This window comes from Pseudopodoces humilis, chromosome 6, assembly GCF_049639895.1.
Source record: "Pseudopodoces humilis isolate 2021_Gansu_Grassland_sample_001 chromosome 6, ASM4963989v1, whole genome shotgun sequence".
Lineage (NCBI taxonomy): Eukaryota > Metazoa > Chordata > Aves > Passeriformes > Paridae > Pseudopodoces > Pseudopodoces humilis.
The window spans coordinates 30,674,671-30,963,028 of NC_142205.1; the positions used below are offsets into that span (position 1 = coordinate 30,674,671).

At 36.9% G+C, this 288,358-nt stretch overlaps 2 protein-coding genes across 7 annotated transcripts; both read left to right on the forward strand.

The window, feature by feature from the left end:
• Positions 1–10,725: 10,725 nt before the first annotated feature.
• On the forward strand, positions 10,726–115,489 carry FAT1 (FAT atypical cadherin 1). 6 transcript variants are annotated; one of them, XM_088056245.1, is made up of 29 exons: positions 10,726–10,884; positions 18,696–21,984; positions 47,724–48,038; positions 65,365–65,426; positions 68,259–68,588; positions 69,098–69,308; positions 73,510–73,649; positions 81,121–81,396; positions 81,599–81,809; positions 84,270–88,337; positions 88,957–89,153; positions 90,487–90,640; positions 92,101–92,334; positions 93,570–93,959; positions 95,066–95,280; positions 95,687–95,824; positions 96,123–96,266; positions 98,549–98,746; positions 102,796–103,597; positions 104,526–104,657; positions 104,768–104,931; positions 105,480–105,942; positions 106,477–106,630; positions 106,863–106,973; positions 107,188–107,819; positions 108,067–108,204; positions 110,242–110,301; positions 113,058–113,093; positions 114,015–115,489. In XM_088056245.1, the coding sequence occupies exons 2-29, from the start codon at positions 18,717–18,719 to the stop codon at positions 114,638–114,640; spliced, it is 13,869 nt and encodes a 4,622-aa protein (XP_087912371.1). In that variant the 5' UTR covers positions 10,726–10,884; positions 18,696–18,716; the 3' UTR covers positions 114,641–115,489. The 6 variants fall into 6 exon arrangements, with proteins under 6 accessions (XP_087912371.1, XP_087912370.1, XP_014116508.2 ...); XM_088056244.1 differs by lacking the exon at positions 10,726–10,884 and adding an exon at positions 12,705–12,812; XM_088056247.1 differs by lacking the exon at positions 10,726–10,884 and adding an exon at positions 12,869–12,884.
• Positions 115,490–145,986: 30,497 nt separating this feature from the next.
• Positions 145,987–197,983, forward strand: MTNR1A (melatonin receptor 1A). Its single transcript, XM_005517682.2, has 2 exons — positions 145,987–146,236; positions 197,115–197,983. The coding sequence occupies exons 1-2, from the start codon at positions 146,044–146,046 to the stop codon at positions 197,981–197,983; spliced, it is 1,062 nt and encodes a 353-aa protein (XP_005517739.2). The 5' UTR covers positions 145,987–146,043.
• The last annotated feature ends 90,375 nt before the right edge of the window (positions 197,984–288,358 follow it).

Here is a 288,358-nt window from a genome sequence, read left to right on the forward strand (position 1 = left end):
TCTGAACAAATAAATAATGAAAAAAATTTCCTTGGGCTTGTATGTGACATTTTTCCTGAATTTACATTAATCAAAAAAACAGTATTGATTTTTCTACGTTTTTAGACCTTGATAAACATTTTTTTGATCTTGAATTTTATTTAGAGTCCAATTCTGCAGCTGAATTTTTCTCATGGAAGGAGTATTGTCCAGCAATAGATACAGAATTTCTCCTTACATTCAACCAAGTAACTTTAAGAAAGGATTATTGTCTGTAGTAATCGGTGAAGTCTGAAAAACTCAAGTCCTTGATGTCCAAAGCAACCCAGAGGCATGGCAGTACAGGCTTCACTCTATTGCTATTTCCCACTTACTTGCATTTTCAGCAAAATGTTAGTCTTATGATAAAGTCTCTAGAAGCATCCCTTTTCATCTTCTGAAATTTTAAAGAATTTTAAAATCCTTATTTTGCATCCTAAACACACATCTACACAAAACTAGATTAATTCACAAACAAATTTCTTACAGCCAGTGATGAGTTATCAAAAGGTCAGTACACTCAGTCTCCACTGAAACGAGCCACGCTCAAGCCAGTGACTTGGCTGTGAAAATTCCATTCTCTCTCCTTGGAGTATCCATCATCTCAGACAGCCTTTTTACTCTGTAATTATTTTTTTCCACTAAACTCTAAACTACTGAATGATGAGTGGGAAGATACAGAAAATTTAACTTCTATATTTGATATTTCATTAAAATTCAGAAACCTCTCTCATGATCAGAGATTTTATTCTTCTGTGCAGTCATGTTTGCAATTAGAACAATTGGAATAAATACAAAATTAGAAATACAGTCCAATGTGTGTGAAGATACTCTAGCAAAATATTTTAATCAAAACTGAAGAGAGATATCAGTGTTGCCAAATATTAAAAAAGTGCAAAATCTTCATAACGCATTTTACAAATATAGTTAACATAATACTGTCAAGTAGTGCTCTATTATAGCCACTGAAAATTAATTATGTAAAATCTTTTTTCAATGAGCCTGCCTGATTGAAAACATTTTCATCAGATGGAAGGACAGAAGAAAACAAAATTTTAATAAAAATTTTATGCAGTTAGATAGTTGTACAGTACTTGTCACCACACAGACTAAGCTGTTTAACAATGCATTTCACTGTTTAAATCATGCAAGATGAGAAGACTTGCATGCAGCAATACAGTTTCATATAATGTAGTTTCTGCCTGCTGCCTCCAGTAATGAAATAAGAAGATAGCCAGAATATTTCAAGTAGTTCAGCAAAAAACTTATCTCCTGCCAGCACAAACATACTTACTGAATAAACAAACTTATTCCATTGCTGTGAAAGTACCAAGTCTTTTTCCAGCTGCATTTTACTTTCATTTTGCAAAAGACTATGAGATCATTGTGGTAGTGATTTCATGACAAATAATCACTAACCTGCTTTTGATTCCCTGATATATTTCAATCCTGTCAGGAAGTACAGTTGATGATAAATTTTTGCTTTTATTTTATATGATTTGTTTGTGTCACCAATTAAAAATGCTACTGTAAAAATGTTTCTAGCTCAATACTTGCAATCCTTAGAATTGTTTTATTGGAACAGTGTCCTAATAATATAACATATAAAAATGGAAGTGATGGGCTTTACAGCACAAAAATGCTAAAAAAAATCAGAATGCAGTGCATTTGCAGGAAGTTTCAAAACCAACACCTTCCAAAACAGAAAGGCCTCTTATTTATATTGAGGAAACAGTAAGATATTTTGCTGATCTCAGTTAGATTTTCAGAAAAAGTTCAAATGAAAGTGCAATGGAGTGCCCTATCCCTGGACACTTATAGTGGTAACAGTAGCAGGAGAGAAAACTAAGCAGGAAGAAAAGTCAATAGCTTGAGAGCAGAGAAGTACTTATCATCAAAGCCAGCCTTCCATCATGTACTCAGATTCCTATTACAGTTTTAAGATGATAAGTACACAGAAAAGTTGAGATAGACAGCATTAGCAGAAATATCCTTAAAACCTGTTAAAATGGAAAGAGGAGTGGGGAAGAGAGAAAATACAACGCCAATCAATGAAAAACAGGTTTAGGTATGAGTTTTCTTCAAAATCATTTTATTTGATACAATGCCATGAAAATGACAAATCTAAAGTCATCATTTTCCTTGTTTGTTTCCTTCCTGCTTTGGTAGACTGCTCTTGATTAACTGAAATATATTTTCTTATGATCATTAGTTAATCAGTTTCTAATGGATAGAATACATGTTGAAGTACTTTTTATTTCGGATTTTGGGCAGCATGGTAGCACTGTGATTTATTTTGAATATTGTGATAGGTCTGGTAGAGTATTTGACTCATCAGCCTTGAATAATATATCTAATGTTGCTTCCACAGGTCTGAAAAATTCCATCTGTGCAAGATGCATATAGATGAATGAATCACGACAAGAATTTATTACTGGTTACATCTGCTTTCAAGGTACAAATAAACCTAGCTACATTGGCTGATTGAAAAATCTGCAGGAAACCTGCAAAATTTCCCTGGTACAATGGTAAGTTCAAACATCTCAACTGAATGACAGCTCTGTGGCTCACACAGTATCTTCTCTGAAAGCGAAAATATTTTCTTCTCCCTCTCTCTCATGAAACTCATCTGTTGAACTCTACCCAGTCTACCTCACCAATCTACTTTTTTTTTCTGCTCCCTATATAAGATTGTATAAGATTATATCCTCTAGGCAGATATATCTTTTTCTGTATTTTGAACAAAAACAAGGTCAATTTTTTCTGAACTTAAAGAAACTGCTTAGGAGTTGTGTTTAGGTGGTTAGGTGGCATGCAAGTTTTATTACACAGCTTCAGCTTCCAAGACACTAGCTTTATAAAGATTGTCAATATAAAATAAGGGTACAGAAGCATTTTATTTTAAGGGCAATTCATGCCTGAAGGCATGCTCTATAACTCGCTGTAGGTAAGCAATGATGTGGCAATTACAAACAGCAAAGGACACTATATTTCTAGTGACTGACACACTTATATAAGTTTATAATGTGAAAATGGGATACATTGATATTGATTCTTAGTTAGATCTTATTTTGATATATGCTTTTGTTTAACAGACATTGCCCTTTATGTGATCCCATTTATATGAGGGAATTTTTCCATGCATTCAAAGTGATACAATATTGGGCTAAATGAACACTTCTGTGGTGATCATTATTTGGCTAATTTAAATAGTAATAACCTATCTGATGTGTCATAACAGTACTAAAGATGGTATAGAGTACTAGAGATAGTATAGACTAGAACTTAAATATGACATAGCTTTATTATGGAAGATGATGTATTATATTGATCTTGGACATTCTGTGAGGCTTTTAATGATTTAGCTATTTAAAATACAGAACTTTTGGGGGAAAAAAAAGAGTAAAGAAGGCAGCAAATCATATTTTCTTTGTTTATTGTGGAAGAAAGACTAAAGGTTAATGTCTGCTGAAAAGTAAGAGAAAAAAACAGGTTGTCAAGTGCTATCCAGTATTACAGAGCATATGAGAAAATAGATATTTTTTATATAGAATATACATATTAATCCTTTAATTTGGAAAATTTTTTTAGCGAGACAATTCCTTTGCATATACCAGAAAAAAAAATAAAAATAAAAAATACACTGCTCTATGACAAGAATTGTGATGGAAAGCCAAGTCAGGTAGAGTGGATAGACCAAGACCTTTTTCTTATGCAGAGCTGCCAAAAAAGGACAGTAAATTATCTTCAAATACAGGAATAGTAGATTTTATTAGCTTTTAAAGTAGAGTAGTTGACTTAATGGTGCCTAGGCAAGACAGAAAACAAATGAAAAGAGTTCATAAAAGATTCTTCCTCTGCCCACTGTGCTCTTGAAGGAGAGGTTCTCGTTTCACATGCTGGATTCATTTCAGCTGCACAAGCAAAGTTTCAAGTAGTAAAGAACAGCCCCCTAATACTCATGAAGCTATTATTCTTTCCTTGACTCACAATGGATAACTGTGTATCCTGTTGATAAGCTGTCCTTTAAGCAGAGACTCTCATCTCCTTGCTATGACACTGTGCTTGAACTAGGCAGCTAAAAAGGAAAGGGGACTTGTCATGCTGAGCACCTTCTCTTTGTTCCTTAAATATTCAGGCACTTCCGAGATCCAATTGCCTTTCACTGAACTCAGATTCTTTTCATTTATTTAAGTTGGATTTTGATTAATAACATAGAGAAGAACACCATGTAAGCAAAAGGAAGAAAGGGCTTTTCCACACATACACTCTTTCTGGACAAGACAACTCAGTTTACCATAGATAAGGTATCATGTGGAATGGGAATGTCCAGTTAGGAGAGTTCTCTCTTACACTGGATGAGGTAATATTCTCAGATAGATTGAACTCTAAGAAGCTGGATACATGTACACAAGGCTTGATCAGAAATGAATTCTAGTATTAGTAAAATGGGATTAAAACAGCCAGTAAAGGCCAGGAATCTTCATCTTCATGAAATCTAAAGGATCTTAGCTGTATGTCCAGAATAACTGTAGCAGAAAAATCATGGAAAAAACATTGGGCCTTTGTGATGATGGTAAACAGCTTCCTTTCTATCTGTCAGCTTTTCAAAATTCTGAAGATATGTGGGTTTTTAACTACTTGGATTTGCAAATTGTAGACCAAGCCTAAACCTAAGATTAATTAAATCTGGATAAATAAGCTATCTAGTCTTAAATAAAAGTGAAGTTTATGACATGCTAGGTGCCAGCACAATTAAAATCACTTTGAGACATACAGTAAACTGAAGCCGATTGGGTTCTAGACTTATATGATATATATTTTAATGCTATAGATTTATAAGCTGTAAGTCTAGGCCTAGTCTATTAAAAAGGACCAAAGACCAAAATAAGAGACATGATGACTTGGTCTCAGTAGAGACCTATGCCTTTCTTTTTTCTTATAACCAGAAGAATTTTAAAGGCATTCAGAGTACTACATTCCACCAATAATCGTCCTGTGCTAAATTAAAACCATCCTGCCAACCCAAGAACATTAGGTAAATTCATTGCTTATGCAGAGCCCAAGCTTATTTCAGACATTTATGAGTACCACAGTTACTTGGTCCCTCTACTTTTCTCCATAGTTCTTCAAACTCTAATTTAGGATTTAGGACCAATTTTAGAATCAAAAGGACCAGTACCTTAGTACAGAACATAGCACTTGCACAGCAGTCCTTCTTTTACTTCATTCAATCCTACATAATACTAATGTCACCAGAGCTCTTACAACTTCAATTTTGTGATCCCACATCAGCTCTGGATTTTAATGGAATTTGGAACAACTCATTCCAACTACTCAAAACCAAGGAAGTCAAATTATTACTATTTTTTGCACTATGTCATATAAGCACTATTTGGACTTCAATTTTTTTTTTTTTTTAGTTTTGAAAGTTTTTGAAAGTTCTAAAAGAGATGAAGAACCAGCTCAAGAAAACAGGATGTTTAAGATCTAGTGGAGAGCAGATTTCTTTAATCTCTTTTTGTCCTAGAAAGTGCCAGTCATGTCAGCTCTGGTCTGGTGAGTCTGAAAATCCCTTTCCTTACTCTAGAGGTAACCCTGTGCTTGATGAAATAAAAAATACCAGCCTATATAGCTTAAAAAACAATTTTAAAATTATAGCTTAGCCCTTTTCTGATATTTTCAAACATTTTAATTTCCTATAATTATTTAAATCTAAACTCAGTAGTTACTTGTGTTGTAGGCATGAGACTATGAACTGATGCATTTCTGCCTTGAGCTTGGTGGATTTGAGCTCCATAGAGCAGCCCAAGCACCACTCAGTAGGAGGAGAACTTCTAATGGAGAACCAGATTTAGCCTACCTTGCTGAGCCCAACAAGAAAATCCCTGCAGATCTCCACCATCTTTCCACTCCAGGGAATATTGAAATAAGTGAGATGTTCATTTTTGTTTGGGATGAACTAGCACAAACCATTATCCTAAATTCTCTCCAGACCTTTAATCAAAACACCAGTACTGTCCATAGTGGTGCAGATGGTTCTGTTCCAGTTGCCAGTATGCCATAGAGTAGAAGAAATTATATAAAAACAAATTTACATTATGTGATTTTTAAAATGAGTTATGAAGGTAGATTGGTGAAGAAAAGTGTGATGTGGAAAAGTGACTTGTTTCTGAAGTGATGTTAAAATGTTTCTCAAAAGTTGACATACACAGAGCTAATCTGTAATACCAAAATGTAAATATGAGGCTGCCTCGCTCACTTCTGTTTAAAGAATATTTTTCTCCTTCCTGCTGCTGAAAGAACAAAAATGAAAAATCACTCTGTAACAGATCAGCTGTCTCTGCCAATTTAAAGGCTCAGAAGATTACTATTGGAATATTTGGATGTCCTCACCCTACTAGTACCTGAAGAGCTAGAACCCAGAAACGTAAAATTGTCTTTTAAGTTTATTTTTTTTCCTCTGTAGCATTGCTCCAGGTTTTCTTTACTACTGCATGTGTGTGTATTTACCACATATCCACAAATAGTTGTAGCTTTTAGGTGTAATGATTGAGTTGCCTCGCCTTCAGGTTCACAGGGCACACAGTAGATTGTCAAGTAGCCGAGATTGTTTAGCATTTCATTATACCAAAGCTGATATATGACTATTATTTTGACATTGCTGCCTTGGAAGTCTTGAATAGCACCGTGAAAGAATACCTAATCAAATAGTCAGTGATATTTTATGCAGTAATAATTCTCTAGGGTAAAAGAAAGTCAATACAAATAATTAAAATATGAAAAGTTAAATATCCTTGCTCAAATTCTGTCAGATAAAGAGATGTATGCTAAGGTAATCCTAAGGATTTTCAGGGTTTTTAAAAAAGTTTGGTTTAGGTAATAAAACGTCAGCACTCTCTCAAATGTGTATTTCATAGAACTTCCCCCCTTTCCCCCCTGTAAACAGAAGATGGGGGAAAGGGGAGGGAAGTGGACATTTGTAGTTCAACCCAAGTTTTCAAAGAGTAGAGAAGAACAGCCAGAAAGACAGAATTAGTTTTTATTGCCCAGGTCTGCATTTACTAGACAGGAAACAAAGTAGAGTGGTAAAGGAGTGAGTATATACCCTTGACTGCAGGCCAGGGAAAGGATAATTACGAAGTTTTGGGAAGTTGTTTTGTTTTGCTTTCCAAAGACTACAACTAAATGAGGCCTGGGGGGTTCTTCCTAAGACCAGATGAGGAAAAGGAGAGCAACCAGGGCAGAACTGTTACCAAACAATCTCCTCCTCCCTGTATAAACTCAGTTCATTTATAAATGCAGGGTTTTGTGCTGGCCATTTGTACTGTGCAGAATTTAGTTCTTACTGTAAAACCAATCAGGTCACTTCATATTTAATTGACAGAGAACTCACTGGAAACTGTGTCCGACCTCTTTACTGAAAAGATGTGTTTGCCCTCTGTCACAGACAATCCATGTTTATGGCCCCGTTATTGCCCCCAAGTCACAGGCTGCTATTGTGCTCAAAAGTGCTTTTTTTGAAGCTGCACTTTGTGTAACAATTGGAACCTGTTTTCCTCACGGAGACCAAGAGAGAGTTATCCTTGCCTTTGCCATCTCTGAGCCAGTGCAATTCAAAGTGCCAGTTTTGAGCTTCAAAGTTTTATGGAGCTGAAGTCGCAACAATTTAAAATTATCCTCTCTTTAACAAAATGGGAGCTGAGAAATCAGTCAAAAGTACTTCAGATATCATTCCCCAAGTATACACCTTGGGCTGGGAGCAGGAAAATTTCTCTGGAGGACACTTGAGTTTGGTATTTACTTCCGATCTCAGTTAACTTCCAGCTCCTCTTCGTTAAATATATAGCAAACAAGAGTTGAAATCTGTGAGGCTAGGTCTTGAGATAAATTAGTGAGAAGAGTGCTAGTGACATAACACCTTAGCAGATGGCAATGGTTATGATTATGATTATGTAGAAATATAATTCCTATTTCAGTGTTTGGGAAATTCCCAAGTTGAGGGATTCATGTTTCTCTTGAAAGAAAACAGTCGAGTCCAGATAAATATTTCTGTTTATTTATTATTATTATTATTATTTTTATTGAAACTTGTTTCCTCTGAGGCAATTTGATAAGGACAGACATATGTTAATAGATGACAGGGAGAACCAAACATATTTTGCTACAATGGTTATAAGAGTGGAAGATTTTCTGCGATGTGGATGGTGCCCTAGACACCCAAGTGTGATTTCAAGTATTCTGTTTTGTATCTTTCCTATAAGTCAGCAAAATAGAATATATTTTTTTTTTTGTGATAACATATCACAAAGATAGTATTTCACATTATAGTGAAATTAAACAATAATTATATCAGTTTTATATGCACAATATTTCCATGAAAAAAATTTAAAGGACAGAGAAAACACAAAATGAAATGGAATATTTAGCAAGTATCAAAATGGCTTTGTCAATATTTAAGATGTTAGAAACCTGCTAGAAGGTAAACCTATCTATATGAAGCAGACTTATGAATACACTTTCCAACACCTTATCTGCACCATTACCCACTGTTGGAGAAACATGGCATATCCCTTTATTCTTTTTCTAAAATACTTACTGTCAGCATAGCATGTCCAGGAGGACATCCAAATCATCCAAATCTAATATTTTTGTTATCTTTCAGAGATGTTCCTGTCCAACTTACAGGAGGTTATTGCAATTCTACCACTTCTCCAGGCATTAAGAATTAAAGTTTAGAAAAAAGTTTAAGCAACCTGTGGCCCTGACCTTTCATTACTTAACTCAGTAATCAACCACAATATGGTAATGGATCTGAAAGGTAGGAAATTTCACGCTCCAAAATTACGAAATATTTGCAACTATAGGGAGTACAAGTGTGGTTTACATTTGTTTCTAGCCCTTAGCTATAGTGGCCTAAAGTGTTTCCCTTTTAGCCCTTTTCTGGAATGCTATTTTCAATTAAGTTTATTTTATGCAACTCACTTTGAAGCAGTTTTCACAGAAGAAAAGGTCATTTGGCCCAGTGGCACTTGGATAAGGACCCAGTATAATTCCATTTAGGGTCTTTAGAAAGGAGATGAGATGCTAAATAAATCAGTCAGCTGTGTCTGTTGTGGAAATCTATAAGGACAGAGAATTTTGACATTAAACTTTCCAAAGGTTTGCTCAAAGTGAACATTCCTAGACAGAAATGGCATGTGTGAACTATTTGGAAATATACTTAATATTTATATACTGCAGTTTGTATCTGCTCTTCCTATCCTAGAATCCTGCAAGCTCATTTGGCTGATAGATTTTAGTGGTGTATCTTATAGGAAATAATGATCCAATGTCTTCAGAATTCAATTTGACTTTTGGAAGGCCATGACTTAAGGTCCTTAGGGATAAATTGTTTAGTAAAATATTTTACCTTGTGAGAATCTCAGAGTGCTTTTCAAATTTACTGTTACACTTTGTCTCTCAGGCAAATAACTTTTAAAGCATTTTCTGTAGTTTTCCCAAAATTTTATAAACAACACCATTCAGGATTTTCCAAGGCTGCTCCTTTCAGCTGACCCCTGCCACTAGGCAGTGCAATGTCTCCTGAACTTTGTCGAAGAAGAGTAATTGGTTGGGGCTGACTTTCGATGAGGGAGAACCACATTATAAATAAATCTTGCTTGCTTGTGATGTCTTATTTTGGAGAATGAGCTGCCATTCTGCATTTTTTTTTTTCTGTTCCATGAGAAATACACCTCTCTTGAAGAAAAGATAAAGAAGGAAAGGGAAAAGGGAGGAGAGGGAGAGGGAGAGGGAGAGGGAGAGGAAGAGGGAGAGGGAGAGGGAGAGGGAGAGGGAGAGGGAGAGGGAGAGGGAGAGGGAGAGGGAGAGGACTGTTCTTAACGTGGCTGGGAGAGAGTGAGAGATTCCCGTATCAGCCCACTTGGAGGCTCCCGGTTAAGCTGTGCCCCGCCGGCAAGGAGCCGCCAGCGGAGCCCGCAGCGTGCGGCGGGGGCAGCGCCGTCCCGCCGAGTCGAGCGGCGTTGCGGCGGCGGAGCCAGCGGGGCCTCCAAGCGGCGGCGGCCACGGAGAGTTGCGGAGGAAGGAGGCCGGGGCGGCGGGGGCGAGCCGGGCACGGCGCCTCACCTGCGGAGGGAGGGAGGGAGGGAGGGCGGCAACAGCCCCGGTTTGCGCCGGAGACCCCGCGCGGAGCCGTGGAGGCGCGCAGAGCTCCGCGCTGCTCCCTCCCGCCGCCGCGCTCGACTGCAGCGGCGAGAGCAGCGAGGGGGAGTGGTGCCGCCGTGAGCAGGGTCCGAGGGGGACGGACAGAGTGCGAAAGAAAACGGAGGGAGAGGGAGGGAAGGAGGGAGGGAGGGAGGCGGGGGAAGGAGAGAGGGAGGGAAGGAGTCGGCGATCCGGCGCAGCGTCTCCACTCTCACTCTCTCCGCTGCTGTAACTCCTCAACTCTGCCCGTTCTTTGCCTGGACATGTCTTAAGAAAGTTGGATCTCTCCCTCCCTCTCGCCTTTCTTCTTCTTTCTTCTTTTTTCTTTTTCTTTTTTTTTTTTTTTTTTTTTTTTTTTCTTCTTCTCCCACTCCCCGTCTTTCTTTCCTTTCTCCCCTCGTTCAAGTTTGAAGGAGCGGATGGGTCGGAGCCGACATGCCGCGCTGTGGCGGCGGGGCCGGGCGCCGCGCTGGCTGCGCGCCGGGGCCGCGCTGAGCGAAAGGGGCACCGCGGGGTTCACGCTCTAAAAGGCGTGTGGGCACCGGAGCATTGATCGCGCTTTCTCCCGAGGACAAAAAAGAAAGCGGGGGGAGGAAGCGTGCGGAGATGAACTGAGCTGGAGCGGACTTTGTGAGAAGAGTGCCGAGTCCAGCTGGTCTGGTGAGTTCTTTGTTTAATGAGTTTATTATCAGCAGGGTGCTGAGAAGGATGATTCCCTCGAGAGTTCTAGTGCTCTAATTTGTTGCGCTACTGAAAACAGTAAGGTCTTGGATTCAACCCGTGGTTTTTAACTGTGTAGAGTGTGTACGTTTATATATATATATATATATATACGTGTATATATACTGCACGTCGACTCCATGCAAAGCTGCGGGTACCTGGAGCTGAAGGTACCCCAAGCTTTACCGCCCCCTTCACGGGGAGACCGAGGCTCAAGTTTTCCGATCCGAAGCCCTGCAGCCGGAGCCGGGCTGGTCGCCGCGGGGCTGCCGGCTCGGTTGTGCTCCCTTCGGAAGAGCCGGGGCTGGGAGCCGGGGCTGGGAGCAGTGCCCGCCGCCCGTGCGCTGTGGCGCGGCGCCCCCTGCCCGGCCGCCGCGGAACTGCGCCGCCGCCGCTACCGCGGGGCAGCCGGTGCCCGGCCCGGGGGCTGCAGGGCCAGCCCCGGGGAGGGGGCGCGGGCGCTACGGGGCGGAGCCGCCCGGCTGCGGGCTGGTGACCCTGAGAGCCAGCGCTTCCTGGCGGCGTTGGCTCCTTTTGACCTGGGCGGGTGGGGCTGTGGTTGAAGAGGGGCTCCCTCCGCCGCTGGCTGTATTTATTTATGTGGCTAATAAAAGACGTGGCGGGGCTAATGCGTGGTAAATGCGCCCCCGCTGGCGGCTCTTGCCTGCAACCCGGCTTCGTAGTGAGCCCGCTGGGACAGGATTCCCCAGGCAAACATTTAATCGTTATTATGTGTGATCACTTATTAATGAGCGGGGAATCCTTCAAGGACCATTTCGGAGTATTACTCTTTAACGGAGGGAAACAGAGTGACAGATCACTTCAGCCTGGATCCGGCAGGGCGCTTTTCCGCTTGAGGGTACGGAGAGGTAGCCCATACCCCCTCCGCGGGCAGCAGGGTGGTCTCCGCTGCGCTTCCCCGGCTGTATACCCGGCTCCGCACTCCCTCTCGCTGCCGCTGCTTTTCCCGACGCCGGAGCAGGGCGCAGTTCCTTACAGCGGTGCCGGGGAACACGGGAGACGCCAGTCGCTTTTGGCTTCTGCCGAGACCTCCCTCCTCCGCCCGGCCGTTAAGCGGCGGCTCGCCCAGCCCAGCCCAGCCCAGCCCGGTCCAGCCCGGCCCAGCCCGGCCCAGCCCGGCCCAGCCCGGCCCGGCCGAGGTGGGGAGGCGTGAGCCCAAGCCCGCCGGCGCGGTCCGGGGGCGGCAGCTCGGCCGCCTGTGGGAAGGAGAGCGGTCGCCGAGGCGCTGCGGTCGCCACTGGTGCGCTCCTGGGTGCCACCGGTGCGGGACTTGTCCCGGCCACCCGATGTTCCTCGGACGGCAGAGGACCGCGTGTTCCCGCTGGCTCTGGCGGTCTTTCTTGCCATCCCCGTAAGACATCCCCGGCAGCATCTTTCCGAAGTTTCTGAGTAGCCTTTCTGGGGGAGAACTTCGCCATACGCCAAGTCGCCCGCGTTCCTGGACCGGCAGCCGATTCCCTGCCGCTCCCGTCGTGCAGGAGCGGGGTGACCGCGGCGGAGGTGAGGGATCCCCCCAGCCTCAGGCCACCGGGAGGAACACCTTGTGGCTGTCGCTCGCCCTTCCCCCGCTGTTCTGTTCCGCGTTTCGTCCTTCCACGGCGGGGCCGGGCAGGGGTGCGGGAGCTGCCGCCGCTCCAGCCGAACGCCGCAGAAACGAGTTCCGGAGGGGCGGCCGTCCAGCGCCGCGGAGGAATCCGGCGGCGGGGGGCGCCGCGGCCGCAGGGGGCGGAGAGGCACCGGCGAGGCGCGCTGCCGGCCGGGGAAGAAAGGGGGAGCGGCGCGGCAGGCACTGTCCGGGGCTGGCCCCGGCCCGCGCCCGCGCCCCGCAGGCAGCGAGCCGCACAGAGGTGAGCGCCGGGACAGCCCAAAGTTGGCAGAAGTTTGGCGGTGGGGGGAGGACGGGCGGCGCGGACCCCTTGGTGAGTTGAGGCTCCGAGGCGAGGCCGGGACGGGGGCGAGGCAGCCCGGAGTCGCTGGGCGAGCGGCCGCCTCGTGCTGCGGGCCCCGGCGGGACGGGCTGCGAGCGGCGGCCGCCCCCTCCCCTGGTCCCCGCGCGTCGGGGGCCCCGTTCCCCCCGTTCCCCCCGCGGCTGGCGGCGGCCCGGCCGGCTGTAGCCGGGGCCGCGCTCCCGGACAGCCAGCAGGACTTGAGCGGGCAGGTTCCGCCTGAGTTGGGCAGGGGAAAAGAGCTGGCGATGGTGCTTTTCCCTGAGGCAAGGTGTCTGAGTGCCTCTGATGGGCCATTGCAAACTTCATTCCCGGGTGAGCCGGCAGGGGCGGTTCGCGGCGGGTGAGAAGTACCTTAGGATGAATTTCTTCCTTTGTTCGCACTTCCACACCGCGTCCCTCGTTGCGTTCCTCCCCGGATTGCTCCGAAAGGTAAAGGGCAGCGTCCGCCAGGACCCGACGTTTGGCAGCGGCTCCCCGGAAGAGCCCGGCTGGACTCATCAGTCGGCTTCTGCTGCTGCTTTTATTCTTCTTTAGGGCAGTTGAAGCAGAACAAAGTTATGTTTGAAAGATGCTGCACTTTTTAATCTCGCTCGTGTGTTACCGCTGATAGTATCCCTCTGTTGTAAACTTTTTTTTTTTTCGGAAACGCATTACTAAGTTAAAGAAATGCTGCCTTCTAGCAGCAGGTTTTCTTGCGGTTTAAGTACTTGGAGACAAGTTGTTCCTAGGGAGTGGCATAGGAAATACTACCTGTATTCTTTTACCAACCTCTACTGTCTGTGAAAGAAAAGAACGTTGTCTAATAGATGTGTATTTCCCAATTGCTTTTCTAACCGTGTGGAAATAATGCAACTATTTAGCGAGTAAATATCTTACTTGCATGCTGTGAACTATTTTCCAAGTTTTTGTTTTGTTCACCGTGATATCCTAAAATTTCTTTTAGAAGACTGAAAGGCGAGCTTTAGTAGTCATCCCAGAGGAAGGATGGTTTTGGTTTTGTGGTTTTTTTTTGTTTTGTTTTTTTTTTAATTAAGCGTGCTAAAGAACTTTCTATGGCTACGTTAACTCTGCTATCAGTTCAAGTAAACAAGTGTAAGATGGCTTTAAACTCTCGAAGATTTCCTTTTTTTTTTTTTTTTTAAGTTTAAAACTGAATTCAGAATCAGTATAACTATTTTTGTTATTACAAATTTTAGGGTGCCATGCTAAATTTCAATCGAACTCTTGCACAGCTGCTGAGTTCATGTTAGATACACCAGGAGCTGCCTACAGGTAAATAGTCAGAATTCTCCATGTGAATCTTAGGTCATCAAATCATTCTGGTTTCAGAATCTTTGCCTGTCGTTGGAATATAGTTGCTGCATTTTCCTTTTAACAGCTAATATCTCGAAAACATAAATCAGAATAGCTCATGGGATTAACTCATGGGGGAATACAAACATAAAACTTACTGGATTTAGTCACAAGTTGAAACTGTTACATTAATCTCTGAGACAATGTACATTTTCTGAATAACTTACCAGCTTTACTAAAGTAACGCTACCATAGACTCTCATCATGTGTTAATTTTCTGAATACCAAAACAAACACCTTCACTCTCTGAAAAGCAAGACACTGTTAATTTGTTTGATTGGAAAGTTAAGTGCGTTGAAACAGCTAAACCTGGTATTTCTTTTTTCCCGTCAGACTACATAAATAATTGCTTTTAAACTATTGAAAGGGTAGGTGTGACCACAGTTAGTGCAGTTTGCAAAGTCACACGGTTGCTCCTAGACTGCTACACTAGAAATTCTGTCATGACTGTTTAGTTTCACAGTGCATTTCTGTCAGACAGCATCAGTCGGGTGTGCTGATCAAAACTGACCTTTAAGGTAAACAGTTAATGTTTTGCTTGGTGGGTAGGTTATTCTGGACTTAACTGGTAGAGCTTGCATGTAGAAAAAGAATAGTAATGAGACTAAGACTATATGGCCTGATTTAGGTCCTTTTTCTACCTGTGACTTCTGTTGGTGGGGGAGTAAATATCTCAGAGTGTGCTCCCCACTGATACATGGTAAGCTTGGTTCAATGTATCTATGATAAGCAAGATAAACTTGGTTTGGTCTTTTTTTTGCTTGCTTGGCATTGAAATTGCTGTTTACTAAGTTCTGTATTTTAGTCTTAAAACTTTTAAATCTCAAACTATAAACTTTGAAATTTACATACTGCTATGTTACTACATAAATTTCTGCTAAGAGAAACAGTCTTTTGTATTACTGCTATCTTATCCAGTCATCTTAATTTATAAGTTATCAATTTGAGCTCTGCTAGCTCCAAAATTATACTTACTCCTTTAATGTGAGGATAGTTCGTATTTCTAAGTTGCACTAATATTTTTTTATGTACAAATTATGTTAATGTTATGACGTGTTAATAGTTTTGATAATGTTGTAACTAAGTAGTAAAACTGTCTAACATATCCCAGTGCCAAATTTGCATATAAATAAAAATTATTTGAATAATAATTTCCAGATAGGAAAATAAGGTTTGTTTGAAAGTAGCTTTTCAAAATAAAAAGCACACTCCTTATGAATTTAGGGCTATGATGTTTTGGTAAGCAAATGGTTGTCTTATATATTGAGCATGGATACAGAAAATCCTAAACTGGTCATATTCCAAAGATAATAAAAATTTAGGAGTTCAAAGTGTAGCCTTTGGCTAAAATATTTCTTAAATTCAGTCATTTTGGCACGCTGTAATGAGCCATCTGAGTTTATATCTAACACATTATCACTTTATCTTAGTGCTTTCATACTTTCTCTTAGTCGTTAGTGGTCTTTATAACTGGGATTGCTTAATACTTCAGATATTTTCCAATAATATACTATGTTGATTCTTGGATGATCATAATCAATGTTTTTTAGTTTTTAGTAGCTGTATAAATTATGACAAAATGGAAATAGTGTCATCCAGAAAGAAATTGCTAACTTGTTTTTATCTGACATGGTTAGCTGTTCAGTTGAGAGATACTTTAATGTTCTTGGTTGTGACTCAGCAAGTCGTGGGGGTTACTGCTGAGGATTGGATTCTCATACTGGTGGTTATTGTTAGTAATGGGCTGCCTGTTGCTGGTTCTAAGCAGACATGAAGTTGTTACAGAAGAGCAGCAAGAAGTGCTCAAGGTATTATGGCACAGAAAAATATTTACAGTAATAGTGAAACCTACACATGTTCAGCTTTGAATATTAATGGCAAGTTTAGATATCTTAATGCAGTTTAATGCATCTCAGTGTGGTACACGTGCCATCTAATATGCCTGAGATGTGGGAAGATAAAAGATACAAACAGATACACTGTTTTACATTATAAATCCACCGCTTCAAATGGCCTGTTGCCAAACATAAGCATAGGCAGTGACTTAGCAGGTGCTACAGCATCTGAAGTAAAGCTGGGTTTTGGACTTCAGTATAAATTAAAAATAATAATAAAAGATCCTAGTGTAGCTGAGGGGAAAAAAGAGGGAAGCATCTGTTCAGATCAACATAAAATTTGATCATTGAGTAACAGATCATTGGTAATAGATGGCTTCCAAAATTCCAGCAAGATGGAGGAAAAGCTGGGTTTGTTGGTTGCTTTAAAATGATGTTTTAAGCAATCTTCTTAACATTGCCTTTTAGGCCAGTCTCGTGGCATCTTAAAATTTTCAAAGTTTTGGAATTAGTGATATCAGCTATTTATTGCAATGATTCAGTTGTGTTTAAGAGTTTGTTTGTTTGGTTTTTTTTGGTTTTAAGCGAATATTTGTTAACTTGGCAGTATGCTGGGACATAAAGCCCTGGTGACCCAAGTGTTTCTGTATTCCCAGGACATATCATAGCCTGGGAAAGAAAGCAGATAGGGAGGAATAATATTGTTAAGCCATTGAAATGGTGACTGTTCCAACCTCACTCATTTGCTGTCCCAACCTTTTCTTCATTCAGTGTTAAGACCTTGTAAATATTGGTTCCAGCTAGTTACTTACTTCAAGGAGCTTTAATGCTTTTCATTATTTGCTTACTCACTTTTTGTTTGCTATATTTATGGTTTTAATTGTGCAACTTAAATGCTAGATTTGGAAGAAATACACGTTTTTTTCTCTTTCCAAAAGGATATTCCTTTTCATTACTTCTCTGCAATACTTCCTATAGCTTGTGTGAATCTGAGTCTTAAATTCCTGTCAAAATCATTTACTTAGTAATATCTGTGACTGAATTCCTTCTAAGGTTTTTAAGTGAACTGTTGACACAAGTAAATTAATTTGCTCTGATGTTTGCTAGTGGGCAGAGTAAGTCCATGGAATGTCAGCCAGTGTGGTCTTTCACATATCTACCTGAGGAGGTAGGAAGTAGGGAAGTGAGAAATTACTGTAAGAGAAAATGCGAGTGGAGGAAGGAGACAACATGTGATATTATTTTAGCAGTGGTGAGCAGAACTAGCATGAAGATAGGCACTTGGGAGAGATTGACAGCCAAAGAATAGGATAAGGGCAAACTAGGGCTAAAATGTGGGGAGAAAAAGGTCAGGAACAATAAAAGAATGACACAGTGAGTAATTTGTTTGATTTGTGTAGCAGATTGGCCAGGGAAAAAAAAACTCAGGGAAAGGAGAAAGAAATAAATGTATCCTGCTTAATCAAAGTAATCAAGACAATGTCAGATTGCTTTCTACTTGCTGGAAAGAAATTATGTTCCCAAGATCTTGAAAGCCTGGGCTTGTTTAGAGAGCCTTCTGAAGCTTTGATTTGTTATACTGTGAGACTTGAAGGAGTAAAGACGGTTGCTGTAAACCCTCATGAAGAAGGGGGTCCCAGACGTCGTGTTCCTGAGGTTTCTGACTTTCCTCCTACTGCAGTCTTGCCTAGATTTATATAGCAAAAATGTTTTACTGGCTTCAAAAGGCAAATCCAGTGAATGTGTGCCTCTATGACTGTCTTGCTGTTCCAGGCTCTTTCTCTGTCATTTCTGGAGTGCGTTGGAGAAGCCTGACTGAAATGTTCCACCAGTAATTTTGATAGATTCTTGTTCCCATAGCTCTTGATACTAATTTGTTTCAGATCTCTTCTGAGAGGGGAATAAAGGAATATGTCTTATTCTTTATGGGCTTTACACCTTAGTGGTGCTTGATTTTATTGTATTTTTTTTATGGTAAGAACTACTCTTACTAGGATAGTCAGAGCTGGAGGGAATACAGTACAGTACTATTCTCTGATTATAATATTTATAATTCTTGGAACAGGTGTACATAGGATACTATAAGAACTGATGGTAATATCAAGCCAGCTCTTGCAGTTTACTTCCACATAGCTGGACATCAACCATTTTACAATCTAAATTAAATGAGGGAGGAGAATTTTCTACTAGACATCATTGTCATGCGTGAAGTACAGAACTGGAGTGAATGTTCACTACTCCAGATTAGTTCAGATCTAGTTAGTTTGCTCCTAGCAGACAGCATTGACGTATCTCTTCTAGCATGTTGCTTCATGGGAATGTTCATTTGAACTTAATTCTGTGTTCGTCTTGTGTTGCATTACTAATTCCTAGACTTTTGATGTAATGGATTCTTGGCTTTTTTTAGGAGTTTTTAATTTATCTGTGTTTTTATCACTGCAAATAAGTTTGACACTTTCTGCAAGAAAAGGGTATAGCCTAAATGTGTAACCTACAGCTTTCTTTCAAGTATGAATTCTGATCTAAGCATCAATGTTTATTTGATAAACATTTGAACAATCGTAAATCTTACTACATCTCTTTCTTGTTTCAGGGTTTCTTTGTAATCGCTGCCATGGGAAGATACTTGACTATGCTGTTGCTGCTGATGCTGCTGGTGCAGCTTTTTGGAAACTGTGAAGGAAATCAAAGGCCACACCATGCTCCATCAATGCAATTTACACAAGTACAGTATAATGCCACTGTGTATGAGAATTCTGCAGCCAAGACTTATGTTGGGCATCCAGTGAAAATGGGCATTTACATTACAAATCCATTGTGGGACTTAAGATACAAAATTATTTCTGGTGACAGTGAGAACTTGTTCAAAGCTGAAGAGTATGTTCTTGGAAACTTTTGCTTTTTGAGAATACGGACTAAGGGAGGAAACACAGCCATCCTTAACAGGGAGGTGAAGGATCATTATATGCTGACTGTTAAAGCAGTTGAAAAAAATACGAATGCTGAAACACGCACGAAGGTCAGGATACAGGTACTGGATACAAATGACTTGCGGCCTTTGTTTTCTCCAACATCTTACAGTGTTTCTTTGCCTGAAAACACAGCAATAAGGACCAGCATCGCAAGAGTCAGTGCGACAGATGCAGATATAGGAACAAATGGAGAGTTCTACTATAGCTTTAAAGAAAGAACAGATGTGTTTGCTATACATCCAACTAGTGGAGTGGTAGTTCTAACTGGTAGACTTGACTACTCGGACACTAAGCGTTATGAGATGGAAATTCTTGCTGTGGACCGTGGGCTGAAGCTGTATGGTAGCAGTGGCATAAGCAGTATGGCAAAACTAACTGTTCATGTAGAGCAAGCGAATGAGCATGCCCCTGTGATTACAGCTGTTCCATTGACTCCGTCAGAATCAGACACAGATCCAACGTATGCAATTGTAACCGTAGAGGACAATGACCAGGGTTCAAATGGGGAAATAGCATCATTAAATATTGTTGCAGGAGATGCGCTTCAACAGTTCAAAACAGTGAGGTCTGTTCCAGGTGGCAAAGAATACAGAATAAAAGCCATTGGTCCCATTGACTGGGAGAGTCACCCTTTTGGATACAACCTTACCCTTCAAGCTAAAGATAAAGGGAATCCCCCACAGTTTTCTTCTGTAAAAGTTGTTCATGTGACATCACCACAATTTAAGTCTGGTCCTGTCAGGTTTGAAAAAGAGATATATAGAGCTGAAATAAGTGAATTTGCTCCTCCAAACACACCTGTGATAATGGTGAAAGCTGTGCCTAGTTACCCTCATTTAAAATACGTATTTAAAAACACACCAGGAAAAGTAAAATTCAGTTTGAACACTCACACTGGTCTTATTACCACATTAGAACCCATAAAAGCACAATATGCATCCCATTTTGAACTTGAAGTTGTGACAAGTGACAGAAGAGCTTCTGCAAAAGTATTAATTAAGGTACTAGGCATGAATAGCAATCCTCCTGAATTTACTCAGACATCCTATAAAGCCTCCTTTGATGAAAATGTGCCAATAGGTACAAGTGTCATGAGAGTAAGTGCAAAAGACCCTGATGAAGGAGAAAATGGTTATGTGACCTATAGCATTGCAAACCTAAATCCTTTGCCATTTGTGATTGACCATTTCACTGGGATTATTAGTACCTCAGAAGACTTGGATTATGAATTGATGCCAAGGGTTTACAATTTAAGGATTCGAGCCTCTGATTGGGGTATACCATATCGCCGAGAAGTTGAAGCTCCTGTTACTATTATTTTAAATAACTTGAATGACAATATACCTCTGTTTGAGAAAATAAATTGTGAGGGAATAATCCCCAGGGATCTTGGTGTTGGAGAACAAATAACGACTGTATCTGCTATTGATGCTGATGAGCTCCAGTTGGTGAGATACCAAATTGAATCTGGAAATGAACTGGATTTATTTAGCCTAAACCCAAATTCTGGAGTCCTTTCTCTCAAACAGTCACTAATAGATGGCCTAGCTGCTAAATTGTCTTTTTACAGTTTGAAAATTACAGCTACAGATGGAGAGAACTTTGCAAAACCATTGTATATCAACATAACTGTAGCTAGTAGTCGCAAACCTGTCAACTTGCAATGTGAAGAAACTGGTGTTGCCAAAATGCTTGCAGAGAAACTCTTACAAGCAAATAAGTTGCACAATCGTGGAGAAGTTGAGGATGTTTTCTTTGATACTCACTCTGTCAATCTGCATGCACCTCAGTTTAGAAGTACTCTCCCCAGTAGCATTGAGATAAAAGAAGACAAGCCTGTGGGCTCCAGCATAATATCTATGAATGCTACTGATCTTGACACTGGCTTCAATGGAAAGCTAGTATATGTTATTTCTGCAGGTAACGAAGACAGTAGTTTCATTGTTGATATGGAAAGTGGAGTGCTGAAAATTCTATCTCCCCTTGACCGAGAACTAAAAGATAAATATATTCTCAATATTACTGTCTATGATCTTGGAATTCCACAGAAGTCTGCCTGGACCCTTTTAGATATAAAAATTTTGGATGCTAATGACAACCCACCGCTGTTCCTCCAAGACAGCTATTTTGTTGATGTAAGTGAAAATAAAGAGCCCAACAGTGCAATAATTCAAATTGGAGCTACTGATAAAGATTTGGGGGCTAATGGAGAAGTGAAGTACTCCCTTCTTACAGATACAGACAAGTTTACTATTAATTCTGTGACAGGAGTTGTGAAAGTTGTAGGGGTCCTGGATCGGGAGGAACAGCACATTTATTTGTTGAAAATTGAAGCTAGGGACCAGCCTACTGAAGAACCTCAGTTATTTTCAACAGTTATTTTGAAAGTGGCTGTAGAAGATGTTAATGACAATCCTCCCAAGTTTATTCCTTCAAATTACCATGTGAAAATTCGAGAAGATCTTCCTGAGGGAACTATTATTACGTGGCTAGAAGCCTATGATCCTGATTTAGGCCAGTCAAGTCAAGTACGGTACAGCCTTTTGGACAGTGGAGACGGCACCTTTGACATTGACAAAATAAGTGGAGCAGTACGTATTGTACAAAGACTGGATTATGAAAAGAAGCAACTTTATAACTTGACCGTGCGGGCCAAGGACAAAGGAAAACCCATTTCAATGTCCTCTACGTGTTACGTTGAGGTTCAGATAGTTGATGTGAATGAAAACTTGCACCCGCCACGGTTCTCCATATTCGCAGATAAAGGCTTTATAAAAGAAGATGCTCCTGTTGGCTCCTCAGTAATGACAGTATCTGCTTATGATGAAGATGCAGGACGAGATGGGGAGATCAGATATTCCATCAGAGATGGATCGGGTGTAGGAGTTTTTCGAATAGACGAAGAAAAAGGTAAGGTGGCTTTGTTATTTTCATATAGTAAATAAAATCAAATGCCAGGAGAGAGATAAGCAGCATTGTCACAGTTGACAAATGTTCTTGTTAGGACAAAAAGATGTCACCAACAGTGTGTATAGTTGTCTGCTACTTAAGTGAAATTATTTTTATACATTTGATAAGTAATTTCTCTCTAATATTCCCACTTCCATCTAGCCTACCTTAAGCCATGTCTAAGTCTTAAAATCTATACTACCCAGAAAAAGTAGGAATATTCTTGATATAAAATGGAGATCTGCCTCATGTGAGCACACACACACAGTGTCTTGTGGACAGTGGCACTGTCATTCTTTCCAGTCTTAAGTGACATTATCTTTTGTCCTTTTACTGGATTTATGCGTGGATGTGATATTGCCATATGTGCTGGTTTTGTTAGTTATTTTCAGAGTTTACAGGTGCTCTAGAATCTAGAATTCAGTAACCAGTGCCTTCTTCATCAGAAGGCTTCTACCGAAGAAAGCATTGATGCAGCCATAGAAAAACCTCATATTAAACAGACTGAACTGTTGACTTACTTAATAAATAATGCGTACATTGATGAGCAGCATTAGAATTTTTCCAGTGTCGTGTGTTCAGAAGAAATGTAATTTTATTTCCAGTCTAGTGCTGGCTTTTAACATTTTGGTTGGATGTCTATGTAGCTAGTTATTCATTTATGTCTTTGATAAAGACAGAACATTGGTATTTTGCAATTATCTAAGCATATTGAAATAATTTGAGGAGGAATCTGGAGCTACATTTGTCTACAGGTTACGTGTAGGTAAATGATGACGTATGTGATCGATGTCAAAGAAAAAAAAGCTTGTAACTGAGAATAAAAGGTGGGAATGATGTCTGATTCATCCAGTAGTCACTCCTTGTGTTCTATATTCTTCCTACATTTGTGAATGTGGATAATAGAGACTCATGAAGCCACTTTACTCCTTAGTGTTTGGGTGAACCAACTGTTCCTAACTATTTTTTCTTCTCTAGAAAGTCAGTTACCAAATTACCTGGTTTGTGGGTAAAGAACAAACTGTACAGATTGAAGTGTAGCAATGCTTCCCTTAGCTTTGCTTTTAACAAACCACATAGTTGAGATAGTGAAACAGATTTTCTCAAAGTGGAGAATTGAATACTTTCTTTCCAAGACCTTGTAGTTTCACTTTTGGCCATTTGGTATCTGTGCATAATATTAATTTGTCTATCATTATGCATTACTTTTGACATAAGTATATTAAAGTTTGCTGTGTGTTATGGTATTTTAGAAGTGTCTCTAATTGTCCTATAGGATGAGTCTGAGTTTGGCAATTTGTTATTGGAGTGGTAGGTAGCAGTACGTGAGAATGGACCTGTTTAAGGGTAGGTACTACCATGGCAGAATTCGGTGTCTGCATGTGCTGCCTCTCTACTCTTTTGGCACAAAGCTAGTTTACTTGACTAACGAATTAGTGTGAGTTTAAGTAAGTTGTTTTTTATCAGATGGGTTTACAAAGTTGGCAGAGCTTGGGCCAAAGCCAGCTTCTATTTAATAATAATGTCCAGAACAGTGGCTTTGTATTTTCAAGGCCAGGGAGAGGCATTGTCTGTATTCATATCTGGTATCTAGTGTTTGAAGTTCTTTGGGGATGAAAGTAGAGGGATTTGGTGGGAATGAAGTGGTGGTAAAGAGGGGTTGCTAGTTTTTAATCTTACTGAACAAACTTATGACACTGGTGTGGGGAAGAAAGTGTTTATTTCAGTTTGGTTGATGTGTTTTTTCCATCAAATGTTTATCTTTAGGAACTCAGGAAAGGACACTGAGTATGTACAAACTTGACAATGTACCTTAAATTTTGGATTTACACTTTATTTTGGTAAAAAGCTATCAGAATTGTTCTTGAAGGCATTCTTTGTACTGCAGTGTCTGAATACTTGTCATATTTTTCAAAATGGACTGCCCTTGGTACAGGGAGCAGACTGATTATCAGCCAACAAAGCACACTGAAGAATTTGTGAAATTTCTTTCAATGCAAAAGATTTACCAAGCAACTTGCTAATTTTTTCAGCTTGCTGAAAGGTTCTTCTGCCTTTACCCCAGATACATGCCTACATGCTCCTGCTGTCTTTGAGGAGCATCATACTACACTGTTGGTTCAAAGACAAATAAATCAGATTTAAGAACTTGTTTCAAATCAACACTTAACTATTCCATGGCTCAGAGTGGCTCTTTTATCCCCTGCTTATAAGAAATTAAGGACAACAATCATACTTGCAGGTAGACTAGATGATGATAGAAACATTGAATAGCTAGTTCCATGCATTGATTTTTCTTGACTTTTAGGTTGTGTTTCCCATGTTTAGTTTGTTTTAATTTTACAGTTCAAAAGGTAGGAAATGGTATTAGTGTTTGATATTTTTACCTGTAATTCTGGTATTTTCACAAGGTAATTTAATATATCTTTGCCATGACGGCTTGAGTTTTGTTTTCCAACACTTACCTTTATTTTTGGTCAGCGGGTTTTCATAGGTCCTGTTTTCTGCAAGTTGTGCTCAAACCATTAGCAGTGAATCTCTTAGCAGGGAGCACTAAACCAAGTATTTCCAAACTCAGGAGCTGCTTTGATTATCAGCTCCCTGACTGCTCTGATGCTTTTCAAGTAAACACAGAAAAAATATATGTTAGGGGTGAATTTGGTAGCTAGCATATTTTAGGTTTCTTAGTATTCTAAATCCTGAAAAGGCAATAATGGTCAGAAAAGGAGGAGAACAAGATGATAAAAGTCTAAAAAATTGCCATAGCTTCTGCAGCACCTGTATCATTGTCTATTTTTTGTAATGTAAGAAATAGGGCACACACAGTTAACAGGTTTTAAAGTATTCTCCCTTTCCTAAGCTAAAAGGAAGTATTTTTCACATGAAGTGTAATAAAGTCATGAAACCCATTTCCTCAGGAAGTTATAGAGATTGAAAGTGTGGCTAAAGAAAATAAATGATACTAATGAGATTGTTTTGAGGTTCAGCCTCATGCTATCTTCAGCTCATAAACTGTTAACTGGGAGCCAAGGGGGTAAGGGAGAGAGATTAGAGGTCATCACTCAATATATGATTCAGAAGTACAATAGTTCATTGTGCCTGGTATTGTACAGAAATAAAATTTAAATTGCATGATAAATGAAGACTTTGGGATATTTTATGAGAGGAAAAATGTTAAAATGAGATTTTTGTGCTGTGAATTTATATAACAAAGCCATTTGTTTATCCTTTAGGTACGTGTTCAGGAGAACTTGGAATTTAAGATCGCTTTTTATTTGTGAGCAGAACTGAAGGCTGTAAATTGAGATGATCAATTGGCTATATAAATTGCCTGCTAAAGCAGCAGTAAAATATTTTAACAATGAATTTGATAAGGAGTTGAGCACAAAGGTGTGTATTAATAATAGAAGGCATTGTGTTGATGCAGATCTCAGTGTGCCACAAGAAAAACCCATGCACCATCTAAATCCCATTAGCACAGAACAGTAAAAGTGAGATAAATCATGTCAGTACCATGCTGCTACTTCGACTGAGAAAAACTCTAAAGAATTACAGAAGCAATTGCTGGAGCAGAACCTAAAGCAGAAGCTCTGTGGGACCAAGGCAACACTGAAACTTCCTTGTCCCAGTTTTTATTCCAGCGGGCAAGGAGGGTAAAAGAAGAATGTATTCCTGTTTACTTTTTGGTTTTCAAATTCAAGGATGGTGCATTTCCATTGAGTACTTGCACTCCTCAAAGGTTAACAGAAAGAAGCTCTAGTTTGTAAAAACAGGGATGGAAGGAGCCCTTAGTTCTTCTTCCAGTTGTTTAGGCATGTGAACAGTGTCACAGGGCTGGATGGGATGCTATCATGGGAGCACCAGCATGTAGGGAGCAAGTGTCCACTCTGATTTTCAGCTCTGAGAATGAGACTGAGAAAAACTTGTAGCAGTTATCTGGTCTTCTCTAAAGAATTTTTGCCAAGCAGATTGCTCTTTTCCTTGAGATATCAGAGCTTCTAGCTTATCATTGAGAGGTGTTCTTATCTTGTTTCAAGGTTCTTTCCTTACGGTTTTGCTTTTCTTTCTAGTACTCAAAATTTAGATAGCTAAGGGAGGCAGCAGACTCTGGATGTGTAGATGCCATGGGTAATTTAGCCTAAGAAAGGTCTCATTGAAATGTTTAGGAAAGATGGGAGCCCATGCTGGAAAGTGATCCTCAGAAGTGAAGGAAGGTTTAAGTAATGAATTCCATGGTGTCTATTATAACTAACCAGTTGAGTGGTTGCATTTACAATCCTTATACATGCAGGTGCTGCATGTTACATGTAGGCCCTGCACAGTAAGATTTCAAGCCACAGCGAATTTTATAAATGATATAAATTAAACTTAGCAACTAGTTCAACTTGCAAGGCCACCAGCAGGTGTTTTCTAAACTTCTGCAATTGAGGATATTTCTCAGTATGTAACCTAGTTCCAGAATGGTGTGAAGGATGACCCTCACATATGATAACCTTATTACTTGTGTTTACAGTGTGTATTTATTTGTTACCAGGGATTCTACTTGTTCTTTCATTAACCTGAATTTGAGTTATTAGGCCATAAGTGTTATAGAAGAACAGTAATTTTGCTTTAACGATATGGACAAAGGTGATTAAACTAATTTGCTGACGTAAAAAGATGCATGACTGTGATTTATTAAAACAAAGATCTGTCTAGCCTGAGATGCTATCACCAGTAGCATAGGCAGGGCACAGAGATAATACTTTCTTCTAGTATTTTCCCAGTCTCTGGTTAGTTTGTGTTTGGGGAGTTTTCAAGTCACATGGGTTGTAATATTCAGATGCTTATCTTTTTTGTGTAGTCTTCCTTTAAAATCATGTCATTTTCAAGTGTAACCTTGCTACTGTGATAAGGAAAAATGAATTGTTTTGGTAAAGAATATTAAAGGGGCAGCAAAAAAAATAGCAGGGGCATATGGAAGAAAATTAATTTTATTGCACTATATCTATATGCATAAAATAGTGTCAAATAAAGCTTAATGGCTATAGGATGCTTGCTATTTTTAATATTACCAGAACTGTTTCCAGCTGGGAAGACATTTATTAAGGAGAATGAATAAGATTTTAACAGTGTAAAGCAAAGTACTGAATTATACTCATAAAAGGAACAGAACATGTAGTAAGTATTTTAACATTGCTTTGTAGTGTTCATGTAAATACACTAACTTAAATACAGGATATCATTAACATTTGTACATAAGGGATTGCTTCAGGTTCCATTTCTTCAGTGGTCTTTGGCTTCTGAGCTTTTCTAAGACTTGGATTAGCAAAGTTTAAATGCTATGATGATCAGTGGAGCAGAGCACGTAACCACCCACTGGATAGCTGTTAAACCAGTACCATTCTCTGGAACAGAAAACAACTGGCCTGCATCTATACCAACAACTCTGGTACTTCTAGAAAGGGTGACTGTACTCAGATCAGCTATTGGGAATCCTAATCACTCCTAACTGTGCCCCCTGCTCTTTGAAGAACAGTAGTTGGCACAAACCAAGCGCAGTTTAACAGTACACAAGTTCAGATGCTTGGGAATGTTTTCTTTCTGTCTGTTGTGAAGATACAGTCATAAAATACTTGGAGATAGGGGAGGCATTTTAAATCAAAACTAAGTTTAGTATGATTTTTTTTTTAAGTTAATTGTAGTTAAGCAACTTACAACTATATGACTTTCTTCACACTTTTATTGAATGTTTCATCTTAAAGTTGCTCCTTCTGTATACTTTGTTAACCCTATTGTATAAGTCATGGATAAAAACATCAGGATATGCAAAAACTTAGTTTCTCTCAGTTTAAAATTAAAAAAAAAAGAAAAAAAAAGACACCAAGAAGTTCTTAATAATTTTCATTCTTCTACTATACAAATTCCATTTTATGTGTTGGCTTAGTGTTTTTTCTGAGTCTTTGAAGATCTGTCAGACTGTAGTTGCTGAAAACTATGAACAGAAAAATATGTTGGGTAAACCTCATTATAAGAAAGCTATGAAACATTAAATTAAAAGTTGTAATTGATCAGGTGATGTTGGTACTAGAGAAAGAATTAGTCAATCATATTAAACCCACTAGAATTTTCTTAGAGTATCTTCACATAGACTAAGTTTGTTTACAAATGTTGTGACAATGGCCTTTCCTGCTTGGCTTCTGTCCACTCTGCAGTCTTGTTGGCACATAGGTTTTGTATTTAAAACTCCTTCTGTGAGTATTTTGACCAGTTAAAAGTAAGAACTAGAAAGAAGACCCTTATGGAATAGAGTCTTCTGATAGTATTTTACTCCTGCAAAGGACTGTGGTTCTTCCCACTACGTTTGAAGAGAGAGAATTAAGAGGTTCTGTATTTCTGCAAAAGGCTAAGTGGCTGCAGCTTTTTGCACAATAAAGTTTTACCCTAACTAGCTCAGGTACAATCATGAGTGAAGCTCAGAGCACAGACTAATCTCCCAGGTATCTAATTAGCTTTTCGGGCAAATGTTTCTCATCGTACGCTGCATTCTGTACGGCTGCATTAAATTGCACTGAAGTTAATGATTTGCCCATGTAGCTATAGCAGTTACATTTCTTCAATAGCTGAGGCATACGTGTCCTAGAGTAAGAATTTAGATTATTCTGATGCAGTTTGAAGAAAACCAACAAAACCAACCCAAACTAAAAAAAACCCAAAAAACCAGAAACCAAAACCCAAACCTAAAACAACAAAAAATAACCTGAACAACCCTCAACATGCAAAACAGCCACAACAAACAAACAAAAAAACCCAGAATGATTACTAGTTTCTGTAAACTCCAAGTTAGAGTTAAATTCTTAAGCTTATAAATGTTAATTTGGAAGGTTAATTGCTTAAATGAGGGGTTGCATCAGCACTTCAGTTTGCAATTAAGAGAAAACCTAATTCTGATGTATGCTGGAGATTTGAATGACATTCTAGTCAGCAGGCGGGAGTTTTTTTGTAATCAAAGGGCTTAAGCAGATTATTTTTGGATTCTGGAGTTGGCTGGTTAGTTGTCACAGTGGCATCTGGAACAGAATTTAAGCTCAACACCGGGAATTTGAACAGAAACTGTTAAACTTATTTCTTTGATTAAAACAGTACAAGGGGAAGGATTTATTTGTTTGAATACTGTGTAATTAAAGCTCGTGAAAGAATTAACGTAACACTTCCTGAGTTTGAGAGATGTATTTTTGTGCATATCTCTGTAAAAGTGTATGTTGGGTTGGGTTTTTTTTGTGTTTTGAGAAATTTTGGGAACATATCTGTTCAAGAAGTTTTAGTTTATCTGTGCAAAATAATAAAAAAAACCAGCTGTTCTGGAAGCATGAATTAGTTTAGGTCAGAGATACAGAAATAGTAATTCCTTTAGACTTCTCTGTGAGGATAGTTTTGTAAAAAATAACACTACTTAAAGAAAGGCAGCAGGGCAAGTAAGGATTACTTGGGTAGTTAACTGCTCTGGAAAGATACTTTAATGCTGATACATGTTTAGGATTTTTTCTTGTGGTATATTTTGTTCTTTGGGTATTCTCTCCCTTTGGTGTTGAATTGAGAAAGATGAGCAACATGAGAACAATTTCTCTGACTCTGGACCAGGTCTGCACATTTCAGCTCTCCTGCTGACACTCTTGTGAATCCTTTGCAGGAGAGTCCTTATCAAACTTCTCCAGAACCACCAGAAAAAAAGGTTTTGTTGTGACAATAAATAATAAAGCCACTTATGGTACTCTGCCCACCCAAACACTAGGACCTATGGTTTAAAGCATTTATCCCCCTGTTTTTATGACCTCTTGTTTCCCACCATAATTTTCAGTGGTAATCAAGCATGCTATATATGGAGCAGAGCTGAAATTCTAGCTTAGTCTGCAAGATGGGAGAGACAACCATATCTGTGTGGGACACTTAAATTGAGGAGGCATACTTGTGGTTGTTAATTATAGATACTAAAAAAACTTGGGTAGACTATTTCTAAAATGGGGTATTATTTTCTGCTTTCTAATTAAGGGTAGCCCAGTGGGTTTGCATGTGTTCAGTATGATGTTGAAAAGAGAGTGAAGCTGATGCAGAAGATGATCTGTATGGCTTCATTTTGGTTTTACGGATTTTTCTTCTGTGGCATTAAGGCAAACTTGGGCCATTGTGCAAGAAAAAATTAGTTATGTTAAAAAAAAAAAGCAACTGCCTCAGTTGAGTATTATTTTGAGTTTAAAAAACATTTGCTTAAGATTTCATGCAACTAAAATGTATTTTCCGCCAATTTGTTTTGGTTTTAAAAATGAGGCGTTTGGCACATAGATTCTCTTCTATGAGACAGTACAAATAGTTGTAACACCAGCTTACTAAGTATGATTTTTGTACTTCTAGATCTCCTCTAGTATTAGGAGAAATCTAAAAATTTTTCTTTAAAGAGTATAGACCCAGTTTAATACAATTTGTGTCTGATTAAAGGAATAAAAGAGCCAGGGACCCACTGCCTGTTAGACTGATAGCTCCAGACTGAGCTCAGACTCTGCTATCCATAGAAAGCAATACAGAAAGTATTTTACTAGGAGATGACTAAATTCAGGTTTCAGGCAGCCATGGTACCAGCATCAAGCAAAGTATCTCACACCCAAAATTAGTTAAGTGCATGAATAGTAGCTCCAGTTCAGAAGAGGTTACCAGGCTAACCTGTCAGGGACCATCTGCTTTTGACTGCAGCTTTGTTCTGCTGTACTAAGGGTGTGATTATGTTCATTCTAAGGTCTAGAACTAATGGTGCCACTGGGTAAAACTGTGATATGATGCTGTTGCATTTGTGTTTCTTTTTAGGTGCATCAAACTAAGCCTGGCATTTGAGTTTCAGTTTGGCAGAGGTTAAGGAGGCCTGGGTTTGGACCAAGGTCCTGAGCAGCCTGGAGCTAGGGAATTACTTTTCTTTCTTAGGCTTGAGGAAAACCATGTAATTTGCATTTGTGATGGTGGCAACTCCCAAAGTGCTATTGGGTTGTTAATGCAGCTTTTAGAATGTGTCTTTGGAAAAAGCTGAATTAGTTGTAGATAAACATATTCATCTTATGTTTTCTGTTGGCAGGGGCATCTTCCAAAGTAGTTTGAGTTTTCTTAGGTATCCTACTGAGTAAAACATCACCTTAGCTGCCAAATAGGGATCCCATACAAAAGCTGAGGCTCCCCTCCTCTACTGCAGGCATGCTGAAAGTAAGGGATTGTTCTCTTGTGAAAGGTGTTGATTGGGTTACAGCTTGGTTTGATGAAAACAGAGCTGCCTGGGGGCTGTGTCTCTGTAGGAGATGAACTGGGGCTGAGCCACATGTGGTCCCAAAGGTTACCTTATAAACAGCAATCAGTTCAGGCAGCAGAATAGATATTAACGGCCTGTTAACTTGCTTGGGTCTCCCTTTGACTTGGAAAGTACTTTTGAGCAGAGGAATAATAAAAGGGAAGGGTTGCCAAAAGCTACGGAAGGTGCATCTTGCTATATCACTGTTGGGACATCTGTTGAATTGGGGATTTATTTCCTACTAAGCATCTGCTGAGCTTTTGAAGTACATATTAAGGTCAAAGGAGGGGAGCTTGAAATGATTGCATAATGTTTATTCTTTCCTTTGAAGATTTTAGACTTTAATCATACAGCATTTGGACATATTTAACAAAGGACAAACCTACATGAGCATTTGGCAAACTTCCAGAACTTATTACATGCAGTAGTTGCAGCTTTAGAACTTGGATTTAAAAATATTTCAGGCTTCGCTGAAATTAGGTTTTGCAGGTCTATTTTTTAATCTGTATATCATTCTTACTGCATCTGTGACTCTATTAGACTGGACAACTGAATGTGACCGAAAATGAATTTTCAATTCATCACTCTCCATGTGGCTCAAGAAAAGAAAATCTCTAGCATTCCACTGCCATCAGAGAGGGATTTTTGGAAAAACAGAAGTGTCCAAAGAATCTAGCAATAGGAGTGCAACAGATAATTTCTGTGTTCAAAAATAAGGTTTCCCCAAACTCCTTGTGTTCTATCTAATCACGGCTTCTTTTTAATTTAAAATTATTTGTGAACAAGGATAATCACTATGTTCATGGTTCTTATAAGAACAAAGCATAGTTTGGATTGGCATTAGGGTTAAAGAGCAAACTGCTGAGTTAGTGGATATAAATTGATTTGACCTACTAGTAGTGGTGGTCATTAATAGTTCATTTGTCTCAGAGTTCTGTGTCTTTGCAGACTTGTGGTATTGCTGCTAACAGAGCTGAATATCTGCTTGTATCTTGGGAAAGTTACACATAGAAAAATACAGTAATTGCATTGCTTTGTTGACAAGTCTTCTACCTGGAATAATCCTCTCTAACATAAATAATTTCCAAAATCTGCATGTTTCTTAAATCAGTCATTTTGGGTATTTATATAAAAAACAGCCTTTTATTTTGCTGATGCAAAAAGCCTGATACCACCTGTATACACCAGAAAGTTAAAATTACTGAGTTTTGGTTTTGCATTTTCTAATTGTAGAGTGCTTGTTCATGTTTTGTGTAGGATTTAAGGATTAAAAGGTTAATATATTAAAAATTTCAAAATGCAAGAAGCATAATTATGGAATAGCCTTCTGATTTTAGTGTTACTGGTAATGTATGTGAGCATTACAGAGTTGATCCAGTCATGTGGGTAAAAAAAAATGAAGATACTGGTAACAAAACATGCTGAAAGTGAATAAAGTGAATGAATAGTATGCTGAAAATGAATGCAGACTTCCTGGATGTTGCCTCTAGTCCTGATTGTATTTACAAGAGAGAGGGAGTTTGGTAGTTCAGCTTGAAAGACTTTCAGTGCAAAGAAGTTTATGATGGAATTATGGATTATGGAATTATGAATGTGATCTTTAATGTTGGGATGTTTTCCTCTCCATTTCTCCAAAGCTGTGAGAGTGGCATGTATAGCTCTTTCATGGGGAATACATCTCCATTCTACAGGGGGTTTGTATTTATTTTTTTTTAATCCTTCTCCCCCCTTTGCCTGTAGATTTGCCATGACAGGATATATCCTGTCTCTATGAAAATTAGAGATTGCTGTCTAATGATAAGGGTTTAATCTGCAACGAATCAGACATGTGGAAACTTCTGTCTGTGGAATTTTCTGTTTGATCTAAGAGGAATGCCCTTGCTGTGCCCTTCCTGTAATGAAAGCAAGGTAGAGTGAATCAAAGTAATTCTAGATAAGATTGGAATGTGTTCATTGGTTATGCCTCTATTATATTTGGTGTTGCAATTCTGGCCATATGTATTATTTTATTATTTGAGATAGTAGTGGCATAGTTCATCTTCTTAAAAAGATATCTCTTTCTGTTTTAGCTAAAAGTGTTATTTTTTTATTGATGAAATTTGAGTTAATTACTTAGGTTTGAACACAGAAAGTCTTGCTCACAACAACTAATATTGTCAGCAAGGTATTGAATGAGCTGTGATAATACAGCATCTTTTTCTTACTGTAAATAATTTTACAGTATTCACTTCATCTTCTGTTTTAAGGATTTCGTGGGTGTACCATTGTGAGAAATAGCTAACAGTTTCTCTCCATCATTATTTCAAAAGCAGTTAATGATTAACAAATGTGCAGCTGCCTGTGCAAGGAATGTTACTTACTTTGGGAGGAGGGAAAGAAAGATGATTATTTCTTCACATAAGAAGTCTGGTGTTAATAGTTAATTACTTTGAAGGTAATTTAAATATTACAGGATCGGTTTCAGCAGATAAATCAGAAATGGGAAAATGACCTGTGCCTTTCATTGATGTTTGGTTATACCTACGTGCTTTCTACCTGTCTTATTAGTTAGTACAGTAATATTTTGGGTTGCCTGTGTTTGTCCAGACAGTAGTTTTAAAGTAAAAAAAGATGTAAGAAGAGATGACAATTTGTTAATAAATGGATTACTTGTGTATGGATATAGCTCAAAAGGAAAAGTGATAAAATCTAAGCAGTTCATAGTCCAAACTATTTTACACCGTTCCTAATCAGATTTCTGAATGGGGGGGCCATACAGAAACCAACAGGTCAGGAACTGTGCCTGTAAATATAAAATCAAAAGCTATCATAGAACATGGGCTTTTCAATTAGCTTTTTGCTTGCTTCAGAATGGTCATACTGAATGGTGAAATTTTGTACTGATTTGAATCTTTACAGTTAAGGTAGAGGAGGAAAGTGTGAAAAGGTTCAAAAATTGTTAGTGGAAAATGGGTTGTCATTAACTCAAATAGCACATCAGTTTTAATGTGCGTTGTTTAATAAGAAGGGAGTGACAGAGTGAGAACAAGATTTCTGCTGATCATTGGAGTAAATGTTTGAGTGAATATTGGTCCATTGTATAATGATGGGAGGAAATGGAATAAGAAATACATGCCATTCTATGTCTGTAATTCCAGGGATGATAAAAAAATACTTTGGAAACTGAGTCATTCAGTCTAGTCAAACACAAGAATGGTCAACATTCAAGAGTGTCTTTTTGACAGCAGCTGCGCACAGATAGAGATTTGAGAAGGTCTCCTGCTACAGCTCTGTCTAGTTGCTGTCTATCCTGTGAATTTCTTAAGGAAAAAATCTTCAGTGGTTTAGGAGCAAAATGCATTTTGTGTCCTAATGATCTACTACTTACCTACAATATCAAATTGTTCATTCATTTACAGAGTGTTGACAGAGTTGATCTACTTCTGTTATGGCTTTATGACAAATTATTGTTTTATGTAGTGTTACTCATTCTCTTAGGTATTGTTACAAGGGGTGCAGTTATCTTCATCAAAAAATGTTTCTGTGGAGAATAATTAAAAGCTTTTTCAATGGAAATTCTGTCAGAGAGAATCTGTGGTCTCTGTTCATCCAAATGCTTGCAGGTTTGGCTAGTAAGCAATAAAGTGAATTAAATTTATGAATTTTTATACTTTTTGACTGCATCAATTTGCATCAATTTCTACTACCGTTAGTAATTTTTTATTCTGGAGAGTGTTGATTAAAACCGTATGTGCAGTTATCCATTATTTATGTAAGAAAGACTGAAACCATTTCCCAACAAGTGTTCAATGCCCCCACAAATAAGTACACTTGACATCTGGTAAGTAATCTCTAGTTTTCTAGTTACAAGTCATCTTTTTAGATGTTAGGTACTGATTCATCAGTGTGCGCATGAGAATTTGCTTACAAATGGAGGTTTCTAATTTGATTGATACAGTAATCATAACTAAAGAGAGTAAACATAATTTTATGGTACCAAAACTCTTTGCCTTCTTGATTCTCCTAGCTTTAAAATTTTACTCAAAACCAGACAAGTTCAGAAATGTTTCTCTGTATGGCCTTGTGTTTAATTTGATTCATTTGCAAAGGGTAATAAAATTTGTTTAACAGGTACTGATCAATGTAGAATCCCCTCTGGAAACACGAGCAGAAATAAAGTCTGAATAAATAAATGGATACTTTGTAAGTTAATAAATCTGACTTTGTCAGAACAAGGATGAAAATGTCTTTTGATGTCACTGGATCCCAGATGCTTTGATTTCATGACTTTGTGAATTTGCTTTGTTCTCCTTGCATTAGCATGCCCAGAGGTATATCAGATCTTCTTTGTACACAGAAATCAGCTTGGGAGCAGCATTTCTGTTGGCAGTAATTAAGTGCTATTGTGTATACAGCTACCTGGTGCTGTAACACAAACAGCAGTATTAGCCTGATTTCCAGTATTCCTCAGCATGCTACCTGCCTTTTGATAGATATCAGTGTCTTTCCTTGTTCAGAGCTGGTCTGGAAACTGTCATTGCTAACCAGCAGCTTCTGCAACTGAAAACATTTTGGAGACTGAAAGCTTGAACCAAAATTGCAGTAGTCCAAACCACAGCCATGCACAAATAACACACATATGTGCTAAACAACAATTTTTTGTCGTGGGTTAGTCATGAGCCAGAGTTGCTGTGGAACACAGCTGTAACTGCTTCTTACTGGAGGATGGGACTGCTCTCTTGGACTTGCTGGGCCTTCAGTGTTTTGCAGAAGTAATAAGAGGTAGGCTGCAGTTTCAAATTGCCCCCAAAAAGGGAGTCTGAGAGAAATGCAGTGTGTGCAGGAAAAATGTTATTGGGATACATGGAACAATTTTCCTTATTTAAGTTGGTCATTAAACACTGAGATTAACAGACAAAATCTGTAATCTGTAAAATTTAATAGTTTCAAAGCATACTTGTTGCAGAACTGTCCAGGTTTTAATAGTTTGTGGAGGTCTAAACAGCTAGATCCTTCTGGATCAACAAACCAGTTTCTGAACAATTAAATGTGTTGCTCTTGTGCATAATTGGCTTCCCATGCGTCTCATTATTTTCCTTGTAGACTCTTCTTCTGCCTAAGGGGGACCTAGGTTAATCTGTCAACTCCAGTTAGTTTTGAAATTCCTGGGGCCATTTGCAGAGGAATTTCCCCTTCAGAGGCTCCCCATTTCCCAGCTAAACTATTAGACTTACCACACTCATTGTCAACAATTTCTTAGTGGTAAGAAGACTGATAGAGAAGTTAAGAGGGACTTTGCAGTTGATGGTGAAGCCAGAGTTCTAAAGAGCATATATTTTTTCATTTGTGTATTTAAGAAATTCTTACAAACTTTAACAAAAAATGTAGAAATTCATCCTTTGCATTTCTCATGCAGAGGCAAGTACACGTTCTTTATAAAAATTCAATTAAATGATTTCCTTCTTTATCAATGATGTTCATAAGTAAACAATTTTGGCCTTTGCTTGTTTGTGAATCACCTACATTTTAGTAGAAGTTTTCTTGGTCATGAAGGTAACTTAGCTTAACACAGCTCAACAATATTATGGCAAAGTGTTTTGCTAAATGTAGTTTCTTATTCTAATTTTATAATACTATGTAACTGAGTTTCTTGGGACATAGAGGCTGGTTGTGTCTTTATCTGAAGACAAAAAACTGTCCTGAAATGGGTGACCAGAGCAACGGCTTGCCTCAGATCCTACAAACCTTGCTCGTGTAACACAGTAAGAGAAGCTGCTTTTGCCTTGTACTGAAATCCCACATGCTTGGCCCAGAACGTGCTGGCAGCTTGTTCTGCTTTCTCTAGTATTTTATAGACCTGCTGTAATGTTGGTGCTGTAGTGCAGTCATGTTTTTTTCAGCAGTCTTTCTCTCAAATCATGATTGACTGCTCATGGTAACAGCAATGCTTGCTTTACTTGCTCTCTCAAGGAAACGTAGCTCCTATGTGGTTGTATTACAATAATTTTTGCTATTGACATAGGAGTTAACATTACATTTCCCTAATGTGGACTCATCAGGGGGTTTTTATGTCTCTCCATATCGAGCTTTAGCAACATGGTACTGTTCCTCTGTATAGCAATTATATTGCCTGTCCAAAAGCTTGACATACAAGCCGCCTAGCTGACAGAAATAAGCTGGAACTATTAAAATAACCATAAATGAGGCTGACAATGGGAGCTGTCTGCCATTGTCCCAAAAGATTTTTTGAACTGGAAGTAATCAGTTGAGTTCTAAGGCAGCGCCATCACAGATCTTCTAATTGCGAAAATTCCCCCTCGCCAACCCCCCAACTTCCTGAAAGGAAGTTCACAATCTTTGTGGACCTTAGGAGATTTATTGCTTGTCACCCAGACTACCTCGTACCAAATCATAATTTCTGGGCTCAGTATTTTATGTAGGCAGTTTTGGGAACATACGTAAAAACTGTTTCTCTTTTCTAAACGGTCTGAACCCTGTGTTTTCTGTTCATTTGACTTGTTTTTTGTAGAAATGTGCAGCAAGTAAAGTGGCAGGGACTAGAAGTTAAAACGCAACTGTATCTAATTATTTACAATTCTCTTTTTGCCCCACTGTTTATTCTACTTTGGCCATTTAACTGCTACATTTTTCCGTGTTTTAAAATATAGTCTGGTTTTGGTGTAGTTTTAACTATGCACATCTTTATTTCTAGGTCTTTATACTATCTCTAGATGCTTATTTAAGGGATAGCTACTCATATCTGTTGAACATTCTGCATTTCTTCAAATCTGTCTGCCTACCTGGTTTATGAGCTGTACATGGCAGAGGACACTAGTGACCCTTTCTCTCCCTTCACTTGAGCACAGTTCAAGTTACTGCTGTTTGTTCATAGCACAGAAGTGATGCATAAACTGTTCTGTGTTTTAACTCGTGTGTCAAGGTTTGGGTTTGACTGCATGCTGAGGCTCTTTGGATGCCAACTTTTTGTCCCTGAAAAATATTTTAAAAGGACAGACTTGGTAACTTCTGTTAGCTTGGAAAAGTGAGACAGGTTTCACTGGACACTGACAGTGCCTGATTGTTTCACTGGCTACTCTTGCTGTTGTTCCATTAGTGTCATAGAAATTCCTTAATTTCAAATGCAGTAGTTTTTTAATGAAACCTGGGGGGTTTGAGAGCTTATACTAATATCACATTTACTTAAGATACTGCTATAAAACTGGTTTTGGTGATATATTTCACTACATCTAGTCAGTTCAGTGAAGTTGAATTTGAAATGCAAAACATTTTATTATGATTGAGGTTTTTCTTTGTTCCATTTGGGTTGTGGGTTTTTTGTTTTTTGGGGTTTTGTTTGTGTGGTTTTTTTTGTTTTTGTTTTTGGTTAAAATTTTAAATCTGCTCTGCTGGTGATGGTTCCTCTACTCTGTTTAAGGGTGTTTAAGGGTTCTGTGTGCCTTCAATGACTCTCTTCCCCTTCCATCTCCCAGAACTTGCAATAACTGGTCCCTGGAAAGAAAGCAAGCAGTGGTAGACTCTACATGTTTAAGGTCTTGCAACTGCTTCTGTTCCATCAAGTTACTGGAACTGATTTTATTTGAAACTTTCCAGGCCTTGATTTGTTAGAAAATGAGCAATTTGTCTTTGAAACAGCAACAGGAGTTGCTTTCCATTTAACACTTCTAGCTAAGCATGATTTCTCAGCTGGTAGTACACAAGACACAACCTGAAATGTGTATAGCTTTCTATGTCAAAGAGCTATAAACAAAATTTAATTACATTTTCTGCAATCTGCCCTTATACATGCTGACAAAAGACTTGTAGTTCCAATATGATACTTTCAGTTTATTTTAAGTACTTTCTTTGTAGCTTTTCCTGAGAGAAATTTTTCTGTGCATTCTCTGAAGCTGAAATTGTAAAGTTCAGGTTTTTTCATAGCCTTTCTTATAAAGAAGAAATTTATTTATGATAAAGAAGAAATGTTATATCTATATAAAAGTGAATTAAAACCACTTTTGAATATTTATCATATAAATACATACCAATACCACTACGTATTGAATATTTAAAGAAATAAATGTGTAAAATCTGTAAAATATATGTGACAAGAATTAACTTTTAAAATGAACATTTATATTGATTATACTGTTTATATTGTATGTTAGACAATATTGTGGGGTACATGAGAAAATTCTAGGTTGGTTGATTGTTTTTGGTTTTGTTTTTTTTCCCCCTAACATAAAAATTCTATTAACCAGGATGCATGTAAAAGGTAAAGCACCAAATTATTTAAAAACTAAATCAGAATGTGTTAATTTGCATTAATTTGAAAAGGAAAAAATAAACTATTTCAAACTAGACTGAATCATTATTTTTGCACATTCATATTCCTCAGACATGTTTGCAGACAAGTCACCTCACTTTGAGGTGTGCAAAACACAGCATCGATGGTTTGTTGCCAGGTTACAGCCTTTCTGTCTTTGCCTAATTAATGCTTCTGAAGAAGAGGCGAGTGAAAAGCGGTGAACATCTCTTGTTCATGTGTGATTCAAAGGCAAGCAAGAGTTGCTAAAACTTTTTGCTCTCTTTCAAGGCTGCAAGCAAAGATTATTTACATTCTGAAACAGTACAGTTTAGTCTGTGTGAATCTTCAAATGCAAGAAGTCTGATATGAGTGGCTTGCATTGTCAGTGATAAGCTTTAAATTGCTATGGAGCTGAAGAGCAAATCATATTTCTCTGGGTGGCTTTTGCACTTCGTTCCATAGAGGCATAATCATGTAATGCTTCCTGTTCAAAGTACACATGTAGTAAAAGCAAGGAACTTTTCCAGCTCAGCTTATTTGTCAAAAATAATACTTTTCTTAAAAGAAGAGATTGTATATACTTTTAAAAAGTTCACTCTGCCTGCTACAGCTCTTTAATATTTCAAGAGTTAGAGTGCCATGCCTCTCTTGGCATTTTGCTGTGTTTATAGAATGGATGAGCTGACATTTCACTTTTGCAAGTGGAATCTCATTCCATTCCTTCTTTTGAAGGAGATTGTTTCATGGAGTTACCAGGATGGAGATTTTGGTCTTTTCAGCTGATGTTGTATGTAATGAATAGTTTATTTTCTCTGTGGCAGGACATACGTAAAATTTTCAGTGCTTAAGGATATTTGGTTTGTGTAAAATCAGGGCTGATGTGATATTGTGCTGTCTTTGTTTTGGTTTTACTAAGTGGTTATTTATTACACTTGAGTGATCAAATACTATTAAATTTTGTTGACATTAGCATTGGATGCTATTTTAGAAGCCTGGTAGGCTTAAAGTTTAGTTGTCTCTTACACAGTGGCGCTTGGTAGAGGCCTGAGTTACAGTAGCACAGTGGCCTCAGGGAAAGAATAATTTTTTTCTTCAGAGTTCAATAGGTTACATGTTTCAAAACCTTCAAATTATGAAACACTTTATGGTATGTAGGGTTGTGACTACTGCTTCAAGGCATTTCCCAAAGTCAGATTATAGTTGTGACCAGAAGTTTCAGAAGTTATCAGAAGGAAGTTGAGAAGTTAACAGAAACACAGATAGAGGTTTTTTTTAATTGCTGTAAAAGTGGAAAAAAATCTGAGCTATGACACTGGCCACAATTAGTATTTCAGATGGGTGTAGTACTTGTAAATAGTGCACTCTAGTCTGCTGTAGTCTGTTTTATCTTGTGTGGGTAGATACCATAAGTATTAAGAAATGCACTTTTTTTTCCCAAGTCACTTTCATTCTTCCTAGCATTTCTGTCAGGAATCATAAAGTGAAGGGATAAAAACAAGGAAAAAAACCCTATGTGTAAGACACAGGAACACACAGGGCGGCACTTGCCAACTGTCCTCATTTGGCTGTGCCTCTAGGAGTAACTCAAAGGGAAAAGGAGGGTAAAAGAGTGTGGATGTACTCCTCTTTAAGGCATCTGGGGTCTGCATCTTTTCCTCTGCCAGATGCTCTTTCCTGGTTTCTTGTGGATGCAGGTTTTTGAGGGGTGGGGGACTGTTTTTTGTATTTTTAATCCTGTCTTCTTTGCTATAGCCTCTGAATTTATACAGCTCAGGAAAATGCTATCACATCATGGTAGGTAATAATGTAAGAAAGTAATCTAGGAAAAATAGAGCATATAAGAAGAGATGAATAGAAGTAATTTATGTTCATCTGTGTTTGATCTGGATATGTTTGAAGAACTGCACTGTCATTAACAAAGTATTGGTTAGAATAGATGCTATTTTAAATAAAATGAGCTGCGCAAAAAATCGAAAGTTGAAAATACCTTTTATATAGGCTTTTTAAAAGGTCTTTTGTTTTCTGGCCTGTTCTGGCCATGCAATTGTGGAGATTTTAGTAAAAACCAGAAAACTTTCTGTTCTGAATTGTATATCATTAGAAGCCAAAGTATGATAGTATTATATTAAATAAGACTTTACTTGGGAAGTAGCCAAACCACTAACAAATGAGGCTGATGTGACTCTTCCTTTCTTTTAACAATAACTTAAGCAAAGTTTCAAGAAAATGTAAAGCAGAAATTTTCCCAGCAAAACTGGCCAGTAAACTTCTGGGAGCTGGGATCCTTTGGACCCTTGTTTACCTAACTTCTGGAAAATATATATGTTGTCTATCTCGAGGTAGCAGAGATTCACATAGTAAACTGCAGTATGTGCTGAACAACTTCATCTCTAATTTAAAAGTGTGCAGGCCTTAGCGATAGTTTACCCTGCAGTGACTTGCAGTTTGTTTAGAATTCAGGACAGATGCAGTCTGGGTTGGTGTGCTGGAACTCTAGTGCCATTGAGGACAGCATGTCTCTGTGTTTGTAACAGGCTTAATCCACTGGCTTTTAAAACTTTGATTTGAATTAGTTGTTTGTTGAAGGTCATATTTGATCAAAACTCTTGTTTGTCCAATTTGTTAAACATTGCTTGCCCCCTAGCCCCCCAAATGGCTTCTAAAGCAGCTGAAGAGGCTTTTTGATTTACCCAACTTAGTAGGAGTTAGATTAATTAAGTTTGTAATCAGATTTCAAGCATCATGTTCCATGCCAGGGATTTCTTAATTTATTTCAAATGTCATTCCCGGGCAAATTCTGCTAAACTGCATTTTCATGCTTTGCTGAGAAATGATCGCAGGTTTTGATTTCCATTATGGAATCATTAATATTGTTAATTAGAGTTCTTATGGATAAGTATGCTTAAGGAGGATCATCCCTGGGAATTGAGATTATTATAGTCTGAGCATGTGTTAATTAGATAAAATTGGCATATATAAGCGTGTCAGATTTAAGGTGTATTTTATGCTTATTTTTGTTTTTAAGAGTGACTTTGGTTGTAGTGATTTGTGTTGTGGGATTTAAACTGGGGGAGGTGTTGGTTCTTGTTGAGAGCTGGGTTACTGTTTTGACTTTTTCCTCAGTTGCTGTATTCATAAACCATCCTGTTCCTCCACATTAAATTCTGTCCGAGTTATATTCTACAGTAGTCACTTAGGACTGTTGCCTTCCTGTAATGAAATTGATAGAAAAGTCCTATTTCATCGAGTGGGAAGAATATCTAGTCTAAAATTTCAGACATGAATATTATAAAATAAGTTCTGATGTCCTCTTGCAGATGCCTGAGAAATGTTTCATCAGAGCTCTTTTGTGCACCCCTCTGGTGGTTAGTGACTGAATTTAAATTTCTTTTTATCCTGACTACCTGAAAGGCTTCAAGATTGCACAGCCAGTCAGGTGAAAAATGCTTTTTAAATCCTCACTTCACCTTATGTTTTGAATAACAATGTTTGCAAGTCTTCGGGATTACCATACATGCAAAAGATTTGTTAGTATATTTCTCAACTTGTCTTGCTACATAAAAAGCAAATGGTGTGTAAGAGTCAAAATTAGCCAACTGCCTTAGCCTAGAGGATGGATGGATGGGAAATCTGCTGATTAAAGATATTCTGTGAGTGGGAGAAGAGTTAGAGCAGAGATGGAGCTTTTACAGCATTGCAGATACAATAGAGGCAGTTAAGGGGTATTCCTTAAATGTGCCTTGCACTACTTGAAGAAAAAAGAAGAAATTCTTTCTAGGAGCCAAAACATGCTGTTGAAACTGGTCGTACGATCGGCATCTTACTGATGCTTAATGGGTCTAGGTGTTGGCAAGATTAAAACAAATTAACTCTTATTAGTTTTATTATTTCTGTTTAATGTAGCAGTACTGCTCAGTTTTTTCTCTGTTACCTTGAGAACCACTGGAACTAGAAACCAGTGAATTTATAAACTCCACAAGTTCTGAGTTCTGGCTTTCAGGCAGTACACAGTCATATGCTGCCCTAATATGTAAAATAGCCTACTGCAGTCAACATGTGCAAAAGCAGAAAACTGAGACAAGGACCAATGGTACTTAAAGGACTGGTTCTAGACCTGTGATTTGGTATGAGAATGATTGTTATCATTGTTAAAAAAAGTAATCAGTCGAATTTTTTGAGCTTGTGCTCCTTAGAAGGTGTAGTAGGCTACTGAAGTTTTAATGCAATTTTATTCATTATTGTTGCACAGAAATTAAAAATGAAGCTATTAGTGTTCTCGTAAGCAAAATCAGGAAAGATTTAATGTTTAACTTGCAGAAGCAGGAGAAATTTCAACTAGAGTAATGACAATAGGATGGTGTTTTGTAATTACTGATGTAAGATCAGATTGTTGAGGGGGCAGAAAAATCCTGAAGTACTTCATGTAGTTATGTGTGTTTAGTTTTGACTGTATTTTGTGACATAAAAGCTGATGTAGAACCAGAAGAAATTCAAGTTTTCATTGTCTGAGCCTGCCCTCACCCCTAGGTGTGTGCTGGTAAACCACAGTATATCTATTCCATTTTATTGCTGGGTTCAAACATCAAGAAGAAAACTGAGTCATATTAATAGATCAGTCATCCTTTCCCTTGCTATTACCTGCAGCTTTGATCAATGAGGAGAGCTAGGTGTGGTGGCCTCTTCTTCATAGCCCTCAATATATGCTGGCTGAAGGGAAATTTTTGTTCCTTATCCACTTACTTGCGATCCCTGTCTCAAGTAATCATGGAACTGTAGAATAGTTTGAGTTTGGAAAGAATCTTTAAGTTCATCTGGTTCCAACTCTGTGCCCATGTGCAGAGACACCTTTCACTAGACCGGGTTGTTTAAAGATGTGTCCAAGCTGGCCTTGAACACTTCCAGAGGTAGGCCAACCACAAATACAACTTGCATACTTATATTGTATCTGTCTATTTCATCTATTTTAAACTGTGTGCCTTGTGCCTTAAAAAAAAAAGTAAAAAAATTAAATTTCAGGAGTTAATCTGTTGATTAGTGTAAAACAGTTAGCTAGACAATTTTGCATAGCTGACTGATCATAAAATTGTTTCCCTGGATGCTTTCTGGTTCAGATTAGAATTGTAAAGGCCACATAAAGAAAAAATGTTCACCCTAAAATTCAGGATCAGTTGAGTGAGAAACATGAGAAAAATGGAAAAATAATGAAATTCCCAGTTACTTTCACTAATATGTGCCCAGAGTGTGAGTGCTCCTGTAGGAAATTGGGACATTCTGAAAGCCAAAGCTATTCTATTGGGGAATCTGTGTTACATGATACATCCAGTGGTCAGATCATCAGACAGATTCTAAACCTTTCATTGAACACTCTGCAAAGTCTATGTAAAATATACAGAATAAACATTATATATGCAGATCTAACTTGAAATTAAAAATTAACCAAAAGACAAAGTTGCCCATGTGAACTGTATCATACTGTGAGTTTTCCCACATAGTTCTTTTTGAGATACTATTTTTTTGGTGTGGTACTTTTTTTCCTTTTCATTCCTTGAGAGATGTGACTTAAGGGAGTGGACATTTGAGAGCAGATACACTACAGAAGCAAAATACGTTCAGTCATCCTTTTACTTGAGGGGAGCTTTAATAACTAGAGAGGTAGAATTTGTGTTAGGTGAGCAGATTGCAGGAAGTGAGCTTCATTTTCACAGGAGTCTGTTTTTATCTTTCTTTAGAATCAGTCATGGCTATGTTAAAATTAATATGCCACTTCTGATGTAGCTACTGTTTAGAAAGTGGGACGTGTAAAATGAAAACAGTTGCTCTTTTCAGCACGAATCACAAGCAGTAAAGCAGCGTTGCTGGAACCCTTGCTAGAAGGGAATTTATACAGTCCAGTCTTCTCTTTGGTAGGACATGAAGGGTTTACACAACTTTCCAAGGCATACAGAGTCTACCCAGACTTAAGATTAAGCACTTGTGTGCTACACCCAGCATTTAGATTTAGAAGTGAGGCTACGGTAAGTAGCAAATTTGTTTACTCTCGAGCAAGTCTCCTGTCCCAGGTAGAGTCATGTAAAAAATGTGCCATGAGTTACAAAGTAGAATCTGGGTAACTGAGTGCCCAAGGCTGTGTCCATTTTTAAGAGCAAATTTATGCAGAAACTATTCAGTAAATCCAGTGACTGCTGGGTAGTATTACCTTTTTATTTTAATAGTAAAACTGTCACCAAACAAAATAAAAGTACTGAGGCAGAGAGAGTGGAAATGTAAAATATCAGTATTAATTAACAGCTGAACTTAGTTGTTGATGATGTTGTTCCACAAAAAAATAAAAAAGGAAATTATAAAGCCAGTAGTTTACTTTCAGGACAACTTACAGACTGCATGTAATGCATGTATATTTTGAAATTGCATTGCCCCTACTTTTTATCCCAGTTCTGTAGCCTTTGACACTATATTAAACCAATTTCCACACTGACATCTGGTGGTAGTTCTAAAATGCTATGTTGCTTGAAATGCTATATATGGGAATTTATAGGTCTGAGCATCAATTTCAATCCCCTCCAGCCTTTCTGAAGTGATCTTATTGACATCTTAAAATTTTAAACTGTCACAGTCAGACCTTTATGCAGCTTCTCACAAGGCAAAGAAAATAATGAATAAATAAGTAATTCCTTAATATTTTGCTCAGTCAGTATAATGTATTAGAAAAAGTGTCTGTAGATTGTGAAGGACACAACACTTAAGAGTTAATTCCTTTCCCAAAGAACTCCCGTGAAAAGAGTGACATAGTTTTATTGAGGTCCTGTTTTTACTGATGGGTGTGTACATACACATAAATATGTATCTGTGTGAGGTAAATGAGCTCAGTAGAAGTGCCACATCATGCATACTCACATTATGTGGCTTTATGCAGAGTCCAAAACTGGCTGTCATGGTGATAGTTTGACTCATCTTGGCTCCAGTCCTGATTAGTCCTGGTGTGTGAGTGTATAACAAATAGTAAGAGCCATGACAAAGCCCTGCAAAATTTCCACTGAAATGGTTGCATGGGCTTAACTCTGTCCTCATCCTGACATGTATCAGGTTGATTTTAAGTTCTATTAAGAAAATGTCTCAAAACAGACACCCTGTAGGACTGGCTGGATCAGGAAAAGAAAAGTGTGAAGTTTCATTGTGCCATAGCTCCATGACTATTTAATATTCATCCCCCATCTTATGGGTTACACCATACCACATACCCTTTTGACACATGCATAATATGGCTGTACCTGTTGAGTAAGCTGCTTATAAAAGTAAAGTTGTATTTCTTCCTGCTGCATAAATTCTTTAGTCAGTTCTGGCTTAGACAATCTTCTGTAGGCTCAGCAGACAGCTTTTTGTTAAGTTTGTGAATTATATAGTAGTTCCTTATTTGGTAATTCATTTTATGTTTGTAAGGCTGAGCAGATTTTTTGCCCCTATTTTTGCTGCCTTCGTTTCTAGAGTAATGGCAACCATTGGTTAGTCCTACCTTGGCAAAGCTTAGCTTTGCTATAACTTGTTTTATTTTCTGTGACTTGTCTGTGTGAGCATAAATCAGCACATTAAGAAAGTTCAGCCAAATAATGCATTTGGACGCAGAGATAAAAATGATTCACATTTAAGTAGTTGTTCATTAATACAGATAATAGTAAAGACCTCAAGAGTTTGGCACCTAAAGAATATAGTTCAGTATGGTATAAAACTTATTGTAATGAGTAAATGGGTCATTCAGGACCCAAAAGATTGTGAATTACATACTTGATTTAGTCTTTTAGGCAAAACCAATTTTATGAATAGTGCACCTGATGTATTTCAAAAGATGTTGGAAAGGAAATCAAGTAATACATTGCTGTAAAATGTGATGCATAATTGTTGAAAACTGTTATAGTAATTCTGTGTTTTGTGGCTTCAGATTAGCCTTAATATTTTTGTGTGTGTATGTTAGCACACATTGTAGAATCAATGTTGTTCATTTAGAACTTGTATTCATTTTAATTTATTCATATATTTAAACTTGTTGGTTACTGTATTTTAACACATTTCTGCATAGTTATTGAGCATTTTCTATTTATCTTTCTTCCTATAAAACAGGTATTATTGAGACTGCAGATCACCTGGATCGTGAGACTACTTCACATTACTGGCTTACCGTTTATGCAACAGACCAAGGCGTTGTGCCTTTATCATCCTTCATTGAAATCTACATAGAAGTTGGAGATGTTAATGATAATGCTCCTCAGACCACAGAACCAGTTTATTACCCAGAGGTCATGGAAAACTCACCTAAAGATGTATCTGTCATTCAGATTGAGGCATTTGATCCAGATTCGAGCTCAAGCGAAAAATTAACCTACAAGATTACAAGTGGAAATCCACAGGGATTCTTCTCAATAAACCCCAAAACTGGTAAGCACAATACAGTGTTTTATTTTATGTATTAATAAATTAATGTATTTGCATAAATGCACAACCCAGGTGAAATAAAAAGCTTTGGTTTAACACTGAAAACATGCTTTCACAATAGCTGGAGTTCAGCTGGAGTCTTGAGCTGTGTCAATATTAGTAAGTTATAAAAACATGTAGAAAAGGATATGAGAGTGAAGCACTTGGTTCAAAGTACTTGACATCTGTATCAGGCGTGTTTTGTGAAGGCTTACTTCTGAGTAGCTCCACTCTACACTGGTCAATGTCCATGCATTTTTATGGTGCAGTAAGCATACTGTAAAAACCCATATTTTAGTTTAGTTTCATCCAAGTTGGTTTTAGTTGTCTTCAAAGTTTCATGCATAGTGTTTTTGTCAGGCCTTTTTAATTTTTTTTTGGGGGAGATGGGAGGGGGTGTCCCCTTAGTCTAGGCAAAATAAACCATTTAATACCTGCACACTCACTTGTTCCACAGTCAAAAGATATGTTCTTTGTAATTAACTATTGGTGCTGCTAGAAATACATAATCTGGAGGATTATTTTCATGCAATGAAAAGAAAGAGTCTGAGTTCATTGGTCATTTGGGAAGCTTCAGAAAAAAACACTGAGGTTTTTACAGGGGAGTACAAACACAAGAACTTCTTAATAACTGAATTGCAGATACTGAAAGGTGTGTAGGACAGACAGATGGAAAGCAAAATAATCAGTCTTAACTGAAGCTACCCAGTAATTTTGAAAATATTTTAAGGGTTGCCTACCATTCCTTCCTTCTGAATGTGGAGAAAGTAGTACATATACTGGATGTTTTTCCCACAGTTTATGCCTAGAGAAGAGCTTGGGTTTTTTTTTTTTTTTGCCAAGTTCTGCCTAGCTTATCTTTTTGTATGTTTTGTTTAGGTATTATTTCACAGCAAAAATTATGAGAGATGCTTCTGATTCACTCAACCAGATTTTTTTTTTTCCCTCACAATTCAGAGAGTTTTAGATTAGAGGTCCTGCAGAGATGTAGTAAGTAATCTATTAAAAACCCAGGAAGCACAAGGCAGCAATAGAAGCTTTATTAATTTACCTCTTGTCCATTTATGGAAGCAATTCCAGGAGACTTAAAGGAACACAAATGGAGTGAAAAAAATGTGTTTTGGAGGCTGTGGCCTTCATTTTGTTTTGTAGTTCTTTCAGCTCAGGGTATGAAAGACTTGTGTGCTTTATCAATTGTAATTGCTGTGTCAGCAAAGCTCTGAGTGCAAACACAGGTATGTTATTTGAGTTATTTCTGCCAATAACTTCTTTGTCAGCATGTGCTGCATCTGTGAAAACACTGCCAGGAGGGACATCTGAAACAGCTATAGAAACAGAAGATATTTAGTATAGTTAAAGCCTTCATCTAAACACTATATTTACAAAATGTTGGTTTTAGAGGAAAGGGAGCCTGACAAATAAAACAAGAAAAATTCAACCACAGTCTTCTAAAGTGAATGCAGAAAGTGTTTGTATGCTTTATTTCTATTTGCTTTACTCTATGTCTCTGTTTTCTCTCATTTTACGTGATGTAAAAGGAAAAAAAATCTGCTTTTTTTATATGCTTCCTTGTCCTTTCTGATTTTGAAAAGTACTTTTCAAAAGCCTGCCACTTTGATATTTTTTGTTGTCTCAGTATAATACTGATAAAATGGGAATAAAATTGCCTGTGAGTTGGGTGGACAAAAGTGAGTGACTGCAGTATTCAAATTGCAAAGGAACATAAATTCTACCTCCATTAATTTCATCATTGCTGTATAACTGGCCAGTTATTTTTGGTTATTGTTTCCATAAATATTCCTGCAGGTCAGGAATGTTCTCTTCCTCTTTCTTCTGTTCTTTTCCTCCCCTTTCCGTCCCATGTATCAGCAGATGACATTTTCCAAACTGTGTTTTGAAAAAAGACACTTCTGTACCTCCCTTGCCAAACTTTTGACTTAAAGAAATATCTTTATTCCTATTTAATGGGTAGAAGAATTAGGGCACTGGGAGATTGTGACTTGTCTTCGTCCAGAGTTTGCAGTTTCCCATGTCAGTAGCTTACTGTGGTCTCATTTAGGTTAGAAAGGGACCTTGAGAGAGAGAGAGAGCTCAACACACTGGCTGGTGAAGTGATAAGGAATACTTAATAGAAGAGAAATAAAGATTTTCTGTCAAGAAAGTTTCCTACGTGCCTTTATTGTAGCATGCATACAGTAGAAGCAAGCATCGTGATCTTCAGTCCTTCTCAGCTTGGTGTTCAAGAAAATAACAAAAGGGCAACTGGAAATAATTAAATCATTATATTTCAGAACACAAGCACTAGGAATAAAAAAATGTCCCTCTGATTTACATTCATCAGAAGAAAATTATTTTTTTCCATCAGTATAATTAAAGGTGCAGGTTTAGGTATTCACCTTTCATGTGCCATTCATATCACCCTTTACTGGGGTCTATTACTGCTAAAATTGTAATGCTAGATAGACATGCTTCTAGACAGACATCTTAAACATAGTGAAGGACAAAAGGTGGGCAGAGGAGAGAAAGGAAACTTGTTCCTAGAGTGCACTCAGCTAATTCAATGGATATTAAAAAGCTAACTCATATATGTTGTCTTCCCATGAAATAGGACCCTGAGTTTCATTGCTCTGATGTACCATACTGCCTGTCCTGTACATGACCAGTCTGAAACTGTTAGTCTGCAGTGGGCACTAACATAGTGGTTGAGTTTCGACTGAGGTTATCAGGTTCATAAGTTCTTAAGTCTCTCTTCTGTCTATTAGATATCAAATATATTTAGTCTGAATAGATCTTACTTGGTGTGAAAGTGTTTTCAATAGAATTGACATGTTAAGGAGTTGTTAAAACACTTTAAAACACACTGGTTATTGTTCTAGTTATAACACAGTGTATTTTATCTTCCCCAATCAATTAAAAGAGGGCTCGGCTGAAGAGTTCCTTTGACTAGAATTGGAGAGATCAAGCCCTGTCTTGTTTGCTCTTGTGTGTATATATTATTCTTGTTGTACCTTGTGAAGTTACACACCTTAGGCTATTTGTCCAAGGAAGAGAAACCTTCCCCAGAGCCCCAGGTTTAGCTTCAAACCACAGGGGAGATAGGGCTGGAATACAAATCAAGTCTTTTTAACTGTGTGCTGTTGTAACATTGAAAGTGAGAGTATGTGTTAAGTATGTGCTGGTTTGCCTCCCCAAAGGCGAGTGGAGGACTGTAATGGCATTCAGTTCAAGTCAACTTAAAAGCTAGTGTTGGGATTCTTAAAATATGTGGTGAGTGTTAAGAATATATTTCAGGTGGTAATGTGTTATTATCTCTTCTCCTGGTCAAGGATCCATTGTTTCCTTCCTCTTTATAAAATTCAATCCTATGGTATTTTGGTCCATGGCTAGAATTCCCACACATAGTAGTAATACAGATTATAAATAGAAACAACCTACACATAACCTGTATCACGTGAAACACTGCATTCTGTTCTCCTGATGCAGCTAATGCATTTCTAGAATTTTGTGGACTCCAGACTAAGATGTCTGTGTCTTAATGCAATAATCTTGAATTTTTAGAAACTCACTGACATGGATCTTTGTAGGTTATAGTTCATCTTTCACAAAAAGAGATTTCTTTTCACAATGAGAGCTATTGACTGACTGATGTGTGTCTCAGAAATGCGACTGGCTTAAGTAGCGTCTGCAGGCTTCTAATTGCAATCTGTTTCCAAGTATCCCCTTCAGTAAATCTTCACTGACACTTAAAAACATATTTTATATTTCAAATAATTATAAAGTAACTTAAGGAAACACTGCTAAGTTTTTCTTTGCACCCTATTTCACTTCTTAGAACAGTGTATATAACATGCTACATCACAGGACATTTTGTAACCTTTTCACATATACTTGGTCTCTCATGAAAACAAATGAAATAGCATTTTATTTATCTTTGGACTTTCCATTTAATGAAAAAAAAGTGCTGTACATATGAGCTGTCCAGGTTGAATATAAATAGTTATCATAATAATATTTGCCAGAATGAGAGCAAAGATTTAATTCCAGAACTTTCATGCTCAATCTGAACATAACTGTAGACCAACATGCAAATTATGATAACTACTTTATATGTGCTTAACTTCTTGCAACATAGCTTGTAATTAAATTCAGAAGAAAATTGACAAAGTGGAAGAGTTGCAACTCGTGTTAATAGGTTTAGATGGAAAGAGTTGAAGTTGCACTATTTGATGGCTGTTCTGAACACACATCCTGGGACTCTGTGGTTAATCTCAGCACTTAACACTAGAGCTATTGCACTGAGGCTCAGAAAAGATTTGCACATTTAGCAACACTCATGTACAGCAAAGCATTATATAGCAGTAAACAAGTTCTGGGATTTGTGCCTTGGAGCTCAAAATACATATACAGTGCTTTTATAAGCACATGTAATACATAAGATATGTATGATAGTGGTTTAGTATTATTTCTGTATCTTGCAGGTGTGGCTTATTCGCTTGTGAGCTATTTGGGTACTTGTAGAACTGAAAAGTTTTACATATCATAGATGTAAACTCCATGGCTATATTTACAAAATACAATTGATTATTTTAATGTTTGGAATAAACTACTCAATGTTTCTATTTTACATGAACACGGTCATATTGAGTAGAAAAATTTATATTTTTCCTCATCTTTGCACTTTTCATATTAAAATATCTTAGTTTACTTTTTTGCTTTTGAAAATTGTTGGAAGGATAGCAGGATTGCTTTCTTAGAGAAAGTGGAACAGGTATGGAAAAGTATGGCATCTACAAGTAGTAGCTGATGATACCATTGTATATAAGCGTACGTTTATGAGTTGATGAATTACGATTTTATAATTTCTTATATACTTTTATTTAGAAATTATATATGTAGAAATGGATCTGTTAGTACCTATTCAAAAGAGTTATTGTATTCATTTTAAAAGCTTTCAATCAAACCATGTAATTTCTTTCTGTTTGAGGAGGGTAGGACATGCATGAAATATGAGCTTTTTATTGCACCTAGTAAGAATTGTAAGGGTAGTTTGCAAAGTATCTCCCCAGTTTACAATGTGTGCTTACAGTTCCCCAGAATGACATTGTCCATCAAATTAATTTCCTATCATTGTTTCCTGTTTTGTATTTTTCTTCTAGCTTTACTTTTTAAATTGTGGGATGGCAAACATCATGTGAAATTAGAAGAAAGGTATTAACTTTTAAATGAATAACAGTAACTCAGCAAGTCATATGTAAAACATTGAGATTGAAGAGCTAGGGAGAACTTCCTTAATTGCTGTAGACAACTAGAGACATTAGACTGAACTGTCTCTAAAACTGAATTCCCTGAACTCTGTAACAGTTTCCATATGGATTAAATAGTTTTGGTATACCATGTTTTTAAATATCTGCTGCTCAGTGTTATGGGCTTCATATGATGAGTATCTTAAAGATTGCTGAGTTAAGGTGCCTGAAAGAAGGTTATGCTGCTTTGTAAGTGGCAGCATGTACACTAGAGTGGCAAAATCTGCATTTGCAGAGGAAAAGGAGCTCCAGCTCTCTTTAGTATTACTGAGCAAGAAAATGGAATCCTAACCAGGTATCCATATAGGGTCCTTATACTCTTTTTGTATTACCTTGTGCATATGTTCAGGCTAGAAATAATCTCTGGTCTTTTGCCCAATTGGAATGCTGCTTTCCACTTTCCCAGGACTTCTGTTACGTTTGTTGTGCCAACCAGATTTGGCTTGGGGAAGGAATCAGGTCTGGGTAGCAGAAAACACTTTCTTGAGAAGTTATTCCTTACCTCAGAAATTTACACCAATAATAGCAAATGAGGAAGAGAGGTGCTTAATATTGCTCCAAGTAACAATTTTGACTCAGATTGGCAGGAATGCTGATTGCAAATGATTATTGCATTCTATAGATATAGAATAGAAATAGATTGCATTCTATGTTTTTAGTGAAACTTGGTATGAAAGAGATGCATACTTCTGGAAACTAGACTTGGGTTCACAACCTGGGCAGGAGGATGCCAGAATTAATTTTGAGTTGTTAGTTTTCCCATACTTAGGTTTTTCAGGTATAAAATAGAAATAATTGCATGACCTAATTACTTGGGAGTGTTGTAAAGATATATTAATTTATGTATGAAGCACTGTGGTATTATTATGAGAATGTTTTGGACATACTTTTGAGGAAATTAGTAATTTACAATGTAGGAGGTAGTCCATTTAGATAAGGATATTAGTTAGGGAATTCAGCAGAAGCTTTGAATAATTGCCCTTTCAGAATATAACTGTATCCTGTGCATTTTACACAGTAACCTTTAAAGCAGTGTGTGTGTCTGTCTGATTTGGAGACCGAAGTGAAGTAGGAAATGGGTACAGCTGCAAACAACTTCCATGGGTTTCCGATAAAACTGGAGAATTACTTAGTGAGGAAATGAAGGGTCAGTGACCACAGAGTAGTACTGGCTTCATTTTAACAATGGAAATCTTTGTTGTTTAACTACTTGTGGTTTTTAATCCCAATTGATGTAACATTTTTTGGAACTTTGATAAAACCAGTGTTAGTATATTGCACACTTATGTGATTTAAAATTAAATAAAGATCAAAATGCTGATTTTTTTTGTGTAACTTCTGTAGCTGGTAAGCAATGCCAGGCTCAATTATTGTTCACTTATGTCACACAGCTTGAAGTGTATGTTGCAGCCTCCATGTCCTCAAGTGTTTACCTGTGACATGCAGAGAAAGTAAAGTATTTGATTCTACTCTCTCTATAACAGTTTTTTTCCTTTACTGAAAATATTACCAGAATTAACCCAGATGTTTGTAAAAAGAGTTTAATTCTGCAAAAAGCTACTTTGATTTTCCTTTTTAGAAGCACTTGAAGTGCTAGGTCTTTTTTGTAACTGTGAAAACAAGTTCATATCTGAAATTTCTAACAATATTTTCATATCCATTCACTTTACACTATTTAGAGATTTAGCATTTGCAAATACAGAAATTTTGCTGTCATAGAGGCAGCTATTGTAGAAATTACTGGAAAGCATTTCTGTACAGAGCACTTCTTTTGAGTCTTGGCGGGGGGATTGATTGATTTATTTTATTTGTTCTCTTACATGTCATTGGAAAAAAAAATAAAAATGGGGAAATAAATGGGAAGCACAGTAGTCCTTTCCTTCTCCTTTATTTGTCCCTGGAACTACATAAAAACTTCAGGTCATGCTCTGCATGATCTGTGTTGTAAACCAAGAGTAAAAGAAAGTGAAGTCCTCTTTCAGTTTCCCCATGTTCTGATGCAGCAGTCATGGAAATGTGTGCTTGGGTTGGAAGAGACCTTAAAGCTCATATGGTTCCAATGCCTCTGCCATGGGCAGGAATACCACCCACTGGATCAGATTGCTCAGGGACGCATTCAGGGTGGTCTTAAGCACTTCCAGGAATGGGGCATCCACAGCTTCTCTGGGAAACCTGTTCCATTTCTTTACCACCCTCTGAGTAAAGAATTTCTTCCTAACATCTAACTAAATCTTCCCTCAGTCCTTCTCCTTTGTCCCATCACTATCTCCCTATGTGAAAAGTTGCTCTCCTCTTTCAGAAGCCCCCTTTAGGTGCTGGAAAGCTGCTATAAGATCTTCCCAGAGCATTCTCTTCTCCATGCCAAGCAATCCAAACCCTCTCGGTCTGTCTTCAGCTCCCTGGTTGTTGTTGTGGCCCTCCTCTGGACCTGCTCTAACAGGTCCATGTATTTCTTGTGCTGAGGACCAGCTCCAGAGCTGAAATACAGCGTTCTGGTGAAACCTCACCAGAACAGTGTAGAGGAGCAGATTCCCCTTCCTCAACCTGCTGGCCATGCTGCTTTGGATGCAGCTCAGGATGTGGCTGGCCTTTTGGGCTGCAAGGGCACATTGCAGGGTCATGTCCAGCTTTTCATCCACAAGAACACCCGGGTCCTTCCTTGCAAGGCTGCTCTCAGTTTATGTCCCAGTCTGGACTCATATCTGGGGTTGCCCTGACCCAGCACCTTGCACTTGCCGAACTTCGTGAGGTTCTCATGAGCTTACCTCTCAAGTTTGTCCAGGTCCCTCTGGATGCCATCCAGTCCTTCTGTTGTGTCATCTGTGCCTCTCAGCTTTGCAAACTTGCCAAGGGTACATTTGAAATGGTAATGGAGCCAGACTCTCCCTGTGTCATATGTTCTTTAGAGCTGGAGTATATAAGATGCAAAATTGTAATTCTAGTCAAAGAAGAGCCAGTGATGAGATACTGTTGAGAGCCACTTGCAAAGTCCCACATTCACACGTGCTTTCAAAGCTAATAGGCTTTGCTTAGTAGGATCTCTGAGTACCGTAACTTTAAGTTGGGTATATAACAACACTATAACATTAGTATTGATTGATTTCATAATAAAAAAAGATTCCTCAGAATTCGTGCCTTGATTCACATCAGCTTGGCTTGATTTTTATTTTTTTTTTAATCAATGAAAATAGATCAATCCCAGAAAAAATGTCATTCTATATGAAGCAATTTTTCCCTCTGAAAAATTCACAGTAGAGCTGCAGTTCAAGGACTAACGAGAAATGAGCTATAAAATTGTTCCTCAGTTTTGCTGAGAGCCAAGACAAGATCTTTGACAGCAGTTTGCCTGATCATCTCTCTTATGATCATTGCATAAAGTTCTTTATGTATGTGGTTCAGTTACAAAAGCAGTTCCTTTTAAATCAGTAGATAAGGCTGCAGTGCACTTATTCTAGTACATTCTATATCGTAAATGTAGGAAATAACGTACAGTTAAAACAAAGGAAAAAGGGAAGAGGTGTCTGCATTTTATAAATCTCCAAATTCTCACTTAGAAATTAATATTTTGGGGTTTAAATGTATATGGAGTTCAGAGTACTATAAAGAAGGATTATATCAGGTTTGAAAAGATCTTTCAAGATGATGTGTGATTTTCTGGTGATAATTCTGTACTAAGTTACTGAAAATGATATATCTCAAAATGAGATTAAAAAATGAGAGTTGGACATTAACTTAGAGTTAATTACTGAAGGCATTTGAGCTTTGAATTGGTGTGGCATTTGAAGGCAAGAATATTTTCACAGAGTAAGCAAAAAGGTAACAAAAATTTATAGTGTTCTGTTGGTAGTAAGATCAAAGTTCATTCTAGAGGAAATGTGTCATCACTTACTAGTTTCCTTAAAATAACCATATGTGAGTTTTGTTGTTTAATCTTTCATTCAAAATTATTTTAGCTATTTGCTATTATTTATTAAATACCATTTTTTTTATTTTATCCTACACTGCTTTTGATTTACAGTTCTGGGTTTTATCTTTTGTATGACAGAAAATAGCAAAATAATATGAATGACAGTGAAACTGGACTTAGGCTAAATGCTTTAATGCACTGAGAATGCAGGATCATAGACATTTTAATGTAGCTATTTGGGTGTTTGTTGTTAATTATATAGTTCTTTCCATCATCTCCCAAATAATTTTACTGCTAAAATTATTACTGCAGAAGAAGCCAGTGCTACTGTCTTTGTAAATCCAGACTAAAAATAAAGTAGTCAGTGACTAATTAGAGTATACAAAACTACATGGTTTACTTTTAGTTATATATGTTTGTGGAATTTTCTACAATGATCAATAAACACTGATTTTACACTTCATTTGACATCTAGTTGAAATTGAAGCTCTACGGTGTTTGTCGTATTGGATGGCTTAGCTATTTATGTAAATTATGTTTTCTTCCTTATGCTGTACATAAATAATCTTTGTTGGGTTGCTCGTCTTTGCTTCGTGCTAAGACAACAAATGTGATTAATGAGTATTCTGCTCAGCAAATTCCAGGATGCTGTTAAAATAGTTCAGGTAAGTGACTCAACTTCAGATGTGCACCTTGCACTTATACTTTATGGTAGTAGGGTTGAGTAGTTGAATTGCCTGGTTACAGATAAACATGGTGCCTGGCGGTATGAAACATTAGCCATAGGATGAAGTACTTTTTGATCCTATATACAAAGCTTACAGTCTGTCTTGGTAACAAGTAACAAGCTAATAAACACTGAGCTGGACTTGATCCTTCTGTGTCCCTTCCAACTCAGCATATTCTGTGATATTACTGTAGTTCAATAGATGTGCTGCACCCTGATGGACAGGGTGTTACCCCTTATTTGATGCAGTCCTGACTTGGGTAGGACTGAGATCTGAACTATTGCTTGACTTTTCATGGAGTACTATTCAAAGGGCAAGAATTATTCATCTGGGACAAATGTGCCAACAGTGTTTTTTTGTGGATGAAATCTGGAGCATATGCACCAGCATTTGAAACAGGAATGAAGAAATACCTAAGTAAAAAGAAAAGGTAATCTGAAGAGCAAATAGAATGTGACGTTCTTAACATGTTTCAGACTTTTCAGTCTGGAGTTTACTTAGCTGTCTGTACACTGTGGGAGTGTCCTGTTGGCTCTTTCTTGGATGGCTATACATGGGAATTGAAGGGGAAAAGGCACCAAAACTGTGAAAGACTGTACTAGTTGAGTGCCATCATGCTATGCTTAACAGAGAGAGAGTAGTGACTTCATCAGAGTGTACTGCAGTAGGTCTCCATTTTAATTTTTTTAAAGCTAGGGTATTGTAACTCATTTGTGTTATTACCCTGATCAGGAAGTTTATATATGAAGTGGGAAATAAGTCCAGACTATCCAGAAAAGTCTAGCCACAGGCTTTGAGCTCTGCTAGGCAGAATGAATCTTTGTTCTACCTAAACAACTGCATAGCAAAAAAAGGTAAAATTCCAGAGGCCAGAGAGAGCAAGAAAGCAACAGCAGAGCTAATGGAGAGAGTGTATGGGTAGGAGAATTAAAAGAGGAACCCAAGCTCTCAGTCTTTCTTGAAAAGTGGTTCATTTTTGAGGCCTTTACTGAAAGAACTTCTTCAAAGTAAAGATTGCTTTTGAATGTAGTACTTGAGCGGAAGAGGCATTTGTAGCCATTTAAGGTGCTAAATGATATTCCTAGTTTCTCTTAGGACTGTATATTTACAATCCTATTTCAGCATTAGAAAATTAGTGGTGACAATTCTGTTGCTGGTTTCAATGAGAGTTATTAAGGTGCTTAGAAAAAGGAAGAGTTTAGGAATGAAAATCAAGTGAAATTGCTAAGGAATTATCTTTAAGACTTTGTAAACCAAAGTTCAGTTCCTTTATGATATACTTTCTCCATTATGATAGCTTGTTAGCAATATCTTGGCTTTTTTTTTTTTTTTAGCTCAGCAGTCTGCCTTTATGGTGATGTATGACAGTGGTGATATATTAGACTTTCTAGCTTATAATAGTCATCATAAGTCGTTACATGGCTAGTAAGCCAGAGTTTATTTTTTGCCAGCTGCAAAGCTGGAATCTCTTCTTCAATCCCTCTGCTATTAATTTTTCTTGACCTGCTTTTATTCACTTGTTCATTTGGTGTGGTTGTGAAGCCATTTTTTGGCTTATGTAGAAAACAAGATTTGACTACAGTCTTGCTAAAAGCTTATCTGAACATCTTTAGAGAGAAAATGTGGACCTTTTCTGATGGTCACTGATTGTATGGTAAGTTAGGTGTAAAACACAGCTTGAAATCAGTTGAAAGAAGACTGAAAAAAATAGTCATCTTTATGTGTCAGTGATAAAATAATCATGGATTATTGTTTTATCAGTTATTTTGTTCATATTTTGGGAAGTGCTGAGAATGGAAATTTAAAATGATATCATAAGAGATCTTTCAGACAGTGAGACTTGATTATGTATCTCACTGTATTATGAGAGATGTCTAAGACATGGCTTTATAACACCTAGTACTTCTGTGAGGAAGAAACTGCTGACGGCTGTGAACTTCTTTGTCATACAGAAGAAAGATATGTTCCTCTGTCTATGAGGGATAAGCTATGTTGAATTGGATATAATACGCTACTTCTTAAATGAGGAACCCTGCCTTGAAGTGAGACAGTATCTATAGAGAAGAAAAGACATAACTGATCTCCAATTTACAGATTATTTGCTGTAATTTGCTCGGTGCTCTCGGGCTGTGTTATGCAGTAGTTAACATGATTACCATTACAGCCATAGGTGAATTTAAAATTCCTTCAAATCTTAGACTGATTTACACATAAAGATGTGAAGGTATAACAGTATGTTAAAATTAAGAAAAGAAAACCCTTTAACATCCACTAGTAATTTGTTGGTTTTAGGGTTGAAGTGAGGAAATGAGAGCTAAAATAATAAATTGACTAAGTTGCAGTAATCATGACTGAGAGTTTAAGTGATAATTGACTGATGTAGTCCAGAGAAACCATTTCTGCTGGTTAGTTGTGGTTTGCGTTTAACACAGAGGACAAAAACCATATTGTCCAAATATGGCCTCCCTCATATTTAGTTTATGACTTATATCTGTTGAAGTTAGCGCTAAAAAATTTTATAGCCGATTACTTAATTCTTCAGTGCCAATGTATTCAAGGATCAGAGAAACTGTATTTCTTTTCACATGATGCAATTCAAAGTATTACACTAATTCAAATCAAGCCTATCAGTTCAAACTCATTGGAGACAGCATAGACATTTGGCATCTGCTTTAGTCTTTTGGTTCATTGTGGGGGTTAGCCGTGTCTAACAGGCAGACTCCCTCCCATCTCCAGAATCTTCATCATCTAAAGATGAATGAGCAGTTGGAAAGTCTGCAGGAATTTGTGAAAGCACAAATGCATGGAGATGCATGATGTATATGCAGCGAGATAAAACCTTTGAGCCTTCCTCCTCCCCTCGCAAAGACTATTTTTTCTGATGCCACTTCTTTAATCATTGAGATCATCTATGCCATAAAGATAACTAACAGATAATTCTTAACACAGTGCCCACCTAATACTCTATGTGTTTTTTGAAGATATTGACATTTCAGCATTCAATGGAAATTGTTGTTGATGTGCTAACCTTCAGAAACAGAGATAATATGATGTAGCTGGGAACTGATGTGAAATAAATCCCTGCTAATATCTGATCTCTGGTGCTAATTTCTGTTCCAAATGTAGCAGTTTTATTTACATTTACATAATTGTATGCTGTAGTTGTATTTTTGTATGTTTGTTCTGCTATTATTTAAAATAGAAATCTGAAGTAAGTTTTATGTGAATGCAGATGTGATTCTCTAAGTTTTTGGGTAGACCTCAAATAAACAGCAGAATGTAAACTCAAAAAAGGAATGAAGGGAGAATACAGTTGTATTTGCTACTACTTTTGTTTTGTTTTGTTTGTTACAGATGTTTACAGTTAGTTTCAGTTGATTCTAGTAGCTCTCCAGCTAGTGAGGAAGAACAGCTATGATTTATCCAAAGACTCTCTAAGTTATTAAGGTGCTGTTGTGAAAATGTTTCTGATAAGGCAAGTTTTTAAATATTACTAAATACAACAATAGTACCAATTCACTAATAATACCATTTCCTCATCATAATATTAGAAATGTTTTTATAAACCTGCATTTCTCAAGAATGCTTCACCCCTCTCGCCACAGTGACATTGATTTCAGGTGAAATAATAGTCAGTGATGGGACTTACTGGAGCTTATTGTTCCTTTTGGTTTTGGGAGAGAGGGGCTGATAAAAGGAGGCAGAAGCAAAATGCAAGAATATGACTACAAAACAATGCTCTGAGACACCTTTGCTTTGAAATAGAATGGTTTGTCACAGTGACCTCTTTCTCACACATGCTGTTACTTCATTCTCCCCACCTCATAACAAGGATTTCAAAACTGAATAATTTACAGACTTCTTCAGAGCTTAATTGAAATCTTTTACTTGCCACTCCTTTGGGGATGTGGTGTGTGCAAAAGTGTGGTCATGCATTTATTTTTGTAGAGGGAGGGGCACAGCAAGGACAAAAAGTGTTACAGGAAAGTGAAGGAGTTCAATCTAAAAAAACTTAACAACAGAGCAGAGTGATGGCTTTTGTTGCAGGGAGAGCTGACCTACGTTAGGTCCGGAGATTCTCCCCAACGCTCTTAGCAGGCAGTCACAGTGCATAGGAACACTTGACCTTGTTATCACAGCCGTAGTTCAGGAAAGCTCTTCAACAATGGATCAAATCTGTTGGTGCAGCATTAAACATGCTGTAATATAGGAAAACCTGGCAGAAATAGAAAAATTTAGTGATTGCAGTAATCAAACCTTTTATAGTCTTAAGCTGAAGTGGAACACCTCACTGAAGCTAAATTTGCGCTCAGGCAAGTGTCTAGCAGTAAAGAGTTAAATAAAAAGAATGTCATGCATGTGTATGTGATTCTAAATCCAGAAGTGTTACATTTCCTTTGTTGGCATTAGTTTCTGCTGAATGTACAGGATATATATGGTGAAGACTAAGCCCTTCTGTTATTGGTCTGAAGTGTTTTAACAGAAGTGTGGCATGCTTGGCTGAAAAGACTGGAGATTTAACAGATCAAAGCATGTATGTTTTGTTCTTGCTGGATATTTTTCTGCTTACCCATTGGAGTGGTATTGACCAACTTCATTAACAGGAATTTTATCTGGAAGAAGACTTCCTTTAAGAATCACTAGTGTGTAAAGTAGTGGTTCATGGTAGAATTTTGTTTTGAATGCTTAAAGCAGAAGCTTTTGAATTTTTTTTTATTGATATTTTTTCCTCCAAGTATTAATTGCTATCTTTAGGGGTGGCTCCAGTCTTCATGGCTCTTGATGAAAAATAAAATGCATAGGAAGCTGTTGAAAAGTGCCATTTTTCTGATCTCATGTAGTTCTCTACTTGCTGTTGCTGTGAGAGATGGAGTCTTATTACTGTCAGAAGATGTAGACTAACTATTGAATGCTCAGGGAAATGCAAGAGTCATGAGGTATTTCTGCTAGGGTTGCTTTATTTTTCCTGTGTTTTTTGAGATATTCCCCATCTTCAACCTGGCTGTTCAACGGTCACCTCCTTAGTTGCTATGCTGCAATCTACCCTTTTCTCTTGTAACTGTGGTGTGAGCCATGATATTAGTGCTTCATGGGAGGGCTTGTGCTGGCTTTTTACAGAGGTACTCAGTAGAAAGAGGTTTTAGGAGAACTTGTGTTTCCTGAAGTCCCCGCAAGTCCCTTTGCTGGAAGGAAGCAGATGAGGTGGCAGCTGTGCCACTTGTGCTCCTCCAATTAACAGTACTATTCTGTTCCCCACAGAGCCTGTGAAAAGAAAATGTGTTGCCCAGACTCAGGCAAGAAAATAAAGCTTTTTAGAATATGTGACAATAAATATTTTCAGTTGTCATTGTTCACAGCTCTGTAATATACATGTGAAAATATTACCTCAAGAAGGTTAACAGACAACTGTCACATCATTTTCTCTTTCTTCCTCTTCCCCTTCTTAAATTCACAAATAATAACTTTTTTTTCCTTGTTGTTTGCTTGGTTTGTTTGTTTTGTGTTTTTGTATGTTTTAATTTTCATTCCCCCTTTCTTTATAGCTAAGGACAATTACTGCATAATACCAAAAGATATATCCTAACAATAGCAAATACATTTTCTATGTGCTGTAAAAGCATGAAAATGTAAAGCAGGAGAAGATGACATATCATTGCCTAGAATACTGGTAAATAATGGATTTGATATGATGGCAAACAAAACTGCTGGAAAAACAAGGGCAGATTTGACCATAATTGAAACAGCTGTTATTTGCACTGTTTTTTGGAGAGTAGTTGTTTGAACGTTTGACAGCTGTAATATTGCGTTATATAGGTTTTGTTCGTATTATATTTTGTTTGTAGCCATGTCAGGCTGTCTACTTTGCTGGCATAAGTAGACTACAGCTGTTTTTGTCAGAAGCCCTGAGTAGCTATGCACCTGTGGAAAACAATCCTGTTTCTCTTGGCCTTTCTCTTTTAAGTGATATTGAAGTCTTTATTGCTTTTCTTACATACTCTGCATTTTATCAACTGAAAGACAAAATTGGAGGCTTTTTTATTGTAGCAGACCAGCTTGGAAAACTTTATAACTGGATTTTAATTTTCCTTATATAAGGTCATATAAATAAAAAAATTACTCTGTAGTTAGAAAATGGGACATGAAGTATGCCACCTGTGTTTTGATCTCTATTTCATCCTTCATTTGGTAATTGCTTCCTTGTTTTCCAGTTTGATAATTAAGGATCAAGATGGCCACTATCAAAAGCTGGGATATTTGGATAAAATGTGATCTGACACTGCAGTATCCTCTGTGTTGCAGCTTTGGAGAATATGGGATGTTTTGATCAGTAGTTGCTTAAGCTGGGCAAATCCAAACCTTGGTGTTTGCTTCATGAAAGGCCAGGTTGGGTCTAGGAAGATTTACTAGCACAGGCTCAGTCCCATGTGAATACAGCAATGGTATTTGTGGGGCCAGCTTGTACCTGCAGAAAGGTTAATGGCTTTTGTGCAGCAAAGAAACTGAATTCTCTTGTGGCTGCATCCGTGGCACAGTCAACTCACACAACAGCAAATCATTCTGCTATAATTGAGAGCTGACCAAGTTTTCTTTTCATGAAACTCAATAGTTAAAATTCTGAACTAACTGTTAGGGTGAATGAATTCGAATAAGATCCTTCTGTATTCCATTTCGCTGTCTTTTTGTTACCTCTCACTCTTTGACTTCCTTCATTTAAAGGAAAACGCATCATGCCTTCCTAATCTTGCATCAGGAGTGTATCAAAGTCTTGTGACAAAATATCATGTATCAAAAACTTGTGGTTTCTTCTCTGCTATTGCCAACAGCAACTGTTTGACTGCTTTTCATTGTGAAATTAAGTCAATACTGACAAATTGCTCTGTTTTTTTCTGCTATTATTGCATCTCTTCAGGTTATCCTTCTTTTGCCTTTATCAGTAATGTTACAAATAGGTGTTCCTCCAGAAGAGATTGGTAATTAATTCAGATAATGTCTGTCAGCACCCATTGAAAAACACATATGAATGCCCTCTGAAAACAAGACTTCATGTGGGAGTATTGCATTCATTACTCTGTCAGAAACATAACACTCACAGATGTGTTGGAACACTGAACTGTGTTTGTCTTTAGTGTTATAACAGGTTAGTTTTCAGATTACAAAGAATATTTTCACAGCTTTTAAGGATTGGAAACCCCTCGCCCCTTCCCTTAGTGAAAGCATAAATTCTACAAGAATGGAAGTGGCCACCTAAGAAGAAATTGATATTGAGGATGTCAGTAACTGCTGATTTAACCTAACCTTCATTCAGATTATTTTCTTGAAGGATCTGATTAATTATTCTTTTATGTCTACAGGGCTAATTACAACCACATCCAGAAAACTAGATCGAGAGCAGCAGGGAGAGCACATATTGGAGGTAAATAATTTATTTAGGTTGCTGAAAAGCAGTAACTGTAAGTTCATTGCTCTTTTACAGAGAATTAAGTTTGCCAGGCTTGGTTAATATATGAGGAATTAAAAAAAAAAAAAGGATTTCAGAAGTAATTTCCTTCTGTGTTCATTATGTTGCAATGCAAATAACCACCTTTTTTATAAAAACAATGTGTTTGAGGCTTTTTTGCTAAAAAGTAAAGGTACAGATTGAATGCAATTTTCATTTTTTATATCTCAAAACAAGGATTTACATTCAAATGGTACAAAGGCATGCTTTGTTAAAAGGAGTGTGATTCCTCTTCTTCCTGTGTAATTAGTGGAATAGCTATTTCAGCTCAACTTTTGCTGAGTATAGGTTTCTGAAAATGTTTAGGCATCTGAAAGTATAGACATCTGAAAAAGTGCAATGTTTTTATAATATGGAGAATACAAAAGGATGGTATGTGAGTAGCCCTATTTTCTGCATAACATGTTTACCATTCACATGAGTTGCAAGACATGCATTATAGAGCCCGAGTCCAACAGCATGAAACTTGTGACATAATGCTTTCGTTTAACAACATTAAATTAATTGCCTGAGGTTTATTTAAGAGCTTTTCTCATTCTCTGTCAAACAGTCTGAAAGGAAAACATACAGAGAACTTTAAGTCATCCAGTTTCACAATGTTGTCAAGCAGTGTAATGGCATGGTACTTGCCCTGTAGTGAAGACTTAATATTCACAGTGATCCTTATGTCCTAAGATTTATCTGGAATGATTATTGTGCCTCTTGTCCTGGATGACAGATAAAAGACTGCAATTTGAGTTGGCCAAATTAATGTTAAAGACAGAGAAGCAACTCTAGACTTACTCAAACTTGTGAAATCCTTAGAAAGGTGTTCCAGTAGGAGTGCAGTGACTGCAGAGACGTGGAGATTAATGCATTTATTCCAATAGCACAAACTATCCTTTAGCATAATTGCAGTATGTGTGCAGTCTTCCTGGGCCTCTTGTATCCCTTTGGTGCATTATGAGCTCGATTAAAGCAGCTATTGGACCAATTTTTTAATCATTATTTTCATTTCTGTGTCAGCTTTGAAAAGAATGCTTTGCACCTAAATAGCAATGGGCCAGAATTTCCTCTGCAGTGTGTTTCTAGAAGTAACAGTAACAAAATTATTTAAATGGCAAATCTGATTTAGTACTAGACATAATATCCCTGTAAATTTTACAGTAATTATATAATTCTCTTTTCAAATTGCCTCCTCGAATCTAGTTGTCTCAGTAAGCAGTTCATGTCCATTATGTCTTATTTCTTCTCAAATTGGTAAATCATGATTTTTATTTCTCTATATATTATACTGGCTTTTTTTATTAGATTTATGCAGTAAATAAAATGAACCGTGGATTGTTTCCTGATCCTGAGGGAACATGGTCCATATGGCTTTGATTGCTTGCACCTTATCCCTGGAACAGGGTGGCCACATCCAAGTTGCCTGCTGAAAATTTTGTCTGAATTGTGTGAATTCTCAGGCTGGAGCTAAGAAATGTTTGTGTGTGTGTGTGTTCTGGGCCAAAACTTATATTATGTGTACTTGTTCTGGCCCAAAACTTATGCCAGAGGTCACACTCATGGTGTAATGTTATGGACAGTTTTCTGGTAGTAGTCATGCTAATTTAAACTTAACTTTATAACCTTAAGCTAACATGTACAAAACTCAGAAAGTTTCTTTTTAGGATTACAATGTCACATAATGGTACTTAATCCTCCTGCTTTCATCATTCTGTATAAAATAGTTTAAGCTCATTGCTCTTTAGTTTGGGATATTGTTTATTGCCTCCTGATGTAATTTATAATTCTTCGTTCTTTGTTAATTTTGAATCCCATCTGGTTGTTAAAGTTTTAACTAAAAGTCTGTGAAGTATCTGACAGAAGAACTCCTAAGTACTGAGTGGTACTGAGAGACAGCCTGGCCTAAAGTAGCAGTTTTCCCAATGTGTTAATGTTTACAACTCTGATAATAGGTTGGAAAGAAACCCAGAAATGCACAGAATGGTGGACAGTATTATGACCCAAGTGCTGAGCATCTGGCTATTTAATTGAGCTTTGAAATATTGACCAGATGGGTTGGTGGGTTTGTTCCTTTTTGCTATTAAATTTGGTCTTTGATTGCAGTTCTACTTATATAATAGTAACTAATATGCCCCATTTTTTTATTCCCAGTTTGTGTTTTCTGAGTTCCAATTCTCACTTTCTTATGCATTTGTTTTAGATTAGCTTCATGTTATTCTCCCATATCTTAGTATACTCTTGGTCATGTCAGTAATGCCTTCAAAACTGATGTTGCATTCAAATCAAATAGATGTTTCTCAAAATAGCCTTTGCTATTGGCTTGGTTCAGGGCAATGCCTATTTTATGTTAAAGGACATGTTATCGCATACCCCTTGTAATTTCCTCGTTTGTGTTATGCTGTGGTTTTCTCATTGGGTGTGGTTGGGGTTTTTTTCTGAACTGAAGGGTATGTGGTGGTGTTCCATTACAAGTACTAAAGGGAACAGATACTCATTTATGTGGAAATCATACCATCTGTTAGAGATGAGCATGAATATTTGCATTTCATGTTGCATTTCATGTGTCCAAATAGTAAGATAAAAGTTGAACATACTTTGAATGCTTTTTGTAAATACCTAATAGCTTTAGGGAAGTGCTTTAGCTGAAGTTAGGGGATATCTGTACAGTTGTTTAGGCAGTTGTAGGAAAATCTCATTTAGGGAGGAGCATTGTTGGAAGGACCATGTTGGAGCTCTAACTTTAACCCTTGTTAATAAAAACAGGTAACAGTAACAGACAACGGTACTCCTGCAAAATCAACAATTGCACGGGTGATTGTGAAGGTCTTAGATGAGAATGACAACAAACCTCAATTCTTGCAAAAATTCTACAAAATTCGGCTTCCAGAGCGTGGTAAGCCCGAGCGAGAGAGAACTGCTAGGAGAGAACCGATCTATCGAGTTATTGCTGCAGATAAAGATGAAGGCCCCAATGCAGAGATCTCCTACAGCATTGAAGATGGTGATGAACATGGCAAATTCTTTATTGAACCAAAAACTGGAGTGGTTTCATCAAAGAAATTTTCTGCAGCAAGGGACTACGATATCCTTTCAGTGAGTGAAAATCTTGTATATCATAAATATGTAAAGTGTTCTTTTATCTGTTCATTTCTTACTCAGCTGCTGGCAGGTGAGTGACTGCAGTATCTGAAGGAAGAAAGCTTCAACAGATCCAGAAGTATTGTTTGGTGTGTTTGTTTGGTTTTTATTAAAGGATGATTTGAGATGTTTGTAGTGTGTATTAAGAACTGCTGTTCTTTCCCAGAACTAGACAGATAATTTATGGGATGAGGGAACATAAACAATCAGTTTGACTTACCTTCAGGAAGAAAGCAAAATAAAAGTGAATTTATGGTAACTGTTTGTGCTACTATCAGGTGCTGCATACTTTTTCTCCATTTGCTGCCCAGATAATGAAGGGCAAGTGGCACTTTGAGAGACACTTAACCTTTTTCGAAATATCTCACACGAACAAACGTGCTTGGAGCTTATTACTGCTTTCTATTTATGTGACATAATGATTTATGTGATCCTGTAGCCTAAAAGATGTGTCTGTTTCACAGATTAAAGCTGTAGATAATGGTCGTCCACAAAAATCTTCGACTACACGGCTTCACATAGAATGGATTCCAAAGCCCGTCCCACCCACAGAGCCTATTTATTTTGAGGAAACATTTTTTTCTTTTACGGTGATGGAAAGTGACCCAGTTGCTCACATGATTGGTGTAATAGCTGTTGAACCTCTTGGAACACCACTTTGGTTTGACATAACGGGTAAGGATGCCTTAAGGGCCTTTATTATTAGAAACAAATGCATGGAGTCTGAGATACTGGAGGGCTCATTGCAGCTTGGTTTTAATCACTCTTCTAAAGAATGCAAGGTTTTGACATTCTTCGAATGCAGATGCGGATTTTATAAGTAAAAATTATTTCATTTTTAGCACTGCCACTCTGTATTAAAGATTAAAATTAAGTTGCAAAATATCTGCTGTGTTGCAGTTCTAAAATTGATTTATGAATATTGTGTCACTGAAATGAACACTAATGAAGTAAATCTCATAGACTGTATGATAGGAAAGGAAATAAGATGCTAGTTTTCTGTAAATCAGTATAGTGCGCTCCAAAAGAGATTTTACTGTTCACATGGATTTCTTCTCCTCTGGGCTGCTTCTCAGTTTGCTGTCCTTTGATCCAGTACTAAAAGGAAAGCTTGCAATGTTCCTAACCCCTGCAATCTTCTTCCTGTACATATTCTTTGCACTAAATCATAATCTTTAATCTCTACCATTGAAAGAGGATTTCTAACCAGTAATATGTTGATGTCATAGTAACAAAATTAATAGTAGTTTTTTAATTTTAGGTTTAGTCACTAGACTTAGGAGCACCAGTAGTACACAGAGTGTTCACTGCATAGCTGATAGTAAAACCAAGTTCTGTTGTGTTTTAAGTGTGTTAGAATCAAGGAGAATGGCATAGTTTTGTTTCGAGAGAGGTGTCTTGTTGTGAACTGCTTCTAGTCTTAAATAGACTTTCTGTCAGTCTATCAGATTTCTGATAGACTTGTGATTCTACAGATTTGTGATTTTTCTGCTACATTCACGAGAGAAAGATCTATTTCATCTTGGTTACTACTGAAAACTTAAGCCATGGTTATGAGGTTAAGTTTCTGGCAAGAGCATATTTTAAATTTTTTCTCAATAATTTAAGTATTTCAAACATCTGTTTTGCTGGTATGTCTTTCCTTAGGCATACTGAGAACAGCAACAGTTAAAAATAAAGTTTATGAAACTGACGCAAATAGCAGTAATGTATAAATGCCAAATACTTGTTTTCAATAAATTTTCAAGCTCACGCAAACAGATACAATTCTTCCCTAAAATCATGCTTCATTCATGAAAAACCTGTGATGATAGTTCATATATTTAATGTATTAAATATTTACATCAAATTTTTAAATGGTACTTTCTTAATGTATTCTTGAGCAAAAAAAGGTTCCTGTCCAAATAGGTTATAATTGAATAAAAAGTGCTAGCGTTTAGGCAAATCTAAAGGTTGCAGGTATGTACAACTCTATAGAGGGACGAAACAGTTGAGAATACTTTCTTGCATTCTTATAGGAGCAAACTTCTGCATTAGAGGTGTTTTGGAACTGAGGCTGCTTTTTCACTGTTTTCCCATACACACTCAGGGATATGAGAGTAGAAAAGCAGAAAGTGTAAAAATAAGTGAGCAGGAAAAAATGAGAAGGTATCAGATACTCCAATTCAAATTAGGGCTGTCCAGTCAACAACAAACAAATATCTGTAGACCAAAATGAGTCCATCAAAGGGAAAGGTTAAGAAAGTGACACTGCCAGAAAAAGGTGAGCAGTTCACGGAGGTGAAAGAGAGTAGATAGAATATGCCTCAGAGGGTTTTTTTAGTTTGAACACAGTTCAGCAGTGATGTTTTTTGGGGCCTTTTATTAGCAAAATTTGTCAATTAGATTGGGGATGTACTTTCCTATTGTTCTTAGTGTGCTTCAGCTGCTATGCACACTGTGTATACATCTGAACAGAATTCTGCATAATAGTATTATTTTGATCTGCTCCTTCTAAATATGCAGCACAGTTTGGACATTTACATATTTTTATTGTATGCCTAATGCAGAAAATGAATGATCTTTTCCTGCTGTTTTTAGAAAGACATATACAGAAAACTCCATGGGGTAAAAACATAACTTGCCCAAGCATTGTTAAATAAACCGTTTTATTTTGATGGTTTTCTTAGTAAAAGTGTTTTGGAAAACTTGATATGTGATCATGTTGTAAAGTTACGGGCTACTCTTACAGGTGGTCACTTTGCTACCCTCTTTTACTGTTTCTAATGGCATGAATGAATTTGATTGACAGCTTTCCTTTGTGTTCTGTGCTTGCTTTCCATGCTTTCTTTCTTTTTGGCTGAGCCAGGAGACAAGCTTGCTAGTGAAGTATTTTACATCTTACAGATGGCTTGTGACCTGAACTGTACAGCAGAAGGTATCTGCTGAGATCACATAATTTATTACCAGATTATGAGATCTGAAATGAAAGCGTACATTTATAAACTATTTATTTTATTAACCCTTCGGAAATCAAAGTGCTCACGGTTGCATTTGTGACAGGTTCGTTTTTGTTTTGTTTTGTCATCATTACATTTATACAGCATCAATTCTGAGCATCCAGTTTTGGCTTTGGCCAAAACTGTTGCTGTTACACTTTCAGTGTACTAGATGCAGAAGTTTGGGTTGAGTTCTGCTTCAGCGGATCACCAGATATCACTGCTGCTACAAATATAGGCAAGACCCTGGTGATTTTCTTAATTAGAAAGGGAAAAATGTTGGTTAGAGAGCTTGTCTTTGTGTCAGGAAAACTGATTGTACCAATTCATGCTCATTCACTTTACTCTTCCCTTAAAATGTAAAAAACTTCATTGAGACATGAGAAAATGGTTTTGCCTGACAGATATAAAAGGAAAAACTAGATTCACCTTCTAAAACTGACATTCTGAACAAAGCCCATTAAAAAAAAATCATGTACATCTGTTAAGAAGAAACTGCTACCTTTCATGTTGTCCAGTTTCTATCCATTTGTGTGATTCAGAAACTGCGGCTGGGCCAGTAAGAGGAGTTGGCTTTCAATTAAACTAGAAAAATGATGTGATTTTGGTCATTATCAAATATCTCATATCCAGTGAAGCAGAACCCAGCCCATCTTTCCTAAACTGATATGTTTGTCATGCAGTGGAACCTTCTAAAGGTGAAATCCTTTTTACATGTGAATGGGGGCTCATTTCAGTATTTACTGTTTTTTTCTTGGACTAAGTTCAAATTTGCAACCTTTGGAACTTCACCCTCTCACTTCTAACCTTGGCTTTTCATAAAAGGCATTTAGTGATTTGCAAATCTTAGCATGTATAATCTTGTTAAAGGAAAAAAAAAAAAGCACTCAGATGATATCTGAATGCTATCTGCTATCCTTGTAAAATATAATTAAAAAAACACATGCCCATAATTAGGATAAATTGGTTTGCCATATCTAGCACTGGCTTGACCAAAATAAAAATTGATTCTTCCATTTTAGGCAGTTTATTGAGAGGCCTAAAGCAATTGTAGTTAAATGGCAATATTCATCATCGCTAATAGTATTTGGACTTAATGGACATTGCATTCTCAGGACAGTCTGCTTTGGGTGGCAGGATGATGATCAATTAAATGTTTAAGCAACTGAGTGTAGCTATTGATCTACACAGTTATTTAACTATATTTCAAAGAGTAATTTGAAAGTTTCACAAGGGAAATTAAGATAATTTGCTTCAGAAAAGGAATTTGGCCATATTTAAACACTGGGTATTTAAACGTTTAGCACTATTCTGAATCCTGCCTATCTCAGTAAGAGTGAGATAGTGAGTTCTTTAGGTACTCAACATTAAGATGAGAATCCTTTGGAGGTACTGCAGCTTTTTCAGACTTACCTATAGTCATATATGAATATGATAATACATACTCTGCTCCAAAAGACAAAAATTTGACTGTATGTCTGATTTGGGATTTTTAATGTATTTTGATAAAAAGTATGTTTTTCACTTACTAGCTGACAATCTGCCCAAAAGGAGCTGTTGCATTTGACTCAGTATGCTATATGGAATCATTAAATTCCATGGATTTTTTTTTTTTTTTTTTTAAAGTTGAGAATCTTGCTAGTAAGAATATCCCTGCTGACTTTCCTGAGCCAGGCAAGTCAGCTTTGTCCAAAATGACTCAGTTTTAATATCTATTGACAGCATACCATGTTACCAGGAAAAAAACCTGAAGTATTTAAACTAAATGTATGTATAAGTATATGTATATATAGTTCCACCTTCATTAAGCATTGGAAGACAGAACATGATCATACATGAAAACACTGAAGCAATAATGTGTTTTATTAACTTCTCCCTCTCACAATTTCCTGAACAAGGTGGCAACTATGACAGTCGATTTGATGTGGACAAGGGCACAGGAACTATCATTGTTGCAAGACCTCTTGATGCAGAACGGAAATCAAATTACAACTTGACAGTAGAAGCAACAGATGGAACCAGATCTATCAGCACTCAGGTAATGAACTTTCTGATGAAGCCCTTATAAAAGGAGTATGTAGCTGGAAGATGGGGAAGGTGTTGGGTTTTCTTCTTACCGTTTTTTTAATCCAGACAATGAATGTGGTTTATTTAAATTAGGGTCTTTGTTTAAAGCAGAAGTGAATTCTGATATTCCCAGAGCCATGTTGTTTGGTGCCTTAGCTGTAAAAGTAGTGTGTTACTATACTGCAGTCTGAACCAACAGCTTTTAAGTTATAACATGTTCCTACAGCTAAATAAATGAAAACAGAAACTATGCTCCTGCATGCATGACTTTCTCACAAGAAAAGGATTAATACTACTCATTTGAATTACTCCCCTTTACAAGCTCCCCCAAAATCACTACATAAATCAATCACTGTACTTGAAATGTAAAGACAACCATTTTAAAATCTTGTGGTTCCTTCTCTGGAAGATCTGTGGATGATCAGTTCTGCAATGCCCAAGTAATGTTTTATATGAAACTGAGCTGCTTTTTCAGTATTGTGTACACATAGAAACAAAGTTTAGATTATAACATCTCTTTATATTGTCACAAATACTTCATTTTAGTTTTGGCGGAAATAGAGATTGTTTAGCAATCTCCAAAAAGCCACAACCTCAGACAAACTAATGTTTTAAAATTACCTTTTAACTAAGGCTCTGTGAGGGCGGCAATTCTTTGCAGTTGGACTAATAAGTTCACTTAATAGTGCAGTAATCTTTTGTTACAGTACTGGAAATAATTCATAGTAAAGTAGTTTATCATGTATATCCCATCTGTTTTTCCACTCAAGTTTCTTTCCCCAGCCCAGAACACGAATATGTTGTGTACTTTTCATGAAAAGTACAGTTTAGCTGAGGTTGGTGTGAATAGAGACATGATTATAGAGGAGCTTCTCTTTTCTTCCAAATAGAAAGTCAAGGCTGTATTTACCGATTAAAGATTGTTGGATTTGGACACTGATGTGTCTGCATTACCTACCCCTATCACTGACCTACCCCTCAGGCACTCAAAGAGCAATAAGTGGGTTGCTGCTGTCTTTTGTGTACATAGAGATCTGTGCTACAAATGCAATTTCTTCTTGTTCAGCTTCTGTGCAGTGCATACATTTTTCTGTTATCTTTTCTAATGTCTTATGCTTTTGGCCAGAGGAAAAGGTGTTTCTTGTCAGTGTTCAGGATTTTAAACAGAATCTTTGTTGAAATGACTACATGTCAGGAGGCTTGACAGGTCAAATAGAGCAAATTTGATAGTAGAAGGTGACCAAGTTTAGCAGTTTCCTTTGAGAAATGCCTTTTCCTTTAAAAGTGACAGTTGTGAGTGATTTTTCTAGACCATGAATCTTCAAAGACAGCAACACGTTTCCCAGTAGGTTTCCAGTATTGCTGCAATCATAGCTGTGGTGCCATTACCTCTGGTGCTGATAACCACCATAAAAGGTTTGGAGAATTCTGCTGTAACTTTATTAAATTTGCCTACTTGTAGTAGAAAAACATTGAGCAGATTCACTTCTATCCTGCCTGGATAGAAGGCAGGAATTACATAGGACAAAAAATAGAAGAAATTAAAATTAAGCTAAAAATCAAAAAGACAGTAAATGGCATTTCCATACACATTTCCCCCAGCTTCCCAAAAATGCATTCAAAAACGCCAACATACAGTGTGTTGGCGTAGCCTGGGGTCTAGGAAAGGTTTAATATGGAGCCTTGGTGAATGCAAATAGTCTATCCAGTGCTGCTGCTTGCATAGCTGGATTTATGCAGATGTCCTGAGCTGTCGCAGTTCAACCATAATCTGCTATGTCTTTTAGAACAGCGAAGAATTGGAAGGTCAAAAAATTACTTTAACCCTCACCCCTTCTCTTCCTCTGAGTTATGTGATAAATTTAGCTCTTTGTGGGGGAATGCACAGTGTAATTTTTGTTCAAGTTCTTTATAAATGAATTTGTTATTTTAACATTTTGTAAATCTAAGTGAACATTATAAACATTCACCCCACAGCACCCTTCTCCAGAAGAATTGAAGTAGTAGTCTCAAGTTTGTGTCACTTCTGTGACTACTTTTTCTGTGATTGTTTTTCATATCTTTCCCTTCCTCTCTCAGTTGGGCTTGGCAGGATCAGAGATTGTGGTTTCTGTTGCAAACAAGCACAAAGACTTCCTTTGCCTTGTCTTCTTTTTGCCCTGCTTGTGGGATAAGCACAAGTTCCACTGCTGCTGTTGGAGTCTCACTGAGGTGTATTAGATTGAGTGTGAACTAGTTCAAACTGCAACTGTTGGCGCATTATCCTGTTTTTAATTTATTATCTTATCTCCCTCGTAACTCCTGGCCCACCCAAATGCCCTAATCTGTTAAAATAACCCTCAAAAGATGCATTTCAGATCAGGCTTAAATTAGCATGTTAAAAATGTTGATACAAAATCAAAACTGAAAGTGTGATTTATGGCTGCCAGTATGTAAATTCCATTACTCACTGCTGAAATACTGATGATTAACATTTAAAGGCTGATGTGGCCCTGGATTTTTCTAAGACCTGATAAACAGTTAAAATGGAGTGACAAGCAAAGGAAATTCTGAATTCTGAGTGCATATATGAGGAACAACAATATGCCATACATTTTAGCTTACAAAGTAACTGCTATAAACACTGGATATACAGTAAGAAATTTAAGAGCTCTTGATTAGCATCAGAGTGAGTAATTTTACATTTAATTTGAAAAAGGAAATGGCATTTGCAAGAGACTGGGAAGTGGCACAAGAAATGAAAGTCTTACTGTATAAAAGCAGTGTATTGAATCTGACTTTAAACTGGAAGGCATTTGCTGGCTTTGGGCCATTAACATCTGTAGAGCATTTGACTCTTTCAGGACTTCAGTTAAATAGCTTTTTTGAAAAATAAAGCAATAGTAGGCGTGGAAGCTATTAGAATTTTGCATGCATCTAAATACCAAATGCATGAGGCAAAGCAAGGACAAACAAATTCCAGGCCTACAGTAGTGGTGTTTGACATGATTTTAGAAATTACTAGTGTCATGCTTGGAAGGATTATGATTAAAATAAAATAAAAATACAGAAACTAAATAACTAAATCCCACAAATCAGTGTACCTATGTACTGAAACAGAAAAGGTTATTCACAGGCTGTAAGTAGTGATAAATGAACTATTGAATTGATTTTTGAGGGAAAACAAAAATAAATGGTCCTGTTTCTAGCTATAGCCACTTATAGCAGTCATTGCTATGTATATCAATTTTTTTTCATTGAGATTAATACTTAGATAGTTTACAGCTAATTGCAGCATTTTACCTACTGCTTTGCTATTCCAGAATATTTAATCTTGCTTGATGCAGTATGTATATGGATATGATACTTTGGGAATGAAGTATTGAATAATCTTCATTTACTACACTTTTTGCATATGTTTTTGCTTGTGATTACACTGCTATAGAGAAACATTTAAAACTGGAATTAAGTTATATTATTTCTGGATAATACAACTTTTTATTTATGAAAATGGTTATAAACATGTCAGGACAGGAGGAGTAGATTTAAAACTCCACATAGGACCAGTAAGTGAAAAATGATACTAAAGCAATCTAAATGAACATTATATTTAAATATTGCACATTGAGTATGATTTGTCAATGGCACATATCTCATTTTAGTCACAATCAATACATTCCTATGCAAATTTAGGTTTCACCTGCCAGATTATTAATAGACTTAAGTCCTTCCTCAAAGTAATCCTGGGCTGCTTTGTTCTCTGTATAACCAGAGTGCTTTGCTCTCAGTGGGATCTGTGGGCAGAAGGCAGCTGTGCAATACAGCCCTTGCATATTTTTGCAGAATGAGTGAAGTTTCTTTAGTCCCAGAGCATTTTGTTGTAAAGATGATGTTATGGTCTGCTGATGTCAAGCTTTTCTATATTGTGCCTCTTTAATGTGCAACTCTCTCTTAAGAGATAATATTGGCATATTTCGTTTGAATTGAATCTTATTGTTTCACTGAGAAATGTTCAATAGCTAGTTTTATTTTATGTTACATGTTATGTTAGAATAGCTCAAGTTCTTCATGTGTTTTGTTCTCAGACAGACTAAACCATATTCTTATGTATGGGTCTTTAAAACTACACTCACAATTATTTCTGCAAGTGCTTTCCATTTAACTTCAAGGTCTTAACAGTTTACATGAAAATTCAGTCCTTTTACGCTAAAGAAGTAATTGCACAACTAGCACCTGTCACTTAGGTTCAGTAAGAATTCCTGAATTGAAAATAGGGTTTCCTTAGTAAATTTATTAAATCTTTATTTAGTACTTTACATTGGAAAGAGACCTTGGAGTTCGAGTAAAACTTGTGGTCAATGCAAAGCAAACTGCAAAGTTGATCAAGATTTTCAGTGACTCACCAGGTTCTAACTCCCTGGCATGACTAGGCACAGCACCTCTTCCTTGGACTTGTTTTTATACTGGTGTTTAACAACTCTCCTGGAAAAAAGAAATTTCTTATGTGTAGTTGTATTTTCTCTTATTGGAGCTTAGGTGTGTCACCTCCTGTCCTTTCAGTGTGCATCTCTGAGAAGAGTCTGGCTCTCTGTCCTGCACCCCTCCTGTGGACAGATTGCTTTTCAGTCCCCACTGATTTTAATGACCTGTCATTGGACTTGTTTCATTTTGTCAGTGTCTCTCCTGTACTGCAGGAGAGACTGCACTTAACACTGTAGTGGATCTACATTCCCACCAGTGAGTGTCAAACAGGACTGGGTGATTCCTTCCCTCTGTCCTTATTAAAGCAGCCCAGTGTGCAGAGTTGGACAAGTTACCAAAAGGGAACAAATCAGGTCACATTGTGCTTGTGCACCAGAATCTGTGCAGGGGCATAAAATAATAGCATCACTGAGAGAAAAATGAATCCTAGAGTATGTAAATAATACCCTTTTCACTTGAGTTTTAAGATAAACTTTTGATTTTGAGTACATTTAAAATGATTGCACTAATGTATGAAGTTGTGTGTTTGTAGTTGTGCTAACCAGCGTGGAGAAAAATTGCAGCCTGAGCAACTAATGTGACAAGTAATGGAATACCTGAGCTAACCATTTGTAGTGACTGAGTCACTGTGTTTATTTCTTAGCAATATTTTTTTTTTAATAACTCATATTTAGTAATGCTGTACATTTTGAGGAGCTAAGTCCTTTTCTGTTTAGCCCAACAGTACTTTTTGGAGGATGTCTCCTCATGTGTCATTTTAATTGCTTCGCTAGCTAATACCAGAGTTGATGCTAAATCCTGATGCTATGATCAATGACTCGCTTTTTGGTTAAGCTGGTTTGTTATATACATGGTTAGTCTTGCAGGTACTGATGCTGGTGTTACAGTCACTACATCCCTGGCATTGAACTTAGTAATTTGCATGGTGGTTTTTTCTGGAGCTCCATTCTAGAAATGCTGCTTGTCTTTATTTGTTTTGTGTACTACCAGCAGCAAGGCGGACATGTCTTCTGCTCCAGTGATTCGCTGAACAGAATTGCTCTGTAGTTGCATACCTTCTCACTTCCAGTTTTAACCAAAGTTTCTGTGTTTCCTCATTTGGAAGTGGAAATAGACATGAACTTAAATAGCAATTTTAATTTAAATTCATTGCATTTGACACCTTATCTTTTCACTTTGTTTTTTTTCTGAGTTTAACCTTAATAATCTCTTGCAGGTGGAAATTTAATAAAATAATTGGTGATCAGTTTATCTTGAAAGCACTGTATCCATTAATGAAATGCTGTAATTATATACAGCCTTTAAAACTTTCATTCATGCAGAAATGTTTTTATAATTTGATTTGTATTGAGTGCTGGGCTTTTATGTTTTTGGCTTTTTTAATTGTTTGTTCACTTGGTATAATTTTTAATTTTCCTGCGCGCCATTGTTCAATGAGCAGCTGTTTTTACTCAAATGCTGCTTTGTGAGTGTATTAGACCCTTCTGTCTTTCTTCTTCCAAGAGGCGTTAAAATGTATTTTATTTATACAGACTTTAAAAAGAAACTAACAATTGTGCTTGTGTTGCTTTTTTGCATCCTGTCTAATCATGGCAATGTAAAAAGATCACATTTTTAACATAATACTTATTCTAGCTTTTCATTTTCCAATTTAATTTGTTAGTCTGGGTCACATACCATTAATATTTCTCCCCACTGAAAGTCAATATTTATTCTAACTCTTTGTTTCTTTCCTTTAATCTGTTTCTAATCCGTGACAAAACCAAACTCCTTCATCTCCATAGCAACATTTTGCGAGGGATTTTATCAGTGTGCCAAATGATTCCGTTTTAGTGTAAGATGCTAGTTTTGCAAGGTTGACATTTCCTCTTCCTGTAGCAAGAGATATGGCATTTCCTAATTATTTGCCACCATCAGGATTAATTTAATTTAGTTTCTACTGCATGCAGCTTGATACCTTGTCTAAATTACATCTGTAGATTCCACCAGTTACCAAAGGAAAGTAGTAAGTGTCTTCAAAGGGCCATTTAACCCACTGACAGTATTGTAAGTACCTTTTTAAAAAATCTGTTTATATGTAACCCTTAACAAATTTGTACAAAGCACCTTAGCCTTGGGTGGATAAAAGCATGGCTGTACGTGCAGCACATAAAGAATTTAGCTGTGTATTGCTGGAGCTTTGCTGTCCCCTTGCCAACTCCATTGCCTGATATTATCACTGTTGAAGGAACAGGATGCCTGTTCTTACCCTTTGTATACAAAACTTCGGTGCTGTGAAAAGCAAGTGGGGCTGCAGGGATCTTGTGTGGTTCTGGTGAGCAACATTATACAAAGATGAAATTTGAAGCAGCTGTTTTAATTTAACTACAACTTCAGAGAAATAGTGTTGGTGACCAGCAAGCTATGCTGAAATTGTGGTGCATTGCTGGAGAATAGTAAGCAATACCACCTGCAGTTCTTTGAAATAATGTACTTTTGTAGCAATTCCACCACTTTTCTATGCTTGCCTAAGCTTGCAGATGTGAGGGGCTAAAAGAGGACTATTTTTATGTGAGGGAAAGGAGGAGTATAGTGCATGCACACCTTGAAAAAACATTGCTTAAAATTGTAAATTTTCACCCCAAAACAGGATTTTTACCCACTCTAAGATCCATATTGTATATTTTTAATTTTTAATTCCAAATTTAACAGGGATTTTTTTTTTCTTACTTTGGACAAAAATCATTCCTTTTAAGATGTCTTATCTAAGATGTTTCTGGTTGTACATATTTCTGATTTGACTTTGGGAAAGGTAAGGCAAATTTGGCTTTAGTGATACTCTTCTTCCTTACGCATCTTGGATCTCTCCTCCTTCCAGCAAAATAAAATTATCTTGAGGTGGTATTACTTCAGTATTATGGTCTGATTTTTAATGAAATATCCTCCTGTCATTTCTTTTTGCCAAATATCAATGTTTTCCCCTTCCCACTGTATCATTTCAGGTGTACATCAAAGTCATAGACACAAATAATCACAGGCCTCAGTTTTCTGCTTCAAAATATGAAGTTGTTATACCCGAAGATACCTTACCAGAGACAGAAATTCTGCAAGTCAGTGCCACAGACAGAGATGAGAAGAATAAACTGATTTATACTATGCAGGGCAGTACTGATCCCATCAGTCTTAAAAAATTTCGTCTGGACCCTGCAACAGGCTCCCTTTATACCTCAGAAAAACTGGATCATGAGACCATGAACCAGCATATTCTCACAATAATGGTAAGTACGCATGAGAGAGATTTCTTCTGTTGTGAATGACAGATACCTTTTAATGTCATTTTAGTTTGTCTCCATAATTCAAACATTTACTTGTATGATTAATTTGTGTGCAGTCTTTGACTGATTGCACCTTGAATTATTACTAATATCTGAACTACTGAAATAGCAGTGCTAATTACTGGGCGTGTGCTGACGGTTGCAGGTTCGAGACCAAGACGTTCCTGTGAAGCGCAATTACGCCAGAATCATCATTAATGTCAGTGACACAAACGATCACGCTCCGTGGTTCACCAGCCCTTCCTATGAAGGACGAGTGTATGAGTCAGCAGCTATTGGATCAGCAGTACTCCAGGTTACAGCATTAGATAAGGACAAAGGAAAAAATGCAGAAGTTGTGTACTCTATTGAATCAGGTATATTCACTCTCTTACATTTTCAGTCCATTGAACTCACTGATATTTTTTCAACTGTAGATGTGTAAAAACATAGCTGAAAAAAAGGGGGGGCAGTGCAGGTTTATGCGCCATATTCTGAGAGATGTATTGAAGATACAGCCTTGGAGTATTTAAAAGAAAATTACAAGTATTCATCTATATCCTTTGGCTATTTATGTTATCCTCTAGATAAATTTGGCATATTTTAGTAGGGGAAGAAAAAGCCATCTTGAAATGCTCAAAAGGAGTAATTTCTTTAGAAATTACAGAATCATTCCATTCAGGTCTAAAAAATGCATTCTATTTTGATATTGTAAGTTGTATTTTCTGTGGCTTAGGCAAAGCAAGGATTTGATGAATAGAGTAAGAGCCTGAGACAAGTGCTTTCATGTTCAATATAATGCAGAAGTAAGGAGCTCAAAAATAACTTAAATGTGCATGTACCAAACCCCTAAATAATCCCAGCTTTTAAGGTAAACTTTCTGATAGGTGCAGCAAAGGAGTTGCTTTCCGTACTTTCCTCTGGCTAATTTTAGTAGTGGGACTGCTATTCTATCTTATTAAAATATTTGAGAAATTCCTTAAGAGTTGGTCTATTTGGTGTTAAGACTCCTTTCAGATTGCAGGCCAGGAAAGAGCTGCTCCTTATTTTTAACCTCAGAATATCTTTCTGAACTTGCCTACAACAATGTGACTCAAATGGTGGCAGTTTTTAGTATTAGATGACATTGATTGAGTTCACTTGCCAGACAGAAGTGGGTTTTGGTTCAGTCCATTAAATCTGAATTCATACATGTTTGCCATTATTAAGGTCCTGAGCTTTGTAGACACCATGACTAGGAAAAAAAAAAGTTATTTAAATGTAATTTCTTATGTGAAGTCTTACTTTCAAGGTAAAAAGTAATTTAAAATAAAAATCACAGTAAGCATAAGAGACTGTATATTAAAGAGAAAAACAATGGGCAAAAAGTTACTCAGTTACTGTTGAATGCAAGTGATATGTGCAGGTGCTTTTATTTTTTTTTTATTTTACATAAATTGCTGAGTAAAGGATAGGAATTATTTAATATAAATATTTTCTTTTTCTTCCCCAAAGCCCTGTTTTCATATGACAGCATACTTTAACACTGTATTAAAACAAAGCTGTGATTATGATACTCTGACAAGAATTAATGTTTTTGAGTGTCTCATAAGTTGCTTAAACTACACGAGATTTTTCTGTTGTTTCTAGAAGTAGGACATTTACTAAGCAGGACACCAATGCCCATTAAATTTTTCTCTTGCCTTTTCCATTTTGTTAGTGGTTGTTTTATGAATGCCCATCAATGACAAGAAAAAATGTATGTGCAGTCTAGAATGAAGCAACATGCTGTTCCCTTCCTTTCTTCTAGCTTTTTGTAGGAGTAAATGTAAGACCTGTAAGTTTTATTTTACAGGATTGTGATCTACTGGGAGGTCAAAGCATTATAATTGATATTCTAAGCAAATGGAAGGAACATTCCTTAAATGCTTGTAATGGCTGCTTAGATTTGTAATGGGATATTCTAAGAATGCCACTGTGTTTAGAGTCTCCTCTAAAAAAAGCAAAAATACCCAACCAAAAAAAACCCAACAGTAAAAAAAACCAAACAAAACACAAAACCTCCTTCTTACCTTCTTGTGTGCAGAACTCAGAAGTTTTTAATGATTTTTTTTTCATGCTTTAATAATGCTTTAATGAGCATGGCTTTAATAATGTAATTTTTTAAGTAAGTAAAATGTTAAATCTTAGCATACTTAATACATGAGCAGAGTCCCAGAGTCTTGTATGCAGTGTAATTCATCTGTGTATTTCAAAATTTGAAGCAAACAATTGTTTATATTAAATGGCAGCTAGTTCTTCTCAGCAGGCATTATTTTTATTTTAATACTATCCCAGGGGAATAACTTGTCTGTGTATCAATAGGAAGTTGAGATGTAACTTTGTCCAATTCAAAGTTTGTTTTTGAAGCAGTGAATTAAACAATACATGTATAAACAATTAAGATTCTCAAGTGTTTGTTACAGCCCTTCTTTTTTTCTTGTCTAAAACATTCCAGTTATTTTAGATTATAAAATGTAACTTTTATTCCACTAATGTTAACTTTGGAATATAAGTTTCTTTTAGCTACAGTCAATATTTAGGATTGCTAAAAGGAAGTTTTTGCATTTATTTTCAAGTCTTGGATGGCTTTGCTAACTATATTTTATGCAGTATTTCCACAAGTAACGTTAGAATTGCTGCCAAATCTTGATTACAGAAAACTTTCCAGACAGGCTAACAAATGTTTATCAAGCAAAACTAAGAAACTTCCATAGTCTCTGTGTTCTGTCTGTGTCTCTTTAAATATAGAGCTAAATAAGCAGTCATCCCTTAAATTCTGTATACCTCCTTCTTAATTGCTTTTTCTTTCTTCACAGGGAATATTGGAAATTCCTTCCTTATTGATCCCATTTTGGGTATGATTAAAATTGCAAAGGAATTAGATCGTAGCAACCAGGAAGAATACAACCTGATGGTAAAAGCTACAGATAAAGGGCACCCTCCAATGAGTGAAGTGACCTCAGTACACATATTTGTTACAGTTTCTGATAATGCCTCACCAAAATTCACAGCCAAAGAATATTCTACAGAAATCAGTGAAAGTGCTAACATTGGCAGTTTTGTTGGAATGGTTGCAGCATACAGTCAGTCTTCTGTAGTTTATGAAATAAAAGATGGTAATACAGATGATGCCTTTGCTATCAACCCCAACTCGGGTGTCATCGTTACTCAGAAGATGCTTGATTTTGAAACTTTGCCTTTTTATGCTCTAACTGTGCAAGGAACAAACATGGCTGGCTTGTCCAGCAATGCAACAGTTTTGGTACATCTTCGGGATGAGAATGACAATGCACCAGTTTTTATGCAGGCTGAATATACAGGACTCATCAGCGAATCAGCTTCAATTAACAGTGTGGTTCTGACTGACAAGAATATCCCATTAGTAATTCGAGCTACAGATGCTGATAAAGAATCTAATGCTTTGCTTGTTTATCAAATTGTTGAACCATCTGTCCGCCAGTATTTTGCCATTGATTCTAGCACTGGTGCCATTCGGACAGTAATGAGTCTGGACTACGAGGAGACAAATATTTTCCACTTTTCAGTGCAAGTACATGATACAGGGATACCACGTCTATATGCGGATTATGCAGCTAATGTTACTATTTATGTGATTGACATCAATGATTGCCCTCCTGTGTTTTCAAGAGAGCTATATGAGACATCCCTTCTGGTTCCAACTTACAAAGGCGTGGAAGTCATCAGCGTAAATGCCACAGATGCAGATTCAGGTGTTTTTTCCCAATTAATTTATTCCATTATTGAAGGCAACATTGGAGAAAAATTTTCAGTAAACCCTAAGACTGGAGATATAACGGTACAAAACACAACTCAGTTAAGAAGCAGATACGAATTAACAGTGAGAGCATCTGATGGCAGATTTGCAAGCACTGCATCTGTAAAAATTAATGTAAAAGAAAGCAAAGCAAGCCAGCTGAAGTTCACACAGAGTTCTTACTCTGCAACAGTGCAGGAGAATTCCACAGAGGCAAAAACAATTGCTGTTGTTACTGCTATAGGGAATCAAATAAATAAGCCTTTGTTTTACCATATTCTAAATCCAGACAGCAGATTTAAAATAAGCCAAACTTCAGGAGTCCTTTCAACAACGGGAATACCATTTGATCGTGAACAGCAAGAATCTTTTGATGTGGTCGTGGAAGTGACGGAGGAAAATAAACCATCAGTTGTTGCACACGTTGTAGTTAAAGTCACAGTAGAAGATGTAAATGATAATGCTCCATTTTTTGTCAATCTTCCATATTATGCTGTTATTAAAGTAGACTCTGAAGCAGGCCATGTTGTTCAACGTGTGACAGCAATAGATAAAGATACAGGCAAAAATGGAGAGGTGCATTACTATCTCAAAGAGCATCATGAACATTTCCAGATTGATCCCAATGGTGAAATCTCCCTGAAGAAGAAGTTTGAACCAGACACACTAAATAAGGAGTATCTGGTCACAGTAGTGGCAAAAGATGGAGGAGACCCTGCATTTTCAGCTGAAGTTAGAGTCCCAGTTACAGTAATGAGTAAAGCTATGCCAGTGTTCGAAAAGCCTTTCTACAGTGCAGAGATACCAGAAAACATTCAGCTCCATAGTCCTGTGGTACATGTACAAGCAAACAGCCCTGAAGGACTCAAGGTGTTTTACAGCATCACAGGTGGAGATCCTTTCAATCAGTTCACTATCAACTTCAACACCGGAGTTATAAATGTGGTTGCCCCTCTTGACTTTGAGTCTCACCCAGCCTATAAACTGAGTGTCCGAGCAACCGACTCCCTAAATGGGGCTCATGCTGATGTGTTTGTAGACATAATAGTGGAAGACATCAATGATAACCCTCCTGTGTTTGCTGAGCAGTCTTACATTGCAACACTTTCTGAAGCATCTGTCGTTGGAACATCTGTTGCACGAGTGAGCGCCACAGATGCCGATTCTGGAACCAACAGGGGAATTTCCTATCACTTGGTTGAGGATAACAGTGAAAGCCATGATTACTTTCACATAGATAGCAGCACTGGACTCATTCTTACAGCAAGAACTTTGGACTATGAACAAATTAAGCAACACAAGTTGCTTGTAAGGGCCATAGATGGGGGCATGCTGCCCTTGAGCAGTGATACTATTGTAACTGTGGATGTTACTGATCTTAATGATAACCCCCCTCTTTTTAGCCAATTGCTTTATGAAGCCAGAATTAGTGAACTGGCTCCTCGAGGACATTTTGTGACATGTGTGCAAGCCTCAGATGCAGATAGTTCAGATGCTGACAAACTGGAGTACTCCATTCTGACAGGAAATGATCAGAAGAATTTTGTGATTAATAGTAAAACTGGCATTATCACCATCTCAAACCTACGCAGACAGACGCTGAAGTCACACTATAATCTTAATGTGTCAGTTTCTGATGGTGTCTTTAGAAGCTCAGCCCAAGTCCATGTAACTGTAATCAGTGCCAACATGCACAGTCCTGTTTTCAGCCAGAATGAATATGAGGTTGAACTAGCTGAAAATGCTCCATTGCATACTTTGGTTACTGAAGTCAAAGCAACAGATGAAGACTCTGGTACATATGGCCACATCACTTACCACATTGTAAATGAGTTTGCCAAAAACAGATTTTATACAAATGAGAGAGGGCAGATATTTACCTCTGAAAAGCTTGACCGTGAAACACAAGCAGAAAAAGTAATTGCCATTAGTTTAATGGCCAAAGATCCAGGAGGCAAAGTTGCTTTCTGTACTCTTAATGTAATACTTACAGATGACAATGATAATGCTCCTCAATTCCGAGCAACAGAGTATGAAGTAAACATTGGATCTGATGTTCCACGGGGTACTTCGGTCATTAAAGTCTGGGCATCTGATGCTGATGAAGGTACAAATGCAGACATCACATATTCTATTGAAGCAGAGTCTGAAAATGTAGAAGAGAATTTAGAAATTGATTCATTGTCTGGTATAATTACTACAAAAGAAAGCTTAATTGGTTTGGAAAATGAGTTTCTTACTTTCCTTGTTAGAGCAATTGATGGTGGATCCCCTCAGAAAGAGTCAGTTGTTCCTGTCTATGCTAGAATACTCCCACCAGAAGTGCCTCCTCCAAAATTTTCAGAACCATTTTATTCTTACACTGTTTCTGAGGACATTCCAATTGGAACTGTGATAGATGTTATCAAAGCAGAGCATAATCAGACTTTAGTATATAGTCTGATTAAAGGGAACACTCCTGAAAGCAACAGAGATGACTTTTTTGTGATTGACCGACAGACAGGAGAGTTGAAACTTGAGAAGAACCTTGATCATGAAACAACTAAGTGGTACCAGTTCTCAGTTCAAGCACAGTATGTAAATGAAGGTTATAATGTTGTTTCCTCAGTGGAGGTAAGCATTCAAGTAAAAGATGCAAATGATAACAAACCCATTTTGGAGTCCAACCCATATGAAGCATTCATTGTAGAAAACACACCAGCTGGAACAAGAGTCATACAGGTTAAAGGAACTGACTTAGATTCAGGACTCAATGGGCAGGTTACTTTCAGCTTGGGTCCTTCTCAAGAGCTAGACATTATAGAGTCTTTTGCCATAAACATGGAAACTGGCTGGATTACAACTCTGAGAGAACTCGATCACGAGGAACGAGACAAGTACAAAATCACAGTGGTTGCCTCTGACCGGGGTGAAAAAATTCAGCTGTCTTCTATGGCTGTGGTTGAAGTTACAGTCACAGACGTGAATGACAATCCTCCACGGTTTACTGCAGAGATATATAAAGGAACAGTCAGTGAGGATGACCCTCCTGGTGGGGTAATTGCCATCTTGAGTACAGCAGATGCTGATACAGAAGAAACCAATAGACAAGTCTTTTATTACATCACAGGTAAATATTTTTGGGCAATGTCAGAATCATCATTTGGGTGGTGCTGGAATGATGGGAGATACAACTTAATCTTTGAAAAGATTGGAAAGTGTTTGAAACCATAGAGCTGCAAAGAGAGAATGTGTGTGTCTTAATACGAGTATTAAAAACTTGAGTGGAAAAATGAGTTTTAGTTGACTTGGTTTCATGTATGCCTTGCTTAAAATGCCTTTCTCTGTATATTATTTATATATCAAATTTTATTTAAAATACTATACTTAGATTAATGATGTAGTTAAAGAACAAATGAAAGAAATTTCACTAAATAATAGGCTGTTAATTTCTAGTGGAGTATTTTATTGTTTTTATTTACCATATATCATGATACGATATTTTCTACAATGCTACAATAATTTCTACATTAATTTTTATAGATTCTGTTTGCCACTGTTGAATTGGCTGTGTGAGCATCTACTTATAATTTCTACCAGGTCAATGAAGTTATTTCCTCATAAAGCCACAGAGAGTGGCTGCTTATTTGCCTTTTTTTTTTTCCTTTTCCTTTGAGCTATACCTTAATTTTGATAGAGTAATAGTAGAAATCTCGATCTTAAAATAAATATTTCTTTTCATATTTCAGGAGGTGATCCTTTGGGACAGTTTGCTATTGAAAATATACAGAATGAATGGAAGGTCTATGTCAAAAAGCCCCTGGACAGGGAAGAAAAGGATAATTATCTTCTAAATATCACAGCTACTGATGGGACCTTTGCTGCTAAAGCTGTGGTGGAGGTTAAAGTCCTTGATGCTAATGATAATAGCCCTGTTTGTGAAAAGGTAGGCAGTCTTGTATCTTCCATTACCAGCTGCTTTCATACATAAAATTTACATTTTCTCTGAAATTGCTTCTCAGGAGACTGATAAATAGCTATTCCTTTTGAATCAGTAACAAAAATTTGGACTATTAAGATAGAATGCAGTCAAATAAAAGATACTTCACAGACAAATTTTTAAAAAATCCGGAGACAATTCACTTGCACTCAGTGGCTGTTTGAGAGATATAAGGAGAATTGTAGTACATTTCTCCTATGTTAATTCTTTTCAAAAAAGTATTTTTTAAACTGCAGTCATCATCGTTTGTATGCTCTATTTTATGAAAGAAGCAAAGTTTTAAAGAAAGCTGAATCCCACTGTTAAGTTGAAATATGTGTGTAATTCCTGTGATAAAAGAGTTGAAAAGAGTGGAACATTACCCTGCAATTGCAGTCAACAGCACCAAAACTCTGTAAGCCATAAATGTTTTCTTGTTACAAAGCTGTCTACCTTACCAGATTTTATAGTCTGCAAAAATGAACATGAAAAATAAGGACTGGAAAAAACTCAGGGAGATAGTCTCTGCAAGATGTGTTATTGCCTCTTTTGGACTTTTCATAGTTGAACACAGATTTGATATTACTAGGTTGAAATCTTCCCTTGTACTGGGAAGGACAACTATACAGAGAACATAGTGAACTTCTTAGTTGATGTTTATGTTGGTTACTCCTGTGTAAATGGTTGCAGTTATACACAGTTAATACTGTCAGATTTTTAGCTTTTTTTTCCTTTTATTTTCCACTTTGTTAATATTGGTGTTACAAGGCTTAGTGCTTCTAATGCACGTTCCTGACATGGTTGAGTTGTAAGAGTGTTTAGTACCATTAAAATTCTGAATCCTTCTTTCTTTTTTTAATTTAATCTAGAAGCTTTTGTGTCATTAAAAAGGCAGATATCGATTTCTTGTAGATTGAGACAGGCCTAGAAAAGATAATCCACTAAAAGAAATAAAAATGAGATTAGCAAAAATTTGTAACTCCTATTTTGGGAACATGTTTCATTATCAGTTAATCAGTTACAAGTATTTCAAGTTTTGAGCAATGCAGTGATATTCAATAGTCCTTATAGCTGCAGTATTAAATGCCTTTTTGAATAATCTAATAAAGGTGAAGCAATTAATTAGAAAATCATTAAGTTCATTCAATTTACAGTTATTTCATCCTCTGGTTCACATTATATGTTACCAAACATTCAGTCAGAACATTATTTCCTCTATCGTTCCTTCTTCCTTTCCCCCTATCCAAGCTGTGCTTGCTTTGTATGTTTAGTTTTTCAATGTAACTTTTAAATCTTGCAGACTTTATATGCTGATTCAGTTCCTGAAGATGCCCTTCCTGGCAAACTGATAATGCAGGTGTCTGCTACAGATGCTGATATTCGTTCCAATGCAGAAATTACTTACACACTGCATGGCACAGGAGCAGAAAAATTCAGACTCACTCCAGACACAGGTAATAATACTTTATACACAAGATTCCAGTCACCTCATTTTATAAAATGTTTTGCTATTACATTAAGACATAAATGTCAGTTGTTAAAACTTTCCACTAAGGGTTGGTTTATTGTAACAACAGTTTAAAATGTGAGTTTTTACTGCACAAATACTAATAATATATTGAATAAAGTCAGGCAAAAGCCAAGTATTTTAATATATGAGGACCTAAAGCATAAACAGGGTAATAATTGCCCTGAAGCCAGAAACATCCATGCTGAAGTGACTGGAATAAAAGTATGCCATAAATTTTTCTCTATTTATATTCACTGTAGTAGTAACAATAATGGTTTGTAACTGAACACATCTTCATTCAGATTCTCTATGCCATCTTTTTTTTGGAAAATTAAATGGGATGAGGTTAGATGGAGCAGCAAATTTCCTTCCATAGCAAACACCAGAAGTGCCCCCAGTTTTATTAGAATGAGATTAACTCAAAAGGATAAATGAGATTAACTTTCATCTTGCTTCACTTTGGTCTTCATGGCATTTGTGTGTTTTGTAGTATAGTATATAGCATAGATCACAGCTATTGCCAAAATCTTATACTATGCAGGCTGTAGTAGACAAGTTGTAGGAAGGTTAACAGTATAGAAAAAATGGAATAAGATGAATACAAAAATGTAATGCAAGTAGAAAAGATTAGAAAAGTTTTAGTGACAAAATAAATGAGAAGGACCTTACTTCATGGGTTTGGTTTTTTTCCCTGACTTTGAATGTCACCTGTGTGATGTGGTACTGTGTTGTTACATAAATTGAGAATATGTAGGGCTAAAATAAAAAAAAAAACAAACCAAAACACAGAAAGTGTTTCATAATACTTTTTTGAACTGTTTATAAGGAGACAATGACTACACACAGTAGTAGCCTCTATGTTTTCTGTCACTTTTGATAGAAAATATGTGTTAGAGTTCTAGAGGTTTATCTGCAGCAGAAGTTACGACCTCATAGTGAATAGCTCTTTATTCATGGAATGTTAGAGGAGGAAATACCAACAGCTATGGAAAGAATACAGCTAAATAGCCCAGAAAACCCAGACATGGATTTAACCTTGCATTTTTTTAAAGCCAGAGTTGTAATATTTTAATCTTCTTTGCACAAACACACATAGTTTCTTGTATGTATACACATTCTCTCTCTGCACTATCCGAGTTCAGCTAATTTCTGTTCCAAGACCATTAGAAAAAAAAAAAATAAAAAGGTTTTAGTTCTTAATCTTTTCAAGCTGAAGAGGCAGGTCACTTACATGCTTTGCCCAGAGTGGAGCTTATTAATACAGTACAGCTGTTGACTTAGCCACTGATGAAATTACTGTAAACAAGAAAATTGTTGTTTAGCTTTTCTGATTTTAGGGGAAAACATGTTAGGGGTACTTTAGCCTTACAACTTGCATCAATTTATGTGTTATGCTGTTTGTAGGTGAACTGAAAACATTAATGGCACTTGATCGTGAGCAGCAAGCAGTTTATCATCTTACAGTGAAAGCCACAGATGGAGGAGGAAGATTCTGCCAAGCTAACATTATCCTAACTCTGGAAGATGTGAATGATAATGCCCCAGAGTTTACAACTGATGCTTACTCCATTACAGTATTTGAAAACACAGAGCCTAAAACCCTTTTGACAAGAGTGCAGGCAACAGATGCAGATGCAGGTATGCATTCTTTGACTGATGCTTTCATCATGCTCTCAGACTTACAGTATTATTTCTTTAGTTTTATCCTGAGAGGTGTCAAGCGTTTCAGTAGAGCTGACAGATTTTCAATACCATTCAGGATTAGACTCCTGAAAGATATGTTTTCATCTACTAAATCATTTAACACCTTACTTCCACGTGTGAGTAGCTTGGAAGACATCCCTAAGTGTCTTTGCAAAAAAGAGGAGAGGGGGGAGAGACAAAATGTAGGATATTTTTAGTGTCATAAGGTATTAATGTTATGATCAATTAGGTCCATCCTTTTTCTCCTGATGTAAGTATGAGGACTATCAAGCCATTTCTGTTCATGTAAATGGGCATTCATGGATTTTTGAAAGTGTGCTTCTCAGGACAGCCATCAATGATCATAGCATCAAGAGAACCTAGGTCAGCTGTAGCTTTATGTGTATGATGTTAAGATTTTTACTGTCTCTTTCTTCAGTTACAAGAATTTAAGTGAAAATTATATTAGAAAGAGTTTGTTCATAGGCTTTGTTGTAAGGAACACAACAGCATAAAGTATTTTTAGAAGTGTATGATTTCCACATCTCATCAATTTCTTAATCAAATAGTATTAATGAATAGTTGCCTCAGTCTCTACAACAACTGACCTGTTTTGTGCTATGATAAAGCTAGATTACTCATTTGGAAGGTAACAGACACGTTTTCGTACTTCACTAGTCTTTGAAGTTCAGGTGGACCAAAATACTTGCCCCTAAAATCTGTAATGTTTTTGTTTTATAAAGAAATGTTGCTAGAAATTATCTCCTGTTAATTTTGGGGCATGATTCTTAAATAAACCTACTGGTTTTGAGTCTAGTTAATTGATGCAACCTAACTCTCCCATATCCTCCTCTGTTATTATAAGCTTGCTAAGCAGATTCTTTTGTTCTAAAGTTATAATTACATTTATATTAACAATTGTTTCATATCAACTAGTGCTGTAACTGAAGCAGAACCATGGTTCATGTTTTCTGTATGACAGAAAATCAGTGCAATTAAATGTTAGCTTAATTTTTTTTGGAAGTAATTCTGGCCTTCACAAGAGACTTTAACTATTTCTGAAATCTACTTTTAACATGAATTAAAATATTTAACATGCATGTCTTATTTCCATAGTTATCAGATGGATTATTCTGTTGTTATGTATTTTAATGGCTGCTTCATACTTGAAAATTGTTTTCCAAATGCAGGGTTGAACCGTAAAATCCATTATGCACTGGTGAACTCTGCAGAGGGGCAGTTCTCTATTGATGAATTCTCTGGAATCATTCGTTTGGAGAAGCCTTTGGATCGGGAATTACAAGCTGTGTACACATTAACTTTGAAGGCTACAGATGAAGGCTTACCTAGAAGACTGTCTTCAACAAGTAGTCTTATAGTTTCTGTTTTGGATATTAATGATAATCCACCCGTATTTGAGCATAGGGAGTATAGTGCAAGTGTATCAGAGGACATTTTGGTTGGAACTGAAGTTCTCCAGATCTATGCTGCAAGCAGAGACATTGAAGCCAATGCTGAAATCACATACTCAATAGTCAGTGGGAATGAGCATGGAAAATTCAGCATCGATTCGACAACAGGTAACAGGTTACAAGTGTAAATATACTTTAGGCCAAGCAAGCACGATGCCATACTGACATCATCCTGGCTGTAAAGTTGCTGCTGCTCTTTTCACCCATTTTGCCAGCATGCTTACTAAGAGAAGTGCTGTAAAATGTAGAATAGGAACTTTATTTGTTGCTTCAATTTATTGGATTATTACTTGGATTAGATCCATTTAGCTGGCAAGACTAAGGGTGTCCTAACTGGAAATTCCCCACTCTGGGGGCAGGCAGGTGGAAAGACATAGATCTGTAATGAAAAATGTAACTCTTTCCACAAAGGTATATAATCAGAAGGAATAGCCAGTCTTGGCAAAAGAAGGATTAAAAATAAAATAGGTTGGGAAGACTAGTCATTGGTCCACAAAGGCAGTAATCCTAGAGAAGTTTAATATTAAAGGGAAGCATTAAAGGGAGCTTGGAAAAAGAATATGATGTTCAACATATCCAGCATGACAGTGGAGATTTTAGGCTTGTATGATAATCAGATTTAGTCTCTGGGACTATTTAGGTAACCTTGAGAATTTTTCCCTGTTAATGACAATTCTTTGTTAAAAATCAATTAACACCTCAAATTTTAACAATAACAAATTTTAGTTTTGTTTACTTATATAGTTTTTTTTCTAGAGCTAATTTCTGGTAAAGTTGTTTGCGTCTGGGTATTCTTTTTTGGTTTGTTTTTTTTTAATAAGATTTCTGCCCAAAAGTTAATTCTAATTAAATACTTCGGTAGTTAATTGTTCTAGTGTAGTGGAAATTACAATTCTACTTTTTCCAGTGGTACTAAGGTATAGAACTACTTTGTCAGATAAACTTCATATATTTGAAATTTCATATACTTGAAAAAGTTCCAGAAAAACTTATCCAGCAAATCAGTGTGTATGTTAGGGACTGCACTATCATATCTAGTCAGTTAAAAACTCACATTACAAAATGTCAGCCAGGTTGTTTTGAATTGTGAATCTTGCAGTAGTGGCAGGAACTTTGCATCTTTTTACTTACATGTGTAAAGCATAATCATACTACATAATAATACTACAGCAGTAGCAGAGTTTGTATGAGGATCTTTTTTTTTCCTTCCCTAGGAGCCATTTTTATCATTGAGAGTTTGGATTATGAAAGTTCTCATGAGTACTACTTGACAGTGGAAGCCACAGATGGAGGCACACCTTCCTTAAGTGATGTTGTAACAGTGAATATTAATGTCACAGATATCAATGACAATTCTCCAGTGTTTAGCCAAGACACTTACACTGCAGTAATCAGTGAAGATGCTACGCTTGAACAATCAGTTATTACAGTATGTATTGTTTTTTTACTTTGAAATACTCTGTCATGATGATCATGCTTTCAGTCTTGAAGGAATAAGTATAGATCTGAAGGTGAACATCAGTGAATGGATGTTGCCACTGAGTAAATTGAAAATTTACTTTGAAATTGCAAGTTTCAGAAGTAGGGACTTCAGATGCTGTGGGAAAGTAGATAATATTTTGTGATGTCTTTATGTTTTCCTCATGAGACTATGACTTAACTTTCTGAAGAAATTCAGGAAATTGAGTGATGTTGGTATATTCTAATGAGATGGCATTTCTCCTGTGAACTGTGGAATTTGTTAAACCAAAAGAGATCGTCTTCAGGATCAGTTTATTTGAGAGGTGCTGGAGTCTATTTCAACCAGTTTTAAATGAGGCTGTAATGTCTCTTAGGTTATGGCAGATGATGCTGATGGACCTTCCAACAACCGCATTCACTACACAATTATAGATGGCAATCAAGGAAATCCTTTTACAATTGACCCTACCAGGGGTGAAATAAAAGTGACTAAGCTTCTAGACAGAGAAAAGGTGAGTTTTTTATGGTTTTAGGGCATCTGGGATTAATTTACCTATACATAATTGATGACCACCATTTTCTTACTCTATTTGTAAATTAACATTTCATGTTCCAAAATTAATACGCTATAATAAAGTGCAAGCATCCCTTTGTATCAGTACTTCTGAAAGGAAGAGAAAGGATTAAGTATATGAAGGAAAGCTTTACTGGGGGTTATGCTAAAATAATTCTTCCATAAAACAAAATCTGAGTTTGTTACTTTTTTCCTCTTCAGTAAATGTTTTAAATTTTTTTTTATTATTTTTTTAGATTTCAGGATATACCTTGACAGTTCAAGCTTCAGATAATGGAAGCCCACCTAAGCTTAATACAACTACAGTTAACATTGATGTTTCTGATGTAAATGATAATCCCCCGGTGTTCTCAAAAGGAAACTATAGTGTTATCATCCAGGTAAATGAATAATGTTATTGGTCTGTCAACTTGTGACTTGAATTTTTCTGTATTTTTAATTATTTAAGGTTGCCAGTGAGACTGCTTAGCATATAAGTGTTGAGAGTTATAAAATTACCGTTTGCACGTTATGTAGAAACTTACATTGCATGTTGTCAGAATCACAGATTGGCTCAGGTTGGAAGGGACCACAGTGAGTCATCTGGTCCAACCTCCCTGCTCAAGCTGGCTCATCCTAGAGCACTTGGCACAGAATTGAGTCCAGGCAGCTCTTGAATATTTACAGTGAGGGAGACTGCATAACTTCTCTGGATTCTTTTTCAGATTCCTTGTGTGTGTACATGTATATATATTATACATTCCATTTATGCATAGAACAATCTTAGAATCATACAGGGACGCTAAAATACATAATAATTTTGCTATTTCTTTTTAGTCATAGGAATTACTGCTTAGAAAAAGATCCTTTAGGTACCTGTTACTGTAAAGCTATTGTTCTGCACCATGGCACATAGGTTAAGCCTTAATTCCCACTGGCCTCCTCTGGGATGAGCAGCAGTTAGAACAAGAGTGGAATTTCATATGGCTGCATACCAATCCTTTGACTAATTTTACACCATAGGATGGTAGCAGTAGGCCACATTCTCAAGTGTCTGCCATGTACTTGCCCGATTCAGAAAACTGCTGAAGCAAAGGCAGCAGAGTCAGCGTCTATACTTCTTGTCCTCCTAAATCTAATAGGAAATAAATGGAAGTCAACAGAGGAATTGCATTAAGACCTTTGTAGACTAGTAATGTGAATGAGCTCAATCCCTTGTGTCCTTTTAGTGTTTCCTGGCCTGGTACAGTAGATCAGTGAGGATCAGACAATGTTACCTGATGCACTGTGCCATCCTAACATACCACCACTTGTCTTTGAGACACATGTGCATTATTTGTAAAGGCAGCTTTCTGAAATAGGGTAAAATGAATATATACAATATAATCACAGTATGCAGGTAAGATGTCCTGGATCTGGCTTTAAAAAAACCCCAACCAACCAGAAAAAAACCCAAAAAAACCAAAACAAAAAACAAGAACAAACCAAAACAAAAGGTTTATGTTTGTGTGCTGTCAAATGTATCTTCTTTTCCCCAATTAGTCTTTCTTGAAATAAATGTTAATTAATGTCTCTCCTAAACTGCAGACTATGTAGCCAATGTCTGTACTATTTCCCTTAATTAAAAAGGAAGACCTCTTGTTTTATAGTTCATTCATATGGGCCTGCCCTAGTTGAAGATAGCAGAGAAGAAGCTGGAGGAGTTGCCCAAGAATGCTGGTGTGCATTTCCTCTTGTATTGGAGATGGATATATTTGGACACAGTAGAAAGTGTACTTAGGAAAGTCAAATGACTTTGGATGTCCAACTGTAAATATTTGTATTTTAAAGCAATGATTTGGTTTTGCTTAAAGGGAAAAAGCTTAATCTTTTTGCAGTATCTGATAACTAAATTGACTTATTCTCTCAGAAACAGAGTATTGTTATCAGGTTATCAGGAGATTTTACATCTCTGAAAGGGATAGCATTTTGTTATCATTGTACTTCAAAATAATGTTTCTGCTTTTTTGTACTTTTCAAATTAGTATGTATATAGAAAAATCCAGCTGATACAGTAGAGCACGAGTATTCTGGGAGAGGTGTTAAATGTGTCAGATAAGGTTATATGTGTGGGTAAAATATATTATAATCCAATGTATGTGAAGTGTCTGGGAAACCTCAGACATCCACATGATGCAAACTTGAAGGTATTTTATGAAGAAAATTTAAAACCTGCATTTCATATTTTAACTGGATGGTGGCTGTAGCAGCCACAGCTGTAGTCAGAACTCTAATTAGGGGCACAAGGGGTCAGATGGAGGAGTGTATTTTTCTAGTCCTCCCAACAAAGGCATTAGATTATTCTTAACAGGTGTTTTCTCTAAATTTCAAATCTTTGATGACTTGGTAATTAGGCTACAGTAGTATTAATTCAGACCAGAAGAGGAAAATGTAAAGTGTCAAGGCTGAACTACTGTCAGAAATACAATGTGAAGTTTAAAAAACTGCCTTTCTCCTTTTACTGTTTTTGAGTCTTATTCTCAGAGGGTGGTAGTTTCCCTGAAGCAATATTTTCATTCTGATTTCTCTTGTACTGATAAACTGGTTTGACACTCATTTTGAGGGGTTTCTGTTGCGAGGAAGAAATCAGCATCAGACCATATCCCCAGTTATAACCAAACCACTGTGTATTATATATCTATAGGAAAATAAGCCTGTTGGATTCAGTGTGCTGCAGCTAGTGGTGACAGACAGGGATTCTTCTCACAATGGCCCTCCTTTTCTCTTCACCATCCTGACTGGAAACGAAGAGAGAACTTTTCACATTACCCAGCAGGGAGTTCTGACCACAAGTGCTGCGCTGAATCGCAAAGTGAGAGATCACTATTTGCTTCATGTTAAGGTAGGATGGTTTTGTCATGTTCCTCTTACTGCTTTGCATTGTAAATATTTAATTAACTTTTCCCGCTCACGTTCACTCCACCGCTTGTCTTTCTGTTAGGAGATCTGACATGCCAAGTAGTCATTTGGGGCATGTCCTGTGAAGGTGACATCTTCATAGACAGTCTGTTGGTTTAAATGCTAATCTACACAGGTTACAATGGGAAGTTCAATTAAACTCACAGTAGAAGTAAGGTGTAAGTGAAATGTTAACTGAGTGGTCTTGATAAGCCCTTTGCTTTCTGGTTACAATGTTGAAAAGCCAGCAGGGGACAGGTCCCTTGAGCCACTCACTGTTGACTGCAGAATTCCTCTTGCCACTATCATTTTGACCCTTGAAGCTGTGTGCTGGACTAAATCACATGATGAAAGCAGGGATATTGCACAATATACCAGTAATGAAAAATTTTCCACATAAGTTGCCACATATTTTTTTTCAAATGGCAATTGAAAACATCTTTTTAAGCTTGGACCTTTTTCATAGCTTTGAAACTTGCAGTGCAGCAGTTTGAGATCTCAGGATCCTGCAGTGGAAACCACAACACAAAACTCAAAAAATGACCCTGAAGTGCTATAATAGTGCTCTGTTTGCCATTGTTGTGCAGAAAGACCAGACCATGCCCAAGGTTACAATAACCTAGCTAAGTTCTCTCAAATACTTTTTGTAACCTAGTGTAAGGAAAGTTAAAACCAGTTGTTTAAATCTTATCTAGTCCTTTTAAATTCAGTTATAAATTAAGCAGCTGGGAACAGACAACTTAAAACTGGTAGGCTGAAAACAGATGGCCTTAATTCTTAAACTTCATCTAGATTCAGCTTTTAAAAAAAATTCTTACCTTCATTTTCACATGAGGAATTTCTTTCACTCTCCAAATTATTCTTATGCATACTATTGCAGATAATTTATGAGTAAACATGCATTGGCAGAATTTTAGAGCAATACCATTTAAAGCAGTGTATTCTGAATTCTGGCCACATTGGGATAATTGTGACATATTTACATAAGGTCTGTTTTCTTTGGGAAAAGCAGGAAAAATTCACACAGATACTCTAATGTGCTGTTTGAGTCACTGAAATGTTAGTAACCAAGAACCATCAGTATAAGGACAGATATAGTTTCATTTAAGTGTATTTTAGTTTAGGGTTTAAGAATTGGGATTAAAATGGGGACAGGTATATAATTTCTCTGTTAGCCATTTTTTCCTCAGTAATGGTATGCCAAATACGCCAAAGTCACCTTTTTGTTTATGGATGTTTTTCCTGTATGTGGAATCAGTGTAGTGCAAGATTAAGTTTTACTTTAAATCTTTTCTAAGCAATAACTATTTTCTATTTATTTTGCTTCTAAAATGTATTCTTATAAATGCATGTACAGGCAGTTATGTTTGCTCTGTATAGACTGTTACACTGACTTTGTCACATTCCATGATTTAGCTGCATCTTTGGCACTTCCTTATGTGCCTGGCTCTTCTTAAGTGTGAGACACCTGTCTAACATCTTCTTCTGGGAGAACTCTTGCAATTCTTTTATTTCTAAGCCACTTTCTGGTCTCTACTCTGCTTGTAAACAGCCTGTCAGTACTTCAGCTATCTTGTCTTCAGCACAGCAGCTGAAAAGTGCCTTTTTATTAGGGAATGAATATGGACTATTTTAAATGGCATCCAGTAGCTAAACACGTGTCGTAAAACAAATGTGCTCACTTACAACAAAGACTTCTCAGAGACTGTAAATCATTAAAGCAGACTGTACTAATGTGCCTCTTTTTGTGTGCTGCACTACCCAGTCTCTGTATTTTGGACCTGTCTAATCTGTTGATTTCCAAGTTTCAAGACTGGATTCTTGAAATATATCACTGTCTTTTAATTCCCATTTGTCATTTTACACTTTGCTGGATTTTTTTCAATAGACATACTGCTATTATTTGCAATTTCTGCTATTTTGCAATTTCTGCTATTATCTTACAATCCTTGGGTAGGAAATCATCCAAGACTAAAATTAGCATTCAGTTATCACAAGACTCCAGTTCCAATGATACACACAAAACTATAGGTATGGCTATTGAGGAAAAATATTCTTTGTTAATTTAAAATAATATATTTTAAAGTCTATATGAAGCCATTTTCTCAAGTTTGTATTATGTTAATTTATGCATTTTGATCTTGCAAATTACAGGTTAATAATGGCTGCGTATGATCTCTCGATACCCACTTTCAGTTTTTCACTGACCTTTACTGGTGTGCTTTTCAGTATTGACAGCTTTTACCTTAGATGCTTTCTGAATGGATTGCTGAGGGTAGTGGTGTTTTTAATTTACAAGCATAGTTTCATTTGAAAAAACTCATAAACAACAAAAAAAAAAAAACAAACCACTAAAACCACACAAACTTTCCCCATATGCACTTTTACGCACTCACTACCTCCAGAAGCCTTTACTTTTGTCATTTTTAGAGAAATAAGGATTTTTTTTTTTCCCCCCCAATGGTCACCTTATATGGGCATGCCACTCATATTTGCTTGTCCTCTCTCCAAAGGAAATAGATTATCCATTAACAAATGTCTCACAGCATTAGTGTGCACAATCTTCAGCTATGAGTCATGCAGTCCTTTATGCCACACTGAAGTCTTCGGTTTAAAACCACAGCACATTTTTAAATATCTGCACTATTGAAAAACCATTTCTCTTGGGGCTCTTCTTTCCTACTTGCTGCCCATTTGTTATAATTTTGCTTGTCTGTTTGTTTTGAGCCTTTTCTTGTTTCCCTTGGGCATTTCTTCTGTAGCTAAACTGCCTGCCTTGTCCTGTTTCCAGGCAGAGATCTAGGCAAAACAAAACTTTGCCAGCTTGAGCTGAAGCTCTTGTTATTTATTTGGGTAACTGGAGGGCAAGTTTCTAGCCATGCCTGTCCTTTGGAGTTAACAGAAACAGATGAAGACATACATTACCTTTTAAAAATGCCACATTTATGTGCACGTCTACAGATAATCTTGTGCCTGGAGGTACTCCTCTTGTGCTTAAATTTGTATCAAAAATCAAAAGCAGCCTCTCTGCACAGATCTTCAAAGTGTACTCTGTAAAATTATTGCACAATCTTTTAAACAATGCATAATTTCTTCCTTTTTCTGAGCCCTGTATATCCCCTCTGTACCTTCACATGACTCCAATTCTTCTTTAACTGTTTCTTCAGTGTCACTTTCAGTAACTGGGAGAGAGTTCTGGAAAAAGGTAGATGGGAAACAAGAGGTGAGAAATAGAAGGAAAAAAGTGAACCCAAGGGAATGCTTTTTACTCATTTTTCCACTCTTTTTTTAACTATCTTCATACAACAGCAGTGTATGTCTTTGTCCAAAAGGGGTGGAGAATAGGATGTTCAAAAAGGCTTTAAAATTGAATTAGGCTGATACAGTTAGTTGACTAACTGTCTGAAGTAAATAGTACTACAGGTACCCACCTCTTTTTTCCCTCTCTGTGACCAAAAATCCTGAAAGACAACATACTTAATTGTATCTTTCTGCATGCATTTTTTTTCTTTTTGAAGTACTGTTTGGCACAGTGCATTTAGTTTGTCTTCCAGACCACCTCCTAACTGTAGTGAAGCATGTTGTACATTTCTAGTTTATGACTCATTTCAAGTTTGTAATGTGTTTCCATGCTTGATATAAAAAAGCTTCAAGCACCATCTGCTGTCTGAAATCAGCTACTGTGCATTTCCTCTGTATTTGCTACTAGTGTTAATAGCTTCCTGACATTTGCAGGTAATAAGAGCACTGTAGGCTTTTAATCTTTGGAGAAGTGAAAACATGTTGTGTGCCTCTTTATAGAAGCTTTTTAAATTTTCAGTGTTAACTTTTATGTTACGAATTGTGTTACAGAATTTATGTAAGGTGTTTTCCTATAGGACTTTTTGGTGGGGTTTTTTTGGTACAAAAACACAGCTCTACTGTATACAGTATCAATATCTACAGTAGAATTTGAGATAAACCAAAAATGTAAATCTGTCATCTTTCCTTTAGGTGGCAGATAATGGAAAACCACCGTTGTCGTCTTTGACTTACATTGATATTAGAGTTATTGAGGAAAGCATTTATTCTCCAGCAATTCTGCCTCTGGAAATCTTTATCACAGCCTTTGGGGAAGAATATTCAGGTGGTGTCATTGGAAAAATTCACGCAACCGATCAAGATGTTTATGATACCTTGACATACAGTCTGGACCCCAAAATGGTATCCCTGTTCTCTGTTTCCAGCACTGGTGGCAAACTAATAGCACATAAAAGGTTAGATGTAGGACAGTACCTCCTAAATGTCACTGTTACAGATGGAAAATTTACAACTGCAGCTGATATTGCTGTACACATCAGACAAATCACACAAGATGTATTAAATCACAGTATCGCAATACGCTTTGCAAACCTGTCCCCTGAAGAATTCATCGGTGATTACTGGCGCAATTTCCAGAGAGCATTAAGAAATATCTTGGGTGTGAGGAGAAATGACATCCACATTGTTAGTTTGCAGCCTTCTGATCCTCCTTCTAATCTGGATGTCCTCCTGAATATTGAAAAGTCTGGTAGCTCTCACCACCCAATGAGAATTTTGCTCCACAAGATAAACTCTTCTGTGCCTGACCTAGAGGAGATTTTAGGTGTCCGGATAATTGATGTGTTTCACAAGCTGTGCGCAGGCCTAGATTGTCCTTTGAAATTTTGCGAAGAAAAAGTAACAGTGGATGAGAACATCATGTCAACCCACAGCACGGCCAGGTTGAGTTTCGTCACTCCCCGTCATCACAGAACAGCAGTCTGTCTTTGTAAAGGTAAGAAACACAGTAAGGAAAACTGTATCCTTGAAAAGACTGTTCTGGTTTTAAAAAGCAGTAATCCAAAGATGGAAATTGGTATTACAGGACAAAATTAGGAATGTTCTGTAACTCTTTATATTTGCCTAATTTTATTCATAGTAAAGAGTAATTCTTTTTTATCTCATTACCCCATTTCAAGAGTTTACATAATACAAGATTACAGGAACAGAAATCTATTTTTTTATAGTTACAGCTTCATTTTCCATTTTATGAAAGAAGTTAATTTTTTTGTTGTTGCCCATCGTATATTGGTGGCTATTTTCAGTCTTGTGTGCACAAAGGTAAGTTCCTGCAAAGTGCCTGAGCACTTCCTTGTTTCTGCTTAGAGGAGTAGCCCACACAGTTTCCAAAGTTGCTTGGGAATGAGAGGGTAATGTGGGAAATAAATATACATTAAAATATATGTAAGTATAAAGATTTCTGACAGAAGATTAATTTTTCTTTATCTCTGAGGGAAGCAACGTTGCTTTTTAAAATCAGGACTTAACCTTGCTGGGTGAATTTGCACATATGAAGTAAATATTTAAAGCCCATTCCTTTTCTGTCTCAAATGCAGACATTCTTTTCTCTGCTCTCTCCAACCTACTCCGTCTGTGTTTAATATCTACATGTTGGGTTTTGTGGTGAGTGATTCTAATGGTAAGCCTTAAACCACAACACCAGTTTCCCAATTTTTCCAGTTGAATGGAGTAATCAAGATAAGGATCAGCCACCATACACTATTTGTCTAGTCTGTGCCAGTCATGCCCCATAACTGTTAGTCACTTCCTTGTTGGATAGTCAGGAGTATCATGGGATCCTTTTAGCTACTATGTTTAAGAGTCCCTTTTCACAAAATACCATCCCCACCAACAGAAAAGAAATAATGGATTTGGTTTTACAGACGGGAAGTGCCCCCTGGTGAACAGTGTGTGTGAAGGAAACCCATGTCCTGAAGGTACTGAATGTTTAGGAGATCCAAAGGAAGGAAAATACACCTGTGTTTGCCAAGACAGCAAAGCTGGACAATGTCCTGGTAAGGAATTAATGCTAAAAAAACTCTTTGTAAAACTATATTGCTTTCCAGATATAAATTTTATTCCAGTCCTGTGCTAATACTTTTTAATGCTTTTCTGTATTCCTAAGCATCAGCTGGCTCTGCTGTGACATTTACTGGGAGCAGCTATGTGAAATATCGTCTCATGGAAAATGAGAACAAAGAGGAAATGAAGCTGACAATGAGACTTAGAACTTACTCTGCTCATGCAGTTGTTATGTATGCTCGAGGAACAGACTACAGTATCTTAGAGGTATATTAAAATCTCCTAGTGCATATCTCCTCCTTTCTTCCTACCGTCTTCTTACTATTTTTGTGTTAGATTAAAAGATTTAGTCATAGCATCTCTGCAGAATTGTTATAATTGAAAATTAAAGGTAGGGTGTGTTACACATCCAGGTAACAAACTTGTATAGAATTTTTTAAATGTGTAAACAAACAAAGCTTCCTGAATCATATATTTTAAACAACTTTAAATTTATTTGCTTATCATAGTGAAATCCGTACAGGAAAATTTACTTAAAGCACAAGATAAAAAATATTGAAGTATTGCAATATTTTGATTATGATGTGTGACTGCTTTACTAGAGGAACAAAATGTACAAAGTGTATGTTTCAATTAAAAGAACCATATAGAATAAATCACAATTGCTGTGACTGGAAAAAGGTGTTATTAAACTGCTTTTTATGAACACCACCATCATCCTGTCTCTCCAGCAAGCATAAACTTTTATAGGCATCAATATTTTATACTCTTTAAGTGTGCAGACCATTTATTGATGTTGTGGCTTTCCTCTGTAGATCCATCATGGAAGACTGCAATATAAATTTGATTGTGGCAGTGGACCCGGGATTGTCTCAGTTCAGAGCACTCAGATAAACGATGGCCAGTGGCATTCTGTATCTCTTGAAGTGGATGGGAACTATGCACGACTTGTTCTGGACAGGGTGCATACTGCATCTGGTACTGCTCCTGGTACACTTAGAACGCTAAACCTAGACAATCATGTGTTTTTTGGTGGTCATATTCGTCAGCAAGGTACAAGACATGGTAGAAGTCCTCAGGTTAGCAATGGTTTCAGAGGCTGTATGGATTCCATTGTACTAAATGGACAGGAGCTGCCCCTAAACAGCAAGCCACGAAACTATGCACACATGGAAGAGTCTGTGGATGTCACTCCTGGATGCTTACTGACTGCCACCGATGGCTGCTCAAGCAGCCCCTGTCAGAATGGAGGCATCTGCAACGCACTGTCAAATGGAGGTAAGCTGCTCTTTATTCTTCTGCTTTTAGTTTTCAAAACTGCTCTTCAGCTTCTCTGCTTTGAAGGACAGAACAACTTTATGCCTAATTCTTGGCTTCCCAGACTTGAATAAGGTTGCTTGTTGAATAGGTACGAAGGCTGTGTGTGCCTTCTAGATTCAACTCTTTCGGGTCTGAAGTAGACAAAATCCATGTAGCAAAGTGGGAATTTAATCTTCAGTGCTGGTATCTGAGGTCCATCCTCTTAAATGCCTACTCTGGAGTCTTTCTTTAAAAATTCTGAAATTATTGGGACAACTTGTGTTTTGTGAGAGAAATGGAAATTATGCTTCAATCATGTTTAATGAAACTCTTACTGTTACATTTTGCTTCATCTTTCAATAGAAACATTTCTATTTTTTTCCCTCCTTTCTCTAGTAATAGGTTAGTGGGTAGGGAGCAATTTATCTTAAATCTGTAGGTGGGCAGGGAGGATTTTATCTCAAATCCAGTAAAGCCATGTGTATCTTTCAGAAAGACTGTATTTGGTTTCAGGTTACTACTGCAAGTGTGCGCCTTTGTTTATGGGAACTCACTGCGATGTAAGCGTCAACCCATGTGCTTCCAACCCCTGCCTCTATGGTGGGACTTGCATCCCAGTCAGTGATGATTTTATCTGCCAGTGCCGAGGACAATACACAGGTCAAAGGTAAGTTTGTGTGGTTCATATTATCAATGAACCCCTTAGAAAACAGGATATAAATGTAACACTTTTTCAATTTCCTTTTTTATCTATTTCCTACTTAAAGCTCAGTCTTTGAGGCACACTGGAGCTGGCTAGAGTTAACAACAGCCCCTATGTTACAGCTCTGAATCCCACATTATAAACTCACTTGCAGTAAGGTAATGTTCAGCTGTTTTTGTTTGTTTTGCTCTTGCAGATGCCAGCTGGGTCCATATTGCAAAGACAATCCTTGCAAAAACAGTGGCAAGTGTATAGACAGTTTGGATGGACCTGTTTGTGAGTGTGAAGCAGGCTTTCGTGGAGAAAGGTAGGTAGCATTCCACATATATTGAGTTTTAGTAGTACTAATTAACAGATTAACAGTTCAAACTGGTTGGAATCTGGGATGTTGATAAAATAGCAAAATGCACGTTAGTGTGCAGTACCGTATAATAAATATTATCTAAAATTGTTGAGAACAAGATTACAAGAAAGGCTGCTGATGTAAACTAAACATTTCTGCTGTGCTCTGTTTCTGACAGGTGCCTGACTGATGTCGATGAATGCACAGAAAACCCATGTCTCAATGGTGCCCTTTGTGAGAATACTTACGGCTCCTATCACTGCAACTGTAGTCACGGATTTGGAGGCAAACACTGCACAGACATTGTTCTTAATAAATATGTTTCAACATCTTGGAACATTAGCTTAGCTGAAGTGATTGGGATTATTGTTTTCATCGCAGGAATCTTCTTGTTAGTTGTGATTTTTGTTGTTTGCCGCAAAGTGGTTGGTAGGAAAAAGAAGCACCAGCCAGAACCCGAAGACAAGCAACTGGGAGCTACGACAGCCTTCTTGCAAAGACCATGTTTTGATGCAAAATTGAATAAGAACATCTACTCTGACATCCCACCACAGGTTCCTGTTCGTCCCATTTCGTACACTCCAAGCATTCCAAGCGACTCCAGGAACAACCTTGACAGGAATTCTTTTGAAGGGTCTGCTATCCCTGAGCACCCCGAGTTTAGTACTTTTAACCCAGATTCTGTACATGGTCACCGGAAAGCTGTAGCTGTTTGCAGTGTTGCACCAAATTTGCCACCTCCACCTCCCTCCAACTCACCTTCGGACAGTGATTCAATACAGAAACCCAGCTGGGATTTTGACTATGACAGTAAGAGATGTTCTTATTTTTTACTTTCCTGTTAAACGTGTGTGCTGCTACAATTTTAAAAAGAGTACAGACACTCTGTCTATACCTCGTAGAGTACAAAAGGCATTATGACTTCACTGGGTTTTGTCTCTGGCCAGCCTTCATGCTCTACTAAGTTCTGTAAAAATGTGCAGATCTCAACTTCAAATAGTGTTGATTCTTTAATCTAGAATCTATTCATTGTCTCACTTGAAACCTCTTCTTTCAGCTAAAGTAGTAGATCTTGACCCCTGCCTTTCCAAGAAGCCTCTGGATGAAAAGAACTCCCATCCTTACAGTGCTAGAGAAAGCATGTCTGAGGTGCAGTCTCTCAGCTCCTTCCAGTCTGAATCATGTGATGACAATGGTACGTAAAATGCAATCATTCTGTACTGCTGCTGTTGTTCATTTGTTCTGTCTTTGCATCTGTATCTCTTAGTAACAATAGGGTTTACATATATTAAATATATATTAAATAGTAGCTTATTTAATATATATTGGTATTTACTTACGTTAATATCCAGATCTGTTAATTTAAAAAAAATATTTTACCTATCTCTACACCAACTGTTAATTACTTTACCTTAAAATTATATATAATCATTCTGCTATTAGAATATTACAGTGAAAATGAAACTCAAGTTGCTCAGAGCTTTGTGTTTAAAACATTAGAATTTGGTAAACTCTTCTAGGTTATCCTTAGAAATCACCTTATGCAAGAATACAGTGAATTTAAAAAATGGCCTCTGCACAAATATAACTTTCACTTTGCTGTTCAGCTCTCAGTAAAAAGCTTTCTGGTGTTACAGTTTCATTTGTTTCCTTCTCTTTTTCTTGCTGCGACCTCAGCTCCCATATGGATCAGATCAGTTCTGAGTGAGAGCAGAGTTTAAGGGACTGCTTGTAAGTTTGATTACTTTAGTAATGAAGGAAACTGCACAATAAGGAATTTTGTTATAATAGAGCAGTATATTTGGCTTTCACCATGATTGAAATGAATTCATAAAAACATTTCATACATTGAAAAAAGCCAATATAAATATATAAGTATTTTGATCACACCTCAAGTCCATCAAAATATAATCAGCATACGTATTTGTGGGTTTGATTATTATTAATTGGATGTCCTTTCCATTGTGATGACAGATGCTTTTATAGTTGATATGAATGCATCTACGTACTCAGAAACATGTCATACTGATTGGACAAAGCCACAGTTGTCCACACATAACTTAATTTGCTAAGTTAAGGTGTGCTTTGACTCTTTACTCCACTTTCTGCTTTTGTCTCTGCCTGGTAAAAAAGAACTTGAAATTCCTTTAGCTTAGGAATAAAGCACATTCTGCTTCTTAATGAAGTAGAGTGATTTGTTATTAACAGCATGATAAAAAACCTATCTGGTTTAATGACTGGTGAAAGTAAAATGGTATGCTTACAGTCTTCATCATTTTATCAGTAGTTATTGATAGCAGCTTCCAACTTTTCTCCTGTGGTTTTGAGTTTCGTGTTGTACATGTTGTTCTCCCGTCTTCACTGTCTCATATGTTTAGTATATCCTTTTTCCTGTCATGTATTGAGTACTCATTCATACATCATTTTAAGAGAAATAGCTGTAGCATCATAGATACCATTCCTTCCTTCTATTTTGGTAGATTCAGAATTTATTAGCTTGATATTTAATCCCGGAGCTGTGCAAACAAGTTGCATGTGCTTGTTTCATTTTAGCCTATAAGAATAAATCCTTCTCCTTTCCAAAACTGTCTTGAGGGAAAGGGAAGACGTAAAAAATACATTCGTTTGTTTTTTTTTAAAAAATAAGCATGTAACAGCCTGAATTTCGTATTCCTACTGTGATATCTCTACTTCATACAAAACTTAAGTAGGTCAGTAGCAGAAATTTTCAGTAGGTATTTTTCATATTCTATCCTTTTTGTTCATTTCCGGGAAAATTTCTTTCCCATATCGTTCGTTGGTAGGGAGGCAACATAGTTTACATTTTTAAAGAAGTCTAATGCAATAATCCTTAATTCACCCAACACAAGCCTTTAGAAAAGTCTAGTTTGTTGCAGATAAAGTATTATGCAAATGAGTATATTTAGTCTACATTTCAGAAATGAAAACTTAAGCAGCCTTGTGCTCATGCAAAATGTACTTCATAAGTAGTTACTTTTGTATGTTTAGCAAGAATGAAATTGAGCTTTAGATATGTGGTTTATGTATTACATGCAGCTACTCTCTAGATTGAGAGTAAATATGTATGTACACCAATAATCTTGCTCTATAAAATAGTAACAAACTGCAATTTCACAGTGTTGATGGGGGTTTTTATGTGTATCTGTCTGCTGTTTAAAGTGATACTAACTATAGGTTTGTTTTAATTTGCTCCTTTTATACCTTTTACAAGCTTCCGTAGTGACTGTAATACACCTTGTCAATGCTGTTGTTGACTCGGTGGAAAAAGAAGGTATATACATGTTTTCATATTTATTTACTGCTTTGGCAGCATAATGCACGTTTGTCTTCTTACATTGTCTTCTAGTAATGTAGTCCTAGCCAGATGCAAGTTATAAAGTATTATTTTCTTAGACTTTCTGATAAGTTATAACAAAAATAAATTTATATTGTGTATCTGTTAATATCTTCTTGTGTAGCTGTAGATGCCTTATGAACAGGTTTCAAAGTCTGTTTTTCTTGGGGGAAAAAAGGATTGACATAAAAACATCTTGGTCCTTACTCTCTTCTGAAAATATTCATACTAAAGCTGCCAGCAGAATTGAGACAACATCAAAGGCAAATACATGCAGTACTGTAGATGAAACAGCAGCAGCCTCCGCTTCCTTTTCTTCTCCCACCCACACCTGTTGATACCTTGTCCAGCTGAGCAGAATCAAAATGGTCTGCTCTCAGTACTCACTTCCTTGGTCTTCAGATCAATCTGTTCTTAAGCAGAAAAAAAATTATTTTTGTCTGCAGCTGAGATATACAGCCATACACACCCTCCTCAGTTTAAGTAGTTTGTTACTTTGCAGCCTTACAACAGTACCTAAAACTTCTGTATTTTTGTAAATTTTGTATTTTTGAATAAAGGTACACACATATTTGTATGTGTGTAGTATTGATTTGGAAGTTAGGAAGAGGCAAGGGAGGCATTTTCAGTGGTATTTTATTTCATTTCTGCTAACATTTAAGAACTAACCACTCTGGGAAACACAAACTCTTTACAATATAGTAGTAGTAATAAAAGTGCCAGTGAGTCTATACAAATGCTAACTATTGTTTTAATTGACTAAATAGTACTTTAAGTTCCAGTAAAAGGCAGATGATTCACTCCATGACCATGAGTTTCCAGAGGTTTCTTCTGAAATTATATCCAGCCTATGCTTCTTATTTCTAGATACAGACTAGGAAACATAACATTTTTTACTAAGTCCTATTTAAAGTGAAGGTATTGTTAAGAACATAAAATAGATTATAGTAGCTAAAGTTTCACTTTGGTTTGTTATCTGAAGTACACCCTTTTTAATTTATGCAGACACACAAAAGAAAGTAGAGAAATGGAAGGGCTTCCAAATACTTGAGAATATTTCATTAATGAGGGTGCCATTTCATTAATATGTACCTATAGACAATAGTCCTCAGTGCAGAAAAATTGCAATGCACAGTACTTGGGAATGGGAGAATTACAAGAGTAAGAGAGACCACATCTACCAAGGGGAATATTTAAAAACTGATTCAGATTTTCTTTAATATTTTAATTGACAGAATCTAAAAATAATAGATGTAGATCTCAAGTCAAAGATAAAATTGTTTGGTGTTACCACCGTAAGATAAATACAAACATTTTATGCATTGCAGTTGTAGAGAGGTTAAATATTTCCTGCTCAGCTGCTTCTTAACATCTGAAAGTTTCTGCTCTTAATAAGCATTTCTTCTTTCAAAGCTTCTTAGGGAAAGACTTCTGCTTTTGAGAACTCTCAGGAGGTTCAAGCAGCAGAGATCCTTACTCAAGTGTGCAGCTAGGTCATGTTCTGGGACAGATGGTGCTTACCTTTAGTCTCCGCAAGTGCTTCTGTCCAACAGGCATCCTGGGAGCATGAACTGTAGCTAATCTCATCACAGGACAGTTTTAGGCTGTATTCTCTGCCCTGCTCCTCGGGTTGTAGCTTGATGCAAATCAGCAATGCCGAGTGCAAGAGAAAATACAGCTCCAGTCTAGCAGATTGTCACATAACAATGGACACATCCAGTTCTAGTTTGTGTTTCTGCCATTATGTTAAAGGGTTTTTGCCTCAGAAGAGGAAAACCAAGATCCCTCCAATCCTTGGTAAAAGTATGGTAAATCATAAAGCCTATTGGCTTTAGTTTTGCACCCAATTTCCTAGGAAAAATAAGGAGTGTTGTCTTCTAAGCAGAGTAGTGATTACAGCCTTCTCCTGTAGTTGAGGCCAGAGATGTTTTAAGAGTCTCAGAGCTCAGACTGACATCTCCATTAGTCTGAACAGTATTTTTCTTGTCTGGGCTAGGCAAGCTTAAAAAAATAGGAATGTCTCTCTGAAGAGTCAACCTCTGTCCCTTCAGTCTTCTTACAGATGAAAGTATGAATTCTTAGGAGAAGATTCTGCTATTAGGATAGGCATCACTCATCCTTACAGACTTTAATAGGGAATATAGATTCCTGAAGAAAGAAAGGTTTTAATATTTGTCAGATAACACAGGGCAGTTCTCTGCTGAGTGTGAGTTATTGGAATTGCGGCACAAAGGGAGGCAGGTTTCCCAGTGCTTTACGTTTGAAAGCCAGGCACTAAAGGAAGGGTTACCTTGATACTCAAAGACAGTTCAAAGTGTAAGTGCCAATAGATGGAGCCCTGTATCACAACACAAGGGTAGATACAAGGAAAGAAAGAAATCAGATCAAGTCCTGTTACCCTGGCTAGCAGAAATCCTGAATATACTGACACAAGGATTTCAGTAAACTCCAGACTGCAGATTTTACCACAAGACGTCTGTGTCCCAGATGGGCTGTACATTAATTCCTACAGTTCAAGTCTTAACAAATAAGGAGCCCAGGAGAAAATTCTAAAGAGAACCAACTTTAGTATTGCTAAAAAAGCAGCATGAATGTCATAGTGACTAGTCATTGTTTGTCTTCATATTGGTTCTACTATTTGATTCCTAACTACAGATGTTTTCTCCTTTTTCTTCTTATTCTGCCACCTAAAGAATCTTTTGCTGTTCCTGACCTCAGCAATTCAAGAGGTGACTTCTGCATGCAGTTCATTGATGTTCACCAAAATATTTCTGTTAATATTTTAACACAGACTTACTCTCAGTTGCTTGCTATGCATTCGTCTGCAGTGATTTCTCTTTACTAGATTTGCACTATATTACAACAGTGTATTTTTATTGGTGTTCAGATGAGAGAAATTACTGGGTTTTAGTTAGTTTAGGCTTACATCTAGTTTCCATCAGACAAATATAAACTTATTCAGAGAGAGTTTGCAAGAGAGGATCAAGTCCAGTCATTTTTGCATGATTAAGCTTGATTTTCCTGTTTTGTTCTTGTAGCTGAATGTGGAATGTCTTTACTAATAACAAAAATTTTTTATCAGAGGTGCTCCTGTAGAGCTAACAGCATTTTGTGAAACTAACTTTATCATTTGCTTGAGTGGCAAAGTCATTTTAAATGGTCTGAATACTTTACCAAATAGATGTTGGTAAATAGATGCTGATTTGCTTTTTTTATGTAAGAAAGTCATGGGTTGTATATGCTAAATATATTCTTAAGAAAAATAGACTGTTGTTATCGTCCTAACTAATTACTCAGGATCAATTAAGTGTTTAGCTGCACCAGGTAGGGTGTTGTTTCTTTGCTATCCAGTGAACAGCTATGTATTGTGACAGCACATTCCATAGGTGCCTACAGCTCTTCCCACGTTAGGGTGATGCCTGAGAAAATGTAAAAGTTCAAGTGTGAATGATGCACTATCTCATGCATGGCATAAAGTCGTGTTGAATGTCTTCTGTGCAACCAGGGCAAACTGCTGATTAACAAGTAGTGTCCTAATCACAGTGATTGCATTGTCTTAATACGTGTGTTGATTTCTCAGTTCAGAATAACCTGAATACAAGATAGTAATACTATTCTTTTTTTTTATTTTTTTATTATTAACTTCTCAGGTTATCACTGGGATACATCAGACTGGATGCCAAGTGTTCAGTTGCCAGGTATCCAAGAGTATCCAAATTACGAAGTGGTTGAGGAGTCAGCTCCCCTCTACACAGATCCAAATGCCATCGATACAGACTATTACCCCAGTGGTTATGACATAGAAAGTGATTTTCCACCTCCACCTGATGACTTCCCTGCACCTGATGAGCTTCCACCCTTACCACCTGAATACAGCGACCAGTTTGAGTCAATACAGCCACCCAGAGACATGCCAGCCGTAGGTAGCTTGGGTTCTTCTACACGGAGCAGGCAGAGATTTAACCTTAATCAGTACCTTCCCCATCACTACCCTGCAGACATGTCAGAACCTCAGACTACACCCAGTGGCGGCAGCGGCAGCTACAGAGAACCGTACGCTCCGTACTCACTGGGGTTCAGCCAGGACTTTGAAGCACCCGCTGTAGACAACATGTCCATGTCTGTGTACGCTTCCACAGCCTCCTGCTCGGATGTGTCGGCATGCTGTGAGATGGAGTCTGAAGTCATGATGAGTGACTATGAGAGTGGAGACGATGGTCACTTCGAAGATGTGAAAATTCCTCCACTTGATTCCCAGCAACATACAGAAGTCTGACACACTCAACAAAAGTGCCTGGACTCTAACAAACTTTATCAAATCTAAAACAATTTTCAAGAGCTTTTTTATTTTTTCTTTTTTTTTTTTTTTCCAGCCACGGTGAATGCTTTTGTTTCAGTGAGCTAAACTGGCATGGCAGCATTGAATCATGCAATTCATTTCACCAAATGAGCCTCTTTCCATTTCCTGACCTACTGTATTTGGAAAGTTCCAAGATTTCCATTGGCTGTGCCATTTCTGAACATCCTTTATGTACTTACATTGTTCTATGTTTAAAAAAATCACATACCACTTCTCCATGTTAGCATGATGCATATATTTATATAGTTCTAATGCAATTAATTTTCTCCTACTTTTTGTAAATTTTATGTACAGTTTTGATTTTAATAGTTTTAACTAGATTTTGTAGATATTTTGTGAATTTGTTTTCCACTGAAACTAGTGGTGTTAGTGTGCCATTAAAAATGAGCACCCTGACTTATAATCAGGGCATCACTGTATGTATTCCCCTGAAAACTAAGGTTTGACATTTCATTGTAAAACATTCAACATATTCACACAATTTCAATTGTACATACGTTAGGCCTGATATTTTTCTGGGTCAGCTATATGGAAATGTCTTAAATGGGTTGCTGTATTTTAGAACTGTAAACATTTTTTTTCCCTTCTTGGAAAGTGTGTTGGGGACCCTCTGGAGACCAGTTTAGAACCAAAACCACCATGACACAGTTTTTATAGTGTCTGTATATTTGTGATCCAATGGTCTTGTAAAGGTTTTTACTGAAAATTACCATTAGCCAGTCTTTCTTACTGACAATAAATTATTAATAAAATACTTTAGCTTTGCTCTGTGTATCTCTATTATATAATATACCATTGACAAAGCATTCAGTGCAGCATTTTTTTAAGTCTGTATATGTTTTGTACTGTATTAAGTTACTTGCTCCAAGCAATTCATTTTCCTCTCCTCCGAAGTCAGCCTGCAGCTGTGTTAGAGATGCTCACGAGATGGCAGTGTGTGTCTGCTTAATGGTGTTTTTAAAAGTAATCGGGCCAGTCTGAATAAAGATTGATGGGTATTCAAACTGCAGTAGCCTTCTCGGTAGTTTGCATTTTTCTTTAAACATACAATATCAGCTATTTAAATTGCTGAGTATTTTTTTCTCAAGTCACAGAAATATATACAAAAAAAAAAATCACCCAAGATCTTTAAAGCAGTTTCTCCCCTCCTTTATCACCTGAATGCTTACTTTCATGACTAGTTACCCCTTGATTGTGCACCTGCATGCTGAAATGGCTGTGCCATTGTCTGACTGTGCTAAATAGTTGGTGGTTTCCTGAAATTATATTTCAATTGCAACTTCTTACATTAAGTTTGCACTAGAAGTTTACCTTGAAGAAGTAAAGGTGGAGTACAGTTTTCCTGTGTACTATCCAGCTGCTTTTCTGACTAGAAAAAGAACAAAGCCCTTAAGAGAGTTCTCTAGCATAAATTTGGCCTGATGGTAGGCTAAAGGAATAATGTAACTGTCTTCTGCCTCTTGCTTGAGGGATGCTTTTTAAGTTCAGAACAGATTTCTTGGCACATTAGTGAATTTTTAATATAGCCTGGAATCCTTTCAGCTCCACCTCCATTTTGTTCCTACTGTCATAAAGTTCTGTAGCCTAGAAATATACAATATTAGATTCTCTCTGTCATGAGAGCTAAGCCTCAGCCTTCTACCATCTAGGGGAACAGGGTACTGTATTTGGAGTACTATTTATATACAAAATGGAACAACTCCCATCTTGGCTGCTGTATAGTGGAAATTGGGTGGATTACAGGACACAGCCAGGCACTGACATCCCTGTGTTAACTTGCCCATATGCAGGTTAAGAATCTCATGACTTATGTAAAAAGACTAGAAAATCAATAGGTTTAAACCCACATTCTGGTTGTGCGCTGCACTATGCACCCTGATAACTAAGAGCCTTTTGTATGTCAGACTGTTACAATTTTCTTAATTAATAGCTTTAGAGGAATCTTACAGAACTGTGAGCAGAGGGTGTCACACGCTGTAGTAGTTCACATCAGTGTTTAAGGCCCATCTTGAGCAAGGATGGTTAAGCTTAGTGGAAGTTCTGCTCTAGATTCCGTAATATCTGCTACTCAGTAGGAATGAGTCTCAGGAGTCAGCAAGAGGAAGATGCTGCACAAATTTGCATCATTTCTCAGTTGATAAGGATTCCCAGAAAAGATGAAAACCTGCCCTACAAATACATTTTCTAAAGCTACTCATTTGCAGAAGAAAGCCTGAAGAAGATTTTTAAAATTGAGAGGTGTGAAGGACAGGAATATCAACACTTAAATATACTTTTATTTGTAGTGCTGTGAACTGAAGGCTAATATAGAACATCAAACTGAAAAGGAACAATGTCTCATTATTCTACAATGAGATTCCATGTAGGTGTAAGAGAATGCTTTGTTGAAAGTATTAGAATGTATATATGTGTATGTATTTTTTTTTTACCTCTTCACAAGAACTGCTGCTAGGCAACATGCAACACCAAGGTTATACTTCACAGCAGAAAACAAGGCTGCATCATAACACTCACTTATGGAAATAGCAGGCATTTTCAACTCCACAGCTTTCAACAGCCTTGCTGTTGGTGTGTAAAGCAAGGATATGTTGGACAAATGCTCCCTTTGTGGGGAGCTCAGATTACCTAATGCAGGTCCAGTAAGTGCAATCAAACCTATTTTCCCACACAGAGCTACAGCAATACACCAGATGAAGCTGGTGACATTTTAAACCAAATTAAAACTGATACAGCAGAGTATTGCTGTTCGACTCAACAGCAGTCCAGCACATTCAGAAGCATTGGCCATGTGATTTATTTTACAAAACAAACATTTTAAAATAAGGAATTTCAGTCACACATTCACTATTCCAGTGTTCATCTGTCCTCATGTTGTCACAGCAAGAGGTTTATATTGAGATGTACTTTCATGTGTTTCAATTTGTGCCCGTTCCTTTTACCATGCCAAAGGGTACCACTGAGAAGAGCCTGTCTGTCTTTACAGCTTCACATCAGGTATTTATAAACATCATCAAGTTCCCCACTGAGCCCTCTTTTTTCCTGAGATTGATCAGCCTCAGTTCTCTCAGCCTCTAATATGAAAGCAGCCTGTCTCTTAATCATCTTGCTGGCCCTTTGCTGAACTGTAGTTAAGTCCCCCATGGAAGTATTTTTTATTTCTACTTTAAAATACTTAGGAGATAGTAGAATTTAAAGTTTTATTGAGCAGATTTGAGTCAAGCTCATTGCTGTTTTGTCCATTCTATATTTTGAGTGAATGAATTGCCACTTAGGCTTGAAGCAGAGTACAAACTACAGTTCTACCTGATTAAGAGTAATTGAGGCAGAAGCAACAATAGACAACCCTATGAAACCTCTTTCACTCAGTATTTAACACACCTGGTCTGAGAAATCCAAGATGACGGCATATATGCTTAGTAGAAGGAAAGTGGCCAGAGTACCAGATTTGGGCCCCTTTTCCAAGGATATTTAATCAGATTGTTTTTCCACGATTCCCTGTTCTACCCATGTCCTTCATGAAACAAGAAACCACATCTAAGGAGAGCTCTTGCACTGCCCGAGGGGTACAAGCCTGAATCCACTCAAGCCAAAGAAGGTATGAAATCTGTCTCTAAGCTCCATTTTGGAGTAGAGGGGCAAGAAGAAATGCTCTACTTCCACCTTGAATCTACCAGTAAAGCCCTTGAAGGAAGACAGCTGCAGGAATTAGTCCATGTTGTATGAAGGGGTCATGACTGACACCTGTCTGCAGACAGACCGGTGCTGAATAAGTGGGGTTCACAAAGTGCCTTGCATGACTCATGACTCAGCCTTGCCACTGGAGAAGCCATGCTGATTGCCTTGAATCACTTCCATGTGCCTTTAGCACAGTTTCTAGGATGATCTCTTCCATCACCTTCCCAGGCACAGAGGTGAGGCTGACAGGTTGGTAATTCCCAGGGTCCTTCTTTCTACTCTTTCTGAAGATAGGTACTATTGTTTCCCTTTTCCAGTCACCTGGGACTTCACCTGACTGCAATGACTTTTTAAATATCATGGAGAGTGCCTTGGCATGAGCCAATTCCCTCAGGACTCTGCCATGTACCTCATTGAGTCCCACAGACTTACATACATTCAGGCTCCTGAGAAGGTCATGAACTTGATCTTTCCTTACAGTTGGAGGGGCTTTGCTCCTCCAGTCCCATCCTGCCATCCATCCTCTTGAGAGGTGTAGGAAAAGAGGTTTCCATTGGAGACTGAGGAAAAAAAGCTCTTGAGTAACTCAGCCTTTTCTTCATCCTCCTGTGCTGGAGTGACTATATCAATGGACAAGGCAAGGGCTACAGATGTAATTTACCTGGACTTCTGTAAAGCCTTTGACAGGGTCTCCCACGAAATCTTTCTCTACATTGGTGAGGGATGGATTTGATGGGTGGGCTGTTAGGTGGATAAGGAGTTGGTTGAATGGTCCCATCCAGAGGGTAATGGTCAACAGCTCAGAGTCATGGTGGACATCAGAAGTAGTGTCCCTCAGGGATCCATACTGGGACCAGTGCTATTTAATATTTAAGTAATAAATAATAATGTAATACTTCACATTTAATAATAGTTAACTTTTAAATAATTATTAATATATTTTAAAACTACTATTAATTTAATATCTTCATTACATAGATGAAGGGACCAAGTGCACCCTCAGCACATTTGCAGATGACACCAAGCAGAGTGGTGCTTTTAGCACACCTGAAGGATAGGATGCCATCCAGAGGGACCTGGACAAGCTCCAGAAGAGGCTCCATGGGAATTTCATGAGGTTTAACAAGACCAAGTGCAAGGTGCTGCGCCTGGGCTGGGGCAATCCCCAGTATCAGCACAGGCTGGGTGGGGATGAACAGATCAAGAGCAGCCCTGCCAAGAAGGACTTGGGAGTCCTGGTGGATAAGAAGCTGGATATGAGCCACTCCCAGCCCAGAGAGCCAAACAGGTCCTGGGCTGCATCCAAAGCAGTGTGGGCAGCAGGGGAGGGAGGGGATTCTGCCCCTCTGCTCTGCTCTGGTGAGACCCCACCTGTGTCCAGCTCTGGGACCCAAATCACATGAAGGACATCAACCTGTTGGAACAAGTCCAGAGGAGGCCACCAAGTTGATCAGAGGGATGGAGCACCTCTTCTTTGACAAAAGGCTGAGAGAATTGGGATTGTTTAATCTGTAAAAGAGTAGGCTTTGGGGTGACCCAGTTGTGACCTCCCAGTACCTGAAGGGAGCCTACAATAAGGATGGAGAGAGAATATTCACAAGAGCCTGTAGTGACAGGGTAAGAGGGAATGGCTTCAAACTGAAAGAGAGTAGGTTTAGATGAGTTATTAGAAAACAATTTTTTCTACTGTGAAGATGATAACAGAAGGGGTTGCCCAGAGAAGTTGTGGATACCCCATGTCTGGATGTGTTCAAAGCCAAACCGGAGGGGGCTCTGAGTGGCTTGTTCTAGTGGAAAGTGTCTCAGCCCGTGGCAAGGGCTTGTAACTAGATAATCTTTTATCTGTCTTCCAGCCCAAATCATTCTATGATTTTATGATTCAGATGCACTGTCTGGATCACAGCTATACACACCTCAGCTGTGAACATCCACACCAAGGTACCCACAGGCTCCACACAAGGAATCTACATGTTTCACTGAAAGCTCTGCACACATTCCCCACATCAGACAACCAAGAGGTGGGTGTCTCAGTTTCTTTTCATAGCTCTTGCCAATTTTTAGCATTAAATGGCTTTCAAGCCCCACAAGCCTTCATAAAAATACTAAATAGATGAAGTCTCCATTAAAACAAGCATGCTGAAGCAGAAAAATTTTGACAGCATTATTCTTTCTTCCACAGCTGCACTGGGGGAGAATGAAAATCAGAGAAGCATAGTGCAATATCCAGTGCAGTTGCAAAGCAGGAAAAAAGGATCTTTGCTTTGATCTTACAGGAAAATGTTTAAGAGATAATTACAGTTATTTCCCCTCATGTAAGGAAAAAACTTGCTGAGAATCAAAAGCTTATTAATTGCCAATGCCCGATGTCCATTGCTAAACCTGGTAACACACATCTAGAACTCCACACACAAACAAGTTAGGCACTGGAAGCAGTCACCCAAGAGTCAAGGCTATCAGTTAGAACATGACCTTAGAACAAGAGCAAACAGTCTCATTTAGCATTATCAAAGCTGAGCCATAGGCCTTTCTAGACTTTTTGCCACAGATGGTCATTTCTCAGTTTCTTATATTCTTACACGCTTTGAGTTGAAACCTTCAATGTGAGGAAAAGCACTGAGAAGCCCAATTATGTGAATGAGTCATTCCATCCTTAATCCCCAGGGTCCCAATTGGAAAACATGCTAAGCAAGATGAATTGCTTTCAGAGCTGGAATTTAACTTTGAAGAAATATGTAGGGAAAGATTATGCTGCTGCATCAAAAAGTTTATTTTGTAATCTCGTCTTTTTCTGGAGAACTTGAGGCACCGACAGTAATTTATAGCATAAAAGTTCAAGGGCCTCCTGTTTAAACAACTAATACCTCATGATGGCTATTTAGGTAACAGAAACTTCTGCTTTGACTTTCACTGGGGAAAAAATACCTCAACTCACAGAGAAAAAATATATAAAATATAATCAGGCTAAAAATATAATAAGCCTGACAACTGGAGCCTGATTGTATGCACTGAGCGTTTTTTGGTTTAAAGCCAAATACTGTTCGGTTCTGCTAAAATTTCACAGAACTCACCACCAAAAACTTAGTGTAGCTGTTCAGAAACACCTAGAAAGCGTGAGAACAAAGTTCACTTTGCCTGAGTTGGATTAGACACCTAAAGTGTTTAAATCCACATCTTTCACTGATTGCCCACCTCAAGAGCTGGAGAAGGCTGAGAAAGCCAGAAAGCCATCTAACCCGGGCAACAGAAAAGATAAAGACAAAAGATGCACCTGATGTCCCAAGAAAACAAAAGCAACAAAACAACTACAGAAAAAGAAACCACTAACACCAAAACCACACAAACAACAGCCAACAACAGCAGGAACTTACCAGCTCAGCGTCAGGTATGCATTGAAGCAAAACGTGAGATATTTTGAAAATTAGAGGAAGACAGCTACTAAAAGTAGAGAGCAGCTGCGAGAGAGAGAGGTTTTGCTTGAAGTCCAAGAAAATATATCTTAATAACAGTTTCAAAGTCTTTTAGTAGGCTATGTCTTAAGTATTTTAGACACTTAAACTCATAGCCTAGAGGCTTCCTCTGATTCAGTGCAGGCTAATTCTTCCTTAGTGTGGAAGCTTTTCCAAGAGCTAGATGTGAATCTGTGTTCCTCAAGAAGTCCCATCTTACTTGGGTGATAGCAAACCTTTCTAAGTTGTCCTCAATAGCCTTCCTAAAAGGAAAATATTTCAATTTATAAAAAGGCTACTGGAATCCATATGCATCACTATTGCTGCCATTATTTTTCTACTGGTCACCCTAAAAATCCCACAATCAATATTTTAACACTATGAGGAAGTGAGGCAGACTCAAAATTAAGCCTTCTCAGTCCCACAGGGACAGCAGCTCATTTCTCTTCCATTTCTTCAGCTCTATTTGAGGTTAATAAATTCCATTGCCAAAGTCCTGCTAAACAGCCTACAGCCACTTTGCCCCACAGCACAAGCACACAGGAGGGAGGGCTGGATCTGTATCTCCAGAAAGCAATGGTATTCACACTTATTGTTGAAACAAGTGGAGAAAAGGTCTTGCATTAAGGGACTGACATTCAGCTCCAGCTGTATCTGAATTCAGATATTACTGAGTCTCCTCTCAAACGAGGAAAATGTACAGTTATGCTGTATTTTAAATAACTACTGTATCTGGAGTGAAGCATGTTACTTTAAGCACCCCTGAGGTTTAGAGTATTTGTTTGGGGCTCTTTGTTTCAGTTTACTTGGGAAATATCTTTCCCCATATTCATATTTTCTTTAACCACCCTGCCAAAAATTTGTTCAACTCAATCCATTTTAGTAGCCTATACAGAAAAGAATGATCTTCACGAAAAAGACTCAGGAGTGTCTAATTTGGCTGACCTCTCACAAGAGGGTAAGAGTCTAAAGGAAAGCTTGTAACAAACAGGTTTTGTCTATCTCTTTACAGAGTTAAAGAGAAAAAGATGTTCTCAGTATGAAAGGTATATTGAATGGTTCCATCCAGGGACTGGTGTAAAAAGTTGAAAAATATTTCATTCCTATACTATGTTTAAGTGGGCTTTGCAACTGAGAGTGGCTAGATCTGTTGATAACCATTAAAAAATGCACATACAGATTCTCAAAGAAGACGACAAAATTTAAGAAGAAATCCTCTGAGCAGAATTTCTCAGGACAATTCAAAATTAATGATTTTATTTCTCCATACTTCCCTTATATTGTTCATTTACCACAAGCTTAACTGTACGGTAGCTTGCCTCAGGATCAGCAGGGTCCCTATGATCTCTCCTGTTCCCACCTGTGTGGCTATTTCATGCCCACCCACACAATGTGCCACACCTTTCAGCCCTGTCAGCAGCTCCTTCACTGCAGAAAACACGCCGTGAGCCCCTAAGAGCCAAATCAGTGCCCGACTACTGACACTGCCGAAGAAATAGCATTTAACAAAAGAGTTTAAAAATGAAGCTTTGAAAGAGCATCAAAAGCCAAATCTTGCAACTTCCATGATCAAAACCATCTAAACAACACAGAAGTGAACTAACTTTTTAAAGAGAGCCAAAGAGCTAAAAAGGCAATTCTTAGAATGGAGCACAGAGTGTACAAAGATGTCATATTGGCAAGTTTGTACCATTTATTTCAGCAAGAGTTGAAAGACAAAAAGGAAAGCAAGGAAGGCTATGAACTCCAGGAGGTGGAAATCATACAAAGATGAGGATAAGAAGGAGCAAACTCTAGCAGGTAAGATAACCCAGAAGTGTTTGAGGACCAATTTGCAGACATCAAAAATTAAAGATTATTTTAAAATACATTAAAAGCAGAAAGTTCTGCCAGAGAAACTATAAATATGAAACTAGTGGAAGACCAAGGTGTAACAGGAACTTTGGAGAATTCAAGACTAACGAGATTCAAGATATCTTCCCCACTGGATCTGTGTCCACTGTGGGAAAAGTTGAGATGTTTCACTGCTTTCCAAATGGCTTAAGATGTAAATAACACAATAAAATGATATTAGTGAATGGGAATGAACAGTATCAAAGTCAATATGGCACTGGCTCAACAATTCAAAATCACTTAAGGATTAGAGACCCAGGTCTTCAGAGTCATTACCAACTAAAACCTCTCCAGGACCACATGATTAAAACTGGCAAAGACAGGATATGGAGCAAGATGAACCAAGTAGCAGCTCCTCTCAAATGCATATTCTTTTAAGAAAGAATGAAAATACTAACAGCAGAAGCAACAGCTAGAAATTGAGACAATTGAGACTGTTAACCATCAATATGGTCCACTGCTTGTAAAATGAGAACTGAATCATATCACATGGCACCAGTTGGGGCATTTGCACATTCGCTGTACAATCTTTTAATGTTTTCTTTGTTCCCAAACATAAGAGACAAAAGAGCACCTGCCAACATGACCATTAGCAAAAATATTCAACCAAACAGCTTGGTCTTATCTAACAAAAAAGCAGACCTCCCATGGGCACTGTGACATTAGGAGTACAATCAACACCAGGGGACAAAAGCTACTTATTTCTGCTGTCAACCAGACAGTTACAGAACAGGGACAGAAGTTCAGATTCAGATAGAAATAATAGATTAGAATTACTGCCTAAACATTATCAGATTAGTATTTCCTGAAAGACAGTCAATAAAGCAGTTGTAGCTGTAGTGCCTTCTCCCAATTTTTATGAATTATTTTAGTAATGCTCCTTCACTGTTCTGTTGAATAAATGAAAGAAGATGTTTTCAAGATGGACTGAAAGTTCATTTAACCCAAGGGTGTTTTGGGTTTTTTTTTTTCCCAGTGTTCATTTCAGCAAGATACAGGAGCTTTCATACAGCTGTACTGAAGGAAGTTTTCAGTTTGGTGTCTGAACGAGGGAGAAGTTATTTTTACTGCCCTGTTTCTGAAACTGTTCTTCATCTCTGTTACTATATGGCGGTGCTGTCAGCTGTGTCCTACTATGAAGTTCCTTCTGTGCTTTTTTAAGGCAACCCAACACTGAAGAAATGTTATTTCCTCCATCAGAAATCACTGCTGCTGAAGCACTCTGGAATGATTTCCTCAATGTGTTAATTTGCAGTGTCAAATCTTGAAAGAAATTCATAGGCAGCAAAGTATTGGTTGTAATTGAAAACCTCTGTTAGTACTTCAGAGCTCTAATCTAAACCCCTTTTGCTATCCCTCCTTTGTCTAATTTTAAATATAAAATTTTATATGGGCAAAAAACCCTGGTGAAGCTGATATCAAACTACAGCCTGAAGTTAGTAATGAAATTTAGTCTCTCAAAAGCATATGGACTATGAGGATGCATAAAATAAAACTGAAATATGTTTGCTCCCCCTTTCAGAGAACATCATAGGTGAAAGGAAGAGTTTTCTTCCCCCTAATATTCTTTCTAAGTATTTTTATTTCTACATAGCAGAAATTAATCCAAACTCAGTGAAGTGTCCTTTCATTGGGATTTACAAAAAGTCAAATATACATTCTATTCTATACTAACAACAAATAAATACGATGTTAGACACACGACTCAACAAAATCTTATCCATCAACATCTTCATATTTCAGCACCACTTTCATTCAAAGGAATGATGTGACAAATGCAGATCAACACACAACAGCCACGCAGGATAATGGAGCAGCTCTAACAGCACAGGTTTGGAAACCACTGGCATCCCTAACACTGGCACTCAGGCCCAAAGGCCTTCCTACCTTTTCAAACTCCAGTTCTTCTGTGATCCATTGCTACTGCTGCCTCCTGAGCAATTCAGAAGCATCTCTCACAGCACAAAACACACAGTATGTGGAAAAATATTTTTTGCACTTGGTAAGATGGAACATTATCCATCTTCCTTTGATACAGAACTGCTACAAAGTACACTACTTGACCAGGAAACCCACCAACAAAAGAGCCCAATAGGAATCTTGGGTATTTTTCAAGAGTTCAGTTCTAGGTGTGACACTAACAGTGCACTCTCATGGAGGGATCAGAACACCAAAGTAGCCCTTGCTGCTGGCCAGTCACTGCCTTCCAAAATATTTCTCGTTGTGACACTAGATAATCATAGAAGGAAGTAAGTCTGAAGGAGGATATTATTTACACTAGATATTAGTAAGAAATTTCCTGTGAGGATGGTGATACACTGGAACAGGTTGCCCAGAGAGGTTAGAAGTACTGAAGAACAGGCTGGCTGGTGCTCTGTGTAACCTAGTCCAGTGGAAGATTTCCTGCCCATGGAAGGGAGGTTAAAACTAGATGACCTTTAAGCTCCCTTCCAAACCAAACCAAACCATTCTATGACACTTCTGCTCACATTTCTCCCCTCCAGAATTCCAGTTCTGTCTCTCCTTTAGGTATTTCACTTCCCTAACTCTACCTCTAGGTTTTTTTTTCCAGAGCAGATCAGCATGCAGGGAACAGCTGGTGGTCTGACATTGGCATAATCCCTTGCCTTCCCTTTCCCTTTTCACTCTGACCATACTGCTGCCCCTAACTCAGCTGTGGATCTTGCAAACAGCAAGAAGAGCCATCTCCCAGAGCTCATCCTGCTCTCTGTGCAGCAGCAGCTTGGGAGCGCTGCTCAGATGGAGACCCTGAGTGCCAAAAACTCTTCCGGCGGTCACAAGGTGCCGCTGTTAGCTGTTGGAATCCAGACAAGAGTTTGGGAAGCCATCCAGGCATCCGCATCAAGGAAAATTCTCAGAGCAATGAAACTGAGTGGTCAAAACTGCAGGAACAGCTCCTGAACTAGATGACATATAGGTTTCTTCCAGGCAAGAAATGTCTTTTTTTTTTTTTTTTTCACTTTTTGGCACAGGATTTAGATTGCTGCTGTTATCAGGGAATGGAACCAGTGTAGCACTATGCTGCTTATTAAGAAGCCACAGAATTACAATACTTGAACTGACCTTTAGATAGTGCAGATGGCATGCCAGCCTGAATTAGTGAAACTGGATATTGTCATGGCTTCCCAGTATACAAATTATAGAGGGAAACTCTTCCCTGGAGTAAACAAGCACATAAAGACTTTAAAGTAATGTGTGTGTAAGCTTCAGTCATAGCCAAAATGTAGGATATGATGCTGAATGACACTGGACAGACAAAAGAAACCCAGGGGACCATTGTATTTCAGATCTTAGGATGGCATCAAACTGTACAGCTGAGAAATCATCACCTAGTCTGACACACCTACAGCAGTACTACCTTTATGATTGTTTGTATTACTAAAGCAGCAAGATAGTAAGGGAACCTCAACCTGAACCAGATTCATAATTATTCTCTGAAGCATCTAAAAAAAGTATTTATTTCTAGCTCAAATGAAAATATAAATGGATTTTAAAATGACTGCAATTTCTCTTCAGCTTGTGATCACAACACCAGCCTGGTTTCTTGTGCTTAAAGGACCTGTTCAAAGACGTCTCTGCTATTCCGGTTATACTATTAACTTCAGAGCTTGCCCAAATGAATTGCCAGCCTCTCAGGCTGAAGGAGGCTGCACCCAGCCTTTTGGACTACATTTCTGGCGCTCACTGTTGCTTGGGTAGGAGAAATACCCAAGACAGTACTCACAAGAACTAGGATTACAGAACATTGTTTGGTTTGAACAATGCATGTCGCTGTTCACATACCAGTAAACTTCTGGTTTAAGATGCAGAGAAGGGTCCCTTCTCCCATTTTAAACAACCAGGCATCAGTAAGGGTGAAACAAGTGATCATATTATTCCTCTGAGGTAACAAGGATCTAAACTGAAAAGCAAATTAGTAAAGATTTGTCTTCTATAAAATTGCCACACAGTCCTGACAGCTGCAAACTGACTGGAGGTGGGCATTAGAAGGAGCAGTAGTCAGTCCAGAATCTGCATTACTAAACAAAATCAAAAAATGTGGTGAATTTTCTTCTCCAGTACAATAATAAAACAAATACAAGGAAATCACAGTGAGACCTGGACCAATATCTGTTCTTTCATCAGATTCATCTAACACACATCTTCTCCACCTCCCTTTCAGGAAACTGAATTAGAATATAGAGATTTTTATCCCTTGGTCAGTCTGGCCTCTCATACAGGCTCATGTCCCTTCAAGTCAGCCCCCAAAGCAGCTCAGCTCTTTGCAGGACTCCCACATCCCACACAGCTCCAGCCAGACAAGCAGCCCTTTTGCAGCTCACCTCTGCTGGAGGCATTAGCCACAGCAAAACTTCTCCTCTCTGCCTGTTCCCAAATGAAGGCTGCGCCAACCTTCCCACATGTTCTCCTTGATTCTGCCCAACCTTCAGGTGCAATGCAAGACACTGGGGATAGACACTCTTATTAACCCCTTCATGTCAACATGCAGTACTTAATGCAAAGCTTCATAATTTTCAGCAAGGATCTGAAGAAAATTCATGTGACAATCTGGATGAGGGGACAGGAAAGGCAAACAAGGATTTCAGGAGTTTGTGGACTCATTTACAAAGGGAAGAAATAACAGGCCTTTTACAATTAGGATTGTTCACAAGCAGCTCAGAAACAACTGTAAGATAAAAGTGTAGCCCTTTGCTTTATTAGTCATTTAAACAGACAGAAGCTGATGTCAGAATGAGACAGACTAATTCCCTTCCAAATATGTGCACTGCAGCTTGTTTAAAACCTCTATGCATTCCCTTCAGCCATGACCCCACTGTTCAAATTCCCACTCTGGCTAATCTCCAGCTTGAACACATCTTTCTTGCCACTGTGTATTTGCAGTCTTCACAGAACAGTAAGCAACACCACATTATCCTTGATTACCCCCTGGTAAATCCCCTAGTTATACTCATCAAGCTTGTTAAAGAAATTCTCTTCCTACATTAACTGCAGATAATTGCATTTGGGCCAGCAATAACAACTTTTTTTTTTTTTTTTTTTACATACATATTTGTTTGTTTAGAATTCCCTTTCTTAAATTGTTCACTTTTGCCCTTGCTTACCCACCCCCATAAATACTGACTCTTACAATCAGGTTGAAAGTTCACAGTTTTCCAGTTCTGTCAGCCAGCAAATAAACCTCAAAAATCTTAACACCAATTCTCTTGTGACTGATTCAGCTTCTAAAACATACAGTTCATTGGTTTCAACAGTACATTTTCTTTCACACCAGATATGCTGTACAGTTGTACATGACACTAAATGAAGAACAGCTTTCCTGAAATAGCAAAATAATAGTTGTAAAAAATATAGTATTTGTATAGTATGTGCTCTGAAGTTGTTGCTTAATTTAGAAGACAGAAAAATACACAAAATCTTTCTGGAGATCTTTTCTTGCCCATGCATATTTGTGTGTGTGTGTGTATGAGGGCATTTCTTTGGTCTGTAAATAGTTTGTTTGTCCATATCACTTTCTAAACATGCTGCATTGCTGAGTGAGAGGCATCTCAGGCTTTCATCAGCTCTTTGCTGTAATTGCTGTAATTGTTAATACTCTGTTCCACCATGAAGGATATCTGTTTACTGTATTGTAACAGCATCCTTACGGGTGCACAGTGAATACATATTTAGAGAGAGAGAAAATTACCTTGAAAAGCAAATACAAAGATGGATGTGGACAAAAGGCTACAGTAATAAGACAGTCCATTAAAAACACAGTTAAATCAATAGAAAAAGACAGGAAAATGGGATAAGTTTCTAGAGCACCCACCAACACTTAATAATACGTGGTTGCAAGGGACAACTACATCAACTGGGGGAAAACATCCTTTTTTTTTTAAGCTTTTCACTATTATGTAACTTCTTTACAGTTAAGTTGTGCCCAAAGGGCTTTGCCTGTAAGAAAGGATACAGAACTATTCTAGGAGACAGTCTTGCAAGATACATGGATGCTATATTTTCAAGGACACCTCAAAGCCACTAAAAAAATCCATAACTGACAAAAAGCCCCCAAATAAAAAAACCTAAAACCAAAATAAACCAAATAAAAAAAACAACCATGCAAACAAGCAAAAAGCCAGCCAAAAAAAAAATACCAAGTAACCAAATTATAAACAACAACAAAAAAAATAAACAAGAAAAGCAAAATGAAAAAAATTACCCAAACAAAACAAAAACCCACAAAAACCCCACCCACCAAAAAAAAAAATCAAACCCAGTTCTGATTGTGTTCAGACAATGGAATCAAGACCAGATGTGCAGTGCACTGTGCTGGGGTACCAACAGTCTGTCCTGGCCAGCACTGGCCAGCTCTGCTGCCCTTTCCCTCACCTACCCCTGAGAAATCCAGCTCCCCACCTCTCCACTACACTGACACTACTTCTGCTGGTACAGCCTTGAGAACCAAAGCAAGGAGTCCATGTGAGACAGCAGCTGAACTTGCCCACAAAAAACAAGTACTTCAAAGGGCTGAACAAATGAGGGTATTAGAGGGCAAAAAGTTAATTCCCATTTCTCTTTATGAAGAGCAATATTGTGTTTTTGGCGCTCCCTAAACCAGTGAAGCATTGGTATGATTCTATAACCCACTGAGGTTTTTCACCTTTCAGAAATATTTGATCAGAAAAGACACATTCTCTTCTCCACCCCACATCTAACTTGTTTCAAGCACTCATTCCTCCTAACTTGTAACTACTGAGCAGTCTTTGTCCCACTCTTCTACCATGGAGGACCATATCTTCTTCCTCCTTACACACAGCATCTGCAAATCTTTGGTTGCTTCATCTCTCCAAGAAAAAGTGTGTCTTCTAGTACATGCCATAATAGGGCTAAGGCTCAGTTTAAGAATTTTTGTTAAGAATTCTTTTGTGTGTATTGATCCAAGCTTTAAGGTTCATCTGGTGTACTTTAAAATTTCTTCCTTAGCCCTGGAGAAAAATGCAAGGCTAACAACATCCTGGGTAATAAGAGATGGAAAATTCTTCCCTTACAATTAAATATATATTTATATTAGGGTTCATTTCCCTGATTCAGCTGTTTTCTTGGTTTAAGCAGGAAGTTATTTTCCTTGATTCATCTACCTTTTCTTCTATTTTTTTTTTTCCTTTCTCCAGGTCTTAAGAAATGCATAAATATAATATCTGTCCAGAGTGAGATGCATAAATGCCTCTGGTATTTAAACTACCTCTCATAGAGCACAGGACTTTCTTTTCCAACTCAGCTATCTAATTCTTTGTTTTTCAGTTCCCAAAGTGCAAGAGGGGCCTTAGAGAAGAGGATTATAAGGTCCATGTTCCCAGTGTACCCAAATGCCACTTTAAATCCAAATTCCATTTGAAAAATCCTTCACTCTAGTCAAAACCAGAACACAACTAGCTTACTAAGGAAGAGCCATGACAAGGCTCTCACAATGGTAACAAGGACATTTAATTGCTATTAAAGCCATAAATCATCACACAGAAGATGAACTTCATGATGATTAATTGCTTCATTTGCTTTTAACTAAAGTAACAGGATAGGTGTTAGTAATAATAGAACAGAAAATAGCAGAAAGACCAAAGAGGACGTGACATCTATACAGGGCTTGTCCTTCCTCTTCTACCTCACTGGGTGATTTCCCTTGCAATACTGACATCAGGACAATGGACTCCCTGATGAAGTTGTGCCAGGGTCTCCAACACCACTCCTGCCCAAACAGATCCTGCTCCATGAAGCATGACAGGAATTGCATATTTTGACAGCAGATCTGCTTCCTATGCTTTTAGAGTAGGTTCTCCCAGTAGCAGTGTCCATGGAAAAGTCACTTTAAGGTCTAGTCACCTAAACCATATTACTTTTACTGAGCGTAGCTTCACTCTCATTCAAACACAACAGGAATATATAGCACAGCTGGCAAGTTTGAAGAGGCTATAGGGATCAGAAAGGAGTTAAAGAAGAAAGGAAGAAAGAGCTGGATCTTGTCTAGCCAATGACAAAGAAGGTTTTGTTACATTATTGAGCACTCTCTTTCTCATACCCATTTGAAAAGAGTATTTGTCTCCCAAAAGAAAATTATTGTATGTCAGAGTGATTTCAAATGGAAACACGAAGAATTTGACAGAGGGACAAAGGGTTCATGTGAGAAGAAAGCTTTCCCAGATTTTTTAACCTGCCTCTCCTGACAGACTTCAAAAAGCTGAAAGGATCTTAAAAAGATAATTTACCTTGATTTGGCTCTTTCTCATGCCCATCAACTCCAAGCAGGAAATGAGAAAACTCAAGAAAAACTTCCAGGCTCTGGCATCTAGGTCTAGAACAGACCTTGCCTAAAAGCACAAGAAAAGCATCTGGAAATACCAGTTCTCTACTTTCACACAAAATTTCATTTAAGAACAAAGCACGCCCTCCTCAAGAAATCTTGACAAAATTCAGACATCCTCTCCTAGAATGGGGACACCATTGCTTCAGTGTGGGCTCAATACTTCTCACAGGAAGGATATGGTCGTGGAGTTCAGGGTCTCTCTCAGAGCTCCCGTGCAATCCCACAGCTCCCCTGTGGAGCTCCATAAACACTATTTTCCTCCTTAACAGGGGAAGGCTCCAGGTTTTACACTGACCCAGCAGTGCAGGCTCTCAGGGTTGCCTGTGCCTTGACCCTGGCTGTATCTGCAGGGCACAGCAACCCCGATCTCCAATCAACACCAGGGTCCACACCCTGTTCTGCACAACCCCAGGGATCCCTTCTGTTTGCTGGTATGTTCAAATCCCAGTTACCCACTGTGTTCTTAATGTTCAAATCCAGAATGGAATCTGTAGAAAAACAAACATACACAAACCATTAACAAGCCCTTCCTCCCCCAGCCTTCTGTAGTACCCATTGCAGACAGTATTTATGCTTCCTTGGCTTTTCAGTAGACTGGGAATACGTGTTATCATCTTCATTCTAAGTTTTAATTCCACTACACTGAAGTTCATCTTGCACTTCAATAGCAACATATTTTCTGGCTTGTGTCCTCCAGCTTTGCTCTGAAATAGGTCAGTGTCGTGCAACTACAGCTCACAATGCATGTTCATTAAAGGCAATGCCTCACTGACATGGTCATGCAAATGCAGGCTAACCTGAACAGTCACACAGAAAAGAGACATTAAACAGCTGGCAACTCAATAAAAATAAAAAAAGAAAGGAAAAAAACCCAACCTGCTCCCTTGTGTGAAGTTTGATCACACATTGGAATATGTCTTACAATACTGGAAAAACACACACATGACTTCACTAGGCAGTCCTCTAAATCTAGGCTGTCTTTCCCATGCACAGAATAAAGGCACAGATACTCTCTGGACTCATCAGTAGGCATGTATGCCTGTGAGGAAAGCCTAACAATTTAATTTTGTGCTGTTTTCCCAAGAGTTTTCCATTTCTTGTTTCTGTGCTGCGTGGTAGGAGTGCACCTTACATTCAGTGCTTGTCATTGCTGTAAAATCCATATGGGGAAGAACATAGCGGGGCAGAATGGCTCTGCTCTCTTCCTTAAGGGCCACCCATGTTTCAGCCCCACTTCTGTGATGTAGTGATCAATTCCATCAGGTTTACTGGTATTTTTTTATGTGGACTTCACTAGATTGGAAACATATTACACATAACTCAAACTTTCAGATTCAAAAATATTTAAATAAAAATGTTCTCCTTCTGCTACTGCCTATATTTTTATTTGCCTTTAAAAAAATGTATGACGACGGAACACACCTAAAAAAAATTCTAGTAATGACTGAAACTGTGACAGCAAAATTTGGAGTTTTCCTTTGAAAAAATCACATAATAGATGACAAAACCCACTAAAATAAAAAAAAAACAGTGTGAAATCAAACGCATTTCATTTTCTTTTACTCTCAATATACCTGTTGCCTACATGCAAGAGGCATCCAACAATGAATTAAGGAAATCCACAACTGTGCCAAGGATTTCATTAATCATTTAAATTACAGATCTGTTTCCACTGTTTCTTTGGTTTAATCCTTAAAAAATTTTAAATATCAAAAGATCTGGCACTCCCTACAGTAAGATAGCTCAGCACTACATGGTGAATTTTCTTGGTGATTCTTGAGGCTTTAGTAGCACTGACAAAAAATTTACTAACAGTGCATAAGACAAATGCACCATAAACAAAGCCTAACACTTGTTTTACTTGGAGACCACAGGGCTATATCAAATCAAGGTAAATTAATAAATAATAGAAAAATCTCAGCCCATAACTTAGTGAACATTGTTGTTCTTAGTAAGAATGTACATGTTAAAAAGAGGACCTTCAACATATTATATAACTTACAAATTATGTCAGGAGGTTTATCAGCAAGAGAAAGAAAGACCATCATTTTCCTAACTATGGATCTTCTCTCTATACTGAGAGGTAGTTATAAAAAATTATATGGTTTTTTTGTTCATTCTCTTATCTGGGATATTTTGTTACAGGCAAATAAAACTCATTATAAAGCACACACTGATCCCAAAAAATACCACTGAGACCAGGGCCTAAATGTCTGGAGAGAATCAAAGCAAGAGATACAAATAAATCCTCTTGTATGATAGGAGAGACAGTTCTTCATAACTAACAATTCACATGGCAGGCAAAATGACAGATATATTTCTGTTTGATAGGGCAACCTGGAAATCCATTTTCTCATATAAGGAAAAATCTACAGCACCTGAAAAATTATGGACAAAAATAGAAGGGATAGTTAATAGCAGTGAAAGAAGCTCCTAGAGTTCATATTCATAGATAAATGAATACATCGTGAAAGACTTTAAAATTGTGATACAAAGCAAAATTAAAACAAAACCTTTTAAAAACTTCTCTCAGAAAAGAAAAAAAGAAAAAGGAAAAAAAAAATCCAAACAAATCTCCAAACATGTACTGGAAGGTTTTGTACCATTTATTTTGTTTATTTTACTTTATTCAGCAGACAGCTTTTTTGCTGGTTTTTATTTTGGGTCATTTCCTCCAGATATATATTTAAAAATGTATTCTAATTGAACAAAGCCAGTCAATAATGCTACATAAATCTTGCCAAGAAAAATAGTATTGAGTTCAAATTATCCCACATCATTTGAAAAGTAAAAAACTCAGGAGTTGGCTTTTAGATTACTTCTCCTCCATAAAATCACAAGGGTTCTTCGGTTATAATAAAATAGCTCCAAGTTCAACCATCTCAATTAAAACATTTTAAGTATTGTATCTGTATTCTTTATTAGTCAGATAGTTGTTCACCAAAGATGATTTTAAGTGGATTCAATCTGCAAATAAATTGTTGGGTCACTAGCTATAGGATAGAAAATTTCTCAACAGACTAATTAAAAATATTAATAACTTCCACTCAGACATGCTAGCTGTAACCTTGAGCTACACTCACAGATAAAAGAGCAAGTCATTTTCCACCTCCATTGCTTTCTCATTGTGTCAGCTGAATGTGCTACAAAATGCTAATAAAAGGAGTTTTTCTTCTTTGAACATTGTTTTGATCCATTAACTAGATGAAAAGCACTGGTTTATTTCATATAAAACACTGAATGGTGAAAATTTATCAGTCAGATAGAATAAAGATAAGGAAAATCAGTCTTTTTTAGGAGATGATATGTTTATATGATGTCACAGCTGCTGGAGTTTAGAAAAACCTTCAGTGTTTAATATCACTGAGATGATATTTTGTATTCCCCTCCTACTTAATATATTATTAAAGAATATACAATTTTGGAAATCTTTCTTATTAACATCTCTACTGTTTCCTCCTCTCTTGAAGAAGTAATAAATATGATTAGCATTACTGGGATTTATCTCTTACAACAGGCTGTAGACCACTTCCTCACACAAACAGGGGAATATCACAGGAATCAGAGTCAAAATGCTGGTCAACATTTTCAGCAATGGAATTACACCCTTGTTCCAAAATAAATCCAAAGGATATGTGCACCTGTCTGAGAAATCACAATGATATAAATATAGCTAAAATCTGCTATGAAATTCTAAATCAAAAAAGCTTCCCTGAAATGGATCACTGTAACAATTTCAGTAATTATTCAGATAAATTCAACAAAGTCAATGCACAGTATCAAAATGACAGCCTTTATTCTATGTCCCAGATCACATAAAAAACACGTGGCAACTTTATATGATGTTTTACTATATTTAGATTTAAAATCAAGCCTAAAAGGAGCATGTCTTCTCATAATGGAGATCAAAGTTATATAAAAAGTTCTAGAGATTTTATCAAAGACAGAAAATTCAAACTTCAGAGACAACATGTCTTCAGCAGACCTTGTAGCAAAACACTGCTGAAATTAATCACTCACCTAATCAACACAATTGAAATGGACGGTACTAAAAATTGCTGGCTAATATATAACTTTACCTAGCATAGATGACTTTTGAACATGTCTGCACTTTCATACGTAGGTTACTGCTGCAGAATTTTTCATAGTTGAAGTCCCAGAAGGTAAAAAATTTAGATGAGATGAAATTGCCAACACAAAACTGATCAAATGCTTCACCCAGTTCATCACAGAATCATAGAATTCTTTGGGTTGGCAGGGACCATAAAGATCATCCAGTTCCAATTCCCCACCATGAGCATTGCTCATCCAGCCTGGCCTTGAGCACTTCCAGGGATGGAGTGTCCACAACTTCCCTGGGCATCCTCTGCCAGTGCCTCACTACCCTCATAGTGAAGAAAATTACAAAAGAAATCTTCCATTAGCAATTCATTTACATGCATACTCTGAATTTAAGTACTTCCCTACGTTTTTTCATAACTTTGAGGTTTTCCACCAAGAGTGAGGTAACTGTTCATGCCTCTTTTTCAAGAGCTGTAAAAAAACATCATTTGATCTTGTCGGACTAATAGGTATTAAATTGCAAGATGAGTTACAAATATTATAAATTCATATTTTATAAGAATTATATATAAAAGTTTAAGAGAACTTAGTCCAGAAGCCTGGTGCATATAAATAATTATACTCTTGTGAATATTTTCTAGCATTTTCATGATTAGAAGCTAACCGGGCACTTTTTTTTAATAAACTAGTGAGAATAAATACACTTTATGGTAATCATCACAATTCTCAAGGAGTAAAGATTTTTATATTACTTTTGACTCTTTCATTATGCATGCTGTCTTCTCATGCACTTTTAATTTGCATATTGTCACTTTTTTTTCATTTTGTTTTAGAATGCAAAACAGTTTCAGCAAAATGAGAATTTTTATTTTCAGAAATTAACCATGGATTGATGATGCCAGATTTCTAAGCCAATAAATATAAATGGCATCCCCTAAGTGCGTGTGTGTACTACAAGGGATGCTTATTTAATGATTAATCACCAGATTTATTTTATTCTGTTCTACTGTCTTCCCATTTTTCTTCATCTTTTCTGAGAGACATGGGAGGTTTCTTGCTGAAAGAAGGGAGTAATTACCAGGAAAGAGCTTGCTCTGAAAAAATAGAGAGCACAAAATAATAAATACCTTTGTCTTATTGTCCCAGGCTGAGGATTCAAGGATAGAAAGAAGTGAAATGAAATCTGTAAGTGCAGAAATTAAATGTTAGGGTGAAACTGCCTCAGAACTGAAGAGAAATTCTGTGGCTGAGCATGAGGATTGTGACTAAGTCAGACAAACAAACTGGATTTCTCAGCAAGAGGATGGGATGTGCAGAGGGAGATAACACAAATACTAAAAAAAGCTGCAAGATTATTAAGTGTTAGATAAGCGCAAGCCCACACAAATATCTTGACATGAGGATGCAAAACCAGCAGATGAAATGAAGAGAAACAGCCCCGAGTAGGACGTGTGAGGAATCAAAGACACAGGTCATGTTACCTGCAACAAGCTGCACCAAGTGACAGAGTGATGTAGTGCTGACCACTGACTTCAATAATATTTCACAGCCTCCCATCATCACTCCAGATTTTCCCTGAGCAGATACAGGAAACGAGACATGTCTTACATGTTCTGAATAATATTAACTATCTCAGCATAGCAGGTATCCTGGTTGCAGTTTCAAAAAAAAATAGCAAGTTCTTCCTCTGAAGGCAGAATTGCCCTCTCACGCCTCATTGCCTCTGAAATATATATACAGGTACAAGAGTGATAGAGACGGCATTTCTATTCCCTGGATGCACTGTACCTCTTCCACATAGAGGAAACATTTCTCAGAGCTGTTACTTGTCTCTTTGAAGAGCACTGTATTGCAAACACAAAAGTGTTTTTTGATTACTGAGCAATACTAAATGTTCAATCCTTTCTAAAGAACCTGTGATGTGTCACTTGTTTAGTCTTTGAGGAAAGCATCACATTCGGTGACTTTGAGATCCCTGAGAAGATTAAGTAACCTTTGCTGAACTCATGGTTTATTTTGTGACTAGGTTTTATATTGACACAACTCTTAACTACCTGAGGAGTTACTAATACTAATATGGATGAACTCTAGTGCATCACACAGAGAGGGAGTTAAAAGAGTACAGCAGAAACTGTCACCAAATCCATTTTTGTTTATTAGTGAAACAAAAAGAGTAGAAAATAAAAATAAACTAGATAAAGTATGAAATAACCTGTTGAAAGAAGTAAGGAAAATTAATATAAAGAACTGCTGAGCAAAACACAATTGCCAGCTCAGAAAAATTACTTATTTGGCCTTTCTAGCCTCTATTTCTTCATGAACATTTTCCCCTTCTAAAATTCAAGTTTAGAAACTGCTCACAGTGGCATGTCACCTGGATGATTTAGTGGAAGTTGTAATTTTCACAGGCAAACAGGGAAGGTAAATAAATCACTGTCATGAACCCTATTATCACCTACAAACTGTATCCAAGCCTACCCTGGGAATACTGTGGGGATATCTATATATATGTGTGTGTGTGTGTGTGTGTGTGTACAGGGGGAGAAGGGGGTGTGTGCAAACAGAAACAAACAAATGAAAAGGCCCCTAGAAGTTGTTATTTGTAGACTCAAGCCTGAAAAGATTTCTGGAAACACTGCAGACAAGGCAAACTGTCCAAAAATCTCTTCCTTGATTTGCTGATGATACTCTAATTGAAGAAAATGGCTCAACCCATGTTTGCTGAATAAAAAATTAGAAGCAGCTATGTTGCTGAGTCTTTTTTTTTTTTTGGTGAGATTCTATAGTAACAAAACCATTCAATAGTTAGTACAGCATCTGAGGACTTCAATTCAGATTAAATCTTCGTGTTTTCCCATCAATTCTGATTGCAAATGATTCCACATTTTTTAAAGGTCCCATTGTGAAGTGCTCCTTAGCATTACAACATGGAATTGTGTCATCATTGTTTCAATCAAGTTTTATTCCACTGATTGCAGTTCATTAATAGCAGCCTAAAACCAGAATCTTGACTACACACAACAATCCCATGCTTCTCCATTTTAAGAATTGTACCCTCTTCCAATCCCCCAGACTCAGCACCCAACCCCACCCCTCCCTTGGCTCATTCTCATCTAGCCTCATGTCAAAGGCTACCAGTTTTAAGACTACCAATTTCAATTATTCCCATTCATTTCAACCATTTCCATTGTAACTTTTCCATGCGTTCTCTGAGGCTGTGGGCATTTTTGTGCTTTTCTACACTTGGTAAGAACCGCACTGGCTGGATTTTAATACTTAAGCCTTACTACAGTCAATTTTTTTTGTAGTCACTTTCCAGTTCAGTGATTTCAATTCAAGACATGTTCCCTCTATTCCCCATATTTAAACAAAAGGAAAGCCAAAGAAAACATTCACTCAGACTGACAAAAGAGTCATAAAAAAGAATACAAGGAGATATTGAAAGGTTTTAAAGTCGCTGCCAAGGAGGAAAAAAATAAACACAAACCAGCAGAATATTCAAAGGTGAATATAAAAATATACAAGAAAGTCAATGTTATTTCTATTTTAAACCATTCTCTATGCTCTGTTAAAGGAATATGCTATTTTGCTATTTCCCTGACTGTAATAGATTGCTGTATAAAAAAAAAAAAATACAAACCAAATTCAAATGTTAAGTAGACAGGCTGAATTTGGTCAGCGCAGTGAGAACACCAGAGAAATGGGTGGGCTGGAATCTGTGCAATTTCTGAGTTTGCTTAATAAAAAAGCATAAAAACAGGCTGCAGCCTTGCAAGAAAAGAATACCAGCTAACAATCTGAATGTACAGGTACATTCTGGCTTCTGGCAGAGCTTTTATTTTATTGCAGGAGTATTTAAACCTCTATAGTTCAGCACGTAAATGGTATCTACCACGAACTGTAGAACTGTGCTCAGAGGGCAGGGCAGAAGAGTGACATGTTGTCATGACACTAAAATGCTAGCACTGTGAAAATCCTTACTCCTAACATTTTAAATGCAGACTTGGAGGAAGCAGAAGGCAACCACAAGTAATAGGACAGTTCTGTTTCCTCGGTGCACACACGTGTGGTAATCCAGAGTGCTCTCTCTCTCTCTATCTAGCAGCCTCGCCTGTTACTGGACTGCTCACATTGTGGAACAACCTACGTCAATAAGCTCTCAAAAGCTGTTGCTGGGGACCAATATCCTGGAGAATCACAGGACAGAAAAATGGACATGGCAAACAAATAGATCACAAGAACAGTCTGAGGTAAGCAACCTCCCTCTGTATGTAGCAAGGTAGGTCTCTTAGTGTGATCTACCACTAGATGCACTGATTTAGAATTCTTGGAGCCCCTGAAGACAAAGCTGAGTATTAGCTCACCTATCTCAGCAACAGTGGTGTGTGACTGTGGGCTTCAAAAAGTACCAGTTTCTGATCAGGATTTATAGCCCTGAACCTTACCCCATCTCATCTCCCCAACTTCAAAATTAGCTCCAAATTAATCTTTAAAATCAAAATTATGAGGTAGCATGCTTGAAACAGTCAATTACAATATACAGCATTTCACTTTCTTATCCTAAAATACAGATAAGCTGAGATTAGTTATCTTTTCTGCTTGCAAAGTTTCAAAGATAATTTTCTAATCACCCTGGAGAATGCTTTAACAATTATATAATATGCCATTCTATAGTGAGAAGCTAGTATTTCTTCCTCTTAAGGACATTTCATATTGGAGGAGAGGAGAGTATTAATGCAGAGAAGAGTCCTAGGACGTAGTTTCATATCTAAATTAAATTCCCTGTCCTAGCCATGTGGTGAATGGTGTCTCACCTTAGAAACCCCAAAGCCAGAAGCAAAAGCAGACTGTGTTGCCCAAGAATTGTCATAACAACACTCTCTGAATACAAAAACTGTGCTCTAAGGCAGCGCTGAATGAAGAATTAAAGAGCTGGCACATTTCCCATCAATCTCTTACATCATCTGCCCAAACCCGATACTCACAGAGAGGATGAGATTTACAGAGCTGTTTTATGACTTATAACATGTAGGTAGGAGATGCCACAGATTGTAACTAAGAAAAAAACCACTGAAATAAAAGACTTGTCAGGGAAAGAAAGCTGCACATCACAAAATAAAACATGGCAAAATTTCAGCACTCTGAATCACTCCTCTAAAAGACAGAAGGAATAACAGCTAGGGATTTTTTGTAGTGCAGCATCACAACCAATGGTCTGATGTAATGAAGAGTAAGTAGATGCCTCCTGCCACAGGATGAGCTGCAACAAACCTGCTGCCACAGCAGTTTAACTGTTGAGGAAGTGGAATTGCCCCATAGATGTATCAGCAAGATTTGTGTACTGAATAACAGCTGTTAAGGGAGGTTTATGGGGAGAATTAAATGACTGTGTCAGTGTGCCAGGAGAGCAGCCCAAGAAGCTGGCAAATGTAAAGGTGAAAATGTCTCTGAGCACCACAGTGGTGAGGAGCTGTGGGTTTCCTTTCTTTCCTAGAGTGCTCAAGAACCATCAGAATCATAACTTTCTTCAGCATTACAGGGGAATTAGGAAGGTCTCAAAATAGTAAGGAATGGCACCAGACAGAATCTGCACCCACTTAATTAATGCTAAGCATTCAAGTGAGCAGCTGCTCCTACTCTCCACACTACTGCTCAGTGCAGAAACATACTGCCAGTTGGCTTACCTCATTTTTTTCCACCTCTAAGATAGTTTCAGCTTTTCACTACAGAAACACCTATTGTGACTGAGCAGAATAGTCTGCATTTATATATATATATATATATATTTCATGCAGCTCCTGGGCTTCTCTGAAGGAGAGAAGGGCACCAAAACATACAGGATATCAGAAGCTGCTGCTTCACTGCCACAGGCACCACAACTTACTTACCTCCCTGTTCCAGTACAGCCCTCCAAGACCTCCCTCTCATATTGGTATTCAAGCCAGCCCCTTCCAAGATACCTTATCTGCCATCAGACCCCACAGCTATTTCCTCTGATGGAAGAAAACCGTGGTGAAAAGTCCTCCAGAAGGAGATAAATGTTCTACCTTTTGCCCTCTCATTCCATTTTCTGCCAGGCACCCACACCAGCATGCTCTCAGTACTTGCCCGTTACTGACCATCTCAGTCCCATCTACCAGGCAGTCTCCATTCACTGTCTCAGACAACCAGCTGAATTGTTGATTTCTTCTCATGTTTTCTATGTTTCCATCTATCTTTTCAGATGGACAGTGCTCCCTCAACTCATCTAATGTCATTGCGGTGTAGTTTTAAGAACTTCTCCACAGGAAAGGCAAACCAGGAGCCAAGGAAAACCTGAGCCCAGGCAGTGCCCACACCAACCAGACCACAGTCTCACAGGACCTAAGAGCAGCAGGCAGAGCCAGATGCTGACAGCAGACTCATGCTGACAACTGATAGCCCTAGACAGGACAAAAAGAAGACCTAGGCTTAGCACTGATCCAGAGAGGCCAGGTTGCATCAACAGGAGACAGGACCAAAACCAAACCTACAACATCATTCCAAGATCAGCCAGGAAACTTGGCTGGAGACAGAATGAGCAACAGGCACGTCCCAAACATAACTCAAGCAAAACTAAATCAGGACTCTTTTATGACAGATCAGTTCTGTGTTTCTTCATGTAATAAGATCTCTGCCAACATTGCTCATTACAGTGAAGTCAACTCTGATTTAAATTATTAGAATATGGGGTGACTGGCCCAAGTGATTTGCTTGTTCTTGTGCCTTGATCTTATCTTATGCTGCCTTCATGTAAAGCATCATTTAACTTCACTCAGCTGTACTTTCAAAATGCATATGTAGAAAAAGTGTAGAAAATGTGAGTGCAGAAAGACCAGCCTCAGAGGATGTAACAAACATCTGACTGGCTGACTGACTCTGAATGTTGATGAGTGTGAAGAAGCCTGATGTTGTTAGATGCGCTCCTCTGCAGTTTTCCCAGCTTGCTTGTTTTGGGTGGCATCTTAGAGCCTCTAACTCCAGAATGTGAGTAAACACATGCAAAACCTTAAAGAGCAGCGTTTTCTAGTATGAGGCATCTCTGTCTGGGTGAGAGGGAGGAAAGAGAAGGTTGTCCCACTCCCTGGTGGGGAATAGGAAGGTGGCTCTTCAGGAGCCTGCCCCTCATCCTGATGCCCGTCTCCCACTCTGCAGGAACCAAATCCAACCCACAGAGCAGCAGCACAAGGCTGTTCTCAATGTTCCATGGCCCTTGCAGGTGCTTGGGTCACCCTTAGCTTTCATACAAGGTTTTATGGTAAGTCATCTTCAGTCCCCTTTTCAAGAAGTGCTCCCTTCCCTAAGCATTGCTCTCACCACATAAGCAGCCTTGCTCCAGAGTACACTCTTGTCACAAGGCTAAAATGGAAGGGGTGGAGTGATATCTCCATTCCCCTGTGGGTCTACATTACAAATACGTCACTGAACATCCCAGGAATGAGACAACAGCAGGTCCTCCATGGATCAGATTCCCTTTCTTTGAAGCAAAATTCTGGGCTGATCCTCATCGTTGCTCTACCTTCTGGTTAAAAATACCTGACCTTGTGAAACTTCACAGCTCTCTCTGGGCAGCCAGCCCCTGCCTGTCCAGTGAAACACCCGTGGAAGTCTACTGAGGGCCAGGCAGTTCTGCCTGTCTCCACGTGCATCTGCCCTTGATCTGATATCCCCCTGATACTGGCTCCTCCTATTTTTAATCTTCTCCCACAGCTTGATAACCTACTTGTTATGCACCTACACGGACACACGCACTAGCCTGCCGGGGAGGATGGAGGGCGGGGGCTGCTGTGGGTGGATGTGGATGTCAGGACGTGCTCACCACCACCCCCTGGCCAGCAGCTGCGGCGCCGCGCTGAGGGGTTCCTCCCGCAACCTCCTCTTGTAGCGCGGGCTGCTGCTCTCCATCTCCAGCCATGGATGGGCTTTGCTCTCCTCGGGAACATTGGAAGGAATGCTCTGTAGTGCCGACACATCTCCCCGGCTCTGCTGCTTATCGGGGAGGCGGGAAAACACGCTGCCGGAATATTGAGCATTTAGTAAGTCAATAAGTGATCAAATAAATCAGCACTTCCCCCACGAAACACAGGCGGGAAGCCGAGCGGCGCTGCTCCTCGCTCCGCTGCCCGCGGTGGTGTAAGAAAACCGTGCGTGAACGGGAAGCTCGGGGTTTCCCTGGCACTCAGCCGTGCAGGTTGGGACTGCGGCGCCCGCCAGGTCGGGGGTGCCGCCGCCGCCCTGCCTGTCCGCGCCCCTCCGCGGCTGCGGGCCGGCCGCTCCCGCGGTGTCCTGTCACAGCCGCCGCCTTACGTAACTGCTGCTCACAGCGGGGGCTTTGGTTATCCCTCGCCTCGGCTGCCACCGCACACCGTCAGTCCGGGCAGCTGGGCACAGCCTGCGCGACGCGAGCCCCTCCCGCCCCGCGCAAGGCAGAGCCGCGCAAGGCACCGCCCGCGCTCCGCAGCGCCCGGCCGAAGCTGCGCCGCGCCCGGAGGAGCCCCGTGCTCCCTCTGCGGACTCCCCGCTTCCCCCTCCCAAGTCGCGGGACCCCCATGAGCGCTCCGGCCGGGAGGGCGGTGGGTGCGCAGGGTATCCTGGCCCCCAGCACGGCGCCCAGCGCTGCGCTCAGCGGAGAACAGCGAGCGGTGCCATCCGCACTCGCAGCCCCTTATCCTGAATGGGAGAGTGATTCCCACGCCCAGTTTGCTCAGAGATTTTCAACAGCTCTATACCACGCGAGCGAGAAGGTTCAATCAGAAGAAAGCGCCTTTTTGTTGTTGTTGTTGTTTTTATTTATTTACCAGAGCGCCCACCGCACGAGAGGGTGAAGGGATACCCTGTTCAGCCAACTGGGTCCTCCTCACGGCTGGGCAATGGCTCCCCGTTCCCTCCTTTCTCTGAAGCAAACGCTGCTTTTGGGGAACGGGGGAGCCAGACCTCGCAGGGCTCGTAGGGGTGGCACAGGGCATCCCCGCTGCCTTTCTCTCTGTCTTCGCCGTGCGGATCGCCCCCGCTGCCCGGGGTGCGGGGGAGTAAGAAGGGCTGCAGGGGAGGGAGGGGGGGCTGCCGAGGCGGTGCGTGCCCCCCCCCCCGCCCCCTCGCTGCGGCGGCACGTGGTGCTCCCGGGACGCGGGTCCTCAGACGCCCCCCCTGCCCAGCCAGCCAGCCTCCTTCGCGAGGAGCTTTTTATAGCAGCCCCGACCCGCTCCCCGATGGGAGGTTTCTCGCCGAGCTCACGTTACCGTGCGGGTGCGATGTTAAATAAAGGAGGGGGAGGAGGGGAAGGGAGTTCGCCGGGCGCCTAATTAAGAGCCGGCGTTAACCAGGAGGGCTAAAAATAGCGCCGAGCGCCGCAAACCGCCCAACCGCAGACAGCAACCCCCGTGGATCCCTGCCGCGCCTCCGCCGGTGAATGGAGCGGCCGGCGCTGAATGGAGCGGCCGGGGGGATGGATGGGGGAGCGGAGGGCGCTGTGAATGGGGCGGCGGGCCCGCCGGGGGGGGGCGCTGTGGCGCCGCGGCGGCAGCTGGGGCCGCGGCCGTGCACGTGCCGGCGCGGGGGCGGCTCGGTGTCACCTGGCGGCAGCGGTGGCGGCGGGCGGGGCGGCGGCGCGGGCGGGCTATAAAATTGTCCCGCCGCGGCACATGCACACTTCGGGGAAACTTCCTGCCTGGAGTGGCGGCGCCGGCCGCCATGGGAGGCGCGCCCGCTCCCGGCGGCCCCGCTCCGCCCTAGGGCGGGCAGCCCCGCGGCGCAGGGCGGCCGCGACCCCCGCCCCGAGCTGACCCGATCCGCCCCTGCCGGAGGCAGCGCTGGCGAGCGCGCCCGCTCCGCCGGTACCCGGTTGCGCCCTGGGAGGCGGCGGCAGGATGAGAGTGAACGAGAGCGAGCTGAACAGCTCCGTCCTCCCGCGGGACCCGCCGGCCGAGGGCGCCCCGCGCCGCCAGCCCTGGGTGACCTCCACTTTGGCTGCCATCCTCATCTTCACCATCGCGGTGGACCTGCTGGGCAACCTCCTGGTCATCCTCTCCGTCTACCGCAACAAGAAGCTGCGAAACGCGGGTAAGGGGCGGCGGGGAGGCCCGGGGGCGCCGCCCGGGCTGGGGTGGGCGGGGGTCCCGTGGCCCCGGGATGCGGCGCCGTGGCCTCTTCGTCTGCCGCTGAAACTTTCCCCGAGCGCCGAACTCTGGCGCTGGGCTCTTTGCCTCCATCCCCAGCTGGCGGTTATCGGCTGTGACAGATGCCAAGAGCTCCGTCTTTCCTGCCGAGTCGGTAATCGAGCGGGAAAGGGTATTTTTAGCTCCCGCCACTGAATCCTGGTGTTATTTTTAGCTCTCGGCAGTTCCCACCTAGCAAAAGGGAATGGCAAGTAAGTCCGTATTTAAGAATGAAATTCAGACACGGTACCGGGGATGCTGCCTTGGCATACAGTGTGTGTCTGTGCATGCTGGATGCTGTTCTTCTGATTGATTTTCTTTGAGTTACAGAAATGTCTCCAGTAACAAATTCTATGGTTGGAGCTTCAAATCAAGCGAATACGAAGTTATAAACATTGCAGGATTCAGACAATTCCCTCCCCCACCTTTGTTCGCCTCCTACTTACCGTCTAGGTCTTTGGGGAATGGAAAACATCTAACAGAAAACAGCTTTAGACACTTAAAAAAAAAAAATCTCTAATTTTGACAGGATAGAATCTGTGCTGGTCTGTTGAGTAAATCCCTCTTAGTTCATGGATTATTGGTCAGACAGGCAGGAACTTCTTCAGATTCATTCTGCTTTATCATGTCAGACCAGCTGCTGTGCACGTGTACCAAATATGTGCACTCCAAGCCCTATGCATCTTTCATTGAAAAAAACAGGAGCATGGGAAGAGAGCTGTATTGGTAATGAAAGCAGAATTTCACTCCCTGACAACTGAGAAGCTGCTTTTATTTTTTTCACAATTGGGCTGTCAGGGTCTTCATTACTACTGCACTCAGTTCATTAGTCAGTGGTTTAAAATTCATCTGGGGGGGTGAATTTTGAGCCTGGGCTTTGCTCTGAGCTAGCCTAAGGAAGGTATCTTGTGTTGGACTCTGGCAAGCGGTGGCATGCTTGTCTTTCTAAGGTTAATTCAGGTAATTCAAGTGGATTGTCTGCTTCAGTTTCATTCTGCCATAGTGGAGTGCCACACACGGGATCAAAATGAAGAGTAATGGATTTTAATTTTTTCCTCCCTACAGTTGCCAATGAGGTAAATTCTAAAAGCTATAGTATCTTCCCGCTTTCATTGGCAGAAATTTCATTCATGGGAGCTGGCAGGGTAGCACGTGCAATAGCGTGTAATTGAGAGGAGACTCCAACTCCACAAGTCTCAGTGAGCACTTGACTACCCTTGTTCCCCGGACGATTTTTAGATGGAGGGAGAAAGGGTTGAGACAGGCATGTTACTTGGGTTACTCTAGGGGAATGGGTGATATTCTCCTCCTCCTCCTGAATTAATAAATCTGTGGTTTAGCACTTCTGTGGGTAGTTTGCAATATGGACAAGTCTGCTAAACTCTGAAATAAACGTGGTGTCTGTTTTCTGGAGACAAAAGTGAATCCTTGGTTCTATGTATGTGCATACTCTCTGCTGTAGATACCGTGTAATCCCTCCTGAATCTCAACACGTGCTCACTTGCTCACTCTTACTGCATTTCTTGTTCTTGCCTTTTCTGTCATAGTGACTGTTAAGAACTGCAATAAACTGGCAACAGCTAGGCGAATAGAGCATTCTTCTGAACATAAGTTGTTTGAGACTGGAACATGAACTAGATACTGCTTGACTCTCTGAAATTAAGGATTAATTAAAACAAATAGACACTTGGTGCAATGTGGTAAATAGTTTCTAGTCTTGATTTAGGAGAAAAATAGGAGCAAGCTTTTAAAGTTCTTAAGTTTGAGTTTGTTGGTTTTTTTTTTTCTTTAAAATATGGGGGAGAGGGGTTAGTAAATGGATTAAAGGAATCTTTGGAAATAAAACAGGTTTTAAAAAGGTGTTCTAAGTGTTCGCATAACTTTATTTATGTGAGCACCACTATTAAATTGGGCCTTCAGTTAGGAAGGGGTTACTCAGACAAATAAATTTGTAACAGGGAATAAGTATTTAGAAGACCCTGGCCTATAATTTGTAAGTTTGAAGACTAAAGTCTCCCAAGTCTTGTTTATCCTAATGCAGATTATTCAGGAAGAGACATTGACAATAATCTGATTTATACATACATTTATACAACTCATTTGTAACTTGGTAATGCCAAAGGCAGTTATGAGTTTTTACAGAAATGTAATAAGAAAGAAACTTCTACTTTTGCAACAACTTATATTAAGTCTTGCTGGCACATTAATTGAGGAAAAAGGACACAGGATGAAAATTCCACTGGAAAAAGGTCAGGGAGGAACAGAAGATGCCTCCTGAAGAAAATGTATCTCACTGAAGATTTTCTTCCCTCTTTGCAAGAGAGGACTAACAGAAATAAGGAGTATATAACCCTTTCACAAAAAGGTGGATTTGGTGGGGGAAAACATCTTGCATCTCTGTCCTACTCCCTATTATATACATATCTATTGGAAGATACTACAAATTGAACCTGTGGACTTACGATTTAAAAAATGCATTGGGGAATAGTAGGAAGGCCTAGAAAAACCTTCTCAACAAGTGGTGTAACCTTCCTGACAGTCAGAAGGTTAGTAAAAGACACTGATCAAAGCAGAGGAGTCAGTAACTCAAAGAAGTTGGTCTCAGCAAGCGAGGAGTGTCTGATACTACAGACTCCTTCATAGGCACAAGCATGGCTTCAATAGATGCTCTTCTAGACACAGAAGCTGATGATGCAACTGGTAGGATCCTCTTTTATTTAATGTACTTGACTTGTAATAAGTTTAATAGTTCTGGTCTGTTATTTCTTTTATGGTGGCTTGTAATCCAAGAGTTGCCTGACACCAATTCAGTCCTGATGGGAATAGCTGCAATTTAAAGCTGACCTACACAAAGACTGAATTTGGTTTATGATATCTGTAATCTTTTAACTTTGAAACAAAGTTCAAGGGAAACATTCAAGGCATAAGGATTTTAATGACCATATCTCAGTAGCATATTCATGCAGCTTGAACTTTAAACTGTTGTGCTTTCTTTAATAACTAGTTTTTAAAAAGAATGAGAGCAGATTGTTTCAGAAAGAAGTTTTGTGTAAATCCTTGTCTCATTTGCCATTATTAATATTCATAGATCATTCAGCAGATCCACCCTGGGAAGATGCAATTACTATCCATAGGGAAGGTGTATTAAAAAACTCTTGGTACTTTTAACAAGTGGAATTTTTATTTGAAACTGTCAACATCAAATCAGAGCATCTCAGAAAACCGAGGAGCTCATTTAAGTGATTTATGTAATAGTCCACTCAAATGTGGTGATTGCTGGTATCCTTATGCCTTTGTTGTTACCCACACCAAGAAAAACAATGCATCAAGAACAAGGTGAGGGAGCAGTTCTAAGTCTTGGACTGTGGAGATTAGTTTTCTGGTAGTGACATTAAAATGTCAACACACACCTGTTCTTTTTGGTGACAGGCGGATTTGGGTACTCAGTGATTGCAGGACTGGACCATTCTTAAGGTCAATGAAGAAAGTTTTCTTGAATGGTATTACACCTCTTGCTCTTCTTTCTCTTCCTTTTGAAACTGTTCTCTTGGCCTGGCGGGTTGCTTTTTTTCTGGGTTCTTCGTGTGCTGAGGTCCAAAGGTTCCCTGACTACCCCTCCAATAGAATCCAGTGTGAGAAGGGAGGCCCAGCAGTCTCACCCTCACTCCTGTGTGCTAACACTGTCCTGTCTGCTACCACTTGGCCTGGGTTGGGAAAATCCAGGGACTGGTGCCAAGCTGGTGACTAGCGCCTACCAAACCAGGGCAGAAAGCTGCGTTCACCCGCTTCTTGCTGATCTCTGTTCTGTGATAGGTGTATTTGGGTTTTTGTACTTTTTTTCTAATTTTCCACCTCCTTGGCCCAAATGTTTTGTTGCTAAAACTTTGTTACTAGTGAAGAAGGCATAGAGGAAGTTTGACATTGCTGAGGCCCCAGGACAGCAAGATACAGCTAATTTCACTGGGACTGCACACATGCTTAAACTTACCTATGTGTGGTAACTGCTTTTCTGAATGAGATGGCAATGACAAAGGGAAAAAACCCCAATGTTCTATGCTCAATCTGCCTCACCTGCTTTAGATCCCAAGAGTTCTGTGAAGACAGCTCTGTGAGTGCTCAAAAGAATACAATGAACTCAAGGGTAATCTTCAGTAAGGGTAATCTCTCTAAAATCTCTTAAGATCAGTAAAGTCACTCTTGAAAGAACTAAGTAACACAGCTACTTATGTTTTGTTTTTTTTTTTCCCCATTCTTTGCTGAATAGTACAGCTATTCCAGAATTAGGGTTGGGAATCTATCAGTGAGAATTTAATTTTGGAGGCTTTTAAAACTGGCCCTGGGTTTTGATTTAAGCAGTGTAGGAATCTAGTTGTAGAGTGCTCCTCTCTTACTGCATTTTCTAGAATAAAAATTTTTAAATAAGGATGGAGCTGTCTTTTGATATCCAGATTGGAGATATCATCAGCCTTTTCAGAAAAATACTGTTCTTGATGATGTTTTGTTTTTTAGTTTTAAAATTATAATATTAAATGCTCTAGTAAAGATTGTTTTATCTAATAAATGAAACTCCTCTTATGAATTGAGACTAATGAAATCATTCTTTTTGTCACAGGTGAACCGTGGACTTCATTTTGTGCCCTGAGAGACTATGGGTAGTCCGACAAAGACTTGACTCAAGGAAGAGAACTTAGAAGATCAAGTTATAGCACAAATTCAGGGCTCTGATAAAAACTGAGATGTTGATGGCAATGAACATTATTTCAGAAATTAATAACTTCCAGTATTAAATGGTAAGCTGTTTGGGAGAAGGGAAGATATCTAGAGGAGATGCTGAATTTTGCCAATTGTTGAACAGAACTGAGCATAAAAATACAGTTTCAATAAAGTTGTTCCTCAGACTGGTTTTGATTGAATAATTTACTGAATCAAAGGTTTGTTTCAAAGACTTGTTTAAATGATGCTGTGCTGTTAGTGACCCAAAAGAGGTGAGTATTTCAAATAATTAATAATTTATCTTACTAATGTGTCTGTCAAGCTCAGCTATTTATTCTTTTTGCAAGATTCTGCATTTTAAAGTTTTTAGAGACATTGCTTTTTCTAGTTAGCTTCTGCCAGTGGGCAGTGATACTCATATGCTCTACTATTTGCTGTCTCTTTTAGGTCATTTTTTTAGGGGTTTTCCCCTTTCTCATATAGTTTTTTTTTTCATCTTTACTTTTGTCATTAGCAATATCCAATTTGCTTCTGCTCTTATCTCTTTCCTACTTCTTTTCATGCCATCCACTTTTCTTTTATAACATAGATACTTCATGTCTTTCCAGCGGTCAGACATGGTCAGCAAGTCTGGGTTAGTGACAGAAAATGCTGCCAAGAGTAGGCATCCAGTGCTGGGATGGCAGTGTCCATTCTGTTTCCCTGGTGAGGCTTGCTTTCCTAGGGCAGTAAAAACTTTGCAGGGTCAGTTCAATGCTATGCATCACAGTTTAGTTTTGCAAGGTCAGTAAGGACTTGTCCCCCTTGCTGTTGGCAGTTTTTCTTCTAGTCACATCTCTGAGCTGCCTTAAATACCACATTTCCACTCCTGAGAAACAATTACAGACCTTTGTTTCAGGAAGACAGGTGTTACTAGGACTTCCTCAGGATAACAGAACACAAATTGTTAAAGCAAAAAATACTTGCTTACTGAATGAACAAGTAAACATGTTTATTACATCTAATATGCATAGTTAAGTAATGCTTGGGACTATAATACAAATGCTGCTACTAAACAAATCCAGAGTTCTTTCCAGATGTAGCCCTTCTGAAGTCATTGGTGGGGTAACCAAGGTTTCTGCCTTAAATGATAGAAAAAACTGTAACTTCTTACTTTGTTTTTTAAGAATGGATAAAATATGCAAATGAACATCACTTAAATTTGGATGACAAGCATGCTGCAAGTTTCTTAATATTTTCTTTTTTTTTTTTTTTTTTCCCAAACAGCAACTGAAAGTAATCAGCAAAGGTATTTACAGCATTTAGATAGTGACTTCTATAGATTCTAAGTAGCTTTGTGGTAATAACTGACCAGTATGTGTAAAAAGTTTCATGTTTATACTTTTTTTTTTTTTTAATGACGAGGCAGACTTCTTGAAATAAAAATTTTCAGCTTATTCTGTTAATTTATTAATTTTGTAAATTTCCTAATACGGTGCCAGGTTGTATAGATGGATATGCTTTTTTGAAGACCAGCTATTAGACTACTGGTCTTAAAAATTCAGGTCTTGATTCTATCAGAGTGTATGTATATATATATATATATATATATGTATAAAGCTCATCTATGCTTGAGTTGGGTACTTAAATTTGGTTGTTTGGGTTTGGGGCTGGGTGGTGGGTTGGGTTTTCTTGGTGGGGGAGGACTCATCTTTTCCATTGCTAGAATTCCAAAAAAGTCCTTCAATGCTTCATTTGGACTGTCTACCCTCTCCTAAGAACCCCTGTTCTCTAAAATGAGAGAAGATAGAAGCAGTTGATTTTAAACACTTCTGTGTGTGATCAAGCACTAAAATTCTCTAGGCAAACACAGACTAAGCAGCTGGAAGGGTTTCTGATTATTTTTTTCAGTTAACACCTTTAAACTGACTGTTCATCTACCTTTGTTGTGTAAGTTGAACTGGATATGTACTTTTTTCATTTAGGTCTACAGAAACCCCATTCAACCTGATGTGTACATGATATTCTACATCTGGTGCTGAAATACAAGGTCTATTTATATCATATTACCATGGGGTTGTTTGTTTGTTTGTTTGTGGCTTGTTTTTGGCTGCAGATGCAAGGTTAGCAAAACTGATTTATCTTCAGGGAGAGGTTACCAACAGAGGTAGTTTGCCCCTGTGCTGACAGAGGTCAGCTCCATGCCTGGTATTGAGGTCAATGTGATTTCTTCTGTTTCAGCTGTACCAAGTATAATCCTATTGATGTTATGGTGCAGCTGCCAGAACTTTGTTACTTGGCTAGACAACGTGACCAACTCTGTGGAGATGACCCAAAGTGGTGGATGGGCATGAGTACAGGGATCAACTTTGAAAATTGATATCAAATTACACCATGCAGAAATTTCACAAATCTTTGCATTCTGGGAAAAAATTATGAATATTCTTTTTCCCAGTAGTGACTACAGGTTTCATTTTATGTTTCCGTTTTCCAGAATGACTGATGAACATTTTTTGATTCCTTAGTCTACCTTGATTTTTAAGGGCACATTCATCTCCCTGTCTCTATTTGGGAGACAAAAGTATTTTCATTTTCACAAGTCCAGTACAGCTAGGGTTTGACATTTTTTGTAAGGAATACTATGAAAATATGGGAGTGGCATATTATGACGAATCAAAGGTTGCATAAATGCAAATTAATCACTTCAGTTGCATTTTTGTTTCATTTTGGATGAAGAATTAATGGTCTTTAAATAAAAATGTTGATCTATTTTACGTTAATATGCCCTGTGTTAATTACAGTAATTATTTACATTAAAGACATCTCCATATTATCTCTGACAGTGTAATGCTGAGGCTTGCCTTCTGTAATTTGGGCATTGCAGTGTGCTGCAACTAACATGCAGGTTCACATAATTTTATTTTACTTCTTAAAACCTAGGTTCTTCCACACATTCCCATTATCCCATATTACATCTCTGAACCTTCCCTGAATCTCTGTCACTGAATTAGCTCTCACTTAGAACACAGGGTTCAATGGGACCTTTTTGATCATCAAATACAACTTTCAGGTGTTGTAGGAGTTCATGGAAATCCTTTTGAAATCCCCAACTGAAGAAGAGTGTTGATACATTGGAAGGTGGCTCAGTGAGGTTGTAGATGCCGCATTCCTTGAAGTGTTCAAAGCCAGGCTTGGATGATGCTTTGAGCAACCTGGCAAAGTGTAAAGTGTCCCCACCCATAGCAGGGGGTTGGAACTGGATGATCTTTAAGGTTGCTTCCAACCCATTCTATGATTCTCATAATGCCTAAATTCTCATTTGTCTAAATGTATTTTCTGTCAGTTTATATGCTTTTGCTGTTGTACCAATATTACATAGCATTGCTACTCCTGTAATGAGAATAAAAGTATCACCTCTTGATTTTGCTAGTCAAAGAAAGGTTGATATCAAATTCTGTTAGTCTTTTACAAAATAACCTTTTACCCTTTGCAAGAGAGTACCACCTCCAGGAGTATGCCTGATCTCTGGAAATAACTTCCCTAAAAGTGAAATCCTGGTTTTACTGGAATCAATAGCAAATCTCTTACCAAGGTCAGTGCCTGTCTTGCTTCACATTTTATGTCTGCAGTACTTGCTGCCAGTGAGTAAGAAGGCTGCTATACTGCTCATAGCCTTAAACCCAAAGTGTGGTAAGCGGAGAGATCTCCCAGAACTCTGGATTTGAGCAGGATTTTTATTGGTTCACTGATAGTGTTGTAATAAAGTTGAATATAGGTAAGGGCTGTAAGGACCTGACCTATATTTCCTGGGGTGAGTGCATTATAGGAAGCTACTTACAATTTCATGTATAGTAGGTATGCAAGCTACTAAGTCTGAAAATTGATTCTTCAAGAATACACTTGGGAATAAAGAAAATACAAGAGACCACCTATGATTACTACTGCAGTAGTGTCCTTTGTAGAGTTACAAACTGGAATTGTCACTTAGGTCAAGGACTGGTTGTCCTTGTACTAGCATTGACTGGTCAGATCACACAAGTATACTCTTGATATATTTATCCTCTTCTACTTTCTAGGAACTCATTATTCCTTATTGTGTTCTTTAATCAGAGTAAATTGGGGTTTTGCTGCTGTAGCCTCACTGTGCAGATGAGTGGTTCTGTTGTGAATTACATCATTATAGATATGTATAATATTCCTTTGGAAATTTCTCAGTCTGGCTGTCTGTGACCATTAATTTTTCAGTTCTCTTTTGTTGTTTTTTTGTTTGTTTGTTTGTTTTCCCCCCTTGTCTGAAGAACTATACTGTTGAGAATCTCTGCAGTGCTTATAAACCCATCTTATTCTCCGTTCCTGATGAGGTAACACATTCCAACACCCGTCGCTAAGGATTTTCATAGCATTGGCTGTGTCTTGTCTTGGGTATGTACAGAACCACATTATTATTAAATCATATGTAAATACTACTGGCTTACTGTGTTGCAGAAGTTACTCAAATCAAAGGTTGCTTAATTTTGTGTAGTTTGGGTTCATGAATTTACAGATACAGATACATCCAGAAATATCTCCTAATTTGGTGGTTTTTGCAGAAAGGAGCTTTTCATTTAACGTTGTTTTTTTTTTCCTACTCCAACATCTGCTGGCACATTGTAACTCATATTTTTGTGTATTGCTTGTGGATATACACACTCCAGAAATTACAGTTTCTCATACACAGGAGAACAATATTCAGCATTCCTGAGGGGAGGGAGGACAGTAAGCTTTTCCTCTACCTAGACACAGGTGCTGGCTTTAGTTCTTAGGATACATCAGAAGAATTTCCGTGTTTTTGTAGTTCATGGTTTTTGAGACAGCTACCACAGGAATTTTTGTATTGATGAGTGTCATGTGCACATAATCTTCATTGGCCAAGCTCATTCTAACTGTTCTGGATGCAAACTTTCAGGACTACAGAGTTAACAAAATAATCCTCATCAAGCTCAGTAGAAGAGCTTTTCATCTCTGTATACTGGTAAGTATGGAGAAGACAGTAATTTGTGTCTTAGCATATATATCTAATGTCAAGCTCAAAATGCAGTCAGATTTTCTTACTCTTGCAGCAAAGGTTTTTGAAGAATTTTTGGCAAATAATTTGGCTTTTTGTATTTTCACTTACAAATTTGTGTACATACTGTTGTTTTTTGCAGCTCTTCTGATTCCTTTTTCTCTTGCCCATCCAGTGCATCCCACTATTGCAGTGCCTAATAATATTTTCAACTACAAACATTTTATTGTTTGATGGGGAACTGCCTTGATTTTCTAAATTTTTGTGGCATAATACTTGTCTCCTTTGTAGGCAATCTCCAAAAATATTTTGTATTTACCTAACATACCCATTTTTGTTCAATTACTTCTGCATGTTCCTGGGAATTTGTTGTGCTTCTGCTCATCAGACATTGGCACTTTTTCCTTTGGATGATCCATACCCATTGGGTATTATGCTGAAGATGGCATGAAGATGACTGCTCCTGTACTGAAGAGCAACTTTGCCCTAGTCTTGCTAAATTGTTTTCTCCTGATTTTTTTTTTTTTTGTTCTGTTTTCCTTTGTTTTTTCCCCCTTCATTTTTCCACTGAGTATTGATGTCAGGTTTTTTCTGAAAGGCTCTTACTTTAGAGTTGTTATTGACTTGGGTCTCTCCCTCATGGTCTCCTTTACACATTCTGTCAAAACTGGTATTTGTACACTCTGTAAAAGAATTCTGAGGTGCTGCCCTATTCCTAGGGGCATTAGCAATACTATCATTTTAAACAAAGTGCTGCTTTTGTAATTATTCCTGGTAAGAATTTCTAATGCATAATTTGTGACAATCTGGGAGTGATCATACAGTTGTGCCAAGCTTGCACTTGTACCTTGTTAATAATGCTTGCAGCTATTGTTCTCTGCAACGTGACCTACAGATGTGGCTGAATCTTAGAAACATGGACATGCAGAAGTATGAACGGAAAAAATGAGGTGTACAAGATAAGTTTAAGTAACCTAGTGGGTGTAGAATTTGCAATCTGCTTGTTATTGGTTTGTGCTGGGATATCCCATCTGTCACAAGAGTGATGCATCTTTTCATTGCAAGCTTTTTTCATTGCTGGTGGGTGTTTTTGTTTTCCTTTTCTCAAGCTATTGCAGTGGCAGGACTTTGCTGCCAGAATGCTTCCTGGGGTAAAGCTGCCTGAGCACATCTTTCTAGTGCAGACATAACTACCACCAAAGCAGTGAAATGATTTCAAAGATATTTTGCATATATTTAGATATTTGTATTATCTCCTGTCCCCATATTTACTCAGAAAACTTTCTTAATCAAATTCAAATTTCACAGAGATTTCACCTGTTTCTGTCTTTTGAATTGCTGATCATTGGTTGTGGTGACTGGACAGAATGTTTGGTTACTTTACTCAAAACCAAGAAACTTGCTTGTCTTGCAAATAAATCTCCAAATCATGAATTTGCTTGTGTTGTTTTTTGGTCTCTTATACAGGTGTTCCAATGAAGTAAGTGAAATTTTCAGTAGTGACATTGCAAGGTGCTCCAGTTTTATTTAAGCTAATACCTATTCTGAAGACATATTTACCAGCATTATTTTAAGGATTTATTTTGTTGGAACATTTCTACATATTCATTTGATAAGTGCAAATGCAGTATGTGGTCAAATTCTTTTTATAGGAACACGAAATGTTGACTTTTTAGCACACTGAAAATAAATGACTGTCTAATGACCATCTGTAAAGTAAAATTATTTTGTGTGTTCTGTATTCAGAAGCTCTGAGCCTATACTGAGGTAAGAAAAATATGTCATATGAGATGACAAATCAGGAATGCAGTGTAAATGGAAAAATTATATTACTATGTCAGCTATAGTAGGGGACTCATTAGTCTGTAATCCTAAACCCAACCTTCCTCTCACAGGTGTAATTTTTGAGTTGGTTAGAATCATGTGTACCTGTATGACTGCTTGGGGCTGGAGTCTCTCTGTCTTAGCATAGACCACTCTCAGGATTAAAAGCCCCATCCCACACCCAGTGACTCACCAAGAGCAATGTTCCAGTGCTCTTGGTGAACAGAAAGGATCTCACTGCAAACTTTGATTCACTCAAGGTGATTCCAGGGTGTCATTCAGCTAGCAGCCTTAAAAGGGTGCTCTTATTTCTTGCTTTCTTTAGTTTCTCTTGCTTCGGGAAAAGAAATAGGATGCTTCAGAGGCCAGAATATTTCAAGATGAGTTTTTTGCTGTTGCTGTCATTTAATAAGTATAATTGATAAGTATTGATATAGTTAAGTACCCTGACTTATTTGCCCTGAACTTAATTATTCAACTTAGTTTTTAGCTCCAACTTGGAATTCTTCTCAGCCACCATGCAGAGCAGTACATCTGCTCAAGGATGCCTCTGCACCATCTGTGAAATGGATGTGCATGGAACTAGATGCCATCATAAACCTTGTTACAAAGAGGCTTTCCAGAAGGAAGCCTCCAGAAGCCTTTCCAGAAGCCTCTTTTATTCGCAACGTCTTGCTTCCACCACATTTCTGATCATCTTAGACTGCGCTGTTAAGGGAATGCATTTGATTCAGTTCTTATACCTGTTCATTATCTGACAGGGATAATGAAACATTTTGTTGCTCATAAGTAAAATAAAACAGCATGTTATCCAGCATGCCCTAAAGGTCTATATAATACATACAAGTAGGCATAGTTAATTTTGTCTTTTTTTCTTGCCCTCTTTTTCTCCGGAGTGTTAAGCAGCTTTAGGTTGTTTTTACAGCTCTTCAACAATAAATGGCAACAGTCTCTCCAATGCTGTTATTTTTGCTCCTTCAGAGGAGCAGACTTAAAAACTCTTCTATTGGATCTCTAATGAAAGGGCATCAGTTGCCCTTTTCCTTACTGTCTTCCAGAACCATCTCCCCAGTCCTCTGTAGACTTCATTGACTCCATATCCATACTCAGAGTTCAGATGTGACCTTTCTCTTTGAATCTCTGACCATATGTTGAATACTAAATTTCTGAGCTCTTGCATACATGTGGCCTCTTGTTCTCCCTGAGATTTTTGCTTTTAGGACTGTCCTTTTTCTCCTTCTATCTGTCATGAATGTTTTCCCATATTCCCAGCCAAAGCTTATAATTCATTATATTTCATTTGATCCTCTCATTGATTTTGCTTTATGGCATGATTTTCAGGCTAACAGTGTAGAAAATATAAATCCATTGGCTTCTATTGCTTTTTGAAGTCCCTAGACAATTTTTTTCTACACATGCTTTCTATATCAAACCCTGTTTCATTTTAAACTGTAACTATGTTTAGGAAACAATGACTTTAAAAATTACACTTTATCACTTCATATGTTCTGCATCTACATCAAATGTCTTCAGTTTACAAATCATTGTTAAACACCAGGAATATTCAGCTGTAAAGTCTTTTCTACATGTACAGATAGGCTTGACAACATTCCTGTTAATGATTGCTACTAGTAACACCTGGAAAAAAGTACAGCAACAATGCAACTTCAGTCAAAACAATTTCAAAAGGTAGACATTTTTTTACTAAATTGGGGAAAAATAATTGAACAATCTGAAATGTAGCATTTAGGATTTACAAACAAGTGTTCGTTGATTCTTGCTGTTTAACTTTTTGTTTGGATTATGGCCACTGGACAATATAGTCTGCTTGGAGTTAAGCTGTTTAAACCAGTACCTAATGCTTTGTTAATTGTCCAGACAGATGGCTTATTTTAGTGAATCAACATTGCTTTCAAAATTTTATGATGCACTGGCAGAGTTCAGAGGGGAGGGCCTATGGAGAAAGGAATTAATAGGAATTTTGAAATTAATCTCAGTAAAGTAAAGCAAATGGTAGAATAATTTTGAACCTGAAATTTCCATTTTCTTGTTTTGGGAATCCAGAAAAAAAAATCATTGCATGTTTTTATGTCACTATTGACTTTTACTGATACAGTTAACTATTGCTTGGGTCTAAACTGATTTCCCTGATAACAACTATAAAGCCCTTCAAGCAGTAATAGTGTATGCACTGTGCAAACCATTCACACAAAAAAAAGTGGCAGAAGTATGTAATGAAATGTATCTTTGGCTCTGGAACCGAAGATGCCACTGATGCCCAAGATTCTTACAGATCCTTAGTTTTCAGAGCCTCTAAAGTTCTGTCAGAGTCTGTTATACTTTTTCAATTAGACTTGAACAGTGTAAAGAATTGGCCCAGAACAAGAATTAGATCTTGAGCTGATTTAAGATTAACAGGCAATTATGTATAGGAAAGTTGTAGGCTGAGTTAGTCATGTATTTGAAGAAGAAAAAGGACTAGGATGACCTCCTAATTCCTTTCTTTATAAACTAAAACAGGACTATGACTTTATGATCATTTTATTTTTTTTTTCAACTGATGTAATGCTCTGCATAGCTTGGGAAACATTTTCCAAGAAAATGAAATACTACCTGGAATTGACATCAGTCTGTTTTATTTGACGGGTACTGTTTATATGTTGACATTTTTTGAGGCATGTGCAATACGAAGTAATATCTTAGCAATCAGCTGAGAATGAATTTCCTTCTTATTTTACAACTGTCTGTCTCCTGTTACATCTACTGTTGTAATATTGTAAAATCACAGTTTCTAAGCCATTTTTGGTCTTCACTATTTGGGTGATAGTGGCTTGTATGTAACATTATAGTTCTGCTACTCAATCTACTTGTTCCAATACTTTATGTTCTCAGGAACATTTCTCAGCTTCATTCTGGAACAGTTTTTTGTCCCAGTATGACAGCCAAAGTTTCTTCATCCTAAATAACTGCAGAAATTATCTTCCACAGCACCTCTGTTCTATAAAGAAGCTTTGTACCCGACTATAACTGCAGGTTTTCTTCTGACTTGGTTTTTCATAGAATGAACATACAGTTAACACATTTAATTTATTTTACTACATCCCCAATTTTATCTGATCCATCTTTCTACTTTCTGTCACTTGCTTTCTTCAATGTCTCCTCATACTCTCTCTGAATTTGTATCATTTCTATTGCATTGATGCCTCGAGTATCCCTGAATTAGTCTCTCGGTTCTTTTGTCAGTGTTGCACTAATCCACTGTTGATTTTATCGCCAAAAAGAATAAAAAAAATTATACTGTGTATATAGCATGCATTTTTTTTGGGAAATATCCATTTTCTTTTTTCAGAACAGTTCATTTGTTTGCTATTTATATCAATATCAAACCTATTTGATCATCTGATCTTGAACATTGCTTAAGTTATGTGTATAGACTCTTATTTCTTAATAGCTGTGTTGGGATCTTCTAGATCAATACAAATTGTAGTTGGGAGGGTGCCTTAGGGCTGAGCTGTTAACCTTTCTCATGACAAATTCACTCTGATTATATGGCTCTTCCATTTCTAGGTGTATTTGTGAATCTATTGGCCAAAGTCCATTTTCCTAAAACTTGTATATATATTAAAGAACTACATGAATCATGACAAATAGACAATACTCAGGAATGCCCACAGCCTCTCAAAGAATTTCAAGTGCTGCATAATGAGATTGAGTGATGGATGCATGTTCTCACCACACCTAGTTTAGCATATTTAGGCATAGAAAAAAGGAAGCTTTTCCACTTCAGTGGCACTGTAAAACTTTTTGAGAGTATTGAGTTATCCTGATTCTGGACTGTTGCTTCCACTAACGTCATCTCACCCTGGGCTTTTTGTATCCTTTCACATCTTAAAGCACAGTGTCAGATTGTCTTACCTGAGTGAGACCTTTTATCTCTGTGAGTATCCATAATAATCCAGTATGTTGTCCTCAGTCACTTTAAAAAACTTGAGAGAACCTCTAAACACTGTGAAGGATACTAAGTTTCTCAGAATCCCAATGCTATTTATTCAGTAGCACTTTAGAGATGAGACAGAGATTTGTGAATTTGTGTTTAGGGTAGGTCACCTGTTCTGAGTATGGCAAATTGTGATGAGTATTTCCAATACACCTTCAAAAATGAAATTATCTATGTAATTAGATGTTTTTTCATGATCATGTGCTGACACAATTTCTTAACTTGCACAGCTGTTTTTGGATGAGGTGATAGAATGAAGATAAACATTAGGGGATGTTTGCTTTATTTTTTTCTTCTATTATTCCAAAATGTATCATTTTGAGAGACATCAGTTAGATGGCAAATCTAGGGGATTTCATGAGACTGATTCAGCTGATCCTTGGTTCAACTCCAGCATAGTCTTTTCAGTACAGCTGTAACTAAACATTTGTTACTGGATTACAGGTATTGGATGCTGTGACCTCCCTCTAAAACATTTTAATTGCCAGCATTTTCATATAATAACATTTAAATCTCCTATGGACATTTATCTCTTTGATCTAGGTACATCATGAAAATCATTCACTAGTGATACAAGTTCCATAGGTGGTTCAAATTCTTTTAGCTTTATGTCAGCCCTTTTAGCCATGCTGTTTAATTTACTTTTCTGCCTCATATTGCCTATCTTCAATGAAAATAGACCTTGTAGACATTTTCTCTCAAATGACAATTCTAGTAATGTGTAATATGTTCCAGAATATATTTTCTATCACTTTTTGCATCAGTACCTAAAGCTTGTGGTACTCATTTTGCCAGGTGGAGTTTCAACTCTTCCACCACACTTTCATAGTTTTCCATACTGTTGAAATCAGAAACTTCACACAAGAAGATACTGTACTCTGCCGTAAGCAGTAGATGGGCTTGAGTTGCATATTTCTCCTTGCTAGATTGCTCCCATCAAAGTCACTGATGATCACATTCAGAAGACTGCAGGACATCTGTGAATAGATTTACAGTAAATTTCACAGGTCTCCTTTAGCTTGTAAATTTTTAAACTTCTAATAAAATTGTTTATGTTCTTGTAAACAAGGTGAAATACCAGTCAATGGTGACAATGCATGTGTGAAAATTCTACTGACAGCCATAAAGTAGTCATAAAATATAGGCTTGGCATAGCTTTAAAATCACTACAAGGAAAGTTAATACTGTTTCCTACTATAGCTATGGTCTTTGCCACTTAAATTGTAGACTTAAGAACTTTCTAGAGAGTTTCCGTTTAAACATTGTTTAAACAAAGTTTCTGTATGAACATTGGTGTTTATACATTGATGTTAATTTTGAGGGCTAATGAGTGACTTTGACTTACAAGTATTAGTATCAGAGAATTAACAAGCTTTTTACATGAAAACATTAGTCTGGCACTAGCAGCCAAATGTTCTCTCTCATAAAAGCTAAGCTAATCAGAGAAGACTCCTGAAAAGTCTTGTCCCTGAAGAAAATAAGTAGCAGAGCTGAGGTCACAGAGTAAACCACAAATCAAGCCACTAGCATGGCTCACAGTTTTTTTTTAGCACAGCTGTAAATGGTAAACAGAAATTTTCTAAAAAGCATTGCAGTGGTCCCTCTGTTTGTAGAGCAGTGATTAAAAATAGAAACTCTCATGACCAGTTTGAAGGGAAAGCACAAATATGGAAAGAGTCTTGTTTTCATTTCCACAAGCCTTATCTATCAATTTGAAAAAGTGTTTTTTAAACCAGAGCAAAAACATGAAATAGACTTATGTTTATGGCAACAGAAATTAAATAGCAATAGGAATAATATTACCAACTTAATGCTTTTGTCTATGCTGCTCATCATGGATTGAGCTTCTATGTAGTAAACATTGCAAAAGCACCAAAAAAATAGTTCCTTCTTAAAACGGTTACAATTAAGCCATTATGATCTCTGTTTGTGCAATTGTTTATTATTTGAAGTCTGATCAAAGCAGTATTCCATAATTCTCTGCTAATCATTCATTCCAGATGTGTCCCCAGTTGGGCAAGACATGTGGCAGATTAAAAGGCTGTTTGGTGTTTATGTACTGTGTATATCATATACTAAGGGAAATATATCCTTATTATATGATCCCTTTTGCATTGCTCAGAGCAATTATCTTACAATAATTTCATTTCTAATTAACATCTGCATAGCTTTGGCTGCACATTTTCTGCCCTCTCTGTATGTGAGAATACACCTACTGATATATTTATCTTCAAACCTAATTTCAGATGGACTGAGTATCTCAAACTGTTCTTTTCAATTTAGTGTCATATTTCATCTATTGTATGAAAATCCAGAACCATCTGCTCCCTTGAATTCAGCTGTGTGGACTTTTTATCTTGAACTGAGATTCTCACAGTGGATTTTAATAGCTGTTATATTGCCTAAATTTTGTTGTGTGAAAGTAGGGTGTCTGTGCCACCAGAGTTTGGTAGTTTTCTCTTTAACCTGCTTTAAGTTAAAAAAACACCCATCCTTAACTCCTGTTAGTCCCCTCAGCTTTAGTACTGGAAGGCTGCTCTAAGGTCTCATCAGACCCTTCTCCAGGCTGAACAGCTCCAGCTCTTTCAGTCTGACTGCCCAGGAGAGCTGTTCCAGCCCTCTGATCAGCTTTGTGGCTCTTCTTTGGACCTTTTAGCTGCTCCAGCAGCTCTACATTATCCTTATGTTGGGGGCCCCAGAGCTGGATGCAGCGTTCCAGGTGAGGTCTGAGCAGAGCAGAGGGACAGAATCCCCTCCCCATCCCTGCTGGCCGTGCTGCTGAGGATGCACAAGCCCAGGACATGAGTGGCTTTCTGAGCCACGAGTGTGCATTGCTGGGTCACGGTGAGCTTTGTGTCAACCAAGACCCCCAAGTAATTCTCCCCAAGTCAAAGGTGTTGACACACCGAGCCTGCAGTTCAGAAAAACTGAGAGGTGGAAAGCAAGTACCAGCTTCTCTACCCCAACTTTGGAGCAGAGAAAACAGCAGCAAGGTTGGGCTCACAGGAGCATTACTGGGATAAAATTTTCCAGATGAAGAATGTGCAGTGTGCATCCCTCCTGTACTGTTATGGGCAAGCATAGATTTGTGAAGATCTGTAAGTATTAGTGATTTTCTCTTTCTCTCCTTGAGATAAAAGACTTTTTGTTGTTTTGGGAGCTACTGACTGGGAAATAGTTCATTCTGTCCTCTTCAGAAAAACCTGGATAGGTAGGCAAGGCTTTACAGCTTGCTGTAAGGACTTTTTTAGAAATTCAGTTCCTGCTGTCTTTTAAATATAGTCACCTCACAGAGAACTCACTTGAAGCTCTCTTTTTTTTTTTTTTTTCCACATGACCATTTTTGTACAAATGAAGAGGACAAAAGGTGGTCACCAATGGGTTATTGTGGTTTAGCATTTTTTCAGGGAAGTTCCATTTAAACACATAAACATCTTAAGGATATTGAATGCCCCAGTCAAACAGTGCTTATCCCTGAAGCTAACATATGTTGAATCGCTTTTGCAGCGCTTAGCTATGCATGTCACTACTGAAGTGTCTGGTACTGAAAGCCATTATGAAGATTTTTTGTTTTGTTTTGTTTTTCTTTTTATTTCTTTCTTGTCTAAACTGAACTTAAGATTGAAATGTAAACAGACAGAGTGGTGATACTAAATTTACAACAAGTCCCAGGAATACTTCAGTTACTTCAGATAGTTCTGTCTTCATCTTATTGCAACACCTCCACAAAAGCAGATCATGACTGATGTATTAAACATCTAGGGGGAAAAATAGCTTCAGCGCCAGTTATTCTTGAGAAGAAGAGGCAAAAGTATTTTGTTTTCTATCCAGATACTCAAGGCACTTTCTGCTGAAATGACTCGACTCTTCTTCTGGTAAACAAAATATTCAAAATGAAGCTCCTAAGATATGTTTTCTAGCAAGAGTAACTGAAAAATTTCTTATGTCACTTTATCCACGTGCCTCCTATGCCTGTGCTCCAGTCACTCAAATACATGGATTTATCTAAAATCAAAATTTATTCCAACACACTGCATTCCCCTTTGGCTTTTCCTTAGCTGCTTGAATTGTCACAAAAGCCATATTAATAAAGGCAGCTGCTTTTCATCAAAATAAAGTTTGTGATGCTGTTTTTTGAGTACTGAAAGGCCAAAGCTGTGCACATTAATTGCAGTCCAAAGTTCAGAAAGAAATTTCAGCAAAATTTTCTGGGGTGTATATGTTTTTTGTTGTTTTCAAGTTAATTCCCAGGTGGTTCTACATTTTACCCCATCATCCAATATTTTTCATATAAAAGCTCTTATGAATGTTAGGAAGCAGCCGGGGTTTTTTCAGGTTTCTAAAGGCAAATGGATGGTTTGAAAATGACAAATTTGACCATTTCCAGCAAGAAAATAAGTTGACTATTTTGTGTCAGTGATTCCTTCCCCTAATCACATCTTTTAAGCTAAAAGGCACTTTTTGCAGTTTTTTATTTTTTTTCTTCCAAAATTTCAAAGAGCGTGACTGTCATAAGGGAACATCATTTCTCTTTAGAAATGAGATGAGGTTGCTACCTCATGGACTGTCAAGCCAAATCTGCCTGATATATATGCTTTGTGAATAATATCATTAACTACTGCATGAAGCAGAAAGTCTCTTTAGACTCCATCTGCATTGTAGTTATCCAGAATGGAAAAATGTCCCACTGCAGTATTTTCATCAGTTTAGAAATAGGTATAGCCACAGTGATTGCTGACTGATTTTTGCCTGGCAGATAGCAGTGTCTGAAAAATGATCTATGACATTACAATGGCTTTTGAATTCTGATTGCCATGCGTAAACATGACTTTAAGAAGAAAATTTAAAATGTTTGGGTACTTAGAATGAAAATATATATATATATATATATATATTTATATATTTACACTTCTGTTTGTAGTTGGAAATTTTGATTTGTTACACTCTGTGTCTCTTCAACCATTTAGTCTTTGGGGAATTTAGAAAGCAGCATTAATAGCTCCCAATATACTGGATATGTCAAATTCTATAGGGATGAGAGAAAACAGCTGTTGTAAAAATGTCAAGGAGTCTATCTGCCTCTTATCCTGCCTAACATAGGATCAGCTCTAACATGACCCTGAAAAAGGATCTCCTTGGTCAGTTCATTCCTGGATTTCAGAATCTTCCTGCTCAATTCTGTGCTGGGTAAGGTTATGGAGTAAAACCTGAGTTTACACCTATGCATACAGGAACTACTTTCTTATTCTCTTCTGAGTTGTTTTTCTTCCTGCTTCTAATAACATGTGAAATTGATGAGAGAGCTCAAAAGTATCACCATCAATTTGTGAGGAGCCCATCTTTGCCATATGTCTGTGAGGCATACAAAGACTAAAAATACATAATCATTTTTCCAATAACATAATATGAGAAATATCCAATTGCCCTTTATCCTTCACCCAAGACTTTATGAAGAAAATTCTCAAAATATTTTGACCAGTTAGAATGGGTCCTGTGAATCATCTTCTTGAGGTTGATGACAAAAATGTCATCACATCAAATGTGTTGAAATGTTTAAAGTTTTTGAAGGCAAAATCTTTAATTTTGTATTATGTTGGTTGGTTTTTGTTTTCTTTTTTCTTCAAGATAGATTATCATTTTATGAAAAAGAAAAAATACTTCTAATATTATTAGTTTTTAATTAAACAAATAAGGGTTTTTTTTCTATAGCTTGGAAGCAGCAAGGTATGGCTTAACAAGGAAGTTTCCAACTTGTGTGTTGAAATCAATCTTTATCTTCATGCTGAAGTTTAGTCTGTTTTTTTTTTGTTTGTTTTTTCCCTGAAAGTTGTTTTCAGCACCCCACGGATGTTAATGATCCGTTACTCTTTCAGAATTCTCTGAGCCTAATTATGAAATCTTGGTAAGTTTGATATGTTGCCAAATTCAATTTCAGTTTCTGTTTCCTTTTTCCTGGTTTGGTCTTGTGGAATTTATTTATTCTTTGTAAAGAAGTCCAAGAAAAGCACCTTGGTCTGTTGATATTTGGGTAATGATAAGAGGACCCAATTTTGGATGATACACAAGTGACTGTCTAGAACAATTCAGTGTACTTTTTCCAGGCAACACCTAAAAAATTACATAAAAATAGGGAGAAAAATATATTTTTTGATAGCTTTTCATTCTGCTGAGGATGGAAGGGGTAAATGCTGTTTCTTCTGTTATGATTTCTGGGCAATTTAATCTGTTTTGTGCATAAGGTAAATAATCTCTCTAGAGGCAAAACTTTTTCTTTTCTTTCTTTTCTAGTAACAAGTACTACATATGTTTTTACTGATTATAGGCTTGAAAAAAGCCTTCCAACCTTTTCACATATCTTGCCACCTTTTTTACATAAAGTCCTCGTTTTATCAGCCATGATTTTAATGACAGTTCTAGAAGAAAAACTGCATAACAATTCCTTGGTAGATATTTCTAATATTATTTACTCTTTTTTCATCTTCTGAAATCTAATTTCAGGTATTCTCTTTTGAAAAATTTTTCCATCAAATTATGAAATAATAACTCTCTATATCTAATTGAATCTGAATTTATTTCAAAGGCAGTATTAAGATGATGAAGTAAATGTTGGCTGACCCTTCATATTTGGAAAAGAAGAGTGAATGGCAATATTAAACAATCATGAATTATGCAGCAAGTCATGATACCAGTATAAAATTCAGATGCTTGAATTTGACTAACACATCAATCACTGATGTGTAGATGTAGATTGTAGAGAAATTGGACCCCTGTAGTTCACCCCCTAAGTCAAATTGTTCCTTTTGATAAATTTTTTAGGGGGTATTTTCCTGAAGTCTTAACCTTAATCATCTTCTGCTTTACAGTCAGTGGACAGCTCAGCCCATTATCTTTGCACCATTCAGCCTGTCAGAATTCATTAGCATGCCATCTACAGAGAACTCCCTCTGCAACCAACTGTTTGTTAATTCATCTACAGAAAACTCTGAGGAATTTTGTTAAAGAGCCATTTTAGGCAAAATATTTGACTTATACATCCTTTGGCACTATTTAGCCAAAGGATCAACAAACGTCAGATTTTTACATCTCATCCACACTTGGTAAGATTTTTTTTTCTTCTTGAGATTTTGAAAGTAAAGTACTATGTTAGCAATGATTCTGACAGTGGGTAGATAGTGCAACAAAAATCATGCAATATTATTGCATCAATCTGTTTAGAACTTTTTTTTTTTTCCGTGTAGAGAATTTATCTTCAATAAAGTACACTAAAAATAATGAGTTGCAGTATCTTTCATTTTGGAAGTTCTATAAGAGACATTAATTACTTGATTTACCTAAAGCATATTTTTCTGAGATTGCTACAGGGAGTTGAAACTTTCTTCTTTTGGAATGCAATTTCTTCATTTTTGTTAAGCCTGACTTACTTTTGTAAGAATGTTTCCCTGAGGATGACCAGCATCTTCTTTAACTGAAATGAACTACTTGATTTCATTCTTACATTGGAGTGCCAAATACTTTATACAATAATGGACTTCATTATTGTATTTAAGTTTATAAATAAAATTCCTATTACATTTTTTTCACCTTTTCTTTTATGCCTTCATAGATAAGAGTGTCAAAATAAAATGATCTGTCATATGTAGGAGTTCTTTCTCTTCCATATATGTTTTCTAGGCCAAAAATGCCTAGGCAATTTCCTGAACAAGAGATATACTGTATTGTGTCAAAGAACTATACACCAAAATGTCTACAGATTAAAGTACCAACCAAATTTGCTGTAAAGTAGCAATCAAAGTACCTCAGTTAGGAGTACAGTATCAGAGGCATCTATAAAATCAATGGAAATGCCTCAAGAAAGCTGATCAGCTGAGACAGAATTCCCCATTAAGTTTTTTCACAGTCTTAAATCTTCGTAAGAGTGCCATACAGAAGGCTGATAATAATGAGCACTATTATGAATTTTCTGAGAACCGTCATTTTCTCATTAATCAAACATCTTGTTGCTGTTTGCTCCATTCCCCTAGTAACTATTTCTGGGTTCCAATTTGGTTACTGGGATAACTACTCATTCTTAAAAACATACAGTGTATCTGAATCACTGAGAGGAAGAGAGAGGCCTATTAATTATAACAGAAAAGGAGCAATGTGAGAGGTTTCATTGAAAGGTATGAAGTTTCATTTTTCTTAATAAGTACACAGCAGTATGGAACGTCATTATGAAGACATCAGAAGCCAAAAAAATTAATGTGTGTTTCTGCCAGTTGGTACAGAGGGACTAAGAAAAGAAAGACACAACTTCTTGCTTCTTTTTACCTCTTTTTTTTTAAAAAAAAACTTGATTAGAAAATAAAATAATTGAAGCTGTCATTCTTACTTTTTGCCTCTGGAATCCTGCTCTGGTTGTGCAGGAGTTAGCTTGCTCTCTTTCACACTTAGCAAATCTTTAGGAAAATGAAAACAATAAACCAACACAGAAATAAAGAAAGGAACAAAAATGTCCAAACCCAGCTCCAAAAACCCAAACTCTAAGGGAAACAATGTTCAAAATCTGCCATTTCTAACCAATTTGGAAAAGTTACAGAAATTTAGTTATTTGAATAAAATTTCATCCAAAGGGATAACTTTCAGTAAAATAATGCCTAGAGAAAAAAGAGACTTACAAATGTAGACTCCTCTAATGAGAGCTGAGAAAAACAAGTGCCATGTACACACAAACACCTTTATTTTAATATAATTGTACAATAGATTGTTGACTCTGTAGGAATGTATATTCGGTGCAGAAAATTAGAAACATTTCATTGTTTAGTTTGATTTAATAATATTTACCACTTGCTGGGTGCATTCAGAGAATGGACTCTCAGGCCTGTGAGTAAATCTGGTCACTGTAGTGGCAGTGGAAGTAGCAATTAATGGTTCTGTCTGTTCCCCAAAGCACCCCCACGCACAGGTAAAGGCCATGTGCAAAACATTTACTCTCAGTCCCTAGACCATGTGCCTGCTTTGCCTGTGATGGGTACAGGTAGCAGCCACCTTGAATTGCTCTTCTCAATTTCTTGAATTATGCCGCTCTAGAGAGTGGCAGGGTCAATTTATGGCTTCACTGTATTAAATATATAAAGCTTAGAGGCAAGCTTGGATGGGGCAGATCAGGCTCTGACTGCAAGTTAACAGATGCTGGCTATTCCCAGAAAATATTACTTTGTAGTGAAGATTTTATTGATACATTTGAAGTTTTACAGCTTTTCCAAAAGTTAAAGATCCACATTATCAATACAAGTTCCAATCCCCATCTGCTATAATTACTTTTAACTCAGTACAATGATGTGACTTTAACTAATCTGAAATTTCTGAAGATACATCTTTTCCCCACTTGTTTTATTTTAAAAAGGTATTAAAAGCCCATTGACATCAACGATAAAACTTTTGTAAAAATTTGGATAAGTATGAGTTTGGATATGTATGAGTTGGGTCTGATATTAATTCTTCATTAGAAAATAATTTCAAAATAATGCATTAGTGTTCATGTTAAAAAAAGAAGAAAAAAGAGGTATAGGTTTAAAAAAATATAGTTTTTTTAAATTAAAAAATGCATTCAACTCGTTGTCATTTCCACTACCAGACACTAGAGGGGAAAAATGTTCCATGTTTTTAGACCATTAAGATCCAAACTAAGCTGTTATGTATTCCATTTTATGCATCACTTCTCAGAATAAGGATGCAGAGTATAATACATTTGTTATAGATTTTCTAGTTGTAGCAGGAAATGATTAATTATACTGTATTCATATTGTTATTGATTCACTGAATTAGCACTCAGACATGGGGTTCATATCAGTATTCGTTTCTAAATAGTCATCTGGCATCAAGATGTGATACAGTCTTATTATTTAATCCTTGCAGCATATGAAAATCCATTAGAATACAATGTATTTGAATTAGAATGTAAGAACTTTGTCCAGGTGATGGTAGCTGGTTCATTGAATTTCTATGAACAGGTAAGTTCTTGTGAACATGTTCATTCATAGAAAGTGCATTTGCATTTTTTCTTTTCTATGAAATATTTTCATGAACACAAAGAATTCTTTTATGCTTGTGATTGTGTTTCTTAAAACAAATCTGACAAGATGTTATTTCTTGAACTCTACACTGTGCTCTGCTTTACCACAAAAAAAAAATAAAATTAATACTTAGAGCTTTGCAAAATCCAAATACTTTGAATATTCATATCCAAATGTATGTCACAATACATTTTACTGGAAATAATGGGGAGAACTTTAGAAAATTCAGTGGTGTTTTTTCCCAGACAAGCACAGAAAGCAGAAATGTTGAACAGTGATGGCAAACGGGGAGAACAACAGATGTGCAAGTGTTCTCCACAGACTAAGCCAAAAAACATTCTAACCCAGGTGCTGGAATCTCTTTAGTACTACAGGGCATGTGGCATTAAAGGGCAGTATTAGAACCAGTGGGCTTGTTACCTGCTTGCTTTCCCCGTGTTCCTGTTACAATTCCTTAATACAACCTGCTGTACGGCTGTACTGCTGGCAAATGTGATTGAGATTCCCAAAGGAGCCCAAAGAAACTAGATTTCTGGTTGCCCCTGAACCTGAGATCTGGGCACCCAAGTCCCTGAGGTCCATTTTAGAAGCTCAGACCGGATTATCCTGTGAAGACATCTCTCACCTTCCTTCCCTTGCTGACTCTCATCAGGTTAGTTTTGGCAGAAGGCGTAGGAGTACTCCATGTAGGGCAGAGATGTGTGTTGTTCTGTTTTCATATTGATAGATGCAAGAAACAGAGTAAAAGGGAGGAAAGATAAATAGAAGTGTCAGCCAGGAGAATTACTCAAGATAATTGGTTACCCCTTGTCTGAGTGCTACAGTACAGTGAGAAATGATGCTGTGCTAGTTCTACTAGGTGACGAAAGATGAATTGACAAGTAAAGAATAATATGAACTTCTATTTGATACTCATTTGCTAGGTGAGAAGACAAGGCTGCAAGTACACTTGGGGGCCACAAAGGTAGAAAAAGGTGACCATAAGAAGCGAAAGACCTTTCTCCAAAGTGATTTGATTGGTTTGTTGCTTATCAGGAGTCCCCAGATTTTTGATGAGATTATTTTTGAAAGTGTAAATATATCAGAACATGAAGGAAAAGAGCTCTAAACCCACATTGGTTGGTTTAGTCATCTGGAAGTAGATAATTTTATAGAGAGACAGCCAAATACAGAGTTTAGACAGGATTCCATACAGAATTGAATACCTGGGAAGATTTAATACTTTTGTTTATTCTACAAATGTAGATTTATAGAGATTTTTCTGAAAATTCTCTTAGTGATTCTTCAAAATTCCTGTGCCTCTCTCAAATTAAGGGCTTTATTTTTAATCAAAGTGTGCAATTAATTAGATAAACCAAAGCAACACATATGTAAAAGTAATACATCTACAATGGAATGCTGTATAAAAGGGAGCTCTTCATACGTTTTGGACAGCTTCATTCACAATGTATAGCAAATGTGACTACTTAGCAAGGCTGAAACAATTTCCAGACAATTATTTCCAAAAATGAGTAGTTGGATTATCTGAACACATATCCATTACTGGTGCAGTTATTAAATGTCATCTTCAGTTTTAAAGAAGCTTAAATCACTCCCACTAATATCAATGAGGCTGATGTATGTTCAACAAGGGGAAAATATATCCCTAATGAATGAGTTGTCACTGAGATTTCTGATTATGTAAATAGTTCAATTTTCTACTATTCTATCACATCGCTTTCTAACATTATTCAATACAAAGTCAACAGCTTTGTCTATACTATCAGTGGACAAGAAAATGCACCTATAAAAAATCAACTTTGTAACAGAGTGAGACTTTTGCCATAAACTAACTTGATATAAACTTAAACTTCTCTGGTAGTCCTGGAGGCCTTTATCACAGCTACCTCCATTTTATTTCTTGTTCTATATTTATACCAGAGACAATTTGGTATCACATACCTGTATAAAATATATGTGTATGTAAGCATTATTTTTTGTATGTATACAAGGACAAGATTTTTCTCCTGTAGTTGCATAACTATACGTAGAAGTTTTTAAAGAATTATTCTAGAATAATAAATTTATTTATTTATTTATTCCCTTTATTCTAAAACAAAGGGAATAAAGAGAGGTCCCTATGAAAGAGATTGTGTATATTCAGAAAAAAAAACTTTATTTTGTTCTGTGACTTCTAATTTTTTTGTCTCCACCTATTTTGTAGAGATTCTGTCAATTGCAAATGCTGACAGCTTTTCCAGTACTGAAATCATTGGTATTGGACTCTAAGATATGCCAGTTCTTAATCTCTAGAAACATTTATGTGTAATCTAGAAGAAATGGGGAAATATAATTTGTTAATCTGCTAATAAAGATTAAGTGCAATTCAAGATGGATTAGCCTGCTGTACTCAGTGTCAGTCCTATTTCGTAGTACTACAGATAATCCTTAATGGCACAGAATGTTATGGAGACAATTAGCAGTACAGTAGCTGAGAGCTAGTACAAAAAGCCAAAATGAAAATCTGGCATGTTGCCCCTACAGTGTTCTTTTCTTTCCTGTTGCAGCAGTATGACATATATACATGGTCCTCTAATATCAGCCAACTCTCCTGGACCATTCTATTCCAGGCCCATATCCTCTGAAAAGGCTGAAATGTCAGGCTGTGGTCCTGCTTTTCTGCCTGACTTCTTCTCTTAGGATTCTGAACTTCACCATTTTATGTTCAGTGCAGCCAAGGCTTCCTCTGACATTCAAGTTCCATATAAATTCTTCCTTGTTCAGAAGTACCAGCTCCAGTGTAGCACTTTTTTTACTTTTGGTTCCTCAATTCCCTGTGCCAGCAAGATATCTTCAGTGCTCTCCATAAACCGAGGTTGCTTGAGTCCTTCTGTGTTATCCTTCTGGCAGGTATCAGGGTGGCAGAAGAGTTCCTTGAGAGCTAGGGCCTTGTAGAAACTTTGCATCAGTGTCTTAGAGACCCTCTTTCAAATTTGACTGAAAAGTTTCAAGCATGAGGAAAAGGAACATCTGGACAGGAGTGAGTTTAAAGGTTTGGGGTTTTTTTTTGGTTTGGTGTTTTGATTTTTTTTGGTTTTTTTTGGTTGGTTGGTTGGAGGGGTTTTTTTTCAGTTTTATAATATTTAAAGATTTTACCTAAAAAAGGATTTCTTAATATTTCAAAGCCAATATCAATCCTTCTGCTGGGATATCTATTTGTCAATGGATTTTTGGATTTTACCTCATCCTGTTTTTTTGTCATAGTATGTACAGCAAAAGATTACCAATAGGTATAAAATACTAAAAAAAAATCCAGAAATGTTCAATTTTGCTTTCTTCGTGTAGATGGAAAGGTATTTTTTTTTCCTCTATTCTCTCTTGTATGGCCATTTTAATTTTAACCCAACAACTCTAGGGAAGTGCCTAGTATAACAATTGAGACATTTTAGCACCAGCTGCTGATAAACTAAAATAGTAATTGGTGGGTAATATTTATAAAGCCACCTCAAGCTGCTAGATGGCCAATTCCAGTTAAAATTGGTACAAAATGTGAGTCTAAACATTAAATGCAGCTTTGAAAACCTGAACTAAAGTTACTAAAAAAGGCTATGATTGAATCTGCTGAAGCTTCTTATCCCTGTTGTCTCTACTGTCAAATCATTACTAAACCCACTCTTCAAATGGTACGTGTTGGCTGTGCAACCAGCCTACACAACCAGTTCTGTATGAACAAAATTAAAGTCTACATTATGCATATTCCTAGCACAGCTGGATGGTCCTTTCTGAGGTCTGTGTTGTAAGTTAGGGCCATTTCAGATGCAGCTAAATTGACTGCAGACTCTGTTCTAGCCAGTTCCCCACAGAGTAGTAAGAATCAAAGTCATCTCTGTGTCTTGACTAGCAAGTAGATTGGAAAGTACTTCTGTTATATCTGTACAGCCATCTTTCCACTTCAACTCACAGTGCAGGGAACATGTTTGCTTACTCCTTAGAATAGACCACTGTCAAATATTACAGACAGCTTTCATAATATCCTAGTTTAAAAAATGACAGTAAAGATCCAGTACTGCTGTGTACTGGGTTGCTAACTCATGCACTTATTTGTTCTGATTTGGAGTAGTACTAAAGAGTTTTCTTTAGTAATATTTTTTTAAAGCACTTTGTACATAATTTAAAATTTTGTTTTGAAAGGGAAGACTGGTGACTACTTGATCAGCTGATTACTTATGCAGTATTTGTTTCTCTTATAAAAAATCAAAGATGTCCAGTTACTTGCTGCTGCATATTCCCAAGTCATCTCTCCTAACTGAGATATTTTCATAGAATCATACGACCCTAGGTTGGAAGGGACCACAAAGGGGATTAATCTTTATTGGCAAGATCATAGTAAAACCACAGTCTGGGCAAGATGTCTCAGCACCATGTGCAGCTGAGTCTTAAAAATGTCCAACGCTGGGGAATCCTGCACTTATCTGGGGAGATTATTCCAGGCCACATTATTCTCATGGTGAAAATTCTTGTGTCCGATTGGAATCTTCTCAGGAGTAACTTGTTCCCATCACCTCTCATATTTTCCATGTGGCTCCTTGTAAAATGGAGTTATCTTAGTCTTTAAATACAGGAACATGGTGATAAGGTCTTTACAGGCCTTCTTCTCTGAAGAAGCTTCTCAGGCTTTTTTTCAGCCTTCCAATCATTTGGTCATCTTTGTGGCCCTTCTGTGGACTCTCTCCAGCCCATAAAATTCTCCTTTGTATACTGGGGATCAAAAGTGAAAGGAATATTCCAGGTGTGGCCTGACAAACACTGAGCAGAGTGGCACAATGATTTCTCTCTCCCTGCTGGTGATGCCCTCGTTGCTGCTACCCAGCATCCTTTCTCTGCTGCAGCAGCAAACTGTTCACTCATGTTGAGCTTTTTGTCCACCAGACTTCAAATCAACAAAAGTGAAGCAACCCTTGTAATCATCAATCCAATGCTGATTAACTTTTGAAGATGGACTGCATTTAAACTACAGATGCAAGCATTATGAGAGAGCTGCACTGTGTTCAAGTCATTAACCTACTACTTTACTAAAATACTTTTTGTGGGCTAATTCATGGATGCACATATGAAATGCTAAATTTACAGATTATTGGCTCAGAAAAGATTCTTGACTTCAACTTGGACACCCATCTGTTTTTCCAAAAAAAGATTTTTAAAGATGTCATTGCAACTTTATACTTGACTTTTCTTTGATTATTGAATTTTGAGAGCTGACTGGTTTTTAATATAATTTGAAATGAGTGGAGCTTGGCAGGCATGTAAATACTATGTGTAGTTTATTGCATGAAAAAAGTACCTTGGGTATGGTTCTCTCCTTATATTTCATTCTACACTTGAAAGCTATCTAAAATATTTTTAAAGCATATTTCAAATGTAAATTTAAACTTTGTGGAGCAACAGGAATCTTCTCTATGGCAACATTATTCACTGGACTAATGGCATCCTTTAATTAAACAAGCCTATTCCTAATGATGGCTTTGGCTGGCTCTTTGCAGAGATTTTTAGAAGCAGTATGATCATAGCTCAAAAAGTCAGTGGGTGGAATTATGGTGTCCAATATGGAAATTCAGATTGATTTGATAATTTTGTCTCAGAAAAACTTAAAAGTAACTGAAGATCTTGAGAAGTTACTCTCCTTAGATGTGACTGATTCCAGAGCCATCTTTTGCATACAGATATGATCTGGACCTAAGCCAAAGCTTTTATCTGTACAATTTCTAGCTTAATGGAGAAGGAAAGTGTTCAGAAGCTTAAGTAAATCCCCGTCTATATCAAATGTTTGGGCACATTGGCTCATAGACGTGCTTTCAGGACTCTGAAGAACTTACCTTTTCCTTCTGTGCAGACCTGCTTGCACACAGTGGTTCTCATTCAGCTGACTACAAGAGCTGTCTGTTATTTTCAGTGCTTAACTCTGTTCAAGTTCATAGTCATCTACCAAGAAAAATATTGATGATAAACAATAATAGCTAAGAAAACAAGTATTTTTCCTAAATTATAATTATTTTAATTCAAATGTACAGAGTAAGATCTGAACCAAAATAAAATGTTCCTAACAAACAGAATTCCAGCTGGTGACAATTACAATAGCCTCTGAAATATTATAGTATTATGTATAGGAAATAACTAAAAATTATTATTTCACAGACCTGTAGCTCAAACAACTGGACAGAAATTTCATATATGCTGAACTGCTATGTCTCCCAATAGCATGGGATTTGTGAGTACAAGAAATAAATAGACCTCTAAAAGCTCAATGTCTCATAAAATGTATATCTGCTCTGGTTATAGAACAGAGATTTGTTCCTGTGGTAAACACTGTAACTTCTGAAGCTATTAGAGCAGATAGGATATGTCATTATCAATTGAGAATTACACATGCTTCATTTTTTAGTCCTTTTTTTGTTTGTGCATATTGTTCCCAAATGATCTAAAAGCCAGAAATGTGGGTATCTTGCATCATGATGAATGAGGTGATTTAAAGAACATTCTCACCCAGTCTTCACATACAAAGAGCAGTACTGATGAGAAACAGGCCATAGAACGGGTGGATTCTTTATATTCTGAAAGCTTTCTGAAAATGATCCTTAAATCATAAATCTTAAATCTTAAAATGCTCCTGCTATTTGATGTTAAAACTGATTTTTTTTTTATTAAATAAAATTTATAATTAAAAGTTAAAATAAAAGTTAAAAAATAAAGGCTATGTTAAGGATATGTTGATCATTTTTAATAACAGTTTCTGTTTTTACCAAGGCATTATGCTGTAATTATTGGATAGATTTCAATATCATAATATTGGGGTTATTTGAAATCCTATAGAATAGTAATGATAGATTTTATGCCTTGATAAGGACACAGTGTCAAATGTATATGACTGTAAATTTGAGAAACCACAAAATGGACTTATTCTCAGTGCTTGTAACCGTGTATGGTGTCCTCAAAGTTGCTGTGATTATTCTGATTAACTTAAGCAAACATATTTGGACATGAAACTTTTCCTGCAGTACAATCACAAGAAAATACAGAGAAATGGCACACAACAGTCATAGTTTTGCTTTGTTTTCCATTTACCAGAAGGTGAACACATACGCAGTAGCAGTACTTTTCCTACAATGATCATCACAGTTACAATTTCTCTCAAACACAGAACCCTTTTTAAAGAGTTAAGATGAATGCATATCAGCACAAACACCGGCCCTTTCACTTTTTATGTTCTTTTATAGCTGGCCTTTGCCAAAGGAATACAGGGCTATCACTGGAAGATTCATTCAGGCTGTTAAATCTAATGTGTAACTTGCATTCATTCTTAAACACAACACAACTGAGAGCAAATAAGACAATTCTATTCCCAGAACATTTAACTTTGCAGGAGAAAATGTCAGACTTGATAGATTTTTTAACTTCAGTGACTGCACCAACATTTAATGACATAAAAAGTATTTGCCATATAGAATAAAAAATTACCTGAAAGATTGAAAGTAGGTTTAGTGGTAAAGTTTAGATAAAGGACATAGGCTTTTTTAAATTTTTATTTTTTCATTCTTTCAAATATTTGATGATTCTGATAGTTCTTATAGAAATTCTAGTTCAACCTCCATGAGAAACTGCCATGTGTTTATAATGTCAAGATCACCAGGATAGGGTATTTATATGATAATTTCTGAAGATTTTCAGCAGCTAGATAAGAAACACATTCAAATTGACATTAGTTTACACTTGCCACTGGCAAAGGCACCAATTTTTTATTAACTTCATGGCATAAAAACTTAAGGACAAAAAGCTGTCCATCACTTAGTGATGGACACCGTGATATCCTTTCATGTATCTACTAGACTAAGGAATATGAAAATTTTTTCTTCAGAGGCTGCGTTTCCCCATATGCCATCCAACATCAATACTTCTTTATGAGGAAAAAAAAGCAAAAGGATTGGTCCTAATGTGATTAAATTATCTTCAAATACCTCATTCTTTTTTGTTTTTGGAGCATCCATGTGGTGAAAGCAGAGCTTGTCATTTGGAGCTAGCATGTCCTCCTCTATTTGGGCCTCAAACTGTGGGTAGAAGAAGGGGAGAAAAAAATTAAAGAGCAGATAAGGAAGCAGAATAACAATGACAATAATAATATAATATTAGACAGGATAATTTTGGCAGTGATCCATCAATTTACTGTCTATAGACGTGGCATATTTTCAGTATCTTCTGCTGGCTCAGGTGAGGCTGGACATGTCCACACTGCAGCTCTCTTAAGATTACTGGAAGCCCAGAATTAGTAACAGCCCTGTCCTAATGAATGCAGCCATTCTTTTGAAAATAGAATTTTTGCTTTTCTGACCTTTTAGCAAAATCTGTAACACACAAAGTTGTCTGTACTAGGTGCTAGGGTTTTTTAAATTAAACTCCTGATCCAGCGTCAGAACCATGAGATTTTTAAAAATTATCCCTTTGCTCAGAAAACGAAGGTAAGGCTCCACAGCCAACACTGATCCCATAGTATAGCAAGGCAAAGCATCACCCATTAGCCTAAAAGACACTTAAAATAAGAACTTAATTAATGTTCTTACTTAATGAAACATCTTGCAGACTGAGGGACGTGACTCCATAATTAATTTCCCTGGTATTTTGTAGAAGATTTTTCTACACAGAATTGCAATTTATTTCTGTACACAAAGTTCAGCCTAGATGGTGAAATACTTCTACTTTCTGTAAAAAGCTTCTTTGCTTTTCTTTAATCTTTGTCATGAAAACCAAAGCATTGAGATAGCTGGTTTTTTACCCTTGAATTTACTTCAAAGGATTATTCAGAACCTTATATGAATGAATCTGCTGGGGTACTTTTATTCATTCTTAAACACAATTCAGTGCAAAGAAATTAATTCGGTCTTCAGAATAGTTAACTTTACAAGGAAATAGGTTATGCCTGATTTTTTAATTTTGGAAACTGAATCACAATGAATTAGTAAATAGAAATATAAAAAGATACTATGTTAAAATAAAAACCCAATCTATTAAACCCCCATTACACTTTTTTTATAATGATACTTTTTCTGGATTTGGTTTTTTTTAAAAAAATATTTTTGTTGCTTCTCAGAATTTTCTTCTAGGAAAACATTGCTTTGATAACACAACACTCTAGGGGTTTTTTAGCGGGGGGAAATAAAATGACTAAAATAATAAAATGCAGTAATAGCTGCTACTGGAAATTTCCACATGTGTTCCTTGAAGGGCTTGATTGTGTGCAATAATAATAAGCGTGAGTAATATACAATACAATATGTCTACATGGTGGTTTGATAGTTCTGCTAGATTTCTGTCATTGGCTCTTTTGGGGATTTGTATTTCTTCTCATTTCTATGAGGTTCAATAATCTCAGTGAGCAAGGTTCTGCAGGGAACACTAAAAGGTCACTATATAATAATGTGTTCTCAGTGAATCATTTTATGTATGAACAATGTGCTTATAAATTATAAAATACTAATGCAGTCATTTAATACTACAAACCCTAGTCCCAATCCTCTATATTTGTGCAATTAAATGAAATAGATGTGAGGTTGATTTGCAAATCATGGATAGCATGATTTTTAAACCTTAAATCTTGAATGGACTATAATCAAATTTACATCAACATCTAAATTTTTCTAATGAACTAGGGGCAACAATGATTTCCAATAATCTTTCCTATTTATAGACACAAATCAATGGCAGTCCCTACTGTTTTTCCACCATATAGGTAAGATTGTTTCTAGCCTTGTATAGCCTATGTTTGTTCTACCTATATCTTTTGGGGGACTTCGACTTGCTAGATGTCAGCTGGAAATACAGCACAGCAGAGAAGAGGCAATCTAGAAGGTTCCTGGAGAGTACAGAGCTGCCTGACACAGCTGGGAAGTGACCCAGCCAGTGGGTGCTGCGTGTGAGCCTGCTGAACAGGAGTGTCCAGGTGGCCATGGCCAATGGTATCCTGGCCTGTATCAACAGCAGTGTGGCCAGCAGGACTGTCTGGGAGTATCAGAACTGTCCCCCGCAGTGGGAAGGGGATTATCCCACTGTACTCAGCACTGGCAAGGCTGCACCTTGAATCCTGGGTTTAGTTTTGGGCCATATGCTGCAGGAAACACATGGAGGTGCTGGAGCCAGTGCAGAGAAGGGCAACAGAGCTGGAGAAGGGCTGAGGTCTTACAGGAGAAGCTGAAGGAACTGGGATTGTTTAGTCTGGAGAAAAGGAGGCTCAGGGACAACTTCATTGCCCTCTACAACCACTCAAAAGGAGGTTGTAGTGAAGTGGGGGTTGATTTCTTCTGCCATATCTCAAGTGAAAGGATGAGAGCAACTCGTCTTAAGCTGTGCAGGGAAGTTTCAGATTACGTATTAGAAAAAAAAACCCCCAAAAAAACACTGATAGGGAGGTTAGGCATTGGACCCAAGGATGTAGTGGGTTCATCACCTCTGGAAATATTCACAAGACATCTGGATATGGCACTTGGGAATGCAGTTTAGGGGTTATTATAGTGGTTGACAATTGGACTAGTTGAATTTGAAGGTCTCTTCCAGCCTTGATGATTCTGTGATTCTGTGATCTGGGTGAGCAAAAATAGACTAAAATGCACAGGATAGTAATTACCCACCAATTTTATTTTATATATATATATATATATATATATATATATATTTTTTATTTATTTTTTTTCTATTAGTAAAGGGCACAGAAGTTACACTTCTGCAGTTTATGGTAAAAATCACAGTTGCAATACTAACTAATTGCATGAACATTTGTTCAACAGCCGTTTGTTTTCTGTTGAGATATGGTAGAACCCAAGCATGAGAGGCTGCATTTCACAGTCAACCTGGCTGCTCTCATGCTCCACCTGTGGAGAGACTTTCCAAAATGCAGTTCTCTGGGGCAGAAGGGAAGTGGAGCGAGTCTCTCCCCATCATCCTATGAGAAGTACATCCATTTCTGTGCCCATCTCTCAAGGCTGCCAGGGTCCTTCTGAAGGGCTGCACATCACTCTGGGTTGTCAGCAGCCCCTCCCAGCTTTGTGTTCACTGAGCTTGCTGAGGAGGCATCTGCCCCTTCATCCAAATCATCAGTGGATAAGCTAAAAAACCCTTGGTTTGTTCCTTTGATACCAGTCCTACTTTTTACATCTTCTCACTTTTATACCTCTGCTGAAAATCTCGTATGAATAAGTACTTAAGCTGGAAGAATAAGGTTGGATGTGTTCGTTCATTTGTTTGACTTAGTGGTTTGGCATAGATTTTTAATTCCTTGCAGACTTTCAAGAGACATTTTCAGGGACTACATTAACTACTGTTCTTTTCTCCCTTAAGTCTAAATAAGGGTATTTGTTACCTTTTTCCTATCTCTGCTTGCCACATGTTGTTAGTAAAGGCGTATGTGGGTGAGGTTTATCTCCCAGAAGAAAGGTGAAGTTATTCTCCCTCAGAAGCAGCTGAGCAAGGTCAGTAAAATCAAGCACCAGCCAACAGGAACATCAGGCAAAGGAAGGCATCAAGAAGAGAGCTTGCAGCTACAGCAGCAAGTGGGATGGCTGAGAAGAACAGAAAACACATCAGGCCTAAGAAATGAGAAGAGGACCACAGGACACCATCAAAGTATGGAACTGAGAGAAATCAATTCTGGAAGAAAGTAAATGCCTTAGAAATACAAAAAATGCAGGGAGAAACTGTTTTTTTTTATTGTTCGCTGTCTTACATGGTTTTCTTCACGGAGTTCACTGTAAGAAGGTTGATTGAACTGTTTTAAAGCTCTGACCTGATCAACATCCTTCCACACCAAACTTAGGGGAAGCAAGCCATGATAATAAAATATATCTAAAAATACTGTAAAGAACTGACAGACTCCTATTCCAGATACTGGAATTTATAAACAAAAATCCACTTGGACTTTCCTAAAATAAGAATTAAAGCCTATTAGGAAGTGACTATAATACCATGAAATCCTACTATTGCCCATCATTGGTTTCAGCTGACACACACAACTTCAATAAAAGATTTAGAAGGAGATTTTTTACCTGTTACCAAAATGATTAACTTCTGAGTCATGAACTGACCAGTTTTACACAACACAAATGAAAGCTGTTAGTCAGATCTTTAGCAGAAGCCCTTCTGCTATTAGTTTAAAAAATATATTAATGTGCTAAAGCAAAAAGTTCTGTGTTCATACATGGAAACAGCTAAAGTGGTTCTCTGAGGAGCTGAAGCTGTCTTTTAAAAATTTTGAAGAAATCTTTTCACCTACAAAGCTAAATACCAATCTTTCTGGAACTAAAGAAAATCCAGGTGGTTTTAGATAACATGTGAAAGACACTTCCCCCCACCATACACCTTTTTTTTTAGCTTTTAGTCACCTGTAGAACATTTTACAAAGATGTTGTTTTAAAAATGAGATGATTATTCCCTAATAGAACAAGGTAAAGAAATGTGAAGCTACTGTTCAGTGCTGTTTGAAGCTAAGGCTTCTTTACCACTCATTCTTCACAATAAACTTCGAGTCAGGTTTTGTAATATCATATAAGTACATGGCATCTTTGGCATACACAAATTGTACAGAACTTCTACTTTTTGGCATCCTTTCAACATAGAAATACTTTTTATTAAAATTCATAGAGATAGTTATCCCATATTTCTTTGGGTTTCTTATTTTTAGTTTCATAAATAGTAGTGTTGACTTCTGGTTTGCTAAATTTTGCTAAATAATGAAGTATGTTGGCACACAGAAAGCTTGTGCCTAAAAAAAGATGAAGAACTGAGCAGTAAGGTTCAGAGGGAGAACTGGAAACGCTTTTACTGAATATTTAAAAGGATACTATCTTTAGCTGTCTATATATAGCTTTTCAGCTTGCTTAAAAGCTTTTTCTGTAAGAGTTTGCTAACATTTAAACAAAGATAAAAAGGAGTATAAGAAAAAAAATAGGCATTAAAAAGGAAAGGAGCTCCTCAGCTAAGATATTATATGCATAACATTATGAGATTAAGATTATAATGGCGGTATAGTTTTCCAGATTTATTTTATTTTCACACAGTGAAAGGGTTCACATTTTTACACTGGAGGTATTGAACTTAATTTTACAAATTCTGTTTGGTTTCTCAAAGTGCTCAGTTAGGGTATTTCTGAGTCATAACAAAAATCAATGGGTACAAATAATTCAGATGAGATATCATAACACAGCTTTTAAATGCACCCACACTGAAATTACTGTAATACAAAATCCAATACTTCTGACAGCAAGTGTAGGTTTCAGCAATTTTGTATTATTGTGCTGGACAGTCTTGTGCAACATGTTAAGTAAGAACACTGTGTGATAAGTTCTGAAGACAAATGTAGGTACTGAAAGTCAGCACCATTTATATATTTCTTTCATATTAGCTAGTGCCATAGGCTCATAGTTTTTTTTTGACTACACTCACTGATAAACAAGCAGTTTATCCTTAAGCAATTAAAAAAATAAATGCTTTCTGAGAAATTCTACACCACTCTTCATGAAAGTAAAACCCAGAAAAAAGGAAAATAACTAAAGCAAGATGGATAGGAATAACAATTCAACAATGCAATGACCCACTTATTTTCTCACTTACACTACTTCAACTTGTCAGTGGAGTTAGCTGAATCATTATTTTAGCCATTTTTTTTCTTTTCAAAAGCCTACTTCTAAGGATTCAATGTTTTGGCAAATTCATCTGTATGCTGAATTATATGCCTCTGTGTAAGGGAGTTCTTAATAAAGAACTTCATTTAATACTGTTAAGATAAAAGGCACAAATCCAAACCCCATTTTATTTCTAATAAGCATTAAATGTAAAAGTCATGTATTTTCTAATTAAATAAGCAAGAGGATATTGAAAAATTTTTGACTTATGTATCAGTACTTGCTAAAGAGAAGAAAAATCCTTCAAGTTGACCTCACTTATATAAGGTACAGTGTGGTAAGTACCTGAAATGTTCTATGATGTCAAAGGATAATCATACCTCACTATTTGTCTAAACATTTTCTGTAAAGTTATTAGTGCTTGAAAATTTTATTCTGTTCTGTTTTATTCTGAAAAATCCCATCATTCAGGCAAAAAGAAAAAAAATCCAAAGAAATGAGCAGTAAATGAAGTCTCCTTATTATGACTTCCACAGATCTGGTCAACCCAGAGCCAACTTCTGTGAAAGTTTCATTATTCGGACCGATAGCAAAAAATTGATCATTCCGTTAAAATTTAAGTGGAAATATGTTAATTACCTACAAGTATAATAGTGCATCCAGTTGCAGAAAAACTAGGTGATTTACCTGAGCATCAGTACTTCTCATATCATTGTATACAGTAGAGATATTGCAATAAATTTAGGATAGCGTAGTCTTTTTGCCACCAGTGATGTCACAGTTTCTAATTTAGACTGTCTAGAAGAAATACTGAAAAAAGAATTAATATTTTTATTTTTCTGAAGAATTACAGGAAAAATTACTTAAGACTATTTTTTAAAGTTCTGTAAAATCTGTGGTCAGCTTGTTCCTGTTGTTTTGTCTATTCTGAGAGCTGCTTTTGTTATGAAGAAACTAAATCATACAAAGATAAGAAACCCAGGGAGCTGTAAAATAAATGAAAATAATTTATGGTCTTTCAAATGTGTTCAAATTCACAAGTATTAAACTTCATCTTAAATTCTTTATTGACTGTTGCTACTAGCAATGAGGATAACATTAGAAAACTGAGAATTTTATTCATTCACCTCTATTTTAGTTCTATGAGAGGACTAGAAGTTAGATCTTTAGGTAAAAAAAAACAAACAAACCAAAACCAAGGGGGTTTAGGTGCAGATAAAGTGTATGTTTCCTACAACTTTTTTGTTACAAATTAAAATACAGATTTTACTTAAGGTAGTGCAACATCTTCATTCTTTCTCCTCTAATACAAAATTTCAATTATAGGTTTAATCAGTAACATAATACACATCTAATATAAGCAAACAAACATTTGTTTCCAAGTCAATTATACTGTGCAGGAGCTAAAAAATTATGATTAACGAATTGAGGCATTAATGAATAAACTACCTGCTTCCATAATTTCTTATGTATTTCTTATATTTTTTATTTATTCTTCCTTAATTTCTTATTAATTATTTTCTTATAAATCTATCCTATATCTATATCCATTTCTTTTTTTAATAATAAATTGGCAAAAATATTCTCCTCTAGGTTTTTGACAGATTTAAATTGCTAGGGCTGTCATTTTAATTGCTTGCTGCAACAATCCAGAATATCTGCTCTAAGAAAGTTGCTACTTTGTTGTTTTGTCATATTTTGAACTTGCCTGACACTCAGTGTAACCAGTTTAAGATCTAATTTGTATTTCTTACCACATTTTTACCCCATTGTGGATGGTGCAGTTGGTGTGGGTTCCCATCAAATTACAAAAGAAGAATGTGTTAAGTAAATGTTTCTCCTGGCACTCTGTGGACATATACAAACAGAAAAAGGAGGGTAGTATAGGTGTCTAGTGTTGGGCTGGAAGAGTGTATTTTGGCCCAATAGCTGGAGCAAATTTCACAAGGTTTTAAAATCTTTTTACAGAAGAAAGGAACTACATATCTTGGGTTCTTCACTCTCTTGTAATCCAGAGTTGTTTTCCCATCCCGTTTCATTGATTCAATTGTCCATCATAAAGAAGACAAACAGTAGAGAAGATGGGTATTAGGATCCTCCACCGTGCTGCCATGCACATGGAAGTTCCACTTATTTTCCCATCTTTCAGTTTCCAGTGGTAATGCATTTCTGATATATGTATAGACCAGCAAGAATTCTTGATACCGTCTTTCATAAACCCCAGTAATATTGCAATTTAAATAACGCTTACTCTGATGAATTCCCCATGATACCTGATACTGTTTCACTTGCTCCACTCTGGTGAGGGACCATTCAACTTCACTTTTGCTGGAGCACCATAGAGAAAATGAAGAACTGAAAGGAAGGAAGGAAGAATTGAAGTCAGCCGTGTCTGTGATAATGGCACAGTGGAATACACTGCATATTTACAGATCATGATTCAAAAATCATCAAACTGATAAGGTGGAAATGAGGATGATAATCATCTGTGTCTTCTTTCCTAAGAAGCTAGGGGCAAGAAAGAAGAGAGGAAAAGAGGGGAAAAGACGGAGGAAAAAGACTTCTGTCAGAAACAAAAGATTTTGGGTTGTAAGGCAGTGAGGAGAGAAAAAATATGGTGATGAATAAATAAGAAAGAGAAAAAGGAATAATAGAGAAATAGATGATGGATAGCAGAGAGGAGACTAAAAACATGTGTGTAACAATATATAAGTGATTTTTTTCTATAATGCTATTTTCCACTGTCTTGGCAGGTGTCTTACTACTGCTGATTTTAACTTGACTATTTTATGAACTCATTTTAGTAGCTTTTCTGTCTACTGTCTACATTGGCTGAATGACCAGCTATACATTTATTAGTCATAACAGAAGGAAAATGGATTATTTTGTCCTCTTGAGAATTTTTAAACTTCTTTTTCTTCCCATGAATAATTCTGGACAAATTCAGCCACAAAATCCTGTTACGTAAAAGTGTGACTTTCAAAGAGATTCAGGAAAGTGATTTTGTGTTTGCAATGTTTTATACAGTATAGAAGCCTTTCCTGTCAGGCCCTCCTGTCAGTTATGTGGTTGCAACTTCACTCTCCTGTTTTCTCCTCCTTGTTTTCTCAAAATACATATTCGACTTTGGAAGGGAATAGACTGCATCTTCACATTATCTAGCATCAGTCCTGACAGATCTGTGAGATTTTGTACAGACACAAAGCGTAATTATATTTCATAAGCATCCATCTCTGCCTGTTTCTACTTTCACACTGTATTATTACTTTTATTTATCTGAGCTCTCATATTACTGTGAACAGTATAATTTTTGTCTTTCCATATATTTCTAGTCTCTAGTGCAAATACAGTTGAAGGGGGAAAAGTACTCTCACATTGATTCTACTGTGATGCAGTTCAGTAGCGTGATCCTCTGACATCAGCAGTATTGTTATTCTAATCGGTTTCATACAGCTTGCTGAACCTCAGTGTTCTGTAACATCTAGGCAATACCTTGTTGGAGAACAGGCTGTCCACACGATTTTTTTCCTCCCAAATGAATCACAGAAATTAGAGATAGGAAAGATCAAGTCAGAAGTGGTAATATAATTCCCTTCTGTAAAAGTGGATAAGTTATTCAGGCAAATCTATTTGATCTCTGAAATATTGTCATGATGATAGAAGAAGCTGATGTTCAAAGGGGATAGATGTTCTGACCTTGAAAACACACCCAACCAGTGAACTGTAGAAAGAACAGTCCAGGCAGATACCAAAGCCAAAACCAGGGTCACAGAACTTGAGACATTCACCAGTATGTCTGCCTGCCCTGGTTTCTAACTTTCACCTGTAAAACAGCAGGATTTGTTGATTCACAACGGTCTTATTACAGGTATTCTTGATATTTTATGCTATGTCTTAGTTCACTCTTGGCTGGGCATCAAGAGTCACTTTTATCTTTTATTCCTATGTTTTAAAACTATAAAGCCCTATGACAGTGCCAGTTTAATACAATCTTGTTACCAAAGTAAATAGGTATTAGCTGTGATAAAATTTTAGACATTTCTGTAAAAGAAAAGAAGTCTTATTCAATTCACTGCTGGTTCTAAAGCAAAATATCTTGGACATGAACCCACTATGTAGAATCTCAGAGCAAAGTATTTCATGCCACTGCATAATGTAACAGAAAGATGAGCATATCCTGAGGTGCACTGTAGCTCTGAGAGCTATTTAAAGTGCTTTTTAAAATGGCATTTCTTAAAAGCTGTTAAAAAAGGCCCAGACCCTGACCACTTTTATATTTTTTTTAAGATCTGTTTCACAGGAGATCTTCAGTCAATGTCAACTCCTGTTTACACCTATGTTAGGTGCCTGAATGGGCAATGGTTGTCTAGGCCTTTTCTTATAGTGCTGCTTTCCTCAGGTACTTTATATTTCATGTCAGGTAAACTCATCTAGTAGATAGTGCTGCCCTTCTTGGCATACCCAGAAATACCTGAGTCTTATGAGTACTGAGGTATTCAATATCCCATGCACCTCCTAAATCTGCCACATAGTACAGACTGAGTATGCCTCTCATGTGAGAGGTCCAATATAGGAAATATTTTCAAAGCAGTCCTGGCATGTCTTACAAAACTGCCAGAGGCAAGGATGCCAGAGGCAAGGAATATCCCCACGTCTGTAGCACTCATCCAGCATATGGATTCAATTCCCTTATGTGCCTGAGAGTAAACTCACATCACTTTCCTCTCATGACTGAACTACCAAAAATAGCAGCAACAAATATTTTTAGACTGTGAGAAGGAGAGCGGGAGCTTTCTCACTCACATGTGTACCATGGGACTGCAGAAAAAGATGGTAGGTGATAACACCACAGAAAACTGTATGTTGTTTGGCATATCTGTAAAAGTACTCAATCTCATCTGCATACTCTTTGGCTACAGTCGACTTGGACCAGATACACAACCATTCCTTTGGTTTGAATACTACATAATTTGTCACTGCCATTTTCTGCCAATTACTCTTTCATGCGTCTGATTTACTTGGCCAGAAGATGGCATAGGCATTTCAAATTTAATTGTTGCTGAAGCTTTGCTGGAAGATTCTGTGTGATAATTAATCTAAATACAGTATAACATTTTATTTTCTGAATGCATCAGTAATCTTTCATTTATGCTGAGCTGATTACGTAAATTTTTCTTCAACTTTCAGCACGGTGAAACAAGACATTACAATATGGATTATTCTGATAGCTCTTTAACAAATCTATTTTTCAATATATCTCTAACATACTGTTATGTAGTTCTCCAGAAGTCCAGACTCAGGATTCTGAATTTCTATTAACTGGAGGTAAATGTTGAGGTTACTTAAGTCATTTTAGTATCTGAACTTACCTGACACCAAGTATTTCTACTTTAGTAAGATTGTAAATGAGTTTAAACCTCAAATACTTAATGCTCTTCTCAATGCTAACAAGTTACCTGCCTATCATCATTACTTCTAATAGGCAGTGGCAATGTTTTTAATTGCCCTGTTGGTTTCATTAGCATCTCAACTAGATGATAGAATGTCTGAAAGTCCCTTCTATGATGTGACAGAAGTGTACATTTAAATGAAGTTTTTTTAAAAATGGCAAAGTAATACAAGGTCTTTTCTCAGCTTGAAAGGAAAGAGAGGTTTTCTTACATATGCTTAAAGCTACAAGGTTCACTATGGGCTTTAAACCTTTAAAATTACCCTGCACCACTGCCTGCAGCATCAGGGTTAACTTGCTAATGAGAAGCAAAACACACAGGCCCATCATGCTATTCAAATTTAATGTGCACGTGGACTTCTTGATTCAGGACAGGTTTATAAATAGTGCCTTTAGTTTATAAATAGGCTTTTCAGATCTAGGGGAGTTGATATTATGATCTGTAAAGTGAATGAAGCTCCCAGGAGTAACTAGAACTTATGTAATATTTATTCCTACATTTTTGCTCAGCTGTTTTGTGCCATTTTGATGCTGAGCTGCAAGGACTGTTTAGTTTCTTAGACGTTTCAAATCTTTCTTCAGTGAAGCTAGGACTGCACACTTGCTTGTCTGGGTAACCTTACTTGACTTTGGGATTTTTCCCAAGAAACTGTGGTCATTGTCCCCACTTAGAACTATTTTAATTTAGTAATTTTTGTTGTACGTGATCTCTGTGGGAACCCAAACTGTGCTGCCAGGTACAAAAACGTTACAATATTAATTTAATGCTAGAAAAAATATGGACTGATCTTTTTCTTGAAACATTCTGCCTGGTTGATCTCCCAGGTAGAAAAAACAGAGTAGAGCAAAGATCTGTTTCTGGATACATGTGCAAGAAAATTTTATTAAATTTGTATTAGGTACTCACAAAAACAACTTTCACTCCTTGATTTTGTAGTTGTTTATGATGTTTTGCAAGTGAAATATTGGTGCTAATGGAACAACATTCAGGGCAAAAATGTTCCTGGAATATGAAACAAATCTAGCTTTAATATTTTCTGCATGGAATCATCATTAAATAAACAGCGGGCTGACAAAATGACTCTCTAAGGAAGAAGTTCATCTCCCTGATGCTGTATCCAGTTATGAGGTATCACATTTAAAGTCTCTGATGCTGAAGACATTCACTGGTGAGCAGCTATAATAGACTTGTTTTCAGCTAGGAGCATGAGCTTTTAAATTAACACCCTGAGCAAGGGCTAGATTAATCAGAAAGATTTCATAATGCCAAAAAAATCTGTGAGCTATCCTTGAGGAAGATTGGTAGAAGTATTAGACAGTAACCAGTGCTTAAAAATGTAAATAACTTTTTTGGTGCCATTAGATGTGTAAAAACTGTGTACATAACAAACTTGGCAGTATGATATTTAAATACAGTTTAATGTCTACAAAACATGATCAGAATTTATAGGAAAATATCCTCCTAATTAAGGCTAGTTGTGAAATAATTGGAAATTGCTTAACATATCTGGCAATATCTTGCAAGTGGTGAAATGACAGTAGACAAGAATGACACGAATCTGATCATTAGAAACTAAGCTTGATCTTCTAAATATTAGCAGTGTTGAACCAATTTCACTATCCTCTTTCTTTAAAGATATGCTTAGCAAGTAAACATTAGAGGTCTGACACAGTGGCCAGCGAAACAAAATCCTTGTATGTGATTTCAATAACTGATGTTTAGTCTTACCTAAAAGATAAAGCAACTCCAGCTGGCATAAAGACCAAAACCCTCACCTAAAATTGGTCCAGCCTGAAGCACTGATGGAAGCATGATGGTATGTGTTTCAAAATGCAACGGCATGATGAAAACATGATGGCTTGTAGAAAGCATTTTTTGTAAGAAGCCACAGCATTATTTATCCAAGAAAAAAAGGTGAATAGAATAGTGACTTGGCAACCAATATTAAAAGGTATAGAAATAACTTGTGAAAGAAAGAAGAAAAAGTAGCTTTACTGATGTTGCTAGCAATACGAGATATTTTCTAAAATTCACTCAGATTTTCTGAGTACCAAATGTTCTAGCTGGAAGCCCCCTAATACTTTAAAACATTGCTGTTTTTTCCATACATGAGCTGTTTCCTTTTTTTACAGTAGTTTATTTTTCCCAGTCTAAATATTTTAGTAGAAGAGTAAAAGTACTTCACAGTTTTAACACTTGAGGAAAGAACTCTGTATACCACATAACCCTCAGTTCTAAAATTTCCAGAAGAATTAGTAATTTTTGCCCTGCTGGCAAAGTGTTCAGCCCTCCATTCTAATTCTGTGGCAGGCATTCAGCACCACCTAGTCTTTGTAACTTTAATCTTTTTCCATTAATATTCTGCACATATTTAAGTTGCTAAAAATTTCTGGAAACTTTTTAATTATCATTCAGGACATACTTAGCACCAAATCTTGGGAATAACAACCCACATAGTAATTTGTATATGTTCTGCAAATACAAGTTGCTACTGGTACAACTGCATCATGTAGTTCTTTTTGAGGCTCTTGTATTCATTTTGACATCTTGGCAGTGCCATAAGCATTTTTCTTATAATCTGCCAGGGTCATGATTTTTACACTCAGTTAATGTTGTATCGTGCTCTTGGAAAAATCAAATTGTCTAGGAAAACACTTGTTTGTTTTCTGCTGCTTTAATGCAGCTTTATGTTCAGCAGGTAGATCTGATGTGGCTATGTGTTTGCTGAGCAGAAAGGCTTCTTCTTCAGTAAGGGTGGTGAAAATATTTAGTGGAACATTGCTTTAGACAGCATCTAAAAACATAACCCGCTCAAGGTGGTTACCAGTAGATTATCTTTCTTCCCACATACATCCACTGCACAACATTTGCTTAAATTTATTAAAGCTTATTTGGCTTATGTCAAATTCAAGAAATTCAACCTCTGCCTTCTCAGTTCAGCCAACGGGTGTTAATGAATAATAATATATTCTTTAGGTACACAAATCACATTTTTTCACAGTAATGTGATCTTACTCTCTAAAGAGGACAAATATTTTTTCTTCAAGGAAGAGTTATTCAAGATTTTGATTTTGTGGCCTTTTTGAAGGGTTCAGTATAGAACTTCAGGCTTCATTTATAGCATTCTGTTCAAACCTAAATCTGAAGATAAAAATTAACCCTTCCCTATATACATTTTTGTGATACTCACCTCTAAAATACCAAGTATTCTACAAATGTAAGAGTTCAATTTCACAATATGCCATGATAATATGAGAATTTCGTATGTTTGCAATATTTTTCAGTGATCATGGTACCTAAAGCCAGGGTAGTGTTTTTAAATTGTTTAGTATATAACATAGGAAAGCTCAACTTCATTTCAGATCCATCTTCAGGGTGTGAAGCAATGAACCTCAAAATATACAACAATCATACTAATGCAGTTTTTTTTTCCTACTTGAATTTTCTGTCTTAGCAAAAAAATTTCCATGCTCATAAGGAAAATACATCTGAGCTCAAGTTTTAAAATAACCCTTCCTGAAAGGCAAATTAAAAGTCCTGTCTGCAAACAGCTATCTGGTTTCCAAGCAGTTTTCACACATAACATTTTATTCTTTCAGCTGACATGCAAACCATGAGCTGCCAGCTTGGGACTTGATTTCCAAACTCATAATTTCTCTTTCTTTTATTTTTTTTTTTTTTTAAGACAGGCTACTAAGATATCCTGCTAGCCTCCTGGTAGCCTCCAATTTTCACAAGAAACAGCTTGTGTTTCCAAGTTTTTCAGCTTGCCATTCTACTGCAGCCAATTGAAAAAAGAACCATGGAACAACCATGGTGCATGAGTTTATGGAAGCCTGAAAATTGGTTGATTCAGAGACCCTACTTTTCCTAAATTCATTTGTTTCCAATGCTAAAACTATTCAGAGAAATGTGTGCTGTTTGTCACCTTTCAATACAACACCTTTTAAACGGAAGAAAACCCTTTTAACTTTGTCCTTATCATTTGGCTGAAGTGGTAAATAATAACAATATTGTCAATAATAATGGTGAGCAGGAGCAGAAATTTTAGTGGATGCCAGAGAAAGAAGTTTAGGATGGGCAGTCTCCAGCTAAGTAGAAAGTTAATAAGCAAATAAAAATGGAATTCTTTCAAGTATTACATTTTATGAAGTGTCTGAAGTTTATATGCTACCATTTCATCAATCCTGCAATATTCTGGACAGGGGAAAAAACAACCTGCCAACAGCACCTTTTCATTTACTTTCCACTTCTTGATCCATCAGATAAACAAAGAGCTCTAAGTTCCATACTGTCTCTTGTTCTTGTATCAGTTGCCACTACGTCAAGAATAAATTCTGAAAGCAGTGTTTTTTTCCTGTGCCATCTTCTGCTTAAAGAACCTCTGATGTTTGTGCTGAAATGATCTGGAATTCTGCCAAAGGCTTCAGGATAAGCACATTTCAGTCTGGCAGTGAATCCCCAGTCAAAGACGAAACAGCTACAGACACTATCACAAGAAAGTTATTTATAAATCCAGATACTAAATCAAGGGAAAACTAGTGCAGCAGTCTTTTAATTGAGGCCATTTGTTTCAGGTGCCAATAGTATAAATATCAAACGTGGTACTTTGTGCATGTATCAAAGTTTAAACACAACAGTGTAGGTAGCATCCAGAGAAAGATAATTTCTGTGTTTTCCTCTGGCAGTATTTGCAGGTTGAACATTTCTAACTGAACATTTAAAGCCTGAGATTGGTAAGGAACTATGCATTTGAAGATATTTGAAGTAATATATCCAAAAAGTTGTTTTGAGAATTTTAGCAGCTAAAATGCCCTATTGGTCCACAGGTACTTTTTCCTTTCCTACTAACCTGCTCTTTTCTGTTTATATTTTGTATGCTCAAAATAAATGCATAAAACAATTCACCGAGCCCACCTTGGCTTATCACCAAAATTGTACATCATCTGAAAATAATAATATATTTTATTACAGGTTGCAATAGAAGCTTGTATTTCATCTTCCATGAATAATCTCAGAAATAGAAAGTAGAATATCAAATGCCTATATATATATGCATTTATATACTTACAAATGTGCATGTATAGATAATATTAATAGCTTTCTGTACTTATGGGCTTGAATAACTAGAGCTTTACATGTAACAGTTATTTTAAAGAAATGAATAAAAGTGACATCAATGTTTCTGTGATCTTCTTCTTAGAAATTAGAGTGGTTGGGAGGCGTTCAGATGGATTATCATTTCAGAAATTAAAAAAAGAGAATATAATCTATTCTCAAAAAATGAATTAAAAACATATTGGATTCTATTGTTTTTAGATAATATCATCTTCCTTTGTTTAAAAATGAATCAGCAGAATGTTTCATTGCTTAATTTTCCATTTTGGAGGCAGAGAAAAATGGGGCGTCAGTATTGTGTGGGAACTGGCTGGGCCACTGTCCAGCATCCCTTTTTTTCACTGCAGAGCATTCCTTTAGAAAAAATAACTGAGTCTGTGTTCAACTCGACTCTTAGAAGTTATTTATGTACTTGCTAGCAGATTCAATGAGAATAATGTAAAAGTCATACTAAAGTCATGGAAGTTTGAAGTAAAATGGGAGAACAGAGATTTTAATTTCAGGACTGAAAAAGTTAAGGGCTAGTTAATGTAATGAAAGGAAGTTAAATAAAGAAGGTAAATGCGAGTTTGGAAATTTATCAGTAATATTATTTTAGCTGATTTTTCAAGAGAGACCATTTAAAACCAAAGCAAGCCTTAAAGTTATGAATATGTTGATTTGATATGAATTCTAAGTCTGTGTGATTGAAAGAATCCAAATAAATGGCATGATAAAAGTAATAGGTCATGGTAGATAAGCTTAAAGACAGTTTTCTTCTCAAAGGTGCATCTTTAAGTTAAGCTACTTTTCTAAACTAAAAATGAGTGTCTTATTTATGATATATGACAATGAATTTTGAGCTAGAAAGCAGAAACTAATTACATTTAAAGTGTTCCACTCAGGCTGCTCATTAATATAACGAGAGCAGAAATGACAGAAAAGAGCAAAAGAAAAACTAATACTTGCCTTTTTATATTTATTTTACAGGAAATGTGTTTGTTGTAAGCCTGGCAGTTGCAGACTTGATAGTAGCTATCTACCCTTATCCACTGGTCCTCACATCTGTGTTTCACAACGGATGGAAACTGGGATACCTACACTGCCAGATTAGTGGCTTCTTGATGGGCCTAAGTGTCATTGGATCAATCTTCAATATTACAGGCATCGCTATCAATCGGTACTGCTATATCTGCCACAGTCTCAAATATGACAAGCTGTACAGCGACAAGAATTCATTGTGCTATATTGTTCTTATATGGGTCCTAACATTTGTTGCTATCGTGCCCAACCTGTTTGTGGGATCACTGCAGTATGACCCCAGGATTTACTCCTGTACATTTGCACAGTCTGTCAGCTCAGCATATACCATAGCAGTTGTGTTTTTCCACTTCCTGCTTCCCATAGCCATAGTCACTTTCTGTTACTTGCGAATATGGATCCTCGTTATTCAGGTAAGGCGAAGGGTTAAACCGGATAATAACCCTAGGCTGAAACCACATGACTTCAGAAACTTTGTGACCATGTTTGTGGTATTTGTGCTGTTTGCAGTCTGCTGGGCTCCTTTGAACTTTATAGGCCTTGCAGTGGCCGTCAACCCAAAAACTGTAATCCCTAGGATTCCAGAGTGGTTGTTTGTGTCTAGTTATTACATGGCATATTTCAACAGCTGCCTTAATGCTATAGTATATGGACTCCTGAACCAGAACTTCAGAAGAGAATACAAGAGAATTATTGTCACTTTTTGTACGGCAAAAGTTTTTTTCCAGGATAGTTCTAATGATGCAGGAGACAGAATGAGAAGCAAACCTTCTCCACTGATTACAAACAACAATCAAGTGAAGGTGGACTCTGTCTGAAAAGTGGGAATCTTACTATTATCACTTCACAAAAAGTGTCCGTCTTATTAGACCTCCTGTTAAATATTATAGTGAAATATATCTTCTACTCTGAAAGCACTTTGATCAAATTCCTTGCATGGTGTTTGGAAGCTTGTTACAGAGCCTTGACATACAGATCCTATTATACAATGGTATATCCCTTGTATAGTGACATTATTATATACTTGAGGGAATAAAAAGTTATGAATGGCTACCTTTTTTTTGTTAAATGGAGATGAGCACCTAGAAAGAGATTATATCACAAGTATCCATATTGCCTGGTTCAGTAAAACAAATCATAAAACTATTCCTGACACTTTCCACATGCTTTTTCTGTCCATGTTACAGTCCTGATTCTAAAATCTCTGAAAACTTCTTTTAAAAAATGAAATCTGACCTTTATGTAATATATTACAAGATGTGAAGTGAAAAATCAAGGTAATTGAAAATTCATTAGGATTTTTGATAAATACCTCTGTCAATATTTCTTTGCTACTAACATGGACACGAATATAATTTTTTTTGATATTAAACCTCATCAGCCCTCCTAGGAATGACATTCTCAATTGACTTCTCAATTTTAAAATAGCTTTTAGGAGGAGAAACATGCCTGAATGATTATCTTCAAAGCTCCAAGGGCAGGAGGATAAACAGCAAGGAAGGAAAAGAGCCATGATTCATCAGTTCAAGCTGTTTCAGCATGAAAAAGAGGTGTAGGAGGGTTGGGAAGAGAAATTTAAACGACCATTATTTCTGAAGAGGCGGTAACTCATGAAATAAGGAAGTGCCCCAGAGGAGGTTTTGGGGAAATACCTCCTAGAAACATAAGTGAGGAAGAACTGTTATATCTCACTTGTGTACAAGACAGAAGTTCGAAATCTCTGTGAGAAGAAGATTAATGCATTTAATAGGAGTGATAGTTGAGTATGACAGTTTTGTCTGGTTAATGGAATCTTAAGCCCATGAAACTCTGGAAAATGCGACACGCCTAGAGGATGAATATTTAACATCTATCTGAATCTGATCTGAAAATAACTTGAGGCTAGCAGTTACTTTTCAGTCTGCCACAGCTAAACTTTTCAAATTAATAATTAGGTGTTTACCACAATTATGAACATAGTGTAATAACCTAGAGCAATTAGACACCTTTAAATAACAGAAAAGAGAAGATACTACTTATAGCAGTGGTACAAAGAGGAACATGGGATTCTCAGGACTTTCCACAGACAGCAGGGACCTCTTCAGTAGGGGGAGGTACAGTGCAAAGTGAGGAAGAATAGCAAGACAGGCTGTCTCCTGCAACAATGAAGCTTTCTTTATAATGAAGTCTTCTGGCAGAGAAAAGTAATTCACAACAATAGGATTCACCTTCAAATTGACGTTAAAAAGAAAGAGCATTTAGTTCTGGAAAGAAGCTCCAGCTGTCATACCTTTTAATTCTCAATTGTTTATACCTACGGTGACGTTCAAGTACACTGGAGCATTTCCAATCCAATTCCAACAATGTCAGTGGGACTAAGAGCTTCTGAATAGCCATTAGACTTCTGTTAATCTATGTTAAAGTGTGAATTTTACTTAAACAGTTATTTTAAAATATTATTTACTGTACTGGAGATTTTCTTGTACATGACCTTATATGTCTTAGAAAACAACAGTCATTCTGTCATAGAACTCCTTAAACTGCATATACACCTAACAGCATTCCATCTTTCTTGGATCATAGATTAGTATATCCTTGGTTTACTAATGCACTAAAAGGAATGGATTCATATTTACTTGAAAGCCCCACTGACACTTCATCATTTGACCAGTTTCTTACCTTAAAAACAGGTGCCTCATGTCAAGTTATCAACGGAACTAAATGAACAACGTTGTAAAACCTTGGATATGAACTAGCAAGTCAATGCATTGCTGAGGTGCTTGACTCATCTTTGTTTACATTTTCCAGTCAGAACCACTGTGTAAATAACCAGCTCTCTATTGTGGTATCATCATATGATATGATACAACATGATTTACAGCATAAAGTATATCACAGCTTTCTTCACTGTGATTTCATCCTTGGAGGATGCTTAGCTCTGTAATTTTATTGCTTTGTGTGTAGTGATTTTAGAATAGCAAGGGAGGCATGACCACCTTACAAATAAATGAGTTTTTCATGCAAGAAAAAATACTATTTAAATTCTTACAAAAATTGCCTTATTTAAAGCATATTTTCAATGAAAATAATGTCTTATTATATATCTATGAAAGTAGCATAAAGACAGTTAAAGTAGCTTAACCATTAGTAAGTTTAGGATTCTCACTTTCCATTTCCTACAGAAAATGTACATCTGTATCACGTCTACATATTTATGAGCTGGTTCAAGATACTGTATCCAATATGTGGGTTATCTGAGGAATTAAAGTCCCCTGTAATTCGCAAGTGCTAAAGTATATTTTTGATGACAATGAAAATGGTTTGCTATATACAACGGAACATATTATACCAAAGGTATATATTTTATTGAATAGGCCTGTAATAAAAATTGAGAGCATTTTTCAGATCTGTATTTTGAAATATTTGTACTAAGTCTAAGTCACAGAAATGTGCATGTTGGTGATGTTACGAGCTGCTAAATATAGCAATAATTTTAAGAAATTTATCTCTTGTTCTTCTTTTGGGGGAGAGTTGATAATTTTGTTTAAATTACTGTGGATGAAAACTTTGGATAATATCTGCTGCCCTCTTGAGATTACTTTTGCATTTACTGCCATTCTGAAGTATGTTTTAGGAAAGGATTGCAAAACTACTCATTGCAAAAGTAGAATAATAATGAATTATGCTTAGCTCTGCAGTGATGGTTACTTTTAATTCAAGTCTGTTGCTTCAAAAGAGTCAAAGTGATTCATGCAAGACAATCAGCAGCCTTGCCAGCTGCTCACTGACAACGAGCATGACAATGTAAGTCAGCACCTCACAAGATCTGACTCTTTGTAGTCAACATAAAGATGACTGGTGAATAACGATTTCTGTCCATTCTGAGGAGATGCAGCTTGAAACATCTGAGAATACTTGCTTCTGTGAAAGTGGATGAGCCATGGTATGCTTTTTTATATTCCAAGTCATTAAATTTTCCCCTGTATAAAAGGTTAGCATAGCACAACTGCATTATTAAGAGTTCTATCTGGGTGGTTTTGCTAGTGCACTTGTCCTATAGCAGTCATCAGCCCTGGATAGACTTATCCCTAAAATGCGAGTCTTGGGAGTCTGCGGCATCTGCAGAGGTTCCTACTTCCTATCCATTCCTGATCTGAGCCCCAGTGAAGCCAAAGAACCTCTGTGAAGGAGTAGTAAACATGTCTGTCCCCCCCACTGTATGCAGCACACTGAAGACTTACAGCCTTATGGAGCGCTACCTTATCCTGCAAGAATTCCTTTCCTATATCACAATCTCGATTATGTTGACAATCAGAATATGATCTTATCAACACACTTTGAACCCTTACAGATAGATAGTTTTATTGGTGGTCATCTACATTGTAAACTTAATGTTTACAAAGAAGCTTGGCATTATTAAATATTTACCAGCAAAGAGAATCTTACTGAATATCTTAATATCAAACAGGGTAGTTATTGTATTTAAGCTGTAACTGTATGCAACAATGTACTTTCATTTGGAGTAGCTTTGCACATTTTCTCTTTGCACATTTCCTTCTACCACTGGGCTAGTGCAAGTGCATAGATATGAAACAAGCATATGTTATTTCAATAGACATAATATGTAGCAATGATTTTACTTCTTTTTCTTCTAATTTGTTATAGAAGGCAGGTATATGAATCATTCATAATAAAGAGACTACAATGAAAAACCTGTATCAGTGTATAGTGCATCCTTCTATAATCGTCACATCTTTTTCTTCTTTTTGACCACTTTTAAGATGTTGTCATGTTAGATCTGGTAAATTATGGTATACTGAAGGGAGCTGTTATTTCCCTTACATGGCACTGAAAAACAAAATAATAAAAAAAGATCCTTAAAATATAATACACAAGTACATAAATATATGTGGTCATCCAATTTGAAATATAATTTCAAAAACCCCTTTTGTTTGAAAACTTGTTCACAAACTGCAGTAATATAGATGGACTGTTATTCTTTAATTATTTTCTAATAACTGCACTTTTTAAGTATCATTGATGTGGTTTATGAATAATTAAGAACTACAAATGTCTGTCATTTTGTCACTGAGGCTTGGGAAATCACACATGCTAAAGCCGACTTTCTTAGCAGAAAAAATATTCAAGTAGTGGCTTGGCTTATAGCCCATGTACTGTATCTCAAATTTTTGCCTGTAATAAGAATTCCATTATGTGGTTTTATGAATTTACTTATTAAAAATAATATTCCTACCTCAAATATGTGTCTGAGAGATTGCAATGTGTATAGGGTGGAAAAGATTCACAGTATAAGTCAATAGCCTTTACAGTTTTTAATAAAAACAAAAGTAAATCTGGAAAAGTACATATATTAATTCATAGAAAATATTTTCCCAATTGAATAAAATACTCTTCACTCAAACTATCCCAGCTACCAAACGCTGACCAAAGTATGCACATTTTGAGAACCATGTTATTCATAGAAGTATATGAATTATTCCAAAAGATTATTCCAAAAGTTAAACCCAAAAAACCTTTGAGACATGGTGTCTGAGCTTCATCTCACATAAACCAGTACAGCTTCACTGATTCATGTCAGCTGAGGGTTCTGGTATATTACAGTCCATAAATGTAAAAATTAGCTATTTTACACTATTACACAAGCAATATATACTTTATTTCTATGAAATTCCCCAACTGTCAGATGTTCAGGTTGTAGGAGAATGTGAATCTGCCTGCTAATGATCTGCAAAGTTAACATCATCCAGCAGATCTCTTTCTGTGATTTGTCATTTTTATAAAAAATATAAAATGTCAGCAGTCTTTTATATGGCTTCAGTCTTAATTGTTTAAGTAGCAACTATTTAGCAGAAAATTATACCAAACTTAAGAGATTTAGAGACAGGAAGTCTACTTGCCATTATTCTTTCTGCTTATATTGCATGTGTGCACACGGATTTCATTTAATCATACCAAGTATTTTACTTTGCATGTTTGTTTCCAGATTCTAAAAGTTTCTATACTTAAGTACATACTCTTCTTCAATATGTACAAATATTCAGCTAGTTTATAAAAGTCAGAGAAATACAATGATAACTATGTTTCAGATCAAAGTATTTTTCCACACAACTTAGGCTGTGAATTGTTCTGTCATAGAGCCCTGCCTACATGAACCCTAAACAGGTACAATGGCACTGGTTCACAGAAAGAAGATTCTGTTTACTTTTTAATGGTACAATATCAGATGCTTAAAAATTAACATGGAAAAACTTCATTAAGCCCTTTGTGATAGTTTTTAAAGTTACATAAAAGTATTGTGAATATTGTGTAGACCTAGGGACTATATATACATGCTTCACAAGCCTCAAGTCATGTAAAAATACATGTCCCCCAAATATTATATTCAAGTAGATGTTTACATCTAGCGTAAAGAAACACAGCTACTACAGGCACATTGAACCAAATATAGATCCCTTAGATACCCAAATTTCTGTTTCAGACTGGCTGAATAGCTAATATGCCAATAATTTGCACGCTCTGTTCTAGTCTTTCCTGATAGTTTATTAACATGCAATATCTCTCTTATCATAAACTTCACCTAGCTTGAAAGCAGAAATATTAACTCCTTCATTAATATATATGCTCATACCAGTCATCTCTCTCAACCAATTCTGATGTTTATGCAATTTTTTCAGAACAACAGTTAGAAATACATCTCCTTCCAAAAATAATCCCTTCTCATCTCAATCCCAGGCAGCGTTTTCCTTCCTCTGCTCTGACTGTGCTATCAGCTTGGCTGGCCCTTTTCCACCTGTACATACCAGTGAACATATGCCATAGTGCTCTTAACTCTGAAATGTCCCTGTCCTATTGTGATCTATTATGATCACTCATGCTTTTTAACAGTAGTTTGGTATCAATTAAATACCATCTTAAAGACAAATTAAACACAATAGTTTCAGTACTAGTCTCTCTGAAAAATATTTTATTTAATACAAGCATAAAAAATTACATCAGGAATAACCCCAAAGGGTTCTATTCTTTAAATATAAAGAATTGATTTCAACCTTTATAGCAATTATTTTTCTTTTAGGTGCTCATTAATCCATTTATCCCTTATCTTTTTCTCCACGTGTCAAGAACCCAGCTTCTGTGCTGAGGGAGGAATTGAGTAGCCACTAGAATAAGGGTTGCGCTTAAAGTCTCCTATGGGCTGTGTCAGGAAGCGAAATCAAATTCAGAATAGGCAACACTAATTATCAAAACATTTGATAATAACTCTCTGTTCCCAAAGATTTTAAAGAAAGGAAATAGACCTTGTTTCAAGAGGAGCTCAGCAATGAGGAATAGTTAGTAAGAAATCACCCCTGATGTTACATCAAAAGACTGTCAGGGGAAAAAGGGAGCTTGTCTTATAAATGAACCAAGATTTTACTGTTAGTCTAACTAATATTTTATTTGACTATTTAAAAAGTGCAAGTTATTCCTATCTCAGTTACAATTAAATTTACACTTGAAGTACAAACCATTTAAGTGTTGTAGAATATATTTATTTATTACAAGATTCAAGTCATGTATGTGACTACACACGAGTGTTAAAAGAGGAAGAAGGGCTAGATGTTAGATTCTATATATAAAACTATACTTCACATATTTATTCAGGAAGACAAGCCAAGAGACAGTTGAATGTTCTCCCAAATAACTGCAGTGTAGGGTCACAGCTAAAGATGAATATTAGGTAGTGCCAACTCACCATCTAATCATTGTTAAGGGCAGGATGTGGGCAGTGTGGGTAGATGGAATGAAAAACATTCTATTCATTGCAAAAATACACAAATAAGGAAATTAATAGTGTCTGTCGCCACATGAAAACATTCTTCAAAATGGGTTCAGTTTCAGCCTTACTTTATTTTTTCAGTTTCATTCTTCAGCATCACAACTTTTGGGCACTGCTCCATGCCACTGCAAAAATCTGTTTATCATCTGTCTATGACATTCTTGGTTTCGGTTCTTCCTTCTATTTTGGGGGAAAAAAAAAGTGTTCAAGGAAAACCCTGATAATTCATTCCAAATATATTTGGATACAGCTGCACATACATAATTGTAGGCAGCTATGAAAATTAAGTTTACATTCAATAAGGAATGTAACAGTCATAGAGAATGACGAAAGTCTTTGAAAATCATATGCATTACATTTGTTTTGTCAACACCAAATGTCAACAAACCATTGGATTTGCTTTCCCCTTGTTATCCTACTTTTCATTTAATTTCATTTAACCATCATGTTTTCTAGGTGGTAGAGATGCCAACAGAAAATTTAGGCGTTCACACTACACGGTACACGTGTCTCTGTGTGTGAATGAATGGCTGCTCTCTTCTAAATCACCCTGCAGTGGGTTTTCCTTCTCTCTTAGCCTGATTTTCTATATGTTTGTCTCTGCCAGCTCTAGATGAGACACCACAATGGTTACTCTGCAGGCAGAGAAAACTTCCCACTCCAGAGCATACCTCCTGATGTGATGCTTTGCTGAGCTGGGCTTAGTGCTGCCAGCAGCACCGCACACAAGTGCTGCAAGAGGGAAACATCTCTGAAAGGTTTTGCTGGTGTTTATGAGGCTCTGGCGAGCGTGGACACAGTTGTAAAAACCATTGTAAAAGCCATTACTGCTCCATTTTACTGCCCACTAGTCCTTAATTTTTCCTCCCTAGGCAACAGAGAGCACAATTGCAAATACCAGGGATCAAGGTATTGATGGATTTCAACTGAGTGGTGACAGTAGATTCTGTGAAATCTTGTGAAATTTTTTCTTATTTTCGAAGCTTGCAGCAACAGAAAGTGAATCTAATTGGCAGGGTTGGTTTTTTTCCTTTGTTTTATTGTATTTTTGTTTTGTTGTTTTTTTTTTTAGTTTTCAGACATGGAAATCTTCTGAAATTGAAAGAATTTTCTGAGTTTCCTGCTTCTAAAGAATCAAGTATTTTAATTCTGGTGACTAACTCAAATAGAATATAAGTAGTTTATACTAAAATAACACCATTCCTTTTGTTAATTTTTTTTTTTTCACATTTATGTCAGCATATCTTGCAAGTAAAGACAGTGTGAATTGGTTAGTGTTTGAACAGGACATCTGAACTTTCCAAGTGTTACCAGTGAATTTTATGCTGTTGTGATAGTCAATACAAGTTCAATTTTATTATGGAAAATTGGAGGACACTGTGATCTCATTTAGATGTAATGTATTCTCAGGACACCACTATTTGTCTTGTTTAAAGAACACACTCTGAAAGAAAGGTAAGTTTTGTGCAAATTCAAGACTGAGTTATTATGTTCTTTCTGCATAAATGCCCCTTCTCTGTTTTAGAGCTAGCCCAGTATATTTTTTGTTTCATATCCTAAAATTTGTCTAACATTGATATGCATTGCTACTCCATGGCAACAGGAATTATACTCCCAGCGTGGCTATACTTCTGTAATAAATGACAGAGGCAGCACAAACTGTTCCTTTAACCAGCCATCAAACACATGTATGCTTTACCTGCAAATAGTACAGGATAAATTCTCCCCACTCAAGTCCACATCATGAGTTTGATCTTCTTTCTGGAGTAAGAGTGAGACTTATTAAGAATTAAAAGAAATAGACTGAAGTTGTTTCCCTGGATCACTTTAAAAGCTGAGGTTGCCAGCCTTAATCCTTCACAAACCACGAATCAAGAGCACAAAAAACTGAGAGTGGCATTAAACAAAAATGTGATTTCAAATAATAATAATAATAATAATAATAATAATAATAATAATAATAATAATAATAATAATAATAATAATAATAATAATAATAATAATGTATTTTAATTTTTCTTCCATTTTCATGTCTTAAAAATGCAACCATATTCATCTTTTCAATCCTTCTTTAAAACAGAGACTTTTCCAGATAAGAGAGATATTCTCCTGTAAGTCTAAATGAAAAACACCAAATATCATAATCATGAGGAAATTAGAAGGTGATCAGTAAGATGCATGTTTGAAAACCAGCCAAAGCAGTCTCCATGTACTTCTCCCATGCTCAACTGCACAAGAAGCTTCAATAAGCTTCAGTATTCCTTTATCACTTGAATGCAAAAATAGCTTGTGAGTAGTTGGGAGGATAAATCACCCAACTATTATTTAACACCTCCACTCTGCCAGTCTTTTCCTCTATTATCTGCAAATAATCCTGGGAAGGATCAGGCAGTGTGAAGAAAGTACAGTAAATGAACTGCATGTATAATATCTTTACTGAGATTTTTATTGCTATTTAGTACTGAGGAAAATTTGTATATTAAAATACACTAAAAAAATAAAATTAATACTACTGCTAAAATGATGACCTGATTCTTAAATCAGGTACATTACACATATTCAAAAAATATATTTTCATAAAAAATGAACACAGAAGCTAATTCTTCCAAGTATTCAGGGCTTTTTTTCCCATTAGATAATTTTCTAATCCTATTTTTTCCCACCACAAATATTTTTAATGCTTAAAATAGAGACAATTGTAGAACAAAATTCATTTATTTTGATTGTTGATCCTATAGATCCTATAAGGCTTTCAGGGCATCATGAGTGCATACCAACTGGAAGATCTGGAGGAAAGGCTTCATTTCAGCTAGCTTATACATCACTTCCAGCACATGTGCCTGTCTGGATGAGCAAATACCCATGAATACATGCACTCCTTTTGTGCATATCTGTTCAACCTTTTGTACAAATCTAGAGCAGCAGCTAGGGACAGCTGGCTAAATTCCCTTTTAGGAAGGATTTATTGCAAGTCAAACCCAGAGGTCTGACTGCAGAAGCATGAGGGTACTTCAGGACTCCACATGGCAACAGTCCTTGGTGGCAACCAGCAGTGAAGATGTATGTGCCAGTAGAATAAGCAAAAATTGTGGATTTGGTTTAATAACATCATTCAGGATTTCATAGCAACATGCAACTCTTGACAAATTCTATCTGTACTTACATAATCATTTCAGGATTAGGAATTATTTCTTAAAGTTTCAGTATTTTGATTGCCCTTAAATTGTCTCCAAACTATTGTTTTGAAAATTAAAACCAGATTAACCTAATAATGGACAGTCATTTCAAATACACATAAAAATCATTGGCTAAACTTTTTCAATCCTGAAAAAAACCCACATTTAACAGAAATAGCTGTAAAAATAGAGGAACTGAAGCAAGAATTCAAAACTAAATAAACCAAAGTCAGGATGCCTTCATGAATAAAAAATTATCATTTTTCTCAGTCTGGGTTTGACAAAGCTTAATTCTGCTATGGGGGCAGCATAACCTGCTTAAGATATATAATTTTGGGTTAATTCTTCTGAACCAAGATGCAGCTACCTGTGTCCATGAGGCAGCATAATTTTTTCGTAACCTTAAGCAAACTCTCAGATAATTTTCTTGGCCCTTTTCTTTTCCTTTATGGCAAGCACTCCACACCACTTTTTCCACTCAAATTCCCATGGGTAATTGTGTCCTGTGCCTCCCGCAGATGAGAAGCCTCCAAGCTCTTGCGTAGGACCTTTCCAGAAATAACAGGGGAGCCATGTGCTGAGTCAGTTGTTCTGGCATATGGCCTGCAAGTGCAGCCTCTCCAGTGTGGAACTGCACATGAAATTATTATGTGACTCATGTGCAGTCATTCTTTTACCTGATAAATGTGTATTTACTCACACAATGCAGTACACATTAAATAAATTCAGATCCTTGCACTGTAAATCAGCTTAAAGCTGGAGACATCCAAGGTACAAGGAATAACTAATCTGGTGCCTATCTGGCAGTTTAAACCCCACAAATATAATGGATCTTAGACCTATTGGTATTGAACTAAAAACTTTTTTGTTGGTTTTTAAATGTTTTTTGTTGTTGCTGTTTTGTTAAGATACCAGTGAATTCTGCAGCATACTTAAACAAAGGAGCATATCATTCTCCCTCTTTTTTTTTCCTAAAGCATCAATCTGAAAATATCCATTTAGCTGTAGGTATCCAAAAGATGTTAATAGGTCATAAAAAATGTTAATATGTCATAAAAGCTGTCATACAAGCTATGCAGCGTTCACTCAAATCTTTATAAAATAAATGAAAACTTGAAACTATAACATTATTAGCCTAAATCTGTAACTTTTGAAATCTTAGTTTTTCCTTGCACAGAATTAACCATCTGTCTTCCAGTCACACTGCAACAGGTGACAAGATCAGCTATGATTTTTATTTATTTTCTGAGTCCTTAGAGTAATATGCAGGACTCTAAGCTTTTTTATGTGAGAACTTAGGTAAAGGCTTGTCAAGTGCTTGAGTAGTGAAAAATTTTTACTTACTGGAACACCACTGTGACTACATGAAAGCCCATGATGTTTTAAAAGCTTCTTGGATTTTATAGAGCCTTCATAAGTTGAGTATTCCTAATGTAGAAAAGTGTAGAGACATGTCTCAGAGAAATTTTACATATTGAAATTGAGAAAATTTCTGTAAATTTACATTTGAAACTCAATTCCAATAAACTTGTCATGTAAGTTACATTCTGTTCCTTATTTTAATCAAGTGATTTTTATTATTTCAATGTATTAAGGCCAGTGTGCAATTATAAAACTTTAGCCTGTATTTCCAGCACAGTATGATATACAGAGTAGAACACAGAGGACAATGTGTATGCAATTTGAATTGGTATTTAATTCTATTTTTTTTAATGCAACATAAGAAATATTGTCATATAAGATTATTTGAGTTACAGTAAAAAAGTTTTGTGATACATTACTTGGTTAATTTTAAACACAAGATTCAAAATGTTCTGGTTTAAATTCCCTAAGAAAACTAGCTAAATTCAATTAATAAACATATGAGTGACTTCTTAATTTTTTTTCTTAAAGATATATTGAACAAAAATAAAATTCTTTAAAGAGTTTAAATAGTTCAGTTTGTGTTTTCTAGAAGGTACTTACAAAATGAAATGTGCTTCTCAGAAATAATACAACCCTCTCTGTTTCAGTCCAGGGATGAGTTATTTTGATTTCAGAATGCACTTTTATCTAATGGATAGCAATTATATTGTATAATATTTTTTAATTCCAGGGAGCTATTTTCAAAAGAGCACTAAAAGATCCCAGCTATCTAAATTGCTGGAGCTCTTTCCAGAGGCCACAGAAGATGTCAGTACCATCAGTCTGCCTGTAACTGCATACATTTGCTTCCAGATTTGAGATGCTTATGACAATAGTAAGGTTTCATGAGCTTGCCCCTCTCAAGGAACCAAACTGGGATAAGATCTCACAGAAACTTATTTATAGCTGTACTTTCAGTCTTAAGGTGAAACACACATAAAAACTGGAGGAAGTACTGTAATAAAACACATTAGGAAGGAATGCTCTGCAATTGTTTTACCCTGAAACATCCCTTGCTTTTTTATCAAAGCAATGCTGAGGTAGCAGAAGAGGCCAAATTCAGTCACTGTGTAGGTGATTAACGGCACTTTTTACCCAAGCAGAATATAAATTTTTGCCATTAGCTAAGCTTTCCACCACCTCTACAGACAGCAGCTGGTGCCATGGCTGTGTGGCTCCAGCTCCCTCCACAAGCCAAGCCACAAGCACATGGTCACCAGCAGGTGAAATGTCCTGCCCGCCAGCATCTCCTGCCACTGTGGTAACTAGAGGAACAGCAAAATGTCTTCCCTCAGAGCACTCGGGGACAGGGCTTCCTTGGCATCCAGCTGCCAGGTTAGTTGTATAACTTCTTAAATTCTGTTTGTTTTTTCACTTTCTTTTTTTGATTCTGCTGTGCTTCTTCTGCATTTTTCTTCACTCCTGGATTTCTCGGTCTCCTCTGAGCTGAGCTCCTTCGGGATACTCCCTCACGGGGAGTCCCGCTTATCTCAGTTCTCCAAAGCCTGTTAGGATCTTGTTTCTCATGTTTATTAGGATGTTATTACAATACTTGGCAGGTCTCTCCAGACTTTCTGCACAAGTTTAATTTACCGCAGCCTGGCACATTTTGGCTCTGAAAGCTCAAAATGGCCCTGAACTATGCAGTTCTTTAATCTTTATACTTATTCTTATCCAATTAACAATAGACACGTATATTATTTTTCTTAATGACCCAATGACCCATCACCTGTGTGCTGCATTCTGGCATTTTCTAACCAATCACTCACTATTACCCAAAAACCTCTAGAAGAAGAACATGAAGAAGAAAGAAGAAGGAAAAGAAACAACATTCTAAATCCTCCATCTTGTCATCTGCTTTCTAAACTAGCTTTAACTCTAAACTAGCTTTTTCACCCAGTGACCTAAGAAAACTTTCAAATCTACACACACTTTTAGCTTTTCTATCTCACTTTAACAGTTGTTTTCATATATCACTATGAAAACATACCCATAAATTTCATGTTATATGAAATTCAGTGTTCTTCTGGATCTCAGAGCCAGGTATCAGAGACAAGGGCACACACTCTGTGTTTCAGACTCCAACAAGTTGTCCTTAAAAAGTGCCTCCCCACCCCTTGCCCAGGTGCCTGACTCCCCAATCCAGCCAAACACCTGGGCTTCAGCTAGCAATGCCATGACCCTGCACCAGGCCTTTGCCTTTTTTCTTCATTGAGATGGCCACAAAATGCTCACATGCAGTGCCTGGTACATCCATGACTTGCGTGCAGTGGGAGACCATCAGGATGTTAAAATCACTGGCCAAGGTTCTTTTGCAGAGTGCTGAAGCAGGTATGTATCACCCAAAAGGCAAAGCACGATGTGCATCCACAAGCACTTGCTGAAGAGAAGCAGCAAGTGAGGATCATGGCCCAAGGAGAAGTGGGTTTCAGACTGATCAAACCCACAGGCCAGGCACAGCTTAAATATAGATGTTTTCTGTGGGGTGCAGGGGGTGAGTGCGTGCTTAAGAGAATGTGGATCACAGAAAAACAGGTAATTTCTGTCTGTTACAGGGAGGTAATTTTCAATTAAAGTTCAGCATATTCTTTCAGGCAAAACATGGCAGGCCAAGCGGAGCACCTGCTGCTGCAGCCCAGAGGCACTCTGATGAGCCAGCTGTGACCGACGTCACCTTGGCTAAAGCAGGATCTGAGGCTCGATTAGAAGTGGAAATGTCACCACTGGGAGCCAGGCACAGGTCTCTCAGCATTGGGAAGTAGTACCACAGAGAGTGTCCCTGGTGTGTGTCTGCTAACATCAGCACCAAGGTGAGGGTGTCAGTATTTCATGTGGCTCACAGAGCTTCCTCGCCAGATCAAAAGCTTGGCTTCCAGACTAACAGCTGGAATTTAGCCAGACAGTGATGGCATGCAAAGGTAACTGGATATGGACTGGAGAAATGTATTGGCAAGGTCCTAGACCTGTGTGAGACAGTTTGGATGGCAAGGGACCTTTAAGACTTAAAATTTGTTCAATTTAGCTATTTGTTAATGTGAAGTTAAAATGGGTGAGTTTATAGGAACTGCAGTGTGTGAAATAGTTGCTCAAGCATAAAGGAGATGGTTAGTTTACCTGTGGCTAATTTGTTTTATTTCTGAAGGAAAAAAATTTTTAGAATGGGCATGCACTCATCATACTTGTATTATTAATCTTACAGCAAAATTTAAGAATCTGCAGTGAAAAAATTTGCATTAAAACAAATCCAAGATTCATAAACTCAAGTTTATAAATAACATAAACATAATTTATAAACATAAATTATAAAGTGGGAAGAGAAACTGTGATCCTATCTATCTCCTTGAAGAGCCTACCATGTCACAGAACTTGTATGAATATTTTGCAGTTGGAATGCCTCTGGTAGAATACCCAGTGGTTGCTTCCACGAATCTTTGTCCTTGCTTCCTTGTGTAGATTATCACCATTACTACTTGTAGAAAGTTGTATTTTTGAAACCTCAAAACCATCATTACAATAAAAAGGACCATCTATAGAAGACACATAAGGATGCATCTCTGGACTTCAGATGAAAATTCGGAGGTTTGTCTTCACAGACATTTGTGAAAACTCATGCATTCTATTTTCCTTTTAAAAAACTAATTCCTGTAATATCAAAAAATACTATTGCTATTCAAAATGTATAGCTGTGCATTGCCCTAATAAGGTTAAATATAATATGCTGTGTAATACAATATATCTGGGGGAAATCCATTCAAAACCAATATCACGATTAGTTCAAAGCAAACTGGCTTACTCTTCAACAGGTACCTGCAGATTTCATGCTGCATGCCAACTGAAATGTATTTTTAGATATTTTGGTTTTTCTATCTGGCACACTTAACAAGGGGACATCTGGAAATAAGTATCACATGGAAATAAGTGTCACAGTGCAATTACTGTTATTGTAACCTACAAAAATACCTTCTGGAGGCCATAGAGCCCCTACTGCATTTGATAAAATAACATGGTCATGCATTCTGATTTTGAATGAGTTGAATGAGAGGATGACTTCAATGCCTCACAGATACATCTGTAATTTCTGTAATGCTTTCCATACCAGGTTATTCTTGATATTTATTTTATTTGGGTTTCTGAAACAGCATGAGGATTGCTACAATGAAATGACAGCTACATTTAATTAAGATATGATTGATGTATCTGCAAATAGTCTTAAATGAGAATTTAATTTTTCATTTGGAACTCTTGCAGACAGAAATTTACTTTCTTTGATTTTTTTTTGTTTAATATTCTACTGTTTTTCTTACCGCTTAAAGAAAAATAGTGCTGCATCTCAAATCAAAAAGTTAAGATATCAAGTGTCATCAAATAGCTACTTCTGGTTGACACATGGAATTGATCTGATTAGTCACATCTTGGTGTTGCTTATCCTGGATTGTGAATGCAGGCAATCCTAGCAAAAATATTCCCAGTGTACACTAAAAAAAAATAAAAGTTCTTTTCAGGAGCTTCAGCTGTGCATTTCTGTATGAGCTTCTTGTAAACATTCCCACTAATAGAGACTGGTCAGAGGGCACTTGAAGAAAATAAACGAAAATAGAATATGGCCACAGCTGAACAGAATTCACTTAAATATTCAGGAAAAATATTGATAGAACACGCTGGTAAAATCTGTTCAGCTCTAACATCTGGATGGTTTGAGTAAAAAAAATGAAAATAAATCCCACTTTGAAATAAATGTATTAAAGTTACCACAGTTTTCTGGGAGCTTGTGTCAGTTATTCCAGAAATCCAATTTGTTGCAGATATATTGGAGGTTCATGGAAGAAGTAAACAGTAACTGTGGTGAAAAATTCTATGGGAGTAAGTAGGTAGAGGATGGGAAAGTTATTTGTTCATACTATTTGCTCTAGGATATTAATTTAATGTCCAAATTAAAACTGGGCAATGGTATTTGCATTAGCTATGCTTTAGTGCAAAAACAAATCACTTTGTTATTATGAGTTAGCAGTTTTTCTTCTTACAGGGAAAAATGAAAAGCCCTATTTCTTGGACATATAAGCAGATGAGCCGTCACCATAGCAACAAAAGGACGTATCCATCGCGTCATTCTGTCAAACAGCCCCTGCATGTGACTCCAAGCTCACATTCCTTACTTCCATCTGAAAGTAGGTTTTAGTCCTGCCATCCAATAAAATCAATACCCAGTAGGATGTTTTCTGTCTGTCATAGTTTAGAAATAAAAAGCTACTTATAGTAGCCTTTCCTGTCTTAAAGGAAAAGTAAAGGCAGTCTATCTATCATATACTAGGAGTTACCGAGAAATAGAAGTAATAGAAAACAGAGCATTAGTTTCCAGGAATGCTAAGTTTGCTCTTGCTTCTTATTATGTTTAATGATTTAGTCATGTCTTTTTTACAGAGTATTATGACAGGTTCTTTGGACAGCTTCCAACAGTGAGTCTGGTTTAAGAGAAATACCATGTTTCTCTCCCAGAGTTATGAAAGAGGCTTTGATTTCTCCACCAAAAGGAGGAGTATCACACTGCAAACATGATTTACAAATCAGGCAGCAGAAACCAAATACAAATATGAAGTGCTAATTGATCATCCATTTCCTTTGCAACTCTAAAGCAGGATTTTATTTTCATGTTCTTGCCCTCTTCAAAGGTGTTTTCTAGATAGAAGGTTGTTTTCACCTTGCCTCATCTTTCTCCTTCATCATTAGATTTTAACCTTCTCTATACCTGCAGTGTGATAAGAACCAACACATTTAGCCTCTTATTTCCTGGTCTAATTCCCAGAAACTATCCCAAATATTACAAAAGCAATTGTAGCTTGCACTTGTGTGGGTTCTGCATTTTACCTCAACAAAGTCAACTCAGGTTCAGTTTCCATATGTCAAATGAGTACTGCAACAACAGTCTCTGGGAGAAAAGAATTATCAGTTACCTCACTAAGTAGATCTTGAGGCAACCTTGCTGCTTATGTTTTAAGCTCTTTGCTGAATGGTTTGTGATGAATACCAGTTGTGCCTAGGTGTAACACAAAATTTCATTGGAATTAAAGTTTCAGTTTAACTACAGAGCAGTCATACCTTAGGATCCATACACCAGCATAACAATTGTGGAAGATATGGAATGTAAGAGATGGAAAAAATTATCTTTTTTACGAGAAAGCACCATCTCTCTGTATCAACATGTTAAAGTAATGAATGGTATAACCTACACAAGAATGTATGGCTCCAGAACCTGAACTATTTTCCCCTCAATAATGCTTCCTTCAGTCTTATCTAAGTAAGACTGAAGGAGATATATAAAAACTGCTCTATCTCTCTCTCTATTTGAAACACACATTTTAGATATATGAAAATATAAAATACATTAATATATATATAAGATGAAGCAAGAGTCTACAGTCAAGTGAATTAACAGATATATGGAAAACTGATTTGCAAAATATTAATTTTCCATATCAGATTAATGGTCTTATACTATCTAAGCAACTTCTGTCAGTTTCAGTTTAGCCAGATGGACTGATAGTTTCCAAAACAGATTGCCAGAATTACTCCAGTGAAACTGTTTCCCGTAGAAGTGGGAAGTGAGCTTGGCAGTCTCCTCCTAGTGGTTTTGTCTGGTATTAAGTTAACTTTCTTCGTAGTAGGTAGTCTGGGTTATGTTTTGGTTTTGTGCTGGAAATAGTGTAGATAACAGAGGGATGTTTTTGTTGTTGCTGAGCAGTGGTTACACGAAGTCAAAGCCTTTTCTGTTCCTCACATCGCCCCTCCAGTGAGGAGGCTGGGGGTGCCCCGTGAGTCTTAAGGGAACACAATCAGGACAGCTGACCCAATTGACCATATGGCATCAGGCTCAGCACCCAAAGCTGGGGGGAGAAGGAGAAAAGGGGGGACATTCAGAGTGATGGTGTTTGACTTCGCAAGTCACCATTACTTGTGATAGGGCCCTGCTCTCCTGGAGAAGGGTAAACACCTGCCTGCCCATGGGAAACAGTGAATTGTTTCCTTTGCTTGCCTATGTGGCTTTTGCTTCACCTTTACCCATGTTTATGTGAACTCATTCACACTTTTAGCCTTTGGGTTCTCTCCTCAATCCCACTGTGGGGGAGAATGTGGTGCTTAGTTGCAGATTTGGGTTAAATTACAACACCCATGTCAAAAGAAATCAAGCAAACCACATTGCATACTCTTTTTTTATTTGGTGTCATTTGCGAAAACAAGAATCAGTCCAAGTATTATGCCTAGCAGTTCCTTGTTTCTTTTTTCTTTTTTCTTTTCTTTCAAATGAAACAACATATTTGCATTTTAATCCTAAAACAGAAACTCTCAGGTACTTGGAGCTTCAACTCTAAATCCAAAGTTCAAATGTTTTATTCTTACTTTCGAACTAGTTAGTAGTTCCCAGAAAGATGAACACCACATTGAGAAGTGGGACATAAATAACTGTTCTCAGAAATTGGCAAGGTTTTAAAAAATGGGTGACAAGTCTTTGCAGTTTGTGCTGGCTTGATTACTTCACATACAGTGTTCCCTCACACTGGACTCCTTTATGAACTTAATTAGAGTGCTTCTGCCACCAAATTGGATTCTCCTTAGCTGCCATCAGGACAGATCTGCCTAGAACAAGGTTTGTGTCAACATACACTCTGCATTTCTTTCCAGTCTTGAAAAGTTTTTGCCTGTCACTAGGGGGACACTAGTCCTTCACCAGAGATACCAGTTTATCAGTTCTACAGTTTTACAAATGCTGTCATTATCTGCTGACCTACAGTTTGTTCCACCTGATTTCTCTGCTGACAAGTGTGGTTCAACAGATCCATTTTGACTCATTTGGTGAGTTCCTGTTTTTTTTTCATTTTTCCATTTTTGCTCTCAATATCAAGTTCCAGGTGGGAACCTGGGCTATCACTAGGTCCTATATGTGCTAGAACAAATGACTTGACCATTCTCAGTTAAGTTTATGAACATGAACAGATTGGCAGTTTTCCAATGCTCCTATTAATCAGCTTCCCTATAATTTTGAAACTGTTACCTTAGCTAAAATTGAAAAAAAAAAATAGCTATAACTGCCATGCTTTGAAGAAAGGACTGCTAAGTCATCTTTTTAATCCAAATACTTTATGCTTAGGAAAAAAAAAACCAAAGATAATTAGAAAAAAAAATATCGTCTTGAAGGCCACACAGTATTTTTTCTTTCTTTAAGATGTATTCTAGTAGCTTTAAATGCAAGTGTAGAGTCTTTAGCTGAAAGAAAATAGATGTGTTTGTTTTTAAAAAAAATCAATATTACAATTTGATTCAGATATGCCATTGTTCCCCTTGATTTCTTAGATCTGTGGATATTAAATCATGTCAGTTTCCATTTGTGAGCAGCTTGCTGATATGCAAGACTTAGATTTAGTCTATAATTTATTATAGTTTTATATTTAGAATTTGGTAGCTTCCAATGCCCCTGGTTAAAGGTGTGGCTTTGTGGGAGCAAGTGCAAAATCTCCAAAGGTAAATACAGCCCAAGTGGCAGTGATTCCAAGAGGGTATTCTGTGGTGTAAAGTGTGCCATTAAGACAGTAGAAACTCGGCAGCACCCTGTTTGCTCTGCCATTTGTTTTTAGCACCTAATCTAAAGAGCCTGCTTTAGAGGTTTGTCCTGTGACCCAAGAATAAAGAACCAGATAGATTTAGATTTTTGTCCATCACAGGCTGTTCAAAGGCCTGTCTTTGGTGGCTGAGTGTCTTAGAGCTATCAATACAATTCCGTTGTTGTGTGAGTTTTGACTCTGCTGAGTCTGGGTGGGATTGGGTGTGTGGATCCATCTTCTGAGGGAGAATTACCAGGTATACTGTCTGGGTGACTTCAGTTGGTTGCACTCTCATCAAAGATGGTATAAAATCTTCTGAAACCTTACAGATATTGTGCTGGAATCATGAGTGACTTACTGCCATCAAATATTTCCCCACCACATCATCCCAAGATTCAGTCCCATCCCCAAGAGTCCAGTGTCCTCCACTACCACTAAGAGCAGCAGCATGACGACTGTCATGATTTTATTTTGTTTGTCAGCTTTCATCATTGCCTGTCATTATTCTTACTGAGGGGTGGAAAAGCCTGCAACGTAGTGCAGAGGGAAACAACTTGAGTGTAGTGAATACACCCTACAGAAATGCTTTATATTAATGCAGTCTTTTCTATTTTAGTTTTAAAATGCATAATACAGATTAAATGAATGAGCACTGGTTAGTCACACTGGTACTCCTCAAAGCTGTCACTAATAGCAAAAAATGATATAGCCTGGATAGTACAAAAAATTTCATCAAGAGCATCATAACAAATATTCAGACACATAACCAGACATGGAATGTAGGTAAACTAATTCCTCGCATTTAATTTCTCCAACTAAATTACTCTTTATAAATACAGTTCCTTCACAAATTTAAAGAAAGAGGAAAATCAACAGCTCCACTGGAAACCAGAAAAACCAAGTAGATCTGGAACATTTAGCATTGCATCTTTAATCACAATTTTAAAGTATTTTTTCAGCATTAGTAAAAAATAAAACAGAAATTACACAAGAACTAAGGAACAAAAACTAGGCACATTGCTAATACTACATAAAGAGCACCTGGTCTCATTAGGATGGTATTTTATTTTCTTCACAGTATACCACTCAATGAATCCAGTAGGGAAATAGCAACAAAAACTAAGCAACTAGAATGACAGTGTCATCTCTGTGGAAACATCAGCACTTATTCATCATCATCTTCAGAGCTATAAGATGTCATCTAGAGAATTCCTTCCGAGATTTTTCTTTTCTAACAAGGGTTTAGCCTAATTTATATTCCCTACGTGTAAAATGCAGATTTATTGTTTTAAATTACATGACTTCTGTATCTCTCTGCATAAAAGTCCTTTTTAAGAGAAACGAAGTGTTCTGTTGCCTTGATCATAGGTCTTTGGCCTAAAAGAAAAAAAAAATTCTTTATAGTTTCTCAAAGTTGTCTTGCATGTCAGGAAATAATGACATTATTAGTGCTTTTCTCTCCTTCCCTTGGGTTCCTGTAGTTCTTATATGAAAAAACTTCGATATTTCATTTAAGCAGATTTAGCGTTAAATCCTCTATAAACTCATAGAGCACATTAGCATTTCCAGTGCCTTTATGTGATATATATCATGCAGTTTTCACCTATCTTTGAGTTTTGTTTCTTAACTGAGCTGATAATCTTCTTTGGTTTATTATACAGTCTGGTTAAGGCAAGAAGCCATTGCCTAATAAAAAATGGACCACGGACTGGTAGGAGTTCCTAGAGGACGATGGCTCAAAGACCACCAGCTAGAGTACACAGGATTTCAGGAATTTTGTCAGTGACTACTAAAACTAAATTGCTCTTGTACTGGATCATAAAAAATAAGGATTTGCCATAGGTCAAGGACAGTTTTAACCATATGTTTCTTTACAACTAGCCATAACATGATATTAATGAAGCAAAAAACATGTCATCCTTGTGCCTAGAAAGGGCCTAATAGGGTACCAGTTATCCTTTTAGTTTCTCCTTTACCTATAAGATTGTAAGTTATGGAATTCTGTGAACTGCACTATAAGCAGACTCAAAAAAGACACTGGTAAATATTCTGGGTTGGGACAGTGAATAGAAAAGTCTTCTGTTTTGTACTGTGTATGTGTATTTACCACTGCTATGAAGTGCTAAATATTAGGTATACATGCAACAAAAATTTACCAAATTACATAAATAGTTTTAGAAAAGCTTATCATCTCCTTACAGCTATATTCTGTGGTGTCTTTCTCTTAGGCTTCTGCAGCTATAGAAGCAGGCTCCAGTAGGATGAACTTAGCAGCAATGTCTGGGATACAAATTTCATATGCTCATTAGAAATGTGGTGTATTAGGTGGTAATGGAGAAATGAGTGAAATAATTTATTTCACATCTTATATTGAATTGGGAACACTTTTTTAAAGTTTTAATCATTCTTTCATTTAAGTGCATTATGTGATTGACTGATTGATTGATTGATTGATTGATAGAAATAAATGGGCATTTTACCAGACAGAGAACTCAAAGGCTTTTCAGGTTCGATTGCTTTCTCTGTGGGCTCCTGAGATCGATCTTGATACTATTGATTGTCTCCATTCTGATATTGTCACCTGCATTCCACCCCCTGTTCCCAACCACATCAAATTGCATCACATGTACTGTAGGAATGTATAAAATATACTGTAGCAAAAACAGTCAGAAACATAATGGAAGAGCCAATTAAAGCAAAAGCTTAAAGAATAATTAGTTTGCTGTTGCAATCTGTATATTCTTTAAAAAGTAAGGCATATAGGTTGCAACAAATACTTTGCTATATTGAATCATTTTTGTATATGATATAAAGAGATGGGTGACTATGATAACTTCTGTGGGGCTGAGCAGTAGAAAGAGCACTGCAGGGGGTTTCCAGAGTTGGGGAAGCCCAAGCAAGACCTGAGAGACTGACCAGAAACCTGCCAGGAAGCTGCCAGGTACAGGCAGCCCTTGTGAGCAGGACTGACCTGCAATAGGTGTTGTTGTGGCAGATTTCCATGCGCTGAAACTGAAATCCTCAGTCAGTTTGGTGAGGCTGAAAGCTTCAGTCAGTCAGTGACAGCAGCAGTGCCTATGGTAAACTCTGTGGGGACGAGCACTAGAATGAGTGTTGCAATTTGTGCAGCAGTTTGCAAGGAAGGATGTGCAAGGAGGGTGCAGGGAGGGTGCAGGAAGGCCTCCCCTCCTTAGGAAGGCAAACAGAGTAACAGAGCCAGAGAGCAGCAGATAGGAGCAGTAGTTAATGCTGAGGGAGGGAAGGGAGCTGGCTTCTTCTCTCCAGCCTTAGCCTGAACTTCAAATGTTATGATTATTTTGTGCCATGGAGTCCATTACCCAGCAGTGTTGAAGTTGCTGCACCAGCACTGTCTGTTCACCCACACAGACCTTCTGACTGTAGGTGTAGCTCTGCAGGCCTGTGGCTGTAAAGAGTGTCTGGTGCCTGTACAGGAAGTTAGGGCTGGCAGTTATCTCCTCTGCAGAAAGTGTGTCCCTTTCAAGGAGTTATGTCACCAGGTCAAGGAGTTACATGAGAAAGTAAGTAAGTTGAGCAGCATTCCTGAGTATGGGAAAGAAATAGATTGGATATTAAAGAGATATTATGGACACAGGAGTCTCAACCTCCATCTACATCAGAGATGCAGGTGGCCTCTGCATCTCATGAGGCATCAGATGTCAATAAAAGAGGAAGACTAGAAACTGCTCACTCACCATACAAGGAGGAAGACCTGACATTAGTGAACAAGTTTAGTGCTCTTCAAACCACGGATGAGGTGGTTAAGGCTTCAAGTAAGGCAATCGAGTCATCAGAGCTGAAGAAGCAGTAAGAGATTGAGGGTGTCTCCCTACCACAGCAGACAGAGAAATCCATCTGCTAACCTCACCAGATGTCCAAAGAAGTCTGTTGCCTTCCAGGGGCTTGAACCAGAGATGTCATAGAAAGACTGCTGAGGCTGGTCAGCACTCCTGCTGGTCTTTCTCATGAGCACTAATGATACCAAAGGTAAATTGAAAACAATGAAACTGTTTTCAGGTCTCTGGGGAACTCAGTCAAGGGTCTGGGTGCCCAGGTGTTTTTCTTCTTAATATTGCCAGTTAGGGTAAATTATAAGAGAAGGATTAAATAGATTTACCAAGTAAATCACTGGATATGCCATTGATACTGTCAACAGTGTTTGATTTTTTAACTATGGGACCCTGTTTGCTGAGATTGACAGCTGTTTGGAAGCTGTGGGATCCACCTCACTAAGTTGAGCACATGTGTTTTTGTCAATAAAATGGCCAATCTGGTAAAGTGAGCTTTACACTAGGAAAGGTAGGGGAAGGGGAAAGCTTAGCACTAACCCAAATAGCAACAGGAGACTTAAGAGGAGATGCCTCCAGCACATCCAAGCAGCCAAAAATATAACTACAAGACAGGATTATGGGGCATCCCTTTGCACCCTTCCTGGGATGTTGACACAGACAAGTACTTCTATAAAGTGCCTGTATAGCAATGTATGCACTATGGGAAACAAACAGGAGGAACTGGAGATCTGTGTGCAATCACAGGGCTTTGACCCATTGCAATTACAGAAACGTAGTGAGATAGCTCACATGAACAGAACATTGTCATGAAACACCACACACTGTTCAGGGAAGACGGAGCAGGAGGTGCTGTGGTGGACTTGGCCTCTGCATGAGGCAACACTTGGAATGTATTGAGCTCTGTCTTGAAGTGAGCAATGAGCGTGTTGAGACCTTATGAGTTAGGATAACAGATCAGACTAGTGAAGATGACGTTGTGTTTGGTACAGGTTGCCTGATCAAGATGAGGAAGTTGATGAGAACTTCTGGCAGCTTGAAGCAGCCTCACAGCCACAGACCCTGGTTCTTACGTGGTACTTTAACCTTGGTGACATCTGCTGGAGAAGCAACCACAGAGATAGCAAACCACAAACAGTTCAGCATGTTCCATGAAAAAGTTGATGACAACTTCCTGACACAGATGGTGGACAGTCCCACAAGGAATAGTGTACTGCTTGACTTCATTATAACAAACAGGGAAGGTCTTGCTGGAGATGTAAAGGATGAGGGCAGCCTTGGCTGCAGTCACCATGAAATTATGTAGCTCGTTATCAGATGAGGAGGAAGTAGGGCAGCAAGTAAGACTGAAGCCATGGACTCCAGGAGGCCTAAGTAAATCTCCTCAGGGATCTTCTTGGAAAAGTCCTGTGGGAACAGGCCCTGCAGGTAAGAAGTTTCAAAGTGAGCTGGTTGATAGTCAAAGGTCACTTTTCCCAAGGTCAAGGACAATGCATCCTAGTAAGCAAGTAATCAGGTAAAGAGGGAAAGAGTAAGCAGAAAATACACAGGAGGCAGAAGCAGGGTCCAGCCACTTGGAAAGGATGTAGAGAGATTGTCAGAGTAGAAATGAGACAAGGAAGGCCAAGGCCAATCTGGAAATGTAGCTGGCCAAGGATGTTAGGGACAATGAGAAGGGATTCTTTGAATACACCAATAACAAAAGGAAAACTATGGATAATGTGGGTCCATTACTAAATGGAGAGGGGGCCTGGTAACAGAGGATGCAGAGTTACTAAATGCCTTCTTTGCATCATCCAGCTTGTCTCAGAAATTTTAATGCTTACTTGCTATTATTTAAGCTTCAAGTGAACTTCCAGATTCCCTCCTATTTAAAAGAATCAAAGACTTTGCAATGCACCTACACATCTCCTAAACTTCAGGCCTTTCTCTTGGATGACTGAGTATGCGACTTCACAAATACTGTAACTTCAAATCTATTTTTCCATTATGCATGTTTTATATTGCAGCTGTAAAGGTTTTATGTCATTTGCTTCGTACTGGTAACAAACTTTTGTTTGAATTTTATCAGTATTTTCAGCATCAGTGCATATGGAATTTACTAATCATACTTTGAACCTTTTAGTAAACAGCATTTCAGACATGGTTTCTCCATGTTTATGGCATAATATAATGAAGTGTAGTTCCTTCCTTACTCAATTTTGGTTTTTTTGTCACCACTTGAAAATACATTTTGAGGTTTTTTTCCAGTTTCTGAAGAGATCTGAAGATGTAAAATAGATGAAAATGTCAAATCACATTTGACAATTACAAAAAATTTAAAATTTCATTCTTCTCAAGGACTTCTGAAGGGGTGCCTCTAGTGCAAATACCTTTGCCTTGGAGTTCAAAGCAATAGGCACTTAAATGCATATATACGTCCATACATGCCCTCTGAAATGAGCTTGGCCTGCAGCAAGGCATGATATCTTTATAGAATTATACAATGTCCAGGGTTTCTCAGAGGGCTTCATCCATTTATCTTGCAAGCACATTTTCACAGCTCCACGTTTTCTGGGGAAAAATTAATTTTATTTACGACACAAAACATCCCTTTTCTGCTAACAATAGTACCAGCTTCCAGAGCTTTTCTGTTTCCAGGCATCATGCTCCATTGATATTTCAGAACACATCTACATTACAAGGCCAATTCTAGCACAGCCACGCTGGCATAGCTCCTGCTAGAGATGCAGCACAGGCTGACAGGAGAACCTTTTCAGCTGTCATAGCAACACTACCTACCCTGCATAACATAACCTAAAATGGCAAAAGCACTTTTGTATCAGCATGGCTGTGACAGGCACCAGGGGGATGTTAATAAACTATGCTTGCTGACCTGATAGGCACAATATCCTATTTTTCTGTGTGATGGTACTTTAACATCGTAATTCAGAATATTCTTAATCAGCGCTGCAAAATATAGTCCTCATCAGAGAATCACACAATGGTTGAGATTGAAAGGGACTTCTGGAGGTTATTTGGTCACTTATGTCAGGCATCAGCCTCAGTCAGAAAGGAACAGGTTCCTGTTTGGATCACAGGCCTGCAATTAGATCTTTGAAGCTAAGGGAATGAATAACATTAAGATAGAAATGTCAACTAAAGGAATGATCTAAACAGATTTTGTCCATGTATAAGATTCCCTGTACAGAAAGCAGATATAAAGACATGCTCTTTACAAACAGAGCTGGCTTTCAGGAGGGCAGGTTTGGTGCCATGAGAAAATCGTAGGCTGTAGTCTGCCCTGCATATTCCTGCTACCAGAAGAAAATGGGACAGACTTGAGAGGTGGAAAAAATTCCACACTACTTCTGCAATCACAAGGATATGGTTTTCTCTCTGAGGCTTTCATAAGGTTGCAAACAACTAGCAAACAAGCTAAAAGTAGTGTGTCGAGTCTCAGCGCGTGATGTCTAAAGAGATATGTGCAAACATCTTGTAAAAGAAACAAAGGTTTCAGCTGTCCTGTCCACGATGTGTTGACTTGCTAGATATGGAATTGTTCTCCATTTATAATATCCAGTCTGGAGAAGACTGAGGGGAGACCTCACTGCAGTCGTTGCTTCAACATCCTTACAAGGAGAAGCAGAGGGGAAGGAAGCAATCTCTTCACCCTTGTGACCAGTGCCTCAAGGAAATGACACAAAGCTGAGTTAGGAGGGTTTAGGAAAAGGAAGGTTCAGGAAAAGGTTTTTCACCCAGAGGGTGGTTGGGCATTGGAACAGGTTCCCCAGGGAAGTAGTCACAGCACCACCCTGACGAGTTCAAGGAGGGTTTGGGCACAGGGTGTGACTCTTGGGGCTGTCCTGTGCAGGGCCAGAAGCTGGACTTGATGATCCTCGTGAGTCCCTTCCAACTCTGCATAATCTGTGATTCTATGATGTCCTCATAGTTATGTAAATTGGGCCCTAATTTGCCTGAGCCTTCTGTGTAAAAGTCTAAATAGGTGAGAGTATTGAGAGAAAAGTAATTCAAACAATGCCAGACACGGATATTTTTTTTGAACCTGTCACTAAGCCCCTTGTTCAATAATATTTTTTTCACAGTTCTGAAATTAACACTGAAGCAGAAACTTTGGCCGTAAAGTATTTTCTGAATACATTTCTGAAATGTAGAAATATTTTGCAACCACAGTATCTGGTGTGTTCCTTGCATTTACAAAGACATATTTAATCACAGTCTTCACAAATATGTCTTGCTACTAGTCTTGGGATTGTGTAATCCTGAAAATTTCTGAAGGCATTAAGAACTTGCTTATGGAGAGTATTTTAAAATTTCTGTCACAAAAAGAGGCTAATAAAGTTGTCCTAGCAATGGAGGAAGCTATTAACCATGCACAGAGAACCTTCAACTAAGCAGAATTGTGAAGAAAAGGAGTTCAAAGACTTACTCTGAAGAGTTAAAGAATGTCAGAACCAATCAGGATAGAGTTAATTAAATGGTGCCACTATTAGGGAAAAAAAAAAAGGAAAGTGTAAAAGGACTAACAAAATGTTGTTAGGGTCCTTAAATAACATGGTTTGGGTAGATGTTTCTTATATTTGTGATACATAGACAAAGTGTTGCAGGAGGAGTTGAATGATTTGTTCTTTTGGATATTTGAAGTGTTTGGTTTTTTGATTGCTTTAAATATTATTCTGCTTGATAATATCTATGTTAGAGCTGGTATTTGAGGAGAACAATAAAGGTCTCTTTCAAAGAAGTAAACGGCATTTAAAATGGGGCTCTTGACCACTGTAGTTCTGACAAGTGTGTGAGGCCTAAACTAGGACAACAGAAGTAAAGAGATGCCAGTCCATAAAGGTAATTTTTTTCTCAGTCATTGCACAAGTCAGTTCACTTAATTTTTTTATTGATGGTAATTGCAGACGTAACACAGATTTATACTGTGTGTGGCTGTGCAATGTTATGGATTCTGAAGGAAGATTGAACTGATCTTGCTAACAAGGGCGCCAATGGTTCTAGGAAATTATCCAACCTCCTGAGGGATATTTTGGCAGCAGTCTTAATTGGACCTGTGGTCTCAGCACTGCCATTGTATAGCTCTGTTTTAGCAGGTTTTTCTTTTTTTCTTTTTTTCCTGCTCTGCCACATTTGATGCTCTGTCAGTCAGAGTCCACACTGAGATCAGCCAGAAACTTGCTGTACCAGGAATCATTTGATGTAGCCCTTATTGCACACTAGATGCTGAACAAGGAAGGGCTTTGCCAGAGTGAGATGTGAAATGTTGCTTTCTGAAACTTCAGAAAATAGAGATTGTCTACTTTGTTTCCAGCTGGATGCAAAATCCAAGGCAATTTAGTTCTATATTGTAATTTAAATATGCCTCTGGTTTTTGGAGAAGAGTTAGTGGCATATAATTCTTTTGCATTGTGGAACCATTCTTGTTGATTTATGTTGCACTAAATTTTAAGAGTTATTTTTTACAGAAAAACGCATAGCATTTTTCTGTGTTGTCCCTCTTTCTGTTGTATGTGATTCAGGGATTAAATCTGCACAACATGTATTTTTGGTGTCTTCTCTGCTGTGTAAAAAAGAGAACAACACAGTACAGTAGTAAAATATAGTATCTATTGCCTACACCAAATCTTATGCTTCTATTTTGTACTATATAATTTATAAATTGATTTTCTAGACTTAGGAGGACATGTTAAGTTCCTTCAGCTTTCAAGACCATAATGCTTCACCAAGCAGTCTTGTTCTCATAGCTGGCATGACATTGAACACCTCTGTAAGTAACACTTTTAAAAGAGAAAGGAAGGGAATGACAAACTGGAAGAGAAAGGCTACTATTAAAATGTAATGACTTGTAAATAAGTACAGTAGCATTCATCCACTCTCTTGCATTATGGAATCAATTTGATTATTTTAGGATTGTATTTCAGGAAAATGTATTTTCTATTTATAAAACAGTGAAGCAATCCTATGTCAAATTCACATACCAAGGTAGAATTTTTAGTAAGCTCAGTGTAAGGTCACTGTGTAAGATGAAAATGCAAATGGCCTATTTCATACTTACACGATTTCTAGGGCTTTTAATTGAACTAACCCAGTTTTCCAGGATATGTGTTGGATAGTGCATATATGTTTATGTACATCTCACAGTGCTTGCAGTCATATTCTTGACAACTTAATCAAGTTAACTTATATGTAATTGCAGAGCCTCAGACTGAGGATACTGGAGTCATGCCTATTGCAACATTATTAATATTGATTCTGCTCTCTTGATCACTGTGAGACAAGGGAACATCCCAGCTTAGCGTGGAGTTTGCGTTCTCAGCAAAGTCTGGGTAATCAGCTACAAAGTGTAGATATATACACTGACTCCTACTCAGGGACTCCTGAGCAAACTTGCATCTATATGCCCACAAGAGGCTGGTCTTGTCATCTCACATAATTACATAAGTAAGGCAGTGTGAATTGGTATGAGGTAGAAAATCACAGCCAGATTGTCTGGCAGTGCCAATGCGTCTTGTGAGAGTAGGGCTGCTCATGATAAGCCACCTTCTGTGCCTTGAGCCCAGCCAGGTCCCCCCTGCCACACCTGCTCTCCAGTGGCTCCCAGGGAATATGACTGACACTGAGGCACTGAGCTCATCAGTGGGGCTGCCTCTGAACCCTTGTGTACCCACTGCAGGCAAACAGTGCACAAAAGGGCAGTGGTCAGCCTTTCTTTGAGATGCAACTGTGGTCAAAGCAACTTCCTCTGACTTTCTTTGCTCATTTTTCATCATTGGCATCTAGGCACCCATTTCTATGCAGCTCCTGTACTATTTATAGAAGTATGTCCAATAAAGATGCTGTTAAAAGTGGTGCCAAATAGAAACCCTAACAAACACATTGGTACAAATATTCTAAAATTATTCTCCAGAAGGGAAACCAAATGCTCTTGCCACAAAAAAAAACCAAGCCAAGCTAATTTGAATTCGTGAGAAACAGTGGATATTTATGATGAATTTTTAACGAACAACTACTCACCCGAAGATTAATTAAGAAAAATTATTCTGAATAAGAAACAAGTGCGTGAAAATGGCAATCTGTTACTAGACAAATCTAAGGCAGAAAGGAGCAAGGAAGTTAGTTAATTAAATCTCTTGTTATAAATAATTCATTGAGCCTTTTTTTTTTAATAGTATATATTAATATGCCTAAGGGTATTTTAAGTAGTATGATTACTAATAATATCTCTTGCTTTGGTGAACCCCTCAATCCCATTTACAACAAAGGCAAACTACTTTTTGGCAGGCAGAAATTATTTTGTTTCCCTGTCTTGGACAGATCTACATTTATATGTCTTTATAGACTAAAAATATCCTAGGACAGTTTTCAGCCTGTATTGGCATGGGGAGAAATATTGTCTCTAGAACATATATCCTTTCCCTCATGTTTTGAGACTGGACTTTATTTTTTGCATTAAAAAAGAGGCTTGATTATCTAGTGGGTAAAGACATGAAATTGAAGCTTTCAGATCTTTCAGACTGTGAAATTGGAGTTAAAAGGAAAATGTTTTTGCCTTTAATTGTATACTTTACTTGTACTAAAATACTGGAAAGAATTCAAAAACTTACAAAACAAATAAAACAAATAATAACCCCCTAAAACAATCATATTGTTTCTCTTCCTTCACATGTTTTTTGAGTGAGGAGGAAGGGAAGGAAGAAAGCAGAAGAGGAACTGTGAGGTTTTGAATGATATAAAACTTATTAGGGTCATAAAATTAAGTTTTTGAAAACAGGAAGTCATTTAATTTCTTTATGGGAAAGAAACACAAAATATATTTTAGTTCAAACTTCTGAAAATAAGTTTAATAATTAATAAATAGCTCAGTCATGGTTTAATGTGCAAAGCAAATGCATACACATTTATATTCTAAATTCTAATAGAATTCTAGTACATTCTAGTCTCCCATTGCAAGATTAATCTGAAGTTAATATGTCCAGTAAGCAGATAAAAATTTGGTGTGGAAAGTTGGGAAAGGTTTCAGAAGGAGGAGGGAGTATGTACAAGAAGCAAGAAGATATAATATTGACTATATTATTAATTACATTTTTGTTATGAAATGCTAAATTGATTTCAGAAGCTGTGAAGTTTATTCTGTATAATGCGTGTTATGTTGCAGTGGGTTACACCGATTGCTAGCAATAAAAGAGAAAGCCTTCATATTTTTCTTTTTATTCTTAATGAGTGGTAACATTTTCTAGCAGGAGGATTGATATTTATTACAGATATTTTTTTTCTGAATGTTTCCTTCTTGTGTCTCATTACTGAAGGTTGGTCAACCTGAGATAAATGCAGCTGAAAATAAAAAAAATCACTGCAATATAAGAACATGTGTCTGACTATTGTTATTTTTCATTTTTCTTTCTACCTTCTGATCTATATTTAAATTCAGGTGCAGCCCGAACTCAAATGTGTCATGAAGTACTAGGATACAGTTTGTCCTCACAGTCTTTTCCGGAGATTTTTGCTCACCCTTTGTGTGCTGAAAATCTATCAAAGCGTGTAGGTTTGGCCTCAGTAAAATTGCTGGAATATAGCACAACATCCTCAGAATGGTTGTGTTGGCATTCAGCAGCCTTGGAGGACAAATGAGTGCATCCAACTTTCCCCAGGGATTCTGGTAGTGAATAGTCTATAGCATATGTGGTGTAGTAGATGTAGTAATATATATATATATATATATATATATATATATATATATATATATATAATGTAAGTTTCTATGGCACATGGAGGCCACAACTTGTGTGAGGGTTAAATGACTTATCGTAAGATATGATCTTTTGACAACTATAAAACCCTTATACTTGCAAAATCTCTGGAAAGAGAGAAGCTAAGTTGTAATGTCTGAAATCACAGAGATGCAGCAATCATGTAAAAAATGCCTTACTAGGCTTTTGCAATTACAGTGTGATTGTGGAGTGCTTGAGTGCAGAGATCAGAGATGAATCAGCTCTAGAGATGAAGTGAGGGTCTTTGTGAGGAACGTTTGGCCTTGCTGCTGCTCCTTTCTAGCTTTTGTGACAACATAAAGGAGTATGTCCAAATGCAGATACAACAGAGGCAGTACAGAGGAGGAAAAAAAGACACATCTTCATATTTTCCTGTGTCTCCTTTGACAGAAAACACAGACTTTTTACAAGTGGATTTATCAACTTGTGAAGGTGGTTTTTGCCTCTCTCCTGATATGTGCATTTCTGCAGTGACATTTTATTCTGACGGTAGAAGTTGATGTAATTGAAAACAGTACTAGGAAGTGAAAGATCCTTTAGGAAAATAATTCATCTAGTTCCTTTTCCACTCTACTTCAGAATGGCATACACAGGAGAATTCTTCTGTTTGTGAATTTCCTTACTAAACAGGTACAAAGCTCAAGTGTGCCAAGAACTTTAAAGGCAGAATTGAAAGTCATATAATGATACTGATGATCAGTAAAAATAACATGAACCTCCTTAAACTTGTGTATTTATTTACTTGGCAAGAAGATATTACTACAAAAAATTACTAAAGAAGTGATATTTTTCACTTTCTTCCCCCTAGAGTTTACTTATCTCCTAAGTTTTCTTTAAGATATTGAAAAGCAGACTGATAGCCATTTGATCCTGCAAAATAATTAAGTCTTTGACATAACTCTGATATAATATTTGAGGGGTACATATTAGTTCTATACAGAGGTAGTTATTGCAGATATTAAGAAGCTATATTGCACAGACTAAAGCTTAACTTCCTCAGCAGTTCATTACAGTATCCTGTCAAAATGTACATTCAGAAAAAGTATATTGAATTTATAGAATTATCTAATAATCTATTTAAAATTTTTCCTAATGATCTGACCCCTTTCCCTAAAAATTTAACAGGAAGATTTGTCCAGGATTTATTAAAGACAGATTCATCAGATTCACAAAAATGAATGTAATTTTCCCATGCTTTTATAACAGTCTTTAATTATGAACATAACCGTTAAGTCATGCATTTTTCTGATCAATGTAGATAGAATAATAACAAAAATACTTACCAAAAAAGCTGTACTTCCAAGGACGGAGCCCAGGTGTTTTGTAGTGGCAGAATTAATGCTTTCCTTGCTTATTGTAAAAAGGGTCATGAATATCTGTTTTGAATACTTTTCTATTTTGATCATAATCTGTGTATAAGGGTTTTACTATTTCCTGTACTATTCCTGGGTTACCTACATGTCTGCCTTCTTTTGTATTCTGCTTTTGTGAGGTTAGTGTTCTTTTATGCACAGGTAGTAATACAAATTTCTATGGTATTTACTTTGCACCTCTTTGGGGCAGTATGAACTTTACTTATGATGTTAGATGAAGATGAAGATGTTAAAGTTCCTTCCCATAGATAACAGCAGAGTATCTTTAATATATATCCCAAAGTTTTTAATTGCCTGAACATCTGGACGGATTTTATCTGCTGTTGTTGAGGAATGACTATAAATGGAATTTAAACTTGTTTCTTCCTCTTTTCCTTTAAGTTCAAGTTTAAGTAAAGGACCTACATGTTTGTACTAAGCTCCATATGGCTATGAAACAGATTGTGTTCAGGAGTACTCATTCAAATACATTCATTGTGTACATATTTGCTGTAGTATGGAGCAAAAGTCTCAGGAATAAGAAAATCAGAAAGCTTTCCAATAATAAAATAATTTTCATTACTATTACTTAAAAGAGAATTTTTTGTTGAGATGTAGAATGATTTTTGTGTGTACACAAGTACTTACAAGTACTTAAAAGTTTACTGCCTAGAGTTAAAAATTAGACACAGTTAACAGCCTGAAAAGAAAAGTAAATCAAATTTATGTCCTAAATATAAATTCTTCAAAAAGAGAGGAAGGGCAGAAGAAATTTTTTAATGAAATACAAAGCCTTTCAGCTCAGTATCTGGAAATTATATTGATCTTTTGCATATTTAAAAATTCACTTTAAAAATATATTACAAGGTATATTTTTATTTAATAAAATATCATGTCCCATTATTTATTTTTTTTTCTAAGAGCCTTTTACACAAATCTCGATTCAAAACTTACATAAAACTATACTGTCCATTTAAAATGTATTTGAAGGAATTTGTCTCTGCAAAATCTATAATTTTCTGGAGTGTTTTCACTTAATTTACTGAGGTGCCATTTTGTTTTCCTATAAGTTTGTTTATTTCTTCTGATTGCTGTTATTCATTATCACTATTTTAGGGGAAAATATTCACCAAAAGTATGTTCTCTTACTAGAAATTATAGTTGAAAATCACAATTTTCATACAGAAGGTGTTTATAACTATATTTCAAATTTTTTAATGTATTGCAGTTGCACTTAATCCATCACACCCCTATACTTTTCCAGAATTTAAAATTATTTATTTCTTTACCTTTTCCTTGAAGTTCAAGTGTAAGTAAAGGACCTACTCTGAAAGAAGCACTGTCCTTGGACATGGTGTCTGTCTGTCTGTATCTATCTATCTGGATGTAAACTATGGAGATGCACACAGATAAATATAGATGAATGTAGCTAGATAAAGGTACAGGTATAGGTGATAAAGATACTTCACAGTCAGCATAGATCAATCTGAGCATATTGCTCTCCTGAAGGGCTTGCAATCTGAACAGAGGAGATGGGATGGGAGAATAAAAGAACAGTTATTATCTCATATTTGTAGTTACCACAGTGATGCAGAAATGAATTTGCTACAAGAAATTGCCAGTAGGAATCCTGGAGGAGAGCTTGATCTCCTGGATACCGTTGTGCTTACTGCTTTCCTTTCAACTGGTACATTAATTCAGTCTGTGAGACAATGCAGCCATGGAATTGTTTCAAAATATGCAGTGATACCTCCTGATCTGCATGACTATGTAAATCCATCACTGTTACCAGACTATTCTGCTTGCAAGGCAATGCCCAATTAGGAGTGATTTCTTACAAATGAAAGCATCACCTATGGATTTTTGTTGTTTTAAATTAACAGAAAAAAATATAATTTTTATTGCTGCATTGTACCCACAAAATCTGCATTTGTTGGGCAAGAGGAGGGCTTCTCTGTAGCAGTTAGAAGTCTTCTGACATGAACAGGAGAGTGATAAGCTTATGTACCGTAAAGCTGATCACGTATGTGTGGAAAATATCCATCAAATTCACAAATGAGTCTCACATGATCCTCTCATGCACTTCTTATCATGCACTACAGCACTGTGCTTGTATTGATGGCTTAGAAGTGAACAATTTTCCCTAATAAATTTCATCAAATCTTTGATTTGATACAGCTTGTTTTGAAAGATAGTGCTTTTGGCATTGGGAGGAAAAAAAATAAAATAGGTCACAGCTCATTTAAATTCCAAAAAATGCAGTTAACTATTATTTCAAAGCCTGTAGCAACAACTTTGGAGATGAAACATTAAGAAAGACAGCAAGTTTAACATTATGTAAGTGTAAGACAGGCACAAACAATTAGATTGAAAATGTATTTAATGCTGGTAGTAGTTTAAAATTATTCTCTCAATTATGTTTCACTTTTCCTTTAAAATTTCCTGCAGACAAATGTGAAAAAAAAAGTCTAGAGCACAACTGGAAGAGAGAAAAATTCAATTTTTGTCCAGTTTGAAATGGGAAATACTAAATTAATGTTTTGTCAGATCCACTACTGAAGATTTAGCTGAAGATGTTTCCTTGCCCTCCTGCCAGAGATCACCACCACCTCAGCAGCAGCAGCAGGACAGATTGCTTGTCAGCTGCTGCACTTTGACATATTAATAAATAGTTCCTTTTATTAGGAGCTGGAGTATCACAGCTAGACTGTGAACCAAAGCAACTCTAAGAACATGCAGTCTGTTCTGTGCTGTCTCTACAGGGCAACCTTTGGCAGAGAGATAAGCCCAGATAGGTTAGGCAGTACTGTCAAAGCAATTTCAGAAGACAAAACTATCACAGATTGTCAAGTTATCAATTTCCCTTCCTCCCTCATGGATTCAGCTGCAGTTTTCTTAGATCCAAACTTATCTAAATGGCTATTCAATTGTTGCCTATATCAAATATATATATATATGTTTTGTTGTATCAAAAAATTACTTAATCTTTCTAAATCTTGTGATGTGATTCAGTAACTTGTCTTCATTTGATCACCGTAAATGGTTTTTCCCCCCATTATACTTTGAAAAAATGTAACCAATGCAATCCACTTTGAGTTATAGACAAGAGCCTTTGATTCTGCTGCTACAGCTTTTAATTCCCTCTGCACACTCAGCTTCCCAAATGTTTTTCATATGATGAAGAGTGGTCTTAGTGCAAATTTTAGCAATGCTTCATGACATTTAGATAAAGATTTGGGGGGCACATCTGAAGTTTATATAAATTCATTAAATATATAAGAAAATCTGCAGTTTTCTTTCACATCCTTGCCATTCTCAAGTCCACTGCTGCAAATCTAGGTGATGTTTCTTCCTTTCACATGGGCAGCCTGTCCCCTTTTCTACCTTCCATGTAGGATATTTTTATTTTTAGTTCAGTCAGCAATTCTTTATTCCTTATTTAACCAGTTTGGCCATCTTCCATGTCTATTCAGCTTCTAGCACACTAGAATAGACCATTAAAAAGTGCTTTATAAATAAAATGAACCGACTGTTTGTGGACCCCCTTCTCTGGCCCATCAGCATCCCATTGCCTCCTGCCTATCCATGCACTGACAGTGCCAAAGTTATCTGTGCTTAAACCTCTTGTCTCACTTCTCCAGATGTTAAATCTCTACTGTCTTACAGTCCCTTAAGCAAAAGCTTTCATTGACTATTATGCATTTGGCAAGTTCATCTTTGATTTTAAGGAGCAGAGAACCTTCCAGATCATTGTGTTCAACCTGCATCAAAAATTGTCCCTAGCAATCAGGTGGATACAACACTCTCATTAGGCAACATAAAGGACAGGAATTAGATCTCAAAAACTCAGCAGGCAGTTAGGGGTTGTCAGCTGACATGTCACATATAACTCTTCTATACAGGACAAAAGATATAACACAGCAGATTGGTGAATTTTCATAAATAGTGTCAACAATGGTACCATAGAATATTTGTTAATATAGCATTCAGTATTTACCACTGCTGAACTTTTGCTGCCTGGTTCCTGGCTGCGGTTGTCTCACACTCTTTACCCTCAGCACCAGGTTTACTGTCCTTCATTTCATCCTGCCCTGTGACCCCTACTGAAGCTTTGTTGATGATTGTTCTGAAAATATGCAGATAATTATTTGAAATTTACATAGCTCCTATCTACTTCATCTTAGATCCAATAATAGAGAAGTTTTAATCTGAGAGGAGTTAATCCAAGGAGTTATTTTTTATGGCTAAACAATTTTAATAATCCCTTCTCAATCTACTGAGTGATATTTTCACCTACAGGAAATAACCTGTTGATAGGCTCAGCTTCTGTTACTCTGGATGTACAGTTCACTGTCTTGATTAATTTTTTTTTAAGTTACTTGAACATAAGTCTCACTTTGAAGGGTGTCAGGGTCTATGAGAAGGAGAATTTCTTTAATTCATTACTGTTTATAGTCTACTGAAAAAAAACCAAAAACACTGTTTTTTCCAGAGTTCCTTTCTCTGCAAGTCTTTCTGTGCAAATATGTTAAAAATATTCAGGTTTCATTTTTTGAAAGTTGTCCATTCAGTTTTTACTAGAAGTATCTGGGCTTTTGTTATCTAAATTTTTAAAGTGACATACAGACAAAATCAATATGATAAACATTGTTTATGTTACAGGTAGGGAATATGAGGCACAGAAAGGAGTTCTGCTTTTCAGTACAGAAGATCTTGCTATACTAGATTTTCAAAGCATAGTGCTTTCTCTTGTTTAGAAATTTTTCTAGACTTAACTTTCTTGGAAGCCAATTCTGAAACATTTTGTGTTCTGTAAGGTAGTTCAGGATACTCTACAGGGTTGCAGAAGTTATAGTTTAAGTTCCAACCTAATAACTCTTTTTCTGCTCACCAGGAGAGTATACCCGTCACAGAATTTTCTTATCTTCCCTCAGTCCTTTCTAAATCATCATCAAAAAGGCTGTTTCCATTTTCTTGCATTTTTATCACCTCTTTGTTCCCATTATTTATTGTAATTCAATGTATGTTTTAGATTTCTTTTCAATTCTAGTTAAAAGTCTCTGAGGTTACACTTTGTTTATTACATGAGGAGTGTTGATTAGACTTGTTTTGAAGACACTTTTCAATTCATCTTTTCAACATACAAACTAAATGATTGAAGAGTGATTGAAGACTGTAGTGATCTTTGAGACAATAATAATTTTGTTCATTTTATCTTAAGCATGTTCATTAATTAAATTTCCTTTTGAATAAAAAAAAAGTCACAAACTGGAGAATACAAGCAAAATATTCTGTGGTCAGTCTCCTAACAGGTCTATTTAAATCTTGTTATCTTGATGAACCTTGATCTAGAATATTTTAAATATCTTTCACTGACTTTGCAGTATCTAAAGGCTAAAAGGTTTGTGATCTTCAGTTTCTCATACTTCAGTAGTCAACAATGATACCTGAAGTCATTAGTTACTATATTAAGTTCAGCAAAACCATGAAAACAAAAGCAAATTTTCCCTTTCAAGAATGCAAGTAATCTCTGTTGTGTACAATTGCAGGTTGTTATGAAGTTGAATGGTGGTAAATGCTGAATGCTATATTAACAACTATTCTATGTTAACATTACTTATAGTATTTATTAAAATTCACCAATCCTCTGTGTTATCCCATTTATCCTATATAGTTGCATGTGGCTTAAGTCAGCTGACAATTAAATAATGTTAGAGACTTAAGGAAAGTAACTAGCAGACATAGCATTATCTCAGAGAGAGTGTCTGGCAAGAATTTAAGGTATTTAGTTTATGGTAAAAAGATCTAAAACATCTATGATAATATATCTGGTTGTGATCATTAGAATCAGATGTTAAGGGATTACTTGCAGGCCAGTTTCCAGAAGTAAGGACTTCAAAGGTTCTATGAATCAAAAAGAGCCTGGATGTATCATTGTCCTTCTGCATGGAATAAAAATATTTATTGGTTTTGTTTTTATAAGCTTAGAAAGAGACTAGGGGCTTTCTATATTGTATAAAGTGAGGACTGAAGAATAGTTTATATGGCTCTGCTTTAGCTGAATAAATAGACTTTTATTTTCTTTTATTGCTTTTGCACTTGAAAATGTATTTAATTAAGGTATTCTACTGGAAAATTATGACATACCTGAATTTTTGTTTCTAGATGTTATGGTAGACACAAGAACCTGGAGAGAGGCTGGAAACTGCAGCATGCATTGTATTTAAAAAACCCCAGCAATCTCAAAAAAAAAAAACCAAAAAAAACGCCAAAAATTAGAAGTCCACAGAGACCTGGCTATATCTGCCTTTTTTTAAGGGAACTTCAGATTACATATGTTCTGGAAAAAAAATTAAACCGGTGACTTAGATTGGTTCATACATCAATTAGTTACCTTCACATTAATCCATTAATGAAGGAGAGAGAGCCATGGTTTTTGGTAACATGATTATTTCATCAGCTTGAAGCACTGGTAGATTTTGAGCTACTTGAATGAGGAGTGATATTTTATTGTTTATTGTTTAAAAATGACTAGATAATGTCTAGCCTGCCAAGGTTACATATGTCTCAGAGGTCCATGCATACTGCAATTATGTGGAGAATCATAAAAACCTATAAATTGCTGCTTGGTTGTTCTGTTTGAGTGTGCAGAATAATTCTGCCCTAGTCTCTAAAGTATGGTCCTCTTTTTTCACATCTCTAAGCAAGTGATTTTGAATAAAAGGTGCAAAAGTCTGAACTAGGGGTAAATAAAAAATTGGTATATTCCCTTTCAAGAAAGCAGCTGTGAACAGAGCTGTGAACTGGATTTGCTCTTCTATTCTAATCGTAGGATTTCCCTTAAATCACCTAAACTGCTAACATTCAGAACTTCTCCCCATGTAGTCCAGTAAACACCATTACCAGCAGATTGTGCCAGGCTGTGCCACGCTGTGCAGTGCAGAGTCTAAGCACTTGCCTTTGGCAGTTGTATTTACATTCATTTGTGTCTATTCTCTATTCTCATTTGCTAATGCTTTATCAAGCACTTGTCTCTGAATTCTGAATATCTCTAAAAATTAAAATATAATATTTAAAATCTAGAGATAAAAACCAAGGAGATTTAGGGGGTTTTAACAAATTAAAGCTGGTCTTATTTGGAAATTTCCTGCAGCTTCTATAGCATTCAGGCTAGGAATTATGTTCATTGGCTGTGTCTAGATTATTTTTGAATCTACAAGGGGCAATTGTTTAGATGGAGTATAGGTTCAGACCTTTTCACATCAAGTTTTATGTGACTTTAGTCTCAAACCATATAAATCAACATACCTCTACAGATTACAGTGTTTTAGATTATGATGTATGTGCATGTCTTTGAGGTGTAATGATGTGTTTGGTGGTATTAGTACATCATCATAATGTAGGAATGAGTGAGAATTTCAAACTGAAAACATTTTTCGTCCTGTTACTGAAACTATATCCTAATACTGGATCATATTTTGTCCTTTGTGACTGTGTGTTTCAATTGCTTGCTTAAAATTTTGGGCAGATATCTGTCTACCATGAGAGAGAAATATTTTTAAGACATTAAGTGTCACATTATCAGAACTTTTGCTGCAATTTCTTGGACAAAATGACAGAACAATGACACCATTTGATGTAGTCTTTTTATTCAAAGTAGTTGACTGGAAAGATTGGTGCAAAGTTGTTATCTGAGAGTCAGTGGAAGAGAAAGACTTCTGAAAAACAATCCGAACTCTGCCAAAGGATTTCATTGCTGAAAAATGGAGATTACAATCCTCTTTGATGTCCTCTGTTCAGGTATATGCTGTTCAAAAATATGCAATCCCTACCTCAATGAAGAAAACATACATCCCTGTCCTTATCCCCATGCAGTATCATTTTCGAATTAGATTTATACGTTGTAATTTAATAATGAGGTAGTCTGGCCTCCAATTAATATCCACCTACTAACTGAAGAACAGGTATCCAGCAATAGATGTTTTTTAGATTTTACAAATGCTTTTACAAAGAGGTCTTTGTGCTACTGTCCTGCAGCACTGTTCCTTATGTCTTTTGATACAAATACACAAATAAAAATTAATATCAAGCAGTAATTTGGAATATTTAGCAACTGGCTTCTCTTGACTATCCTCGGTTTTTATATGTACTATCTTGCTTGAACAATTGTTTGAAAAAGAATACATCATTTTTACAATACCATATAAATTTTTTACATACCCATAAAACCACCATAGCTCTTGATACCACTGTCCCACTCAATATATTCACTAGCTTAATTCTGTATTTTGCTTTAACTTTGAAAGACAAATCTGAGATTTTTCTTCTATTTACATTTCATGGGTTCAACCAAATTCTGATTTCTCAAACTCTTTATTTTATTCTAATTTCATTTACTTCAACACAGTTTCTTCTAAAATACCATCCCTGTGGAAGGATACGGCTCATGTTCTACCAACTGTGTTTTTTACTTGTCATTGTGTTTAGAACTAGAGGTTATTTTTCCACTTCATTTTATCAGTTTATCATTTTAGCACTTTATCATTTTAGCACTTTATCATTTTAGCATTTCAGATACTATAACTGAAAATGGATAGAGCTATTCCACATGAAGACACGGCTATAATAAATCATTTTGTGTAATAACATGAAGCTTTTAATACAGAACAATTAAGATACATTAAAAAAGAAATTATTCAGAAAAAGAAGTAAGGATTATTGCTTGCTAAGAATGTGTATCACTGTGTAGATAGTTCTCAGCATTCCCAGCATCTTTGTAGTTTCCAGTACTGGCAGCATTGGAAAGGAGGTTAAACTGTTTTAAAAGTGCACCCTATTCCTGGATACTGAGTTTGGAACTTACCTTTAAAAGAACAGGATCTGTATAGGGACACAGAGAATTCTTTAAACTCCCACATGTGAGCACTGTTTCCAAGTTCCTTTTGAGAAATCTATGGAAGCTCTTGGTCTGAATGTCGAGGGGACTTAAGAGATTTCTTTGGGTAGTGTTTTTGCCATTTCCCAATTCCTCTAGTGTAAGTTTGCGCAGTGTAATCATAGAACATCTTCTATCAACAGATTAAGGTAACTGGTTTCTGTTGTCCTTGTTTCTATCCATAGCATCAGATTAAAATTTGCCAAATACATTCATATTACAAATTTGCCAAATACATTCATATTACAAACTAATGGTTTAAAGTTGTTCTCACACTTGTCAGCACCTGTTTCTAAAAGTTTCTTAATCTTAACCAACCAGGATTAATTAATTGAGATTTTACAAATAAGGATAAAGTGACCTCCAATATAAAAATATATAGGAATGCATACCAAAAAAATGCATAAGTAAAAAACTAATCTTTAAGGATGAGCAGCAATATTCTTTAATAAGCTTTGTTTAAATTTTTTATATGTGCACTATAAATTATCATTCTAGGTATTTCATATTCCCTCTCTATATTATGGTTTTATATATATAAATTTAAACTATATTTGACTGAGCTATACTGTCTCAAATTTCATTAGTAGAGTTAGGGCAACTATTGTAAGAAGTGACACCTTTTTATTCAGGAGGCATTTTCCCTCCGGGGGAATTTCTGAACTTTATCTCTGAGTAAGTGAATTCTGTAATAGATTCTCTGAGTCTGAGGGAAAGTATCTCTCTCAGGCTATTAATAAGGAAAAAACACCACAGTATTTGTTACCATATGTCAATGACACAACCCCTGCAGTGAGCTGTACTTATCCATACTGAATAACTAGTAAGAAAACTCTATATAGAGATCTACAGCTATTTTTGATTTTTTTTCTTTTTTCTTTTTTCTTTTTTTTTTCCCCTTAGCTCTCATTGGATAGAAGTTTGGCCCACAATATGCATTTTCTGTCATAAAAGATAAATATTCTGAGCATGTATTTTATATAGTCTTAATTTTAGTGAGGTGATGCAGCTCCCCTACAGAAAGAAACAAGGATTCTGAGCAGCAGCTAAAGAACTTGCTAGAAACAGTCCAGTTAAAGCAAAGCCTGTTTAAATTTTACACTGACATTTTTCCAGCAGCAACTCAGATGAAAAATAGTCCAACTTTTCAAGTCCCATGATGGGAAAAATGCTTTCTGTGTCGTCCACCAATTCATTTTTCTGTACTCTTACATCACTAAGTGTGAAAAGGTGCTATCATAAATTGTTAAAGTCATTATTAATACTATCACAAGAATTATAAAGACACTAAGTTATTTGGATACTACAGGGGACTAAACATCTGAACTAGGTGAAGCATAAAAGCTTCTTGTAGGATTATTCCAATAACCAGAGTGTGGTTCCACTACTGTATCATTCTCTCCAAAAAAAATTGGTTCTGCTATAAATGAAGCATCTGGAACCATTTTTCCTCAGGAACTCATCAATGATGGGGGCATTATGTTCCTGTGGTAGTGAATGTTAAAAATATCATTGTGTGGGTGGTACTTTGGCATGTTACTTTTACAATTCTTACAAGCCTTTCTGATTAAAAAAACCCAAAACCAACAAACTTAGAAGTGAAGTAAATAATAAGCAATTTTCTGTTTACAAGTTCAGATTTCACTCTTTAAAAATCATATATTTCAAATCAACATAAATTGTATTAACCTTCTCTCATATAATTCTGTTCATATACTTTGCTTGATGATGAATCTACAATTGATTTAAAGATTGAGGAGAGCAAAGTTAGGATATGAAATACTGCAGCAAAATGGTTCAATTCTCATTTTATATCTTTGAGTGTGTAGACTACAAGTATTGCCTAGGGCAAAGTTCCTGACAGGTTGTAAAATGATTATATGGCTCTCAGAAAGCATGTTTTAGATGTTTATATCTATATCTCTGTGTGTCTGTGTCTGTTTAAGCATAAACATATTTCAAGCACAGTATTGCTCTACATCCCTCTTCCCTCTAAATGGAATGATCTGTTGCTATGACCACTGTTGCGATGAGTCAACATCTATTTAAGTCTAGTAAGTTAGCAACATGCAGTCAATCACTGGATTTCATTGGCTGAATATTCCCACAGGCCTTCCAATTAATAGAGTATTCCTCTCCATATAATTTTTTCAGCCACATAATACTAATTTAGAGCATTCTGTCTCTATCTCATTCTTCCTTAAAGAGAATAATTTCCTCTGCTAATGTCAGGGATGTTGTTAAATAAAGAGCCCATATGAATATTTGGTGAAATATAGGTACAAAATTATATTTTTAAGACAAACAGAGTATGAAACCAAATGCAGATCAGCTATGAAATCTTTATCCCATGCTCAGAGAAATGAGCTTGAAAGAGACATGATGCAGCTAAATCAACCAAACTCACTTCAAAGCAGCTCGATCAATTATCATTTAAGCACACTTGAGATTATTTAACTGACTCTCCAGTCATATACCAGAGAAAATTTAATATTATTTTAATTAAATATAGTGGTGCAGAAGTACTGACAAGGAAGCAATGTTCTTATAGAGGCCAAAAGATCTTTTTATCTCAATCACCATGGATCTCTCATTAGCTCATTGCACACTTAGGTTCTCACCAATGTCTGCCAACATTTTATTAGACTCAGCTGGGAGAAAGTCCCCAGAAAATTTTGTCTGAATTCAAATGAGGCGCCATCAAATAGATGGAATTGTAAAGTGGTGAAATGGGTTCATTTAGGACAGATGAGCTGTATTTAGAGTGTAATCCATGGGCGCATTTTGGTACCCAGGCCCATGTAAGTGACCCAGGCATATTTTAATCCAATATCAGAATGGGATCAGATGCACAAAAGTTCCCATCCATACGTTCCCTTCCCTGGCAGGAAAAGCACTTTATGTGAACTCTAAGAGAACCACAGCAAGTTGCAGCTAAATCTCAAAGAACAAGACCTGCCTAGTCTATATGATGCATCTCTTGCATGGGCAGAGAATCTTTTGAAGATTCCTAACCTCTTTGTCCTAATTCTCTGCATGGGAGACTTAATTTACAAAAGGAATTATAGGTTTTACTTTGATTAATTGTGTCCAGAATTGTTATGTCCAGCATTGAAAATGCAGTGATCTACTTCCCTGAAAATCAAATCAGTTCAATGTGTCTTAGAACAGCAATGGAGACATCACTAAAATGAGATTATAGTCTCATTTAAAAATTCAGACTACAGCCCTTTCCTGTTTTTAAATCATTCTTGAATTTTTCTTCTTATCACTAGAGTACTAGATGACCTTTAAGGCCCTTTCCAACCCAAACCTTTCTATGATCCTATGATTATCTTCATGGGCCTCTTCTGGATGTGCTCCAACAAGTCTATGCCTTTCTTGCGCTGAGGATCCTAGAGCTGGATGCAGCAGGATGCAGCAGAGGGGTTTCACCTCTCTTGACATGCTGGTCATATTTATGTTGATGCAGCCCAGAATACAACTGTGCTTCTGGGCTACGAGCACTCCTTGCTGGCTAATGTTTGACCAAATAAAACTGGCCAGGTGCACAGGGGAATCACACATCTGACAACTTAAATCAGGTTTATATATTTTAGATTGTAAAACTGGTAAAAATCGAAATTTATGTGGCCATGAATAAGAAAAGGGTGACTCTAGCTCGTGATGATATTCAAGCAAGTTATTCACAAAGGTTGTCTGTACACAGAGTTACTTATACTTCTCCTAAGACACTGTCTGTCTTGGGCAAATAATGAAGACTTCAAGGGAATGACAAAATATTCCACTTTCCATCTGAGTAAAAGGTAGTATTTGGAGTCAGAGAATATAAGTGAGAAAATACTTCAGTGGAAGTGTGATTCCCCCAGGTCTAGCAAAGTGATAGAGTCATTTAAATGTGGCTGCTACACTGAGGGTACTACTGAGAGTGGAAAAGAGCAAACTGCCCAAACACTGTTTCCTACAGTAATAATGCACAAGATTATGTCTTTTTTTGTCTGTCTATGAAGCTGACAGATGCACCAGTATTTTTCTTAAGTTGTTTTTTTTACCTGCTTAATTTCTCAGATGCACTGACATATCAAGTCTCCCTAATCCTTTTTCTTTCCCCCCTCTGCATGTCTTCTGAATTCCACATTGGCAGCATGGTTCTTTTGTTCTAAGGTTTAACATTTACTGCTTTGATAGTATGTTCTAACATCTTGGTTGAAGAAAACTTCACAGTCTTCTAGCATTGTGAGACATTATAGAACATAAACATTTTTGTTAATAACATCAGTTACATCCTTTAACTTACATTGTTTGAAAACATTTAAAAGAATCATGTATTATTCTCTTTTTTAGCAAGTAGACTTTGAGAATATAAACTAGAAAAACACTAAGCTTTATCATGATCTGAATTTCCAAAGGATTATTTGCCTTATTTGCCTTATTTGCTTAATTTGTTTTACTTGTCTTATGGGCAGGATTACACAAGCCATGACTTAAAACAAGCTAACTCTTTTGCCCAAGACAGATGAAAATTGAAGGCTTTTCCACATGCCTTTTAAATTCAAGGATGTATGAGCAGTCAAATAACATAGTATGCAACTGCTCATCAGAAACTTCTCAGGTCTGCTTATTTCTTCTGTAGATGAGATAACCATATCCTAACTCTTTCTACATAAAAAATTAGGATAAATGGCTGTTGAATTAGAAATTTGCAACTGACTACAAACTAGACCCTAGGCTATCATCTCAATTATTAAAACAAAAATGGAACTAAGATTAATGGAGTACAAAAATCCCAACTCCCCAAATTCCAAAAGAGGTAACAAACACAGACATAATATTTGCAATTCAAACTAGCAGTTAGAAAATATTGGTTTAATTCTCAACTCTGCCATAAGCTAAGCAAGCCATTTACCCACATAGTGCCCCAGTTTCTCTGACTGTAAAAATCTGGATAATCTTATTTATACACTCCAGTAATTTCAGATCTCAAACATGAAAAATGTCAGAGAAGTGCAAAGAATATGTTTTTAGGAGACAACAATATTTGTCCAAACAGACAGAATCTGAATTTCCAGTCCAATATGATGGTTCCTAAGTGTTACAATCACCCCATCACCTGTTAATACACACACTACTATCGTCTTTCTAAAAAAGTAACTAGTACTGGATGCTTAAAAATAGTAGATTTAAAAAATTCCAGATATTACCAAGGGGAAGAAAGTCTGTAAGTAAAGTTTCTTGCTAATTCCAGCCTGTCCTCTTTTTTATTTTTTAGGGATTTTTTTTTTTTTTGCTGAAAAAAGGGGGTCTGGGTTCTGTTCTGTTTAATTTAGTTTATGAAATCTCATGCTCATCTTCATGTCAATACATGCGCATTTCACAATGAAAATGAAAATCAATTAAAACAATGTATTTTATCTATGCCTTTGTCTGCTTCCCATCTTTAAGTATATACTCCCTATATTAGATGAAAAAATATATTTAATAGGCTTCCTCAACATTTTGTGAAGCTTCACATTTTAAAAACATCAGTCACCTATAGCCTTCTATAAAACATAGAACTCTCCCATGATGCAATAATTTGTAGATTGCATTTGCAAATCTGAGCTGCAAAACGTTCCTTTCTAATCTTCTTGGCATTACATCCACATACCTGTCAGTGACAGAACCTGACACTCTCTTACCCCAAACTGATTCTATATTGAGTTATTCAATCATATTTGATGATCATAGACTTTTGTCAACATTGATTAATGTTTAGTAAACTAATGATTAGTAAAGGGAGTTAAAAAATGTGAAACATCATCTTTCTTTTACAGTTGTTTTTAAATACATTTTGCATATTTAATGGAAAATACTTGCAGTTGAATAAGCAGAACTTGAAATGAAAAATTAATTAAGCTTTCCTTAAGATTTTCAGGGATATTACTTTTTATTTTGTATTTTTCATTTGAAAACAACCACATTGAAATTTGAAATTCTTAGAGTTGATACACTGTATCTCACAGTTTTTATACCTCAAAGTGCTTAGAAATCATGAAACAACTTTTCAAAATTAAGGAAATTTACTTCAATTTCATGAACTATTAATGAAATAATAAATTGTGAGCTTGTTTTTTCACTTTTTGATTCAGAGCATTTAGAATAATTCAGAAAATGTTTCTCACCGGTTTTTCTCAATAGTGGATTAATTTTCCACCTTTTTCTCTCATTTATGATTCCAGAAGTACTTTTTTAATATGAAATTATCTTCCCATATTTAACAGTTCTAGAAACAAAACAAAAAGCAGCGCAACACAAAGCAAGGTCTTCAGTACACATTATGTTTCCAGAATTCCAATACTCTGTGATATGAAAGGAGAAGAGCATAGATTCTTCTATGGCAATAAGAGAAAGCCAGTAAGAATTATTTAAGTAAGTCATCACAATTCAGGAGTCTATTGAGTCCTCAAGGTCACCCAGAATCCCCATTGTTATTCTTTCAGTGATTACACTGTCGTCACAGAGGACTTTCAAAAGAATAATCATGGAGGGTGTTAGTGGCTTCTGGGATCTATATCTTCATTTTACCTTAAAATGACAACCATCTGAGAAAGTGTTGTTGGCACATACCCTGCTGTCAGTGATTAGTATAAACATTAAGATATATGTGGGAAGAGTGTGGGAGATACACTTTCCTAGCCTCATGATGGATTTCAAGATGATTCCTGTGTGAAGTATTTTAACGAATCTTAAACCAGGATAATATCAAATTCTAAAGGTTTCAAACTTGTAATTGTCTTTCCTATAGATTTTAAACTTACTATTGTCTTTTAATTTGAAACATCAAAATATTGTAAATATTAATATTAGTTGTAAAAATCTTCCCTCCCAGAACACATCACCCATAAACCTCTGTATGAAAGAAGAGATCTTTTAAAAAAAGAAACAAACTCAAAACAAAACCCACCCTCCCCCCAGACACACTAAAACAAAAGTTACTCTCTCACTGCCTCTTTAGCACATGATATATTGCAATGTTTACTACAAATTGCTACATGAAGCTGTCTAATTCCCCTATTAATTTTCCTGGATTATAAAATATTTAGAATTAATTCCTGACATGACCATTCTTTCTTTATGGTAACAGGATTTTCAATTTTATATATATATATATATACATACAACTATCTAAAACCCACAGCTGGAATTTGAAAAATTCTAAACTGATCACTACGGGATAGAGTTTACACTTTTCTTTGTATACTCCGAAAAAATGAACCAACTAATGTCTCAGAGAGGAACGTTCTCTACATAATAAAAGATCAAGGGGCTATAGTCTGAAAAAAGGTATGTGTACCGCAATGCAGAGACTTTAAATATGTAATTTTGAAGTTCCTCCTTCTTCAAGTAAAATTCAGACTAGTGTGCTAGGGATAAAACCCCTCAGTATGATGCCTGAAGAAAATGAAATGCTGGACTGTCTAGGTATTGAGTATCTTGAGGCAGAAAAGCTGAAATAAGCTTCTATAAATTTTCTCTTTAGAACTAGGGTGCTTTATTTCACCAAGGTGAATACTTCCTTGCAGGACTGTCTGCAGAAACTTCTTTATAAGACTAATGTCTGTGGCTTTTTTTGAAAAATTAAATGTGCTGTTCTTTGTTTTCAGGACATGGTTGAGAGAAAGAAAAGAGCCATAGAAAAACTTTCAACTCGTGCTAAAACTAGTGTGGTTTGATCTTCCTTCTTTGGTTTATGCCACAGTCCAGGAAACTGCCATAGGTATTAGGAGACACATAACAATTCTCCTGGCCCAACCGGATTTTCTTTGGATTAAATGGCTTCAACCAGAGGAGTTTACCTTCTGATCAGGGAGGCAGATGATTTGAAGTCACATCCCCATGGAAAGGGGAAAATTGAACCTTGGTCTTGCAGTCCTGAGTGAGAGCTGTAGTCACTGAGATGCCAGCAGTTTAACATAAATCCTTTAAATTCCATGGGAATTAAAAAATTCCATCCTACAGCTACTACAACTACAAGTTCTACTCTCCTTTGGTAGACAGGCATTGTCCCATTCAGTTTGTAGCTGTGGAGTATATTTACCATATATATCACCATATAGGAGATGAGCTGCCCCATAGAGTCAGGTCTGAAATATCAGGGTCATTTACACTAGTGGAACACAGATGCCAAAGGGGAACAGAGCCATTATTTGAGTTTCTGGACCTCAAGAATTAGCCAGGAATTACACAGCAAGTTAAGAATTCAGTTCAGTCAGTTCATAGTTTAGATATCTGCCTAAGTCCAAGGCTGCTATTGACGATCTACCAGGCCTTTTTTATTTTTCACTACCTGTGTTAAAATTTGAGAGAGGAAAAGGCGTTCAGGCAGAATATATGTCACTGGTCAAATATCCAGTTTACTCTCCACTGGTCTGTGTGCTGAGCTCTGTTTGCAGTTTGTGTGTGTTATTGGCAACACATTTAGCCTTGCCACTGGCTGGACCCAGAGCTGTAGCAGCCTCATATGAAGCTGGAACCGGCTCCCAAAGTCCACCAGATTATATCCTCTGACCACCTAAATCACAGAGAAAAAACCAAAATAATATAAATATAAAAAAGCTGATAATGATAGGGCGTTCTTTTCTCAAAAAGAAAAACTCAACAAAGTACACTCAAGGTTGCAGGGAACTACCCATATTTCTCAGTATTTCAGGGAAACTAAATTTGTTTCACAGATTACAGACTGCAGATATTTCAACTGAAGTCTGAAGACTTTGTATCTCCTGGCTAGGTTTTTTATGCTTTCCAAGGGTAAAAACCTTGTGAAGCTATCTTGGATGTTTAGTGGAGAATTCATTATGTCCATGTGTTGAACTCAGGAAAAATGCATAAATCAGTCTGAAGTGAGCATTAAGCACAACAGAAGTTGGCAGGATAGATTACCAGACTCTGTTTTCATGATGTTCAATGGCTATAGCCAGGAAAAGAGAATTGTTTCCTTGAAGTCTCTGCCACTAAAGAAAATGTCTGCCTGCAGACATAACAGCTCAAATAAACATCAATATCCTCCCTGAGGAAACAATTAGTGCAATTTCTAGAAGAAGCTATTCTTAATCTGTAGATGTGTCGGGGAACTAGATTTACTTGTGAATAGAGTTTTACTTGACTTAGGATATTCAGATTGTGCCCAAGGCATGGACCCAGCATATTTAATTTGATTTGTTTCCTCCTTGGTATTAATTCCTAGCTTGTTGCTATAACTTCTGGGCTCCATTCTTTTTAGTTTCTCAAGCATGAAATAATCTAGAAGCAGTAACCCTGAGTTACTGAAAGCTTCTCTAAAATTAGCAGGCTAATATGGTTGCTCAAAGATACAGATTAATATAGATTTTTTGCAAAAAATGGGCTATGAATAGGAGTACAGTACTTCAGAAAGAAAAAAAAGCAATTTTAAAAATGTTTATAGAGGCTATGTTAGAGGCTAGAGTATCTGACACCCTTCCTAATACAGAGTAATGCACGACAGCTAGTGCACACACACCTGATATAATGGTAATGGCAGAAAAGCATTAAGACAAGCTAGAGTACATAATATACGACTGATATCCCCCAGAGCAGTCTGGGAATGTTGCTTTAAATGATTCCTTGGTAGGCAATATTTATTTGTGTAGAAAAAAATTTGTATACATTTTTGCAGAACCACTTCTTTGTGTCTGGAAACAGATGGATGTCAAGTATTACTATTTATTGAACTGATAATAAATTTTCAGCTTGAAACCATTTAGTTACAAAGAGCATTCCTCTCTTTAATGGCAAAGAGTCTCTTGAAAATTTTGGCTTGCAACAATTTTCTCATGAGCTTTTTAGGATGACCTTTCCTTCTAAATCACAGTAATTTTATTTTTTTATTTTTTTTTATAAAGAAACATAGTAAGTCTTGAAAAGTATAATTCAGTGAAGGACTGAAGACTTTAGAGAACAGAAAACCCATTCCCTAAATGATGATTCTCAGTGTTGTAGAAAATCATAGTTTAATCTTGAATTGACTTAAAGTGAAAGATTTTAGCTTTTTTTTTTCTTATATTCATTAAGTGTCATTTATTGATTTCTGAATTTTGCAGTTCCTTTTCCACATTTATTTTTTGATTCCACTTAGCCTAATAAGTGCTAATAAAATGATTACCAACAGGTAATCATTTCAGTATTTGTTAAATTTATCAGTACCTTCTGTTGGCTTACAACTGGGTTAAAAAATAGCATGGCTTAATTATGATCATGAAGATACAAGCATCAACACAAATGAAAAATACAGTTTTAAGATGAAGGACCTGCAATTAGTGGTGCCACTACCATCTAGTGGGGATTTTTTTTGCTGCACTGTGGCCACAGAGGTGCTACAGATTGGCAAGGTAGGTGCCTGCTGATAGATACCTGAATAAATTCAAGCCAATTTGGTTTTAGAGAAGCAGATACATAACCATTCAGAGTTTCTCTTTTAGTATGTTTTACGAGCACTTTCTTTAATTTTATTAATTTATAATCCAAATGACCAAAAAAAATTTTAATACATTAGTGAATGTCTCCCTCTTTGTAATTTCCTTATTTCTCCTTTGTATTCATTCTGACTCAACATAGTGATATATAATACCTAGTTTATTTTGGTTTTTTTCATTAGAAGAATGTTATTTTGCACACTATTTCTGAACAGGAGGAAAAGAAAAAGCTATGAAAGGTATAACCCATGATCATACATCCTAAATATTATTTGATTGCCTCTATCAATAGCCTATGCCTTATAAATAACTCAATTTTTTTCTTGATATATAGAATAAAAATATGACAAAAGTACTTCAATAACATTGAACAGAGTGTATAATATTCCTGTCAGTTTTCCAATAGGATTTGGTGTTGCTTAGAAAAGCAACCTTTGCCAATCAGCTGTCACAAAGTATGAATAGAAATAGGTGTATCTTCCAGCTCCACTACTGGACAAGCTGGCTTTGTTTGTTCCTTTCATAATAAAATCCATCAAAAAATAGCTTCAGATGAGAATCAGACTCAGCATAGAAACAGCATGACCTCATGAGGTTCACTTACTGTACAGCACAGTCGATTCTCACCTTAAAAAAAGTGATGCGACCACAGATTGCAACAGAACTTTTAAATCAGTTCAGATCAGTTCCTAATACCCTGTATCATTCTTCTGATTTTACTGATAGTTAACAACTAAACTCAGTTGCTAATTGACCAATTCTGACCTTCAATAAAATAGAATAAATCAAAACAAAATAAGGAAAAAAAGTATTTTTCATCCTAATTTTCTGTTCAGGAAAAAGAAACATATATAAAATCTTCAAGCACAAAAAGCCATCCTTCTAAACATAGAATATTTGATATATAGTCTGGATGGCATTTAGAAAGATTAAAAATGTTTGAACATATTTCAGTAGTTTTCCTTTTGAAAAGGAAACCTTTTCCATAATTTACCATAAATTACATTTCCAACTCTTAGTTGTATTTATTACTGCCTTCTAAATATATTCTTTATTAAAGCAAAAATAGGATAGCAAATCAGTAACTTAAGTGAGCATATAAAAATTTTAGACTGAAGTTACAGTCTTGTCTAAAATGGTAATATCTTGATTCCTGGCATAAGAATCTAATTAATCTCTCTAAAAAGTCACAGATCTCCTGTATTATGCATATACGTTTTAGAATGTATTTTTTTCTTGCAAATCTTTCCAGTTATCAGCATGATATGAGTGAGTGCAGGTTATAATAAAATTATCAAATTATAAAATAATAATATCATAAAATATAATAAAATTCAGGACCCTAGGTTGACAAACTCCCCATTTAATTTAATGTTGTGATTAAGAGTCCCATTCAAGTTTTTGTCAAGGTACTGTCCTTGATTCCTTCACTGGACTTCTAGCAGTGAAAGTAAGTCAGTTTACAGTGATGTGACTGCCATCTCTAGTGGTTGTCAGATAGGATGATCAACATTCACGAATAAATGTGTAAACCTTGCACCTGAAATAAAGTACTTCTCCTTAGAGACTTAGAAGACTAGAAAGGGAAAATATTTAAGGCAAAGAAGAAACACACAATGGGCTGCTGAAGACCTCTAAAAACAGAGGTTAATTCAAGGAAGGAACAAAGGATTTTTTTCCTGGCAGAGAGGAAATCTTTAGTTGCCACATCAGCTGAAGCTGAGAAGAACTTGCTGTACAGGTCAGAGAGGAGACTGTATTATCTGTCAGAGGTACCTAAATAAGGAAATTAAATCAGGTTCAGGAGAGAAGACTGTAAAAGGATGGTGTTCCATTTCTAGAATACCCAAGAGCACAGAGGACATACATCAAGGTAAACAGTTGTACCGCCAGATTTTCAGAAATTCAGTAGTGTCCCCTGGTATGGGTGCGTCAATTAAGAGCACGGACCTTAAGTCCTTAGTGTCCATGTCTGGTGGACTTCAGTGAGCCTCTCAGGCCCCAGCCTCACAGCCATGAGGCTGATGTGGCTCCATGTCCCCAGGTTCAGCCAGTGTCCATCATTCCTGTTAGCACACCCACACTGCTAACACAGCCTGCCACACACACCAGCGCAGGCAGAAAGGAGGGCACCCATGCCACCAGACACACCCTCACATACACTCGAACAGCAAGAACTTGATCCAGTTTCTCTGGCTGCTCAGTAGTGAAGGCAGCTGGTGGATGAATAGAAGAGAAAACCTTAATGCTGTGAGAGCACTGTTCAGCAGTGGCCAAAATTCCTGTGTTTTCTCAGTGCTCTTATTTGTCACAATCCAAGCCATTGTATGGAGGGAACTAAATACAGTCCAGCCAGCCTGAGTACAGCATCCCATAACAAGTCTTGCTTATTCCCATAGCCCATTTAAGTTATACCAGAAGCTTTAGCACCCCAAAATACCTCTTGTATCAATAGTAAGCCCTTTACCCACTCAGGCAATCACCCCTGGTAGCTAGATATCCTCATGAAGAGAGCTGAGCTGACTAATCCTGGTGGGGTTTCCACTGGGGTCAATGGTCTACTTTGTCTTCTCTGATGGTGTTTGGAGAAACTGGCTCTACGAGGTCTTGCTCATCATCACTGCCCATCTGCCTGTGCTCTTCCCACAATCCTGGCAGGACAGGCGTGTTCTCTGTGATTAGCTTTTACTCACATAACCTGGCACATTTAAAATTAAATATTCTAATTAAATAATCTAAATACAGTTAAAACATATGTTTTCACTTAATAATCAGAATAATTGCTGTTTTGATTACTTATAATTATCTTAATATTTTTGACTAGCATTTTTACAAGTTAATCTTAATGATACATAATAGGGTATATCATAATTATTGAAAATAACACAATGAAATTATACAGACTTAAACTTTTCAAGACCTCCAAATCAGAACATTTATATTTTTTAGTGGAAATCTGAAAATTTATTTTTATTTTTTGCAATTCAAAATATCAGAATGGTTTTTCTGGCTTTCAGAGGGCTTTTTCATTTAAGTTTTTCAAAGCCTACAAAATATATGACCAGTTAGAAGTTCAGACTCATTGTACACTATGCACTGCTATTTACAGAACAACAAAAATTGCAACTCCTACATTTCACCTTTTTTCGAAAACTTTAAAAGATACTTTCATTGCAAATTATGAACATTAGGAATTTTGCAAAACTGGTTCACATAAAAAAATGAAAATGAAATCTGATAAAGAAGTATATTGTATTTTGTGACATAATTGTAAGGCAAACCTGATTAACTTCTTTGTTAAATATTTGAAGTCAGAAAATGTTAATATTATTTGCGCATGTTTACTAACATTCGTTTAGTGTCATACACAGATCTCAAAATTATAATTCATGTTTTTCTACATGGCTTGTGTCATTGCCTTATCCTTCTACACTGCTTACAGATGAATTTGAGTACTTGTCATATAGAAAATGAATATGGCACAAAGTCAAAATATATTAAAGTTGTAGATCTGGCTCTCCAGAAGCTTTAAAAGCATTTCTGAACTGATGATGCAGCTTTTAATTTTCTCCTTAGATTTTCCCCATCTTACCTCATGCTACAATGTAGAATGTACACTGACAATTTTAGCAGCTTTCTAGAAACTTTATTTTTGCTTCCTACTTTCAGATCAATTGGACAAGGTTATCAATTGGATAATGCTTATTAATAGAATTATGTTAACATAAATGCTTTTCCTACAAGACTGTGGACACATTTGGGTGTAATGACATAGCATTTCACCACTTAAATTACTTGTTTGGTTTTTCAGTTATCAAACACGTCAGTGAAACTAAGGTACACGTTGGATCTGATATTGAGAATTTATATCACAGGACTCCCAGTTACCAGTCTTTTCTCTCAGGTAACAAGTGACAGGATGAGAGGAAACGGCTTCAATTTGCACCACAGGAGGTATAGATTACACATTAGGAAAAAATTCTTCACTGAAAGAGTTAGGCATTGGAACAGGCTGCCCTTGGAAGTGGTAGAATCACCATTCCTGGAAAGCAGTGTGTCAGTAGGAGATAAGGTTTAGTGGTGAACGTGGTGGTGCTAGGTTAATCATTGGACTTGAAATCTAAGAGGTCTTTTCTGACCTTAAAAATACTATGCTCCAATTTCTATTTTAGTAGCTTATAATTGCTTTCAAAGCCATTATTAGGGTTTTTTAATATTTTTAGAAATTTTGTCTGTATGTGGTCATTTCTCTTAAAGCTGTTTTACTCCCTCTATCTATATTCAGTAGTTTGTCTTTCCCAGACTTGTGTTACAGTCTTTCCCCTCCTTTATTTTGACATTTCAGGGTAAGCATAACTATTCTGTCTGATGTATTTTTTTTGTCTTATCTATTTCCTTATCTAAGTTCCATTACCCAGTCTTTGTTATGCAAGTGTTCATTCATTGCTCTTTTACTGTCTTTGTAGATTTGTCTGTTTCACAGGGCATCATCCATACAATTATATTTATATTTATATTATATTATATTATATTATATTATATTATATTATATTATATTATATTATATTATACTATATTATATTATATTATATTATATATACTTATATATTATAGTATGTTATATTATGTCATATTATATTACATTACATTATATATCATATATTATATATTATATTATATGTTATATGTTATATATTATATGTTGTATGTTATATGTTATCCATTATATATTATATATTATATTATATTATATTATATTATACAAATATTATATTATACAATTATTATATTATATTACACAATTATTATATTATCCAATTATTATATTATATTACACAATTATTATTATATTATTATTTCCTGCAGGCATATACAGGCAGACATATTAATCCATTTAAAGATATTGGATGTATCAATACAGATTGATTAGTTTATGTATCTTGCATCAAGTAGTGCCTGAAATCTGAGTTTCTTTACATAGAAATATAAAACATTATTTGTGTGTGTGTGTTTGCATGGCATTGAGCAAAACTAAATTTAATTGTGATTAAAATATCACATATTAATTTACTTGAACTTTGCCAGTAGTTATGCCTACTGGTACCTTATTATTCAAACAGTTGATTTTTAAGTATGGATGGGTTTGTAGTGCTTTAGGGAATTGGAAATTTGTCCTTGATTAAACCTCTTATACATGACCATAACAGAGGTAATAGAAACTGGCATACTGCTGATTTAGGAATAGCTGAATATTTTATGGATCACATTTATGCTTAACATTATACAGATTTTTAAAAATATTATCAAAATAGCTTCTTCTGTTCTTTATTCCCTAGGCAGTCATAAGCATTGATGCTGAAAGTACTGCTTCACTGGTGTTACTAGTAACAGGAAACATTTAAAAACTTCTATGGTAAATTTTACCTTTTTTTTTCCTGTTTCTTTCAGGTGGAATATGTCTTTCAAGTTTAAAAGAAAGTCACAGAAATACTATCTAGTTTGGTACACAATATCATACTACATATATAATACTATCTAGTTTGGTACACATTATTGGTGTTACTTTTCTTGCTGAAATCCATCTCACTTTTTGAATTTTCTAGACTTGTTTCAAAATACCAACTTAATGACATAATGTGGCTGAACTCAGTGGTTGTCCATGGAAAATCTAGCCTGTGATACAGACATTACATATTCAAATTACCTGCCTTTTAACCGTCCACCACAGAGCTCCATCCACCTCGTGCTGCTGAACTACAGAGATGTATTATTCCTTCCTTTGCTATTTTTATTTATGTGTGCTTTCTCACAGATCATGGCAGCCCTACTTTCAATAATATCTAGGTTGCTCTATCATGAAACTTAGGTATCCAAATATCCATAGGTCACGTGTTACTAACAGATTTTTGGGGATGTACAGAAGACTATGAACTATACTTCTCTACATTCTAACTATATTTTGAGGTTACTTACTTTAATGAAAACTTTCACTTTGCTTTAATTTGGAGAAGTGGAACAGATAGGAGCAAATCTATGACAGTCAAAGCCCAAGAAATGGTAATGGCATTTGGTGGAAGAAGGAGACATGCCAATAAGAATGAAGAGGATAATGAAAGAGGCCAGAGTTTACTTCAAAATGGGAATGGAGTGTTTTATTACTACAGCAGGGAATGAAGAAATAATGATGGTGAAAGAGTGGGATCATAACAGATTCCCAGCAAACTGTTATACAGGAAGCTTAGCATCATTCAAGGAAACAACATAAGACAAAGTAATAAAGAAGAGAGAGAATTGTCACTCTCTAGAAAAGCATGTTTTTTATTCACTAATGGACTCAGAAGGGATAGTTACTAATACTTGTGGTATTGAAATAAATCCAGTTTGGTCTCTAGGAACATGATCATTTTGACATATAGTCAAGGTGGATATGTCTTTCCCTTTCCCTCATCACTTTTTATTACATATGATACAGACATTAGGCATCCTCTTCACATGTAATAAAGTGAATTAGTTGCTTTGGATACAGATTCCAGCTCAGTTACTTATTCAGATAAACCATACTTCTGAAACTCCCTGACTAAGGAAGGATGCTTGGGATAGTGCACTCCTAATTTACCAGTCTAAGTGGAAACTGGAAATGTACATGCTAATCCACAGTCTTTCCTTAGGGTTTTTCATGTGAAAGTTATGACAAAGTAATTGAACAGATGCTGTGACTTATTCATGGACAAAAAGAAAACAATTTATGTTTTTTTGTTAAATATTCTCCCGCATTGTAAATATTTATTTACTTTATTTACTTTATTTACTTTATTTACTGTGATGCTTATTTTAAACAAAAACAACTATATTTTGAGGACAACTCTAGGATTCAGTAGCTGATATCAAGTTGCTATATCCAATTTTTTATTTTAGTACACACATATTAGACTTAGTGTCTTATCCACTATCACTTTACTAGTTTTACATTACATGAAAAAGATGTAGTGACTTTCTTGAGTTATGCTTGTTTGAGGAAGCAGGTTAAAACCATGTTTAATTAGGGAAAGAAACAAATTCTTATCTGCCTATTATTAATTATGGCATTCTGTTACTGCAGTTGAAATTAATTCTTTTAGGAGTCCATGTATTTTCCATAAAAAAAACCCCAACAATTCAGGCCAAATAAGAATGGAGCTTAATCTCTTATTTCTAATACTCAGATGAACAAAGCAATATTGAATGCTCAGCTGCCATGAAAATCTTTTGAATAACTACTTTTAAAATTAAAGCATACATATTCAATCTGTTGAAAGTATCTGTGGAATTAGATGCAGAAATCTAATGTGATTGTTGGCAAATTTGTGTCAAAAGAAGATGACCATATGCAGGAGAAAATTACACTTTGCATGTACCACTGGCTTTTCCCTTTCAAGCTTTATTCTACAAACAGACTGTGCCTGAAATAGAATTAATTTAAACTCAGTCCTTAATAACTAGTTAGATGCAGGAGTAGAAAGTATGGAATGCAGCTTGACACAATCATCATTGAGTATTCAGAGAACAACCCACAAATAGACTCTGTGTATGGTAAGACACACAAGCCATTATCTAGTCTGTAGATAATTTATTATCCATAAGTATATAATTGAGTTATTGTGGGGGTGGGAATCACATAACTAAAAGGAAAACATTTTATATGCTAATCTATTAAAAAGATGTCAGTTTTAAAAAGGTCGTCATTCTGCAAAGGCTGTAAAGATGATTGCCTCTGTAGTACTGCTGTAAGAAACAAATGACAGATTGTGATAAAAAGACCTTCACCCTGTCATTTATTTTCACAAGCAATAATTTTATAAATGATACACCAACATTTGTTGGCCTTATTCAAAACCAAATTGTATCTACCAAAACAGTAGGATGTAAGATATGCTTAAAATTAGGATTTTTATATTCACGTAGTGACCATATTGGTGGACTTTGACATAAATAGAAAAATATTTATGTAATATATTTATGTAATTATAGATTATCTAAATATTGTATTATGTATCTTGTCATATGTAGTTTGTTCACATTTATCAGTTATCTCCATTATCTTGTTCATTGTTATGTTTTTGAGAAAAATTACTCTAAATGTTTTCTCCTTGGCCTAACAATCAGAAATAACTACACATTACGTCTTAGAATCCTTTCAAAAAATATTGGAACCACCCAATGGGAATTATGTTGTTTTCATTTGAAAGATCTGAAGTAAGCAATAGTCATTAGCAGTACAAAATTGATGGTATGATAGAAGCTTAATGTTTCCATGTCTTACTAGATTAAGTTACAAATCAGGCCTGGATTACTTTCCATGGTTAACATGTTGGCAAACTATTTTTATGACTTGATGATGGTTGCAGTCATGAAAAATGTTTATGCTTTATATATCCTCCCTCTATTTACATAACTGTGTCTATATGCAATATATAACTAAAAAAATATTGAAATTTTGAAGGAATATGTCAAAATTTTGTAACCATTAAAATTGTTGCTGATGCAATCAGGAGAAGAAAAAATTGAAAGGGATTAAAAAATGTCCAGGAAAAATGTTTTATAGGAGAGTGTTTTGAAAATAAATAGTTCCATTCTCAGTATTGTCTAGAGGTACATTTGATTTGAAATAGTCCCAACAGCTAATTTCCTGAAAGAACATGAGCTTGAGGTGTGTGTCTTTGTGACAGGTTATGGTCCATTTATCAATTATGCAACATAAATAAGTCTCTGATGAGTGTAAAAACAAATATCATTAGAAACAGTTCTCATAATATAAATATCATAAGAGGATTCTAAATTGCAGAAATTGACCTGAAATAAAAGATATTTTTAAATAATGACATTTTTTACCTCTGAGAAAGCAACTAAGCAACTCCATATAAACCATTTTTCTTAGTATTATTTCTCTCTCTTTTGGGACACATCTGTTAAAGTATTAGTTTTGGCATTTTCCAACCACCTAGTGGTTGATTTTTTCATCTTAATTCTGTTGCTAGAGACTGTGTGTGAAATGGTAACTACTTTTAGCACACAGACTTTCATTTATCCCTTTTTTGAGGTAAACAAATCAAGTAGTTTCAGTCTCTCTTCACATGAAATTGCTCTGTGCACTTGTTCTTTCTCACTAGCCCACTTTGAATCTCTAATCTAAACTCAAGGTCTCCTTTGAGGGAGAGAAAGCAGACCTGTATCGTCTCCAGATTCTAAAGGCATAATCACCTTCTACACCCTGCATTCATGTAACCTGATTATTCATTTGATTGAAACTGCTCACTGAGCTGTAGTTTTCACTGAGCTGCCTGCAATGATGCTCAGGCCCTTTGCTGAATTAATACCAAAAGTTTATAACCCTATAAAGAATAAATCCACTTAGTCACTCTTCAGTACGTGTTTATCAACATACTCTGTCTTCATCCCTATTCACCTTCCTCAAGTGGTTGCTTTAATGTTTTCCAGAAGCTTTTCTGCACTTGGCTAATCAAAATGGCTCAAACATTCTACTGAGCTATTTTCATCTCTTGGCACCATAAAAAGTTTATAACTTTGATCACTTTGAGAATTTTAGGATGCTTATTAAGAATATAAGTATCAGCACAATGATATTATTACTTTCCTATTAAGCTTTGACTGGATTCCATAAAAAATGGCAAAATGTTTTTCTCTGCAGTCTTTTGGGGATAGAGATGATGTAATTCTCTACTGGATAATGGTGGAATGAATCTCAATGAGTCTAATTCAGTGATGACCAGTTTCAGTAGGTTACTACCTGCTGTTGAAGGACTGATTTACCAAATCCACTTTTTCTATATTTGAACACAGGACTGAAATAATTTTTCACTGTGGGAAAACTACTGAAGTTTAGAAGAATTCTCTTCTCAATTGGGATGAAAAGTAAAAGTTTCAAAATTTTAAAAGGTTAATCTTTTCTCCAGTCAAAAGTGTACAATGATACAAAAACAATGCTTTAACAACCTCAAAACAACTTTTACAATTTGAACTTTTCCATTTGTATATGAATTAGTGTTACCGCTGAAGATGAATAGATCACGCGGACACAGGTCGAGGTGTGGTGAAAGAAAGAGCAGAGTTTATTTTTCCTCCCAGGATTTATAGGCTTCCTACCACGGCCAGGGATTGGATGGTCAGGATAACACTTTCTCACTGCACTGGCCATGAGAGATGCCCATCACAAGACGTGTAACAGAAAGAATGTACACTTATTTATGTTTACAGTTACTGTCCTGGGAAAGTCCTTAGAAAACTATGTTAGCAAGCTCAGAAGCTGAGTTTTCTGGGCTACAAATTAGTCCAGGTAACATTTTGAAAAGTCAAAATAAGAAATATTCAGTCAGATAATTTACTTTTTTCCCTGAAGTGAGAAATTTTCCAAAACAAGGTTTTGCCTATGAGAAAAGTGTTTTTTTAAGACCAAATTTATCTGTTTCCTGTAGCTGTATGCATTTTCTGATAGCAAAGAGTGTTTTAGAGTTGTAACCCTGGATATATCAATGTCAGTCTGGAAACACCAGTGCTAATTATGTCTTACAAAGAATGAGCCGAGCCGAACTTCAGTGACTGTGTCATTCAGCTTTGGAGTCTGGAAAGCTGTCACAAACCCTCTTTGACAAGACATTAAGTCCTGTTGCTGGTATAACATGGCATCATATCCCCTAGCGAAACACATGGCTTTAGACTCTAATGCTCTACAGTATTCCGATTAAATGGGTACTAATTTCCACATGTGTCCTGATCAGGATGTTCAAATTTCATTTCCACCATAAGGTCTTCTATTAGTTATCATGCACTTAATAAATTTCCTTGCCCTCCTCTTTTGGCAGCACAACCCTTTTTGTCCCCTTCTCCTGACACTGTTAGGTCCTTCTTGTGTAGATAGCAAATCTATAGCAGAGAGACTTGGTTGACTTAAAGCTTTGGGATGGCTATCACCTCTAGCCTCCAGCTACACTTCCCTTGAGACTCCTAACAGATTGGACACTTACAATTTGGGTGTAACACTTAAAAGCCAAATTTGTAAAATAATTTTGATCCTATTGTAAATTAAATTAAAGCCTTAGGAATAAAGAATAATTTCTTTGAGGAAGTCATGAATAAGCTTGCATTTGCCCGCTTCTCATACATCTTTTATGCAACAAGTGGTTAAAACAAGAAGCTACTTTAAATACCAGTATTCTGAGGGTCCAAAGGAAAACCACAAAGGTGGTCAAAAGACTGGAGCCACTGCACTCTGACGAAAGACTGAAGAAATTAGGTCTTTTCACCCTGGAGAAGAGAATGCTCAGGCTGACCATAGATTTTCAGTAGTTAAAAGGCTGACTGAAAAAGGAGAGAAAGGTGATCTCTTCACAAGGAACCATACAAGGAACAGGAGACATCAGGTGCAACTTGCATTGTGTGATATAAAAAAAGAAATTTTTCACAGTGAGAACAATTGACCACTGGAGCAACCTCCCCAGGGATGTGGTGGAATCGTCATCACTGAAGTTTTCCAAGACATGACCGGATACGAAGCTAAAAAAAACTCTTCTAGGCTCCCTTGTCCATTAAGATTTGACCAGATTATCTTTTGAGATCCCTTAGAACCTGGGCTGTTCTCTGGTATCGAACGTGATACTGAGTAACTCTTTTTGTTTTTTGGTCTTTCATTTACTTATAATATATATTAATACTCAATCTAAAAAAAAGATGGTGTAGATTTTTATTGACTGCGTGAGTGGATTCTTTGTGTGCATTTCTGAAGGACAGCATGAAAGCAGAAATCCAAATTATCATTATTTCTGAGCATACTGTTTCAATGATTAGCAGGTGTTCTGTTATCTTCTGATCTTTGATCTAAGCTGGACTACACACAAAGCTGAGCCCTTTGCAAAGGTTTTGAAATTGTATCCTATTTGAGTGAGAGTGCATTCCATGAAGGATACGTTGTGTCATAGGACATATGTAACTTTTTAAACCTATTTTGCATAAAACAAGACCATACCTAAACCCATGTGTTTTCCTATTTCTGCTTCTAGAAGGGATAACTTCAGTTGCAGCTTTATGGAAATCTCTAGGGGGGCTTTCACTTTTCTATCCTTTCCCTTTCCTGTTATTAATCCTCTTTCCTGTATACCCACCACCAGTGCAAAATCAGATGACCTCAATATTTTCATAGCACTGTGGTATTTGACTTCTTCAAAGCTATGTTATAGTGTCTGAAAGCATGTCCATGGATTTATGTGTGGTGTATCCTACTCTGTACTCTGTCCCTATGTTTTGTGGACATGATATGAAGCTGTGCCAGTAATATGACTCCACTTAGGAAATAGAATCACCTTATATGATGGGAAGTGAGTGTGGCACATAACCCATGAAAGAGCAAGTACTTCTTCCTATTCCTAAAGAAGCTCTGTAGATGTAAAGAGAATTAGGGTAGTTGCAGGAAAATTAGAAAGAGTGAAGGTTCCAAACACCGAAGTTTTTACAGCAAACAATTTTTTTAATAAGTATTATTTTGTTTCCTTTGGAAATAACTTCAGGTGGAAAATTCTTTAGTAAAGAAGTAGCAAAGAAGTATCAGTGGAACACTTTGCACTTTGATCAGAGAACAAATCCAGTCTAATGATAGTATTAACTATCTACTTCAATATCCAATTATTATACCTCTTAAAGCAGAACTTAAAAACTGTGTCTTAGGCTAGCAATCAGAACAGATTTAAATTTTAGGGGTACAGCTTTGGTGATTTTCTAGTTCTTAACTCAGCACCAAACAATGTGTAAAGGTATGCTTTGATTTGAAAAATTTCCACATCTGTTCTTGTGCAATCTATTTTTGCCTCTACTAAGAGACTGAAAGTTGCCTTAAAAATAATTGAGAAACACCAATTAATAATTTTTATGGCAAGTTTGTGTGTACAGCATTTCTAAAGACAGCATAAACAATGACACATTTTGTCTGCTCCAAATGCACGTCAGGAAACTTTTGCCCAGTAAGTCTAAAATTAAGAAACAAAAAATAGTTCTCCAACTTTTATAGTCTTTTGAATTTTTACTTGTATGTATCTTTTACTGCATAACTTGTCAGTCAGTTTCAGATTAGTGATTTGGTGGGGGCTTTTTGTTTGATTTCAAATATCACCGAACAATAGACACTCCTTTCCTACATTTGCTTATTTTTTCCTGTATTTTTTTTCTGTTCCTACCAGTTGAAAATTAAGATCCTAATTTCAATTCTCTTCATGATAGCATGTTGCAGTTGCAGTCAGATTGACCTATATGGCAGCAGGATTTTCTCTATGAAACCAAGTAACAGAATGCTTGACACCCATTTTTCCCACCACTTTTCAAGTTCCTAAATAGCAGAGAAAGCAGTTAATTGCTTTGTGCAATTCCTAGAGCAACAGCAGTAAACTGCTCAAACATGGTAAAAATAATTAAACCTGCTTCAGTGGTGAATAAAGATTGAACATAGAGAAGCTTTAATGGAAATCAAGTTCCTACTGAGGTGTACTGATTACTATATTCACATTCTTGCTTTACTTTAGGCATACTTCAGACTTAACTAAAGACATTTTATTAGACTTTCAATCTTAAGCCATGCCATTACTATTTCACATGGTTCAGTTTGCCCAGAGCAAACTAAGGAAATGTTGTTTTTTATTAATGAAGTAGAAAAACTTAATTGAAACACTTCAAAGACAAAAGGAAATAAAAGCAGACTGAATTGCTACAGTCAGTCTTTTGTAATGATCTCATTTGTTAAGGGCAGCAGTGCACAACTAAGGATTTGTTGGTTTTGAATTGTAAATATAACCCATTTTCAGCCAAATACTTTAAATCAAAATAATGATAAAAACCTAGGCTGATGTCAAGGGAAAAAAAAAAACAAATTTGGTTGAAGATTATAAACAAAGGCTTGAGTCTTGTATTATCTTGTCCATCAAAACTACCTAATTTTTGTTGTTCTGGGAGCACTTTTGGAACAGCTTTGTAGGATTTGACTCAAGGCAGCGTTTTCAGAAGTGACAGTTGACTGATATACAGAGACATGAAATTAGATGCTCCACCAGGGAATAGCTCCCAAAACTAATAGAAGCACAAGGAAAAGCCTGGGAGGAAAATTTAGCAGATGCTTACTCCAAATTGTGATTTTTATTTTCCCCAATCTGTAGCTTTGTATCAATAGGCTTTGCCTCCTAGGGGAAACCTGCTTTCTGCAGAGCCCAGACTACAAGCTAGATGTGGTTGTGTTTGTATGCTCATGCTCACACCCTGATACTATAGCTCAGAGACCATGATTTTTCTGCTTCTCCTCACTCTTTATTATCTTTGTTGAACTTTTCTTTGTTTCTCTATTCTTCAGAAGCACCCAAAGAAGCCAGTAAAGGAGTCAATTTGTACTGAAAGCACATGAAGAACTAGAATGTCTCTGTTGCCCAACACTAGCTCTCAACGTGATGTTTTGTATTCAGAAAAAAATACATCTTCATTCCACTGAAACTAGTATCAAAATTTCTAGTTGCTCTGGTACTTAATGGAAAAAAGAATAACTTACATTTTTGTAGTGCTTTGGGAAACATTGAGTGAAACAGACCTATTTAAACCCAGCTAAGGATATAGTATTATGCCAGTAATTTTCTAGGAGTCTTCTATGTGGGACAGTTGCTATTCTAAAAAAAACCATAGTCAAAAACAACCATAGAACAAACAAGGGCAAGAATACACACAAAAGGGTCACTTAACTGTCATTCAAGAAGGTGCTGCAGTTCTGAAACCCCCCATAAGCTCTTTTAATAACTTCTCTGAAAAGGAGATGTAAATAAACACCAAATACAAACCACGTATTTATCCTATAGAGTATAGGTGGATCCATATGAAAATTCTTTACAAAATTCTTTACAAAATTTAGGGCCTGATATGAACTCTTCACTATAAATTCTGTTTGTTTATTAATTTAAGCCTACATGCTCTTGTTTATGCTGTTCCTTTGTCTCCACTAAGTTTACCTATCAAGCTAGCCCTTGGGGGCAGAAAACCCTGAAAAGTAACTAACAAATATTATTTCATAATTGGAGAAGCCATTTCATTTTGTGGAGAAAATGCAATAACTATGTTAGCTGGAATATATTAGCAGACTTCTTTGAAGTCATGATTTTAAGGTTGCTCAACATTATGCCACAAAAAAAATTACCTCCCCCATTAAAATGTCAAGCATTTAATGTTCTGGTTTACCACACAGGTATTTTTTTTTTTCCTTAGTAAGTAGCTATTATGATTTATTATACCTAAAACTGTGGAGCACTACAAACTCAAATGTTCTGAACTTCTGTGTACAAAAAGCCACATGGCATTTTTTTCAGCAGTGACTACTGCCTATGAATGCATGATACTCACTTTCCTAAATTATGTCAACCAATTTAGCTCTTACATAAATTACTCATGAGGTTGCACTGGAGATTTGGATTACCTACCTGTTGTCATTACATGTACATCTATTTCACACTTGGATGGAGTTACTGTCATACACTGCTATTACTGTGAAATTTTATAAACTGTGTGCAGCAAGTGGAGTGTAGCCAGTTCTTTGTTTATGTTATTGGTCTCACCCAAGAACCAAAAAAATTATATGATAGTTTTAGAACTGAAAATGTTTTTTCCCTGAGCATAGCCCCTGTCAGGCCACTCAGAAGCAAAAGACCTGTGCAAAACCTTTTGCTCAAAAAAGATCAAAGCCATTCTAGGTCTTAAAAGTATGGAAACATAAAAAAGAAAAATAAAATAAAATAAGGACTGCATTTTTGCCCTTCACTACATGCACAATCCTTTTCAAGTTTTTAAATAATTTTATTTTCAAAGAAACATTGTTTCTTTGAGAAATCTGTTTTGCAACTTTCAGATGAAAGCAGCACTTGTTAATATTAATAGTACTTGAGAAGACTTTACAAATTAAAATTTTCTCTTAGCACCTATACTAATGTAGGCTTAAAAGAACTGTTAATTACCCAATTACTACAAAGTGAAAAGTAGAAGCTATAAAATTCCAACATGCATTTAACAACTGAGGAGATACTATTCGGTGTTAACAGAAAAAGACAGAGAAAATAGTCAAAGAATGTGGTGAATATGTGAGGAAATTTATTATTAATATGAAATGACAAAACGAAGCATTTTGGAAATTTCAATCTAACTCAGAAAGGAGAATCAAAGGGAGAAAATTGAATACAACAGAAGTAAACTAGAACTGATTGCAAGGAAAAAATGGCTATATGAAAAATGGAAGAATTTTTTAGATCTGAATTTCAGTCCAAGGGGACATCTACTGAGATAACGGAAGAAGCTTAAATTGCAGTAAAGCAACTCATGTGGAATAAAATAAAAGTGAATTTAATGGTAGAGGAGCTCAGGAACAGCCTTAACTGGATTATAGAAATGATCTAGTTGTAATATTTATTTTGTTAATTCCACTAAACCTTTCATTCTTTTTGGTGAGATTACTTTCTTTTCCCAGAGTCCTAGCATATCATGTTGCAGTAATGGATTAAAAATATAAAGAAATCAAGTGAGAAATAAAATCAGGAGGACTGGTGTAATTTCCATTTGAACAGCTGGTACACCTTGGCAAACCAAATAGCTGGAGAGCTTTGGTGATAGGTAAAATATTTCAGGAACAGAGCAGATACAGAACAGGAACATCAGAAATAGAATATCATCTCCGTGAACCTAGAATTAAACAGGAAGGTAAATTGTTTACAATGAAAATTTAAATAATCTGCAGTCTTGAGGCAAACAATTAGATTGAGTCCCTGTGCAAGGGTCAGCACTGTTGAGTAACTAATATAAATGGTAGGCCAACAACAAAAGAATTTCAGTTCTTGCTAAGCTTTGAAACAGAAGTTTAATCAGTTTAACTACCACTGAAGTCTGTATTTGTACAATTACTTGCTGTCTGACGTAGAATACTGAGCGCAACAGACAGTCAATGGGAAATTAAAGGCACATTGGAGGCTGCAAAGGCATGTTGTCCAAATTTAGTCTGCAGTACCCAGTACTGCCTTTGCCAGAGCACAATCAAGTGGAGCAGCTCACATTTTATTTAGCTGGGCTTTTTTAATTTGCAGAAAATGACCATAATTAATAATCCAAGAGTTGCCTTATCAGATGTGGTTCTAGATGTAATGTTTCAACTGAGAAATTGCATTTGATTTTGTTACTCCTGGGACATGATAAAATATCCATCTTCACTTACTGATGCAAAAAACATTGTGTCCCAATATTTTAGCAAATATTGACTTCATAGAAGAGACCTGGAAAATTAGTTTATTTTTATTGCATTATTTCAAATTATTATATTATTATATTCAAATTATATTATGTCGTACTGCAGAAAATCTAATGTAATACTATAGATATTAATCTAAACATGCAAAACTCTTAATATTTCCTATCAAATAACTAATTAAATGCAGATTTGGCAAGAGAAATGAAATATTTACTTCAGAGAGTTTTTTTAGTCACAGATTTCACTGTGTTCCTGGCAGCACTGAAACAAAAAAATTTGGTTCATCTCGTTCACGGTGAACAAGAGCTTAGAGCTTATGCAGCTGTGATGACAGCAGGGATGTAACTGTTGCAAGTAGCATAGAGTAACAGCATCTTCACCAGCAAGACAAAAAATTTATATGGGATCTACCCTAGATGTTTTTACCACTTTTTTTCATTAAAGTCAGCAGAACAAATTGCATGAAGGGTTGACATCACCCAACTGTAAACTTAGCCCTGTTAACTTAAAATTCTGAGGTAACATAATTTTTACAGCTTAAAAGTTTGTGTTCACCTCCTGGACTTTTGTAGAAGCACATGAGAAGCTGTCACACAGCCTATTTGCATTGTCTGAGAAATGATAAACAAAAATATTGCTATGAAATGTCATGTCATGCAATTACATGTAATTTAATATTATGTGACCCTGCTTTTCAGGGCATGTGACTGAGTCTCCTTCCCAAACACTTAACCAGCACCATTAAAGAGTTGAATCCTGTGAGAAGAGAGCATTTTGCAACTAGCAAATGCTATTTGAAGGTAGTGGTATTTGAAAGGTTTTCCTCCCCTGCAAAATCCATGATGAAATTCTCTGAGAAATATTACTATCCAACGGCTAGTTGTAAAATCTTAACATAGTCATTTTGAGGTTATGTGGTAAAAAAGTGCAGATAACTTGTAAATAAAAAGATAGAATTTCCCCAATCCATTCAGGGTGTTTTCTGGTAGGGTGCTTGTCAGGAATATGATTGCTGAAGGATAAATTAATTCAGGGCTCCATCACAAGAAAAGATGGACAAATACTTTGCAGAAATAAAAGAGTAAATTTCCATGGGGAGCCTTTCAAATGCTTTATAAAAATGAGCCATTGAGAAACTACTGTGCCACTTCATCATCGTCCATGGGACAAAAAAATTGTATTTCCATTAAACACTTGCAGTAGAATAAAGCAATTTTAATAAAGAATTATAATATAATGAATGCCTCCAGCTTTAAAAGTAATTACTAGATTTTCTTTATATCTCACCCTGAAATTTCTTCTTTTTGTGACAGCATTCTTTTTTTTCTTTATTACTTCTGAAATATTGCAGTTTATAATGCAGGATAATAAATTACACAAAGCAAATTTAAAATACTGTTCTAATTTTCTAGTTAACTCAGTGACAATTGTGAAACAGCTGTTGTGCAGTCCATTAACACTTTGTAGCCATGTTTCCATATTCAAAATTTGAGTTATATCCCTGCTTTGTCGTAGGTACAGTCACTCTCTAGCTTCAAACTGCACAAAAACCTGAAAGGTATAAATGATCATTCCAGGTAGTCTAAGCTCTGATACTTTTGAGAAGCAGACAGATGAAAATTAGTCTTACAGAAGAGCTGCTATGTTTGCGTAAAGATGGCATCAGAAGATAGGTGAATAACTGATTTTAAAATAAAAGAGGGAACTAAGGTTCAAATAAAAACTTAAGACATTTTATTTTGAAATTCTGTCAACAACAGTATATTTTTATGTTATTTTCCTGAACAGAATCCTTTCTATTCCTTGGAATTATTTTACTAATTATTTGAACAAGCTTAAAACTTCATGCTTCAGTAATTGTTGTTTTTCTGGAGGACCAGTTTTGTGCCAGGCAAGGCAGACTTTATAGCTTAGTCTTTCTTCTATGACTGAGCTGAAGCACTACTTTTATTCTGTTTATTCAGCACATTTTTGAGTGCTGTCTCTGTTTTTCTTTCACAATTCAATGTAGAACCTCCCACAAGCTTAGATGACCTCTTCCTGGATCTTTACAATTTATCTCTTCCAGAATGCGTATTTGAACTAAATAGGTGCATGTTTGGTTCAGAACTCTAAGAGTATCTCAGAATTAGAACATTTTTCTTTAGACAGCCTCAGAATAAAACAAAGTCAGATGAAGTACAGGCCCATATACATACATACATACATACATACATACATACATACATATATACATACATGTTTATATCAGCTTCCTTTGTGAGCAGTTTATTCCCCTAAGGAATTCCCACTTCATCTTCTTCCTTCTTCCTGGACTTAAGAAATACGGAGAAACTGCCTTTTGAGAGTCCTGGTTCATCTTACTGCCTCCCTGAAATGATTGATGAACCACTCACAGAACTGCAAACAATTTTAGTTGCTCTAAGTTCTTTGGCAGGATGTCTTCTACTTTCTAAAGACTTACTCCCTCACACAGACAGATTTTTCTGGCTTCTGAGGTTGTTCAGATAGTATTCTGGTTGCAATTTACCTCTACCACCCATCTCAGTATTAATTATTTATTTTAGTTATGACTTTGGCTTTGTCTCTAGAATGGTCTGTCTTACCAATGAACATTTTACACAAATTAGGAGTGAAGCAGTGGCTCTGTTAGACAAGATTGTAAGACATTTCAAAATATATAGGAGAAGAGTAGCAGCCACATTCCATAGGCCAAGAGCAGCAATTGAGAAATAATTAGATGTAAGAACATCTTATCAGGTTGTTTCAAGAACAGCAAGTTTTAACAGCATTTGATTCACACACTTTTTTACCAAGTGCCCCTACTCATGCTACAGGCAATTACTGCCTTGTATTTACCATAGGTGTGCTCAGATCCTTCTGCCAAGCAACCTTTGAATGAATGATCTGTGGGACTCTAAAAGAATCTCTGGAAATCCGCAGAACTTGGAAATCCTCCCCCATATAGAACTAGGCATGAGGGAGCTGTTGTTTTGGTTTGGTTTTTTTTTCACTTATTTTGTAGATAGACTGAATGTATCTTATCCTTATTAGTGTGATTTAAAGTCTTATAGAGAAGCAAGGGGAAGTATATCACACAGATACAGCTCTCACTGGCCAGCTAGACAATAACTAGAAGAAAGATATTTTGCCTACTGTCATTCAGGACTTCCTACCTCCTTGCAGACTAAAGAATTTACGTCACTATCTTTCTGTGGACTCTTGGCTATGTCTTTGAAGTATATTGTCTGAATAGTTAAATCTGGGGTAATGGCTTGCTCCTCTATCTGTGAGCTCTCAGTTTAGGAGCACTTTCTTTGATTCTCTAATCCTTGGAGATCACATACATGTTATGGAGTAATAAATTCTAGAGGCAATAAAGAAATTAAAACAGACAGCAGTGAAAGATTTCTGGAGTGGGATCAGAGGAAAGACTGCAAAGTCGTGTACCTTCTAAGCATTGTCGTAATAAAACTTTGCATTAAGACCGTGTTGCTCTTATTTTGTAGAAAAATAAAGATGTTAGGACAGAGTTGTGACAGGTGTTTTTAGGAACAATCAATTTCTCATGGAAAACATGAAGAAATAACTTTTAATTACTAATAAATTTAACAGACAGGATTTACTTTAGTAATATCTAGGGCATTAGCCTTCTTTGCCCAGCAGTAAGTCCATGTTCTGTTTTTTTTTTTCTGGCATGGAGTTAATTCTCTTCAGAATAGCTGATATGGGGCTATGTTTTGGTCTGTTGCTGGAAACAGCATAGATAAAGCAAGGAAGTTTGTGTTACTGCTGCACTTGCACGGAGTCACAGGTTTGTCTGCTCCTCACCCTCCCCCTCAATGAGGAGGCTGGGGATGACCACGAAGCTGAGAGGGGACAGCGCTGTGACAGCTAACCCTAGCTGCCCAAAGGGATATTCCATAGCATGTGACATCTCACTCAGTGTATAAAGAGGTGAAAGAAGGAGGTGGGAGGCCACTGGAGAGATGGTGCTTTGCTTCCCAAGTCTTTACACATGATGGAGCCCTGCTCTCCCAGAGATGGCTGAACACCTGCCCATGGGAATGACAAAGCATGTGGACTAATTGCCATTAGAAATGAGGGAATTGATTAACCAATAGAGTAAGGGAACTGTGTAGCCAATGAGCATTAATTACTGAGTTTGCTAAGATGTATAAATAGTGAAAAGTTTTGAACAACCCAAGGAGTGCTACTGGATCCAAAGATGGTGCTTGCTTGATCTATCTCTCTATCTCACCTTAATTGTTAAATAAAGCTGTATTATTGACTTCAGCTTATTCTGTACCTCTCACCAATTAAATCTTAACATAAGAACATATTTAAAGGATGGCAAAAAGCATAGCAGTCAGTACTTGTATGTCTCTTTCAATAAAAAGCTTTCAAAGTTATTCTGAAGACTGTAATATTATCTGGTTTTGTTTAAAACCAGGAAAGTTCATTTTCAGTTCATCCTTGACTTGACCAGTGATGACGACCACACTCCTCTTCAGTCTGTGCATTTCTTTTATCTAGGCCTGAATGAACATGTCACATTATAAATATTTTAGAATTTTAGTTTTCTGACCCTGATGGCCTACAGTTATTCTTAGTTTTGAGGTGATCACTTGGATGTAGCAAATAAACCCTTATCTTTCCCAAGGCTTTTATTATATGACCCATATCACAAAAATAACTTGGCATATACAAAAAAACTCAATGAAACATCAAACCAAATGTTAGAGGCAGGAAAGAATACTGGAACATAAAACCCTAGGTAAGACATAATGAAATACAAGTCTCAAAAGAAAAAACTCCAACTACATGTTTAGAAAAAGCTGTGGTGTTCAAAAGTAGACAGTGTACATACTGAAAACTGTCACTACTGCTTTATCCCATTGAAGTAGTAATCTCACATCTTTTCCTGATCAAGATTCACATAAACTCTCAGGGAGGCAATACAATTTACAGTGTAGCAATATGTGCTAATAGTTTTCTTAATTACTATATATTATATTCAAGATGATTCAAGAAATTTTTAAAACTCTTAATGTAAATTCATTTGAGTATTCAAGTTGAGTATTCAGCAGAACAATGCCTTTTGGAATGTAAAGAAAAAAATATGCAGTGCACAAATTAGCAGTAAATTAAACAAATTTTAGGATCCTGCTCTCCCAGCTAACTTAGCAACCTCACAGTGGCACACACCTTAGATGGTCATACCCATGTTTGTCTTTGTTTCTTAGTAAAATGACCATAGTAATTGTCTTCTCTTTTAAGCAAAGACACCTTAGGAAGGTTGCTAAAACTCAGAGATACAGTTATAAATAGATCAACTTTTTCATGGAATTTTAGTGGACTGGTTAATTTTTTGTTTGTAAGTTTGTTTTTGTTAGCTTTCACTGCTCTATATAAATGTGCATAGAAGTTAGACTATTCATGTGTGTTTACCTTCTCCAAAAATATTTGACCCAATCCCAAATCTCCAAGGCAGAAGAATTCAGATTTCCTTATTCTTCTGAGACTTAAGTTCATTCTGGAGATGCATGCTGAGGCCAAATGTGAAAGATTCAAATAGTTTTCAATAGTGATCCTACTCTGAGGTAAATCTAAAGTCTCCATGCTTACTAGAGCTGTATAGTTAAGATTTAAGTGTTTTCCTAGCATGTTTTTTTATCAAATATCAGGAACTATTTTACCTTGTCTTTTCTGGGTATGATTTATAATCATAATGGTTACAAAACAGACTAGAAGTAATAAAAATAGAGTGGTAGTTGAGATAGGACTCTAAAATACATCCCCAGTACAGCATTGTAGACTAATTGTCATCAGTTTTTATTTCTTCTGCCCACATTTTTGTTGGTGTTAGTGACATTGCATAGAAATTCAGTATTTCCTTTCATTGATACTTAATTATTAATTATTATTGTTGGAATAAGTTTCCTGTAACATTACAGTGGTCTGAAACATCATGACAATATCTAAATGACTTCTTATACTGAAAATTACTGCAGATTAATAATCTGAACAATTATTTATCAGCGTGAATTTTAATCCATGACCCTATTTGTGCTTTTATGACTTTGCATTTTATGATTTCTGTTTTGGTAGCATGATGATGCAGCAGCAATGCTGATTTCATGACTTTGAAATAAGTGGATTTTCTTTCAGTGGAGTAAATAGGTATGCAGACATGCACTTTTGCTTCTTACAAGAAGAAAATTCCAGCTTTCTTAATAGGAAGATCACAGCACACCCTTTACAGCAGGAGTGCTGTTATTTTATGTTATGGTATTTTTCATTTTGTGCAGATTACATAGCCCACAGAACAGATGTTCTTGAATCCAAGGCCATAATCATCATTGGAGATGGTCCATATGTAACTGAGGTTGTAAATCCCATGTATTTTCCTGCCATAGTTAGCGCAGTACATAGATATACTTAATGCACACACAGATCCTAAATTATACACTGCTGTTGTTCTGGTGTTGGACTGAGTTCAGCAGAAACATTTCATCATATCCCCCATTTTGTCAATTTTTCTGCAGGCATAAAAACCTGAATTCAAAGAGAATTAATTAATGTGCTCTGATGTTATAGAATAATCATTAATGAATCTACATTTCATTACATATTTCATGAGCGCATCTAGAAGACCAAATCAACAGATGCTTAAATATGGATACTTTGCTAATAGAAAAAGCAGATTAAAAATTCTCAGTTCCTCAGCTAAAGACACAAAGCCTCAAGAAATCTTACTGTTTGAAATTTTTAGCTGTGTATCATGCACTTAATGCGTGGATGAATGAATTCACATGACTAGAATGTGAATTCATATCCCTCAGCTGTCTAGACCAACAGCCATCTGTTAGCACGAAAGCACATGCTCACTAGGTTGGACCATAGCTTGAGGACAGATGTATCAAGAAGTGGCTGGTTAAGATGTGTAGCCTGTAAAATACTTTAAATATCTTCCTCATGCACAAAGGGATTAGAGTTGAATGTCATCATTCACAAAATCATGTCCTTTAAACATACATGCCTGAGAAAGAAAATATATTCAGAAGCAGATATAAGGAATGTGAAGGAGCAGCTGTGGCTATGAGTAACCTCAATCAACTTGAAGGTTAGGAAACCAAAAAGTCCAAAGTAGATTATAAACATAAATTGGAAGGTCATCTCTACAGCAGCCTGTAGTGTCAGAGGGACTAAATGAATTACAGAGAAATGTTTTTCTGTGAACGCAATGGAAACAAATTACACTGCCATTATTACCAGGCACCACTGAAATAGTTCGAGTTACCTGCAGTGTCTGTAGTTGAGCACCTTGCCCAGAGAAAGGTGAATCCAGGTAGACACAGCTGTAGAGAAGGGTTACCATTGGCAGAGGCATCTAGAATTTGCTGGTTTTTTGTATTGTCCCACTTCTAACTTGTGCCTATTGATTTTATGTTTTCTGTGTGAACTTATAAGAGGTCTTTGTGGAGCTGAGATTTGTACTCATCCAGAAAAAGTCAGTTCCCTTCTCCTAGATTCTTAAGAATGTTAGATGCATACCTAATACCCACACAGGCAAAACCAATATGCAATCTTTGGATAGCCTTATGTACAGGAGGGCAAAGTAGATTCAAGTTTTCTTGGCATTTCACCCTCTTCAAATTTGCACATAACATCATCAATTTTTCAATAATTTGCCCCAACCTTCTTCATGCCATGTGTCTGCATCTGGTTGAACTTTTTCCCTGTTCTGATGATTGAGCCAAAACTTTTTGGCTACTTTCAAGAATAAGATGAAGGGGAAAAAAAAAAAAAAAAGCAAAAGATCCGGGAGTGCAAGGAATAAGGAGCATCAGAAGTGACAAACAACTTAGCTCATTGCTGCTATGCAATTCATCATATTGGAATCTAAGGTTTAAAATCACTAAGACACATCAAATGGCAAATATTTCTCAAAAAAAAGCGGTTGTCTGGTGGGGAAGTTGGAACCAGTTGCACCCCCTTTTAGCTATACTCAATGACTACAGCACCTACTGAGATGTCGAATCATAGATTCTGCATTACACTTCCCAAACAGCATTACTGCTTGGAATTATACTGTTCGTGTTACTGAGGGGTTTTTTTGTGAAATGGTGCACTTTCAAGTGGAGATGAGTCAAATAGGCTTGTTGCTGGTGCACAGCATACTGCTTCTGTACAAATAGGCATCATCTGCACTAAACACACTAGAGGGCCAAAGGTAAAAGGATATGTAATTATACATTTAGAAAGTACCATGACCTTGTATGGCAAAGAAGAACTAACACTGATGAACCACCTTCATATACCTTCACCAAGGGTTTTGAAACTGAACAGCTGCCTAAATTGAAACACAAAGCACTATGAAAATAAAAATAACCTGTAATTACTGTAAGGTGCATGTTTAGGGTGAAAGAAAATCATGAGTATATTTTCTCATACTTTAAATCTAACCTTTTTCACTGAAAGAAAATAAGATGAATTGCTGATTAGTGTGTAAAGGAATTCTGTGTAGAGAGCAACTTTCCAGAATATAATGGCTTTTACTCTAAAAGTTAGATTTCCCACACTTGCCAGAGTGAATTGGTCGGTTCTGCAGATGAGGGTCCTAAAAACTCTTTTAAACCTAACAATTCCACTAAGTTTGCATTTAGCAACCATATTTTCAATATTAAATGCAATTTTCTCTCAAAAAAGAGAACTTTTTTTTAGTGTTCTGCACATGAGCAGCAAGTGAATCAACTGATACCTGGAAACTGCATTATGAGAGGGTCATTATGCCACTGCAGGTGGATTAGCAGAGAAGACATTGCCTGGCTAAGAAGGCAAATGAACAGGAATGACACAAGAATATTTTTAAATGTTTGAAGAATTTAAATTTTTACTGCAGTGGTGGCCAGGCATCATTATTTTTCAGTAAACTCTACTAAAATTTGAACTGTTAATTATCCTCAGGATTTTGAATACCATGAAACTTGCATTTGCTTGCTGTTAAAGTTATTATTCTACTTCAATTCAAATTCGTCTATGAAGTGATATCTCCTGCAGAGTAAGACTGTTCATTTGATCTTTAGAAACCTTTGGCTTTTTATTCAATATGTAATTTTTAAGCTTTTCCAAGCTGAAACATATATTATATGAGACATAATTTAAATGTTTCTGTTGGGTACAGACAATGTACTTGCTTTAATATTTCTAGGCTGATCAGCCCTTGAGTACCAGTTTTTATTATTTCCAGTGTTGTATCTTAGGCCTTGCCAATCTGATGACTCAAAGTGCCAGAATTAATTTAGTGGCAGACTGTGTGGGATGTAAAGAAACTTTACAGGATTTGTGCCTTATTAACATAGTAATTTCATAAGCTGAAACCCACAGATCTCTTACTATGCATGGGCACTACATAGAGCACTCTGCAAATACACAGAACGTAAATATGATATTAAATTATGTATAGGAACTACAGAAATCTAAGGATATTAAAACATAATAAAAATTGCTGCTTAGAGAGCTACTTTAAATTAAAACATTATGGTACGTTTTTTTAAAACAAGATTTTTTTGTTTTTCTTGAACTGGGATCACTGAGTCTTATTTTTAAGCAAATCATGCTATCAGTAATTCTCTTGCTTCCTGTATATTGAATGTTTCAACTTCTTGTCTGAAAAATATATCAACTTTTCTGCATTAAATTCATCTTTAATCATTTAACCATTCAGTTCCTTTCTTTGGAAATATTTTTATTTCATATTAAGGTTTGATTTCATAAGCATATGATTTATTTTTCTACTTTTATTCCTATTTTGATCTGCTTATTAACTTTTGAGACTACCTTGACTTGTATTTTAAATTATTTCTATATAAAATTAGTTTTCTAATTAAATTAAGCGTCTCTTCACTTTTCACAAAAAATGGGCAAGCAGGCACACAACTCCCATCTATAAACTCTGTTAGATTTGTTCAATTAATATTTTAGAATAGGGCAGCAAAGTACTTATCTCAAGCCACTGTACATTGCAGATCTTATACCGACACACATGTATCAGGTCAGGAGGAGTACAAATAATAATTGGGATTTTCCAAAGGAACATTAAATCACATTGGTGAACTGCAGCCTTGTTCAGGTATCAGTTTCAAATCAGTTTTGCTCCTGTTCTGACACTGCAGGTTACAGGGCTGTGTGGAGCTAGTTGGGCTAATCAGAGTAGCACCTTCCTGCAATAATCCATCCTGTGGGTAACAAAAGTAGCACTCTGTTCCGTGATGCTGCAGTGAAAATTGTCAGACATAGTTCTGTCCTTTCAGGTGCCTGGGGGTGTCACGACGTGACATGGAGACACATCCCTATTACTGTGTTTGCACTTCTAATAATTCTCAGCTGTCTTTTCTTCCTCCTAGCAGCTTTTTAGACTGAGGCAATTCTTGCAACTTTCTGCTTCGTTTTTTCATGTAAAATTATTCTATAGCTGTAAGTCATCAACATACTTCTGAATGCTCCCTCTTTTTTTTTTAAACCAATATTTTTTCCCCTGTAATTCTGTTGTACCAAAAAAAAAATGGGAATTTTTAAATGTAATATCCTGGTGAATCAGAAGTCTTCCAGACATCTTTTGAAAACAATTTTGATACTTTCTCTTATATAAGTGCAATATAGTGTTTTGGCCCATGAACATGACCATATTTCAGTTTAGCTTAACCATTTTTCACCTGCTGAAAATTGCAGCCATATATTTATATTTATTTATACATTTATATATATTTATATATTTATATTTATATTATGTGTATTTATATTATATGTATTTATATGTATATGTATATGTGTATTTATATTTATACATATATGTATATGTATATGTATATGTGTATGTGTATTTATATTTATATTTATATTTATATTTATATTTATATTTATATTTATATTTATTTATTTATATTTCTATTATTTATATTTATATTTATTCCCCTTGCTTTGATGTAATTTTCGGGGAAGTTTAGACTGATAGACTGTCAGAGGTATGGGAACTGGTGGATGAAATCCAGAACTCCAGCATGATGAAAATATTCATAATGAAAAATTATTTTTCCTAATATTACTGTCTATGCAAGTAAAATTTCATTATTGGATATTTTCATAGGGAATGTCACTGAAAAATCTGAGGAGCAGGGGAGACAGCAGTGAGCAGATAAAAGCTAAGGCTATTGATAATGAATGCCTAAAGCGGAAAAATCTTTGAATGGGTCTATCTCATATTTTTGTTGCTGTGGCTGTCCCTCAGAATAGCTAATCTCATAGATAGGGTTAGACTCTTATCAGGTTGCTCTGCTTGTTTCCTAACATCTTATGTTATGCATGCTGATGTGCACCCTCATGCTCTGCTCTAATCAGTGAGGAGTAGCAGCGCTTGATTAAGCAGGATAATACATTGTTCACAAAAACTTGTTTCTGTATTGGTAGAATAGGATCTGAACTTACAGCACACACCTATTTACCCCAGTCTACCAAACCAACTAAAGTAATTTTGGCCAACTCCCACAAGCCTTAAAAGAGTGCCAAAAAGGATAAAGCTGGACAGAAGAATTTTGTAATCAGTTGGGGAAAGGTTGATGATCGAAGTAGCAACAATCTACATGCCTTTTCTCTGCACCAAAAAGCTTCTCCCATCCTTTCAGTCTCAATGTGGGAAAAGGAATCACTGAAAGTCAGTGAAGTTGAAGAGAAACCTTTTTATGGATTGGTTTGTCTGTTAGTGACCTCTCTGCCTTGCAATGCCCCAGTAACGTTTCCTCAACACTGTTATTTTGTCAGTTTAAGAATCATGTAAATAAAAATTTTCTTTCAGGAAAGGGAACAAAGTCTTGCTATTTCAATGAGGTTTAATTGGGCAAGCTTTGGTCAATTTCCCTGCACTTCTTGTATCTAATTCACTTTTATTGTTTTCACTTGGTTTCAGAATTTTTCCTTTTTTAAGCATTTTATTTCTTTAATTTCTTCTCCTCTCTCTTTATTTACCTTTCTTCCCCAATTTCAGGATTTTAATTGAAATAATTTTGGCAAGTTTTGGTTCTTTTAACTGCCCCTCATTTCATCGCAGTCCCTTTGGTTGTAGTCGCTCAATTTCCAAATCTTCTGGTTTTTTTCAATTGCATTTTTTTTATCATATCTCCTTTCTGAAGCATTTCTGAAGCATGTTTGTTCTCTGATTTCAAGATTTCATTCCCTTTCCTGAAAAGCAGCTGACATTTCTGATATTACTTGGAGTTTTGTTCCTTTATTGCTTTTTAAACAGCTACTGCTTGTGTTAATTTCCATGTTGTTTGGAGAAGTTGTAAAGAAGATGAAATCTTCTATAGATTTCAGTTTTCATTTTCAGTCTGTTCTTCTCATATTTCTGTTCTTGAAATTCTACTATTTTGCTAATAATTATCTATTTTTATAGCATTTTCAAAGTTTTTGCATGCAGTTCAATTTTTGCATTGCCTACAAGGTGCAAGGAACCAGGGGGACTCCACTATTAAGAAAGCTAACTCTACTTCAAAATATAGTATCTTGCTATTTTCCTACCACTGACTTTTGTCTTCATCTGTTCTCTTCTGTAATTTTTATCATGCATCTGAGATTATCACTGATGAGTGAAATTACAATTTCTCAGCACAGCATACACAGATTCAGTCCCTAAATTTCTGTGGAGCATTTTTGGTTACTTTTATCAACTCCAAGGCTTTGCTAAATCACTAGCATTTATCTTAGTTGTACCATCATATGAGGCACACCATTGAAATATCTCCAACATTAATCAGGGAACTTTTGATTACTTATAATTGGCATTATGTAACATGTCAAGGAACAATGGAAAAGAATAGTAATTTCCTTTGGTCTGAAGTTTCTGTTCATGCTTTAAATCCACCAGCAGGTGCTGTTATGCTTAAATTTGTCCCTAGTACTGAATGTTTTTTAAAAAAGAAAAACAACACCAAGAAAATTCATTTGAGGATGGCTCTGCATGAGATGATATGCATTGCTGATTCTTCTCACTTTTTCTTTTTGCCAGACTTTATACAGATTTATATCACACAGCTGTGACCCTGTAAAATTCAGAATAGATTTTAAAGAGAAGAGAATTTACAATAGCAAAACTAAATGAAACATGGGAAAAAACATCTATAAAAGGCATAGAGTAATGCTGGCATCAGAATAACTGGAAATGAACTAACAATGATAATGCCTTGTACCCTTGACAAGGCTTTCAACAATGATAGTAAGAACACTGTAGAATAACTTTCAAAGCATAGAGGAGAAGATCTCCAAGAGTTACAGTAAAAGTGTTCTTATGACCAAAGATTATTACATCATATATACTAGTAATTTAGTGTTACTTCAGACAATTTTTAAATTAATTAATAGTCCAAATTGTCTTGCAAATACAGAAAATGCTCATTAATACTATAATTAAAATTGTTATATAAAATAATCTTCTTAATGTCATTCCCTCTTCTCTGGGGACTGGTATGGAAAAACACATCTTGAAAATTTACAAGGTGGTTAGATTTTCCTGTAATCCTAAGAGATTGGACTCACTAACCCATGAGCAATCTCAACTTCATATTCTTAAATATCTAACTCATGTGAACAGAAGTGGGCTATGAATATTTACAGATGAAGTATCAGAAGCATTGGAAGTGTTAGAATGACCAGCTCTACTATCATCAGTTCACTAAATGAAATCTAATAATTTATGCACTTAAGTGAAATTTTAAATTATTTTAAATGTCCCTAGTCAGAAATAATTTTCATACTAAATAAACACCTTTGACTAAAACATTGCCATTAGATGTTTTTCTTAATATTAACGATTTTGATGGAGGATTATTATGTTTTTTATTGGATTTTTCTTTTAGGCCATCTCTATTGAGAGTTCTGTTTCCAGGAGTGATTACATATTTGTGTTCTGCATTTGCGTTAGATATTAATTGGAAAGGTTATAAATCTTCAAGTTAGAAATCTTAAAAATTAATTAATTCACAGAATGAAGATTCAATTCTGAGTCCAGTGCAGAGAAAGATTCAAGAAGTGTTTCATTACCTCTTTCTCCAGGCATGCAATTTTCACGATGTCATGGTGCTTGTAAAAAGAAGCATGGAAGGCACTCCATGTCAAACTGCTCAGCTATCCCACAGCCACTGAGCACACTCATCACACATGTATCTGCAACTTCTCCCAAACACTGAGCAGCATGACTGTTGAATCTGTGACTGAGTAAGCACAACGTCATCCTTCATCCTAAGTATATGGTTTGATATCACATTGTTCAATTATAAACCTTACAGTAAAACTTACATTAATTCAGCTGGATGAGATTCTGTATTTTTAAAAGGTATAATTTCCTCATGACTACAAATAATCTCTATGCACCCCCCATCCCTCTCAAAGTTCTTTGGTCCAGAATAATTTAATGTTTTCATATGTTTTGTCATACAATCCAAGCCCTCTGCTTTCAAACAGTTGTGATACAAATTCATATTCTTGAGATACTGCATTAAACATGTGAGATTATTGCTTCTCAGCTCTATGTTCTTTGAATTCTTTTCCTTGTGCACTATCAGATTTATCATCTGAGCTAGGAAGTGCAGGCTACACTTGCACAGTTAATGAATGTTTGGTGCTTGGCAACCAATTCCCAGAGAAATGTAAGAGCTACCCAAATTTTGGCTGAAAATGAATTCAATTTTTTTTGTCTTCTCCCTGGGAATTTTTGATAAAGAGGCCCTCTAGAAACAATCCAGCAACTTATCTATCTTGGGGTATTGGGTCTTGGGGTGCACTTGCACTGCATGATTCTTTAAAATCTCTGTTAACCCAAAAGACTGACTGTTGCAAACTATAGTGTGCAAACTCTGTATTTAGAGGAAACTGAATAGAGAACATGAGAACTTTTCCCTTGGAGAGTCTGCAGAATTTCAAAACAAGATGGACAGCTTAACATTTAGCATAATTTGAGGAAATAGGGCCAGATGATAATTGCTTATTTTGCCTTATGATATCTGGAAGTAGAAGACAACTAAGAAAGTCTGGGTATATTCAAAGAAAATGAATTGAGAAGAATGCAAATCATATAATAAAATCTTTTGGTCTTGTAACAAAGTACAACCACAGATCCTCTCATGTTAGCTGCAGAGTGCATGCTCAAGGTAATGCTGAATTCTTGACAGCTGCTGAAAAAAATCACATTTAACTTTCTGAAATGCATTTTTTCTCCTCCCCTAAAGATTTTTTAAAAAAGACCAAAACTTCAATTCACGAAGTGTCAAAACAAAGCTGATAATAATTATTTTAGTTTAAAATAATGCTGTTTCATTTAGTTTGATATCAGAGTCCATTTTACATAACATGTTTTCATGGGGATTAGTGGATGCTAAAGTGTATCATGTCGCAGTTTTTTACTGGGTCTGAAGGGCCGAATTTACTGTTTGGAAGTTATTTAAATAGTTTCAAATGTTTACGTTTTCTTTAGAAACCCTCAGTGTTTTTGTTTGGAGAAGAAAAAGATAAGTATTTGGAGCATGTATAATTTAATCATCAGTTAGTAGTCTCCAGGAGAAAGAGAAAAATCTTAAAATTGCCATTTTATTTTGAAAATAAGCCCCCTAAAAATTTTTTTTAAAGCTGTAATTAACAGTCTTCAGTGACAACATATGGCCAGACCAGCCTGTGAAACCTTAGAGTCAGTGAATCTCTCCAAGATCTTGCCCTGGTAACAATTACATGGACAAAAGCATGGATTCTAGCCTGGAGATATGTAAATTACCTTAAGTAAAAAAGGCATTGTGTATGGTACAGTTTGAAATAAGCGTTCATGGAAAGAAAGTTTATTCCATCTTAAGTAAAAGGGAATTTTACTATCATATTTATCTGAGCCCATAATTTTCACCTGCTGCCTTAAAGATGCTTGGGAACTTCCAGTCATATTGCAGATGGATTGTTTCTCCTTTCTACCAGGTCAATGGATTTTATGAATGTTCAGCATCTCGGGGGGGGAACAGCATTTTCCAGAATCTCTTGTGTTATTGCTGAAGGAATTGTCTAGTACAGCACTTCAGATGAATGCTTTGGTGTATGCTGACGATCACTCATGAAATAATTTTCCCACATTGTCTTTTTGCCAGTATATCATCTCAGTTCCAGCCCCTTACATTTGTTTAACAATTAGTTCCTCTCTCATAGACCATTTTGTTTTTTCAATTTCAAGGGTTAACTAGCACCCTTCAGCCTTATCTCAAAGATGGGAAAAACTTGAAAAAAAAAAAGGGCAATAAGATGCTGTGAGGGATGGTACTGGCTACGTTTGAAAATATGAAATCAAAAAGCTACAAAGGAACACAAAGTGATGAAGTGGTGGAAAATGAAACTCCCTTTTTAGGAGATCCCTTTTTCTTTGCTGAGGTAAATAGGTATAGATGCCTATGTTTTACTGGCTCTTAGTAATTTCTTTGCAGTGATCTGAATCCTTTGATAGTTTCTGATACAGTTTTTGACTTTTAGTATTTTTTAGTCCTTCATGGACAGTCAAAAATTACAAGATATTTCTAATATAATTTGTACTTCAGTGGTCAATTTTTATACTTTCAAAATTTATTTACAACCAGTAATTGGTGTAAATGCCTCTACTATATTTTCCACAGTTTTTCTGAAGTCTGTTTGCTATGTTTTAACATATTTTTAAACTATAATCTAATCATAATGAATATTTATCCAGCTTAAAAGTGAAAGATTTAGCTTCAAAAATATTTGTATTTCTAAAGCAAAAAAGCCTACGTGTGCCATAAATTATCCCAGTGAATTAGAATGACTGTGAGGTCATAAAATGAGAGGCAGCTACATTTGATAATGGCCTTGAGGAGCAGAATGCTCAAAGCAGAAATTGCAGACAATGTATGACAATTGGTATGACACTTGGTTTCTCTCACATTGATCTGCTTCTCACGCTTTTAGAGAGTTCTTGGGCCCTCACGGACAAGTGAACTTCATCAACACTATGCCCAGACTTTTAGGCAAAACAGCGAGTTAAATTCTTCAAAAATGGCTCAAAGGTCAACTCTAGACAGAGTTTCAGTGTCAATGCAAAATTGCAACTGTAGCACCAGAAAAAAACCAACAGTGAGTTGTTAAGTTCAAAGTCTGGCACAGATAAGATGATTACCATGACTATTCTTGGTGCACTGGTAAAGTGACGAATTATGAGGTGAAAACCAAGCAAGATAAAATTAATTACTGTGAAAAGGCTTATGATAACATCTGCTCACACCTCTGGCATAAGGCAGCCATATAAGCATTCAGAATAAGTCTGTGCTCCCTATACAGCCTCTGGTTACAGTGTAGCACTAAGCCACCTTCCACAGAGAGAGGGAAGAGCAGAGTTCAGCATTGCCTCTACAAAGGCAGGGGACTCTCCAGCCGTCACAAGCCTGCATACATATGGCACAAGGAGGTGAAATTGCCAAGTTTGAATCCAGGTTTGAAAGCACATCACCTTTCCATCCTTCTCTCTCTTCCCCTTTACCCCCATTTTTTATTTTCTGGGAAATAATTTTCCTATCCTTACATTTAGTCAGTGCTATACTACTGAGTGGCATTTCAGGGAGAGAAGGAATAAACAACTGCAACCATAACCACATCTGATCGGTTGTGCCTCTAGGCATACAGTTCTTCCTAATCCCTGTGGGTGAGCAGATGAAGCCACAAGGCAAAATTATTTTCTTACAGTTTAACAAGGAAGGAAATCAATAAATAACATGTAAATTCACAACTCTTTTGCTTTAAAATAATAATCCCAGTGAACTAACGCAAATACTCCTATGGTCCTGGAATTTCTCCCAGAAATTATATCAAGCTATAATATTTAAGGGAAAAAAATGGTTCTCATCCAAAACACACTAAGAAACTTTTCAGTTGCTCTTACATCCAGGAAACTGCTTCTAATTTCAAGGTTGATTTTGTCTAACATCAACTTCCAACTATTAGATCTTGTTACACTTTGATCAGCAAAATTGAAAATAATTCCATTATCTGTTTTCTTTTTTTTTTTCCATATATAGGCAGATTTCCATAGGGATTTAGGAATATTTCACACAACTCCTTGATCAAATGAGCCTATTAAGGGCTTCTTGTCAGCTACATATAGTTTTTGGAGTAGTACTTTGAAAAGTCTTCATTATTCCAACACTCTTCTCCACATATGGATCCCGGGAGGAGACATAACAATCAGCAGTTGGTTATCAGTGCAACATGCAAATACAAACCTCAATTTTCCTCTGCTCTGTGATATTCTTCTTTTTATCTATATAGTAGCATTATGGCTACAAACAGTAATCTGAGATCTGAAGCAATTCTTTGTTCTTGAATTTCAGTAGCTTTAGTCTGTTACATTTATTTCCTTGTCTCTTGGTAGTATACAAACAGATTGGTGATCTTTTAATCAAGAAATTTTAATTATTCCATGACTCTATATTATATGATATACATATGTGACTCTCTTTCTCTCTCTATATATATACATATATAATATATATAACACATAATATATATATAATATATAATATAACATAATTCCTAGTCTGTATACCATCTGCAAACTTCTCCAGGATATTTTTGATGTCCTCATGCTAATAGCTGATGAAGAAATCAGGTTGGTACATATAAAGAATTGGGGTTTAAAAATCCTATTTTAATAAATTTATTCATTTCTATATGTCACATTCAAAATTTATTAATGATCCCGTTTCTAGTCCAGTCATCTTGTGATCTCCCCCTATGTATGCCTTTTAATCAAAATGCATATCAAAAGCTCTGAAGAAATCCCTGTGTCTTTAATCATAACTCTCATCACTTCCAGATAGTCTCTTAAAACACCATGGAGTTTGTTTAAGGAGATGAAATTCCAAAAAACCTCAAATGACCAGCGCAAATTAATCTTACATTTTGAATCTTAAATTAAACACTCCATTAGATATTCATCTTTGTGCTCACACTAAATGATTCATAATTTCCCAGTTATTTCTCACTACCTTTTAAAAGCATAGAAGTTGAATAAGCACTCTTCAGCTTTTGTTCAATATTGTCATCAGTTTTTCAGAGGTGCTAACGTAATTTCCTTTAGGCTGTAGGTTATTAAAAAACAAGGGAAACAAACAAACAGGCAACTTAATTTTTTTTTTCTAGTGGTATCCATTGTCTAGTTTGAAAATTTTGTTCTATACTTGTAGAGAAATATAAACAGTGAAGAGGCCTCAGCTGGGGATATGGTGTGTCTAATTCCCAGCAGACAGATTAAAAGGACATGCAAAATCAGCATAGTTTACTGTTCAGAGTCATCTAGGATGTAGTATTATGTGTCAGACCAGCTGAAAAACAAACAGTTTCATTGAAGCATTGAGAAAAAAGGTGTTAAAATGAAATTTATTGTAACATACAATGAAAATTAATACTTTGCTCCTGAGGTGCTGAAATTCGAAGAAACTAACTGTAGCCTCATTTCCATTTTTATGGCTATAGCTATTAAAGATTTTATATGT

Excerpts from the sequence above, each read along its gene's own strand:
- FAT1 (XM_088056245.1), top strand. The coding sequence starts at position 18,717 with ATGGGAAGATACTTGACTATGCTGTTGCTGCTGATGCTGCTGGTGCAG. Across the intron at positions 48,039-65,364 it reads CTCAATAAACCCCAAAACTG|GGCTAATTACAACCACATCC; the intron begins GTAAGCACAATA and ends TTATGTCTACAG. Across the intron at positions 93,960-95,065 it reads CAGCATCGATTCGACAACAG|GAGCCATTTTTATCATTGAG; the intron begins GTAACAGGTTAC and ends TTCCTTCCCTAG.
- MTNR1A (XM_005517682.2), top strand. The coding sequence starts at position 146,044 with ATGAGAGTGAACGAGAGCGAGCTGAACAGCTCCGTCCTCCCGCGGGAC. Across the intron at positions 146,237-197,114 it reads CAAGAAGCTGCGAAACGCGG|GAAATGTGTTTGTTGTAAGC; the intron begins GTAAGGGGCGGC and ends TTTATTTTACAG.